At 39.5% G+C, this 288,358-nt stretch overlaps 2 protein-coding genes across 7 annotated transcripts; one reads left to right on the top strand and one right to left on the bottom strand.

Annotated features, from left to right (window-relative positions):
• Positions 1-75,377: 75,377 nt before the first annotated feature.
• Positions 75,378-203,502, top strand: LOC117232821 (basement membrane-specific heparan sulfate proteoglycan core protein-like). Its single transcript, XM_033492506.1, has 6 exons — positions 75,378-75,692; positions 155,369-155,538; positions 162,180-162,390; positions 162,759-162,870; positions 164,028-164,206; positions 202,152-203,502. Exons 1-6 carry the CDS (start codon positions 75,623-75,625, stop codon positions 202,259-202,261), a joined length of 852 nt encoding a protein of 283 aa, XP_033348397.1. The 5' UTR covers positions 75,378-75,622; the 3' UTR covers positions 202,262-203,502.
• Positions 203,503-238,102: 34,600 nt separating this feature from the next.
• On the bottom strand, positions 238,103-287,517 carry LOC117232814 (ras-specific guanine nucleotide-releasing factor 1-like). 6 transcript variants are annotated; one of them, XM_033492484.1, is made up of 27 exons: positions 287,095-287,517; positions 283,605-283,832; positions 281,631-281,761; positions 280,849-280,965; positions 257,900-258,006; positions 255,790-255,937; positions 254,494-254,801; positions 251,649-251,878; positions 251,269-251,465; positions 249,689-249,814; positions 249,451-249,553; positions 247,547-247,798; positions 247,058-247,118; positions 246,836-246,971; positions 246,236-246,618; positions 245,957-246,066; positions 245,715-245,834; positions 244,776-244,997; positions 243,878-244,057; positions 243,458-243,771; positions 243,034-243,161; positions 241,887-241,907; positions 239,543-239,921; positions 239,312-239,409; positions 238,865-239,147; positions 238,587-238,784; positions 238,103-238,416 (listed from the first exon to the last, which is right to left on the bottom strand). In XM_033492484.1, the coding sequence occupies exons 2-27, from the start codon at positions 283,630-283,632 to the stop codon at positions 238,198-238,200; spliced, it is 4,599 nt and encodes a 1,532-aa protein (XP_033348375.1). In that variant the 5' UTR covers positions 283,633-283,832; positions 287,095-287,517; the 3' UTR covers positions 238,103-238,197. The 6 variants fall into 6 exon arrangements, with proteins under 6 accessions (XP_033348375.1, XP_033348382.1, XP_033348378.1 ...); XM_033492487.1 differs by lacking the exon at positions 241,887-241,907 and having other exon boundaries at positions 238,198-238,416; XM_033492490.1 differs by lacking the exon at positions 244,776-244,997 and having other exon boundaries at positions 238,198-238,416.
• Between the last annotated feature and the right edge of the window lie 841 nt (positions 287,518-288,358).

The following is a 288,358-nucleotide window of genomic DNA, read 5'->3' as shown; positions in this document are numbered from 1 at the left end:
CCGCGATGTGTTTACTATAACGCGTTTCAATTAAACACACACAGATGAGAAAGAAACGCAGCGTAGCTTGGCTGTTGGAGAGCATTGTCTTAGCTGTTCGAGGAAACCGAGAGATGGCTTTTAGTTAGATTAATTGGTTTCAGTGCTATAATTAAACGTTGGTCGGACGCCTCGCGGCGGACGGATTAACGTATCTGACCCGAGCCTACCCCAATGCGGTTCATCAAGCTGGCTAACGATTAAATAAGTTTTCATCCGATCTCGGTCGATTCGTGCCGAGTTTCGCTTTAATTTCTAGTCAAATCGTATCTGATAGACAACCTGTATCTGATTAGACTTGGACGTCACGAGGCAGCCGATCAAAACGATATATTGTACGTCGCTAAAAATCTCTTGGCTCTCTCCGTCTGTGTTTGCAAATTGAAACGCGAGATTATAAATTCATGGCGACCCGAGCGTGCGGTATAGTCGTGGCGTAGACGCGTTCGATCCAAAGCTAATCGCATCGAAGCAAAAATGTCAAAAATATTTTTACAAATGTCTCCGAAAGCAGAGCCGAGCGGAGGTTGTAAGCGCAAGGAAAAATGGTTTGAAGCGTTGGGCTCTACAACTTGTTGGAAAGTCATGGAAGTCGGTGGCATAGATGATTATCACAACATTTTCCCATGGAAAAACTGGGATCGTTTTTATTCAGGAATTTCGAAGGAACGGATGAAAGACGGGTGGATGTCCGATAAGGATCGTATTGATACGCAGGGAAGAACGAGTATAAAAGTTTGAAAGGCCTCTCGCTGCGTCTTGCAACAAGGCAAAGTTTGTTGCGATCCGTTGGAACGAAGTCGGGGCGAAGGATTTATCGCTCGCGAATGTTTATTGGCTCGGCGTGGCGTCGCGAAATGATACAAGGTGTACTCACTTTGCACGGCAAACATTGAAGATACACGCGGAGTTGGAAAAGAGTCGCGCCGAAGGCGAAGAAACGAACATGGATATTGGGAGTGTCAGCACGAGAAAATATCGCTAAGCTAGAAAATTCGCTGCTACGGATTTTCCGTGGAATTGCACTTATTCGGGAAAATATTTTCCCAGTTCTCCATCATTCCCTCTTCCGTATTTAAGACCATGTGAATTTGAAGAAATACCAATTGCCACCTAACGATTCAGAGAGCAGGACAAATAACGGTACGCTGTGATCCCAAACGAGAATAACTGGAAATTATTTAGTCGTGCGACACGTTGACATGTTGGAAGGTAATAGGACGGAGTAATATATATATATATAGGGTGGTTGGTAACTGGTGGTACAAGCGGAAAGGGGTGATTCTACGCGAAAGAAGTCGAAAATATAGAATAAACATTTTTCGTTTGAGGCCCTGTTTTCGAGAAAATCGACTTTGAATTTTCGCTCGGTACGCGTGCGGTACGTTATAACGGATTTCACTGTAGATCGTTGTCTCGATGGAAAAATTAAAAAAAAAAAAAATTTTTTTTTATTTTATATTTTCGACTTCTTTTTTCGCGTAGAATCACCTCCTTTCCGCCTGTGCCAACAGTTACCAACCACCCTGTATATATAAGATAAAGTAACTTCATAATTGAAGCATCAAACAGGTTGAACGAGTATCGAAATTTGTCGCGGAATTTTCACGCAAATCGAGCAACCGCTAAGACTAATGCCAATAACAAGATCGCCACGCAAACAGTTTGCCGCGGTACGCAAATTACGTTGCGTCGTTGGAGCACGGTTTGGGAAGAAAAGCCCGACCGAGCAACGACAAAGCCAAGAAATTTCCGGATGGCCGCGTTAATGAATAAATTTCCAGCACACGGAGTTCAGAAATTACGTGCCTATTACTCCGCAATTCGGTTCTATTATAGCTGCCGATCCGACGAGGACTCCACCAATTAATCGGCTCATCTGTAATTGTCGTGTCCAAGGATGTACGTGTGAAGTCGCTATTATTACATGTGCGCGGTACGTGTGTGTACATGCCGCGAACGTCGTCGTCGAAACAAAAGCCCTTCGCAACTAGATCCAGGCTACGACTACACGCTCTCCCTCCTTCAGGACCAAGTGGAATCAGGAATCTCTGGTTTGGAACGCGCGTGTGTAGGTGCGTGAGCGCGCGCACGATCGTCGTATCAACGTATTCACGGCTCGAGTAGTAGACGACTGGTAGACCGACGCGAGTGGTTCGCTGGCGCTTGTACGTGTACACGAACACGAAAACGCGATCAAGTGCGTAAGAGTGACAGCATTGAATGCTGGAAGACGAGCGTGGCAAGCGGCGCAACAGTCGAGAAGGTAGGAGAGTGCGACGAGACTCGATGGAGGAGCTGGTTGGTCGTAAGGTTGGTCGTCGCAGGAGGGAGACAGGTGGCATCAAATTATTGCAAACAATTACGTTTAATGAGAAGGTTAACGCTGCTAGTCGGAGGCTGGCGCGAACGTGAATGCAAATGTGCCGACGCCGAGTAATTAGCAAACAGAGTAGTACTCGGTTGGCATCCTCCTTCGCGCCATCCTCTTTACCCTCTCCTTGTTCCTCTTTCATTCAGTCACGCCGTCTCCGACGTTTCAAAGTGTGCGAGTGGAATCGACCGACTCAGCTGCCTTACGCGTACGTGTGTTACATATTTACGTAGATGTACAGACGAACGGAAATGGTGGCGTTATTTGTGCAGCTTCTTTTCTTAGACACGGAGCATTACGAATTACGATCGCTCGTTGCTCCGAGATTCTTCGGGAAATTTTTCCTCCTTCAGCCGCCTAACGAAGTTTGCCTTGCGATACTTTGAAAGAAAGCTCGTTTCCGCAAAAACACGGAAAATTTCAGGTATAACGAATGCATTGTTCCGTTCAATTACGTCAGGAGAAATGTTCGAAATTCCTTAGAAAATTCGTAGCGTGTCGTACGTTAACTAGATATGAATCGCGTCTTCCTAGACGTACGATCGATTGGGCAAAGTAATAAAGCGCGATTAACCAGTTAGCTGCTGCGACCTCTTTGAAAAGCGCGTACCTAAAGTGTGTCTCAAAAGGTAAGCGACATTAAGTTGCAACGAAATGACTGTTTCGTTGTTTTTTTTACACGACGAGTATCGTCAAAAGTAGCTAACCGATCAAAGGCCGAGAGCGATTAGATTTTGGTGGTATGGCGCAGCCAAACGTGGATTAAAATTTAATAGAGAATTGCTATACTCAAATTCCTTACGATTACGAGGGATCATGCGACGTTGCTTCGCGCCAGAGAAAGTCAAAGTATCCTCCTTTTCAATCTGAACCCAGGCGTGCGGCAACTTTATTCGTGTCTTAAGCAAACGTAACAGATTATCGGTATAATTTCCCCTACTCGATAGAACGTCACCGATGTATGAAAATGTTCGTTGTATCGAAGATGATGGGTATTCTGTGGTTGGAATTGGTGGAATGTTTCGTCGAATCTTGCGTGTATAGATTGGAAGTACATATGTCGGTAAGGGTTAACACGGCGTCATCGTGACAAATTGTTGAGCATTTTCGAGAGAAATGTTTTGACGTGACAGTTGTCACGGCCAATCGGTGTCCGCCGACGAACAGAATTCCGTATACGTGTGCATAACGCAGTTACAGAGGTGGTCCGTCAACAGGATGTCTGCGTGAGAATAGTTGCTGTTACAGTGACAGTTCGTGACGTGACTGTATGGTGGGATCAGAAATCACGTGCAAATCTGCTGTTCGAAGCATATCCCTTTAGCCTATGTTATCAAGGCATTTAAACAGCGTGCAACTGCAAGTATCGGAGTATATACTTGGAGGACTAGACACGCCATACGTGATTCTTGTTATTCAGATTGCCATACTATTCCTGGTTTCCCTGCTCCATTTATAAACGTCGTCATTAAGCTGTTCTTCGCTCGAGTGTAATGTCTTGGAACATGCCATACGCGGCTCTTTCTACAGCTAGTTTGGCATTGCAACCGATGATTCATCTCGCTGAATCGATATACAAGTCTCAGTTGATTCGAAAATTGTCTACAAATTGGGATTTATAAATACGCACTTGGCTGAACGTTGACTTTAGGCAAGGCAGCTTCGATGATCCTGATCTTCGCATGCGTTGGTAACGACAGTCTTCTGAGGAATCTCTCAGACGTTTCTACCATAGCCGCTATTCGTTAAAATGAGAAACCGTCGTCTTTTGTAGCGGCAACGACAGTCTTTCGTTAACAATTTTTTAGGAAGAAACGAGCGACAGCTAGAATCTTGTACGTTACCGAGGAGAATGTTCTTTGAAGCGCAAGATCATCGGAGTTGCCTTCGTTGGAATTAGCAGCTACCGTTGACTTAGACTACTTAAATTAAATTTACGTGGTATAAGTAACATGATCGTAAATTTCATACGCTGTTAGTTCGTAACAGTTACGTATCTATGTAGTGTATATACGCTTGGAACCGAATTTTTTGTTTCTAGTTTCTCATTTTCCTCGTTTTCCATTTGAAAGCGTATTCCGTTTCGGCTTTAGCAGAGGAAGTTTAAATGTGTTTTTAACTCGAATTTTTATGCGCAATTAGATATATTTACAATGGAACTCGCAGAAGTTGTTAAAAATTTGGCTAACGATTGGACCGTTACAGCCGAGTTCCGCGCCTAATAGCAACGTACTACGAGCCAAAAGAATATTTTCACGCTTAATCACATGCAGCCGTAATCGTGAAAGGCGGAACTCTTGCTATTTACCAGATCCTCGAAGTTTTACCTACGGAATAATTGGATTCTCCAAACGACGTATCTTTGAATCAAGATAAATTTAACAGCACATATCTTTAGTATACCGAAGTAGTATACCAAACGACTCCATAAAGTCTTCTAGAGGGATACAAAGTTAGTAGACAGAGTTAGTTAGGACTAAGTTTGAAATGTATCGAACGAGTATTTTTACGTCCATTGATTTGTCGTGTATGGCATTGTTTTTTTTCAGCTATAAACTAGAATAAGTTACGCTAATTAATTTTTTACGTAATTTATCGCATACTTTGCATAGCCATACGCGTTAAACTGTTTCGCGCATCCTACAGTTCAAAGGACGTGAAAATTACGTTTCTAATTATCGCGTTAACTTTGTTTCTCTCTTTTAAATATTTGCTCGAACAAAAACAGTTACCGTAGAACAGTTGAACGTACCTACTATGTACATTGTACCTAGTATTTATATCGAATATGAGATTTATTATTTAATATTGCTTTTAATTTGCTTTCAAATTGAGATGAATCGATATAGAATTGGCCCGATATTATCCACGTGATATTATAACAGATGGCCATTAAAGCTAAAATATTTTTATTTAAAAAATAACTGAGACCTCGACGAAAGCTATTGAAAATTTCAAGCTAATTGCTTTGATTTTATAATATGCCTCCAATTTATGACGCGTGCGATATGAATAAGAGTGGAACGACGCGACGCTTAATCAAGCAAAATTTTGTTAGAATGATAAAATTTGTTAGAATAATTTTTACATGTGCCATCTGTTCCATCTATAGATATGCGTGTTCTGTATTTTTTATATCTTATTAGCCGACGTACTTCGATCAGTTAAATCCAACTCGGGTGTTTGCAGGTCGCGTTTCGCAGCTACTTGGCTCACGAATCTCTCGACAAAATCGGTACTACGGTCGAGCACTTAAAATTAAATTAAAATTAAAATAAAATATTACGATAGGAAACTGAATTCTCTTACGCGACTCTTCTCTTTGCTATTATAAACAAGTTTCGTAAGAACGACGTTTCATGTCGTTCGTATAGATATTACGAGCGAATAGAAATATTATTCGATCCTGTTTATTTATAAAGTTGAAGACACCATTAGATAAAATGAAACTTTTATTCGAATTCTTGGATTGCATAGAACAAATTTGCGCGCGGGACTTTGCAAAACTTGTTCGATAAGAAAGTTTAACCGGTTCGAGGAAATCCAATATTCTTCGATTTCTCAGGGACTTGAAACTAAAAGGCAGTTTCCGTAACATATTTTTCTACATTTAAGAACGGATGTTACTGCGCACGAATCTCTGTTTTAACATTCCCCATATCGTATATCGTAACTTAAATACGTAAATTAAATAAATGCCTTAACATCGAATCTATAGTTCTCTTTCAACGTGCTTTTTTCCCTTTTTTCTTTCGTTCGACGTATTAATACGAGAATGTCAATATCGGTAAAAGAAGTTAAGGGCTTATTATAGTACCCTTGTCTTTCTCTTTCCTTCAATTATATCATATAACCTACATTCGACGTAAGTACGTGTAACATGCGCTTGTATTTCTATTGCAGGAATCGCAGTGAGTTCGCTTCGACAAGGAGTAACGATGAAAGGTAAATAGACGTGAAACTTGAATCGCGATAGTCGTTACAAAGCGTTGCAGATTATGCGAGCGTCGCGTACAAAGATTGAGAAAAAAGAAAAAAAAAAAGAAAAAGAAAAAGAAAAAAGAAAACGAAAGCTGACTGCACATATTATATACGAGTCCAGTAGCGTAGCAAATTGATCGTCTGTTTGATAATCGTCAGCCTGTAAGAATTGTTTCACGTGGAGCTGACGCGATCCGAGACCGAGGACGAAGTGAACGCTGCTAGTTGTCGCCGTAGCATTTTAATAGCGGTTTAAAACTAGCTAAAAACAATGCACGCGGCTTGTTCTGATAAAAACTAAAAATTCATAATACGCTGGCAACAACTGGTAATGTATCATTTCGTACGTATCCAGGTCAGCTGCTCGGCCTCTTCGTGAATATGTACATAAGCAGAGATAGGACCACTCGCGGGGGATGCAGTTTCTTGCATGCGTTTCCTGACGGATGCGTGTATGTGCCTTCTGCCAGCAGCGATTGTGTGCATGCGTGAAAAGCGTGCAATATCCGTGACTGATGTACCTCGGTATTAGTCGATGTGCCTCGATGTGCCTCGGTGTGCCTCGATGACACGCGAATATTTTTTACATCGGGGTACTATATTTTTCGATATTAGTTACTACGGTGATCATTGTTCGAGCAAGCTCTCAAGCGTAACTTGTTAAATCCCTTGAATCTCTACATAGCCTATCGCGTGCAATTATATCGTATACAATAAAGGTATTAGGTCTTCCGAAAAGTTTCTGTCGTTTTAGAAGAAAATAACGGATGCAGAACATTTTCCGTTTTACATTATTTTATCGAATTACATATGATCCATTTTGTTTTATCAAGATAAAGATCACAACGTTTGATAGATTAGGTGTCATGTTTGCGTAAAGATACGTCGTTGTAGGAGACGCGTCTGTAAAAGAGAGACACTTTTCGGACAACCTGATATATTGTAAGAAAATTTCATTTATTAAAATATTCGTGGACTATTCGATTTGTCTTTTGGTACGAGAGACGCGTACCCGTGCGCGGAATAAGTGGACATTTTACCAAGTTAACTGCGCTAAAGTGCAAGTTTTGGTTGTTAGATGAGAGAGGGTAATGCATCTTTTTGATGACTCGCAATCGGTTCGTAATCGGTCCTCGATAGGACGTACCACGAGTCACGAGCTGCTCGACCGATAAGTCACGAACGATAGCCGGGCGTGATTCAACGAGAGATTTACCGTTTCGATTAATTCTGATATGCTAACGTTCGTTGCAACACCTGTACGTGTATTTAAAACATTATTCTGCCCCTTTTACGTCGCGTTGCTACGTGCATTCGAGTCGAGGACGTTGAATAACATCTTTTCATACATCTAATTATGACACTTTCAACGTGGAATGCGGGAAGTTTGAATAGGTTCCAAATTCACATTAAAAAAAAAAAAAAAAAGGAAAGAAAAAAGAAGAAAAAGACGATTCTTTCATATAAAGTAAGACGCTTGAGAAGCTACCTATCTGAGATAAAGCTCTCTACTGTGACTTCATGAAGATTAATGTTTCAAAAACTGAAGTAAAAATCGCCCATAAAATCCTCCTCGAGTACGATGCAAAAATTCCAAGAAACGAAGCTAAGTTTGAAATTTAAAAATGAAATTTTCTTAAGAGTCGATCTCGATTCTACTGCGTGTATTTCGGTGCTCGTGAAACGAAACACGTAATAATGGCATTGCCCATCTTGTAAACCGAACATCAACGAAGATACGACGTGTAAATTTTCCTTCTTCCTTCGTAAATACGTTATCAACGTTTTTCATGAGAATCTTTTGACGTTTGAGAATTTCGATTTACGTATAGCCTACTTCGACGCTTCGATAAGAGTTTCGTCGAGTGTGGACAGAGAACTGAGAAAATTACGTGGTTTCTGCGTGACGATGGCCTGACGATAGAGAAATTCCATTGCACGAATGAAACGATTATTTAAAAAAAAAAAAAAAAAAAAAAAGAAAAGAAAACACACATAATTTTAAACACGATATTCATTTGCGATTTCTACAAGTTTTATGCCTTCGGTCTATCTACGATCTACAAAATGGTCGATATCGAACCGGTAACTTTTGCACGTAAAATAATTGTTATTAAAAGTACGAGCTCGTAAATTTCAAACTCTCAATGCGCCTGTGGGAAAATGACTATACCGATAATATAAAATAACCAATCAACCTAGATAACTGTGCTTAACAGCGACGTTTTAAAAATCGTTACCCTTCATTAATTAAAGTTTCAAGTTTTCCGTTGAAAAGTCCGAGGTGCGATAACAGAATTATTGATTTCAGAAGTATTCCCAACCAAACCACTACGGCCGCGCGGCCGTCCGGTATCACTCTAAAAAATCACAACTCGATTAAACGCTCTAATTTAGTTTCGAACTCCATAGAATTACTCTGCGAATAAAACTCTCAAAGTATACGTTTAAAAATGTTATGGTTAGAGCGTTTTATTCCACTTCCAAAAAAAAAAAAAAAAAAAAAAAAAAAAAAAAAATAAAAAAAGAAAAAGACGCAAGATGAATAGTTCCATTTATGATTTTCCGTTAATGTGGTTCGCGAAATCCTTGCAGGATCGTTTCCTTGTCTTTTCTTTTTTTTTTTTGACAGAGCATCGAATGTGCTCGAACGAATACGTACCTCGAAATATTAGGTTGTGGCAACTAACTGATCGCGGATTTTGTCGTTAGCTGGTATTGACAAAATCCGTAATCACTTGGTTGCCAAGCCAATACAATAGAACGCTACAACAATGGAACGTACATTAAAATTAACGAATTTAATCGTTGACAAATCGGACGTAACGTTTCCGTTAACAATTTGCGCTCTAACTTCATAGAAACGCGCGTTTCTAACTATTCTATACGTATTAGGTCGGCCGGAAAGTTTCTTTCGTTTTATAAGCAGATAATGAACGCACAACATTTTCCGTACGTATGATCCATTTCTATCAAGATAAAGATCACAACGTTCGACAGATTAGGTTTCATGTTTGTATAAAGATGCATCGTTGTAAAAGACGGGTCTGTAAAAAAAAAACACACTTTTCGGATAACCTAATGCGTGCTACGTATACAGTGACTCGCGAAACGCCCTTTGAAACGGAATAACTTTTTTTACAAGCATCAGTCGATAAAAAATTAAAGATTATCTTAAAAATCTGAAAAAATTAAAGATTACTTTTTACAAGCTTCTTGTTCGACTGCCTGTAACGAAACTTGGAACAACGTATTTTCACGCAAACGAAACGATTCGACCGAACAACGATGTCTCGTCGTTACTCTGTCCGATGCATTGAAATACGCGAAAATATGCTGAAAAACTACTATCGAAATATCTAAAAAATACTGGCCACACCTTATACTTTATACGAACGAGAAATTTCAACGAAGCCGCACGCGAAGAAACAGAGTGACATACAGAGACGCGTGCCTGTGTGGTAGTTGAATGTTTATCTTGGAAAAAGACAATGCGTAATACAGAATATATGCATATAGGCGACACACGTACATATCGTGTCCGTATACATGTGGCTGTTCACTATTCAGAGAGGGAATAAATGAAACGGGGTCGCGATATAATACCGTCTTCTACAAGCGTACACCCTCGTCCCACGGTTTTTCATATTGCCTTCCAGTTACTTCAGCATGGAAATCTATCTTCCAACATCGCCACGAGTTCCGTATCGATCTTGGTTTTTATGTTAATGAACGTCTTGGATTATTGTTTGCGTAATCGGTCCGGCTCGATTACCCTTCGCTCGATCGTCTCGTGGCGCGAATAAAAGTCGTTTGCCCCTTATCGAACCTACTTATATTCCAATTTCGTCGATTAAACTGGCCATTTTATCGATTTCGCTGGAAAGTTCGACAACTTTGACGGTTTCGCTTATTTTTATATGTTCCCTGTCGGATGCTCGTTCCGTACTTTCGACATCTCACGTCTCGCAATTTCCACGTCTTACAACGTGAATTCTATTGTTCCACATTTAGCGAGAGGTTGGAACATTCGATGACGTTGAGAGCACTGTGTACAATTTCCTAGGGAATATTCAGTAGGAAAATGAAACTGAGTAAATTAAAAGGATTCTTTATCGTAAACCGTAAGTGTAAAAACCGCTGGGAATTATTACAACTATTATAACGAAACGCGAAACTTCTCTCTCGAAAATATTGTTGGCAGGTTGCCAATGTAGATGGGCGTGTGAAGAGGCCGACGAGTGGTTTCTGAGTGGTTTCCTGAATTTCTCACGTATGTATCTTATACGAGTACTTCGAAGCGTATACCAAATACGAGTACAATTCGCTGTTTTAAATGTTTCGAGAACTCTTAATTCCCATCATTTGATTAAACCGACATACGTGTAACGCAGACGACACGACAAACAAAATACATAGTACGCACATATATCGCACACGGGTATATCGTACGATACATCGTACGCTCGTGGAATATCTATAGATTTGGTTGAAAAATAAATAGATAAAAACGTTTTGGCTGTTTCATCTAGACTAAACTAGACTCGACTGAAACGCAGTTGAAAGGTATATTACGAAGGCTAGAGAGGCGAATTCCAAACCGTTTGTTGTATCAATTTCGAAGTATATTCTCCACGTGGTAATCGATATTGCGTAAAATTATCACGGTATAAAAAAGGCTCGGGGTTATGTTACCTGAAAGGGGAAGCTCGTTTGCGCGATTCCGTTCATCCAGTGTTTAATTATTAATTAGCAAATACAAACGAGTGCAAAATCGTCGGGCGGAATTATCACGCGTCGACGGGAATTCGCTAACGATCGTATCCGCGACCGCGTTTCCCTCGTTTCAGCAAATATTTTTTAGATTTCGCGTACGTGGTCGTGCGCGCACGCGGTGTTCTTACCACGATGATCGCATAAAACATCAGCTACATTGAAATATTATCTGTATTACTCTTTCGAAAAATACGGCCGCGATAACTCTCGTCGGAATAAATTGCGACCTTTTTACTCGACAGAATGTAAATTTCCTATCTTCGATATGTTTCGTGCATGCTGAAATTAACGATTCGTCTGATCGACGGAGCAATCGTTTTGCTCCGGCAGCTCTGCTCGCGTCCTCTGACTTGTCCATCGTGCGTGTATTTTATGTTACGCGATTCGCCCATCGAGTGAATATAAATCCGTTGCACGAAAATACGTACTTGCCAAGTATCCGCTGGGCACGTGCATACGAAACGATCGGCGTAGGAAAACCCAACTAGCGATTTTCTATACGAACATCGTAAACAAAATTGTGTACCTAACGTGGTGCGTAGTTTCCATTAAACGAGTACGTGGGAAACTAGCCACTAGCCGCTAGCCGTGGATAAACGTTGCAAATCGCGTACGACCAGCGACCCACGACCAATACAATTTCTTTGTTTTATCGATGTCGAATGTGAAATGCGTTTGTCTATCGGATAACTGCAGCATATTTATCCGAATATTACAATCGTATTGCGATGTACGTATTGCCGATATATATACATACATGGATGATACAGGTGATATAGACGAAATGAACCAGCGATGGGGATAAAGCGTTTCGTATTTCAGCGAAAAGAACTGTGGGATCCTTTTACCTTTACCTATCCCGTATGACGTCATGTAGCACGCCGCGATAGAGATACGCCTTCCGGATTACGCAAATCCTAGTTTATTGTAACCGGTAAGGAAGTTCGGGTGGTGGAGCACGATCTGCTGTATCATTTCGTATCAAGAGATTCCATTTCCTACCGAGGTATTTTCCTAACTTGTATTAAATAAAACGGCGCAGCGAGATGGAGAACGGATAGGCAGTGAACGAGGAGGGAAAAATTGCTTTCATAGGAATCGTATCCGAATTGGTTGTCCGACAAAGGGAGAAACTGCGTAGCATCGAAAGCGACGGAGAATTCGTATTATTCGATTACATCGTACGACGAGTCGAATATAAAATAACGTATTTACGGCGGAATTGTCGTGCCATCGTGTCTTTAGCAAAGTCTGTATGCGGAGTATAGGAACGAAGGTTTTCTTCTTGCGTGACTTTTGCTTTCGGAGAAATTATCTTTGAAAAATCTACAGTCGGTTCTTTCCGCTTTAAGACGATGCCAGGGAAACGTAAAATACGATAGCTGTTCTGTGATGCAAATGATGAACCGACGGTTCAAAAGATATAAGACGCATGTATCAAATTCCGTTCAATTTTCCGACTAGTTTCGGAGCTTCGGAATTCCACGTACTTCGGACGCGATACGTTACACGGTATTTCGCTAGGTAAAATTAATAACGAAAAGACGATATTCTTTGAGGAAAAACCCCCGTCGATATAAATGTTGCGGTAATTTGAATATGTTGGAAAGTTGCGCCGGCGAAACTTGTCGCAAGTATCGATGAAGAGAACTATGTATCGCTGGAAATTCAACGTTTTGCGCTTTCTCAAAGATACGTCAACCGACGTGAAAAATATGTAAAAAATAATTGCGAGAAACGCGTTGAAAGCTTAAACCGAGGAAGAAGAGATGGAAACCATTTTAGCAAATAGAAACGCACAACGAAAGCTTTTATCTTCTCTTGATTTCTTATTTTCTGTCTTGTTCGTTGTACTAGCGACACGAACGAGACACTTGGAAAGAACGTTTTAAAGAACCGCGTGAGAAAACGATTTTGACAACTCTTTTTTTAACAAGTTCTCTCCTCCAAGTTCGCCCGCAGTGTCTCCACGCACGTAATACGTACGTAGAAAATAGTGGAAAGAGACGCGTTAGTAGAAAAAGAAGTTTCGAACTGAAGCAACTAAAAAATCCCTCTACCGGCTATATAGTTTATTTCTCGTGCGAACCTATGTATACATTAGGTTGTCCGGAAAGTGTCTTTCTTTTGCAAACGTGTTTTTTACAACAGTGCACACCTTCGTAGAAACGCGAAACCGAGTCTGTGAAACGTCACGATGTTTATCCCAACGGAACAAAATGGATCGTGCGTAATTCGACGGAATAATACGAAAGAAACAACAACGTTGTGCGTCTATTATTTCCTCATAAAAGACAAGAAACTTTTCGGACAACCTGATAATTTATTTTCCTGCAGCTTCGTTTCCGTTTCGAAATTTTTCCCCTGGTCGCAACTCCTTCGATCGTAGATTTCTTTACGCGAGAATAAACGTTGATAGAGTTCGAGGAAATAAAGTAACTTCCGTGTACGATTAGAACGAGAATATTTTGAAACAAAGCAATTTCATCGAACGATGTTGTGTTACATTTGCAAGTAATGCAACGCTGTCTACGCGTTTTGATTTATTCGTTTGCACCGCACGAACTCCAAAATTTATACACTGATACATCGATTTTCCACGCGAATTCAATTAAATTTATGACAGAATTTGATATACAAATTAATGGCATAAATTTAATAATATTCGATACAAATTTATGTAAATATTAGTGCACGTTTCTCGATGTTTTCACAGCATAGCATCTGGCTACTGACAACTGACAGTCACTCGTAACTTATTTAAATAGCGTTGTTACGCGGTATATCGTTACCGATATACTAAACATTCGAAAAACGATCAAAAATCTTGCTTTTGTCTATTCTGCGAACTTCGTTGAAAGTGACAAGGTTCAATCCCGTTATAATCGAATCTACGAACTAGGCGATTTATGAAGAAAAAGAATCGCGTTTTACATAATATAATTATAAATTTCATAATTCTAAAGAGAAGGGAAACAGGAGCCGTTGCGATCGAAGAAGAAAAATGTTTACGTAATTTTAGTTGTCGACAAAGGCGATGAGATCGTGGCTAAAACGTAGCTGTAAATTGAAAACCTCGTTGTACGTATCGTTCGTAACATTTACCTGTTCGAAATTGATTTTACTTAGCAAATTTTTAATTCGATATTTATTTATTTATTTGTATTTTTCCTATTCGACGCAAAACTCTGATTTTATGAAGTAGAGAATAATGAATTGTTACTGTACGCGGTGGAACACGTACTACGTTTGATAAATAATTGCGACGTTCGTGTTGCGTAGCAGCGATCGATACGTTTGTTTACACCGAAACTAATATTCGAAGTAAAGTTGTGCAGTCTATGGAAATCGATATTGGTTATCGTAGACGGAACACGCGTGAAAACTGTGTCGAAGTTGAACGACTACCCTACGAGGTACTTAGCTTTTCTACGTGACGGGACATGGATGCGACGATTTGCTTCACTTTCGCCCAATTAATCTCCGAGTTGCGAAATTATTTCTAATAAACGACGGAGTAAAAGCAGCTTCGGCATAAAAGTTTGCCCGAACGTCTGTAATAATCAAACCGATAAAACAGCAGATTAAAGTCGAACCGATCGTATCGAATCCAATTTAAGTAACAAAAGTTTTGAATTTCCTTTCTTTTGTATGAAAACTCGCTGCCAGTTCGATCATTCCGTTTTACAGCGATGTTTTTCGCCACTAAACTTTCGTCCGAGTCATTACCACCGACGATATATTTATTTTGCTGCCAGCTACTTGTTTTTGCTGTCGAACACATTCGTAACTCGACGTAAAATCGTACGTATAGCGTGGTACATACAACGCGTTAGAAATAAGAGACGAGTCGATACTCAAGTTCGCTGCTTGTTATAGCTCATTTCGGACTCGCATAAAGCTGAGGTGGCAATGTGCCAGTATGAAGTGCAGTATGAAGTAAAACGTCGCTTTCTATGCTCGAATTCGGTATTTCGAGAATACGTACATACTTTGCTACGCTGAAAACTATGTTTTGCCATACATTCTGGGGGTAGCCATCCACGTGTTATATTATTATACCACTAAGCTATAATATTTTACCAAATGTCCTACTGGGCAAATTGTAAAATGTAAATAAATAAATAAAAAAATACATTTGTCACGGTAAAGAGCAAAAGAATAACTCGCACATTCCAAATCTAATAACTTTATGATAATACGATGCTCCCTGGCTGCACCACGGTTTCGATACGACTATGAAAATAATATATTACCTTGCTGATACTCTTCTGGATATCGAAAAATGCGAAGGAAATAAAACCTTGGAAATAGCAAAGAAAGTATACGATTCAAGTAGCAGACTGTTAGTCGTCTAACGAAGGAGCAGCTGAAACTCGTGTGACACGTAATCCCCTTGGCTGGTTTTTTCATCGTTGGAATTTTATTCGCACGATAAAACGAATTAGTATTCGGAACGATCGGTTGAGCATCGCGGAAAAACGCAAAGCCGTTGATCGCGATGCTTAATGGAAAGCGAACTTCTTACAGCGGGTCTCTAATTATGTAAAAACGAGGAATAAGAATAACGAGCATTAAAGAAAAGAAACGTAAGGGAAGGAAAGGGAAGGAAAAAAGAAGGGGCAAAGGGGTGAAGAGGAACGAAGGAGGCGAGGGTAAGAAAATTAGCGAGAAGGAAAGTTGCCGTTGTTACGACGCGACGTTTCCCTTATTTCCATCCGGTTATTTCATGAAATGTAAACCAGAAGAGACTGTCGTTTCGCCAATGGAAATTTTCTTGGCATAATCGAGCCGGATTTTTCGAGGATACGGATACGCTTACGAGAGCGAGGAACGCGCTGCGTTTCCATCTCTTGCAAATTCTCGCTTAAACGTTCTTTCCCTTGTAGATTCGCGTAAGAAAGCCGATGTCGGATACCAGGCAAAGAGAAAGAAGCAACTATAACGCGCGAAGAAACAGACGATTTACGAGCCAAACGTCACTGCAAGTATTATTAAATCATTCCGATTTAACGATTACGACACGCCGGCAGCTATCGTCTATCGAACGTTTACAAACAAAATATCGCGTAATAATAAATATTAAATGAACGGAATGATTATATATCGATGGAAAGAAGCGAATCGTTTTGTTCTTTAGGAAGATCGGCGTGTTTCGAATAATATGTCTAGTGGAAATTGTTCGTTCATTTACCGGGCAACACTGGCTCGTTCTCGTTTCATAGCCAGATGGATTCCATTGAGAAACGATCGTGTCGGTTAGTTAATTAAATTGTCGAAGAGCGAAACAATTAACGGAAATGGGGTTGGTTTTCTGGCGCTGAACGAAGTCGCCCCTTCTGTGATTGGAAGCGCCGTTTGCTTTCGATTTTCGACCAACTGGCCACATTATTTCCTGCTACAGCTATGTTTCAGAGGAACCGCGTAAGAGTAGCTTTTTGTGCTTCTATCGTGGAATTCAATACCGCTTTTTACGGTTTTGTCGCGCTTTCGATCAAAGCAACCAGATTTTCCATTCTTCCCGCTTAGATAAACGTTTTCCTTTGGCACGTTCCAATACAAAATTTAGATGCAACTTGTTCATCGAGAAATTTTCGATAGAAATTTTCATTGCGTTAAATTATTCCTCCGTGCAACTTCGACGACCTTTCTACGATAATTTGCCGGCTAGTATCTTAGAAAAAAAAAAGCACCAGAATATCAACGAAAGAAACGAAAGCGTTTTAACGATTAAACAGATTTACTATGTAATATAATTTATATCGCTAAAGTTATTTTCTATTTTGTGCCTTGCGTTTTCTCTCCTTTTTTCTACAGTCGAAAATCAGCCCAAAGACACTGAAATACGTCGATATCACCGTCGACGTATTTTATTCGATCGCTGAAAGATTTTGATCGAGAAAGCCTATCGCTAAAATTTCTCCAATTCATGGAAACAGCACGATGTTGAAAGCTACGTTTTTCGGTAACATCCTCCCAACCAGCGGAGACGAGGGAAATTTTTAAATTGCTGTACTTCCGGTTTGCGATATCCGTAATTTTGAGTCGCATACAGCGTATTGCTTTGCTAATATTGTTTCAGTTTTACTACTCCCAAGTTACCTAATTAGTTTCTATTTAGTTGGTATAATTAGCACAGCGCGTTTCCATCTCGGGGACATTAGAATGCTATGCAGTTCTACTCTTGTTGGATTTAAACTGAATCGTGTAAGTACGTACACTCGCTGTTTGGATAATGAAACGTTCAGACGAATGCCTTGGGTTAGTCAAATATTTAGATAACGCGAAAAGCGTCAAATGAGAAAGAAAGCGATGCCTTCCGACGATATTCAGTCGAAACGCATAGAGAAACCAGTGAATTTAATTAGGTTTTTTTATCGAAGGTATATCGGTCAGCGAACGTTGCAGTTGGTAACATCGCGACGCTGATTTCGTCGATTATTCTAGCGGTATTCGTAGGAATTTTCGAAACACCATAGGCAAACGCCAAAGGCTTAAACCTACATGGTTTGAAATCTTCATGGTGGCGTTTGCGTCACTAGGAATGGCCGCGTTCGATCGAACCTTGTCGGTAACGCTAATATCCAGGTCAGATTCCGTAATACTGCATTTGCATCAAAGTTGTATAAAATACAACATAGTAGGAGGGTAAAAACGAATGTGGTCGTAAATCGCTCGAACGTGGAAGCCACTTTGCCCGAATGGTTATAAAAGAGACTGTAACGTAAATATGTATTTTTACGCAGCGATGGTAAATACGTACGTGCGGAAATCCTTTAAGGGAAGTGATTTCTCGGTCGAGAACGTCAGTCTTTTCCAAGCGGCGTGATGCAATTTGCTTCGTGCAATTCTCGTTGCATCTTCCCGCCAACCGAAATCCTGCACACCGTTGTACGATCATCTACCGGGCGACTCAAATCCACAAACCATCGGGCCACTCGATGAGCTTCACTTTGAACGAGTGCGTTAACTATCCGTAAAAACGGTAAAAACTGGTATCGGACGTGATACGATATGGTTAGGTAATTAATATCGGTCGATCTCTTGGAAGAAAGAGACCGGGGAGAAAGAAAGTTTGTCGACCGCTACACGAAGGAGACACGGGAAAGCAAAGGATAATTTTATCTTGCTCCGGGCGAGCGAGCAAGTGGACAAGAGGGAACTCGTCTCTAAACACTGAAGGAATTTTTTACTGAAGCCTCGCGAGCCGCCACGGCTACGATAGTCCAAGCGTACCAGCTCGGACGTATCGAATGTCTGGCTTTAAATATCGTTTCGATAACGTCCACTGTCTAACGAAAGCCGAATTTAATTTACTCTCTCGCGATATAACGTGTTCATTTTCCATTCTTTTCTCTGCGATCGTTCGGGTCCTTCCATCGACGTATCGTTCTGTTGACCGATTGATTGTTTCGATACGCTGTTGTTCGTATACGCGGTACGTGCGTCGCATCGCTTTCGTCGAAGAAAGACTGTTTGATCTTTTCATCTCATCCGCTTGCGCAAACCGTAAGAAACGCTCGCTTGATAGAGATGCTTGTACGGTCGAAAATTAATCATGCCGGCGGGGTAGCTCGACGTGAAACGAGCGCGAGGCGCAACTCTTTGTTAAAGACGCGCGGCGAAGTTGTTTCAAGAAAATCCGATATTTCCTTATATTTCGTTCCTATAAAAATTGATCGATTGACGCGAACACGAACGCCACGCGTTACGATACAATGGTCGATTAATTTATCGACTCAGTCGGCTGTTTTGATCGAATCGCGGCGTACGTTTTTCCATTCTGCCACCAAGGAATATTCGCAGGTTATCGAAAAGTTAGTTGCATCCTATGCCAGGCATTTTCGGCTTAACGAGAGAGCCTGTGTGTCTCGCGCTTTGTAGGCAACGTCGTAAACCACTATGTTACTCTTGGTCGGCACGCTAGCAACAGCCGTGGTCAGTAGGAATTTACCACGTACAATTCCAGGAATCCGCAACTCGTTCAACTTAAGAGATACTTGTAACGATCAATGAGGCGGTTTGTTGAGAATCTTTGTGGATTAACCGTATCGGCTAAGATTTACCTACGTCCAAGCCCCGCCGATGAAGCTGCAAAAGATCAAATCCTTCCGTCGTTTATCTGATAATTCATTTTTTGCGATCGCGTCGCGTCGCTTTACTTTCAAATTCGTTAATTTGCCCTGTGGTTATTTGGCGCAGCCACTACGACCATTCGCCTGTATGTTGTTATTTTGCCTGCGAGTATCAACGTCGTTAGAACATACGTAACGTAATAATAAATAAAGTCCGCGAAAAGCAATGTGCAACTACGTGCAACCGTCGAACAAAGTCGAATTTCAATTTTCCGGCACTGCCCGACCGGTACAAATAAACGAACGCGATCGTAAGGTGGCCAGTTTCTCAGTTTCAGTCTCGAACGATTTTCACAGCGATCGATACGCAATCTTTAGCGAATCGGTTAGTACCGAGCGTCTTAGCGGACATTCTCTGTATTTATTAATTACTTTTAAATATATTTGACGGCTTCAACGTCGAGTTGTCTCGTCGCTTAAACCACACGACCAACCATCCTCTACACGCGTACAGTGTACATTGTACATATTGTACGTACATTGTAAGTACGTAGACGTGTAATCAGGAGCCGACTCCTGCTACGTGATCCTTCCGACCTTAAAGCAGAGACGATCGTACGCGTGCATGTACGTAGCTAAAATGAAAATGATGGCGCAGTTATTTACGCCGGCATACGATCGTCGACATTCACTCTGACTCGACTGAAACTCGGTTAACTGGCTTTCAGATCTATAGTCACTGTACCAAAGATTGAAAGCTCTAGCCGGTTAGGGATACATACTTCTCTATCGGAGCTTTTAACGGATTACACGACCTGTACCTAGCGAGATTTCGGTAACTAGTGGTTTGACAGATCAACGCGATAGGCTTACGGCCGGTGCTTTTGAACTTGCAAAGTGTACGCAGCTATACCGTGTCGTCGTCTATGCTCTGTGCATTCTCTACTCTATGCAACGTGCAGTCTCTCAGTTTCTTAGAAGAAAAGCTTTCGAGAAACGTCTCTTAATCGCAATGAATTTGTCTCGTTTCGTTTCGCCATGTGGAAATATGGAAAATTGAACGGCGAAAGTTAACGATATTTGTCAAATTTTATCGAATTAATACGTGACTCTAATTCAACCACCAAGATCCTACTGCTCTGGTCGTAGTTCGCAAATGTGAAAAAAATTACTCGGTAAATACCCATTTGAAGCAATTTTGGGGTCGAGACACGTGGCAAATGCGTTTGGAAAATTATATAATAAGTTTGTGGAGAAGAGTCGGGAAGTAACGTACAATATCCTTTTATACAGATTAGATCTCCACACGGTGTATCTCGGTTGTATTTACGCGGTACGTAGATCGGAAGAAAAGCAGACATGGCTAATATTCGAGCAGCGATAAGCACCGAAAGTTATCGCTGTACTCCGACGACGAATATGGTAGAGAGGAACATTCGCCCTCCAACTCTCTTGGACGAAACGTCTCGGCCCTTGTAATCAGAAATGTTTTATTTCATCGTAAACACCAATATCCGGACGAAAACTCGGCCAGACGGTAAATTAGAAACGCGTATTTGCGATACAGTTTCGGCGTATCCGGAAATCACAGAGCGAGCAGAGTGGTCGATGGTGTCTGGTAGGTACAGGCGAAAGAATACAGCGTTGGAGGAAGAGAGCGAAACACGCGTGTCATTGGTCAAAATCTAGCGGCTATCGCTATAGCGGAATGCAGGTGCGCGAAATTGCTATAAACACGCTGATAAAGGACAACGAGAAAGACGGAAGGAGTAGAAAATACGATGACGGTCAAGTTAGGAAAATGGAACAAGGACAGACGCTTGGAACGTTCGAACGAGAAGAAGAGAAAAACGTATTACCAAGATAAAGAAGCGTTTCAAAGAGACAAGAGAATTTACGATACGATGATTCGTACAAAGCGCGCCGTAAATTAATTCGCTTTGACGATCGCCAGGTGTCGCGTTCCGTGTCGCCTACGATAAAGAAACGCGCCATGGTGTTTGTATATACCGTTTGATAGGTGTTAGGCTGGTAAAACATCGAAATATTTGTTAAGTGGAAAGTATTCGTCGGTAGACTGGAGTCGCGTTCCGAACGCGAAGAACTGGCAAGCTCGCGCGTTCGTCTCGCCAAGCGAGCAACGTTTAAACCTGCGACGAGAAGAGTGGCAGCTGCGAAGAAGGGAGAAAGGGCGAAGCAGACAGGTACGGAGCAGCGACGGCGCAGCAAAATTTTGCATCGCGGAATACTCAGGAGCATTGAAACGGTGGTCTCATTCCACGCGCAGCATCTCCTCAAAGGCTGGTCACATTATGAGTACCATGATCTTTTCACGGGCACAGTAGGAGATATCTCATAGAAATGCTTGCGTCTATTTACAGCGGACAGAGGGGCCGCGAGGAGAGGCCGAGAAAAACGGAATGAGGTGGAGCAGCCTGAAAGAGACGAGGGGAACTGGCCTCTGCAAACGTCGAGTGGATAACCCGGGGGAAACTCGAGAGGTTCGGTCGCCTTTTCCGTTGCGCGTGCCTTCTTGAGACCCGTTAATAGTACTCTCGCTAAGATCTTCCATCTTGCTACTCGATCTCCGCTAGGTGAAAGATGTCCACACTCCGGAAACACTTCTCGTACTTCCTTCTGAAGTAGGTCGTACACCGACACGGCGGTCTCGTGCAGTGGACTTTTCTTTTTTCCTTTTTCTCTCTCCGAGGAACAGATTTCGCTGGATACGTCTAGCGGGCCGAGTTTCTTTCCTCTGAACGCTCGTTAATTCTTAATTAGAGACGTAGTCAGCGACGGGATTAAGTGCCCCGCAAACAATCAAAGCGCACAATCCTCCTCCTTCCTCCTCCTTTTGGACGTTCGTTTTGTACCCGATATTGCCAGAAAGCTACGTCGGTCGCGTTTCAGCGAACAGACGATCGGCTTCACGGAGAGAATCGCGGGTGTAGTTGGAGCTGAGATTCAAATGGAATACCTCCGTGTACCGTTTTCTTTTTCAAAGTTTTAGCGCCTAAAGTATACATATGTATGTTATTTAAGAAATTCGGAAGATAGAAATTGTCGTATCCAAGTTGAAATCCCTTTCCACGTCTACGCGAAGATAGACGTTCTCGTCAACTCGCAGTACCTACGTTGCTTAATCGCCAGAGACAATACGAAGCTTGTGTTCGTTTTAATTAAAATCTTGGTCTTTTCCCTGGTCGTAAAAACTGAAATCAAACTCCAGCGAAGCGAAAGATACACAAAAAGTTTAAATTATTAGAGTTTATCGGGTTTGAAAGCAGCGCGTGCCACGCGGATAATTTTAATCGCCGCTCCTTTAAGAATATCTACTTGTTTGTTTGCCCGATCGTTGGCCCAGATAGCGACGTGGAAGAGTCGCGATAAATCTTCTCGATTCACGGATTCCGTCTGAAACGCGAATTTCTCGAGAGTCCGCGCGCGATAAGAACGCTCGGCGAAGGGAAGCCGCGCGAGAACGTTCGAAGCGCAACGGTCGAACAGAGGCTTTGCCAATTCTTTCGTCAATTACCGGCAAGTTAACAAATCCCTCGCACAGAGCAAGGTGCATAGCCATAAAAGAAGGACAACGACGCGAATTCCGATCGTATTTCATTCGCCTACGCTTTGGCTCGGAGAAATCGATATCGCGCGACAAGCAATATCCAAGCACCCTTTATCCTCTCGTTTCTATCGGCACCGTCGTCCGCAGGCACCTATCGCCACGCGACGTATATCTTGCTTCGGTGGTATATCGATCCGCGCGCGCGTTCGTTACTTTTTATTGGCTTTTTGAGAGGGACAGTTCGCGGTTTTCGGTGGCATGGATTTCCTTGCTTTTGTGTCGGTATGCTTCCCCTCCCCGCCTCGTCTCTTTCTCTTTCATAGAAGAAAGGCTAACCGGATCGCGCGCTTTCTCAAAGCAAGTAACCGATTCACGACGAAAAACGGATTCCATAGCGCCAATTCCGGTATACAAGCAGAGGTAGCCAACCCTCGATAAGATACCACCGATTTTATCGAGTTCTTTGAAAAATTACCGCGCACAGAGCATATCGACCGTAAGAGATTATTTCACGACGATCGTAGAACTCGTAAGGGTGTTAATTTCGCGTTGACCGTGTCGCACACTCGAGATGATCACACGCTCAGAAGGAGTAATAGGGTAAGCTGAACATCCTGCGTGCCACAGTTATCTAAACAACAACCAAATAGTAACGGAATAGCCCCGCCTCTGATATACATGAGACGACAATCCCTTCAGAGGGACTAAAACCTCAGTATAAAAACTCTCCTAAATTAGCGCTCGAGACGATTCTGTTGTAACACTTTGAACCGTCACTCTGTTGGATTCGCATAACAAATTCTATTACTGAAAATTCTCAATGCGAGAATTGATTGTAAATTAAAAAAAAAAAAAATAAAATAAAAACTATACAATTGAAAGACCGACGACACACATCGATGGACCCGACGGCGCCTCGGCTCTCGCGACATTGTTCATAGTTAACTTGATGTTTCTTAGGCCCTTTTCCACGATACTACATACAAAGTTCAATTCCTTCACCTTATTTGTGAAACGTTCGAACTGCGAAGCGAGGAGATTCACCGGTGATCTATCATTCTCGTGATTTCTTGTGTCTCCTACGTGACAACCGCGTTACGCACGTGCCACCGATTAGTGCGAAAGAAGACTCGAGTCGTTTGGCAAACTGAACGTCTTGGACGAAGAGGCATCGCGCAATAGCAAAGAGGTTTTATTGGAAGTAGACGGAACGTACATTAAAGAAACGTAAATATTACATTATATCGTCGAACAATTTCACCGCCCAGCATATTTTTCTATCTCGTTTGTAATCGAAGAGTTACTCTGAAACAGTATAGAAAATATGTAGCGTACCATACGGGTACCGGAAGCTGCGGGTGAAAGCTACCCCGGTCGTACATGATATATACGAAAATATTAACGATATCAACCCTTGTGCTTGGCAGTCGAACTTTCTTTCCCCCTTTTTGCCACCAAACCACCATCGCGTTCGTATGCATCGATTCGTCGTTGAGAGGTAGCGATGCGAAAATTCCTACCACCGGCTTCGCTTTTCCGTTCAACTTGTTCGCTGAAAGATAATTTAGTTTAGGTTAGAGGCCGGTCTTGTAAGCGTATCTTGTGTACGAATGTACGTGCGGTGCTCGAGAGTCGAGAGATTTGCGTCCATTGTACGACGTCTTTCTCGAAACTCGGTAAATTTCGTAGAAATAAATACCGCGTGGAAAGCGAGCAGGAGCTTGAAACAAGCAATTCGCAAGGAACATCGTATAAAATAGGCGTACGAACGAAAGAAGAAGAAAACGTTGCAAGGAAAACCTACTCGCGTACGTTCTCAAAGTGTCTCAGAGATATCGACGTACGCGTGTACGAATAAATAGGAACGTTAAAACATTCACGCGTCGAATCATCGAACGATTCGATGTTTTTAGGTGGCTCGAGAGTCCAAGAAATTTCATTTCCGCGTCGATAACAAATTCCTCGTTTATTCTATTCGTTCGGTATTTCCTCTGGTCGAGTCTGGCGAAATTAGAAAGCGCAACGAAAAGAATTATTAAATCACTTGACCGAGATAATGGAAAATTGGTAACAAAGGCGGGGTTCAAAGGAAACGACATTTCACATCGGCAGGTTAGCGGCGATAGCATCTATTCGGAACATCTCTTTAACCGAATCGAGCGTTTGGCGAGACTGGTTAGCCCGCTCTTGTGACACATATTCGTTTTATTCCGTGCAGTAGCTTTCCTCTCCTTGAAAATTCATAGCCCCATTCGTTTCCGAAATTTCAGATAACGAGAGACGTCTCTTTTTCGCCTTCGCCTTCGTTTCTTTCGTTCCTTTTGTCCCTCCTTTTTCCTTCCTTCCAATTAAACCTCGTTTTTACCAAAAAGAAAAAAAAAAAAAAAGAAACGTTGCCTGATAAATGGAAAAAGTCGCGATTTATTGAATTTCAACCCCTCGTCCTGATTCGCCTACGATTTAGCGCGTCAAATAGAAACGCCAGCGTATCGACGCGATGAGCGTTTTATAGCGGTTCTTCTTCTGAATAATTGCGAGGACGTTTTACTCTGGTAACGAGAGACAGCCTCCTCTTCCTTTGTCAGTATCGGAACTCGGAAGCGATGTATCACAAACAACGATTGCTTCCAGCTGTATTATGTATGGCGATGTATTGTTCCTTACGTTCGCTCCACCTTCTCGCTCTCTTAGTCGTTCTTAGTCACCGGTCGCCGCTTTATGATGAACGACCGCCGATCGTCGTTCGGCCCTCGCTTTATATCATTCAACATCGGCCAACGAGCTAACCGGCAGCGAGAGAGGAAAAGAGACGCGTATAATCGCGACACGACATGCGACGTAAATTCCGTGATCCGGTCACGACGATTCGATCCCTCGATCCAACAATTTTCTCGTTTCTACCGGGAGATGGAACGTTCGAGATTTAAGATGCTAAAGACGCGAGAGGACTCGAAATCCACCGCTCGGCTTATTAAAAAACAGACCGAAGGCATTTCGATCTCGCTACATCCCTTCGCGGCATCCAATCTTGCGCAAGTATAATCTCGGCAATGGCTTAAAACTCGAATAGGTTTTCGAATTAAACGTTGAAACAGTTTCACGGATGGAATACGTTTCAATTTTAAAGTAATCGAAACTTACGTCTATGATAAATCCATTCTCGTTGCTGCGATACTTTCGCTCGCCGATCGTCAGATATTTCAAAAGCGTTTCCGCACGATGACCGATAAAAACGGTTTTATGAAGATATTTTCGAGTAATTCCACGAGTCTCGTGGGATCATGGCGCGTATATAGACTTTCAGTGGAAAAAAGCTGTACGATCACATTGATAAAGCACCGGTTACTTACCCATGTTACCGCGTTACCCTCATCCACGAGGGGTTAGTACAGGCAATAAAAGCACGAAACGACGAGTTGCCATTCTTCGAGAATGTTGAACAAAACAGATAAGTAGGATATTTACGATTTATCGTCCATTCAAATACTTATTACGCGAAAATGTTTCTAAATGCGATACCATTGGGCATTCGTATCGGCTACAGATTTAACGTATCTGTTTATGGACTAGGTATAGGAGATCTCTGACCGTAACTGATATTTAGTCCCATTTCCATTTAAATTTTCCAATGACTGCGCTGCATCCATTTTAACACGGTTACGTAGTCGACGCGCTACGACGATTTTCCAGTCGATCCAGCAGCGATTCCGCGATAATATAGCGGACCGCGGAATAAATTATGATAAGGCTGTCTAGGCGGTAACCAAAAAATACTGTGTTTTGTGTGAAAACAGGCGGCATTAACAACGCGAGCGCGGATATGTGCAACCGCTGCAGCGTAACGCCACAAAATGAGAACAAAGCAACGTCCGGGCTATTCATTCAGGTAGAAAATGTAATTAAAGCGAGATTATAACAATGGATTTGTTAGGTTTTATTTCGATCCGTTCCGTGCCTCGACGAATTTCTGTGGGACAAACGAGAAGATCACTTTGATACGATAACCCGTTACCGTTTGTAACGCACAAATGCATTATTTTCAGGAACACCAAGCTTACTACCAGCGTCTGTTCGACGAAGCGACAATTAGGCGAATCACCGGTTATTTATTCGATAGAAGCGTGTGGCCACGCTTGTACATTTATTTCTTAGTCGTACGTGTATTTCCAGTTTGACTTGTTTTCGCTTTCTTCCCATCTCTTTATTCTCTTTTCCTCTCGATTCTCGATCTGTCTGTCGCTCGGCTACTTTTAGTATCCTTCGTTCTTCCTTTTTTCCTCTGTTCGTCGCCTGATTCTCGTTGAACGAGATTCTTCTACATCTTGTAAACGTTTATCCTTCGTTTACACGTTTGCAACTGAACCCACTGGATTTCGTTCTTTTCGACTTATGATTAGCGTTTCTCCCGCAGCGATACGATACAAAGCGATGGAGCGTGGGATCGAGGATCGTAAGCGCGGTAACACGTGTTTCTGGGATTCAGCGATTCGATAAAATCGGTAAACGAGTTCCGCTACTGTGCGAATACCATAGCCTTTCCTTTTTTTTCTTCTTTTTTTTTTTTTTTTTGCCAGAGGGGAAATCGATTTGCGCGTTAAGGGACATATGAAACAATAACCTAGTTGGGGAAAGAGAATGTAACTTTGGACAGTCCACGCAGTATCTCGGCTGGAATGTGTCACGATTCGCGCTTGAAAAAATAGGACACGAACGTCGGGGCGTGGGCGCGGCGCGGAGAAAAATGTTTCGGATTCGAAACATAAATCCGTCTGAAATCCTTCCACATCTGTGGAGAGTATCACGCGCCCTTTCCTTATTTTCTTCCAACGACCGGCAGCAGGATGGTTCAAAGAATTATAGGAATAATAAAAACGTATCCTTGAGTGACCAACGGGATGAGATCGCTTGAAATATGGTCAGGAAAATCGCTAGTTTTAATACGATCCTCGAGATGTATAGACAATGGGAAGAATACTTTATCGCTCGTACTTGTTTCGAATAAATACACGAGCAGAGCCGAAGCAAATTTACCCCGTATACATTATACAGATTTATTCGGCTAGTAATCGGCTGCGAGCCGTAAAATCACGCTCTCTTTAAAACACCAGTTTGCACGCGTTCGGGTATATTTTACTTGCCGCAATTATCGCAATAATTTTAAATTCCACCTATTCGCCAAAGAGTTGAAAATCGATGGAAAGCGACGCGAGGAGCTTGGAGAGCGATCGCGCGACGAACCTGCAGCAAGAATGGAATAGCGTCAAGATTATAGTACGCGCGTATGATTTAATAGTCGAATGGAATGTATGTATATGTCGGATATGTCATATATTCTCGACTTCTTTTTTCGCGTAGAATCACCCCTTTTCCGCTTGTACCACCAGTTACCAACCATCCTGTATATAATAGCCGAATGCTTGGATAAGAGCGGTATTTAAGCGATGGAAAATGTAAGCGAAGAAGACGCGTTCGTTGGCTGGATTCGCGAAGATGATAAATATTTCATCGGCTATCTTACGGTTTTCATCGTTGTTCGAATCGCTATAAAATTCACCGGTGATATTCAACGATGGTCTCATTCGCCATCCAGCTATGTGGCTAGTTGGCTGCTACTCGATGCTATCGTAGAATCACGTTGCAACGCTTTATATTTTATGCATTCTTCGAGTAGTTGGAATCGAAACGGGCCAACAAGTACCGGGACGAAGAACGAGATATCCGAGAAATCGAACGAACACGCGGGGATTACGTTTACCTTTCGAATGGGCTACCGGCAGCTATTAAGACAGAGATAACAGCAAATTCCAATAAGAACAAGCACGCTTGCTTTTCAGGCCGTTGCGCGGTATGCAAAACACCCGATAATTTATGTATGTGTCTCGCATTAAGAAAACTTTATCTCGACAAACGCTTCAAAAGTAATTCCGCAACGATACGTTGTTATAAATACTTGAATATCTATTTTATACTTCCAATATACAGAGCCGGACATCTTCAGTCATTCGGTTGTACCTAACTTTCCTTTTATTAAATATCAAGAGACGTATAATGCATTATATAAAGAGGTGGATCGTACGGTGTGTACGTAAGCGGATGAAATTCATTGCGCGTTCGCCTTTCTCCTAGAAAAAGTTCAATCTCTTTCTAATCTAAGTAAGACGGAGTTCTAGCGTCGCTTCGGTTCGCCGGAAAAATTTTCGAGATCGAGGAGATGTGTCGGATCGATTTTCTTCTGGTGGTTTTCGTGAAAAATTTTCAGCCGGCCTTTGAACAAAAACTCGATACGTAGGTAACGGGAAAGAAAAAAGAAAAAGAAATTGTTACTACCACGCATATCATCCATGAAATTATGTAAATTTGATTTCACAGGTCTTTTCGTGCAGCTAATAGTTTACGAATAATTCAAAGCCGCGAATGGCACGTTAGGTAAATCAACCTACGTACGAGCACAACATACGAAAAATTCGATGACAAGATATCGGGAAAATATGCAGTTCGTAAAATATTATGCCACGTTTTAACGATTCCAGCGCTTTGTAATTCGCTTGTAAAAGCAGCCAACGCTATATATTTACGCAAATAAATTAATTTATATCGTTGGGCTACTTTATCCTACGTTTTTTCGTCACGAACGCGATAAGAATCGCAATTCGTTACAACTACACGATTCATCTACACGTGTAGTTAGCTATATGCTGATATTGTAACAACTTTTTGTCCGCTGGCAACCGAAACGCTATCCGATGCGTTGTACTCTTTTCTATTTCGATACGTCGTTTAACGAGCAACGTGTTGCGACAAAAAAGGCGAAGGACAGAGGTAATTTCGCACCATGCGATTACTTTACCCTACACAATTTGTCGAATCCGCAGAACGAAAAGCGCACGAACGTGCGCGTACATATAACACTTTTCGCGTTTAAGCTCGTTCAGACCGTCGAGTATTTGTATTACCCTGTAGCTTTACCGACTTAATTTGCATAAACGCGAAGACTCGCAAAGAAAGCCAGAACACTGCGCATCCACTACGCTCCAGATAGCCGAGGTGAGGCGAATCGTGTAGTTGGAATGTAAATGAAAATATGACGTTTCGTAAATTAAGCGTTTAAAGTTTTGATGAATTTTCCTCGCAGATGGCACGATTTAGTGAAAAAGTTGCGCGCCCTTATCTCGTTTAGCATCTAGACGAGAACGTTTCGACTCGCTTTACCTCGAAATAACGCCGAGCTTTTATTTCGACCTGCGTCTACCAACCTTCGGCCTGTCTCTTTTACGTACCTACATCTCGATAAGAGATTCACCAAGTTTTTCACGAGCATGCGTCCGAGGGATGCGAGTCCCAATTGTTTTTCCCCGAAGGAAGTACAATTACTCGGATACGATGTTATTCGTCGAACGTAGAAACGAGAGAACGTCGCACGCTCTTAGCATCCCACGCGACAAGGAACGACGAAACGTGGTTGAACACGGTGACCACGTACGTTATATTTCTTTGACAACAGCAATTGGCAAATTGAATCAAGTAGATCGATATTAATAATTGTTATATCTTGTTGGCAAAACCAACGTGTTAATATCAAATATAATTAAATTAAATATACGGTGGAACGTTTGATCAAAGAAACGTTTTATATCCGTTAATGTATCGTAATATGATATTATTAGAGCAGATCAAACACACAGGACGCTGTTTTCGTTTCTCCTTTAATTATTACCAATTTTCACGCGTAGATGATTGCAAATTGAAAACGTCGATATATCGAGAAGCTTATGTTTCAAATACAAACAAAAGTACAGCAATCGAACGGGATAGATTACGTTACACGTGATTACGAGATCTCTATTCAAAGTCTATTCAAAAAACGAATCGAACGAATCTCGCCGGCAGCTAATTTTTGACACCGCGACACCGAGCGAGATTTGCCTTTTTCGCACCATCCCTTGATAATTCGTGACCCGAATTACCAGCCAAGTCTACCGGCTATCTGCTGACACGCTATATTCCTGTTAATCATTGCCAGTTTGTCCGTCAAAGACGAAACTGTGTTCTTATCTGCGCAGCTTTACGAAGCTTTCCAGTAGAACGTAAAAGTAAATTGGTATATAAGCCGACTCCCAAGAGTTCCGGCCAACGAGAAACGATACGAGAACACATTTGGAAGCAACAGGCCTCGGTTACAGCGTATCTCTTAAGAGTCGACCGGCACGTTACTTATCGAAATTGATTTTGCCGGTAACGTTCGTTTTGCGTGAGTCGGACAGAGGTATAAGAAGATATCCGTGTCGGGCAAAGAAAGAAAAATACGAGGCGAAGGAAAAGTCGGTAAGATAGAAAGGGGGAGACATACTGGCTGGCTAACTTGACAGGGATCGGGGTTATCAAATTTCATATTGGTCGAACTTTCCGTGGGACTGCTGGGAAAGTGAGAGAAAGATGAAGAAGCGGAGGAAGTGGATTTGGATGGTCATACTCGCAGCAAACCGACCTCCTCGCTTCGATCGCCGCAGACGATTCCTAGCAGCTGTTGCTGCTGTCCCACGTCGATTTCACTCGCGCGTACATAACACGTCCTGCGTCTTCCATTACCGGATCGAAACGTCTTACTCGCGCGTCAATTTCTCCTGCTTTTATCGAGATCGCCACGATCATCGAACGATCCGACGATCTACAATGCCATTAACATCGCGTCCTTTGCAAAGAATAATTTCGAGCGGATGTATCGTAGATGGGACGGATGGGGGATCTTGGTAAAGCGCGAAGAAAAATGATTTGAAGAATGGGAAGAGAGGAACGGTGACCGCGTTTCACCGGTTCGCTGTTGCGATATGCTTGAAGAACGTGTACCTAAAACGCGTGGCAAGAAGAAAACGATGACGAGTATACTCGTGAAACACAGAATACGCGTGCTTGTTATAATATAGAATTAAGTTTACGTTTTTAGTTTTTAATTGTATCGCTGCGATCGCTAGATTGCAAGTTAAACAGTAAATTGTAAGTAACGTAAGTCGTAACGTAAAATATCGTCGTTTCTTAGCGACGAGTATACTCGTGGAAAACAGCTAACTGGTTAACGAACGATCGAGCGAAAGCGACGAGCTATTTCCCGGTTCCGTCATCGTAAACCGGTCTCTGTTCGCGTTATTAGGCGAAACGCGAGTCACAGCGTTTGACGAGGGCTGGAGGTTGGCGTAGCGAGACGAAGGGCTGCAAGTTGAAGCATGGAATGTGATTTACGGCGCGAGAAAGACACAGCCGCGGCCAAATATCAGTGTAAACGGTACTAATGCGACGGAAAACTAGATTTACGCTCTCTCCGCAACCTGTAAATAAATATGCCGTTCAACGCGCTTCTATAATCCGAATTAATCGCACGTAGGCACCGCGGCGCCTTGCAAATCGCGAATAGCGAAGCTACCGTACGACACGATTACGCGATGCGACGCTAAACCTTCGTTTCTCTCGTCGTCGAATATATATTTAAACAAATTATACGTATAGTTGGAAACTAAGCGATGGCGGATTTTGTCATTACGCGGTATTATATACTTAGTTGCCAGCCCGATATTTCTGGCGTTAAAGTAGGCAGCGGTAAGACGATCGCGATAGAAAGATGAAACGAAAATTACGGCGATCGGTGCTCGGGGCAGATCGGATGTTGGGAATTAGCATAATCCGAAACGCAAGCGAACGTTTCTCGAAATTCGTCGTGAGCGGACAACCTTGATAGGAGAGGAAAATTAGATCGCCGTCTGGAAGTAACATCGCCGCGGCTCACTGAATATCGAATTCCGTTTCGTTCTTGGATACGACGAGGAATTATTCTTGGCCTCGGGTTCTCCGGCTGCCCGACTCTCCGGTTCCTTCTCATCGACGACAAGAAAATAAGATTTTTCACGTGTCGAGTCGGCGAAGCGACTGATCCGGCAAATAATTCATCGGAATTAGCGGATGAAAAGCTAGCCGATGACGCGGAATTGCACGTACTTACGGATCAGAGGTTTCGATCCGTCGCGGAAATGCGCGAAATTGGATTCATGATGCATAGAAGGGACGGCACGTGCACCACGCGAATATTGGATTTTCCTGCGTCGTTATACGGCTGACGAGTCGCTTCTGTTCGCCGATCACTGTCGGCAGAGCAAACGATGATACCCAATCGGGGATACTCGTAAGTGGCAATCGCGTCGACGTCACGTACGATTGCAACGTGTCTCCCCTGCGAACGGCCGAGAGAGAACCGTGTGCGCAATGGAAACAGCAAAGTCAGGCTGCAATGAAAAAAGAAAAAAGGAAAGGGGGCTGGAGAGGGAAGGGGAGGGGGAAAAAAAAGGAAGGGTACACTGACCGAAGCTGTCGTTTTGTTGATTGGAGCGTTTCGCCGCCACTCCTCGTGGCAGATTGCAGGCTGCCTCGATATTATGACAAAAAAGACTGACATATGTTTCGTTCGTTGTGTTACGGATACTCTCGTTAAGTCGCGTTTCATCGTCAAATGGGTGAGAATTGTGGCAGAACGACTGGTACCTTTGAATATATATTTCGCGCTTTCCTCTTCTCCATGGTTATCGAATGCTTTCATAAATTAACGATACGTCTGTTGAATATATCTTTTACAGAGAACGACAGGTGTTCCATTTTGGCAAAAATATCCTATATCTCGTGCCGTCCTTATACGTACTTGTAATTATACCACATTTGTTATTATATTCCATTCTATCTCGTAAATCGCGGTTGCAGATTTTCCAGCTGTGTAAAGTATCACTGTATTTACATCGTTCGAATAAACGTTGCCGGTTCCCTCTGCGCTTCCGCTGCAAAATGTTCAGTCACTTTTACACGGTTTTAGGTGCTTAGAATGTTTAGTCTTCTTCGTGTTTCTGTTGGTCTTTTCACCAAGGGCGCGATTCTCGTTAAGACGAAATAGAGAAAATTCGAAGCGACGAGATAATAGATTCTACGCGATTTAAGATCCTCGGTGTCCTTTCCTCTCTCTCGTCGAGCTGTGCGCCGAGTTTCAAGCAATTCTAACACAAGAATCGCGCTACACGTTGCAACGTATGTATCGCCAATACCGAAATTTCCATGTAGATCAATCGGGCGCAGCACGCCTTACCGTGAAAAGGTTCGCTTTTTCGCAAAAAGGAAGGGTTGCGATATCTACCGGTGGATCGTGGTCCGCATCGCGGCATCTTTATCCACTTACCTGGTAAAGCACCTGACGGTAACGTGGCAAAAAGTCTCGTGTCTTTTTTACCTGGCTGCTGGAAATTACTCTTTAATGGTGATAGCGTCGGTTCGCTTGCCATGGAACGCTTAAAATCGTCTTTATATCGGCGGTGTGCTTGACAGACTCGGCTCGTGCAGGAGTCGTCGTTTTATCGTCGACGCCCATATGTACCTATGATCCAGCTTTTCCTTCGTCTTCGCGGCCATTTCTTTCTCGAGATAAGCAAAAAGACGGCAGCAAATGAACGCGTTGCAGAAGGGAGCGGAGAACTTTGAAAATCGATATACGTACAAAACGAGTCTCTTAAATATGAAATCTCCGGGAACATCGCATTCTACTTACGGCTCTTAACGTTTCGTTTTCCTTTCCCTCGCTAGTATTTCTCGCTTCTATTCTTTAGAAGTAAGAAAATCTTCGAAAGTTGTATCATGGATGTTTTACGAACCTGGAATTCCTTTAGCTTTCTTCGTTGGCTGCGATATTAATTCCGATATTTCTGGCTACGCTCGAGTCGCCACTCAAAGTGGAAAACATTTTGACGATGTCATGGAAGAGGTTTGGCTGTTATTTTAGCGCAGCTTCGATCGCGTTGGCAATAGTAGAAAATCCATTTTTCATTTTCACTTGGTAAATGCTTCGTAGGAACGAGTGTGTAGTTTGTTTTTATCCCGTGCCGATACCACGATACAGATGAATAATACCTTCTACATTTATTCAGAGACTTCTTTATCGAAATTTATACGTAATATGTTATTTATAGGAAATACGTGGCGAAGAAAATGACAAACGACGTGTACCAGTCGCCTATTGCCTTGTCTTTTCGTCGCGGAACCTTCTATAGATACACATCCAGCTGTCTTTTCCGAAATTAAATTCAAACGATTAAATGTTTTTACGCTTCTCCTAATTTTACTTCCCTTTAACAGGACGATTATCGCATTTCTAACACTAACATTTACTTCGTCGCCACCATCCACTTTCTACCGGGGTCGCGCCAGAAACTTCTCACTCTGCTCCACTACGGGAAATTGTGAACTGTTTGCCTTTCTACGAAGTCTTTCATGGCGAAAGGAAACTGAATACATACTTTCAGGATGAAGCAAATATGTTGAAAAACTGGCGTGGCGGCGATAGTAAACTTAAAGAGTTATAGGGAATAATTCCGACAATGGAAAAGCAGCCTTTACTCATTGCCACGATTACTAATAACATTTAATAATAATCTGCAGTTTGGTACCTTTCGATTGGATAGGAATTAACGAACCGTCTTTTGAAGAAGAGTCGAACGTCCGCGTCTCGAGTTGCCCCGCTGCTTCCACGTTTCATCGTTGTACGAGAAAGAATTGTAAATACGGCAAACTATAAGTCGCTAGAAACGTCTTTTTCTCTCGTCCATCTTTTTGCATTTCGAAAATTATCGACTAGCATGTTGTCACGTAAAATTCGTGATGAAAAAGAAAGAGCTGAGCGATAGCTTAACTCGACTGTCCTTTTATATTTTTATATGCTTTTATTCGCAAAAGTGGTTAAGTACAATAGTAATACGATGAAGTAGCGAAGTTAGTAGCAAAGTATTAAAATAGCTGTTCAAATCGCGGCCAAGGCGACTGTACCCAAGACGAGTCTCGTGGTCGAATGCCCGCAGTTTTATATCTTGAGTTTGTAGGAGTTGAGGGACAAGCTGAGGATCCTGAGTGCCTTACGCGATAATGGGGAAAATTTAGTGTTGGGCCATGTGCAAAGGTAAGGTCAAAATCTAAAGGTTCATTGCCAGGTAGTGTGGAATGACGTTGATTTGGGCATGGTCGCTGTCACAATGTAATTCGTTGTTCCATTCTATCGAGATACGTGTAATTTTGTGTGCTACGCTAGATTAGCCGCGTAGTAGTAACGCACATATACGTGTACGAGTTTGTGGGAGTACGTGCGTGCACAGCGTAAAACAGATGAATGCAATTGTTCCGTGACTAGTGTGGTATAGAAGATGATGAGACAAAGAGAGTGCAAATGTATATCCACGAATATCTTGTAAATCGCGTATTAAACAAATCTGAAACTGTTTTAATATCAATTCTAAGTGTAATATAAATGTTGCTACATATTTATTTCGGCGATTAAGATCCACAATTTTCAACGACGAACCTGCAATGTATTTGAAGTTATAGTTCACTGTATCGAAGTATCGTGCTGCAGATCGACCCTCGTTGCTAAAAACTTTTAGAAACGAGGTTTTCAATCTTCCAGTTGTATTCTTTATTCTTCGATGTATTTGTTTGATACCATTCTAGTGGCATTTTTTCCCAAATACGACTTCAAGCACTTGGTTTTCTTCTCGTCATTTCGGATTTTTAATTTTTCGCACTCCGTCTCCGTTGTTTTAAGGTGAAGTTTCTTTCTTCTTTTTCATAATTACCGTGTTTCCGGAGAGTTTCTAACAGTCTTTCTACGTCTAGACTGGACTTACTTCCCGTTTTTATTTTTCTTTTGGAAATAATTTCTGCTTCCTCTAAGTACATGTTCTGGAATACGAAATTCAGGTCCGTATCGATGTATGATGTCGCCCTCACGTTCGTAGCATTCGTATCGTTTCGATATTATCGCGGCCGAATGCTTCGACCGGGTGAGCGCGTCTCATCAGACTCCGTTTCCGTAATTGCCTGTTTCGCGGTGCTTTTCTATTCAGTGGCGCTGTTTTTTCGCTGCGATTTAATGTTTCAGTGGCTGCGTTTCCTGGAGCACGATGTTCCACGGGTTCACGGCGCAACGCCAGGGTATCGCCCTGTTTCTCGTTGTTAACGGGGGGCCGCGGTAACCGTTGTCCGCCGTGTACGTTTATTACCGTGCAAGAAACTTGCGAATTGGCAAAAATAAAGCACGGCCAACGAGCGGACCTTTCCGTACAGCCAGCGAAATAAGGGGGTAAACAGATAGGGCGAGAGAGCCAAGCGAGAGAGGGTAGCATTAGTTAATTAGGTTGGGCAGGAGGCGTGACGTCGTAATTATTGCAACGTAGCTCCAACTACTACCATGCCTGCCTGCCTGCCTGCTTGCCTGCCTGCTTGCTTGCCTGCCTGCCTGCCTGCCTGTCTGCCTACAGGTCTGCTTGCCTGCCACAACAAAGTTATTAATTGCTTCCTACCATTCCAGCTTAGGCAAACCCTCGCGCGCGTTCACCGCTCCCCGGGCTCGCCACCTATGCAACATCCACCTGCATGACTCTCTAATAGCTTCGCTATTCATCATTGTATTCTATCATTGTATTCTGCGAGTGCTTCGCCAGCGGACAGGTTATCATTCCGTGCTTTTTTCCTCGTATGTACGAGAAAAAGTTGGAAGCTTGATCGATGAACCGTTCTAGCTTCCTCGAACTGATGGAACTAATGTTCCATTTCGTGTAATCGGCGATGGCTACGACTGTAATGCAACGTAGTAGCAGTAGGAGGAGGCACATCAAAAAATAGACGTTTAGAAACAATGGAAATCGTTTATGACGAAGAACGTGTTACTATCGTTTGCGGACAAACGATTCGGGTAACTAGCGTAGTCGAAACGATCGTGTAACACGCGTGTTAATCCTGCAGCTTGTAACTGTTGGTTGTGTAACGATAACGGAAGAAAGTATCCGAGAAAGCGGGATTTAGTTGTAGTAGCAGAGTTCAACTTTATTGCCGCATAAATTGCGATAATCTGCCACGTTATGGATATTGCACGTTGAAACGTACACCGAGTACTATGTGTAGGAACGACATGTGTAGCGAAATACGACAGGTGGGAGATACTAATTGCAAATAATAGAATTTTACGTTTCTCCGATGGAAATTTAAAAATTCCATCGAGCAACGAAGCTGAAGAAATCGCGGCCATAGAGCGTTGTTACTGGAACTCGCGGTTCGTTTGAAAATTTCTATGTTAGGAGATCGATTTGGATAATTACGAAGATCCGTAAAGCTCCGGGAAAATATCACTTGCGCGGAAAGCTTCAAATCATACCCATCGCTTGCAGGAATTTTCCGGATATAACTCTTCTACTTCTGTCCTTACAGCATTGGACCATTTCCAAACAGCACGATTTCATGAAATTCCGATATTTTATCGCCATTTGTCTCTTATTTAGCGATAAAAGTCGTTCGATCGAGATAGTCCGCGATTTGAATGCATTGCCGATCAGACGTAAAACTCCGTACAATCTATTTAGGTACGTTCTATTTTTGCGCGTTTAAAAGCGTTCCGAATCGCGACAAGATGTCGTGTCCTACCAAAATTACTGGCAAAGTTATTAAAATCCTCGACAAATTGCCATCCGAAATAACGTGATTTACGATATTTACGGATACATTCGATAAACGAATATTCTTCGTTGTTTATTTTTAGAAACGGTGCAACAGTTAGACAACTTTTTCCTATTTTTATATTTATATCATTAAATAAACAAATAAATAAATAGTGTAGAAAAATAATTGAGAAACAAGTAGGTAGCTGCGGTTGGTTAAAAAACCATGCAACGAATCGAACGATTCGTCGAGCCGAGAAAGCATCACGCTTAAACTTAACGACAAGTATAACAAGCTGTTCTTACGTTCCTTGGCTACTTATTACGCGTACGAATCGCCGGTTTTATCCTTCGTTCGTTTACCTCTCGAAAGATACAGCTAAAGCTGGATACCAAAGTTAGGAAGAAGATTTTCCATGAAAAACGTTGCACGAAAGTTGCCGTACTCTTTGGATCGGCGAACGTTTATGCGAAAAAATACAATATCGATACGCATCTTCGTTGTAATAGAACAGTTTGTATCGTATATGTTGCAGTGTGACGAAAATCTGATTTATACGACGCGCAGGAATGACGTTACATCCGATGTAGGTTCAGTACGGAGATGCAATGTATCGCAGTTAGCTTATAATCCAGATACCATAAAGCGCATATTGGAGTTGGCTTTATTGCGTGAAATTTAATATGTTCCGAGAAGGAGATTTATAGAAAATGAATGGAAGTCGATTCTGAAACGCGAGCGTTGAGAGGTACGAAAGAATATAATTGAACGACGACGGGTGTGCAAGGATAAATCTGAAGCAGCCAAGCCAGTAGACTTTTTGACTGACAATGAATATTACTTTGGAAAGATGGTTCGATGGTGGTATTAAAATAGTCGTCGTATAAAATTTCTAATATACGTATGTATATAATCTGGAACGACAGATTTCACGGATTCTCCATTTCACTGGCCAGCTGTCACTTTTGCAATTTTAAACTCGCCACTATGTCTTATATCGCGTTTGAAATTTCGGTATAGCACGCGTTACGTATACAAGTCGATTTACCTGCTAATATACATTTATATCTTATCACGGTAGCCTATGTAACGAAGGTATCCGAGAGTGTAATCTGTCAGCCTTGAATAAGCAGATACTCGATCATTCAACGTTGGGACGCGTTAACGTTCAACATGCATCGACAGATCGCTTACGTGCGTATGTATGGTATGTCTGTATGCATATGCATGTAGAGAAGGTTCTGGAGACACGTGACCAGTATACCGTGTACAGTAAATCTTGCCGAGTGTAGCAGCGATCGCGAAGATCCTGTTAATTCCATGGCAGAGACAGCGGTGTACGTTGAATCACAGCGGAACGAGTAAATTTACTTTTATTAAAACGTTTCGCGCTTTTGATACGAGCCGGACGATGCAATTAAAATAATTTAACCGTGGAACCGGATGCCTAGCGATCGCATTAATACACACCGATGCAAACGTATAACGGAATTCATCTCGCGCGAAATTACCTTTTATTGTTCTTTAAAGCGGATTTTGTCGTTATGCGTGCTGCGTGTCGCGTTTCGCATTTCGTATTTATACCTGGCAATCAAATTTCCCCTGATTTTCATTCTAAAAGGATTCGGGATATTCTTTATATAGACATTCGCGGCTAGCTCCGAGCGCACGCTACGGCCAGGCGATTCGCGACTGGCTTCGAACGCGCGCTATTGGTCAGACGATTCGCGTAAAGCGGCGGAATCGACGGATATACGTCGGAAACAAATTTGGAAAAGGATGCATTTCTTCGAATCGATACCGCGTCTCTTTATGGTCGTTGCCAGAAACGCGTACGATATTCCTATCCTGAAGTTGAAATTCCGAGTTGAGGATCTGTAGGTGGCGCGACGCGATATGGCGCATAGAATTGGAAAATTGATGGGACAGAGGCAGCCTTGGAAGGAACGGCTTCGAAGAAAGAACGAAGCGTATTCAACGAGGGAGTAATAATTTAGAAACAACAAGCGGAAGTTTTAATTAACTTATCGAATGCTGCGAGAGAGGAAGCTGTTGCAGTTTGGTTGGACGTTCGAACGTTCGCCCGAAACTTCTTTGCTGTTAAGGCCATCGACGGTAACGATCGTTTCGGTTAAAAAGCTGCGACACGAGATCCTGAACTGGATAAAACGTCGATTTTAAACGCACGCGGTCTTTCTAGTTGGTTTGTTCGAGTTTGCGATTGCTCCGACTCCGACTAAATCTCGATTGAATTTTGCGAATAGCCCGAAAAAAGCGCGATGGGATGAAAGATTTCTTAGCCGACAGATTTACCTAGTCTCGGGGCTGCTGGATCGACGAGGAAGCCTGGGGGCGGCAAGTGCTTCGAATACTTGAAAAGTTCTACCATTCGTTCCCCTCTCCTGTTCTCTATGGTTCTCTCACCACGCGACTCCTTCGCCAATCTTTCCGCCATCTATATCCATCGCACTTGGCCGCGAAAAAAGGAACTCGATGAAACGATGAAAACGCTTTTAACGCGCCTGCCGCGCCGGAGGAAAATGATATGCACGACGTTCGTAAAACCGAGCAAGAGAATTGAAATTGTTGGCGAAAACGAGACTGTCGTGGATCAGCGGAACGAAAGGTCGATACGCGTATCGTGCCGTATCCTTCGGATTTTGTTTGTTAATTTATCGAGACGATGCTCTCGCGGGACGCGGCTTTCGTCGTTTCTGAAACGTTTCTGTTTGGTCGAAGGAAAGAAACTTTGGTCTCTCCCGAGTCGATCGTAGAAGATCGGCCAGGAATTTCAGCGTACGTTTATTCGCACGCGGATCGAGAGGATCACCAGGTTTCGATGCTTCGTTTTTCCCATAGCGTTTTCCATTTCTATCGGTTGTCCATTGGTCGGTCTATCGGTCGAATCGATCCAATCTATCGATCGATTATAGGATTAACGCTATCGATCGGAACTTCTTGTTTAAATTTGGCCAGGATTGATAAAAGTCAGATTCCACGACTGTTGGACGAATATCGCTTTAGACTTTACAGAGACTCGATCGAACGTAAAATACAGCTCGGGGCAAAGCGATTCCCACGAAAGCGGTGTAACGGTAGCGAAGGGTAGTTTTTCTCGTGAGAACAGAGGCCCGCAGCACGGGGCACGGGGTTGAGTGATTACATTGCAAAACCGGAAGCGGAGTTTTTCCTGGCCGATCAGGAAGTTCCTGCTGCCAGTGCTGCTCTATCTCGCCGCATAAATTTCTATTTCCAGTTGGAAGTTCCAGCTTATTCCGTGTGATGGAAAAGGCGTCAATGGCACTTGGGCGTTGCGATAGTCGAGAAGAGCAATAAGACCGTCAGCTCTCGGCGATTGCTTCATTTCCGTAAAGAGGCAGCCTATCTATGCTTCCGTTTCCATCGAAGCCTGTCGGCTCTGTGTATGTACATCGATCCTGTCGTCGTCTCTACTGCACTTTTCCATACCGTGCTCAAATCGTTTTTCCAGAATCTGACAGTTTCCCTCTAACGAGCAACGGTCAACTCCTGCAATCGCTTTCAGCTCTTTCTTGTCGGCGGCGTTTTGCATAGCCAATGAGTCGCTGGATTTTTCTCCACACGGCTGTACGTCCCAGCTCCCATTTCATACCAAAATCAATTAACGTCCAAGGGATTGCTGTTTCCTGTCTTTTACTTACAGCTAAGTTGCACATATCACTTGTATGCAACGTTGGAAATTGTCGAGGTTATTCGATGTGTAAACAGAGAAAACTCGTGGGTAGATTGTAAGGCAGAAAATATATTTAAATAGAAGTGTAATTATAAGTAAGAGTACAATTTGAGCTGATCCAGATCCGCACGCTAACTGTGTTACCCGATAACTGAAAACCCCAACGTCGCCTGTCTACTGTCTATGGTCTGTCTTCGTCGCAGTCTTTTGTCTACGCGCTGTCGATGGCTTCGGTGCTCGAGAAAACTACAAAGACCAGATGTAGAGTTTTCTTAGAAGTGGTAACCACTTCGACGGAAATTATATCTGCGATTAGACAGGAAATTCGTACGACTTTCTTTCTTTTACCGCAAAATCAAAATCGACGAAACCAAACCCGCTAGACCGAAGAAAATTTGCCTGCTCCGCCAAGCAAATGTTATTGTATTTTTGAAAATACCTATGTAATACGCCAGAAATAGCGATAAACTTTCCTCGACCGTAATTACGTCAAATTTATGAACAAGGAGAATAACGTTCGTGCAACAGGTTCAATCGTAAAGCTACTTTTTAATCTCGTAGAATCAGTCGTCGGATCAGGACAAAACTCACGATAAGACGTATTTGTAGAATACAGCGTAGTGTCACACGAATCAGGAAGCGCTTTGCCGGTCGATTTATGAAGATAAATTGAGTGAGATTCTCATAATCGATCGAGCAGTCTCTGCAACATTTTCGTAGCGATGATTTGAAAATCGCGTCTATCTGAGTTGTGTTAATATCGTCGTAATAACGTCGCTACGATCAATCGACGTTTGATATCGTTACAAATCATAAAAACTCGAAAATCAAATTTAATCGTATATTTTTCAGATTTCGAATTCGTTAGCTTTTCAGCTTACACCGTTTTGTCACGCCAGCGATATCATGGTATTTCACGAAACCGACGTTTCCTCTTGTTTCGTCGACATTCGTTCCAGCTAGGGGAACAGATTTCGTAATCGTAAATTTATTCGCAAGACGAATAAGAGGCTGACGCATAAAGATAGTTGCAGGGAATGGTACAATGTATATTACAATTACGATGAGTGTGTCTCTTTGTAATTTTACAAATTACGAAGGCTTTCGAGTCGCGAGGAGTACCGCTTACGAGTTCCTTTGAATTTCAACGTTAAAAATCCTTTGCGCTTAACGATCAAACTTTTAAAACGTTCGCCATCGTTGAAAATGATACACGTTAACGAGTTATGTTATAATTATCGCACTTAATGTCTAATTAATGGACAGAAAATAACGAAATTGTAAACTATTCGTCGGGAAACTACGTTAGAAACGTGCCAGTGTCACGAACATTTTTAATTCAAAAGTGAAATGTCTGTCGAAATGAAACTGTACGTACGTTTACATAAAAAAAAAAAAAAAAAAAAAAAAAAAACGTATATTAATTTTGATTCGTTGTCGAATTGGTTATCAGTTGCTTGTATACGTTTCATGTTAATGTCATAACCAAATTTTCTATATCGCGCGGTTGCTTCTTTCTATTTTTCGACGATATCGACGCGAATCGTAAATACGAAGCGCGAGCTTAAACTCGAAACGCGAAAACTTGTAAAGTATATCTATTTCATTAAATCTGTTGACGTTACCATACTATCTTGCCCCGTATCTTCATTGTCGCTGCTTTAGCGTTGATGTGGGTCAGGAAATGAAGGCGTCATAAAATGGTTTGCGGTCTTCAAGAATGTATTCCATTGCTCGTTTTTTGATATCATCGATCGCGCTTTATGTGAAACGAGTTTTTAACGCCAAATGTATCTCGGCAATTACATTCTTTCTCGCTGCAACATCTTGAAAATTTGATAAAAGACGTCGATTGTTTAGTACGTTTGTCGCGTAACGATCCAACCATCTCCTTCTTTTTTTCTTTTTCTTTTTTAAATAACGACAGTTAGATACGCGATAATAACAGCTGAGCGCTGTTAATGTTGTAAAATGATAGACGAACCGAATCGAGTTGCGTCTTTAACGATTCTGGATAAAAGTATCATCGTCTGCAGATGGAAATACCTTTCGCGAGTTAATATCCATGTGGCAACGTATATCTTTAATTACAACGTGTTGATTAGCGTAATGGAGTGTAGCGAAACAATTTCGCGATTTCGGCTTTCTGTATCTGTATGTATCAGGTTTATGCGTGCATGTGTTTGTACGTACATACGTACGGAATGAACCCATTCTTTCGGAAGCGAAAATAAAAGTAAAGTTGAGTGGAAACGCGCAGTTACAAAATCGGATTTCCGCGGATTTATTCGGATTTAATCGATTTATACGTAGAAAAATGAAACACGAACATTAACGAGAAGTGGATGTATATCCGTTTGAGAAAGGGAAAGACAGATTTTCAATACGTGATATATTATTTACCAAGAAACGAGTCCGAAAGCGTTGAAAATAAGTTTCAACGTTTATCTCGTATATTATCTGTATCGCATGTTGGTTAAACAGCAAGTGAAACGAATATGAAGTTTCTCATTTTTCTTTGCGCGAAAGTTGTCGTCTTAAAGCGACTCTTTAGACTTTAGACCTCTCGCGACTCTTCGCCTAACGGTTTATCTAATCCAATGCCTTACAAAGTTTTCTTCGCGTTGCACTTGAACGATAGAGACGTTCAAGATCTTTCTCTTTATTCGTGAAACGATATACGTTTACGTACGATATCGACAGTGTTCAAAAACTTTCCGCAATACTCTTTTTTAATAATTAAACCGCGTACTCTTCTTCAGCAATGTGTAGTATAGGTAAAGTTTCGTTATCACTAAATATTTTATTTATCACTTTAATTTTAATATTATTAAAAATTACTTCGAAGATTCACTTTTTACAAAATTACCAACAAACACACGTAGGTAGAAAAATCTCTTTCCACGAGTTAATATTAATATTTCGTTATTGCCTTAGCAAAGGTGAGACTGTTTTCTCTCACCTTCAGTTGGAAATCTCTGCGTAAATTTCGTGCATCGCGCGAGTAAAATTGTACCACGATATCGAAGAAAAAAAGTACGCGTTGTTACGCAATTCAGATCGTTTTCCCAAACACGAGAAACGAAAGCGCGGAGATCTATTACAGTTGTTATTGTTATTGTTCCAAGCATTATCAGGTAAAATAAATTTTCATTCGTTATTGTCAAAAGCGTGGTTCCGCGCGGTTGCTTATTATCTCAGAACGTTCTCTCTCGATTGTTAATTAGCGTTATAAAATAATCAGCAGTTTCTTTTGAAACGAAACGTAATTAACCACAGGAGATTGCCGGCACAACGTTGTAAACAGCGAAAAGATTAGAGATTCCTATGAAACGCATCGATGGGACAAAGGGGAAGGGAAACGCCTTTCGAGTAGCAGGTAATTATGCAAACGAAGTGACAGCGATAGTTGGAAACTTCAAGATCCCTTCCAGCGATAATAAACAGACCTGTGTTCCTCATTAAATTTAAGACATCATTTGTCTCTCCGCTGCTCGTAGTTTCCGCACAATGCAACGGCCCTTAAACGAGATAATTGTTATATACAAAACACCTTTGTAAGCGGCATATACGGGGATGGATGAGCGGAGAAATCGGCGAAACTTGTCAACGACTTTGGGGACTGGGTTACAGGGATAGAGGAGCGAGTATTCTTGCAGGGTGCTGGCTAACGACTTAATGGACAAAGCTGCCGCCAACTTTTTCTTCTAACCTTCTCTACTCTTGTTACTTTTATTCCCGGGACGTGCTACGACTATTAATCTATCCTCTCAACTTTTCCGACGACGAGAATTACAACGGATGAGAATACCGACAGAAGCGAGAATACTAAAATCATCTCGTTCTGATTTCTCGCTTCTTTCTTTCTAGCGAATATTTCCTGTTATTTAAACGTTATCGGCGAGAAATTGAAACGTTTTAAACGCTGCTTACGTTTTTCTTTCTCGATCGAACAATGCTAGTAACGACGTTAACGCTCATTTACACGATTTTATCGCTTTTTCTCCAGAATTTCCGCCATTCGACTATTTGCGCCAGTTTAGAATCCTTAGAATCTTTTTGTATCGTGTCATACGTCTGTTCAATATATGTATATAGGTATAAAAAGCGATGAAAAGAAAATTGATAAAACTGTTGCAGCAACTGTAGTAACAGGAATTGTTAGGAAACTGAAACGATACTGCAACTAAGTTTATCCACCGCTTAACGACAGAAGCACTGCACTGGTCGGAAGTCAACAGGGTACACACGTACGACTGTAGTTACTGCTGCAGTTAACTCATTTCACCCATACACCGTGTAAATATTTCAACTATCGTGCACCGATCGTTTTATAATTCGAGTAACATTGCGTTATGCTGGTATTTGAAGTAAATAATCATCAAGTAAAAAATCAAGATTATCGTACTGCGTAAGAAGATTTCGGAGAAACGATGGAAAAATGATACGAAGGTATCGAAGATTAATAAAATAACGTTTAGCTCGTAGAGACATATTCGGCAATTTTCTCGATACAAATTTTTCTCGATTCGATCAACCGATCGATCGTTCAGTCAGCACGATGTTTCCAACTTTTGAGTAAAATGATTACTTTAACTCTAGAGCTACCACACCTGGTGTTACAATTTCATTTTAAAATTCCTACTTCATGTTATATTTTTTCTCCGCATTGATGTAATGACTAACGCAACGACAACTAAAAGAATAATATAATGAATTTTATTTTGTCTTTTATGTAATCAAACTCAAAATAATTTCGCATCGAGGCTACTTATACCAATACCAGTGAGAATGACTGGTACTTGAAAGGATCCTGCTATCTGTTTATCGAAGCCCAATTAACCAGTTTCCTTGTTTTGTACAACCTCCTTTTACTGCGTATCATTCGATATGATGATATCGGTTATCAGGAAAATTCCGGATCAACCTGCCGGATGGCTAGAAACGCCACAGCAATCGAAATAACTGGTTCTACTATTTTATAAATGTGCAATCCTCCTTTAGGTCGATCATGGTCTCAGATGGATTAATAATTCCAAAAATGTACTACGTAACTGTAAAAAAGTAATAAATCAATAAATATAAAAATATTCTGTCATCAGATCTTTTTAAAGATCAGTCATTTTCACTGGTTTTGGTACAAGTAGCTTGATGTTAACTACCGGCAGTTCTAGTGTTAAGGAATCGATGCCAGCCGTGCAGCGAATACGGTGACACGAAGTAGCTGCGGCTGTTGTACGCGATCGGTCGCAACAGGGATAAATAATTAGAGGCAGTTGTTTTATGTCAGTGACCATGAGTTTCGTTCGTTACGACGTTTAATTATCATGTCAGAAATTATCAATTTTCATTTCACGCGATAAAATTGCATCGGACACGGAGTTCGTGCTCGGAAGTATAACGAGCGACGTGACTTCCTCCTCGCGGCCTGGACACGATTGAATCTCGACAGGGATCCGAAAACGTTAGTGGATTTGTTGTTGCGGAAGAAAGCGGCCGTGAATTATCACGCTAGATATTTGTAACGTTGCTGCGCTCTCTCCAAATACGACGGATCGACAGAGAAAAAGAAAGAGAGATAAAGAGAGACAGACAGTGAAGAAAGAGAGATATCTTCACGTAGAAAGTGATTTTCCAGCGACAGTTTGTCGAACGTCTATCGATGGTATTCAAAATTGATACAACGTTTAACAAATAAGAATGATCAACTGACATCATCTTGTTGACGCGAAACGTAAAACGTAATAAACGTCGATAAACACCTGTTTCGGTTGAAATTTGTTGCTTGATTCTCTTACATTCGAGTACATTCCCGGTATTTCTTCATTAGGTGTGCACGGAACTTTAAAACAAACTTAACGAACTTCTGTCTCGCATTAATGAAGCCACGGTAAAATCGTTTCAAGCAGTCTAACTTTTCTGCTTCTCGGTAGTAAATTACTTCCCCCATCGTGCAAGAACAAATCTATCAACTAAATATCACGATGAAAACAAGCGGAACTCGGATTATTTAAATTTATGATTTACCAGAGCTTCGTTTATACCGATAAAAGTCCTTATCGAGAAGCATTCGTATTTCCATGCCACCGGATTTCTACCGCTTACTGATCGTATGTTCGATGATAAGCTGTTTCCTGCCAGGATCAAATATTCTCGAGAATCGACGATTCACTCTGTTCGTGTCGGTCCACGTGTTTATGTCTAACCAAATACATCTGGAAATCATACCACGCTATATACAGTGTATGTAGAATAGGTACATTTATATGTATCTGTGTACAAAGAATGACGGAGGAGTTTGTCTCGTGGATAACGCGACGTGGCAATGAGAAGCGTGCATTTCCGTAGCAGGGACGTTCCTTTTCGGCAGCGACGGCAAACCGTATCGCGTCGGAGATCAGTCGAACATCTCAGAAACAGCGACAGCAAGGAGACGTTTCGTTGTATAATTACGAAATACTATAATTACGAACTAGACTCATTCGTGAATTTTCAAATGTTATTTATGCCGTTTAGAAATTACGCGGAGTTAACAACTTGATATGGAAACGGGCAAAGAGGAGAATCGTGACAAAAATCTCAGCGATATTGTGACGTGAGTGATGCAAAATATCCAGCAGCTGGTGTCCTCTTAACGCCGTTAACGACAACGTTAACGGGGTAATGGAAGCTTCGCTCGTTTTATAATTATCAATCCTTTTCGCCCAGTATATCGAGATAATCCAATTTCTTTGTTTTTTTTTTCAATGGGGCTATTATTTACGACTCGGTGTTCCGCGCGGCAGCTGTTGAATAAAAGTACTTATGTATCCGACGATAAACCGAACCTCTTATCGATTGAGAGCAGCGGAAAAGAGGAAAAGAAGGAGCAGGCGAAAGAGAAAGAAAAGAAGGAGGGGCCGGAGGAAATCCGGTAGAGCGGAAAAGTGTTCGGTTATACTGGCACGAAATGTATGAATCTTCCATGCGAACTGCGGCTCTGCAGCTGATTTCTTTTGTTTTCTTTTGGCGGCGCGGACGTTCGTTTCTTCGTCCACAGGTGCATTAACGGGGTGTAAAATAAGTGCAAAGTAAGAGACATTGCTTCCGCGCCACTCTGCCTACCGCCACCAGATTAATAACTTCCCGCTAGTTTATCGCCCAACCAACTTTCCAAATATTACAGCGTCCAGCTTTGGTCACTCGTTCCTTGTTTGCGTCGTAAAATTCAAACATCAGCTAAATGTTTGTTCTTCGCTTAGACCCGTTTCACGCGGGAATACGCGCATGATACACGTATGAAAGTGAATATACGTGTATAATATGCGCCGACGTAACAACACAATTGAATATACCGTGTGCACCAGTGGAAACGTTCGCACGACCATTCTCGTGAAACGCGGTATCTCGAGACACGCGTGTCTCCGTGTGAAACCGGCCTAAACGGCTCGCGGATCGAACGTTGTACGAGTCCTGTTTACGAACTAGTATCGGATTTGTTATATTTTAGTCCTAAGATATTAGTAGCTAAATGACGTAACTTTCTACAACGAGGCAGTTAGCAGAGCGGCTATACCGAATAGATTCGTAGGATAAAGTTGATTCGCCGAAATCCTTCTCGAGACACGTAGAAAAGTCTGTTGCTCGCAACCTATGCAACTGCAAATCCTTCTTGAAACATATGGCGGAATTCTTTAACTCGCTGTAGTTTGGTGACACGCTCGATATTCACCAATCCCTGAACCTGAAATAAGACGTCTTCTCTATATTTTCTTGCCAGCGCGTATTTCGAATTTGTTGTTTTATACGCGCATATATTGGAAATTTACGTTTTATCTATATACACAAGAATCTATAAAAGATATTATGCGCATTCGCGATTTATTAGAAAAATATGCTTGAAGGTATTACGATTTAAAAAATACGGTTATCGGTCGTTAAACGAGCAAGTACACACACGTAGTGTTGTATATACTTTTTCCAATATTCGCTGGAAATTTATAATCAAGCAACGTCGATCAATTTTCGCTTTACCTTTGTTGCCTGTTTTATCTTATAACACCCGATAACCTTTTATTTCCGTTTCATGACGTTTCGTTTCTTCGTAGTCGTATCATCGTACGAACGAATGTTACGAAACGTCGGGACTGAAAATCCACAAGGAAATATTTCAGTGGTAAATAAACGCATACTTGGTAGTTGGCTAGACCACGAATTCAATGAAATTTTTCCCCACAATTTTTGAATCGTTGACCTCGATTCTCTGTCGTGGAAAGTTGTACACGTACGATCGTGTTGTGTAAGTCTTTCGCTTTTTTTCTGCAACATTGTTAACATCGCTTTGTGAGCACACGAGTGCAAACAAACGAGAGAAATGCCACAGAAAGAAGAAATCGACGCATGATAAAGGTAACGTGTTTCAATTTACGACACAGCGGTTTCGTTGCTTTCCAGACGTATGACCATTCAATTTCTATAGACATTCGTTCATATTCGTTAACTGTATTTACAAGCTGTATCTATAATTTCGATTATAGCAAGGAAATTAGCTTAGCGGAAAACGTGGCCAATACAAATACGTGTAGCTACGTAGATATATTTTTTCGCCTAATCGGAGAACAGAGGTAGAATCAACGATCAAACATTTTCTCTTCGTCGTAAATATACGATAATGAGTATGCTAATAAATCGTTATCGTTTATTTAACGGCGAAAGATCACTGCAGCTACGATCTATTGCTCTGAATTGGTCGAACGTTAAACGAGTCGAGTTAAATGCAAAACAGATTCGAAAACGATTTCTTCAGTTTTTGAATTCAACGTTGTTCCCTTGGTGAATTTACGGAACAGCACGATCTATTTTCCGAGCGTTTCATCTTTCATCGAGTACGTTTCGTGTGAATCGATTTAAGATATTCCATAGATTTTAGACAATTGGAGAACAGAGAATAGAAAATACGCTGTATCCGTGACATAAATCAGTTGGTTAGTTGAACCTATCGTAAAGAATTTAACGCGCGCGCAGATGCGTTTTGGAAATTCAAATAGCAAAGGGACGCATTGAGAAATTGGAAATTGGAAATTGGAAATTGGAAATTGGAAATTCGAAGACGGATTAACCATCGAATAGATATGCGAGAATGGTTTAGCTTTCTCGTTAAATGGAGCCAAAGCGTGGAAAAGCGGGATTCGCACATGCCAATTGTTTGCTGCGATTCACACGTAAGTTTGCTAGGAAGCAACGTGTGACCGCGCGCTCGCGCGCCCGCGCTACCTCTCTGAATAATGAAAGCGGTTCGAATTCAAACGCGCCCATCGATTTCCCGTGTCTCCGACCGTTCGTCGCGATTGTTCCATGGTTTAAGTTGAAACATGGTGACACTCTTCTCTCCTGCTGTTTTCTCGGTATTTTCAAAATTTACGGCGCGCGTCTTTTCCTTAACAAATGAAAATTGATGAAAACATCGCGGAAACGATCGTTCAAATGTCCGGCTAATTAGGAACACGGAGACGGAAAAGAAGAAAGCATCGATCGACGCGAACCGTCAACTACGTAGGAAAAATCGAGTGAAACTTGAACGACCGACGATGCAGCGAACTTCCAACTTTCTGATCCGAGCAGCGGACGATTTAAAAATGATTTTTGTCTAAGCTATGCGACATTTAATGTAAGTTACGATAGTGGGTTGATCGTCATCGATAAACGAAAGGAACGTTTTTTTAAAATTATTAAAATAAGAGAATATAAATTTAAGCAGAATTAGCAGATACGTAAAGGACGATCGTGTTGGATCGTCCCATAAATTCGTACCGATTATTTCACTGTTATTTAGCTCGATATTTGAAACGCGCCTTCGAGTCTGGCGACAAAACATAGCCAGCCTCTGTTCACAGCGCGGATCGAGTATTGTCTTGTTAAATACTTGATGCTCAGCGTCTTGCGTACGTGTATCATCGTTTATTACACCGAGTTCGAAGGACCACCTAAATTATATATGTTTGGGGAAACTTGCAGCTATATTTACACAGTCGATTACAAGGTACCGCGGAAACCCGTTGCTTCTGCTTTACGAGCAGTCAATTACAAAATAATTGCAGTTTGTCGAGTATCCGTGGCAATTTGTGTGTTCCCGACCGCGTCATCGTAAACCGTATTCGCGGCTTGCTCTCTCTTCCCTCCTCGTTTCTTACAATTTTGAGAGGAAATTTATCGTTTCGTCGTCGCTACAACACACTTTCGACTTTTTCCTCAAATATCCTTCTTTAACGTACTGTATCTTACGGAGCCGATAGCGGGAAACATTGCCGCGCGGAAAGCTTTGCAACACACAGAAAAGACGAGAGAATCGGATGGTGTAATATCCGGAGCGTACGATGAATGGGATAAATTTTCCGAATGGAAAGCGCGTAATTTGTTGTTTTCAGCGGCTCGTGCTGTACGCGGTCTCGCGATATCACGACGAAGAATCGCTTTATTCCGATTCGCGAAACCTACTTCGGAACTAGCGATTTTATTTCTGCATTGAATAACTCGAAATGCAGCGAATGATTCTATCGAACGTGGAGAAGAATCTTACGGCGACGTTAATCTGCTTTTGCTGCGTAATGTTGCGTGCGCGAGTAAGAACATTACGCACGCCGTCCGAGCCATTCGCCATCGTATCGTGTGCTGGTTCTTCCTATTTTCTTGCAGTAATTCGCGTCGATGCGAGCCTAAAGCTTGAAACTTTATTTCCCGATTTTCCACTGTGTGGGAGCGCGTAACTCGTCGTTCGCTCGCCTTACTCTCCGAAACATCTTCTCTTTAGGACGATGTCGAACGCTGCTTGTACTCGGTGGTGGCTCGTCGGTCCGAGTTTATAAAATATATCGCGAAGGGTATATAAACGCGAGCATCCAGACCTTCTTCCGATCGAACAGACAAGCTTAACCGTGATTAAAGTTAACCCGAAGCAGCCGAGTATAAAGCTGGAATTTTCATCCTGTTTAGATTAAATTTCGAGACGTAATAAAAAGCAAACAAACAAATAACGCGGCTACCGAATCGCGTGTTCAAGTGCGTTCGATGGAGAACGTGTCCTTTATTCGCGTGGCTTATGGAACCGGCACTTTCTTCCTCCAGAGTCTAGAAAATAAAACGGAAACTGATGGCCATTGACGTTTTCCTTGCTAACCCCGACCCGATATCGTTCTAACACTCGAGGGAAAGCATTCCCATTACCTTTCTATTACCTCGTGCAAAAATTCGCGAGCCAGCTTTCCTAGTTACTTCTTCCTGCTTTCACGAGAGCATTCGACTCTCGTTGGACGAAATCTCTCCGAGCGAACCTATCGACATAGTAGCTGCTAAAAGCAAACAACCATTGTCGTGATCGTTGGCCAGCTCCATTGTGCCTTGATAGATCAATGAGCGAGCACTTGCTTCCAGAATTATGCGGCTAATCTCAATTATTTAACAACGATACGTCTAAACTGTCGATTACACCGTACGGACCATCAGTCCGTTTCAACGGATCGTGGTTGGACTTTATTTCCAGCGTTTCGTCGATGCCACCCGCTGCAGACCCTGTGTCTCAATTTCCTTAACGATTTTCCGAGTTTCGTGTTTCGAATCGGGTCGATCGTTCCGTTTTTAACTCTCCGTTGCCACGCTCGATCACCCACGCATTGTTCAGTTTTCAAGTAGCTGTTGTTGAAGAAATTGCAATGATACCGAATCGACAAAATTTTGGCATATAGTTTCGACATCCTGGAATTTTCGAAAAAGAAGGATTAACAAACGAAGCGACGTTATTTTTAAAAAGACATTCACTTAGCTGCGAGTTTTGGAAACGGACACTTTTACGAAGTAATGATATAATTTTGTTATATCTTGCGTTTTGAAAATGCGATACGTTTTTACCGCAAGAATAGCGTTCATTATCGTATCGAAGGAGAGCAGTTGTCCCATAGTCAATGCACAAGAATATGTATGTAAATAATAAATAAAACAAGAAAATACACTCTTGTCACGCTTGAGTCAATGCGTTACTAACTTCAGAGAATTGTCAGACGCAAACTGACGGGACTCTTGGCAGTGTAATCATCGCGTATTATACGAAACCGCTTCGAATTAACGATAGATCGAACACGTGGTTCCACGACAAGCGACGTCTCGAAGATATTTCTCTTCAAAGTCAAACAATGGTCCGCTAGAACTCACAACGACAACCGAGGATTAAAGGCGCACATTTAATTCTCGATACTCTGCTACTTACAAAATATCCGTACCATTCCGTCTAGCAAGTTACCATAGAAACGCATCGATTTAGTAGTTGCTCGACCAGCAACAGTATCGAACACTTCGTACGATACAGCGATACGTACACGTGTTTGCCAGAGGCAATGATTTCCATCGTTCCAGCAACGCGGAATTCGCTAAATGAAATACGATAGTTGGAAATAAAGAGATGGAATGCGAGAAACGTTCGTTGCTGGAGAACAGGGAATTGGCGATTTCGTAGCGCAAAAGGTGTTGTACGCGATAATCAACTCGCGGAGTTAACACCTTAAACGTGCGAAAAGTAAACACGCCTGTTGTTCGATTGTCATTAGTCATTACAACGGACGGTTGTATCCTGGCGGGATTACGACACGCCACGGTAACGAGAAAGCAGAACGTTAAATCCGTAATTCCGCGGAAGATTCTGTACACAGTGGAACACGTGACAACGTTAACCCATATATCAACCCCAAACACACGCGATTTACGTTTATTTGCTTTCACTTTATATAGAGCAGCAGATTTCCTACCGGCTTGTCGTTGCTCCACACTCGTGCAACGGGTTACTGTTCATAATGTTACTCTCTGCTGTTCTGATAAATTTGATTCGGAGTAATAACTCGTGCATTAAGGTGATTAAAGGGATGCGAGAGATTACGCGATCGCGTGCCACCGACAATCCCCAAAACGTCTTTTTCCCCTGATCATCAATTTTATCCGAGATAATCGTTGTCGAGGAAGCGTGCAACGGCTTACCGATAAGTTCATCGACGCTTTTTTCATCAACGAATGGCGAATCGCTTTAAATTCTACTCGGTCTATTTCTATTCGCGCGTTTTCGTATCCGTGTTTTTCCACGAGACGCTATTTCACCAACGGCGCTAATCTTCCTTTCATCTTCGTTGTTAAAACTACTTTTATATAGACAGTTTCATTCGTACTGGGGTTTCGACAGTTTTCTTAGCTCGTATTTTTTAGGGGTTTTTCTTTTTAAACTGAATTTTATGCCGAAACGCCTATCGGTGTCGTTTATCTACCGTCGAAATGAAACATCTCGTAGTAACGGCGATTCGCTCAGCGCTCGACTTCATTAACCTCGCGCCGATTGACCGACTAGACTTTACATTTATCGTCGTGCGGTTTAATATCGCCGTCGGTTAAAATGCTAATGAAACTGCAATGGTTTAAAGAGCTTTATCACTCGTAATTAAAAGTCACCTGCGTGTCTTGCAATCGCTGTACATGCAACGTTCTCCATTCTTCGGACCGAGATACGCGAGTTGTCCAAGGCGTTGTTAGATCGGTCGATCCCTTAAATGGCAAATTTCGTAAAACCGCGATTTCGTGGTTTGTTGCTTTTACCCGTCGTAAATTTTCTGTACTCGTCCGATAATGCGTGTTATAATCGCAGCGATATTAAACGATTTGGGAGTTTTCAGCTGAAAAGAGAAACAACGCGGGACGAAGATGATCTGTAGCTTGTAGCGATAAGCAGAAGCTTGGCTCATCAAGCGGGCGCAAGTTTTCGCCTTCAAACGTTCACAGACTTTTCATAAAATCCTACGCGGAAGTAAGTTTCGTTCAAATTTTCATCAACACAGACCGGGGGAAAGAAACTGTCGTCGGAAGTTTCTCGAAAGTTGGGCCGTGCAAGTTCTGCCGTGCCTGGCCACGACCGGCAGTGGCTTCTGCACGCAACGCAACGTCTGCGTCCGGAGACAGCAGCTATCGCGTTTCCTCTTCACAACACTCGCTGCTGGGCATTTGTCTTCATTTCTTGCGCCACTCTAACCTACGTAGTACACGTAGTTATGATTTAAGGCCATAGTACCGTACCGCAAAGGAGGCAAAGAGGAAGAAGTAAAAGAAGCTGACAACGACGACGAGTACGAGCCGCCTCTCTCTCTCTCTCTCTTCTCTCTAACGCTCGAGACTTCAAGCGTTATCGTTCTCGACACCTTATTGTCAGCGTCACGTTTCACCGAGGAATGTCGCGCGTCGATAATTAGCGTATCGCGTGACGAGAAATTAGCCGATAACTTTGTCGCGGCGAATTTCTCCCCGCGAGAAATCTCGGTGAATCTCATTTCGCTGGAAATTGTTTAAAAAATCTACTCGATACGCAGTATGTTCTCTGTAACCGGTCGAAATATCTCGAAAAACACGATAAAATGCTTCGGACGAAAGTCGTATAGCACCGAGAGCAACGCACTGTGCCTTCTCTGTTTGACCCTGCGATGATCTCGAGACGGATAATCTTCTTAAACGGGTACCTTCATCTTTTACTACATATTCTCGTAGTTGACGCGCGGACGTTTTCAAAGCAATGGAAACTCGTGTCTTTCGCGACGTCCGCTATCGAGATATGAACTTTGAAATGTACATTGTACCACGTGTACACCATGTACACCACAGGGGACGCACAAAGGTGTTTTTCATAACGCTACCACCGGTACGGCATCGTCGAAACACAAAGCTGACAGTTTTTTAGTGTTTCCAAATGCGCTGCTCCGTCGAATTTGCAAGTTTGTATCACCGTAACGCATGGCGCGAAACACAGAAGTTTGTGCACGGTGTTTCGAAAACGTGCGAACGTCAGCCGCAAGAATGCGTAATAGAAGACGGAGGTATCCGCTTAGAAATTGTAATTTCTCGCTGCAAAGTCAGATAAGAGTATACTACGTCACCCTACACGTCATGGAATTTTCATCCGAAACATTTTTTCGTATATACTTGAGCGGTTCGACGTAAACCGGACACACCGAACGTGTACGTATTATCGCGTCGCGTTTTCTCGCTTTGATAGGGTTACACGAACGACAGGAAGTTAGGTTTCTAGAAGGCAATCGAGTTTGAGACGTTTAACCGGCGAACGAACGCCGAACTAAAAGCTGCTAGCAGATGTAAGAGAAAATATCGCAGATGCGCGTAATATATGTTACACGATTCTTCAACGGGGAATTCGCGACACGATTCGTCCGGGAATCAAATTAACACGAAGTTCCTCGCGAAATCTATTAACAAATTACAGGAAGCGGCACTCGCGAATGTTTCCTGAATAAATTTCCAAGTTGGAAAGTTGTTAGTTACGCATTAATGTTCGTGCGAGCGACATGGACTAAGTTGTACTTCTGCGTAGATCATGTACGTGTATGTCGGAATAAAAAATAACTCGGCCGTGTCAAGTTGATGGCTGTACACGTAATTCGTTACGAGAATAGAAATTTCGATGAATTTATAGAAATATAAACAGCAAATATTTCCGATTAAGTTTCTCACGTTAAACTCGAGAGAAATATAGAGGATATTAATGCAACGACACTTTTATTCCACCATTGCTGAATTACGATGAATTACGAGCAGCTATATCGAACGATGCTGTCTACTTAATCTTATCGAGTTACCGCGTAATTAACTTTTAGAAAAGATTATAATTTCTGCCCTTTATCAGAGATACTCTTCGAACACGTTCGTAATTTCATTTCTTATTACGTTTATTCGACAGTGTACGATGAGAGAACGAGAAGATAAAGGACGAAAATTAAAATATTTCGCGAAAACTGCTTGGTAATTTTGTCTATTCGTTTAATAACGATCGTCGTAGATATTGCTGCAGAACCTACATACGGTTCTCATTGTGACTAGTGAATTCCAAATTATTCGTACACGGTCTCAGTGGTATAACCATGAAACATGTCAGACACCGGAGTAATTACGTATATCTACTTGTTGATTGTTCGTTTTATTCGAATTAATTCCATACAGTAGTTACAGTGAAATATTTTCCACGCGTCAGGCGATTCTTAGATACCTAAATGAATTATTCATTTTGAAAATTATTCAAGCAAGCGTGAAGTTAACGTACGTTCCTATCGATTCTTTAATCCGTCCATCAACCGAGACGAGAAGTTTGTTACCCAACTGAAATTTCCAATGGAACGCGCGATACGAATCACGTTAGAAAATTCGTCTCAAAACATGGTACATCGTAGTACCGTTTGATAAAAACTGCGTAAAGTTAATTGGACGATGTCGCGATCGCGATTGATAGACTAAATCGATCAGCTGTAAGCGTTGTCATATATAGATACTCCGTTCGATCTGTGAAAGGTAGAACATTTGCAGAAGCGAAAATACAAAAATAAATCTGGGGCAAAATTTTATATCGTAGCGTAAAATCTCTCTGCTTTCGGTACTTTGACCAATTAATCGACTTTAAACGGAAAATATTTCAACGATCTGGAACTCTGAATGAGGCTCGCTGTATTTTCTAATTTCACAGAACTTTTCGAGTAGCTACTATTCTGCCGCTTACAATAGTAATTGACCTATCGTAAATCCAGGTTAAACGATCGATCGATCAAGCAACGTAATACCGACTCTATTACCGGTCTCTATTAATCAAGGTGTGTTTTGTGTGAATTGTCCTTTGTTCCTGCACCCTATCATTACGCTTGATGATTAGCGCTATACGTTACGTATTACGTACGATACTACTAATTACCAATCATATATTTTAGGATTTATATTTACCTTTGCGACGAGCTTAATAAATTTAGTTGCGCCGAGCCGATTAAAAAATTAACTAATATACATACATGCGTGTATATATGTCGGAGATGAAAGGACATCGAGGCTTCCCTTTTCGAATGTTGGGGAAACAGCCCAACCTAACCGCTAGCCCAGACTTTTACTATAGCTACACTTAAGTAATAAGACTAAGAGATAGTTTTCATGTTCTAATCCGATTTTACGACGATGGGCTTGGGCTCGAAGTGACATAACGGGTCACTGAACGTAGCCACGGTCACGGGAGGGGCGTGTACCTAACAGAGGTATGGAATAATTATATAGCTCTCCTTAAAAACAAAGATTGACCCGAGAGGTGGGGAGAAGACTATATAAAGGCAGTTCCACTTGGACCGCAAGTTAGTTCATTCAGATAAGTTTTACTTGTACGTTGAGTCGTACGTGTATCACATCGCATTCGTCATCCCGTTGACCGTGGATTCGTTATCGAACCTGAATTCATTGACATCGACATCTCGACCATTCGATCGCCGCTATTACTTGCAGCCTCTTGTAATAACCACATTTGTACCAATAAATATCAGTCATAACCGCGATGGCAAATTCGAGCGAAGGTTCGTCAAACGCCCAAAATTCCAGCATTAACCCGACATGTAACTGGTGGTACAAGCGGAAAGGGGATGATTCTACGTGAAAAAAGAAGTCGAAAATGTAGAATAAAAATTTTAATTTTTTTTTTTTAATGTTTCCATCGAGACAACGATCTACAGTGAGATCCGTCATAACGTACCGCGCGTACCGAGCGAAAATTCAAAGTCGATTTTCTCGAAAACAAAGCCTCAAACGACAAATTTTTATTCTATATTTTCGACTGCTTTTTTCGCGTAGAATCACCCCCTTCCCGCTTGTACCACCAGTTACCAACCACCCTGTATACATCGTATGGTGGTTTTTTAAATTAATTCAATTGGAAGTTTGCTTCCTGAAAGTTGTACGCTAAATACATGAACAAATAGTTCGTTTTCACTGGAAACCTGTTGGAAAAAGTTTCATCGGAATATATCGGTTTTAATCGGTTCGATCGAGAACTACCACGCTGAGGCCGCTTGCTGCAAAATTTAGGTAACCGCGTGAATCTTGTCACGTGCCAAGTACAGAACAATTATTAGCACTCGTCTGAAGTGTATTCGTGTTGCACTTCCAATTACGCGTCAGTCGTTATTTTCTCTGCGAAGGAGTTTCGTGATGGCTGGCACATGGGGTCAGCGTTCTTGGCAGTATGCCGCGTGTCGTGATTGCAACGCTGTAAACATCGATTAGCGCGACAAACGCAACCGCGGCAAGATTTTCTATCGGACGTTCTACTAATTACGAGATAACAATCGACGCGATTATAACGTATTTCTGCAGACGTAACAAACGCATTACCTGTATCGCCTGCGTGCAATTTAATAACGCAATTATCGATATATTTGCACGTCGTACACGTAAATACACGGGGCGTGTAAATACGCGTATAATCGTACGTTGCGATCATCTTGGCTAAATATTCGTTTGAAATTTACTACGGGAACGACAAGCGTACGCGAGATATTTAGCGAGTTGGTGCCTTGCTAACGGAATACCAAAGGCGATCGTTTAGAAAGAAAATTATGCGTTTGCTATGAGGCAAGAAGAAAGAGCGTTTGCCAGTGAAAGGAAGAAAATCGATTACAGAAAGAATTAAAAATTCAGTTCACGTTGATAGAAGTTTGTATTCTCGTTTCCTTCGACGATTGCAGCTTTTTTACATGCGCCAGCGAAATCGATGTTTTCAATAGTCCATGAGCGAAATAAAATAAACACATCGGAGATTACATTTTTTTTTGCCAACTACGCGAATTTAATTCCTATCGATCGATATACTCGCACACGATGGAAAATAAAAATAACTAATGTAACGCTGAATTCCGATTCTCTTTGCTTTGTCAATCGGCAAATTTATACGAAGACACGCGATTCGAGGAGGATACAGCGACTTGCAATTTGATGGAACTCGAGCAGCGAACAGAAGAATGAAACGTTCGAGTCCCTTGGGTGACTTACTCTTATTCGTGATATTCGCTACGATTTATGCTCTATACTTTAAATCAATGACTTGCAATTATTTGGAAATACACGTAACGCACATGTATGCATAATGTATGTAAATGTTATAATTGTATTTCACGATTATATCGATGCTTTGATAACATATAGTTTAGAAGATTTACGCCGCGTTAGTAATTAATATAAAATAATTTAAAAATAACGAATTACATCCTCATTATGCGGCATTATTATTGAGGATTAAATGTAAAACATGACAAAATTAATTAATAATCGTTCTACTACGAACTTCACTTTATTAATGCAGCATGAGATGTCGAAATGCATACATTTATTATCGAATCACGATGAACGCTCGTGAATTTTAATATCATTGCACGAATAGTACAAATTTTCTGAAAGCAGCAATATTATCGTAGTAACGTAGAAGTCGGCGTAAATACGTAACCGTTGTGCTTGTTGGGAAAAAACCGATTGGAAAGTTCGTCGAAGACCGAAGATCATTCGAACATTATCGGTTTTTGTTCCTTTTAGCTGTCGAATTTTTACCATTAACAGGTATAAAATCGATTGGTGCTCGACAACTTTTGTCATTAACGTTTCATATGAGAAATGAATCGTCGATAAAATCCATAACCGACGTTGTTGGCAAAGTTAGTCAAAAATAGATCGAACGATGGAGCTTTACATCGAAAACGGTATGTCAAACTATTATATATCGTGTAACGGTATATTTATTAATTATTGAATAGTTTGTTGATAAAAATGGAAAAGCAATACGTCGAAAGACACGGGAACGTGGATAAATCTATTTGCGTGCTTGTTGTTCGTGCAGTCGCTGTCGTCTTCATTTTTTCTTCGGATTTTTTCTTCATTTTTTCAACTTCGGATTAGACTCGCCACCGAAACGATTCTTCTCCCGTGGTTTCGTTTTGACTGTCAGCAATTTGAAACACGTTTCATTAAAAAGTTCGATTGCGAGTAGCGCGATGCGGCACAGCAGGAAAATTTCTAGCGGAGCGAGACTTTCTAAAACGTCTTTGACGCGATTAATTACACTCCTACCGGTTAACGACAGCCAGGGAGCGTAGCTCGGATAATCCTGGCACGAAATCGGTGCAATTACCTCTTAAATGGCATTTTCTCGTTATCGTATCCGTCGAAAGGAAATTGGCGTCCGCTGTGCGAGCAAACGCGCCACCTAATATACGCATCGATAGTCGCGACCTCGTGACTGCAACTGCACACATTTACGTTAATTCATTGTTTTCTCGCTGAAAATTAATTGCTTCGCGAGCACAAGCGCAACCATTCCCAGAATATCGATATAATTTTCTTAGAAATTCTAGCGAAAAAGAAAAACAGGGAGGTCGATAACGCGAGCAAATGGAGACACGTTACGTTACTAGTTAACGTTGAATTTCTAGAGCAAGAACTATGCAAGACAAAGTTGAGGAATGAGTGCTGCTACGTAGGATCGGTTTAGAGTAAAATAGACGCTTGTCAACTATGTGACACCGGCTTAAAGCTACCGGATGACTGAACGCAACTTGCTTTACAAAAATATTCACGCTCGAGTCGAGTCGGGTTAGTATGAAAAGAGAAGAGAAAAGAAAAAATAACTCTGTGTATTAACCTACGAAAGGTAGTCGTCGCGTGTACGTAATGCGTCGACCTATGATAGCGACGCAGCCGAGAGTATTTTAGAGCGTACTTATTGCGTCTTCGCTGAGAAATTGATGGCGGTATAACGGCGGTGAAAAAATTCGTGCGAGTTTATAAACTTGTTATTTCTCATCGGTACCTGCCTTTCCTTTCTCCTTAGACGAAATAAATCTTTCACATCGGGAAGGAAAGTTTGCCATATAAAACACCTGTTCAGCAAAATCTAATATATTCACTTGCACATTATCTGCAAGGGAAGCGTCGAGATTTTATAGCTCTGATGGTCGAAAGGCACTCGAGTTACGGCCAATTTACGCAAGATGGTAATTTCGTTATTTTATTTTTTACGGAATTCCCTTTAAATCTTAACTACGATACAGGTTATTCGAGTGAATGTTTTGGCGATTTTGTACAGCTGCCGCGGTGCTTTAGAAATCAAATCCGAGAGACAACGCGGAGCAATGGACAGGTCACGTAAAATCCTATTTCTCGACATTCCCAGTCTTTGAAATCTAAACACCGAAGATAGAATTCCTATTCTCGCATTGACATTTCCAAATTTGCCTCGGCGAGCTTTTAAAGGTTAAACGATCGAATTACGCGAGCAGACGATACGTAGGACGTTGGATGGATGGAAAAGCGACCGGTACAACGCGTTGTATATTAATAAATCGAGACGAAAAACAGTTTAATTTGCCAATCAAAGTTCGCGTTTCTAAATATGTATGATTTTGTTTCGGCACATAAAGTATTCCACGCGAACTACAATCTTAATCAGCTGTTATAACATCGCAATTTATCGTCCTTAAGCACGAAATTGTCGAATTTCGACAATTAGATAACTAGATAAAACCATGTGAAACGCACGTCTATCGACGCTAGCTTGAAATTCTCAACTTTAATTCGACGCATTTGATTTCCTACTTGCACACGATGCTTTGATACGCTGGCGTTTATTAATCGTTGCTGTTAGCAAGGTTCAGCTTGTCTTAATTTCTACGCCGAATAATTTAAAGGTTGAACTTTCAAACTCTCGAACTTGCTGTCGCTTGTATGTTTATACGCCTGAACTATACCCAGAAAAATGGATACAGATTAAGACGATAAAGTTAAAAAAGCAACGAGGAGAGATTAACGCGCGAGAAATAGCCAGCGTAAGTTTCGCATAAGAATGACCAGTTAATTTCCGTCAAATTTCAATGTACAGTTTACGACATAATTAGGCTAAGTAATAATAGTCAAAGTAATGGCTAGAAATCGTTCTAAATGATATCGTACGTTTTCTATCGAGATTTTGCCACAACTATTGGCGCGCAATTCAAATACGAATTCGATCGTTTCATTAAAAAATGTTCGCTTGATTACGCTAGAGTTGCTAATTGCTCGCGCGTGAAACACGAAGGGAGTGGAGGTTAGTTGATGGAGGAGCGAAACAGGGGAGCAAAGGAAAATAATCGGAAGTAAAGGGAAAGAGAAAGGCGAACGCGAAAGGTACAAAGAGGCAAACGGGCAGAGGAGCGGAGAAGAAGGAGGTTCGAGAGAAAGGAAGCTGCGAAAGGATAAGTTGAGTAAAAAAGAGCAACGCGAGGAGAAACAAAAGGGTGTTGGAAAAAGAATGACAAAGAGTTCTCGTAGGGTGAGAGGAAGTGGCAGAGACTCGGATCATGAAAAGAAACGAACATGAATAAAGATAAAGGAAAGAAAATGATCTAAGGCGAATGAAACGAAAAGGAAGAAACTAGGAGATAGAGATAGAGAGAGAGAGAGAGAGAGAGAGAGAGAGAGGAAAGAAGAGAACGGGTAACGAGAACGAAATAAAAAAAAATGACAAGAGGTTGGTTACGAGAGAGGGTAGGAGAGAAAGAGAGAGAAGTTTGGCGTCTAGTGTGTAGTTGACGTTTTATCGGAAGGCTGGTTTTGTTAGAAAGTCAATATCCGTGAAAAGTCCGGCGACTCGTTTCCTAATACGAACGAATCAAAAATCTAATAGACGTTGGATTAAAAAAATTTAATTGCGTAGCTCGTAAGTTAACGCAACGAGACATTCCATTTTTTTCAGGACGAACGTCTCTGCTTAAGGATTTTGAAGTAGCGCTGGAAATAACGTCGGAATCTCGTATTCTCATAATTTGTGGAACGTAGTTCGACTCTAATCTATCATTTATTTAATTAGAATCGATACGATAGATGCAACGAATAACGTGAAAATTGATCTTGCTCTTTTCCTATTTTTTATTCAAAGGACGAGCGATCGTTTAGGTAACAGTAAGACGTATCGGCGGTACAGAGGCCATGAAATATTTTCAACCGATGCATTATGCATTCGATTCCCGTTCCAATATCGAAAAAAATATTCTGCGAAGGAGTTCTTCGTCTTCGGAAGATTGTTCTCGTTCGATGCTAGTGTCGATATCACGCATAGTAAATTCAACATTGCTATTCTATATTCAAATTTTCTTACCTCGCGGAATATTATCTTAACGTACGATGTTGCTATCAGATATCAGCGCGATAACTAATGGCCGCTATATTTTCGATCCGGATATACCACATCGATTTATTTCTTTACTTTCCTTTTCCTTTTTTTATCTTTTTGCTTTTTTTTTTTTTTTTTTTGCTTTTGAGGCGCGAAACACCATGTTAAACGCGATTTTAAATGTACTTCGTTTGCTTGGAACTCTCATTTTTCAAGTATGCGAATAAACGAAAAATTGGAAAAGTAACGGGGATGAAATGGCAAAAAACATTACGTACGTTAATACGAAACCGATTAAACGATTTAAAGCTTGTTGGCTTGTATGTTTAAACGTCCGATATCCGTTTATATTACAAATTCGCCGTGACTCGGTGTTTTTCATTCGCTCTTAACTGCGATTTTTTCATTCCTTTTCTTTTCGTTTTTCATCGTTTATCCTTTACTTTGATACAGCTTTCGTTTCTGGGGCTACTTGCTTCTCTACTTATCTTCAAATCCATCTGACTCAAGGGCGTATTTGAGAGAAGAGAGGTTGATAGATCCGAAACTCTCTCAGCTTCCTATCTAGACCGGAAATAGGTTAGATTTCCTAGTTCTCTCGATAAACTTGTACACGTAATACACGTAACCGATGCTTTGCAGGTTGTTTATAAACTTTCTTTCAGCTTAGCGAAGCGATGACTGTCGCTGATATCGGTCACGAAAAACTTTACAAACGCCACTCTGTGAAGGCATGCAACACCGATCCAGTCACCTTTATAAATCTCACGAATTTTACGACCGGACGAATAATCCCACTTACTCGAGCTCACGCGAATTTTTTCTTCTTAAAACGTTGCATATTTCCCAGAAATCGCTTGTACTCGTCCTGTCATAGTAAATACAGCGATTTTTCGACCATTGCCCGGAGCGCCTGCCGACGTAGCGTTCGCTATTCCACGTTTCAAAGAAATTCGAATGTTTCAATAATCGCGAATAAAAATGGTATTACGTGTTTTAGAGAGAACTGTAATCAACAGGCAACGAACGACGTCGACACTGTTGGCTGATTCGTCGAGAGATCCTGAACAAACGACGTAACGATCTAATTAACGTCAAATTCGCCGTTCTCATAAAAATGAGCAGAGGCAGATGCCATGGCGTGGAGCGGCACGACACTTTCAACGTCCAAAGTATCTGACCTAATGCAACAATGCCATTAATGTCGAGCTCGTCTCGTCTATATTTCACTAAAAACAAGTATAACTAAATGCTACGCGCTCAAAGTTACCAACTATTGCTCTGGGAATACACTTTTATCGTACCACAGAGCCCTGCTTCGTCGCCCTTAGCGCTTGGCGCTGCGTTTTTCAAATTGCACCTGTATTCTATGTTCGTTTATCCCCGTCCACTTGTATGTATATCGTACACCTGAAAATGAAATCCAAAATTGTTAACCGTTTCTCGTTTTCCCGACACCCCTCGGACCAAGGAAACATTTGTCATCGATCTGGATGTTCTCACGTTCTCACGATACGTTTCTACGAATAATTCGATCGTTGGCGTAATTCAACATGGGATATGTTATATTATTCTTTCTATATCGTCATCAGCTTCTGTCTATTCAACGATGCAGATTGTTGGAAGAAACAACGGCGTATAATAGTAAAACAAGCACTGGCAAGTAACGAGTAATTTCTAAATAGACGCGTATCTACCGTGTTGGCTAAAACGAAAAGAACGTTTCGCTGTTTTAACGAGATCATTCAGCAATTTCACAGTTAAATGCATTTCAGGAATATCGATGAGCAGCGCATATTCTATACCAATGTACGCCGACACTTCAATCGATAACATTTTTCCACGACGTACTTGTGTATATTCGACACGCTCTTTTTTCTCGTCCTAAATTGAAACTAAATTGAACGAGAAATCAATTGCGAAAGCGAGCAAAAATTTGCTTACTTGCGATTTCAAGGCGATCGTCTAATCACGAGGAGAATTTTGAAAAATACACGTTAGCTTGTCCGAAATGTTTCTTTCGTTTTGTAAGGAAGTAATAGACGCACAATGTTTCTTGCTTTGTATTAGTTCATTGAATTATGCGCGAACATAATAATAGAAATAGAACGAAATGGATCGTAGCTAATTCGATAAAATAACATAAAACGGAAATTGTCGTTCATCTATTATCATCTTTTGAAACGAAAGAAACTTTTCGAACAATCTAACATATATTACACGCTGTGATTATAAGGAACAGTATCGAAAACTGCAACGTGGCAAGCGATTAGACGGTAGAAACGAAGATAGTTTCCGTCGACAAAGTTTGAAGAATAGCGTTCCAGCGGAATACGTTGCTTTCGTTAAGAGATTCGCCGATGCTATAGTTAACCATAGTAGGATTCCAGTCCGAGCAAAACGCTACATACTTCACTTACATGATCGTTACGTCTAAATCCCGGACTGAAAAACTTATTCAATTCCTAAAGAGTGGAGGATTCCCTATTCATCTGGACGCGTATTTTAGGTCGTACAATCTTGCCATTCAGCATTCAGAGGATGGGTCTTCCATCTTTAAAAGAGGGTGGAATTATTCTTTTGGTAAACTCGTAATTACTTTTATCGTATCGTACGCCGTACGTAATGGCGTAAAATAGGGACATAATCGAAAGAGGAGAATTAGGCGTTTTCCGATAATACACCGTGCCGATAGTAAGCAGCAATCTTGCCGACGAAATGTTCGCAAGTGCAGCGTTAAACTTGATTCGATAAGTCATCGAATTACGTGAATTTTCGAGTGGTCGAAAATGCTCGATGTACGAAATATCCAACACGGAGTACGGAAAGGCGAGAAAGTGTAGTAGCCTTTGGGCAAGAGTTAGGACTCGTAAGAATCCAGCATCGAAGAAAGGACACACAGAGGGTTAGGTTTTTGCGATGGAGCAATGGACTGACGGATCGGATGGGAGGTGTGGAAGATAGAGAGGGGTGGTGATGGAAAAGCGGTTGGAGAGGGAAAAGCTAGAGCAAGAACGAGGGGGGAGTGGTGAATTGGAGTAAGGGTTGCAGCAGCGCTGTGACGGCCAAGCTCGGAAACACGGATGGGGTTGGCTTGCAAGCTCTTTCAGTCGCGGACAAGCCGCCACGCGAGGATAACATCGGACGTAGTATCGCGGCAGGACAAGTTGCTTCGACAGCGACATCACCACACGTCCATCGTTAGTATACGATTATTCGTTAACGCTTAGGTGATATTAACACAGAATGATCCGTTCGTGAAGCAATCGCGTATTCCGCGTAATTCCAACGGATTGTTGTTCGGCACCACGTGGTGAATTGAACGTGGTAAGAAGAGCGCGGGCAGTGGATTCGTCAAACGGACCGAGGACGTGCTGCAGTCGATCTTGTACGTGCGAACGGCCGATTAACCGACCTCGAACGATCGCACATCTAGAGAATCGCAGTGGGTTTTGTTGCCAGGCGATTCGACCACAAGTTTCGCGTTACACGTACGCGGTACGTACCGGATTGCGAATTAATTGACGGACCGGGGCCGCGAATTCGGTCAATTTGCAAGATAGGGTTCGTCTCTGGGATCCTGCGACTTGGTGCGAGACGGATGGACAGATAGGATCGCCGGAACTCCGTTCCACGAACGCGCTTCGAAGAAACGGCAGGGTGGGGGTAGCATTGGTCAATTTACGAGGCAGAATTCCCGGACGATATGCAAGGCGATATTACACCGTAGCTCGCTTCGAGCCTCGTTTATCGAGGGGAGTTTGTTTCTTTTCCCCCAGCGACCACCCGATAACGTTTATTTGCGGTTAGATCGGCCGCAGTCCGGACTGGATCAGGGATCCGGGATCAGGGGATTGCCAGTGTAACAGATTTGTCGCTAGTGAAAGTTTCCGTGCTCCGTGATACTGTATTTCTTAAGTCCGACGTTGCTACGATTCATTCTTCGTTGCTTCGCCCCCTTTCTTTTATTCCGTTTCTTTGATCCGAGTTTCGATCACCGAGGAAACTTCCTCGCGGTAGTCAAACGTTTGAAATTTATGCGAACGAAGTAGTATACGTTGTACGTTCAACGAGGATCAAGCGAACTTTCGTTACATCGCGACGGCGAAACAAGATAAATCTGTTTCGCCCGGCTTGTTCTTGGGAATCTAACGATATTTTGTTTCTATCGTGCAAAGATAAGAAAGAAGAAGACAAGAAAGGAAAAATTGATTAAAATGTTTCGCGTCATTTATTTCATTTACTTCACCTTCGAATGTATTTTCTTTGCAAATATTTGTTAATTACCGCTAACATCGTTAACGTCGAAAAGCTCGTTGATTTCATTTGTTTATCGACAACCTATTTTTATCTGTCTCCTATCAAGTTCGAAGTGAAGAAGACGTATATCGGGTCCGACTAAAGTCGAGTCTACGTAGTTCAAACAAATAAATTCAATTAAACTAATCGATAAAAATAGAAATAACAAATTGCTGGTACAAAGATTCCTTGCCACGGTAGGAATTCGTCGGAACGCAATTAACTCGACAATTACGATGAGAATTGCATAACTTCTCTGGACTCGTCGTTAGACAAAAAATTATGCTCTTCCATAACGTTTTTCTCGTTGCGTAATTAAAGCATTTTGCGTAAACGTCTGCGCTTGTTCGTCGAGACGATAGTTAAGAAGCCTTCGATCGTACTTTTTTTCGGTTGCTTCCAACAAAATTCGACTTTGGTCCAGCGAAATTATGAATTTAAATTAATCACAAAGGGACATACGAAACCACGAGGGAAGAGAATTACAGGAAAAGAGAAAATGTGTCGGAAGGCAGGAGAAATGGGGATAGCAGAAAGATGGGGACGAGCATCGAAAGATAAGGCGTACCTAATATATTTGGCCAGCTTAAATAATTATTTATTACGCGCTGTCCAAACGGGAATGAAAATGGAAAGATGCGAAAGGACGAGGGAACATAGAGAAATTTTCATGGCCGTTGGGTGGAATTAGGGTAAGAAATGGCTGAAAAATTGGTCGGGAAACGAAACATTTACGCGACATGACGGACCAATCTCTTGTAACAGCGTTCCCTCCTTGAACTTGTCAGATTAGATGGGATCGTGTGATGCACAGTGACACAACGGTAACGTACTTTTCACGGTGACAGTGAATGGACTATTCTGCGTCCTTCGTCGCGATCGGTTAATAAATGTACCTACTTGTCACGCGAGTCTGTGCGACGCTATCGTATCGTTTGTTCGATTAAGTGTAAAGTGAAAGATACCGCTCTTTGGATTTAACGCAGTGCGACGATCAAGTGATCAGAGGAGTTACAGTGTCATGCCGAATTTTTCATCCATATCGTTTTATCGTTCTCGCAGCACTATTCTACCTTCGCATCTTCGCGCGTCTATTATTCGTAATTGGACGTTCCTTTGACAGTGCTCCGATATTCCTGTCGATCGAAAATTCGAATATTTTGTGCTGTTCGAGCTATTTGTTAATCCATGGCACGGAATTGTCTTTAACGTCTCATATGAAATGTAAATTGACGATAGAACGAAAAGCCGAAGCTTCTAGCGTGGTACACGGATGATCGATATGTTTCCTTCGAAGCTGTTCTAGCGAGAGGCTGGCGTTCGTCGAATTCGATTTCGGAAAATTGATACCCGGCGAGAGCGACTTACTTTTAATATCGCGCGAGAAGTAATTTGCTCGTTCAGTTTGCGAGATGGAAGCGTTTCGTTCGCATGGTATCCCCTGATATCGCCAAATGGTTATCAATGAACGAAATAACGCGTAATTTTCTATAGGGACTCGTTTTAAAAAATTCTGAACGATTAGCTAAATTACGTCGCTCTTTTTAGATTTTTTTTTTAGAGGATTAACTTCAAAAGGCCGCAACTTCACCTTAAAAGCTAAATTAATATCGTGTTTTTGAAATTCTGCCCGGGTTGTGATTAATGGAAAACTTTTAGTTTCGAAATGCGTTTACGCAAAGCTTTCGAAAGTTTCTCTCGTGCCCCCTTTTTCGTTTTCTTTTATTGGCTGCTGCAATTTATAATACGAGATTCCACGAAGTATGGTACGGGGAAAGGTTGTTTCGAAACACGGAGGAATCGCCAATGCGAACATTTTACATTTTTTCTGAAATTTCTCACCCATAAAACGAAATACGTGCGAATCGTTATATTTTTTAAAAACACAGTGGCAATTATTTCACGTTGTTAGAATTCAAAATCTATCGATTCACGCGACGAACAAACTATGTTCCGTTCGTTCTTAATTAATATCCGTTACAAACAAAATCCTTTCTCAGTCGTTAGGGTACAGTTTTCATTTTATTAATCTGTCCGAATATCTTGCGCGTCATCGGCTTCTCGTTTCCTGCATTCTGCGAGATCATTATCCTTATAATTTCGCCGTATATATAATACGTATACTTCGTATCGCGCATGAAACGTTCATCCGATAGATAGGTTTTCGATCGAAATTTTTGACAAATTTCATGGACGTACGTACGATAGAAGAAGGTAGATAGATAGAACGTACGATAGAAATTTGCATTTTCAATTTGTGTATATATATCGTACGTATTGGAAGTTCAAGTTGAACTTGCAGTATTCTGTTCTCTGAAACATCAAGCGTATAATGAAATCGCAAAGAAAAAGATCTATATTCAAGATCGATTACAATTTTTTCTTACTCTTCTCCGACAGATTATATCACGCGTGTGGTAAATTCCGCGTACCAAATGCGATATCTCTAGTACGTCTCTTTATTTTTCGTGCAAAGCTACTTGTAACTCTACCTTGTTTTCAAGAGCGTAGCAACTTGTCGGCCGTGCTGCGTTTTTGTCGCACAATCTGCTTCAGAGCAACGAGAGTGTACTTGTGACGTGCATCGAAACTGTTGCTTGCAGTTGCTGTTGCTAACGATGCAACTTCCGTGTCCATCCTTGTGACGCGTTACCTAAACGTCGTTCGAAACGAAGGAAACCAATTTACTATGCGTCGTGCTTAACGATATACCGAGACCAGCGTTACGATTATTTGACTAAGAGGAAGCTGCAGTCGTCAAATTAGTACGTCGATGAATTTCGCGATGGAACCACCGATTTTACTCACAATGGTTTTCCTTCGAACAAGGTTTCGTATCGGCTCAGACCCTTCGCTTTCACGGATAATCTCGCAACGATTAAGAGATTTGTAGCTTCTTTCTTAAGTAACCCGAGCATCGCGATTCCTCTCAAGTATACGGCTCGCGGGAATTTTTCAACGTAATATCTCGTAACATAGCCGGGACGATAGAAAGGGTCGCGGTATATCCGAGCGAAACTGCTCTCAACGCTTAATAATTTGAACCGGTCTACGTAAGAAGTTGAGCAGCAGACTGCTGAAAGTTGTTCGAGACGTTGATGACAGGAAAAACCGCGATGGCTGATGATATACATACTTTGTATCCACTTTGCCTTTTTCAAAGCTCCTTCCACGCTCGCTTTAATAGCTGTTTCTTGTATCGACAAATCTTACGCTATTCGCGATAATTGTATACTGCTGCGTTCTTCCGTTCTTATGCAAAATACCAACTTGGTACTTGTAGAAAGCGCCACAGATTTTCTCAATTACCAGAAGCGTATACATTTTTCGACGAAACCTCGTGTCTCTCGTTTCCACGGGATAGTATTCCATTTAACAGCGATAAATCAAGCGGCAAAGATTTTTCTCGCGGAACGGAAACGAGGGTTCTGAGCGACACGTTGTCGCCGGAAATCTAAAAAATCGGTTGTTTCCGTGGTAGAACAGTGCCGAGCGACCGAATTCCTAGAGTAAACCGACAACAGTACAGTTCCTCGGAGCGTGGAGGATCGTCAGCCGCCAGCAACGATTCGGTTGTCCAAATCCCGGTCGTATCCGTACTCTGGACTAGACTGTAATCGGGTCGTAGGTCAATCTTAAACTGCAGAGCTATACGCGTGATTCCCGGACTATTTTAATCCCGAGGACTTGCCGGTGCACCTGCTAGACGACAAGGATACTATAGCTGCGCAACTTGGAATCTGGCATCGTCTAGCCAACGGGAATAGAAAGACCCAATTACACCTCGTTCGTCCAGAATTGGACGAATACATACAAGACGCTTAAGACGCCTTAACTACCATGGGATTTGTAACAGCCTTCTCTAACTGTCGAGATTGGTTTAAGCACTCTGGCCGAGCTGTACCAATCACTGGCCGTTCCTATATTGTACATTTCCCGATTATGGATTCGTTTCGTCGCGTCGGACAGGCGAACAAGTGCGATCGATTTAGACCCTACTGCGCTCGTCTGATTGCGAAAATAATAGTCTGAACAGCGTTGTCGCGAATCCTATGTTTTTCGGGCGTAACGAGTGGCCATCAGTGGCGATATAGTAGAAAATATGTTGGGAAGTTTCAAGTAATCTCGACCATGTCGATGGAACCTTAGCGTAGAGACGCGAAACGATACGTTACGCTCGATTGCAATTGCAAATTGTTAGTTAAAGTTGTGATTTGAAACGACGTAGCTTGTACTTGTAAATCAAGGATTAAGCGAACGTGTACGTACACGCGTTTGATTAAAATTTCGATTAAATTTGGATTAAAATTTGGAAACAGGCAGGCAGACGAAACGCGGGTAAATCCGGAGCAGAGCTGGTCAGTTGTGTGGACAAACGTTGCTTCGCGGTAGAGAAACTGACGGATGTTCGACCGTCTTTTAGAAAGTAACGATCGATACCGATCGCGAACCGGTCGAAGAACATCGCCTACTTGAGATTGTAGTTACGCTGTGTTTATTCTACTCTTCCTGTTACTTGTATTTTTCCACGTGTCGAGTAGTTCGCGCCGCGCACAGTCTGCGCTTCGCGTTTTTATTATTTCCCCCTGCTAACGTATACCGTGAATTTGCTTTCGCTGGTCGCGATTCATGTACATATTTCTGAAAGCAAGAACATAGGAAGAGGCTTTAAATTGGAAACTTTCTACGATGGAATATATCGCGCGGTGATTTAGCGAGTAAGTTTTAGGCCAAACTGGCCTGCTAGCCGATACCATGGAAGCTGATAGGCGTAAAGTTGAACGGTGTAGCAGTTATCGGAAATCTGATACGTTGTTAAAAATATCCGATAAAACTGTCACGTGATTGACACAAAGGGTGAGAGTATCTATTTTTAATTTGCAAAACTGCAGAAAAGAAGGATAAACGAATAAAAATCGATTTTAAGTGATATCTCGTACTCTTCGAGCTGTTTCTCGTCGGCGCGCGAGAGAGAAGCGTGATATTACGCGTTTCATCATCATTTAATCGTTGCGATGCCGAAGATGTTCGATCGAAGGACAAACTTTGTCAAATAATTCGTCGTTTCGTTATTTTTCAGGGTTCAGGGAGGCTGCAGCGGAACGAGAGAAGTTGCAGCGATCAACCGCTTAAACATTACAGCGAGGCGATGAAACACGAAGGCTAGACAGGCGGATTACCGTGCGATTAATGCGCCCTATGACGCTCGTTTAATGGCCCATGCTCGGACCGTGTGATGAACGCGAACGAGTGCACGATTTCCCTCAGAGGTTGAATTAAATGGACAGGCAGGAAGAACCCATTTGTACGCCCATTTGTACCGATTGTTCGCGACAACGTGCAAGGACACAAGCCGAGAACATAAACTGTAAAAAACACATATCGAACGGTACACGGCAGGTACTCGGTGCCATCGCGCCGTTTCTTTCTTCGTCGTTCCACGCTTTTCACAACGTTGTTGGAGATTCGTTCGCACAGCGAGAAGCGATCACGGACGATTTCTCGCGCAAACTTTGAACCAATGGTCCGGTTTCTCGCGATTGCAAGATCGAGGAAAACGCGAGTCGGCCTGTAAACCGGCTAAAGCGGCAGAGAATTGTCTCGAATTACGATCGATGCGAATCCCGATCGAAGGATATAGCGGGCAGATGTAATAGCGGTTTCCACGCGCAAAAGAGCTTAATCCCCGGGAGGCCGATCGTCGCGCGATATTAAAACTTCGGGGGATCGAAATTACAGCCACTGTCGATAAAAGCTTACAAATAGATTCGAAAGAATCGATAATGCACGCGTGGAAATCCTGGCTCGAAGCAAGCCACGTGCACGACGAATAATACGATCCCTCCTCGAATCCACGTTTTCTCGATCACCAAGGGGAAAGCACCAGATAGATTCGTAAAATCCTTATCTACCGATGCTGTGTTCGCGTCCTCGCGTCGCATTCTTTCTTCGCCATTAACGTTGCTTTTTCCAACGACGCCACGTCTAACAGGGAATCGGTGGTCGTCGCGTATTTCGCAAATATTCGTTCGCGCGACCAGCGAATCCAAAGAGCGGAAGACGAACTGATTGGAAATCAGTTATGATTCTGGATGCTAGCTTGCACACGGAACGCAGATAAGCTGGGGCAAAAGGATGAAAGTGAGATGGGTGTATCCGAGTCCTGATTACATCGAATGATACCACGATCTCTGCGAGTAACTGTTAAAGAGATCGAAGTGTGTTCACGTTCGTCGTAGCTGTTGTTCGAGGGGCGAGGAAGGATCAGCGCAGAGACAGGAAAGAAAGAAAGATCGACAGTATGAAGGATCGTCGTGGAAGATGGCTGTACGCCGTGCTGCCTCTCGTCACGTTCCTCTCGCACCAAATAGGTGAGTCTGCATTCATCTCTTATCGAAGATGCTAGGATTCGACGGCTGTTAGAGCTGTTTCGGAACTCGTACACGCCTGACTTTCTCGTAAAATGTTTCTCAATTGTTTCAAAATGTCAGGGCTGTTCGAGTTCACGAGATTCGAAATTGCGAGTGATTTATCTTATCCAACGACGAGGAAGCCAAAAGAGATCGGTCTACCGATCGGTCTCGTAACGTTGCGTGGTGAGATCGTAACGGTTCGGTGTTTGGCAGTCAACGAGCTGATGGCAATTTCTGAGGCGTATTAACGCTCCCTCGAAGGCGGGTTTCGAGGGGAAGTTAAGGCGAGGAAAAGCGGCGAAACGTCTTATTCGAGGTGTTTCGCGTTCACGAAGAAGCTTTCGATCGAGTGGCTCGCACGCGAGGCTTTTTGCACCTGTGGAAACGAGGATCGCAGTTATCCGAGGAATTCGCAGCATCGCACGCGGTAAAAAGTCATGGAACACCGGCGGATAAGAAGCTTCGAGTGCTTTCGCAATTATGGAAAGACAGAGTTATTCCAGCCGGGCATTCTTAAGTGTCTTTAACCGCTATCGCGGTCTAGTTGATTTCCATAGGATGAATGGATTCATGAATAAAAGAGTTACGATCACCGAGGATTCTCGAGAGTCTGGTGAAGGCAACTTGCCAATAATTTCGACGCGACAGAACCGTTACCGATGTTTCGAACAATTTTTCATTACGACGCGACCATTTAGCTCGAGTTACGCCGAACCATCGTTCTTCATTTCCATGAACTGGAAACGGCGAAACTCGAGTTGCAAAGTATTTTAGTCGACGAAGTTTCCTCTTAACGAGAATATAACCGAGAGTCGAAAAATGGTATTTAAAGGGCTCGCGACCCATCTTTGTTAAAAATAGCTAAATTCTTAGTAATCAGAGCATAACGAGACACCATTGACGATATTCGTAGCCCGAAGAATCGTTAAGATCGTGCGCGTAAAAGGTAACACGAACGTGTTTAAACTTGGCCGCTTAAATATTAATATCCAGCAGCAATTCGCGTGTAACTTTGTTACGCGGTAACAACTTTGACGATAAAAATGCTTGGCGGTGTTGGCGAGAGATTATCGCGTAAGAAATAGCGAGGACACGTTTGCCGCGATAACAAGGCGTCAAAATTATTCAAAAATGCAGATACACGGCTTATTTATGCGACCGTTCGCTATCTGGCGGCTGATTTCGAAACGGTATTTTCACGGATATTTGCCATATACAACTATACCGTGTTTTGCATAAATTGTATCGCTGAAGGAGGAATCGATGACTTAAAAATCGATGCTTATGCAACATGCGATCCTAGCAAGAATCTGTTCCACGAAACGTACTTTTTCAAACGCGTACGCTGCAACTTTTGGAAACTACAGTTTCTTTGGAAATGTTTAACGAAAGAATCGTTAAATCGTTGCAGAGTAAAATCTTTCTTTTCAAAATAGGAATATTCGTGCCTTTCGATCGTGTAAACATTCGTATCGCGTTGTTAATCGTTATACCGGCAATTAGTAATTAAACATTTTACCAAAGAACGCGTACAACGTAGAAAAGCGTTACCTCATCGCTGTGGTTTATTAAAATAATTAACCTCTACACGTTGGTATTAATAACCTTGTTTATCGCTGAAACAACGCGCAACGATCAAACGAACAAGTTTAGAAGCAGCAAAAACGAAATAATATGACAGAAAAGTGGAATGGAACTTCAGCTAATGGAGAAGCTATGGAAACGAAATGAAAACTTGTCCGTGTTATTTATTAGCAACAGAATTTACGTTACGTTGCGATCGTATTTTGAACGCAGCTAATCTATTTTTAACGGTTTGCAAGAACATTCGTTGAATATCGAATCCGTACCTGTATATCGCGTAACCGAGAACGCGTGCCTTTAATTAAAAGTTTATAGAATATAATTATGAAACTTCCCTCGGGTCTGATGAAATTAAATTCCGCCATTACAATTTCCGATAACAAAGCATTTCACAACGTTATTAATTGTAACTGTTATTATACATAAGGATAGATAGAATATTTTCTTCAACGCGCGATTCTAATCTATGCTCGATGCAGCATGAAAACTCAAAATAATTCGGACTCAAGCTCCAGCTCCGAATACAAGTTTTGTAGTCTTTGTTGCTTACATATCGGATGAGATTCGATCAGCGATGAATTTTCCCGTATTTTTCACAATTTGTTACCCTTCCCTATTCGGTTTTTTTATCCCAATGTTTTAAAACTCCGATAGAAACAACTCCCATTGTTCTCAGCTAAAGTCTTAGCAAAACTAAAACAGTAAAAAAAAAAAAAAAAAAAAAAAAAAGAACAAAAAGATCTTAGCGTTACTTACGGGACGATCGAATATAGATTCAAATATATCGGAAATATCGCGATAGCGGGAAATCGTGGCGCGCTTAAAAACTTGAAACTCGATTATCCGCGTTCTTTAATGAACACGTTATTCTGCTTTCCCGTCGGGCTATTAGTTTAGGGAAAATAAACATGGGCCGAATTAACAGAACAAATTTGCCGCCATCTCCTCGGCATCGTTGACATCATCGCGTCTTGCGGTAGTTTCCATCCAGGCTATCCGTGGCCAGATCGACGGGGACGAGGTGTCTGGAAATTCCATCGAGGCGAACTTTCTTAGGAGCGTCGTGGAAAATTGCATTTTTAAGCGACAGCTCATTTACCGATAACTAACTTGCCGGGGCTCGTCTTTGACTCGTGAAATCAATCTTTCCGTTTCCTGTTGACCACGCGCCTTTCTATCGTCTCTGCAACCGACTCGGCTCGCCTCGATCGAAATTGGAATTTTATTTTCGTACGAATCCACGGTTTATTCTTCCTGTGTACACTACTGTCTTCTAACGAACTTGCAGAGTTTACGTTAGGAAAGTTCTTGTAAAAGCATGCCGTGCCAAAGTTGCCGTATTATCATGAATTTCGTAAGCTGTGTTCCCATACTTTCGTCCCTCGCGCGGAGAACTTCTTTGCCTTCGATTCCGTCGATACCTCGACCATCGGATCCTAATTAATACTATTTTTCTTCAGCAACGCCAAATTTCTGTTCGCATGTACCTTCTCTCTATACGATCTATTCTTCGATTCGCTTGTTTCAACGTTACTCGTCCGAGCAACTCTAAACTCGAGCATACGATTAGTCGCGTTCCAGTCGCGACGAATAGACGAAAGATATGGGAGTAGCGAGGTGGAAACGTTGAGGAAGCGTCGATGTCGATGAGCAAGGTAACAGCGATATCTCGATATTTCGAAGGATAGTGTCTCGGAATTGTGCGCTCAGGCGGACGTGTTACACGTTTGCGGAATGCGGTTGATTGTAAGTCGAGAACCCAATTTGCCAAACTCAAGTTCCGTCGTTTGGGGATGGAAGGGGTTGCACACCGCAAGGACGTTGCGGCGTTCTATTGAAGTTGTAGCAGCTGATGTTATTATGCCATGTTCGGGGAGCTACTCGGACGGATATTGTGGATTTAGAGCACACCTCGTTTCAACTCCATCGGAGAATGTCAAAATTAAAGCCGGCCAAGCATCGCATTGGTAGGTAGGTTATTACATCGCGTGTACCGCTACAACCCGCCAGCTTTATTTTCATCCGATTATTGCAACAAGTGCTTATTAAGCAATCCCGCCTCACCTTGCGACGCACATTTGCGCCGTCACGAACTGCCTTTCTGCATTTATCGTTTCTGAATGCAAATGCAGCCTATTGTCCGATGTCGACGCCTCTCCACGTGTCCCACCGTTTCCATACTTTTATCGAGGATTGCCGGCTCTGTTTAATTTAATGGAATTACATCTTGCTCCAACCTTTGCCTGTGACTCTAATTCTTTCCCATTGAAACGTGTCACGGACAGCGATAAAATGTTCGTTTTGGGCGAAAAATCCATGTCCATCGAACGTCTCCACGCGACGTCTCAAGTTAACCAGTTAGCTGTCCCTGAGTATACTCGTCGTCGTTTACTTCCTGCCACTCGTTTTACGTACAAACTTTTCAAAGTTTTAGAAGCAACCGACCGGTTAATACAACAGGCGAAGCAGAAAAGTAGAATAGAGAATTGACGAATCTCCAATCTTTGAAAAATATCGTGGCATTCGCCGAATTGGTTATTAACGACGCTGAAAGTAGAAACGTTCGAAGCGAATTTCATCAAACGTTTATAACATTAGCACGGCCTAGAGCACCGAAAAGTGGAGACATACGAGCAGCAGTGCTTAGCGGGATCGAGTGGCAAATGGAAGCCATTGGTGGAGAAGATCGCGTACAGAGTACAGGGAAACAGACGAACGGATAGAGCGTAAACCGTTGATATTGGGCTTATCAAAGTGATTCACGTGACTGGCCGACGGTATTATGCAAATGACCCGTAAAATTATCGTACCCTTCGGGCATCAGCAGACAAGGGAGAAACTGAACTTTCCATTAAACGTGACAGAACGCTTTTGCGTCGGCTAGCTAGGGATATCGCCACGAAAGGCTATTGATAACGCATCTCTGATGGCGTTAAACGGTTTCTTAATTGTCAGGTATTTATCATAATCCCGGTGAATTTTTCAGACGCCACTCGACCTTCTAATTCCTTATTACCATTTTACTTGAAAGATACAAGAAATTTGATTTGCCACTTACGTATAAAGTTCGCTTTAATTTCACCGAGCAAATTATTTTGTCGCCAACAAGTACACGAATATCGATAGAAAATTGGAAATGTTAAAGGGATCGTTCGTTTGCACCTTTAAACGAACGTGTGGTTTTTTAACGCGGTCTTGAAACGCGCGAGAATTGCCTCTGTCAGATAGCGTTTGATGCAAAAAACGAGAAAGGATTCTAAATTTCCTGCATTGATTTTCTCCTGAAAACAAACAGACGCATAGACGATAAGAACGAAACAGCTATATAGAAAAGAGAGACAATGAGATTTCATTTGTCCGTTTGCTAGCGCTAACGCGCATTCCCAATATTTTTCCTCGAAACGAAATGAAAACAGCTTATCCGTTGTAACGAAAAACGGGTCAATTCCGTGTGGCGGTATTCGTCGTGAAAATGAATCGGTCGTCTTTCACGGCGAGATTTTTCGGCCAAGCGATCACGAACCAGTAACTCGCGTGAATGTTTCGCGAACGAAAACGGCTATGCAGATACGCGCAACGTGTATCGTTTAAACTACATAAAAAGCAACGAACGTACACGATCGACCATCGATGGCTTTCTATCGATATACGTATATACGTAATTACAGACGTATTTAATAGGTGACGATGTAAAAATGAAATAGATTCAACGTTGGCTACTCCTTCCTTTCATCGATATCTTCGTTCCACTTAGCCGAAAGAGCAGAGGAAACAGGAAGCAATCCCTCGGATGCGATGGTTGTCGGGAGTGTGTCCGGCAAATTTATATCCATAGACAACTCGTGTAACGGTCGTGCGGCTAAATCACTTTCCACTGCAGGAAAGGAATTACACGGTCATCGAAAAGAGCAATGGTCCTGAAATCGGTTTAACGGTTTCTAAGGCACGTTCCAGATTATTATTAACTCGATCTTTCTTATCACGATAGGGACACGCGATCGCGATCGATTCTATAGTTGCCTGCAAGCTTCGAACCCTATTAATAACATGCCTCTTACCACGCCACTTGCGTGCATCGAAAGTGCATCTAATATTCTCTACGGTGTATTATAATAATAATAAAAAAAAAAAAAGAATGTACGGTACCGTTTAGAAAATCCAAGATAATGCTGCTTTCCAATTATGAAAATGAATAAAGCATCTTCGACGTTTTAGCGAAGATCGTTATATAAACTGGAACGTATTCTATTCTACGTTGTATCGCAGACGCTCGCCGCATCAAAAGTGAACTCTACTCGTCGTGCTGCGCCGCTACGCTACGTAACCCGTCGCGTGGAGACCAACGCAAGCATTGAATTTTCTAATCAGATTCTTCACGCTGCTTTAATTACTCAGAGTGTCGGGACGACGGGCCCTCGACACGTGCTAAATTCTGTCTTTGCGAGGCTGTTCCGCGTAATCACCTGCTAACTATATTTAGACGTACGCGGTCTCGTTAAATCGTTCAAATAAAATTTCATCTCGTTAATGAAATCACGTTACTGTTTCGTAATATCGTTTCCTTCTGTGCTCGATGCGACAGCGTGTAATTTCAAACAGAAGCAAACTAAAAGGCTCCATTCGTCGTAGAATCAATCAACGGATAATATTTACCAGCAGCAGTTCTCCGACACTTTATCCAACACTCGACTCGCCAGAGTTCGATATTTATTCGATAAAAGTGGAAAGTGCCCCGATCGTAAGATTTGCAACCTACCGTCGATCCGAATTTCGAAATTTAACTCGGTTTCTACGTTTCACGAACATCCTGTGTAATTGCTTTCGAAGTCTCCACCGAAACTCGGTCAAGTGGTTCCACTTGTTAAGGCTTTCGGTGCGACTAGATTTACGTTTCGATGGAAAAGATCGAAATTACGTCATCTTGTTGTTTGAGAAACGCCAATAATTATACCGAGGTGTTGCTCAACACGAATCAGGGGTTAGAAATTTAATAGCTACGTTTTGCACCCTGTGTTTTGTTAAAAGCCGAGTCTGATGTACAAGCTTAACGTTACCTTTTTACGTCGCAAAGATAAAAATGGACTGCAATTACCAACTTTGTCGTTTTTTCTATTACGTTTGTGCACGAGTCGCTTTACGACGTACGCGTCCGACCATTTTAAATTTGACAAACCTCGGGATTATGTACGAAATTCTACCTTCGAGCTTACTAACGTTTCGTCCAGATTCTATCGAATTCGATTCTCTAAGGAATCCGCGATATTCGACGTTTGTCAAAGAAATCCGCGACCGTCGTCGTACAAGATAAATTGACAAAACTCCAACGACGATTAAATTGCTTGCCATTTACACGCGCCTGTCGATAGTACGGTCGTATACGTAATAAAAGGTAAAAGATTGTCTCTTTATTCGTATATAGAGAAGCGAACCTGGAAGAAAATACCTTGGACGTGTTTTATGGATGCACGCATTGTCCATCCGAGTATCTTTCTGGAAAGAAATGGCTGCGATATTCTTGGTCAAAACGATCGTGCCGGTCAGTGGACACTCGACGAAGAAGTACGTCGCGATGAATAGCGATGGTCGACGGTATTTTATATCGCAATTGAAAAATAGCTATGATTCGTAAAACATTCTCGCGTATTCTTTGACCTAGTTGCTGGTGCCGATACAACGTCCGGGGAAAATGGGTTTCTCAGGATTTTAGGAGTGCTGGAGGAATATTTGATGGAGGCTGTTGAAGAAGGTAATTGCAAGAAAGCGCGTTTTTCCGCAGCCAAGTTTCACCAAGTTATGGTAAAAAGCCAATCCGATATCTCTGCGTTAAAAAGTCGGTTCTGTGATTAATGGAAAGTACGGTGCGCGGTTCATCGGTTGGTTATGACAAAAGTCAACCTGACGAGATGAAGGATCAAGTCCTCGGCGATAATGCACTCGGATAAAGACTGAATCGCGCATAAGTAGCCTGTATCGATGTGACGTGCATTGAACACGTATATCCGCGCATAGTGCAGGAAGGAATATACCATGCGCAGCATGAGTCGGGAAAAATGATCACCCGAAATAATTCCTTATTTGCTGGCTTTATCAAAAAATGTTTGAAAGCGAAATTTATGGTATTCGAGGAGCCTGGTTAATATCTGGTTTATCGCCCTATATTTCTTTCAAATATTAAGGTGACTTGGAGCGTTTTGATAATCAGCGTATAGTTTTTATAACATCCAGCTGGGAATTCTCCGCAGAAAAGTATTATATTAACGTATTTGTATCGAAAAACCATTAGTTTAGCAGAGATATTTGAACTTTAATACGTGAAATTTAATTCACGAAAGACAAAGATAACGCGAACACAAGAATATCGCTTCGCGTCTTTCCTCGTCTTTCTGTACGTCAAATTTCACAGATTAAAGTTAAAATATCTCCCGAACTAATGCTTTTTCGATACAAATTGGTTAATACTTTTTGGCGAGAATGTCTAGCTGGATCGATCGATGTTACAAAAACTATATGGCGATTGTTGAAAAGCTCAAAGTCACCTTAATATCTAAAGAATAATATAGGGTGTTAAGCCAGATATTAATCAGGCTTCTGGAATACGATAAACTTCGCTTGAAACGTTCTTTTTTTTCGATAAAATCGATGAGAAACGAATCGCTTCGGATGATAGTTTTTATCGACTCACCCTGTATAATAGTTGCACCTAAGAAACAGACTTTTCGTTCGCAAATGCAAGGGAAAATATACGCCCCTAAAATACTATAGGAAACAAGGTCCACGGGCGAATCGTAAATTTGAAAATCTCAGTTCGTAAATTCCATATCATACGCGCGTTTCTTCTAAAAGAGATAGGAAGGCTAGAGCCAGGCAGAAATAGAAATATGTATTTTACGTAGCTCTTGGTGGATCGCTGCACCGTCTCCGGAGAGTCTAAATTTTTGCGAAAGTTGTAGCTTCGCGAGCACGATGAAGAATCACAGTGCATAAATCCATAAGGAACAATGTATCTGGGTATCGCATAAATTTCGTTTCTTCTTTCATTTGACCTGAATGTACCGCGAAATGCGTACCACGGCTATCATTCGTAGATGGAACTACGTTTTCGCCACTTTCGGGGTCGATAATGCAACACGCTAGATGCATATGCCGTTTATAGAACACACTTTCTCGATGCCACGTCTAACCGATAGACAAGTGAAATGAGTTTCATGATCGTGCACGAAGACTTGCCTTTTCTTCTTTTTATTTCTTTCCCCTTTTCTCCTCCGTATTCCGGCAGCAGTAAAATCAACAGCTGCCGATTAACAGGGCTATTAATTGGAAAATATAGGTTGGCATAGCCGAGAGAAATCCTAGGGAATCGAGAACGAAGAAGAAACGGATACCATAGGAAGGAAAAACGTGTTTGTTCGGTTGCACATAAATCTATTCGGAACAATACATCTGGCTGGCACGTAAATTCTTCCCGTTCCTTTTTTCACGGCGCTAGTGCTCCGCCAGCCGAGCACCACCGTATCACGGATACCATTCGTAGATGAAACTACATTTTCACCACTTTCAGGATCAATAGTGCACCGTGGATGCATCCGTGTCGCGAGCCCCTAGTGTCTCTTATTGTGGCTGAAGAATAGCTGCAATCCCGAAACATCCGTGGATTCTCTGACCTCTTTCGCGGAAGTGGGCTGTCTGTCTCCGTCTCTTCTTCAACTCCCGAGCCCCTTCCCATTGCCCCTTTCTCGCCCTACTACGTACCAGTGTTTCTCTTCTTTCGGCGGAGTACCTTTTACTCAGCGCGCACCAAGTGTGTATTTCCGTGTGCACATCGTTCGAGTACCATCCAGCGTGGAACTTTCTGTTTCCGCGCGTCTTAGCGTTTCCTGGTAATTCGATGAAGCGGTAAATTGCTTCTCGTCTGTTATTCCCATCCCTGTCGATACTCGCGAAACTTTTATCGTCGCGTTATCGTCCATGCGCGGCGATTCCTCGCGATCTGTGTAACGGGTCTTCTTATCTTGTTTTCCAATTGCCGCAATGAAATTACGATGCCGCGGCGAACGTCCGAAAGCGTGGCGTTGTTCGGCAACGAACGAGGAACCGAAGAATTTTTATGGCGGGCCGCGCCGATCCAACCAAGAGGTGGAAGGAAGAAGGTTGGACTCGTTGGTTGGTCGTTAGTCGTTCGAAAAAGTTTTTCATTTCGCGCAAAAACAATTCGGCAAAGCGTTACGTGGAGAGTAACAGGTTGGTTTTATGTTTGGCAAAATTATACGCGCAACTTTGCCGAACAGATCGAAGAACGTTCATTCCCTGGATAAACGTCGAAACTTTTCAAATCGCGAGCGCGCCTATAAATCGATCTCTGTTTGCACCGGAAATTTGTCCAAGGCTTTATCGTTAGTTCTTACGATTGTACGTATCTTATATTTTAAGTAGCACTGGTAGAAATGCTTCGTCGTATCCAGAACGACGTCCAAGATAGTATGCTGGAGAACTAAAACCTCGGTGGTAGTTTCGTCTCCGAAACTCTAGTCGTCGTTGATAGAAAAGCTTAGGTGTCTCTTCATTTTGTTTCCTCGTATCGAGTTTCTCCCTCGAGGAAACTCTAACTGGTACATATTACGAGAAATTAAATATCTTATAGATCGCTGTAACTTTAACATTTGTTCTTTATTTACGACACTTTTCGCAACGAAAACTACAAATTGAGAAGCTTGGCGAGAGCGAGTTTTTGCGATAAGCACCTGCAGACGGAATTTCGCGTTAAACGTTTAAACGCGAGTACGTGAGAGTAAAAAAGTAACGATTTACTCTTTGGAATTCACGAGATATTTTGTTTACACTTGTCACAACTTTCCACCCGCTCGCAATAAAAAGTTTGCCAAGCAATCCCTCTCTGTTGATTATCCCGTGAACTGGTTGTGAAAAGGAAATGAAATAATAAGAAAATAGGCTGTTTTTGATGCGTGGCGGGGTATCGCGATGCGTCGCAACGTTCAAACACAAGAATCGTTGTAATTAAATGTAACGTTTCATAATAACCGGGAGAATCCCGTGCGCGAATATTCGAGGGCTAACATCCCTCGAATCCGGTGATTCTGTTTCCTATATCTGTAATGCAGCAACGTTTTCGCTAGAAATACAGAGATAGCGAACGCGCGCTCGCAGATGCGACCAAATGCTTGCGTTCTGTCGTAAATGCGTATAAAGTTTCTCGGTTTGCCAACTTTTCTTTTTCGCTGCTATCTTTCTTATTCCCCCGCTATTCGATACGCCGGTTCGGTTCGCACCGTGTCAGGAAAATTGCTGCCGCAGTTGCGGTAATGCTCTCGAACCACCGTACCGCCGACGCCACATAAATATTTCCATTATACCGCGTCGATTTCTTGCTCGATTATTCGAACAGATCAACGCCTGGTAAATCGATTTTTATGCGGCGTGGGCGTGACTCGTTGTGACCCGCGTACCTTGAAAGGAAAGGATTATACCGGATCGAGCGTAAATAACGACGCACATTTACTGGAAAAAAGGAGTATACCCGAGCGTTTTCGTTCCACGGACTGTTCGCCAGCCAACCTACGAATGGCTTTATAAAAATAAAAGCCGGTCGAATTAGTTTTCTCTTATCTTCGGGAATTGCCGTTGAAAGCTATCTGCTGTGTGGCGGGATGTCCGTGTGAAACTCTGTTTTATTGTAGCGGAACGTTGTGCCGCTTATTATACCATTCGTAATCGATAATACTTGAACATTTTTCGGTAAAGTGGAAAGTTTCGCGACGAAAGCTCGTTTCGTAGGAAAGGAAGAGAAACATCGTTGCAAATGGTAAATTCGTTCGAAACGTACTTTTAGTTTTTGTCGTAAGGAGAAAAGGAGGAGAATTTCTATGGCGGAGCCTGTAGCTGCGAGTTCTCGATGACCCGCTCTGTGTCTCTGTGTGTTGGATCAGCCGTAGTTGGAATTTTTTCCAACAACTTGTTGACACTTACGCAATGCGACGTTACACACAAGTTTTGCGCTCTATCGTCGCACCCGCGAAAGTTGCAGAGATAGTAGAATGGCCGATTCAGGTGCAGACAATGCAGGTGCTAACAGCTGCTCCTAGGAATTTCATTCAATTGTACGCCGTTGAAATAAGTTTTCATATTATTTTGGAGCTCGTGGTTAAGTCGATTCGACGCCTAGCACGTTCCGAGCAGATATTTATGGAAGTAGTTGGGCAAATTTCTGCCAGAAATGCTACGACTTTTCCAAACGTTCCCGAGGGCTCGAAATGCTAATAATTGCCGGAGAAACAGGTAACTTGGACTTGAGAGTTGATCGTTTATCGCCGTTTAATTTATGTAATTTGTTATTAATGCGAATGGGATTAATATTCGCAGCGATCGAGTAAAATAGAACAGATAAAGTCGAAACGCTGTTAAAATGGCAACAGGGAAAGCAACTATGATAGTTGTTAACGTTTAAGATTTTACATTCGGCGCGCTATCTTTGAGGATACCAAATGTATTTCTTCTTGGTGGAGAAACATAATCTCAAAGAGAATAAATCGGTATCTTGGTTTTATCATTAAAACAACTCTCCTTCGAGACTACCCGAAGAAAGACAAATTCTTTCTTACTTTCATTCCATTCGATCGTTTTTGTCTGTAAATTCCCACGTTTGTTCACAGTTGCGTTTTCAAACGAATTGGGTCGATAGTATCTTCGTTTATACGAGGTGATTCGACCGAACGGACAAGCGTAGCGAATTAATGGGATTAACGACGAAAGCTGAAAGCGATAGATATCTCAAAGAATAGAAATATTTCTAATGATAAACGTCTTTAAGAAATCGGAGAGATCCGAATGCTCGCGCGAAAAGGAAAAAAGCTGTATCTCGTGGCTGGATTCAGGATCCAGATTCGAGATTACCGCTGGTTGCTTGAAATCGAATCTCTTTGTTTCCCACGTCAAATCGACGATTACTTTCTCACGGTCGAACGTGCAGTGGAAATGACGAGGAGCAGACGAAGAGAAGAGAAGAGAAAAGCGTGGTCCGTTGGGTGGCACCCCGGCAAAAAGCCTAGCGCCGTGGCGAGGTTGTGTTTTATCATGTGTTGTTGGCAATGGGCCACCGGCACGCACGACCTCACATCGCTATTTGTTGGTTTCCGTCTCGTTAGGTGGAAAATCTATTTCTTTTCGACGGTATTGTGCGGACCTGTTTGTACAGGCTCCGAAACGCTCACCGCATCCATATCCCACGGTTCCAGCTGAACAGAAAACGGAAAAAGAACGCGGAGATTGCTGCAAAAGAATGGAAAAACGAGATCGTCGCCGTGCTAGTAGGAAGAGAGAAAGGCAGAGTCATAGAGCGATTGTTTAGAACTGTCTTTTTTCTTTTTTTCGCAGATGCAACGCAAGTAATTTGGATTTTAATGGAGAAGCCAGGGTTTACGTTATTGCTCTCCAGCCAACGGTTTCTCCAAATTCTCCTGTTCCTTTTCGTCGATGGTTGTTCGTGCGTCTTGTACCGTGTAATATGAACTTTGAATTCAGTCCCTGTTCGACGTCGACTTTTATGATCTCTGAGCTCGTGTCGTGGAAATGTTACGGTATAACGGTAAGTTATGCGTAATAAATATAGCTTGTGGCCGTGTTACGTAATAATACAATTTTACATTGCGTTCGTAACTTGCCACCATACGATTCGTCCTATTACGTAATAATTTATTTCGTTTGTTTAACCGTCCGATATTCCATGTCCGATATTTATCAGATTTTAGTTTTCCTACTGGATGATGAACACTCGTCAGTTGCCTCTAAGTTTAAGCGTCGTTTTATCTTACACCGCTGAAACTGATTCGAAATATTCACGACCGTGCGTATTTTGTAATCTAAGAATGTCCCAGTTAACGATCGTCACGCGTAGAAAAATCCTGCGTTAATTTACGACGCGTAAAACAAAGGACGAGGCCATTCCCTCGACTTTCTTCGAGACCGATCGACTTTCGCAGTGCGCTGTAAATAAGGGTTCTTCGAAAAGTACTTCGCTCTTGCCAATCGAGCCAGCCTCTTCGGTTATATACGAATTCGTCGAAAGAAATTTAGTCTCGTTAAGTAAAGTGACTCTCCTGTTGGTAGCAAGGAGAATTTTTTCAGTCATGCGATAGATACAAATTCCTATCCACATAGATCGCTTGGTGCGAGTCGTAACTTGTAAGTTCTGATTCAGTTCAGCATGTTTCTGCCTTTACAATTTCATATTCGTATATCGAAACAGTTTGCGCTTGCTTCGCCGAGCTACGAAAGGTTAACGCTCTAAATTATCGATTCACACCACATAGTTATACATAGATAATGTTCTGCCATAGGTGCATGTACAGCAGGCCACGCGTACGAACAAACATTATTAGGTACTAATTGTAAGGAAGTTATGGTTTGTAATTTCGTTCTAACGTAACCTTATAGAATTTAGATTAGTTTTTGTTTCCACGCTGCAGCGTTATCCCTTTATGTCCTGGAAAATGTACAAGTAACAACTTTCTTCGCGCGTTTTTTCTAAAAGCGAATCGACTTTGACACGCTCAGCTCGCGGCATCTGTCGCGTTCCAACGCGTATCTGTGAATCAGTTTGATCGGTTTGTGAAAAACGTCGAGGATTAGAACCGAATAACGGGACTTTGCCGAAAAAATTCAAGAGAAGTAACAGGCGCGGCGGTGTTATTAGGGAAACGATTATCGGCCATCGGTTCACGGTATTTCCACAGCTAGAAAACCATTGTTCACGACGGAAGAGCGGAGTAGTGCTAACCGTCCGAGCAGAGCTGGTAATCTTTTTATCGTGTTATTTTTGGCAATTTAATTCGTTCGTCATACGCGGCGTTCGCGGCCTGCTCTCTCGCAATCAGCAGTCGTCGGCTTTAACGACGTTATCGAGGAACCGTGATTGAAGCAATATTTGCTTTGCACTTATTAGCAATTAGCCGATATCGTGTGCGCCGTCGAACGGACATCAAACTGGTTTTTCGATTGAATTTTCATTCGATTAAAAGATCGTCGGCACGAGCCTTTTGTCCCTTTTGCTAATCGTCGCCAAGATTGTTCGTTGCTTGGTCCCGAATCTCCGAGCATCGACACCCGTCAGTTACCTTCGTTCCCGGTTCTACGTAAATATATTTAATTAAGAATCACCTATGCGACAAACAAATAGGCGCATAACGGATATACGATTGTTTGCTGACGATGCTATCGCATCGTAGACGTACACGAAGCATCGATAACAATTTGAGGTGCAGTAGTCAGGCGTATGTTGCGAAGCAAATCCACGTCACTGTCTTCGGCACGTGTCTTTCTATGAATCAAAAAGTCAGGTGCAACAGTGGCCGCTCTCGTTTCAGGAATACAAATTTCACCTCGTTTTCTTGCTTCGTATACCACACGGTACATTACGCTGCTCCAGTTGTGTTGGAAGTATGTCAGAAGAGACAAAACTAGTAACAAGAGTGCAGCCGTACCATTGAATGATATAAAGCCAGTAAATCAAGATTTATTCGATTTACACAGCGATACAGTTGTTCCGGTAACAAACCAGCAAAATATCGCGTACGATTTATCGCACGTTCAAATCCGAACCAGCCTACAAATCGAAGCTACATTAAAGCTCGTTTCGAAACCTATCTGCGTCTACGTATGTAAAATCTGAAAACGAAATTGTCATGCTTGCTACGATGGAAAGGGAATGATCGAACGAGTACTATCTTCCGGTGCGTCTTAAAGCTTTAAACTTTCGCCCAACCGGAGGAACGTTCGCTTCTCTGCCACTCTGGTAAAATTATAAAATAAAAACGCAAGACGAGTCGACTTGCAACTGCAAAACGCCCTGATTGCTTTTGTCGCGGGAACAGCGAGCAAATAGTTTCGTAATTACAGTCCGTACAATGTACGGGGGAAACGGTAACTTCGCTAAAAGTGACACTGTGCGGCGGACGAGCGGATGTGACGCGTTGCGCCGTACCAAAAAGTACCTGTCAATCTGTCAAACTGCCGAACGCCGAACGAATGCTCATTTACACTTTCATTTTTCGTTTTCGTTAGAGCGTGCGAGAAGAGCGAACGTCCTTTCGCGGAATGAAATTGCATTTTGAAATGTTTAATAACCCGAAGAAGGATTAAAGACTCGAAGCTTTCCCTTGTGTTTTATCTCTCGATGTTCGTCGCATCCACGTATATGCGTGTCCATCGGCAGCTTTGACGTTAGGTTCGATTAGGTTCGATTAGGTTGGGGTTAGGCAGCTTTGAAAAGTCGATCGAACGATCGTGCCAAATAATTATATCATATTTTTCTTGATAATTCGTCAGTCACGCAGCATTCACGCAAGATTAGATTGTCGTACGACGTTGGAAATAATGGAATTTGCGCGATACCTATTAACTGGTCGCTTTATTACTTCAGAACTAGTTGGATCACTGGTAACAGTTGCTTTCAACGATCCATGAACGTAGATTATTATGTTAGTAACGTCAGATTAAGTGTAATCTTTTGGAAACGTTAATTCGTCGTCACGTAACACGTGGCGTTTAATTCCGAAACAACGATAAACAGACTTAACACATTTTCGGGAATGGTCTATGCCGGAAAATACTGCGGCCATTCGAGCAAAGTTCCCATAATTGCTTTTATCAGGCTAGAATTCCTTTATCTCGGGCTTTCGCCCTAAATATTACGGTACGTGCAAAATTGCCACGAACCTGCTTCGTTCCCCTTTCCTTTCCTCGTTTATTAATTATCTTCTATCGTACACTCGCAAAGTCTTTTCCCTACCTTTGATTCTTACCCCGAGCGATTGGCTAACCAGAGTGGCGCCGGATTTCCATGAATCGTCATCCGTTATTCATACTAGAACAGTCGTAGTTGAAAAGTATGTCACACAGCCGGCACAAACACGCGTATTCCTTCTACTCGTTAGTTTACACCGTACGCTCGATCACGTCATCGTATTAAGTTATCAACGACATCTACGTCCACCTGCTATAGGAACAACCACTTTGACGATATTCACGCGCCAAATTTATCCAGTTATATCTTACAACGAATAAGGTTGCATTGCCAACAGGAATGGTAACAATGTGGCCATGCTGTTGCGCTATCGGTTTAGTTATATCAGTCCATCGTCAAGAGTAGTTAAATTAATTAAATTACGAAAAGCGTGCAGGCAACGATCAGATAATACGATAAGTAAAGCACGATAAAATTAATAACATTTCGATTATATTTTCTAACGAACAGTTTGCCTTTCTGTGTCGATTTTAATCGAAATATCGGCCAACCACTACTAGAGAATCTGATAATGTTCGTATTACCTAAAGAATTTGTGGATTAACTTTGTCCATTATCGTTAACGTGTATACGCGTGTACTTCACGTGGCCTCGGCACGACACGAATATCAAATAATTTATAAGCAGTCGAAGCGAAGTCACAGTGGAGAAAACTTTTTACACAGGATCACGACACGTACATCTTTTATGATGATCAGTATCGCACGCGATGCCACAATGTCCAAAATTAATCAGATAAATCGTATTATCTCATTGTCTGGCTAAAACGATTATTCGTGTCATCGTTATCAGCGATTTTGTATATTAATTAGGCAATATTCGAGTGATTCGGTTAGACGTGTAATCTTCGAATGATTACGCGGTTTCCACGTAAATTCATTAATGAAAGTCACTTGTAACGAGTATAGTTGGTGTAATCAGATTGCGCATTATCGAAGCAGTCAGCACAGAATCGAATCGCCGCCACTATGATCTACGTATCTACGCTTCCGTAACATTAATTTTAGCATAGCTCATCAAATCAACGATTACGTATAAGTATAGAAGCGTTGAACGATTGGAAACGCAACGCTGCTATTTTAGATGATACGAGCGATTTTTCGTACACGATCGATCTCTTACTCCAGCGTCGATGTCACTCAAGTACGAAAATATCTTTACTTGACAACGAATTTTATATTTTTCTAAGTTAATAATACGTTTCGATTAAACTCGACGGAAGACTGGACGTTTTAGCAACGTTATTGGAAAAATACGGTTCCTATGTATATTCGTAGTTTGTCAATTCGCTAATTCACAGCTTAATGCACGTAAACGTAAAAAAATCGATAGAAGGAACGTACGAAGTATGGACAAAAAAATAATTGACGATTCCAGAAGCGTAATAATTCCGTTTCATTATGCGTTTAGGATATTTAACGAGGTTCTCTTCACGGAGCAAATTTTATCCGTTTTTTACCGTTAATTCACTCGCGAAATTTGCTTAGCTAGAAGAAAAGTTCGTTTCGCTTGAAATACCTCGATTGTATAGATATCAGTGAAATTTTAGAAGGCTTCTTAGTTAAAACCTTGAAAAGGGCAATATAAAATCATGCAATCGTGGTTTCGAAGGTAGCGTATGATCAAAGAAGCATGGCCATGCAAATTTTCGATCGTCTAGCCAGCTCGATTGAAAGCAAGAGAATATTTCTTTTCCATCATTCAAGGACCCGCACGATTAGGTATAATGTAAGTTGGTGCGCGAACGAATCGATTTCCAATAGCCAAGTTTTAATACGCGATCGTCCCCTCTTCATTTTTTACATTTACTCTGCTCGCTCTGTGAGATTTCTTTCGCTAACTATAATGGAAGCATTAAAATTGATACATATTATCACATAAGCTATTCATAGTTCTCTCAATTGTTAATATTGTTACGCTAATGACGCTGACTGCTGATAAAAGCGATGGTCGTATATGTGTTGGTAGTTGTATTCGACGCATACGTACGATATAACTGGATTCGTCGTTTTTACGGCCAAGCGTAAGAAAATAATGAAAGACACATTTATATCTGGTGAATTTGGTATCGGTAATTTTGAAAATGACGGTCAGTAATGACGATCGTTCGATCTGTTCGATAGTACCAGTTACGTACGTGTATTCTTAACGATGTGTTATTTCTCTTGAAATTTAATTCACCGATATTGCTTTAATTTTCTTAAATTGATATTCGATTGATCGTGTTGCGCGAGAGGCGCTACGATCACGTTGGAGAGGCAATTTATTTTTTACAACGACAAGGAACATAAAGAGATATTAAACAAAATTTCATTAACTCGTGCATCAATTTCCTATAATTTAAATTTGCAACTTGTTCTGTGTGCGAGTACTTCGCGAAGTTTTCATTTTCAAAACGTCGCTCTAAATACACCGAAAGCTTTATTTATTAATCTTCGATACGATTCCCTGTGAAGTTCCGACAGAACGAAACTATAGACGATCCACTTTATTAGGAAACATTTAAAGTTGCTCGTTTCTGACAAGCGTGTAACGATCGATCGATAATGAGATTCATTAACACTGATAGCGACACGTGTTTCGCTATTCCTAATGACAGCAGCCTCGATAGCACGCAAGGTCTTTTAAGTAAATCAAACTACTTATATATATATATATATATATACGTACCTGGACGTAATTGTGTCCGCGCAGCGAGCCGTGACTCGTTGCAGAAGTGAATTAGCGTTAACGGGATAGCGACTGTTGTAGAATCGAATGGACTGTTGCAGGGATCGGAGGAAGAAAATTTTCAGTGCTATGTTTAACGTTCGTGACGCGTTAGTAATGAGAACGAAAGTGCTTGTTAAGACCCGAATACCGCCCTTCTTCTCGCTTTTACGTACCTTCGTTTCTCCTTCAAACGGCTCCTCTTTATTACGCCCGCCAGCTTTAGCCAATGATAATTCGACAACTACTTCGAAGCGATTCAGTTTCGACGGTAATTTTGAAATTATTCCACTTTTTTAATCGAACGAACAACGCTTCCTCTCATCCCCGAGAATGGATGCAACAGAATGAATTTCTATTCAGACCTCTTGAAGCAGAAATTTTTGAAAGAAAGAAAGAAATTATGCATGCCTGGGATCGCGTAATCCATCCTGGAAAGGATCATGGATCATTGAAGGCGATGTTTCAAGCGGATGAAGGTATTATATATTTATCACGTTATCCGTCTTGAAGGATTCGTTCAGGTTTTCGTAGATGTTGGAGAACACGTTGCCACAATTTTATCGGTACGCGTTCCATTTCGTTTAGGGATCTTCTTTGTTCTCTGACGATTTGTCGTTTTGAACACGCGACACCGTTCCAGAACGTCCTCCATCATTCTCTGGAGATTAATAGTTTCTCGATAACGTTCAACGGAATAACCTTAAAGACGCGAGCTGCTGAGTACAGCATCCAGCAAGTCGGATCAGTACTTTGATGAACAGGAACTGCTGTACCCGTGGGGAACGTCCGCCGTTCGCGGACTCCGATACGTCGATCTGTTCCCAACTAATTTCCAGAGAACATGATTCTATGCAAACCTTGACAAGATACCGGGTCCTTGTAATTTTTTCCCTCGAATCTTTTATTTGATTCCACGTCACGCGGTTTATCATCGAATCGTATCATCGAACGATACGTTATTGAAACGAACGTGACACGGGCTCGTAAATCTCCTAAGAACCCTGTGCTTTAACGATTTCAACGACTCGTTTTTCTTCAGGACGAATGGCCACATTTGCGAAATATTTTGTCTCGTTCGTGCGAATATCGATATCTTTCACCGAGCCGATGAATTTCGGCAGCATCGAAACGAATCACACGCACGTGGCTTTGCAAGAAAAGTCAGGTTTGTGGATTAACGATCGAAGGAACCTAGTAAAACGCGGTTAACAGACATAAAAATCGCAAGCGGAAATACATGAAAATATCCGGTAAAATAACGAAACGTCATTTTTTCTCATTAATGTTAAATGCTTTGCCGAATTAACGCAGAGTTCGGAGAGTGCAACTTTAATTAAAATTAACGTCTCGTGCGATGATTGGCCATTACGAATAAATGCAAATATTTCTTCTACTGTGTCAATGTGTTAATCAGTTGGGATTATTAATTTTAGTTTGGTTTTCAGCATTTGATAAAAAGAAACGATTTATCGCTCGCTTCGTTACCTTATTCGTGCAATTATCAATAATATATCAACGAACTAGTATATCGGCGCCAGCTGAAAGACAAATTGTACCTTGTTAATCATTTACGGTTACTTCTTTTCCGGAAAGCGGTGTATCAATTGCAATTATCTTAAGCGATCTACCGATATAACGCCAGGATCGTATGGTACATCGGGACTCGTTCTAACGTAGAACGTATCATCGCGTATGATCGTTGATAAAACAGATAAGCAACTGGTGTAATAAAAATGCTTAGGTAAACGCGTTGTATGAAAAAATGAGGAGTAATTTGTATCCTTTTGGCTATCGCAGGTGAACAGCATCAGATACCGCTTATGACCTGTGCGAAAAATAACTCCATTCGCTTCTACGTAAATCACGATAAATCAAGCGCTACTATTCTCCGCCCGCGATGTTTTACATCGTTGCGGTTGATTTTGTATCTATCGCGAGCGATACTTACTTGCTTTGACTAAATATCGTTTTACGCGTTATTGTAACTTGTCGAAAACAGGAGAGCGAATCTGTAAAGCTTTATACGACGCGGCGTTGCGGGCAAATTGTTAGGCTAAAATTGTTATAACTATGTACATACGGTAAACACACTGTGAACAAAGTTGGCAACGGCGAACTTTTAAACAGGAGAGCAGGAAAATCCTGCTAGGAACAAAGCTTTCGTTAACTGATCGGAGTGACAGCGGAGTTCGTTTAATAAGAGCCACAGCTTTGCTCCAAACAACTCACGTTTGCAATATTCGAACAGAATCGATACCCGTAACGTAAACTTTCTTTGAGCGTGCAGGGTTAATAGTTTTCCAATAAAAGTTGCTGAAGTCGCGAAACCCTAGCGCGTCCGCAAGGCTATGCCGGGTCTATAGATGGTAACAGTGTCCTGGCAAAAAGAGAGGTCAGTCCGATTACTTTGGTCAGACCGAAATGTCCTTTAACAGAAAAACGAGCTCTCTCTATCTTTCTCTTTCTACGATAACGGGATTGATAAAGGCTTTTCGAAGGTGCGAATCCTTTACATTGAAATTTATCCGAACCTCGCTTCAGGGTCTCGTTTAAAACCGTCTACGACCACACGATACGAATATATTTCGTAAAAACTGTCGATTCCGCTAAGAAATGTGGAAAAGATCTTTCGCGAAAACGCTTTGGTACTGCGACTTTGGTACTTGGCTGCTTCGTAACGAATAAAAGTTAACGTCGCGATATAAAGGTCGCATGCAGAACCACGACACGATGTCGTGTATTTCATAAAAATTAGTCTTTACGTCATCTCGACCGAGTCGAGTAAAGTGTCGGTGACTGGGAACGTGTTGCTGGTGATTTTAAATAGACGAGAGAGGGTGATTCGGAATGGTCGGATGACGCTGACTCGGTGAATGGCTGGCAGTTCGGTGCCGTATCGTTTCGAGAGATCGTTTGTCCATTAAAAGACATAACCTTTTTCTAGTACGGTTCTCGCCGCAAACGTGTCCCTGCGCAATGGTAACAACGCGCGTTTCAGATACAACTCGCAGCGGAATTCTCGCTGGCACCGCACTTTTCATCCGAAAGCAATTTGTCGCATAAGTCAGTTGGCGCGCGGAGCCGCAGAAATTGCGGACACAATCGGTGGAAAATGAATTGCAAACCCAAGTAACGACGCTGTAACCAAAAATTGTTGAGTTATTGGACGATCGTACGTTGAACTTTGCCGATATTCGACAGTTCTGAATTTTCTAGACTCTACTGAATCACGTTCAAGTGCCGAACGATACGTCGTACGACCTCGATGGTTATGGTCAACCATTCGCTACCAATTGCAATTACGAAAGAAACGTTGCTATCCGATAGCTGGTCTTCGTACGTCGATCTGAATCTCATAATTAAATTTCACCTACGGCAGAAGCATATGCTTGGCGTAATTGCTAATCAAAGTTCATCTTTTCGTTCGTATTAGTCGCGCTGTTAGGGTTGTAGCACGTTGCGTGTAGAATAAATCCTTTATACAAGGTGGATAGTTACGATCGATTACGTTCCCTCGTTGAGTGATAACCGAGATTCCGGTTTATGTCGGATAAAATAATACAGCAGGAGAATGTTCTTCTCCCTCATTAAACGGACGAAGGTTTTTTAAATTTGCTGGGAAGGTCTCTATCGCGCAACCTGATTTCCGCAGCTAATACCATGTGATTCCTTCGTTATCTTTTAGTTGAGAAAAAAAGGACTGGTTTTCAAAAAAACGCACGTGCTCTTTGATGTATTCGAAAATTTCAGAGAATGGTATTCCGCGTATTTGGCAAACTAAATTGGCCCGGAAACGAGATAATTTTTAAATATTTGCGCTTTTCGTTACGACGAATTACATATCGTGCTGTACGAATATTTTCAAGGAAAGGAACGCGTTTCATTGGAATGTTTGCAACCGTTGTTTTCCCGAAATTCGTGTTTTGCGTAAATCAAATTGAATTATATTCGGTAATTAATAACGAAATATACAAATCAATTATTTGCTAATGATACAATAATCTACCGCCACCAGAGCCAACCATCGTCGGCGGCCATTGTTACCGTATGGAAATCTCGTTGGCTGGAACATGTTTTTAAAATGTTATTTCGATACTTGCGAAATACATTCGTTTAATCCTTTTGTCCAGGAGAACTCTATGAAAAGCATCTCGAAACGATTTAATCCTTTATCCAATTAATGTACGTTCAGATTAATTTGTTACAAAAGCAGCATCAAGGTAGAAGCTTTTCGTTAAAAATAATTTAATAATGGAATAAAAATCGGTGAATAAAAAGAATCGATGCGTATATTTTACTAATTAAAAAGTAAGCGTCCGAACTGGCCGTTACATATCGACCAAAAATTTGCTACTTTCTCTCTTTTTGTCACATCTCGGCTAGCGTATGGATCGGTAATGGAAACCATCCTACAAATGTGTCTAAATAGAGTACGGACTTGGTCTTGGAATCGGTTTCTCCGCGCATTATCGCCGATCGATTTTAAAGTTACTTCTGGCAATTATGCATCTGCTATAACTTAGGATTTAATATTGAAACAGCAGAGAATATTACTCCATAATATTAATATTGATACTAACAACAACAACAACAACAACAATAACAACAACAACAACAACTACAACTGCAACTACAACTACAACTACAACTACAACTACAACAACTACAACAATAATAATAATAATAATAGTATTGATAATAATAATAATAGTATTGATAATAATAATAATAATATTAATAACAATAATAGTAATTTGCAAGTACCTCAAAAATAAGTTTCCTTTAAACCTGGTTTAATTAAAATTCATCGCTTCCTTTAACTTATCAAGATAGCTTGATTTAATTAAAGTTTCTAATTAATATCAGTGAAGATTCGTATTAAAGTACTTTGGAATTGATTTGAAGAAGGTTCCGCGCGGAATTTAAGGTCGAAATAGGGAAGCAGAATTTATTTTTCACGTTCAATATGTCCGTGGCATCGTGATGCTCGTAGCGTAACTTTGCCTTGGATATGTAAATAACGATAATTCAGCGGAAGGAAATCACTACGCTAGAAAATAAAATTCATTTGCTAAACGTTGCGTTGGTAGTCTCGTAACGAGTAAACTTTCACTATGATGTTACTAAATAACGCGCACTTCTAGACACCGATTAAATTACTCTTTGGAGAAATGAGTTAAGAGGCAGACACGGCTATTAATAAGAGTGTAACTTCAACAACTCGTGCTTGGAAACTATTAACTTTATACGATGATAACGGTACAACAGAACAACGTGAAGATCATAGCGAAAGCTGCTTATTGTGCAATAATCTGGCTTATATCGTTGCCGCTCCGAACACGTTCAAATAAAATTTCTCACGCAATTGCGTAAAATCGTGCAGCAGTTTGTTCGTATGAAAGAATAACTTGCAACCACCGTCCTGTTATCTCCGAATATCGTTTTAAATGGATATCGTAAAAAATGGATGAAATAAACGATAACAGAGGCGAGATGAAATTTTATCAGGCCAGTCGATAATCTCATAACAGAATCTACATAATTATTCGCGATAATCTTTGAGTCGACGCTTTCTTTCTTTTTAGACGCTTCAAAGATATTTCTCGTCTCTTGCTCCTCGAATTTCGTTCCGGTGCGAGGTACAGCGAAATCACTGTGCCGGGCTCAGACTGCCGGATCCATCTATTCGCTGGATTAAAGAGATCTCGGGTTCTTTTCGATGGCCGCGCCGTATTTAACGATATCACGAATACGATCTATTTTATTTGAGAAAAAGTTTGATGAAAAAGGGTATACGCTCTTTTTCAAACCTATCGCAAGGATATTAAATGAACTTATTAAAAAGATTTTAGTATCGTTTTATGTTGGATACCGTGTGGCATCTGGGAATAGCGATACGAAGTGAGGTGGATACGAACAGCGCGACGCAACACCCACAACAGTCCAAATATGGACGTTCTTAGACAGCATTTTCGTGATCCGTGATATACTTTAACACTTTGACTGCCACGGTGGTCACTGGTGATCGGAGCGATTCAACTTCTTGCGATTGTAAAAATTGAATGAAAATTGACAGTTAGGGCATTTTGAATATAACCGATAAACGGAAGATACTTTGAAATAAAAAGTGCCACATTGAACGATTAAACATTCTTATTAAAACATCAATAAAAAAAAAAAAAGAGAACAAATCTTGCATCTAACGGTGCACTGTGTTAAAACGCTGTGGCGTCCTGAGCGAAACGTGTGATTTTGTCGTGGCAGTCAAAGTGTTTTAATGATATTCTCCAGTAGCCTAGAGTTTTGTGTAAGCGAAGCTGACCACGTTATTTCATATCGTCGTACTCGGTACAAGATACAGCACAAAAGCAGAGAGAGAGAGAGAGAGAGAGAGAGAGAGACGGAGAGATAGATCGAGAGAATGAAAGACAAAATAAATACATAATACTAAAGTTAATAGTTTCATGCTACATTTGACGTAATTGTCTAATAGAAAAGTTGTTTGAATTAAGGACGGTATTTTACATGGAAAGTACTATTCCAGGGAGATTAATTAATAGTAATGGAATCACGGTATTATACGAAAAGCTGGATATTGCTTTCGGGATCTCTTCGGTGAAGTACCTACGCTTCACCGAATAAGATGGTGCGAGAGCACAAGGACAATGCTTCGTCTTACCTTAGTTGCAGCGTAGCTTTGTTTTCAGAGTGTATAGGTCCCTGACGTAACAGGAATATGGCTTCTTCCCTGGATAATAAAAAGGAGATGCGGAAATGATAATTCGTTCGATATTTCTTGTATACAGTTGCCGTTTATGACATTATATTCGCTTTATCGTTCGACAAAATACCTACAAAACGTATTTCGCTGTTTTGCTCTTTCTCTTGACCTAATTTTTACGTTAAAAACTATTTCACCTCCCGCGCTCGCCTAAATAATTTCAGCTACATATATACATGTACATTTTCGTGGCTTTAGTAACTTCTATTTATTCGCAAAAGCCACTACTATAGAAATTTATTCGCCTCAACGAAACGTTGCTACGGTTCAAGTCGTGAAATTCATAAAATATTAGCAGGTTAACGCTGTTAGGGATAATTTTCCATTCTTGAATTTCGAAAAATCGTATCGCGTACCTACGGTTTTCCCTTTGACGAGTAATATCATCACGAGTACATAAAAACGTACCTGGTTTTTGCCATATTCACGAGCAAATTAGTCGAATGCGTTTTTTAATCTCGAAATAGGATATGGCGAGTAATCTAAACGTCCGAACTCGATTTCCCCTTTGAAAAGTTCGCTTTGCGATTCTCTAAAAGTAAAATACGCTCGGCTTTAGAAAGAAATTTACGTAGAATCGGTGAAAGATTCGTCGAATCTATCGTTGAGTAGGAGAGCGCAGCAGCTTCATTTCCGTGTTCAGGCTTTTTTCCAACGATCGAAACAGGTTAATGGCGTGTTCGGGCTGCAGTGGGAAGAAAATTTCGTAACTTCGGCAGCGTATAACAGCGGTGCTTCTTAAAGAACAAACGGGTCTTTGAAGCGACTGGAAAGCCAATCCCATCCGCTCAGACTCTCGGTGCGAGCAGCACGCTGTGAAATTCAAGTCGATTACACTTCCGGCCGAAGTGTAATCCGAAGTTCGTGCAAGGAGAACTTAAGATCCTAGGACATCCAAGTTTCGAATTGCTGCGGCGGATAGATTATTCCACGACGCGATTTCATTCGGGCTGACTTCAAACCGTCGGGAACTTCGAATTCGTTAACGTTTCATGCCGAACATCTGGCGGATATTCACCGACGCGTCAAATTCATCTACCCTACTAGCCGAATATACCTAAGCACACGTCTCCTACCTTCTCTATTCCATATCACAACTAACCGGCATCGATATTAACCAACTTATTGCGTTGTTACGGTTATCGAATTCGATTATCTGGTTCCGCCGTCGATACACCGATACTCGGCTATTCATCGCGTCGCGTCCGTTTCATCGCCGATCGCCAAATACGTTGCTACTTTTACGCTGAATATAGTCCATCCGAAACCAACCAGTATGCCAATGTCCGTTAAAACTCACCGCTCTGACAATGTATTTTGCAATTTCGTATCAACGGATACGGACACCGATCTCGATGGGTTCTCATTCGCTCGACGCGAACCTTATCGAACGTTGCTTTGGTATCGCGTTCGAAGAAATCCTCGAAAAATGACAGGAATTCACGAGCGTGCTAGTTGCGCTTTGTTCGAACGAATGTTGCTTTAACTTCAACGAAATCGTTGTCAAAGCTGCGTCTTTTGAACGACTACGCGATCTACTCGTTGCGTGTATCGCGTTTGTAGCTACTTGTTATTTAATGTGAAAAGGAATATTCGAACTGAAATACCAACGATATACATGGACGAGTTACGTATGTTGCAGTAGGATGCAGAAGTTGTTGGATTATACTCGAACACGACAAAGCCTCGTTGAAATTGATCGATGTACGCAATTGATGCGGCAAACAGTTTCAAAGGAGGTGGTTTGTGTAGTAATCCGAAATTATCTGACGAAAAAGTCGATGGCTTAATCGAGGTAAATTGCAAGTTAAAGTTGTTAGAAAATCTGGCTAATTCATTGGAATTAGCGGAACGTTTACGTGCAATTGTAAAGTCGCGAGTGATGTTCAAGTTCTTCTCGGAAGTCGCGAAACGATAGATAGAGATGGAAACACGGAAATATGAATAATAAACGATTGGAGACTAGCACAATGGGCAAACCACAAATTCCTAGAGAGACGAAGAGAGTTGTATCGTTATTGTAAAGGGATTGATTTACGAGATAACTCGTGGTGTTGCGGTTTCACAAACTTACGAATTCTGCGCCCCAGGGCCACTTAGTCTTCGAACATGATTCGCGTAAAGTAACGAAAAATTGACGAACATTTACCAAACGATATTACGCGTTAGTTTCAGACTTTAAGTCGATACGATCTGCATATGTATATTTGTAGATACGTACGAGCATACACGCGCATATGTGCGATGAAATTGCAATAATTTAGGAAAGATACGTTTTTCCATTGGCAGAGGCAAAATTATCAAAGGAATGGATTGAAAACGAACGTGTTTTGTTTAACTCGCTCTCCAAATACGAATATCTCGTCGTTATTCGTCGTTCGTAGAACTATTTTGAATGAAAATATTTGTACGATACCGAAACTTAAAAGTTCTTTGACGCTATGGTAATCAATTTCCGGAAACCAGATATTACGAGCAAGAATATTACACACGTGTCGTATACATTGTGTAACTGCCGAATATTGCGTTCCCATTGATAGGTCTCTTTGTGATATTCGTGTTATTAACGAGAAACGAGGAACATTTCGGAAAACAATGGTTTTTAATATCGGCAGACAGCATTGGTTTAGAAAATTACCTTCCCTCGATTACTTTCAATTCTCTTTTGGTTCTCCCTCGCAAATACGAATAAATAATAAAAAAAAAACGAGCGAGCTGACGTCATTAGTAGAAAGTAATCAGTGCAAAGGTGAAAGGAGCATAAAGGGGGAAATACGAGTGTCTAGCGTAGGGTAGGTTCTAGATAGTCAAAGTCCTACTCGGTTCTCATTCATTCGAGAATGTTTCATGGAAATTACTTCCACCTCTGACGCGTCTGCCCTTTATATTCGAGACACCCGACAGACGCGTCGGCTGAATTTGCATGGTGACTTTGTTTCGCGCGAATCCGCGTCTGGTATCGTTTGGTTAACAAGCTCGTCCCGTGTTCTTCATCGAACAGTCGATTTCATTTTGCCAGAGCCTCGGCCTTTTGCTTTTCACCGATTGATTTACATATGGATCTTATTCGCCGGTTTCCCGATCCCTTTGATTCGTCTGGCACACGACGACAATCGTCGCGTTGTTCAAGACGATCAATTATTCCCAAGAGACCGTCTATCGGCAAGAGTTTCTCCAGAGATCTTTTATCCACTGAATTTCCTATCTCTGTCTTCGTCGAACTATGCATATCATCGTCGAGGCTTTCCGATCGCAGCGAATGCATCCTACGGCCTTTTTCGTTTAATTTCTCGGTCGCTTATCGCTCCGTTTCGTCGCCGTAATTGTGTTTTGAATGGTTTGCTATCGGTTCTACGTGATATCAAAGACGAACGTTCGCTTCGGTGCTTGCGCGATGAAAAAGAATCATCGTATGGAAGCTACCAATTGCTTTACAAGTCATAATCTCGCTTTTTCTCCTTTTATATTTCACTTGAAACGTAGTATCTTTCCGAATATCACGTAAATGGCTATCTCTTGTTCTTTCCAGTATCCTCATCCGTCCGACGTTTTTTTGCGAAGAAATATAGCAGTCTGTGGTCGATACACGTGTTCCTACTTTAACTTAAACGCGATCTTCATAATGCGTAACGGAAACAATGTTTAAAGATTGGTAACGTGTCGGTACGAGTATTTCGAAAATTGAATTCCGCCGCACCATGGCCAGGGACAGCTATCGCCAACGATACGCGCGTGGAAAAAAAATTTTCTAAAAATATTTGACTCTTATGACAGATTTCTCGGTCACACAGTCACGTTTTCGATACACGCCCGTATGTACTATGCAAGAAAAAAGATATTTGATATGTGTTGAAAAATTCTACTCTTTTCGTTTACCGCGATCCCACCGGCGGGTATTTTACTGGAAAATGTCGCACTTCATATGCAGATTTCCCATGAATTTAACGCGTTTAGTTTACTGTCAGGGACAAACATTTTTAGAGCAAACCTTAAAATAGAGCACCGAACGAATAAGCAAAAGTAAATGGTGTTGAAGAATCTTCCATTGGGTTGTACTTGTTGAAGATATGATGTTACATTTTCGAAGGCTGTATTCGTTTATCATTGCTTCTTGCCTATCATTCCTTTGTTCCCGTATACGAGAAACTACTCTGTTAGTTACGATATTTGTACGTATAAGACGGTATATTTAGTTTAATTTATAAATAAAATTAAAATTAAAAAGTTTTGATACATTTCGTTAAATTCGTATCTAGTTAACGTATCATATTTTAATTCACGCAAGTTTTTATTGATAATTTTTACTTTATTTGTAATTTCCGGTCACGAAGATATTAATTTAAAATGTTTACCAAAGTTTTATCGATTTAGTCTGTTTTTCAATTAATAAGATTTTATTAGAACGAGCGAATTCAATCCAATGAAACAAGTTCAACAACCATCGGCAAAGAAATATAAACGCAGAGTTTTCCCACTTAAATAAACCTTTTTATTTCTACAATAGAGTTCACCTTGATATCTTCGAATTGGAATTGCGCGAACAAAAATTCATTAATTTACGAAATTTCGACGACTTTTATCTCTATTTCAAGAAATTTGAAACACGATCAATAACAATAATACGTTGTCGCGACACGGAATTCTGCAAGTTATATTTATTTTGGAAACGTGCTTTTGCCAAAGTATTCACAGTGAAAGAAAGTTGGAAGACGCAACAAGGAAGTTTCGCGGTAGTTCTTTTGATACGGTACATGGTATGTCCATTTATTGAATTGCCATAGTCATTGTGAAACTCTGTGCGCAGGAAAATGCGCCAGCAACCGTCACGATCGATTCTACGATTCCCTGAAATTCGTGCTGAACCTTACCGACCGGCCAAGTATCTTTTTTTTTTTTTTGTAAATAGTAAAGATGCGAAGCTTCGTTGCGTATTCGTGTGATAAAAATACTCGCGAACATTCCAAGATATTACACGGCCATGGATACTATGTATGTATTTTTATATTTATGCATCGAAGGCTAAAGGATTGTAATACGCTGATATATCGTTAGGAAAGTCGAATACTCGGATACTGGGTACGTTAAAATATCCAAACAGATCGAGAAAACTGTCTCGTGAACGCGTTATTTTGCCGCTTTCCAAATTTCATCAACGGTGAAGAATTTCTTGCTTACAAGGCTAAACACGAAACATTGAAATTACTTTGATATCCCGAGAAAGGGAAAAATAATTGTAAATACGCGATTCGAGAGAGTTAAGTAAGTTGAATGGAAAAGAATCTATTAATAAAGGCAGAGATGTTGGAAAACAAACAGTTTTCATACCAGCGAAATGAATTGCAAAGACAACATTAGGGAATTAAATGGGAAAATTATTCTTCGTCTACCTTACTTTCTAGATGTTATTCCAAGCGATTACGCCCTTTTCAAGTTCTAAAGTTATTCAAATAGCGAACGCGGGGAGGATAACGTTCGGATGTCCAATTTCAACAGGGAATATTCGTTTTACGTTTAGTAAATACGTGCCTATGTATACGAGCTAAAAATCCCTTATTTCGTAGAATTGCAAAGCCGGGAAAAATCTGCCTGTAACAAATTCCAATTGGTAAAGTTACTTCTTCGTAGCTGAAATTACAGTCTTCGAAAGAAACAATGGTAAAAAGCGATGATGTGGAGCACGGTAAAGCGCAGCTTTCAAAGGCATATGATGTTGTTCTAGACTGGTTCTTTTCTTTTTTTTTTCCTGTGAATATAAGAAGAACAGGTAAAAGATTCATCGGGCAGTCATGGATTTGCAAGTATTGCAATGTATGATGTAACGAGAGGTGCAGCGACGCGTTTATCTACGAGCACCTTCGACATTCGTGGTTCGTTAGTCAAAGCGTTTCTACGCTGCCTAGCAGGCGTTACAGGGAATACGCGTACCTGCATGCAAGCTTTTCATTCTTATTCTCTTTCCCCTTGTCTCCTCTTTTCTCGGTGACTGGCTTGCTCCCTATGTTCTAGCTCTCTCGTACCGACCTCTGCCTCCCAACGTCCTCCAACTTCTCCATTTTGCTTCTCTAATTGCGTCCCAGTATAGTATAGTTTCCTCCTACGACAACTTCAACGAGAAATTCTTTATCTTTCGGATATAGCTACAGTTTTACGTATACTTACGCGAAGCCTGTTTTTCGGATCTCTGAACGCTCGAAACGTAAAAAACAAATAGACGCGGGAACATCTTTGCTATTCAAAAAGCGATAGACTCTTGTTCGTTGGCTACCGAAAACTTTCTACACTTTGACTTGCACTACTTACCATACTTTACTTAGCGCCTACTGAGAGAATTTTTAATGAGAAAATTATTTCCCCACGTCTTCCGTATCCGCAGCATCGTACAAAGCTTTGTACTCGATGAATCGCGACTTCTCATGAAAATGTATTCCGAGTAACCGATTCGCCTTTTACGAAATAAAACTTTGACGCAAAGAGAATCGTCCGATCCTTCTGTTAAGATCATTCGCAGTTGAGATAATTTAATTATGAAATTCGAGCTACTATGCGAATAACAGCTAGAAGAGAGATAACTGTGCTGAACGCAAGGTCCCTGGATACGACCAAGCAGAGAATAACCGAGCAAATAGTCGTTTTGAAAGTCCAAAGGAAACAAAACAGGCTTCCTAATCTAGTCGTGATTTCTCGAAGGATCGTACTTGGTTGACATACCGAATCTCCGACAAATTCGTTCAAATTGACAAAGTCGCCAGCTAAATATATTTACGATTATCTCCTATATTAATTTGCTGTAAATACGAAATTCTTCTTTCTACGGATTTATCATAACGAACGTTTAACGAACTAAATCGTTTTCTCTTCCTTTATCGCCTTGCTTCTTCTTTCTCTTCTTCGTCCAAGAGTATCGTTAAAACAATAAAAACGTTTCGTTGGATACCCATGAATATTCATTGTATCGTATGCACTTGCGTAACGTCCGACTTCAAAGTAACTGACGCGTTTATCTCGGGTATATTCCGACCTCGGAAATATATAAAATTAATTATTAACGATTAAACGGCCGGGCACGAAATGGACACGACACGGTCGTGTATAAATAGGCCTTGTAGCGAAGGTTTTAGTGTATCGTCGATTGAGAAATATGTAACGCAGGTCAGTGGTAATTCGATCTTCAAAGAATTTGTCACAGCGAAGGATATCCCACCGTCTATCAGTCTCTGTAAGGTTTGTTTCTGAGAAACGTCTTTTATATAGTTGAGTCAATATCGAATTTTCTGGAAGAAATATGATCACAGAGAATGAATATATGCAAAATGATACAAAGAGAAGCCGAATCAAGCAAATGTCGATAAATTCGAAAACCTTCTCCGTTTGATGGTTCCTCTCTCTCTCTCTCTCTCTCTCTCTCCTCTCTCTCTCGATTTCAAGACTTACGGTCATAGACCGATAATTGTAATTACATGCGGATGTTCGCAGCGTGGCATATTCGAGCGACACGAAGCTGAACAGATTTTCCGGTCGAAAATCCCTTGCGTAGTTCCAAAGGGACAGCACCAGGTAAATAGATTTTACAACGGTTCAGAGGGAACGCAGTAATATGTACTGGCGACTCTTTGACCTCGTACGTTTCATACTTTACGTAAATTTACATGTTTAAAAATTTCAATAATAAGCAGGCGTGCGCGGTACATGTCGCGATGTCGAAAATTCCTACATCGAATAGCAACGATACGCGCATGGTTTATTCGACCAAAATTAAAAAAAAAAAAAAACTATAACGATTGAAATACGGTTGGATGACCCAAGTGGGTCTAAAGGATGTAGCACTTTAATAACTTTGGCGAAGAAGAAGTACATTTTTCTTTTTATTATTTTATAAGGAAATACAGTTCATGCAGATTCTTTATCGCTATTTACGAAATTCAATATCCCGCAAATATCCATCGTTTTCTTGATGGCAAATACTGGCCCTTTTCATAGTATTCCATTACCGAAAGGTTTCGGATTACAAGTTTCAGTTTCGAATTTCACTTCGAATATTATTCTTGAGTCCGTGTATTACGCGTGGGTTTTATTCACGTAATTCCCGCTGCTTTAAGTGGCTGGCAGAAAAAGTCAGGATCACGGTGACGAGTTCAATCATTTTAACACGTCGTTGAACGTCAAAAGAAGTCGCCGGAAATCTCGCAAGGAACGTTCCATAATACACAGAAAAGAAGAAGGGGAGAAACTTAAATGGCGAGAAAGTTATTTAACTTTTACATCCTACAGATTCATTTCGGTCACCCTGTAGTCGCGCCCCTCTATCTTATCCCAGCGTTCATAAAATTCCTGCAACATTTCACAAAGTTGTTCACGCTGTTCGTCATCGAATCGCGCGTTGGGTATAGAAATAATTGAAAAATATATTCGGTTTCGGCTGTTAAAACCACTTCAAGTATAAACGTAAATGTATAAAATAAAATCTATAGCGATATTTCTCGTGTATGGCGGATATTTCGCCGTGTGAAATATTCATTTAAACGTTTCTTCGATTTGTCGTGTACTCGCGTCTATTTGAATATTGATTTTTATTACGTATACGTAGGTTGAAAAAATTGGGTTAGGTTGTCGCGTAATTGTCGGAAAAGTTAATTAACGGTATTTTCAATTTTTGGTATAATCGAATAACGTGTATTTCCAAGTGATTAATAACTGAAATATTTTCAAAGATTATTCGAGGAAAAAATTAGCGGAAAGGCGAGTTCGTTTAACGAACGTCTGATCGCGGAGCTTAATCGTTGAAGTCAGAGCTACGCGAGAACAGATAATCGGTTAATTACTCTTTGCTGGAAAGGAAATGTTGCTGGGGCGTGCTCGAAGAAAAGGAAGCTTTTGGGCCGGAGAAAATGAAATAACTGGTGTAAAAATGAAAATACCACCAAAGGCTGGCGTGCTTTAATTATCGTGCAAATCTAATTGTCCGCGGAGGTCTGGTAACGAAAATTTTCAGAATTTCTTGCGGTCGAAAACCGAGGATATTTCCAGCTTCGAAAGTACGTGGAGATAAGTTACGCCGTCGGAATTAGTATTTGCAAATTACATTCGCAGCTGCACGTTACCGTAACGAGGTAATTTCAGTTGTTGTGTACATGCTTCCCGAAAGACGGTTTTGAATTGCACGCGGAATACGCGTAAAGCAGATCCGAACAGGTACAAAATTATTATAATTCGCGTTGAAATATTTTCTTATTATTCTGCGATATCTTCGGGATATTAGAACGATTCGCGCTAAGTAATTTGTTTAATTATCAGCGATCAGCGAATAATTAAACAGAAAATGAAAAGGAAAATTAAATTTTGTAAATGGTGTGCACGGACGATCGATAGTATACTGAACGGATTATCGATCGTCTGCCGTGGCTAGCTGTTCGATATTCGTAGGACACGAACACTGCTAATACGTAACATTTTTACGTGAAAACTATTCTCGAATCTTGGTAATTCCGTTTGTTCGCGCTGCGACGTATATACATACATCATTCTTTATTTGCGTCTGGTTTAGAGTGCAAGAATACTTGACGTGCTGACTTTCAGATATATTTGCAGCGTTTAATTATAACGGTGAAACGATACAACCGAGTATAAAAGAAGCAGCCACTGTACGAAGAAATCAAAAGCGTTTGACCGGCAGTAAATGATTCGAGCGAATTCTCGACGCTTGTGGGTGGAATTATGTAAATGAACTTGCTACTACTAATTGTAAGAAGTTGTTCTTGGTGACTCGTGTCATCTCTCTGGAAATGTATTCAAGTGACACGGTTCTACGCTAGAGAAGCGCAGGGCTGTGGACTTGGCAAAGCTCGAGTCTGCGTTCGTAATGTCAGACTATAAATTTTATGGAAAATCTGATCGACGTGTGGCGAAGAAAGTTCGTTCGAAAGCACGTCACGATTCGTAAAACGTTTATATTTCGCAGCTACGTTTCTTTCGACTCGTCCACGCATGCATTTCATACGTATCATGCACGCTCGACTATTAGCAAATTATTAACCAAGCTTTACCTGTAAATGATTACGTTCAACGGTATCACGAAGGACGTAAATTTTTCATGCTTTTTGTCAGATTTAGTGGCGTGTCTTTCAAAGCGAACGCAATTCTCTGCAGAGTAAACAATTATTTTCTAATTTTTTTCACAGCCTGTCGATAGCGTTTTTTCACCTCGTTCAGTCGCGTAAAAACGGAATATCGACTCGAAGTTCTACTCCGACTCGTTTCTACGTATCGACAATTAGTCAGTCGATCCTTCATTTTTCACATCGTGTAATCGATCATTGTTCAATTTACTCGGCGATCCCGCGGCAGCGGGATAGGGAAAAAACGGAAATGTGCATCTATCATGGATCCATTGGAAAACTGTCGACAAGAGGCGCACGCGTCAACCATAAATAGTTTTGACGCATGAGAAATGGACCAGATGCAGCACGTGTATCGTACTATGTCATTGGAAAAGCAACACGAACCTGTGATTTAAATAAAAAATGGAGTTTGTTCGGCGATAGTCCGAAGACGATGGGGGTGCAACGTAGTTTATAGGCAGTTTCGAATGCCGGAATCAGATACGTAGCTGCTTATTCCACGTAGAATTTCACAATTCGTCGTTTCTGGCGTACGAGTTGTACACGTACAAGGGGATTAGGTTTAGAAACTCGCAGCGAGAAATTAGGACTGCATGTATTACAAAGTTTCTGCATTTCTGTTGGTCATTTGTAGTTATCACAAACCTACATCAAGATACACTGGGCGTAACCCTAACAAACGTGCCGCTCCTCTATCCAACTTAGCAGAAACGTTTTCGCTTGTAATTAATATACGACAGGACGAAGCTGTAGGTATAATACTTACGGATTACCCGTTATATTTTGTCTGTGATTTATCGACGTTGCCCTTGTCTCGCGTAATTCTTCCACGCTACTCAACGCAGATATAAAACAAGTTAGGAAATTTTGGATGAAATTTCACATCGTTGAATAACAAACAACAGGGATATACTTTTTGATCTCTTTGACGCGTATATTTTACCTAGTACGCGATACTTGGATACGTTCCGAATAAAACTTTGAAACTCATGCTAGAATTGCCGTGTGCACTGACTGTCCCATCGTATCGCGTTGTTACGCAAACTTGAATCAGCTACAAAACTTTTTACCTCCGGCAAACGAGTCCTCGCAAACTCGATTTGCGTCATAAAACCTTGACTACGTATTCGCCGACACATGGCGGTCAACAGCCGTGGTCATTTTTGTAAAATTTTAAAAATCCGCAGCACAATTCTGCCCTTCTGCAGTGTTTTGCATTATCCATCTCCGGGAATAAACCCCCCCCCCCCCCCAATCCCCTCCCCTCCCCCCTCCCGCCCCCATCCAACATTCACTATTCGCAACTTCGTACCACCGACCTATCAATTAAGCAACAGATTTCAAAATTTCGCCGGAACACACATATTCGCCAATTACAGCGTACGCGGTGCGTGAAAAACCTGGCTATCGAAAAATTGCGAATGTAACATACAACTACATTTCGACCACGCTACTTTCAACCACTGCCACAGTATGCACATGTATTTACATTTCGGCGTAAAGTCTATGGTGAAAATGCACGCTGATTTTTGTTAGTTTCCACCTTTTCCATTTCTTCGATAAATATTACTTTACCATCGAAAAGTGGTCCACCGGTCCTCCGTTACGTACGTAAACGCGATTTCGCGTTGCGAAAATATTGACCCCCCCTGTTCTCTTATTCTCTTATTGTAAAATGTGAAATTTATTTGAAAGAAAACAATAAGCTGATCATTACTGTTCATTTTCATCGTACCGTAAATACCGTACATATAGAAAACGAATCAACAACGTGTCAGTAACCGTTGTTTACCCGGCCTGCGTGTTAGCTTTGTTGCTTCGATGCAAACGTACAGATAGGGACTGCAGTTGCGGCTGTACGCTTTCAAAGTACTCTAAAAAGAAAATGCCCGGCTTTCCACGGTATCGAACTTCGTTCAGCTTCGTATGAATCGCATCCATGATTCCTATAAATAGAGCAACTTGGTTGGTCGTATTTGCAGAAGTCAATCTTCGCTGTATGCTTTGCAAACTGGCATGCCATTCTGCCGACTTCCACCCATCTTCGACTTGTAAATCTCTAGAACTCACATGACGGAGGTGCTACTCTTAACTTGTTTCGCGATTAAATTTCCTTTGCATACGTCTACGTTTCTCTAGGAAAGTTTTAGATTACTCAGTATCACGAAATGCAAAGTTGCCTAGGTTCTATCTTTACGCGGAAATTTAAATTAAACTAAATTCACAGTTTGTATACTTTGTTCCAAAAATAGCAACACCGAGAAACGTCCACGTTTCCAGAACACTTCTGTTGGATGCTTGCGAGGGCCACGAAATTTCCGACTTCTCGTCATCAGAAATAAACCTACGTTGTAACAAATCCTTCTTCCTTTTAAATCCGACGCGACGTTTTAAATTCTGCGCGCAGCTGTCCACTTTATTTCTTTCGAAAGGCAAAAACAGAAATACCGAACGAACGTGGAACAAATTAACTTTGATATACGTTACGTATGTACTTTATATTTGCTGTAATCTGCAAGCTCAATATCGCTTTGTATTAAAAGGGCAGACAAGTTGAAAGAGGAAAAGGACGCTTTACAGGGCAAGGAGCAGTTCGATTTAACAGATATTTGGATCAAACGTCGCGTAACATAAATTTTCCAAAGATAACGTCGTTGACTTATGAAGGCCCCCAACGAAGAGGAAGAGACAGTCAGGATCCAATTTGTAATATATCTTAGATAAAAGTACCTCCAGTTTTCGTATTAACCACCTACGTGGTCGTAAACACAAACTGTTGGCAGCTCAATTCCACCTTACAAAATCAATTACATGCTTCAAATACAGCCTCGACCGAAGTTGCCACGAGTCCACGGAGTTTTTAATCTACGCTTATTACTCATCTTGGCTATAATTGCTCTTCTTATAGAAAACCAACTACTCTCCTACTTTTCACGTTATTTCAAATAATGTGACATTCGAGGATATTGACCGTATATCTCTCATAAAATATTTCGCTAAAGAATTATCGTTCGAATCGTTAATTCAGTTACTATGTTCGTGAGAAATTTCCATAGCATGTACTGAACTAGCGCTTCATCTTAATGCTTTGATACGGCTATAAGGTTGAGATTATATTAGATTTATCGATATATCGTTTACAGATGAAACCTATGTAGCATTAAAAATGCTTCTTTATATATGTACATAGTATTCAGGCTTATTAGGTTATATATGTGGTGTTTGATGAACCGGAAATTTTGTAGCCATTATAGGGTCTGAAACTGGAACAGTTCCATTAGATGAAATATTGCGGTCACCGCCTACCGTGAGTTCAAACATGCAGACAGTTCGAATTCCAATCGTCTCGACTTGGTGACGCGATAAAGAGGTCGTCACTTGCATTCGTATCTCCACACGAGCCATCGAAAGTTCGACCTGCCGATTTTCCTGATAAAATGGCCGAGTGTTTTTCCACGTTCCGGTTTGAATGGCGCACTGTCCAAACAAAAAATGTCGACACATCCGACTGCGCGTTCTAAACCTTACGGGATCAATTGGCTCGAACGAGTCGGATTCCAGAAAACTCCTTAATCCGGCAATCGGTGTCGATTCGAGACACCAACAAGTTGTCCAACACGCGCATTGTAGAACGCGTGCCAAACCAGCCGATTCGCCGGCTCCTATCGATATCGGTCAGTTAGCTTTCCCATTCGATCGGTTGGCATGTGTTTCTACTTCGTAGCGTTGCGTTGCTGCATTATCCGCCAATAATACCGTGACTAAATCTAAACGTAATACGATTTTATGGTTGCCGATCGTTCGATAGAAAGGAGTATAACCGGATAATTCTTGGCTTAATTCTCTCTGGGAAATATTCGAGAGTATCGGACACGAAATATAGCCAATCCTATATAATGTTTCTTCCAGCGTTTCGGATGGATTTCACGATACCATTTTGTAGATACGCCATTAATGCCTATCTGTTCTAACGAAATGAAAGTATACACGTTAGCTCCTCTGACAGGTTATTGTAATATTCCTTAATAACGTATCCTGCGCTATCTAATAATGAATCTATGTAACGCGCGCGTTGCGCCATAATTTTAAAGCTTATTTTTTTTATTTATTTTAAAAAGAGAATAATAATTTGGGTTAGTAGACTTAGAGGAAAAATCGGCGATATACATTTTTGACGTTTACGTATATCGTTTCGATTCTTATCGATGTATTAGTAGCAATAACGTTAAATACTTCCGCGTAAAATATTCGTCCGCGATGCGAAACAATTTCAGCTATGCAGGAGACACGATGGCTTATGGCTTATCCAATTCATACCATCCGCATTCTTGCTCAGATATATAAATTATGCGGAATATATTAAACATACGGTATAAAGTAGCGATAAATTAGGTACACTATCAGAAGAACGTAATACAGTGCGTAATTTTGACATTGCGCGTCGTACATTTATATGTGAAATTATCGGAAAGGGACAAGTGGTTATACTTGGAAGCAACTATAATAATCGTTTCTAGGAAATCCATAGACTAGAAATTTCCTTGAATCGCGTACGAGGTTTCGAATTTAGGTAGAAACGAATTCAACTGCGAAAGTAATTAAAAAGCGTGGTAGATCAAGTTCCATTTCAACGATAGCAAAAGAAAAGAGCATCTTTATTTCCATCCCTGTTCTAACTTTACCAGTCAAGAATTTATTTCATCTATTTTAATTATGTCTGGCCTAATTACTTCACAGCCGCATTATCATGTTCTTACTACATCACTGTCTCGTAATTAAGGATGAGATTAAGGACGTGTTAAGTAGTACGAAAGTTTGATAATTAATGTTCATAGTGGAACAAACATCACGGAGAATAGAAATTAAAGCAGAAATGAAACTGTTATTATAGGAATTACTATTACTATTGTTCTACGGTGTTCCGATCGTTTATTTCAAATATCACGTAAAATCGACATACACCGCTATCATTCTCTATCGATGCTTTCATTCACATACCAATGAAAAACCACATTTATTTCTTGCCTTGCGGTGCTCTTACTTCTGCAAGAGTCGTCAGAACGACACGGAGCGTAGAGTTATCGCGCAGTTCACGCTCTGTATATTGACTACCGATTCATCATTGTCAGTTATCACGCCATGATCGGCACGACGATCGACGGCGGATGGCTTTTCAATCTTAATAAAGAGGTAAGAAGTCCAAGAGGTCGAAAGTTAGGATCATTCGCCTTAATCGCCGTAATAGTGGTCCTGATCGTTAATCTTCGTCGATGTACTCGAATCTTGCCCCCAGCGAACCGCGTATTCGGTAAAGGGGTTGAACAACCCTCTCCCTTTGACCTATAAAGCACCTCTTGATCATAAACCCGGTCTTGCACGAAGCGCCAGAGCTCGTTCACGTTCCTGGAAAGGTAATTGCCTTTTTTTTCCAGCCACCTCGAATCGCCTTATGGTTCCCGCTCACGCACCACTAGGAATTACACCCTCCTAAATTCGTACACCATCTGATTCCGGCTTAATTGCTCGGCTAATTAATTGCGTAATTTATCGAATGTTGAGATAAAACGGTGATTTAATTTCGTCGGTTCGCACCTAAGGTTTGCGAGGCAACTACTCCGAAGACGTTTCCGATGAAACGGACGCTCGACGTTGCTTTATGGCCAGCGCGATTCCCTTTATCGTCCCAGACATCCCATCTTTTGATCTTTTCTGTCTTAAATAATTCATGCTCTGTGTTCTCCGCAAGATCATCCACGTTCTTTCTACCTCTAACACACGTGTATAGGAATCCGAGTGGTTGATAGTTAAGTCCTGCAAAGGTGAGATCAACGATTTTATTTCTTTTCGCTTTATCATCGGTGGTTACCTCGATTTGAAAATTCCACGTTTTTTCCCTTTGTTATCCAACCGTACGAATATCGTTCGTAACTGTATGTACAGGTCGCGGCAGAAAACACGCGCAAGCGGGCAGCGTGGTGATTCCTGATGGAAAAACGCGAAGAAAATACAGAGTACAATTTTTTTCCTACGACGTATCTTTTTGTTTTTTTTTTTTTTTTTTTTTTGAAAAATCCAGTTTGTCCATCGACCGAGTATGCTTGAACGTGGCCAATTCTGGAGTTCCTGACTGGGCACGACTCAATAATCGACAGGACGTTGTTCCACGCGTGAAAATAAGCGAAGAATGTGGAATAAAATTTTGTCGCAAGACGCTTTGTCTCCGAGGGGAACACGTTTGAAAATGTATCACACGCCTGTACTGGACCAATTCTTCGCTAAACGCGTTCAAACTCTATTTTCTTGAAAGCGAAACCTTAAAAGCAAGAACTTTATTTCACGTTTTCTCACGTAGAATTTTCAGTCGAACGCTTATCCATATTTGATCGATAATTGACCAAGTTCAAGTATACTTGACAAATTTTCAAACTCGATTTTCTCGATGATAAAATCTGATCCTATATTTTCTTCGTATCTTTTCAGAGGGAGTCGCCTCGTGTTCGCTTGTACATGTTATTCTCGATATTTTATATTTCTCTAATGTTTATTTTTCTACCGAGAACAAAACCGCTCTACGATCCTATCCTGCGATTAACGATTAAAACAATTCGAGTCAAATTTAATCGAATGTATCAAAGCTTATTTGTTCGTTTAATATAAATTTAATGTAACCTTAATATAATATTAATAATTTCAAAATAATATTTACTCGTACGTCTTGCAATATTCACCCGGACGACGAAAATGCAATGTACGGTTAAAGGAACTTTAAAGCAACGAATTAAAGATCGTCAAGAGGAAACCGGCATTCTCTAACGTTTGCTTATTTGAAAAATGTCTATTACTTTCGGAGCGAATACGATCGACGTTTGCTATAAGTGGTGAAAAAAACCGTTTATCGATGATAGAAATGTGGCCGCATTAATAAAATTCCACGAAATAAGATGCCTTTCCATACATGCAGGCGTTTAATGGTTAATCCTATGAAAACATATCCGCATAGCTTTACCAGTGTGCTCGTTAAATTTTCCCGGGTTCGTGGAAAATCTTCTGGCAGTATTCCAGACCTATATTTCGACTGGGCCAACGATGAAGTAAAACGAAATAGCGTCGAGAACTCTTTGTTCTATAATCTTTTTCGTAGGAACATCTAGGCCGTTTGAAGATTACGAATGCAAAAGTGATGTAACTGAACGACGTTCTTCCGTACAAAATTAGGAAAAAATTTTTCTTCCCGAGGATTTTACGCTCAGCTAGACGGTAATATATTCATGGAACGATTCCGCGAATGCAGCTATTTAAAATTCACTTTGTTCAATTAGCGAGCAGGCTTCCTTTTCAGGATACGCCCTCATCGAAACATAGAACCGAATGACATTTTACGTGTGACACCTAAACGCGATTAAACCCTAGCAACGATATATCAAAGTGACGATATTCGTTAACGAGCGAAAAGGGAGAGGAATCGAGGATAGTGTGATATTTATTCGACACGGGAAACTCGAGTTTCGCTGCATATTCCATCAAACGGATACTCGAACGTTTCAGTATTAGTAAATTATAATCGAGTGATATTCGTAGATGATAGCGCTGCTTTTCCATTGAAAACTGTTCCGAGAGTAGAAAATAGTCCTATTTGGACAGGTTTACGAGCGATACGTAGATAATACGTGTTTCCCAAAATGATTTGTTTTTCGTTGAAAACTTTGCTATCCGTTGCGAACTCTGGCGAAATTATTCCGTGGGAGTAGATCGGAGGAAAAAGAAGTCAGCGATCGCGTAAAGCAGATCAACGACAATGGCACGGATTTAGGTCCGGTAGGTGTCAGTGAGAATCTAATTAAGGTCAATGAAGAGCGAAACTTGGTTAATCGGACCAAGTTTTCTTGGGATCCTTCGTTACCGCCACCGACTTCTCTCGAAAGTCGTGTTAATCTGTCAGATATTATTTTATCCTTCTTTTATCGCGCCCTGAATGCCTCAAAAACAGGAGGAAATTGACGCTTCTTCCACCTCGATCTCCAGCGAATTTTTCTCATTTCCCTTGAAGGGAAACTCGCCGATTCAGAACTGCGATATAATACAACACAAATTATCGAACATTATCATCTACGAGTTACACAATTTTTCGCAGATACTAAAAGTATATAGGTACTTGGAACGCGAATAGAAAATATCCTGTCGCTTAGCGTGTCGATAAAGGAAGACAACGATGAGAAAACAACGATCTATAGTTGCATAGTTATTTTCGAGTATCTTTTATTATATTTCTATTGCTGTCCAATTACGATATCTCTCTATATTATATATCGTACTATGAAGTATCGTTTGATCTTCAATGGTCCGCCACGGAATCTACACAGTTGTTTCCAAAGAGAATTTGTTTCGAAGAAAAATCTAACGACTGTCTGTTATAGCGCGAAGCTACGCAACATCAAAACGCAATCGCGTTACAATGTCCCTGGCATCTTCCTACAAGGAATATCTCGTAGAATACTAATGCGCGGAAAGAGTGGAATAACATAGAGACTGTAATGCTTTCTAGATTAAATTTATGCTACGTCTACACCGAATGACGAAGGTTTTATGCTCCCCTTACCGTTGCTATTATTTCCTAATATATTCCATGTAAAACATTTTACACGGAATTGTGCCCGTGAACGTCTGTTGTACGTTTAACAAACACGTATGTTAACGAAGATGCACCCTGGGAAACGACGTAACATTTAGCTATAACGTAATGCGTACCTACTCGCTGTCTGCTAAAAACGCGAAACCACCTGTCTCGCTACCCTTGTTTATATCAGAATAATATCGGGAAATTATGGTCAACGTATTCAGGTTGTATTTGCGTTGCAAATAACCATCGGTTAATTAAATAAAACCCACTGTCGATCGATAATCGCTGAATCACAATTTACGAGCGTTCGATTCGTAAGAAGGAAACCGATTCTCTAAACGGTCCATTGTTAGCGAGAAAAACAAACTGACGAAGAGGTGATTTATCGTTGAGCGAACGCTCGAAATCAAAAAGAATCTTTATTTCGCTTCGCTGTAAGCATAATCGAGGTTGCTATAGTAGAACGCGTGTGTATTCGGACAGGACAGTCCTTGGTTCCTGTAACGGCGATATCTTTCTTTCTTGGGAGTCGCGGAGAAGCAAAGTAAAAGCGGAAGCACTATCATCCGATCGCACGCCGATTGAAATGAAAAACCCCTCGGCGGAAATTCAGTTTGAGATCGAATCTCAGGGGCAACGAGTTCGGAAGCTAAAGATATTGACCAATTGCCGTACCGGTCGTACGACCAAGTTACTAGGTCAATAGAGTGTACGGGTTCCGGAATCGCGAGCTCTCATTGTCGGGCTTACTTAATCCACGCGTATTGATCCGAAACTTTCACGGTCGTAGAATTGCGCGGATTACTTGGTTCGCACATACTTCGCCTCCGTCTCGTCTCGTAACCCTGTAATTCTCCGGAGATCTGACTTTACGATTTAGCAGAGGAACGTCGTTTCAACAGTTTTACGCTTTACTCTAGCGTATTATCGTACGTGTACTATTTCCTTGCTACTATACGTATATACAAACGCTCGTGTTTTGAGGTATACAGCGCGTAACAAAACACGTGGCATTCCTTTCGGTAGCCGAACCTAAAAACAATGGAAAATATTCAGATAAACGTATGCTCTGTCTGTCTTCGTTCATGAGATGTAACGAATTTATCGCGTACCTGATCCTAGCTTGACCTTAACCTAGCCCTAACCTAATGGATACTCTAATCTATGGGAAATGTTAGAATACCAGTGTTCGGAATAGAACAAACTTTTCAACGAACTCGGTAAACACCAGAAACCATTCAGAGTGCCATCGAATCCGCAACGAAACGTCTACAGATTTGCCTGGAGACGCAAGCTGGTCAATTTCCTGCAAAGGTAACTAGATAACGCAAAGTCAAAACGGAAAATTCGTTACATCTCATGAACAAAGACTGACAAAATATAGTTTATGTGAATATTTTTCATTGTTTTTGTGTGTACAGTCAGCTGTAGAAGTAAGTCGCGTATGTAGATACTCGAATCAGTTGGGAACGTATTCAGACTCGGTAACTTTTCACGGAGATTACAAGAAGTTGCAGCTATGTAAGAACAACGACTATAAGTTATCAACTATCGTCGATGATCGATCCATTTGCTTTAATGGAACGGAACGCACGCTGCCAGAAGCTATCTGCCAAGCATCGTCATACAGACGTCGTAGTACAGTGCGTTTAGTTAAATATTTACATTTTCCGACCTATGTATAGCGTTTGGATTCGTTAAAGTTAGCAAACATGACCATTTATCGGTAAATGTACATACGTATATATCGAGTACGACACAGGATGCAACGTCAGAGCAGATGAATGCTTGAATGCCATGCTAAACACTTTTGTGCATCTTGGATCGATGAAAAATTCCAAAGATACGAAAGGAGGCCTTGAAAATATATTCGCGTTACGTGCAATCAAACAACGATACAGCGATTCGTTGCTTATTCGAATATTTATCTATAAAATCGAGTGGTCGAGCTGAAAGTTCGATCTAGAAAACAAATTCTTGAACGCGTATACGATATAAACGAGTGTATGTTTCTATATTGTTAACGAGTGTTTTTAATACACCGTTGACAGCATAAATTATGAAGATTAAAGCACATAGGAATATGTTACAGGTCAGTTTTCGATAAATCGATCACTTTTTGACGTAGACGTCAGGAGATTTTTTTCAAAATGAAATATGACGTAGAGCATATGAAATTAAGAGGTACGGGCTCGTCAATTTCCACGAGCTCGTTTAAAAAAATCCCATCGGAATTTTGCGTTTTTCATTCAAACGAATCGTATTTATGAATTTTTATCTCGAAAACTATCCACCAACTGAGTCCTTTTTTTTTTATTACTATTCCTTTACTTTTGAAGGACTAATGCGCTCTCGTAATAGTAACGTGAAAAATCTAGATACTCTCGCGTCTTCGAATTCACGCGTTTGACAAATTAATTTAAAAGTAAATTTAGTTTAAGAGTTAGATGCAAATATATAAGTTGCTATCGATTGTTTCCAAGCAGTAAGTAATAATGAACGAAAGAAAAGCGAGAAGAAAAGCTAGAGAGAGGAAGAGGAAGACGAGGACGAGTAACGGAAAAGTACTTACGTTTTGTCTAGGAACCAGCTAATGAGACACATCGGTTAAGCTTCCTAATATACCTATTTATAGCTGGAGCACGGGAACGGTAGAGAGATTTGCCGACTGTATGAAGAGATTAATTAGGTGACGACTTGTGAGAATTTCTAATTAGCGTGAATCTGCTAGCGAGTGTAAAAACTCACATATATAGAATTTAAACGTGAGAAAAAATGACGTTGACGAAGAAGGCTATGGCAACCGTTGGTGTACAATTTCCTTTTCTTCTCGATTACCTGTAAAGTTTATAATTTATAAAAAGAAAGTGGTGGTTCGAAGTTTTACGGAAATCTTACTACCAACCGTATATCCAATTTCTTACAAATCGGTTAGCTATTCTTTGACGGAAATAACAATATTTTTGATTAATTTGCGGAACGTTTTCTGCCAATTATCGGGCAAGTATGTATTTCGGTAAACGTGAAATTACAAAAGATATCGCGATAGCTGCCAGGAAAAAAAGTGTAAATTGAGGAAATCGAAGTAAAATGAGATAAAAATATTGCAAAATCAGATCTGAGTTAGCTGGTATCCGTAGCTAAATGTATCGACCAATTTAGCTCGTACGCTACGTAGCAGTGTTACTTGCCTCACGGAACATGTAGGTCCGGAATTTCAATTCCTGATTGGTCTCCTAACTATTTGCGTACATGTTGGTCACTGTTATGTTCGCGTTCGCAAAATTAGCCTGCTTCTATTATCACGAGATTGTAGTTAACACGTAAGGAATTTCCGTCGATGAATTCATAGTGATTTCGATATTCTAGCACGGTTTAACGAATCGGATCGCCAGTGGTATAGGTCAATTTTAAATAGCGTACACTACGTGTTATTCTAGGCGGAGTATATTTTCCTGTGTTCGAAACGTCGCTACGATTGACCCAATGTTTCTTTCCTCTTGCGAAACAATAACACAAAGGCTATTTTATGTGAAAGGAATTAAACGTGGAAACGCGAGAACGGATTTTTGTCACGTTCATAATGAACGTGTTTCGGTCTAATTTCGCCGGGAATTGCGTACTTTCATGAGAATTTGCATTTTAATCGTTAATATCCCGTTATTGCGAATTTGTGCACCGACAAGCAGTTCTGCCGAAATTTGTTCAGGCGAAATTTTAGGCGAATCGCGTTAGATAGTTGATTGAGTTTCTGTAATGGGTTTTCGTACGGCGCAAACGTCATTTGCCGCAGTTCATCGTGGAACGCACGGGTGCGCATCAAAATAATAAAAATAATTCGCAAAGGCTACAATTCGATTTGTAACGGCGACGTGCACGTCGTTTCCCGTTTATTAAACGAAATACCGGTTTATACGAGGATAGTTTGTCAAAGTCGTCGCATTTCATTTCTATTAATAATCGCGTGCCACGTCGAAAGTTGCCAAATGAACAACCGGGATTCTGTTACTTGCGATGACGCGTGATTCGAACACCCAGTGCTTCTCGGCTATTCGTTTCAATTTGCAACACGATCGACGAGATTCACGAACTTCACGCGAGATACCTCGCTTCTACTTTGTTCGCTTCGATCCGATCTCCCAAAGTCTTTACTTTCGACTAATCCGTAATATTTTGTACGAGTTCGATTTTATGGTAGCCTTAAATTAATTACGACCGAGTATAGCTATAACCGAGGAAAACTATCGAACCCTTCTACGCTAGTTGTTCCGAGAACATCGAAGAAAATTGAAAAGGTCCGGAACAATAGAAATCCTTGGAGGTTAAGGAACAAAGCAAGCAGAACCAGTACACTCGATTGCTACGTCTATTGCACGTAACGTTCGGCAAACACGGTTAATCTACGTTAAAGGTATTGATCAGTTGACCTAGCAGTCGTAAGCAGAAGCTGACTAAACGCAGATTATGTCGATCGGACATCGAAATCTCTGGTTGATCACCTAACGTGTTCGATTGCGTACAAGATTGGTCGGCACGCGACTTTCCCTAGTTTCCGTAGAATCGCACAGTTATCCGGATTATGCGATGCGCGTCCATTCGACGTGTCTCACTCGAATAATCCAATACATTTGGCAAATGCGAATGAAAATTTATGGAAGTAACGCGTCGCATCTACCACCGACTGAATCTTACAAGCTATTTTACGGTGAGCAATTCTTCGTACGAAATTCGCAGAAACTTACAGAATCCCGTGGAATTTAATACGGTTGATATAGTTGACAAGGAGACGTTTTAACGGAGTTTCGGTTCGATTGAAATTTCAGTTCCTTCGCGTTTCAGAGATCAAGGCGAACTTGTTTACTTTGATCCGAAGTTTCTATAGCGAAATAAAATTTCGCCTTTCACGAATTGGTTACGCGTTTAGTCATAAATATTCGTCTATTTCGTTTCTTCGAAGTGCCGTCCACATTTTCGAGTTTCAAATCTCACGAAATTATATTTCATTCTCTACGAAGCGGCGAAATTCTTTGCCCCCTTTTCCATTGTGCATTCTCCCTACCATCGACCAGTGATAGCGTTTCTACCAATTAAATTAATCAATAATGCATCAAGTTGCATCGTTACATTATCAAAGTCATTAAATGTCCCATCAATGCCATTAGTACGGTTATTAATTATGGTTATTAACATCTGTTCTCTAACATCGATGTACTCAAGCGTAAAACGATGCTTATTGAATCATCTATTTTGCTTCAATAGTAAATTCCATGGTCGATGTATAACGACTTTGATGCAATCCGTGAAAACTGTTTATCGCGACGTAATAAGCTCGTTATAATATTAGCCGTATAAATCGCTGAAACTGTAAACGAATCGAAAGGAATCGATATTCGACTCGTAGTTGTCAATAGCACAAAAGTACGTCGCTTGAACGTTTTTGATCGCTGAATACATCGGACAACGAAAATGTCAGCGTGGAAATAAATTGATTCGATACCGTCTTAATACGTACCATTTCTTTCCGTTTGTTTGATGGAATTGTATTAAAAAATTGGAACGATGGATACGATCGATCACGCAGCTACGAGTACTCGAATTACCAGACGTCTGCTTAACGATCGATCGGTTAATTGAAATTTCACCATGCACCATTTCACCGCACAGTCTGGCGCTATTTACCTGCACGCCACAAAGAGACAGCGATAATGAGGAAACACGTTCGTTGCTCGTAAAAGTACAATTGTATTAAATCGTTTCGTCCATGGACACCCATGGTCACGAGCCAGTGTGGTTTAATTATGTATACACGAACGAAAGTAGCAAACTCCTCGGTGTAAAATGAGAATAAATATTAAGTCTCTTGTAAAATGAAATTACTCTGTGTATCGAACATTTTTCCAACCAAATACACGTTCTTTCATATTTTACGTTTTCGTTGAAACAATATCGCGATCATATGCAAATACGGACGAATGAATATTAGTAACGCGCGAATGTAACGTTTCATCGATGGGAGATCTTTTATTACACTTCGTTTACGCGCGATTTATCATTAGCAAGAATTTTAGGATCGCGTCAATTTGCATCTGCGATCTGTTAACGGTGTACAGCTACGTTGCGTCGTTTCTTCAACACGAATCCGAAGGCGTTATAAAAATCGTAAATACGCTTATGTTTCGTTCTCACGCGCTCATGTAAGTTGACTCGCAATCCCTTTTCTTTTCCCGAGGCAAATATACAAGACTGGCGTGACTCGTATCGTTCCTCCGTGACATTTTATTTGCTTAATGTCTCGCCAACCGAAGATGCATTACTTTCCGCCTCTTTCCGTTACTCTTATCCAACTCGAAACACCTTCTGCGAAAAAGTTTCGTCGTAATCGACGAGACGAGATCCGAATGATATTAAGTTGGGTTAAGGTTACTTGGAATCGTATTCCGGAAAAATACCACGTAAATCGATATCGCGAAGTTTCTCAGTTTCTGATAATCGCAAATCCTTCCTAATCGCATCGTTTGATTTATATTACTCTTGGCTGTACGACGAGTAACTATATCTTATTTGTATCTTCTATATTATAATCGCGTCTTTTCCGACCTCGTTGCTCGGAACAGCAGAAATTTCCGCGACGAATGATCGGTTCATTTCGATCATTTCGATCGTATCGTATTGTATTTATTTGTTTCAGCCTGGCGGCCTAGAAATTGCACTCGGTTTTTCACAGTGATTTCGATCGTAAGATCGAGCGAAACGGAGAAAATAATTTGCCGCGGGATCGCTTTAAAACGATGACAGCCACGCGCTTAATTTAAAATGTTTGAAGCCGTTGGAACGTCTCACGTAAAAGTGAAATCACATTTGATAATGGTAATATGAGCATGAAAAGCGTGAAAATAAAATGAGAAAATTGTAAGAAGATGTTGGTCTATTGGAAAGTCGCTGCTTTAAATCTAAATAAAAGGTACGATATTTGAAAGCGGCGCGAGTCGTTAAGAACGTTGCTGTTTTACAACGGAATATCTACGTAGCTGCTACTCGACTTACATTGAAAACTTTTAAGGAAGCTCAGACATAGGCACAAAGTTGGTCAATTAGCGATGAAATATGATATTTCGCTTCTAATTTGATTTCATTGGAGTTGCTCGTTAACGCGTGGCTGATTTGCTAAATTACCGCATGACTGAAGTACAGGTCCGCGCCTACGTGTCCCTTCTCTTTAAACTGAAATAACGTAATTAAGCTGTTCTCTCGCCAAGATGAAACGGTATTTCATTAAGAGCGACTGCCATTCATTCGAGAAGTTGATTGAGAGACAAAAGAGAATATTTTTTCAACGGATAACAAATTTTTCCTGAGCAAGCTATTTTTGCGAAAGAGGCGACGCAATTGAGAGACCAGATGCTGTCGAAATTTATGATTTTTCATCGTTCCTCGAACGAAAATAATTGCATAATTTGTGACTCTATCTTCTAACTATTTGATTATTTAACAAACGTGAAATACTTTTTAATTAATCGAACGTTTCGCATACGACACTCGTTCGATCCTGTTTCGATCTTACGGCGAATCTGTTGAATACGATGTAGGACGTAAAAGCCTTTTATGTTACAACGATACTAAGCATATTTATTCCGACTATTAATGAAACGATTAACAACGTACTACGCGATATTGGTAATTGATGAAAACGTAACAGTTCGTACTCTATTTTATACAAATTTTTATAAATTTTGCTAAAACTGGTGTTAACGCGGTGTTAATACGTACTTATTACAAATTTCACTATTCGATTCGTCTCACGAGAATTTTTATACGCCTTCGTTTTATTCAACGACAGATTACCAGACTCACCGACGCTCAAATGCGAATATCCTTGTCTCTTGCTTTTAACCAATATTTTACACTTGCCGATTGATTTTCTTAGTTACTTACCGAGATGTGCCAGTGTTCCATAATTAGGTACAGTTGCCCTACATACTTGCAGTACATACGTTTTATCGACCTAATTGTTCAGCTTCCATCAGCGTCCTTTAGCATCACATCTCGAAGCTAATATAGGGTTTATTAAATTCTATAAGTTAGTTACTGTTGGCGTTCTCTTTCGGAAGCATTACGGTATACCGAATCTTCGGAATGCAGTTTGTCCCAACTGTTCGTCTATAAAACGCGAAATTGCTGAGGTAGCACGGCATGTAGAATTTCCATGATCGTTCACTGCGTTTCGTGTAGTTACTAGTTCTGCGCAAAGTTTGTCGAGAATCGTTAAATTCATTTCGAACAACGTGGTTTTAAAATCATTGATTCTGTTTCCCCCTGCTCGACCAGCATGGAAATTTTTGCAAATGAGATTGAACGCGCGCAGTCGAATTTAAAATACCGGACGGCCGTAGTTTGTCGTAGGGTTTTAACTAACCAATGTTCGTCGATCGTTCCAGCAATCCGACCAATTCTATTTCACTAAAGCACCGCTGATTTGTATTTGGCATGTTTTAATCTCCTGCTTCCATTCGAATTATTCCGTACCGTTAATTTGGCACTGATCCCATTCTCTCGAACGATTAGTATCCCTGACTAAATCTGACTTTACGAAACGATACATTACCGTTGATATCGTCTAAGAAAATCCACGCCTCTGTTAGACAACGTAACGATCATTTTGCAATATTCCCGCTTTTCTTTACGAAATTTAGATTTACATGCACGTACATGGGCATACTTTATTTAGAAAAATACTAGCAGCAATAAAATGAAAAAATATACGTACCATAACACGTGGCAAATACATACGAGCAAGCTAAACTATTTTACGAGCCACGTTCGCTCCGAACGCTCTTTATATCTGTCGAGTGTAAGGAAAGCCTACGTTACGTCGCCTTTTATACTCTGTAACCCGTTTGTGCTTATAAGCGAACTAATCTACACACATACCATACTGCCACGGCCACAAACGCGAGTACACATATTCTAACTGTACACGCGATACACGTTACAGCTGTAAGGCGATATAAGTTTCGAACGAGCCAGCCTCTTCTCCATTACGTTTTGGAACATAACAAAAACCTGTAATTAATAGCTAGCTTTATAGTAGCTCGCGTTAAAATATTCGTTATAAAGCGTAACGAGACATTTTAGCGTACGTTTTATCCGCGCGTTCGCCAAGGGAAGAATATAAAAATGGAGTATCGATCGAGAAAACTTCAACTAGAATGAGATAATTTTATGTAAAAGAAAATAAATAAGTAGGTATTAATTGGAATATCAAATTTCTCTCTTCTATTACGAATATCGTGCCTTAAAAGCGACAATACACCGTACTCCATTGCAAGTTTCACGTTTTTGATTTATTTTTCTTCAGATAGTCACCTTCCGCCAACCTGAACCACCTGTTACTGTGGTTTTGTCTGGTTACGTTATATTGGAAAATCAATAAAGCGCGTTGAAGCGCGACAGCAGAGAAGAAAAATAAATACGCTTGGTTTGGGAAAAATTGATTTGTAAAAATGTCGTATAGCTAGAATAGAGCGCGCTGGATTGAAAGTCGTTCTGCTTTCCAACGAACCCTATAAAGGACGATTTCTACGAGACGGGGAGGGGGAAACGAACGACACCGATAGTATCGATACAATCGGATTCCTTAGAGCATGCCATATATTCCGTTCATGACTACGTGCACCCTGATATCCGTCCAGAATGGCACGTGAACTTACCTTCGTGGAGGCCATTTGCTTGGTGGACGACATTGGCTGGCCATTTGCCAGCAACGAATATCGCATAGCGGAGGAACGTCGAGCTGGAATCGTTGAATTACCGACGAATGCCGGTTGCGACGATATTAGTACCTGTTTCACGATTTAATCGTGGACCTGGCGTTGCGTGTCCGTTTATTATCTGATCCTTGTGGCAACAAATAACGAAACAGTCATGCGGTGGGCGTATCCTCGAGCTTAGATTAGGGACGCGAACTCATTCTCACGTGTCTATTTTCAGCAACCACGGAGTGTCGTCACTTGTCACGTTTCGCTCCCCTGTACCCTACAAATATACATTCTATGCATAGTAAATCTTAATTGTAATCGTCTGGTGGCAAGTGTAAATATTCAATTACGAATGTTTCCTCGGCAGTGGATAATACAAAGGGATCCACACGCCAGCTGACTCGGTGAGTTGACATACGTACGATATAATTTGAAACGGCGCGATCGTCCACATCGCCTTGCAGTTAATTAGCGAGAGGATCGCTTGTCACAATTGAAATCTCATTTTGTAAAATTTGCCAAGCAATCGTACGAAATTATTCGACATTCATTCAGAAGTTTCTTTCGTTTTATAAGGAAATAGTTGACGCATTTTCTCTTTTATGTTATTTTATTGAAATATGCGCGATTCATTTTGATCTCTGTTGAGATAAAGACCACAACATTCGACGGATTAGCCTTCACGTTTGTATAAAGATGCGGTGTCGTTAAAGACACGTTTGTAAACGAAAGAAAGGGAGAAAACCTAATACGTCCAACGATTGTAATAAACAAGTGGAACGAGTAAGATCGTCCCGATCGTTGTGTCACGCTGAACTTTTATTGTAATTCGCGTTTATATATTTCTCAATACGTCAAAGCTGCGCAAGCGGTATCATTATTTGTCAAGCAAACACTCTCGGATGCATCGGCAGAAGTTTTAACGGCCCCGTCTAAAGACTGCATGTCGAGAAACGTATTTGTTTCGTGCTTGAAACAATACGAGTTGAACCACTCGAAAGACACGAGAAGGAACAGTTCGAAGGGAGAAGAATAAACCTTGGGAAACGGTATGGAAGCGGGCCGTTTGCGTACCTTTCTTTCCGCTCTGCGCTGATGGAACATCGATTCACGTGTCGCATTAGAATGTCGGGAACACACGACGGCAGTCGCCTCTCTTTCGCTCTGCAAACCAACGAAAATCTCCACGAGAAAATATACCTCTCTTTGACTCGACGCCTTCGCTGCATAGACAAATGGTTTCTTGCACACACTCTCTATCCGGAGACGTTTCTTTTTCCATTCGTGCGCTCGCTTGTATCTTTTCCTTTATCACTGTATACCCGAGCATGGCGAATCTTCCTCGTTTGATGATACCTGCAATCTCTACCTGGTAATAGATCTCTTCTTCGATAGCAGTTGATATTCAATTTAACACACACTGCCCGAGGCTACTGCTTCGATCAATTATACGATAGTTTAATCCGTTACGCTTGGGAACCGAACGATCAAACGTAATCTGCATCATTTTGCAGATGCAGCTTGTCGCGTGTTATATTAGAAAATCTGAAGAGTATGATACAAAGAGTACGATCGATGCGGATCGAAAGATACTGTACTCGATTCTATCTGACAATTTAGTTATTCTTAGGTCGGCGCGTGAAATGACGTTAAAATTGAACTTGAACGACGAAGGAGTGAGCTTGGCAAACGGGCGATAGCCGCGAAAAACGAAACAAAATTCGATTGAAATTTCATAGATCCGTTGCACAGCGCGACGGTGTATCTAAGGAATTAATCGTCACCGAAGAACCAATCTACTTTGCTAATCGAATGAAAATTGGACAGAAGCGATTCATCAGATCGAAGTAACGAGGACGGTACTTTGGAACTATCGCTCGATGATACTCGAGGCGAGCAAAGATAGGAAGAGAGAGAGAGAGAGAAATAATGTGTGTATGAGGAAGGGGGTGAATAAGTGAAAACGAGAGAAAAGGAGAGAAAGAGTGTTGGACCGTTGGAACCACTGATACGAATCTATAGGCTTCTGTCTCTTTCTGTATTTCTCAAACTATCTCAGTCGATTGTTCAGCACAGAGCAGGTAAAGAAAAAGTCGGATTAAGAGGAAAAAAGGTCGAGCTTCGATCGATTGCGCCCCCAAGACACCGACGCGACGCGACCGTCCGACCTACTGAATGGGTTCTGCCTCTAGGATAGGTTCATTCCTTTCAGTATCATTTCGACTAACCGTAGATAAAATCGCATTTACGTTCAACCGCCTCTGTCCAAAAGGAATGTACAGGCAAACCGATTCTCAGCCAATGTGTGCAACCTATCTCTACTTGCTGGCGTTTTGATTCAGATTTTCTCTGAGACCAAACACGTCTAATACAACGTATATGTACTATGTTTGCATACGTGCGTTTCGTTCGACTTTTTCTTACGAGGATGCAAATTGTCTTGCGCGTGTCACTCGCCAATTACGATAATTAGTACGATGAATTTTTAGTTAATAAGGCGCTACATCGTCGTGAACGATCGAACAATCGGCTCAATGGCCCCTCCTGGTAATTCAAATATTTCTCCTCTTTTTTTTTTTATAGTTACAAAATAGATAGGAAGCGTCACAAGTGTAGAAAAGAATTAGTAGCATAGGATGAAATATCATAGTAAATGGAGGAGTAGAGAGAGAAATTGTTTACATAGAGGAAATCTCGTCATACCGAAGGTAGATATCGTTGGAGAAAATAGAATTCAAGGGGACAACGTTCCTCCTCGAATCGAATCGTTCTCTATTCCTGTACGAGAATTAATTTAGAAATAATCGGTGCGTAAAGATATTCGATAAAGGTATTCGAAAAATAAAATTTGCCAGATGTCTGTAATTCTCACAGGGCAGATATATTTTGCTCAGGTACATTTTCAAACATTCCATCTGCCATCGTACCGTAGGAATTTTATAAATTTATATCAATCGTTCGAATGTCGAAATGATCAGGTTTTTTTTTAGAGTATTTCCAAAGTATGAAAGCAAACCGTATTTCGAAAATATGCTTCTTCGTACAATTCGCAAGCAAACATCTATAACGTTTCGTCGTGTATGATGTTTTCTATACGTTCGCCTAAAATTCTATTTCGTTTCGACCGTGAAATCCGGTTATTATGCGAGTATAAATAACGAAGCGTGCATTGAACCTGTGCATCGAAATGGTAAGTACGCACGATTGAATAAAAGCGATAAAAAGTCGAGTAGATTATGCGAGTCTAAATTGCTAATCGATTTGCAAGCAACGTTATACGCGGTTCGATATTTATTATTACATCTATATCGGCAAGCAAATAGGCGTCGTTGATAGCTTGCTATAAATTCATTCGACGCTTGAATCGTATAATACGATAGAAATTGCTACTCTATCTTCCTAGCGTATTAACGCAGCCACCTTAAAACGCATGTGAGCGCGATAGTGATTATTAATGTTATTCGAATGTAATTTGCTAGTAATGAGATTTTAATTATACTTGTTATAAACGAGATACTTATAATTTTAGTTCAGTAACAAAACGTTTGATTAATTGGTCTCTATTTTGTCCGTAGTGGTTTTTGATTATGTACTTATACCAAGTTGGTGGAGTTAAGGGTACTTGATTAATTGTCCCGAGGATACTTGTATCAACTGGTTTATCGTTTGAACGAAATAGTAAGAAAGGACGTACAATCGGTAATTCGATATAGCTATGGAAACTATAGGGTGGCAAAATACACCCATGGCCCGAGATAAATCGCTGAAAATGTATATCGTATTGGGAAACTTAAATGGAGGCGTAGCTTAGATTTCAATTCTTCGATGATAAGATGGTTAAGTAACGAAAGTAGATTCTTCGTTCGTCTATTTAAATCAGCTGATTTATTTACTTTTTTTTAATTGAAAAAATGTTCTTTGAGAGCTGTTCTATCTAGCAGTCCTTTCATCTCGTTCAGAGATGACAAAGACCGATGAAATCGCTGTGCTCTTTAAAAAATGTAGGTAAATTTTCTGAAGATCATAAATTTTCCCTCCAACTCTATTTATGATTGCAATAATACGTACTTGGTGGGATAAAATTTTCCTTTGTAAAGTGTAATGAGCATACCCTCACAGACGATGATATATACTCTCTTGTCCATTTTTAGAACTTTCTTCCGTGCACTGAAGCGGTCAATAATTTCCTCTTGATTTAATTTATCTTTTAATTTTATTAAGTTTTCATCTTCTCTGGGAAAATGATAAAAGCGGCCAGTGTCATTTTTATATGCACGACTGTAACAGCCTTACGTACAGTGATATACAGTGGCCGGCATTAATATTCGGATATTCTTTGAAACAGGATAACTTTTGAAAAATTACACCAAACGACTTAAGCTCTTTTCCTTTTTTCTTTCTGAGAAATTAAACGAATTAATTTACTAGATGACACGTAAAAATAGTTTTTGAAAAAGTTGCAATTGGTCGGAGTCGCGGAGAAGATAGCGAAGGTTGCTTTTTGCAGCCTTCTTGTCCAAGCCTCTAACGAAAATTTAAGCAATGCCTTTTGTAGAGATTTATGTCAGTTATACACGAGCTGGAAAATCATCGAGACTTCGACGAGATTCTCAGCATGGTATATAACTGTCATAAGTCTTTAAAATATTAATTGTTTAAAATATTATTACCTGTCCCAGATAAAAAATCATAAAAAATGATTTTTTTTCGTAATTCCGGCCAATTGGAATTTTTTCTCAAATAAATGTTACGCGTCGATAATTAAATTTGCAATTTCGTTTAATCAATCAGCCTGTCTGCCAGCTATACTCGCGTTACCTGGATTCTATACCAAGAGTTCATGTATATTCCTAATAAACGAGGCACGTCCTAAAGTAACTTTCTACCGAAGAGTTGCTCTTGACAGATCTCATGTCCTGTCTATGCTTGAAACTTCTTTGCGAACTTTACTCAAGTTTCTACTTTTGTATCTCTTTGTTCCAAGCTTTTCCCATGCTTATCTTGTTATATCTGTTTCTCCTTTTACGCTTTCAATCCTTGTCCCTTTTCTTTTTTTTATTATTATTATTTACCTCTTTTACGATATAATACGTTATTTCTAATCGCGCATTTCTTGTTTCGTGTTAGTTTATTAGTATTCGAACAAAGGATATTATGTCGGTCGGAGGTGCCGTGGCTTTCAGGAACGCGTTCTATCGTGGCGGATGTTCCTGTACGCGCGTTCGCTTTGAACAAAGAAATGATGTCATCGTGGCCAGAGACAAAGCCACGCGTACGTATATCTGCCAACGCCATAAATACACCCCAAATCAGGGTAAAAGTTAGCCGACAATCGCCACGAGCTTTGATCCGAGAGCTATGAACGTTCGAGCTCGGTATTCGTGACGCGTCCGAATGAGTTTGCCACGAGTCTAGTCATTTCGTGAAAAATAGATCTGGTACTTGATTTAATTCTAGAGACGATAAATTATTTAATTAATTGTATCGGGCATCGATAATGTGCATCATAGAAGATGGAAGGTATCCAGTATCGCGCTAATAGGAGGCAAAGTCTTTCAACGAGAAGAAAGGGAAGAAACGAAAAGGAGAAGGTAACAACTTCGATCCATCTGCATTGTATAATATTAAAATGTATCGCTATTGTTTCGGTATCTTTCGACCACCCATTTCTCTCGCGAAGAAGCAATCTCTAAAGAAATAATCCATCATGTCGAAGAACGTGCTTGTCAAAGTATAGTTTTCTGTTTCAATTCCATTCTCTCGACATCTCGATATATTGCACGTAAATGTCTGAATCTCAAAGTTTCGAATTCAATCTTCGGCAAGCGTAGGTAAATCGATCAACTAACTGTGGAAACCGTAAAACAGGGTAAGCGTGGAACCGTGATTTTAGAACTCGATGGAAACGACAGTACACAAAGAAGCGTTCCATTAAGGTTTTTACTCCAAACCAAGCAGATTCTTTAACTACTTTTAAACATAAAATCGATGTTTTGTCGTTCGTCTACTTTTTTTTTTCTATTTCTTTCTTTCCTTTTTCCCTTTTTTTTCTCTTCTCCAAAAGGCATTAATCTCTATAGCGTTATTGTGCGTAGAATCGAGACAGATTGCGATTATTAAGCTGCTTTAATTACGAGTATAAAGCGAGAAACATGATATTTAATAAAAGATCTTGTTCGTAATTATCTACGCGGAATTATTTAAAAATTTACGATGGTCGAGGGAAAACGGATTCAAACAATAGAGAGAAATAAATGTCATCGAATCGCGTATTAAATTGCGCATTCCAATTTTATGATTCGTTATTGACGTAACCCTTCAAACTAATAGCGAAGATTGGAATGAAAAGCGCGCTGCAGAATTCTTGTTTTTATCGTTTCTATTCAAAGACTCTCGCAATTTCTTGAGAATAATTGTTCGCGTCTGATCGCTTGTTTATTAAGCGAAGGTCGATACATTTTTCAATAAACCAGCCATAAATAACTCGAATAGCTGCGCTATTAAAATGCAACATATTTATTTTAACCTTTATGATGCTAATCATCAAATGATTTAATAGCTTGTTGAATTATAATTTATTTTCATCTAACAGTTGATTCTTGTCGATCTTTCGTATTCGCGTATTAATTATCATGGAAATGAAAATTTTGACTGATATTAATTTCGTGAAAGAACCAGTCACAGCCGTATTCCTTTGCTTAATCGTTAATTCATCTCCCCACTTTTCTATTATAGTTTCTTTGTCCCTTTGTCGTTCCGCTGATCATTCTCCAGCTCTGAAAATACCAATCATTCGATTCTCTCTGTAGTCTCTAACGTTTTAGTTCAAATAATTTTGCATTGTTTTCCCTTGGTTTTCGCATAATACATTGCTATTACTATTATTGTTATTATTATTATTAAATATCCCGTAGTCAAACTATCACTGTTATTATCATTATTCCCTAATATGTAATTCTATATTCAACAACCATTTCGTCGAAAATTATATTTTAATTCATCACAAAAAGTCGTGATTTATTATGCGCAATTTGACAAGTTCTCGTAAAGAGAGTCTCATAAAACGAACGAAATTTAATCAACGATACAAAAATGAATCATCCGCCTGTTAAATTATTCGTCGAATTTGCCGAATCCGTCAAACAAATTGAATATACTAGTACTACAAAAATAACAGAAATTGCGTTCGATTTAAGCTAGCGAAGATACATAACGGAATAGCAAACGATATTTTATGGCAGTGGGTTTCACGTCTACCGGTATATATGCATTGGTACGCGACAGATATACTCATCCGCTTTTACCGTGCCATGATCTTCGGAATAATCTATCGCGTTAAGAAGTGTCTCTAAATTTTGAAAAACGTCAACCGTTGTACTCGCACCTTTATTCCAAATCGTATCTGCCGGCGAGTCGGTGCTTCCTTTAGTAGAAACTTGGAAATAAATGGAAATATGTAAGAAGATGCGTTAAAATTTCATAGGATGTAATGGGATGAGAAGCTACTGGCGGAAACGTTGTCTTTTAAAGCTCGTGTTACAGCTATTGCAGGGAGTATCGGTGTCATTATTAACATTTCTTTGAATGGAATCCGCGGATATTTCACTTTTGTACACCTTACAAGCAATGTTTTTGACATTAGTTCCGCATTGCCACGCTCGTATGCACATCGTTCATTCGTACACGCTCGTACCGTAATATGGGATGGGCAAAAAGCTGGGGGCACAGAGCATGGAACGTTATATTCGCCGGAGGCATTGTTGGCCGACTAAAAAATCCAATAAATTCCCTGGCTATTACTATCATTAATGGCATGTACCGATCTCCGAGAGCTTTTAATGAAATTTTATTATAGAGAGGCCGGCTGAATCAACGTGGTTTCATAATTTGGCTATTGAAAAAGCTTAATTGAGAATTTGCACGGTAAATAGGGCTGATAGCTGATAATTTTCTACGGTACTGCCATTTAAATCGTACGAATTCCGTTAACAGCGAAAGTACCTCGTTTATTTCTCCGATCAAATTCCAGACGCGAATATTTTTTTCAGGGTCAGGTCGATGTATCGTAAGCGTATAAATATCTATTGCACGTTATACGAGTGTAATTTAACGATCGAAAGTAAAGCAAAACAAGGAGCGTTAATGCTCGCGAACATCGGGCAAAGTCCGTACGAAATGAGTTTAATAAAATCATATACATCGTAATGATCATATAATTTTTAGCTCGAACGTTGATAGACGGGTTACATGAAAATTTCGTTACGTCGGAAGCTGCGATATTTCATGAGCTTTTTTTTTGTGACAGCGTTTAAATGGTCGCGACACCTTCCAAATACACGAAAGAAAATGAAAAAGAGATTACGCCATGAAACACCACTGGTCGTCGTTCGGTTCCACGATATTGCGTTCGTATCGTATATAACGAAGAAGCCTGGTGAATTCAATCTTTCTAGCTGTTGCATACGTGCAACAGTTCTTTAATCGTTTGTCGTTTAATCCACACACGATCACAGAGGTCAATTTATCGGAATATTGGAATTTCTCGCTAACAACTGGCATGAAATTTCATTACGTACAGTAATCGGAGTCATTGTGCGATGATGCTTCGTAAAATCGGGAAAACAATTACATCAGAGAACATTTCAATTTCTGTATTCCATATCAAATCGCGACGCCAAAGGTGGCACCGGTAACCAGCTAATAATTGCAAATTGCTAAGCGTTCTAGAATGCGAGATCAACGCTCCTTCGTGCATTCAATATCAATTCTATTTCACGACGAACTACGTGAGATTACGCTATGTTCTAATAGTTCCAGATTGGCAAAAGGCTTTGATATCCTCTAATGGATTTTTGTAATCAAGCAGATTTAATCTACGACTTTTCTCAGCAACGTCGTATTCTTCTTCTCTTACGAACTGTACGAAATAACCTGGCAGACACGTGTCAGCCTCGAAGATCATCGAGTCCCCTGTCGATTAGCTTGGCCTACATTCATCCGCAGACTTTTTTCAGGCCACAGACATACCTTAATCGATTTTTAAACGTCGATAAGTAACGAAGAAAACTTGAAACGCAATTTCTTTATCCTTCGTCTCTGTTTTATCGTAGATTATATCAGGAACCGTTAAATTTCCTACCAATATCTCTTGCTTGACACTCTGTATCTTTAAGATCTACAGAAATGTCGTTCGGAGTAAATGACATTATCGAATTCTTTATATATGTTGGAGATGAAAGAACACCGGAGCCTTTGGAATTTTGGATAATCCCGCAACATTGTAATCTAGAGTCTACTATAGCCGTAATTAAACAATTGTAGTTATTCAATCCGATTGTAATTGTTCGAGAGTTGTGATAATGAGCTTGGGCTCGAGGCGACAGCCAGTCGCCGAACGTAGCCACGGTCACGGGATGAACGCTTTGTCTGACAAAGGCACGGAGTAATTCTATAGCTCTCCTTAAAAAGGAAATAGTTGTAACACTCGACAGTAAACATTCCAACGGTCTCTGTCCCGTAGCTCGCCACACGCAGATCCTATTCTTCGAGTAAGATGATTGCCAGACGTCGATGCGTCTCCGCAGTACATGTTCAGCTAGCCCGAGAGCCCGTTATAAATCTTAAGATTTAGTTAAATAAAGTCCTTCAAACAAACAGTCTTTGCCCAACTACGACAAGATAGAGGAGACCTATTTTTCAACGAACGACGTCTCCCACTAGCAACTTTCCCTCGAGGGCATATTTTTCTAACCACCGATATGGAGATTGACCAATTAGCAGCAACGCCAATTTCCCTTACTTTCGGAACGAAGGCTATCCTCGACGAATCCGATGATCTCGTGTCCTTAGACACACCCATTATAGTTTTCCTCTGTGGCGTCATCGAGACGGAAATTCATTCCTTCTTGCGACCCCATCGACGAATAGAGTAACACCTTACGATCAGTGAATATTACGCGTCCGACTTAGATTTTGTGAGCACGTTCACCTATCATCCCGTCGACCGCGGATTCGTTATTGAACCTAGGATCATTGTCATTAGTTTCTCGAGTATCTAATTACCACGGCTACTTGTCCGGTTCTATGATAATCGTATTTGCACTAGTCAATGTCTTCCCTATTGCATAAAGACAACGAGCGATCCAAACGAAGATTCGTTTCACGCCCCTAACCCTAATTCTAATGTAAACCCGACATATAAATAAAAGATCCAACTATAGGATCTTCTAAAGTTTCATATCCTTATAAAATATTTCCAACAACGAAACAACGAATAATTAAACGAACAGCGAATAATTAATAAGAATTAGCTGAACATTGAGAAAATTCGTTACGATGCATCACCGTAGCCAGGTTTAGCACAGAATTTTCGATGTGTGTCGCGAAAGTTTAGGAGCCGAGCTCCGGAAATAAATCTTACTCGCTGAAGTTGAAAGCACGGTAAATAAAGTTTCCCTCGGATAACAGATTATAGAAAATTTCATTATTAATCGTATTAGATGCATCCGATGAAATACAGTATATTTCCATCTGTACGGAGTACACAGATTTCAAACACCTTATACATAAAGACGCGAGCTCGCACGTTTCTTTCGTTGCTGTAATTAAATCCTCGAAGATCCTTAGTCGCTTACGGCGTTCTTTTCAAGCTTCTCACTTTTCTCCAACTATCCTTTGCTTAGCTCTAATTACAATGAAATGCTTGTATTTATCAGGCGTTTCCTTTGCCATGGCAAATTGAAAAAGTTGCAGGAAGGCTTTTCATTCGAGTAGGATTAGGAGATTCGCGTCGACGCAACGTCCACTATTTAAAAATCGTCATTCTTATTTGCAACCGATACTCAATTATATCCGACGTTCGTTTCAATGGACAAAGTTTCTCGTAAATCGAGTCTCCTGATCGTTTCGTTTTCGTGGAAACAGAAATGTAATTAGGTTTTGGAGCGCGAGACCACTCTTATCGTAGCTGCTAGCTGCTGACGCTAAAACCCTTTTTCTCTTGCGTTTATCGTCGATTCGTTGTTCGTCAAAATTGTTCGTTCGTTCGTTCGTTCGTTCGTTCCACGTAATTGAGATCCTTTACTTCCAATTGCTTCGTCTCTCCGTTCTCGTACCGATATCCGTATTTAAAGGATGTAATCGGTTCGAGTCGCTTTCATCCTTGATCGATCGCGTAGCAGAACGTTCTGCCCATCGATTCCTTTCAAACCACGATACTCTAACGTTTATCGCACGAGCTCCCGTTTATTTGAATTTGGTTCGTAATCTTTTACTACTTTGCTCCTTTCAAACGGTATATTTTAATCTCTCAATCGCATTTTTTCTTCGTTAATTTTAACGTTCTTTCGTATTAGTAACTCGCCGAATTAATAGATGACACGTCGATAGAAGTTTCAGAACATCGGGCAACGTTCACAAATGTCAAAAAAACAATCTTCTTTTTTTTTGTAGAGATAAAGGGGAGAAAGTCGGCTACCGTCGAATAGAACGCTTTAACAGACGCGACGATATTTCGTACGTTGAACGCAAATTGAACAGAGAATTGGAAACGAAAGATACTTAGTCGGACTATGTGGAAACTGCACCTTCGTGAACTCGTCGTCCCGAAACAAATTCGAAACCCTTAAAAACAATTGTTCTGCTCGCGTGACATTTCACTGTCCTACATTTGGAAACTCCTGGGAATTCGTCTTGTTCCTTTAGAGATTGAATCTGGGACAGCTGGTTCATTTTCCGCGAAGGAAAAGCGTTCTCTGTCTTTTTCTCTTTTTCCTCTCTGCTCTCTGGTTTATCGCTTTATAGCGACGCTGTTGGATAGTACATCTTTGAGAAGTCCCTCGAGTTGCGAACTTCGCGCGCTAACTCTACGACCATAAACAGTGTATGAATATGCGCGTACAAACACAAACGGATAAGGTAAAAATTCGAGTAAAAGTTGTACACAAACGATAATTCAATGAAGTAAGAGATTTACAATTTTAGAAGTAATTGCGTTTTCTTTGCGAGATTGAAAGTTCCCGATAGCACGGTCAAAGAAAAAATCATCGATGACGTATTTGTTCACGCGTCCGTGTGTAATCGACAGAGAATAATACAAGAACAAATGTTTTGATGTATGTACACGACAGGATAAATTTATCGTGGAATAGAAATAATGGAAAAAGCTTCATTCACGCGCAATTATGACGCAGCCAGCTCGATTTAAAAAGAAAATTCGATTTACCGATACTCGATCAGAATACCACGTTTCCAGCAGCATAATTTTTCTATGAAACGCAAACTGTGTAACCGTGTTATTTAGGGTTTCGTTGAAAGTCGCACGACGGTGTCTCGTTACCACGCGCCAATACAATCGCACAATAATTTTTAATTATGAAATAAAGTTGCTGGCTACATCGTAATTGCAAATACAAATGCGGATAGCGGAAATAACGTGGAACGCGGTAGTATAACGGTAAAGTAGAATGTAATCTAAAAAATACGTTCTAACCTTACCTTTATCGTTATTTCGAAAGCTCATTTACAAGTGCAAATACAAACGTTATATACTATAGAATATATCGTAGAATAATATACAGAGAAACAGTTTACCACGTAATGAGTGGGGATACACACGTAGGAAGCTAATCCGTTTCGCATTATCTTTTGTACATGCGAACATTATACGTACGTACGCGTGTGTTTGTGTGTGTACACGTTCGAATAGCAGTGATATTTACTCGAATATTTCTTCAATGGAATATCTCATTCAAACTGATTGAGAAACTAATTACAAATTCTATAAACCTACATAATTGTCAAAAAAAATATGAATATTCTCGAGACGGGCTTCTTGCACTCGTACTGTCAATATGAGAATGACTGACAATTTCCCAAAATTTCTATCCTTCTTTTTCCTTCTCTCTCTCTCTCTCTCTCTCTCTGTTGTTCCTCCTCTCGTATTAGTGGTCAGTCCGCAGATATCAAACTGAAACATATACAAAACGTATGTGTATATTTATTGCTTTCAATATTTATTTCACCTGAAATATGTATGCAGCTTAATTGATTCTGTTAAAATATGTCAAAGTATGGCAGAAAATATTGCACGTTTCAAGAGTTTTATTTATAGAGACGAAGCGTTCAGTTGAAACGCATATAATTCAAATATATATTTCAACGTTCTACGAAATAATTATTATTTTTAAATGAAAATCATCGTATCTGTAAATTAAACGAATATCTTGAATGTTTGCGAACAAGTTTATCGAAGCAACATCGAAACCGATATTTCCTTTTCGGATATTAGCGATCGTAAAATAGATAAAAATGATCGATAAACGTATCAACGAAATACTTGGGAGATGTAACGCGCTTCGACGAAGCAAATCCAAAAACGATACCTGCCACTGTTAAATTCGGTTAGATTTGTCGAAATAGAACGCGACTAGCAATGACTTCAGGAACGCCTCTTAAGTCGCTGATAAATGCGCAGACATGCAACGGGTGTGGAGGAGCAGGTGGAAACAAGTAACGTCGTGGAATTTATGATGACATCGATCACCAACGTATAGAAGTAACTATAAATGTTCATACTAGTGTATCACACGTGCGAGTGCACCGTGCGATTGCTTATCAGTCATTTGAAATTCGAATTAATAGCGTGGTCCCTGTGTTTGCTGTGTCTACAAATACGTTGCGCTATCGAGCTATACAGGGTTCAAGCGAATCACACGCGAAAGCGAGTACGTCGCGATTTGCAGCGTGAAAGTAAAGAAAAGACGTAGAGTAAGATTTTTTCATTCTCGGCATAGTTTTCGAGAAAATCGAATTTGAACATTTATCGTACGTACGTATTATATTGTTCGTTAAACGCGTTCAAACGCTATTCCCTTTACTATCGAGTTTTATTACGATTTTCTACGATTTACTACGATAAGATTTTTAAAACGGAGATGCTACGAATGATAAAACGCAACGTAAATGAAACGTTTGAAACCATTAGGAGCGAGATGAAATTAGGTTTCGATATCAAGTAACAAGTTTTACTCTTTCGCTTGGGAAAGCTATCGCTCTTTTCCCTCGATATTCGATATCACAAATCTAAAGTTTAATTTACGAGACGAGAAGTTGCGAATGTAAAATACAGATAGGAAGTTTAACGCGGAAAGCATAGCTATGCGAATGACCTAAATAACGTCGCACTTTACCGGATCATTACTAAAACCGTACAAATTACTACGAAGTAGAAATAGAGGAAAGAGTAAATTAAAAATGTTCTCCGTTCAAAAGTGGTAGCAGCAAAGTCCATAAAATATCGTGGTAACAGTTTATACTTCGTTAAGGAAAATGTATATATCATCCTGTTGGATTGCTTCCATTAACGAGGCGAAAGTACACAAGAAGAGACCCGTAAAACGCGAAAACTCCTCGTTGGTTTTCCATGGCAGATAACGGTAGAAACCGATCGAACGCTCTTGCGAACACTTCTGGTTAAAAGAAGCATTTATTATCCAGTGGTACTCATTGACGTTTCCGGCTGATTTAAGAAATATCAATATGGAAAACGTACCTCCGGAAACTGAATTCACACGATCCAGTCCAGTTCAAACGATCAAATATTACCTCATACGCGTTTTTCCTTTGTAATAAAAGATAAAAATTGTTCTCGTACGCACGCGATACATTTGAAAAATTCAACTCGACTTTGTTATTCTAAACGGAACGTTTCATTCTGTTTCCGCCTAGAGTGTTGCCTCATTGCGACCAACCATATCGGTGATATCGAATTTTTATCGAAATTATAACCGTTCTAATCAGGAAACGGAAAATTTTCATAAAAAGATCGCGAATGTTCCATTTCATCGTTACGTTTAATCGTGCGGGCGAGTTCGTGAATCGGCGTACGCGTTAATCCTTTCTACTTGGAAATTTCATAGCGCAGACTTTGATATTTCCTTATGGATTTCCATGAGTAGGAAAGTTTCACGTTTAATCTTACTTAGATTCTTAGAATCTTCGTAGAAAGTGTCAGACGGCATGGTCTACGCTCTGCGGCACCGAATATCATAGTCTTCATCCCCGTGATTTGTAGCTTGTACGAGATACGCTCCATATGTCGCGTTGAGTTTAAGGATCATGTTCGTCCCTCGAGCTGCACTAGATTCGTAGTTCGAGTTCGGTTTACCGGATCACCGTGATATTTTTGCGATTTTTAAACGTTACGAACCGATACACGATATCTGAAGCGCTATTTCGATGCTGCAGAACTATACATAGTAAGCGTGGCATAATACACATAGTCGTAGGATATTCCGCGATTTGATTGATTGTACTGGGAAACCATGTATTTTTGGAAGTATACGTATATTTGAAATTCAATACTGTACGTTACTGTATATTAACAAGTATCATCCTTTATAGGCGAATGCATAATCAGGATATTGATATTATTAGGAAAATTAATATTATCGCGATGTTGGTATTATCACGAATTAGTAATACGAGACAGACGCCTACGTAGTGTCGAACTTAACATAAAATTCAAACAAAAGTAGTAGATAGAAATTGGAGAGTTTTATTCGTATGAAACAATTTACGCGAGCGAAACATATTTGGCGGTAATATTTCGGAACGATATTCGTTTCGGCATAGACGCTTCCCGTTGCAAAAGACGAGGAAATAGTTTCATTGAAAACGTAACCAGAATACTTTGTGGTTGAATAACTATGTACGAGCGTATCACGAGAAGCGCCCTGTGGAGCTTTAAAACATAAAGCGCTGCCTAAAGAACAAAGTTCTTAGTTTCGCCGCGAAATGTGTCGTTTCGAAACGATCTGAATAAATCTTATTTAATTTCAGAATCAAATAAAACTTCCTGTTTATGCGCCATATATTATTCTCTCGCTATATGTAATCCGTTACAACTGGCGCAAAGTATTTTCTCGTGTTTCTCTACCTTTCGGTTAGTCCGGCTGGAATACCCACGCAAGATGAAGAAAATCTACTCTCACTGTTTATCGACTACGCTTCCTACATTTTCATGGTTATATGTATTTGCCCGATATTCCCGCAAACAAGAAAATTCTTTTGAACCAGCACGGTGGCGGTATCGCGAAGAAGCTCCGCCTTTGAAAGCGTTCGATAGATCTGCTGATTTCTTAAAAAATGCCTCGGAATTCAATTCACCGACGACAGCAAGGAATTACGGAACACTGAGAGAAAGACAAGCGGAGAGTAGACAGAAGAGGGTGGAAGAGTATATCTACTCGTAATACGTTATACTCGTGGCTTCTTGAGCCGTAGTCCTTTAGTCGTTGTGCGGGTGTTTCGCGAAAGAACAGGAGCCAAGTTAAGACGTGGAGTTCGACTCGAAAAAAGTTTTCGCATTACGGCAAGCACTTGCGCCAAGCACTGCGACAGATTCCAATTTAAACGTGTTCCACAAACGTGAATCTTCATATTTTCGTTAGAGACCTGTTTTTCGCCTGATAAATGCGCTCTGCTCTTACGTTTTCTGATTTATCACGAGCTCCACCTCGCTCGAAACGTTATCGATCTGACTGTCGTAATACACGGCGGTTAACGTTTCGCCTAGTTATATATTTATATTGCTATTATATATCTGTGGTTTTGAATTCAGGGAATATCCTGATTGACCACGACGTAAGTGAAATATCATTGAAGTGGAAATGGCATTTACGAACCTCGAGAATAGTAGTTTGGTTCTGTTGAATTTACTTCCTAAGTCTTCTATCACGACGCTTTTCCGATATTTTGAATATCTCTTTCTTTCAAGATGTATTCTCATGCAAAACCGACATAGGTATACATGCGTACATGAACGCATGTACATAAGTAAGTCACCGATGTTCTAGATTCGAGAGGATGATCCAGTGAGGAATAAAATTGCATAATTCGGAAAGATAGACCTTGTGATGCAGATGCTTCCTCTCGGACTATTTTGTTCTCGAAGGAAAATCTTTTATTTATTTATATATGTTTCTATCTTTTACGTGTATATGATATAGGCATTGATATTAAACCTAACTATCTGCTACTTTAACTTACGATAGAATAACGGTAGAAATAAAAAAAACGGATACGTATCTATGATATATGTTAAGCGATCGAATTTTTTTACGGCGATATAAAATTGCATAAGGTTAGTGTTTCGCCACTGTGAAAAATCGATATGACGCGAATGGAACCTAATTCGTTGTTGCTTAAACGTTTTCCCTGAAACGCGCTTGAAAGGGTGCGCCGCTGATCTTGAAAGCCTCGGGGTGAGTTTCCTAATTTGAGACTACACCGGTGGTTGTCAGATGATAAATTTCGTCGATAGGTTGAAAGATGTCTCGTAGGAAAATCTGTGATGGCGGAACTGATCGTACGACTCGATTGCCTAACTCCCCGTGCGGATAAGTCTTATTGTATAACGATATAGCGTCACAGCAGTTTACGAACAACTTTTCTACTACGTTATATGCAAGTTTAAACTTGTATAACGAAAACAAGATTTGAGTTTGATCCATGATTCACTCTGATACTCTATTTCCCATTCTATGTTAACGCGATTCGGCTACTTTCGAATATCAAACTCTTCCACCGAACGTAATAACAAAGTTAAAACGTCGCTTCGATTTGACTCGATGCAACGTGTACGATCGCCAAGAGATCTCTTCTTTCGTTTCAACTTTCCGCGATAAAGGTACAAACAACGACGATCGAGAATCCTGTTGCTCGCGTTTAATTTTGAAAAACCGAACGACTCGAGTAAATTTCGCCGCATCTCTCGTAATACCGAAAGTTGAAACCGGATTTAAATAGAAGCTCGGAACGATAGAGAATTTGCGTCTTTACGTATTACACTTGCGACACGGAGAAAATTAACGACCAGAGTGTTTCTTCTTTAGCGTTATATCTTCACGAGGGAAAAAATAAAAGAAAAAAGAGGAGAGGAACGAGAAATAAAAGAATTCTACCATTCTCGTTCTTACTTTTATGAAGTGACAATAGTAAAATAATAAAAGAACTATCTCTCCTGGTGTTTTATTCCAGCGCAGTAAAAGAAACGAAACGACGAAAAGTCTTCTTCACTCGGCGTTTCACTTTTACAGGAAACGAGGGAGCATCGTTTCTAAGGTTATATAGATCGTCTCTCGTATAGCGCGGACCGTTCTGCGCGATTTACGTAACCCGGTTCTTATTTACTATCGAAGAAAGGCACGTTCGTTTGAATAAACACACTCGTTAATCGCGGCAACTTACATTCATCAGCTCGAAAAAGATTGGACGAAGCGCGCACGGTTGCTCTTTCAGGAGTTGCAACTTTTTCATACGGCGGAGGCCAGCGAACTCTTCCACGGTAACAAGGCGTGTTTAGCAAGTCAACGCGTTAAGTTTTAACGTAAGATTAATGGGAACTTAGGTAGACGTGGCTTCCAAAATACGTATAGAGACTTGTACCTAAAACGTTCGCGTTTCACAATACGAGCATCGTGAAAGAATAACATCGTAAGAGAAGACGAGTTAGATCGTTAGACGAATCTCTGGTTATCTACTATTTCCTATAGCCAATAGGTCGGTCTTTAGAGCCGAGAGTTCAATTTATCCGTGCTTCGAGGCTAACGTGTGCCAGACGTGGTTATCAAGATACGAAGAACCTAACTCATATCGATTTATCAAAGAATCGTTTAGCAGTGTTTTCTGGCCGAATTCTCGTCTACCGTCCGATACAGTTTGAAATTTAATTTAAGACCGGACACTGACGATCTTATCGCATCGAACACCGAGGAATATTCTTTAACGTAGAAGTAACCTTCGCGGAGGAAAATTAGAGGACAGAATGGAAATGAGTCGTTCGTTTATCATCGTTAAATCGAGTCGAAGAAGTTTTATTTCCCTGGTTTAATACATTTTTGATAATTACCCGAAGGGGATAAAATCTCTAATTACACGTTAATTAACAGAGAAATCGATGATGTACGTCGGATGTACTCGTAGCTCGAGGCTTGAGAAATTTACTTGGTCGAGTTAGCGTCGAAATGAGCGAACGAGTTACTGGCGAGATTTTCAACCACGTAATAACAGACGTCGACGATACGTTATCGGAGTAACATCCGAGAAAGTGGAACAGCAGATTTGTGACATATTTGTAAAAATGACATTAGCGTGGAAGATATCGTATCGTGAAGAGGTTTGTGTAGAAAAAAGTAAGCTAGAGAATGCGTGGAGTGCACTACTTCCGGTATGTGCTAACTTTCAGAACGAGCAAGGCGTGATGTCGAGGACACGAGCCACTCGGATTTCAGCAAGAGGTTTCGCATTTCATTCTCACTTACCGTTAGCAACGAGTGCAACGAGACATTTCGAGGATATTTTCCTATCTTCTTTCTTACATTCTCTTTAAACTTTGTTAAATACACCCGCGTGGTCTGTTATGTCTTCGGTTTGAGAACATACATCGCCTTCAAACGTACAAGCCACTGTCTATAAATACAACGAGCGTTGACAACAAAACGGAAGTAAACTGCGAGAGTGTTGTACCGAAGAAGAAGGTGGAACAATAGTGTGAGATTAAAGAAAAGAAAAGTGTATATTTCAGCCTGGCTCTGCTAGACTCGTCGGTAAAGATAACCTAGAAACGTAAAACATTAGAGAACCTTCTGTAACAGGCAAGTGGTTTATTATTGGACATACGTGTATAGTATCGTTGCGTGTTTTTGCATATTTATCGTTCGTTATTTTTAGTTATATCGGGTTATTTCATCGCGTGAACAATAGCAATTAATTAAACGGTAGAGAATCGAATTGATCGACAATTGCAACAAATTCATTCTGTTGGAGACTCCAGACGCGATTATTCGTTGCTGCTATTAAATTAATTGCTTTCGTTTCGTTGTGCACAATATGATAAACAAAGATAGATGCAACAAGTCTACAGCGAGATCCGTCCACGCTTACCACAGGCAAACGTTTCAAATATATTTCACAAAGACTCGTATTGCCTTCTCCGCTAAAACAAGAAAGTTTCTCTTTTCTGGCGAGTACTGTGAGACTAACGTAGATTATCTCTCGGTGGAATTATATCACGATGTTTACGTGTAGGTTCGATGGAAATAATAACGTAACGTTGTGTTACAATTAATGAAATAACGAAACACGCGAAAGAACCTGATTCTTCTCTATCATATTATTTATTCGTTGCAAGTATTTCGTAACTGATATTGTAGGAACAATCAGGTGGCGCAAAACGCGAGGGTCTCGTTTTTAATTTCTCAACTAGAAAGAGGAAAAGGCTTGGTTCGTTATCTGTAAAAGCCTTTGTTGCGAAACAGAACGCTCCGATATGTAAAAATTCTTCTACCCGATAATTGTATTATGCTCGTTGCTGTTCTGACGACGCGGCATATCCATAGAATATCCATCGCGTTCTCGGTAATTCCGATCGCAACCATCGACGGACAATACCGTGCCTCCAAGATAATTGTAACTTGGCGAAGCAAAGATGAAAACCGATGCGATGGCTCCTTTAAATCCCGACTTTCCTCGTTAAATATTCTACAGATGTTAAAACATTTCTGGCATAGTTCGGCACACAAAAGCATCCCGTGAACCTTCACTGCCGATGCCGATGCTTTTCTTCCGAACTATCTGTCGGCGAGGAAACGGAAGCTAGGTGTTGGTAGAAGTTGGTACAAAAAGAAGCGCGATTCAACGAACGGCGCCTATCGACGAGTGGTTCGTTTCAAGCCATTAGCAAGCACCTCGAGTTTTTTTCAAAGCATTCCAAAACCAAAGTTCAGATAGAACAAAGAAGGTTAACGAACTCCTCCTTTGCAGCTACCATCTCGAGACGACTTCCGTTTTAATGAATCTGTATAAATATTCTCGTGCTGCGTTCTCAACAGACGACCATTATTATCCCCTCCACGCCTCTCGGCTTTCGGCTCGCTGGCCACTGAGCCTTCTTTTGCCAATTGGTCGCGAATTCTCAGGAATAAGATGCGTAGCGTTCAACTTACAACATAATATATGAAATATAAACAAACATTTATGTTTCCTTCGACTGACGACCACTATCATCCCCTCCACGCCTCCTCGGTCATTGGTCACTAATCCTTCTAAGAATTGTCTTGCTAGCTGACCGCGAACGCTCGGGAGTAAGACGCGTAGGGTACAACTTATAATATGTGAAAATAAGAAATACGAATGTTTTCTTATTTTAAACTATTAATGAAATAACATAGTTTCACAGATTTTTTCACAGATTCCCCAGCGATTTCTCGTTAATATACCGAGAAATTCGCGTTCACGCCGATAATAATTTATTTGTTCGTACACAGTTGGATAGAAAGGATGCATGGCCATTACGATGCAGTTAAAACAGTTTCTCTTTTAACAGATTTACAAGCGAAATAAATTCATCGCCAGCAGATCTACGTATTGTGCGATGTAACTAACAAATATCGCATGAAGTATTGGTTGCCAACTATTTATTTATTGCCGCGCTGTATTACTTTACCGTAAGCTACGTGTACGCGTTTTTGTAACACGTTCGGTTTACTTTGTTTTACCTTATTCCGCGAATATACATATAATGCCCCGTTTGTTATAAAAATACTGTTCTTCGTTTTATCCCAGCCATAAATTAAGTTACAAACGTCTGTATCATTTCTGCGACGTTATTATTCATCGATACGTTACAGTTTGTTGGGTAAAAAGTCTATTATCAGGTTATACTATCGAAATTAAGCTGCAATTTCTTATTGTTGTTTTATCAAACACGCTTTATTGGATCTTGTATTAATCGTTAATCATTTAAGGCGGTTCGTCAAACGTGCAACTTTGTCGAATAATTCGAGATCTTAATAACATCGTCGCGTTTATGAAAAATCGACCTGCAAGTTACGAGGTTCTGACGCGAGAAACTTCATAAAATTTCCAACTTCACTGAGGCGTGTAAAGAAACCCTTGGAGATATAACGACACGGTATTTCAGTGAAAACATCATTAGCCGGAAATAAAGTCGTTACGGCGCGGCGGTCATAGTAGTCTGAGAAATAGAATATAAAGTTACGTTTGCTTTGAATTTTAACCCGTGAATGTTTCGTTTAATAAATTTACGTCGCTGAAGAGAGATATTTAACGATGCTGCTTGTTGTTAGTTATTTCGATCACGATTAATTTTTATTTTTATCAACTAAATAAATTGACAAATTGACAAATGATCGAATCGATAAAATTCAGTTTACTGAGAAGAGAAATATTGCTCCGTACGGAATATGATTACCGTTACAAAGACAATAAATAAATCGGGAATAGAAAAACATATCTGTTATTTTGAAGCAGAAAAATATTTGAAGGTTGGTTTAGGAACTGCGTAAATACGCGGAAACTAATAAAAATTGAGAAACGATGTCGAAGCCACGGTGGAAAACGTTAAAATAGTGATCGATTATTTGAAAATCACAGGTTGTAGAAACGCAGTGGCATATTTTGTTGTAGTTATCGTTTCGATCGGAGCAACACGACGATCGAACCGATTCGAAGCAGTAACGGGTGGCTTTCGATGCGTTCTACGCGTTTCTCACGTTCGCTCGAATATAAAAACTCGATGACGATATTGATCAAAAGCGAAGTATTTTTTCGCATGTGGCGTGTTCCGGTAGAGCGCGACACCAATTACGATCCTTTTTACACGAGTTTATCGACCGGCTAGTGCTCGAATATCTTATGACTGGACGTTTCGTGTAACGTGGCTCTCTAGCAAAAAGCTAACAGCGAGAGCAGTACGACGAACAAACTGAGTGACAGGTGAAAAAGCCAACCATTAGAGGACCCTTGAACGCGAACACGCGATTCTGTCGCAATGCTGGCTATACGACCGATTAATTATCGATTCAAATTTTAGTTGCGTCCGATAAATCATGCCGCAGCTGCGCGTGCACTTAAATTCGTTTCTATAATTTCGTTCAAACGAATTTCGCACGCTCAAAAGCAAGGAAACGCCGCTTCTGGCTAGTCTGCAAACCATTTTCACGAACGATCGAACGAATGTTTCGCTAATAACGAATTTTATCGTTCTCCGCGATTTATATGTATTCCTGTGCGAAGGGGAGTTTTCAATTCGTTCGAGTATCGTACAAAAAATTGTCCAGTTTTAGTTCGGTTTGACAATGGAACTGAAGTATCGATGTTATTTGAATGTTTTCGAAGAAAATTCCTATCACGTGAAATTTGTTAGATACGTTTCCTTCTGGTAGCACGTACTATCTTTCGATTTTAACTGAAACGTGGAATAAAATATGCATAAAGAGTAACGAAAATGAAAAAAAAATTGAGGACTAGTGAACGTCCCGTCGAGGGAAAATACAGAGAAATAGAATCGAAGTAAAATCGATCAACTTGGGTATTGAATTAAGTCAACGTTACAAACAGTCGTTAAAAAAAAATATTCGACCTTTATCAGAATGGCGAAAAATTAATTTTCCAAGATTCGACCTAGATAAAAAATGAAAATATGAAATTCTCTCGAAACAAATAAATTCTGTCCGTTTTCGTTAATTGATTTCAATAATCAGTGAATAATTTGCGAGAGAACATTTTGCGCTACAAAAATTTGTCTATTTAAAGAAGTGCAACGTGTTTCTTACAATTAGGATAAAACGTATTCGTCAAGACGATGGAAAATTATTTTGTCGGAATTTTAAGCCGAAGCTAAACCGATTCGAAAGTACATTCATACGTGTATCGATCGTTATAATTTGAATATATGAACATATGAATTTAGAAACACGGAACCGAAGAGCACAGAACGTAAAGGGGAAAAGATACATGCTAAATGTATCCACGATAAGGATGAAAAATGATCAACTTCCGCTCTACAAATTTGTTAATTCATTTACAAACCTTTGATTCGGTTACCAAAATTATTCCACTAAAAAGATCCTGCTGCCACATTTGCGTTACTAATGAGTTATCGATTATTGATCGCGTGAATTTTTTCAGACACGTTTTCATTAAAATTCAAATTTCGTTTTGCGGCTCTGGTGAATAATAATACGAACAAAGGAAATTCATATAATCGTACTACACCTTCGTGACGAATATGACAACTAGTATTTAAATTCAGTGGAATAAGAATTGCCTGAATATTTATATGTATATCCTTACTTTATCAAATGATATATCATGACAGTATGAAAATTCGTTGCATGACTAATTCGAAAAAACGACTAGTACTTGTACAATACTAGGAATTACCATGCCGAGATAGAGAAACTTTCTCGTTTGTAGAAACTCTAGAGACATTTCATTGTTTTGGAAATGTTGAGAATCAAATCATTCGAGGGATGCGATAAATTTTGATGGATATAACAACAAACTGTTTTTTTTTTTTTTTTTTTAATAATTTCGTCGAATGAAATCGGATGGATTCAGAGATCAGATACGGATATCAGCAACCGTGATGTCGTCAACGTGCTTCGTTTAATAAATTTCACGGAGTAGAATTCGAGTAGAATCGTAGTAGCAAGTTGAATTCGTGTTACGGAAGAACAAGAACTACGTCGATTTGTGAAAATCAGTTTGTTGATGGTGAGGTCACGAGTTCAGAACTAGACTGAGCTATTAGAATTGCTAGAATGACTAGAACTATTACAACTTTATGCAGTTCTGTAACAACCAGTTAGACGTAGGTGCTATTTAATACCTGCATAAGTGTACAAAATGAAAATAACACTACGAGGATATCGTCGGCAAACCGAAAGAGCTAGAATTTTTCTGTGTCAAGCTTAAAAATATAGCATCGGTTTGGTTGAAACAAATTTGAAAAATTGACAGTTCGTCGGTCGCAAAAGCTACGAAAGAAAGCACGGTAACAATACACCTTAGGGCGCGGTCTCTAAGCCATTACCGAGCTGTGATTTTACCGTGACATCGCTATTTTACTTCGTTTCTTTCTCGTTGCCCAGCTTATAAAGAGGATGGAACGTAAAACGTACTTGCCTTTCTGTTAGCAACGTGCATCCTTTGTTACTCTTGGCGTATTTTTTATATTTTATCGGAATAACCGTTCGAACGAAGATGTTGCTCCCATGAATGTGCGTACATACATCGCGAATATACGTCATTTTTGTTCTCCGTATCACGCGACAGCTTCAACTGTCCTTCGATCTATCCACGCAACGAAAATTTGTGCAACGCGAATAAACGCGTGGATGGACTAGCTCGACGAGAACGAAATACGATTAACGGTGTTTATTGCTTTTGGCAGAGTGCACGGCGAAGAGCGGAGGATCGGTGGTGGAGCACCATCCGTCTTCTTACTGGGAGCAACCCTTTAGCCAGCCTTACTTCGACAACACAACGAAGAGAGATACCACGACGACCGTCGGACAAACCGCTTTCCTGCACTGCAGGGTGCGCAATCTTGGTGATCGTGCTGTAAGTTTCCAGTTACCTTATTGGCTGACTCTCGTTGATGTAATAAAAACGCGCGAGACCCCGACCAGGTCGTGTTACACGAATGACTAGTCGCGGCTGATGAAAGTCCGGTTGTCGCGTTCCGTTCGTCTACTACGCTCTTTTCCTCTCGTTTCATCGATCCTACATTTTCTGACAAATTCTGCCGTGATTCCTCGATCCGATTTTAACTCTGCTTCCACGGCGTGACGTATTCCCTCTTTTTCTTTTGCCAAGTTTTATTTAACGTTTGCGATGAACCAAGCGTATCTTTACACGATAGACCGGCTGCAAAATTCATGATAATTGTTTACGAAGCGGACGACCTCGCCAATTTCGATGGTCTTGAGATATTTCGTCAAGATGAACTTTCGAACAACTTTTCCCTCTGCAAGTTATCATCGCTCGGCCGTAGTTCCCGAGATACTCGCAAACAACTTCGCTTCGATTTACTTTACGATTACGCTTCGCTCTGGCAAAGACGGAAAGTCCTTTATCCGGCGTTTTTAACAAAACGTAACTCGTTCTCGATAATCAATTTCGAGTCACGTAAGAAAGAAGAATGAATGGATTATTATCCATAATAATTATTGGGATTATTCTGGATAATCATTAGAAACATAAGGTATTAAATAAGACAGATATGATTCGTGTTAAGCTTTATATTATGTTATTGTAGTTATTCGAAATTGGAAATACTTTAGCCGTGATACTGAAAGAGACGACTATTCGATTATTAAAATCATACTTTCGTCGAGATGGAAACTTCTGCGAATATATCGGAGAGTAAAGCCGAACGATGGCAACACGTACGAGAAAAAGTTGTTCAGAGTGTCGTGACTTTGACAACACATTTCACGATATATTTCAAGATCATTGAAATCGACGAAGTCGTGTGGATAATTAATAATGAAATAATAATCGATAATTTGTAAATAATTACCAAATTCGTTTCTTCTTGCAAAATCTTTGAATCGAATGCACGCCAAATGTAAGTAATCGAAAATTCGCAGGTGCAAAGACTCGCGATACGAGCATTCGCATTAGGCTATTCTTTGAACTAGACTTTTAATCGAAGATTTTGTTACATCCACCAGCGTCAATGCCTACAACCGATTAGAAATGTCGATTGAAATTCGTATGACCTACGATTTGCACGATAATCCTTTCGCGTAATATGCTACAATTATACGGCTAATACAACGATGATCGAGCGATTAAGCAGTTTAGTTCGACGAAAGATATTTTAACGCGTAGGTTACGTTAGAAAGTAAGAAGAGCGTCTGTAGAAAGGTTTAATGATCCGAAATGTATATCAGAAAAAGCCGGTTTACGTTTCGTCTCGGTACGATCATGGTACAAGCAGAACGTAGCAAACTAAGAAACTAGCTTTTTCGAATACGATATGGAATATGATATAATTGTAAATACTTGGCTCGTGTTTACGCGAGACAAAGGATCACGCACCCTATCCACGGTCATCTTAATGGAAAGTACTTTGATGGTTAAAGTGCATGGGTCAGCGTCGAGTAGTGACATTACTCGTTATCGACGTTATTCATGCATCACCGCATGACGCACAGGAACCCGTCAGAATCCAATCACCGATCGTAATCGACGATAAATCAGATTTCCCTTCGCTTCGACCCCACTTCAACCAGCGAGCCGCGTGCACGGTGGTGTACGGTTCTCTATCTGCGCGAAACCAGGCGTTTATATTCGCAGGCGTAAAATCAACCTAGCGACGTAACGGTAACACTCCGTGTATTGTTGTTTGGCGCGACAGCTTCGCGCCATTAGTTGTTTCAAACAGTGCTCAGAACTCGCTAAAAACCGATGAACAGGGCCAATATACATGGATCATTTTTCCTCCAGGGATTATTATTGACGGACTATTTGTTATTTTCGTAAACGGGTCGCGATAGGAACGTAATGGAAAAACAGCCACGTTGCGTGAGAATATAAATCGAAAGTTCCAAATTAAACGAAGCTTATCGAAGCCTTCGTTTCGCGACAAATTGATTTCGAAAATTCGCATACTAACTTGATTGCGAATCAAAACATATTGCGATCTTGCGAGTTTACCTATACGATCTGTATAGTAACTGTAAATTGGATTAACACGTTCGTCGCCAACTGGAAAATTTTGCGTGTTGCGCGTCAGCGGCGCTTGCACGCGTGACAGCGGTCGTGTTAAATGGAATGTAGAAGCTGGAATGAGAACGCGAAACTGCCACTGTTCGAAACTGTCGTTCGGTTTTTCGTGTCGTGGAACTTGGCAAGAGAGAGAGAGAGAGCGACCGCCGCATGTGCGTGCCATAAATTAGGTCCTTTCTAGCTAACTATGTACGTACTTAAGTACATACTATGTATCACGAGCCAGGCGGATCGACTGCTTTGCGAACGGGACGCAGAGGATGGGTATTTCTCATACAGTCGTCAACGAGCGCAAACGTCCAAACAACATATATATATATATATATATATATACAGGGTGGTTGGTAACTGGTGGTACAAGCGGAAAGGGGGTGATTCTACGCGAAAAAAGAAGTCGAAAATATGGAATAAAAATTTTTCGTTCGAGGCTTTGTTTTCGAGAAAATCGACTTTGAATTTTCGCTCGGTACGCGTATCTTTGGAGCGATTGAAAAGATACAAAATGGTCGCTCAGCAAGTTCATTCTGATTTACATTTCGATCCGATATACATCTATTGAATTATACAGCGTGATTGGTAACTGGCGGTACAAGCGGGAAGGGGGTGATTCTACGCGAAAAAAGAAGTCGAAAATATAGAATAAAAATTTTTCGTTCGAGGCTTTGTTTTCGAGAAAATCGACTTTGAATCGTCGCTCGGTACGCGTGCACTTTATCACGTCTCGTTATAACGGATCTCACTGTAGATCGTTGTCTCAATGGAAGAATTAAAAAAAAATTAAAAAAAAAATAAAAGCTTATACCACCAGTTACCACCCTGTATATATGTACAGTGTGTCCGATTTATATCGAATCACTTAAAAATCTAGAAGAACGCGAACGATACGAAAAAACGTTTCAGAGAAAAATTGAGCAACACGAAGGCGGAAATATCATACTCTTGCGTAGTTGATGTTGCGGTGATCCTGAAACCTTCTATAAAAGTAATTTTTAAATGGATACCTCCATTTTTTATTACATACTTTGGCAGCTGACGTTCTGGCGTTTTCAAAACGCGATCTACAAACTTGTGTTTTTTGCACCATTCGCTGGCAAACTTTTAAATTCCACGGAACAGTACGAGGTACGTATTACGCCAAAGGGAGCGTTCGGAGAGGACCATTTTTTGGAAACATTAGAAAACTGCGATCTTGTGTTTCGACAATGTCGTATCAGTAGCAGCGTTATGAAAAACATCTTTATGTGTCTCCGTGGTGTACATCGGATAACGTTAATGCCGGTAACGCGTTGAATTTTAATGTTCATATCTCGATAATGGGTGTTGCGAAAGACACGAGCTCGCAGACTTTTGAAAACGTTGAATATTAGTTAGAAGAATATGCAACGAACAAACGGAGGCATCCGTTCAAAAATTTTAGCGTGTCTTTTACAGCAGGTTTCAGGATCACCGCGAGATCAAATACACAAGAGCATAGTATATCCTTCTCGATATCGTGCAATTTTTGTCCCCAACGTTTATTTGTATCTGCCATGTTTTCCGAAATATTCGGATTGATTTTATTGGAATCTTAACCTTACAAATTCACCTTATATACACAGTGCTGATATAATCATACCGCTTCGTTCCGATGACAGACCATTGATCATGTACGTATCTCGACATTTTGAATTATACGGACATATAATTTACCGCGCAGTTATAAAGACGTCGGATACGCGATACACGTTTTTCCTATGGTAGTTTTCCGTAACAACCCCGATCCTAAGGATCCTAAACCAATCCTTATTGTAAGATAAGTACATCTCCAAAATTGTTCTTCGTTCGCAATCGATACTCTAGAGTAGACTATAGTATCGTAGTATACGGCACATGTATAATATACATATTGCGCGTTTGCAATGGAATTAGAATTCCAATATTTTCGTATTATTATCCAAGCGATGAATATAAAGTTATCAAGAGATATTTGTTACTTCTCGGAAATTGTATAACGTTTCCCTATTCTGATCTATTCAAGCTTGCCTATGTAAAGTTGTTACGTTTCGGATTATAAAGTTTGTACAGTAAACAAAGTATATTTACCTGCTTGCCTGCAGGCAAAAGTGTTTCATTTTAGATTATAAAGTTACACAGTAGTGCCTGTCAGTAAGTAAAGGTGTTTCATCTGAGATTATAAAGTTATACAATGAACAAAGTATAATGACAGTAGTGTTCGTGTTGGTTAATGAGTTAAAAGCTCGCATAACGTCGATTCTTAATAGATACGCGCGTTAATTTCACGAGGAATTTATTTCGCCAGCCTGAAAGATAAAGAATAAAAGGATCGTGCGTGTAACGAAATAAAGGAGAAACAAAGCGTAACGTTATATAAAATAACGCCGCAGTTTTTGTCACTTCGTCGTTATGTATGTACCATATACATATGTAGTTAGTTTGAAACTCGATAATGTACGAAAGATTTTTCTACGTTGATCATAGTACGTGATACCTATACCATTTCAATTATCGATATTCTCGTTGAGAGTAATCATAAATGGAAATGTCGAGATGCGCCATGTTCTCTGGAAAATCAGAATAGCATGAACGGTCAAGGGCGATTTCAATGAAACATGATTTTCCAATTATCTACAAATGAAATTAATTCGCAATGTATTTTAAATGAGAATGGAATTGGACAAATGAATAATTATTCGATCTAAATTATCGTATAATTCCCTTTGTTACCAGCCTGATTTCTAATATTTTCATATGGACTCTAATTTTCTGGTTTGTCGAATAATTAAAGGATATTTAAATTCCTACACATTTTCAATTCTAAATCCGCTATTCTCGAAAGTTTGGTTAAGAATTCGCGTGGTAGTAGGTAACAGGTACTCGGGTTTCATTTAACTGAAAACAAAGGAAAAGGATTTTTCCTTGGCCTCAAACTGCGAGTTTCCAACATATCTCTGGCTTTTGTTGGCGAGCTGGATACGTTCGTTTAAAAATATGCTTGGTTTTACCGCTCTCACAAGGATACCGTTGCTTGTCATGCAGCATTAAAAATAGGATAGAAGTCTTACCTCGACATGATAAAAAATACTAAACTTACGTTATAATAAAGCTCGAAGTTATGCTTTCTTTTGTACCGTAACTTGATAATTGCATTGTAATTACTAACTAACTTATTCAACTTCTGGTTATCCTTATTATATCTCGGTTATCCTTATTACAAAGATACATACCCGATATCTTTTTATATTTTTTATTATCCTATGTATGCACGACGATATACGACGCGATAAAAATGTCCGAGATATAACGAAATTGACGAGAAGGGACGATAAAGCAATTTTCTTTGAAAATCTTCCAATGCTTCTATAATTGCTTTTAATATACATATTATATGTTATATTAAAATAAGAAAGAGGAGTAACTAAAAAGTTTATTTTGTTCGGTTGGAAGGAAGCTTAAAAATGAAGCGAAGGGAAAGAAAAGGATTTTCAAATTGCGTTTCGGGAGAAAATATCGCGAAGGAAAGGCTGTTTACGCTTTCTTATCATTAATTTCGACGGTGACAAAACAAACACACCGTAGGACGGTAACGCAGTGTATTTCTGCATTGTTCTCAGGCAGCACGTAACAACCGCTGTCTTGCTACAATTAATTTTCCCCAACGACATTCGAGGTATCAATTCTCCGTTTTCAACACGAAGAATAAACGTTTCGCCGATAAGCCATCTATTTTCCAGGGTTGCCGCGTGTTCCGTGTTCTAATTATATCTGACCGAAAGTTAAATTGAACCGTGAACAATTTTTTTGTCGTGAAAAATTACCGGCTCAGCGTCCGTTCTTGGATAATTGAGTTCGATAGAAGCTGATAGCGTGGACAAAGATTATCGCGGATCGGTTAAATGTTTTCGCGTCGGAAGCTTTGTCCAAAGTTGATCCCTGTCCTATCTTTGTCTCGTTATCCGGCTCTTTCTCTCTTTTTTTTTCTCTCTCTCTCTCTCTCTGGTTGATTTTTTTCGTCCTCGGCGACAAAATGCGATTTCGCACGATTGAATGTAATACGAAATTTGGCGGACAAAGCGCATCGAATCTGCGAAAGATTTTCTCGATAATTCCGCGCTGAATTTACCAATGCGTACAATCATAAATTCTATTTCTGTTACGTTTCGCTTCATCGGATAAATATTAAGTTCGTTTTTGTAGAATTATTCGAGCGTAACAGTAAAAGATTATGAGAATTTATCGTCACTGGTACATCCCAATCACGATTAATTTATCGTTTCACGAAATTTACTCGTCCCTTGCTTTTCAGTTCTGTAATTGCTCCACTAACGCCTTTTTCCTCCCACAAATCGATATCCATATGGGTTCGAAATTCCAAAAATGTTACGAAATGCAACGATTTTCGTGGCTGTCGTAACATCTGCCAGAATTGCAAACGAGTCACGTAAAGATCGTTCTCGGTTCGTTTGCAGGTTTCGTGGATCAGGAAACGAGATCTGCACATTCTCACCGTAGGAATCTTAACCTACACGAACGACCAGCGTTTCCAGTCGTTACACAGAGACGGATCTGACGAATGGACCTTGAGGATTAGTTCACCGCAAGTTCGCGATAGCGGAACATACGAGTGTCAGGTTTCAACCGAATCGAAAATCAGCCAAGCTTTTAACTTGAGCGTCGTAGGTTAGTACACGCTTGACGCATATTCCGCATTTATAGAGAATAAATTCTCTTATTGATTAAGGGAACGCGACAAAGTTACTTCGATAAACGTTTCTCCGTACACGTTATTCTTGCAATTGGCACAATAACTGGTTATTACGTTGTCGTTACGTTAAAAGGAAGTTTCAGTTTGAACGCGGCAAGTGTATGTCAATGCCGGTAGAATCGCATATTAATATTTCATACGAATGCTTTGTCGTTTATTTCCCGAAGGATCGGCGAACGAATGAAATGGGAGTTTAACGTGTCGCCGACAATATCACGACGTAATACGCTTACAAGCTGTTTGAAGATGCAACGATCTAACGTCGATTTGATTATGTTGTTAGTGTCGAAGGCAAAGATCAACGGTAACTCGGAGCTGTACATCAAGAGCGGAAGCGACATCAATCTGACCTGCATAGTATTGCAGACACCTGAGCCGCCGTCATTCATTTATTGGTAAGTTTAATTGGACTTTCGCGAATTCGATTTACTCGGGAACATAAATGCCGTGAATTCGCAGGATGGCGTCGCGTCGCCGCGTAACACGAACGAACATTCGTGAATGAGGGCCCATCATGATTCATCGAGACGGTTCTCGATTACATGCTAAAATGAACGTAGAACACCGCTGATGCTGATTGGCAGATGGAAAATCGTCGTTGAATCGGAATTGCTTCCTTTCTTCTCGTTGCTTTCTCTGTTGATTGAACGGTTGAATGATCGAACTGTGAAAAGTTCATTGTTTGATAAAGAATGGTGAAGCAAAAGAGGCCGAAAGTGGATCAAGGATTACAAACTTCAGTGTAAATTTAGAGCGCTTTAATTACCGATTTCATTTCGAACGAGGGCGTTTTGTAATATTCCTAGTTTTTTCTTTTTTTTTTTTTTATTTTATTTCGTTACATTTGCCTACTCTTCTATTTTTTCCTCGCCGCATTGACATTTCAAGTTCACTGTATTCGTTGTCGCGTTTTATCAGCATTTATTAATATCAGTAACGCGCAGAGACGAGAGAACTACGCGTACGATGGGAATAAAATGAGAAAATTCGGTTTTATTTTGATCCAAGTTCCAATTTATACGTTGCTTCGTATCTGTTTTATTTCAGAACCAAACGTATATGTACGTGTATGTATGTATTATCGTGTTGCTAGAATGTAATGCGTTCCACTTAAATGGTCGCGCATCTTTTAAAAGAGAAATTTTCAGGAAACGTACTGCCAGTAACGTCGTATAATTACAAAATTAATATGCAGTTTACTCACTGTGAAATTTATTATAGTATAATATTACCATGAATTTCCAACGATTATTTTCGATATACATATATTACGCTAAAACAAATTGCCTTTCCATATAATAATATTTATAATGGAATTCACGACTCCTAACAAAGTATTACCTTTCCTCATAAATCGTCGAATTACAAGATTACGTAATCGAAAGCTAAATAAATTTCATACGTTCTTACGATGTAATTATTGGAATCTTTGTATAAACCCTGGAAAATCTCTGTACGTTTACGCAATAAGAGGAAAGTTGTCTGACGTAGCTAAAGCATCGATTGACATTTTCAAACAATTTTAATTAACAGAAAGTTATTACATTTGCAGGTACAAGGGTGATCACGTGGTAAATTACAGTCAAAGGGGAGGTATCAACGTAGTCACTGAGAAGCAAACGCGAACGTCGCGTCTCTTAATATCAAAGGCGTTACCTGCTGATTCTGGAAATTACACATGTGCCCCGTCTGCGGCCGAGTCAGCCAGTGTTCTAGTCCACGTACTCAATGGTGGGTGAGTCGGAATAATAAAAATTTCCCGGAGAAATCGTTTTCATCGAACGTAAATTCTTCGGCTAACGAAATCGCTGCAGCGGTCAAATTTATAGCGAGTTTCACAAAAATCTTGAAAGATATTTTTATTCCACCTTAAATGATCATACGAAGCAATTTTTTCGAACGAATCGAATCAAGGAATGGAACGAAAGAATAGATGATTTACTCCGTTGTGTCGAATATACATATAGCATACGATAATCATCCTTTGGTCGAAATGAACACACGACAACGAATTACCATTAACATATCTGTAACACAGTATGTTCGAAATCGATATTGTCAAAGCTTTAAAATCCGAAAGAACGGTGAAACGTTTTACGAATTATCGCGCAATACCAGTTCCCTGTATTTCGAATTATTTTTAAGCCCGGCGTTGAAACGAGCCGAATGATACATTTTTCATTTGTTTATGTTCGTTTCGTTCGAACAAATCAAATTTTTCAAACGCGTAGTATCTCCTTCGACATTGTACGTAATACGGAGAAATATTAATTCTAACGTGATAAATTTACTTTCGGATAGGTTACGTTCTATATTTCGCGTACCGTGAATCATATTTTGTATATTGCGAAACCACATTATATTCTTGTGACACCTTTAAATGTGCCCATATCGTGATTTTCGATGAAAACGTCGAATATTACCGTGATGCTATTCGAATAGGAATTGCGAAACGAATCCTTGAATAGCGTGGAAGCAGGACTTGGAGAACGTCATAAATTCTCGAGATGAAATCGGGCCACAGATAAACTAAACGGTGAAGGTTGTAAAAAGGGGCGGCAGAATGCAGGCGTCGGTATCATCAGCTTCTGGCATCACGCGTGCTCTATAGGAGGCAATAAACTCAATACCACTGCCGTATGTCCAAAGTGGAAATCTAGCGGACCATTGTCCTTTTAGGCATTCGAAAGAATCGCGTAAATGTATAAATATACTCGCGTAGTATAGCAACAGAAAGGTTTCAACAGCTTTCTGTAATACGAGAAAAAATAAAATTGCAAGTGCCTGTTCTGTTTCCCGATATGACAATGGTACCTTTCTTTCTACGCGAGATACACACGAAGAATAAAAAGAAGTTACGAAGATATGAAAGTGGAAACTTCGTTGTGTAATTATTATTTAGGACGATTTTCGAACGAAAATGATTCGAATAATCCTCGTCTTCTCGCAAATACATTTTAACAAATAGCGGAACCATCGTCGCGTGAAATAGTCGATTTTTATCGAAGGGTTTGTCCGTTTTGTATCAGTTTTCACATTAGTAGGCTGAATGTTAGAAATGTGAAAAGTCGTAAACGAGTCAGTTGGTCAGAAGAGGGTTGGGATTCTAACGAGCGAGTTTCGCGAGGAGGATAAGAGTCTCGAGAAAGCAACGACAGAGCACCAGAATTTAACGAGAGTTCATAATTTAGAGAAGTTCTGTTATAAAGCAACACACACACAAACCGAAGTGCATTTCTTCAATTTTGCGTAGATAATACAAGCAACTACTTTGCGATATGACATTCGAAAAATGTATTTGATACTTTGACCTAGCCGGAATAATAATAATAATTATTATCATCATCATAATGTACCTATTGTATCCGTATCCATTTTCTGCGTAAATACCGAATAAGAATTGTTGGCTTAAAAGATTCTTTTTATGGTTAGTATAATATTGTGTGTATTAGATTGTGTACACGGTAGTTATAATATCATTTATAATATTATTTCTCATGTTTCGTTATTTGGTAAAATTTAACTAGTAAATCTCTCTCTACTCACATTGTCGTCGCTAAAAATCACATAGGTGCAGTTGACGCGACGTTAAAATCTATCTAAAAAAAACAGATAATATTTTACGTTTGGCAATTTAGTTTTCCAATGAATGGAAATGTAGCGAAGTGCGTATTACTCGAACAACATTGTATTATAATATAAATAATCGCATTCTATCAATCGTTGAAAAGCTTTTGAGAAGCTTTCTCACAGATTTGGCAAAGCCGTGATCATCCTCCTTTCCTCCTTTCTACTTTCCTCCTCATTTTCCACCGTCGTTTGAATATTCATAGGTTAAGAGGTTAACCAATGAACCAATTAAAAATCCGACGAATAATTTTCTTCTGCTTAAAGTCGTAGCCTGCATTTCATCTTTGTTAAAGAATCGGATGTGAAGAACGAAATCCAGTGGAGAGACGAGTCCATTAGGAACTTTTAAGAAGAGCGCTGAATTTTTTCTAAATCCTGAAACGTTCCAACTTTAATTCGGTAAAACCGTCCATGAAAGAAGATCAATCCCACTTCGCGTTGTGCAAGTATATTGCACATGTGATATTATAGCGAATAGCCTTTTTAAAATACTAGACACGCGAATCTACTTCAGCGTATGATAACGCAGATTTATTATGCTGAAACTGTAGGCCATCTGCCAAACGTAGATGTTTCATTCGTTTAGGAGCGAATTTTATGATATCGAATATTATTTAATTCTATCGTGAAAAATATTTCATCGAAATATTATTTTCTCTAGTAATCTCATAACAACGATAAATTCTATTTTTTCATGTTTCACCGAGAACACGTAGTTTCATCAGATCAACGGTATCTATCATCTAACAATATGTATATCTGTCAAGATATCATTACGTGAAAATCTCTTCTAATTGATCGTAGAAGGTTAGGCAGAGTTGGATGTATATTTACGTTGTTTCTGGTAGCTGTACACAAATTTAAATACCAAGCGACGAAGCACGCAAACGTACAAAACATGTACACCAACGATCGCCACGTTAAAATGATCGTGTGGAGCGGTGCTAATATCTTTCCACACTTTTTCAGCTTCACTTTCGACCTGCTTTTGCCGCTGTGGAATACATTAATGCCGTTAAACAATGCGCTAGTCACGTACGTTCCCTTTAGAAACGTTTTCATCTAGGTAAAGACTGATTCACGCTGCATATCGAATAGTTGCTCTTTTTTCTCTAGAGGACGCTTATAGAAAGTACAATTCAATGGAGATTAGTGTTCTCATGCGTTATGTTACATTCTTCAATACAGAAGGCACGGTGGAGTATAAAGGAAATACTATAGCCACTATAGGATTCAATATGTGTTTATCGTTGTTAATTTTCAAAATACAGTTGACAAAAAAAAAATAATCGAAACGTCAATACAATATGGAAACTTCAACAGTGAAAAATCCAACTCTCTCAATTGAAAAATAACGCATGGGTCTATATGGTCGACCACGAATTGTTGGAAAGGCTGTTTAGTAGAATAGTCTCATGTCACACGGCACTATAGACTAACTCATTGGCAGATTTTATCTGTGAGAAACATCGATGTTCCGTTTTACCCGCTCGTTTCATTTTACCCCACTCTCCTCTATATTTAGCGTTGGAGTGCATTTTATAACAAGAGGAATATCGATGTTTCCATCGTCGCAATGTTAATCGATGAAAATAAGAAAAGTGAAATGGAATTCGAAAAGGAAATATCAGTTTTTCTTAGATTTGTTTCTTCTCCATATAATATTATATATATGTGTATTACATATACGTAAGTACGTATACCGTGAAACAATCAACTATGGTTTTATAGCAGTAGCAGCCGCGTGAGGATAATAGTCCTAGATAATATCTCTTGTTGCGTTTTAACGCGGACTCTCTTCGGGAAGACGCATTTCCTATCGAAACAATGCCGGGCAATGGATTAAAACACGCGCGGCCAGTTAATGCGCGTAGTCGTTGCAACTTGCGAGTTGGAATTACGTCAGTTCTCTGACGTTTCATATCGTACCGCTATGTGTAACTAGTTTACAGGGTGTGTGTACAGTTTCATCCGTTCTCTGTCAAAACCTATTAACTGGCAATCTGGATCGAAATTAGGCGTTGCACACGCGTGGAAGGTTTATTTGATCCAATCAAGCGTCTCGTAGGATTTCCATTCACATCGAGTTGTTCGTACGAGTTTAATAGCGCGATAATCCACGGAATTGCGCAGAAACTATCGTGAGTTCCTAGCACTTAGCATTGTCAGCTGTATATGCATTTTTGATATCTTTTAATGCCTCTATCCGCTTAGGTCTCATCCTCCATACGATGAAATAGTGGGATTTGTACTAGGGCTTTCTCGATATATTTCGATGAAACCGGAACAGCGAATCGATTCATGGCGCGATAATTGTCGATGTTACGACACGTAACACGACGTAACTCAGTTTTTTTTTTTTTTTTTTACGTTGAAACACGAATCGTCTGGTTTCTTAACCCTTTCCCTTTGATTTTACTTTGCAACTTCTTTTATTCGCATTTTCTTCTCCCACCCTCACCCTTCTTTACAAACTCTGCTTCTTCAGGTGCACCTTACCAACATTCCTAGGAAACACGCAGTCACGTCCATCCAAGACTTTCAGGTGCCTGCATATTTTTCTTTTACGCTTTTCGAAACTTTATCGCTCTCGCATGAACATTCGTACGAAATTCCCGGGTTCGTTCATATATCCACAGCGTAATATTTCACTATCGAGATGGTATTGGTGTACGTGTTTCAATGTCGCTGCTATTCGTCAAATCGTTTGCTCAAGTTCCATCTTAATTTGTACAGTTACCCGGTGCAATCCGATACTGCTGCAAGATAGATACTCAAATTTTCGACACCTATTTTCGCTTGATATAACTGGGCTTGCCTGTAGAAGACACGTTCGAAGCATCGGAGCTCAGGTTGCATCTCCTATTCTATCGTTTGCTAGTATTGTGCAAGCGAAGGCAAACGACGTTTACGCGTAGTTGATTAAATGTAAAACACAATAATTTGTTTTCCGTGGTTCACTCCGCGTACAAAGTAAAAGTTTAACAACGAGACGCGATCGAGAGTTGAACGTCGGGTAAAATGTGTAAATGAGATTTTCAACTATTTCGATATTCCCACTAATCACTGCAACATTCCCCACCGATACGTTTTACTCGACAGAAACGTTGCGTTCAATTCTATCAGAAATGATTTAATCAGAATTAATTCTCCGCTTATGAATCGTTACAATGAAGTTAATTTATGGTGTATAGTATTCCGAGAGAGATTCTACGTGTAGCAGAAGAATTATTCAAATTGCTTTAGACGAAAGTTTCATAGCAGATGCGATCAGGCCGTGCGTGACTCGAAGCTTTCTGCGCTGACATTTTTTGCACTGTATGTGCAAGAATTATTACATTACTGGTATCCGAGCTTTTTTATATGGCCAGTAACAAGTCAGAGGCATCATACGGCCGTACTTCGTGCCCATTCAAACAGTTTTCATGCGGAAAAATCATTTACTGTTTCATGCCCTAGTAAAGAGTATTGTTACAGCTGGGATTTATTTAGCGCGGGAAACATTGAATTTCAACGCGAAACAGCACGCACCCAGCGTAACTAAAACAGTCAAATTGCGTACGTCAGTAGCATCGATAGAGTGAAAGAGTAATCCGTGTTCATTCATTCAATTTGCCAAATTTTTGAAACCAAATTTCCGCCGCTTCGTTACAGCATGGAATTTATTATTAGATGGGCGGTCTATTTTCCGCCGTTGAAAGGTAATCGTTTAACCGTTGATAATCATTCGCTCGATAGAGGTGTTAAAATCAGCTGTTTTTTTTAGAAATCGAAGGTTAAACACAGGATAGTTGGAGCAGCAACGTGATATTCCGAATTATGTGATATACAGCGAAGTCGCCATCGAAAGTGATAAAAGCGAACAGTTCTGAAATGAGGTCACCGCGAGGGATCAAACTGATGATAGCACAGCGCAATTTAGCGTAAACTGTATTTTATCGAAGTCGATAAAATCGAATATAACCTCCAATGGAATAATACAAGCGATCAGCAGCTATTAAATAATAATTCCCCGTGAATAATTGACACGGCAATAATGCACGTCGAGGCAATGTGTAATAGATTATACAACAAACGATTGTGTACATACAATTGAATGAATCCTGATAACGGTGCGGTTAAACATTAAAAATTTCATAATCGTTCTAATCTAACTCGATTGTCGTATATACCGGACGATTCGTCGTTTAATGGGTACGCTCGTAGCGTTCTTTGCTCTTTCGTTGAAACGTTTCTAAAGCAATAATTTGTCCAGAACGCCGATAAAAAGCGCGACGGTGTCTAGATAAATCAACGAATATATACTACTACAGATAGAATGAAGTAACAATTTTGAATTAATCAATTTAATCCTTGACAAATGGAATAGGTTTGTTAAACGTGAACTGATTGGTTCACGTTCGATGTTTGTCGAGCTTACCTTGAAATCTCCGCGAACAATACGAAATACGTTTCAACAACGAGAAATGAGACAAACAATTAAGCAGATACATTCATCATGCTGGCTGTCTGTTGGATCCTTCAAATCCGCATTTTTCAAGTTGGAATTTAATACAACGGTAGAATATGAACGTGCATTTATTATCGTATAAACATATACGCTGACATGGAAATAATAACGTGCAATTTATCAACGGAATCGCGCGCGCAACCACCCAGTAAATGTCGATACATCTGCGCGAGCTCGGTTAACTTTACAACGATTTGAAACGATGCCAAATTTTTTCAGGAATCGGCAGGCGTACCACTATAAATTACTCTGGTCTGCCGTTTCACGTGGACATCAATTATCAGTTATAGCCTCTGAATCGTGTTAAAAATATTAACTTTGCGGATGTATCGATAGCATCGCCCCAGGACGATCAAGATCATCCTGATATTGTTCAAAAAGTTGTAGCAATTTTTGCCGATCGAAGTGTATCGAAAGTAAATTAGTTTAGTACAAAGGATACAGACAGTGGTATCGAAGAATGGACAGCTTGAAGTTACTTGGAAAAATTCAAGTCTGGTGGAAAATGGCGGAAATAGCGTTTCAAATAAAAGTAAGTTATTTTACTATTACACGTCTCTCGGTACAAACAGAAAAAAGAAGTAAAAAAAGATAGACAAATTGATTTTGTAGGAGTTTAACTTGGACGAACGAGACTACCTTGCTAAATCAGTTACATGCTATGCCAAAGTTACATCGAAGAAACGTATAAAATCCATTTTCAGACACACACATGACACAAGCTAAATTAAAAGTACGATAATTGAAAAAGTTGGGAATTACTTCTTGGTATGCATGTGCAAATCACGAGTTAAGTTCGTTCAAGGAACACAACGGCGACTGATAAAAAACCATTTGCAAGAATTATTTATTATCGCTATCTACAACTTGAATTATATGGTAATATAAAAACAGAAATGCTATCGGATCGTCAGTGCCCTACAAACTCGGTAACCGTAAGCTCGAGTTATTTGCCTTCGCCAATGAGAAACTCGTTTTCGAATATATTTATTCGCGTTTGCAAAAATGAGGAAAACCTTTGATCGACAGCGTTTTACGTACGAGGTCGGTGAAAGCGTCAACATAGCAGAGAAAAGCCAACTTCCTATCGTATAGGTGAACTTGATTTTTTAATACAGCAGCGTAAAAGAAGTTTCGCGGAACCGTACGAAAGGCATCGTCAAAAGTTAACGGTCTTCCATGGCGTAACGACGAGCCGAGATTTATTGTGCTCCATCCCGCAGAAAACGAAGAGCTATGAAATAGAAGAAGAGTTCTTGTTCAAATCCTGTCGTACTCCCGCTCTGGTTTCGTCGATACACCGAGAAGATTACGCTCGAGACTCAGATTCCGTTAAAAGAATAATGTTTCCTCGTTTCTCGTATTATTATTTCGAATTTACAGGGGCCAATGGCATCCAATTGGAATGTTTTATCGATATCTCACGAGCACCATGGCTGTAATTTTATCGGAAATTGTACCGAAACAAATGTTAGAAAGACGTGGGTAATTGTTTCGAATTATCTGTACGAGTGTCATCGTGTGATACGAAAAAAATATAGCGATACGAGATAAACAAATAATTAGGATTCCTAGTAATAACTAGAGTGTCCGTATCGATTGGTACTTCTCCTCCATCTATCTTCACTGAAACTGTACATCCGCAAGCTTTTCACTTTAGTTTCTCGTGTATCGGTTCTATCCTTCTACCTGCGAAGAGTGGCTACGCGTAACAAGCACAATTTTCACGGTGATTTGTGCTTAATTACCGAGCGTTTTATAGGGTCGTAGTTTAACCTCTTTTATCTTTAATCCGTTTTACATGAACTTCCAACCTCCAATTAACCGCGCAAGCGCGTTTATTGACAGTTAATAAGCCTACGACAGGCCAGGCTTAAACTGCTGTTCATAACCATGTTATTTAGAACATATTATATGTATACATGGCGTTGTGTGCGTACCTTTGCCGATGGAAATTAACAATCCGTATGATATTTCCAAAATATTCATGTACTGTGTTGGCAACTAAGTGATTGGGGATTTTGTCATTACCACCTAATGTGGTAATATGTGTAACGAATGTCAGTCATAGACTACGTAAAATCACATACCTGCTACTTTGGATTGTTAATTAAACGTCAGGTGTAGTAGTCGAATTTGGTTCCATCGCTAATAAATCTGCTAAACGGGTCGCGATATTACCATGGGACTGTTTAAATATTCCATTTTGTCAGGATGCAATAAAGAAATCTCTGATCAAAGTTTCAAGGAAAAATGGAACATTTCGTTGAGAAGTTCGCAGCCAATTAAAATTCATAGCGTCGAAAATGCTATCTTCGAAGTAACAACAGCTTCGTCTCTCAACGGAGAAGACCAAGCTGCCCGGTAACAGGAATAAAAATCGATCATGCAAACTACACACATTTATGTACTTGTGTTTATATAAACGAAAAACATATTTCCGCGTTTGAATCGTGAAATTATGGATTCTCGAACGATCTACGCTCTTGAAATTAGTCGAAGAGACATTAGTTTGCGGTAGATTTCTATTAAGTTGACGCGATCTTCGCCACATTCTCGAGGCAGTATCTGCTGGATCCTTGGCAATTACTCGACTCTCCATTTTGGGACACGAACCGTACGCGGTCGATGAATTACGGCTAAGGTGGGTCTATGCTCGATTTGCGTGAGAGATAATCGTGTCGAAAACAGGCTGGATGATAGGTCAACGTGCAGCACCGGAACGAACCATGAAAAGATTGCGAACGTATTTATGATACCAGCTCGAGCAGAGTGTAATTTAATAAAGGCGAAAGACTGCCCCCGAAGCTCGTACGTTTGGCACGTCTAATCCCCCGGGCTCGGTCCGATTACGTGTCTGATGGCCTGATTAGGATGAACGCTTTATTGTTTCTTTCGTTTCATACGTGGAACGGTTATTTCTATGCAAATCATTGGATCAGTGAGAAAGCAGTTTCGATTCTCACCGCATTCGCTTTAATTAAGGTTTTCAGCCTCTGCGACTTTATTCTTATAATGGGATAGTTATTTCATTCTGATTGTTTGCTTTAGAACGATCAGGTAACTAAAGAAAGAACAAAAAAAAAAAAAAAAATCAGAAAAATGAAAGTCGAAGAAACGTTGGATTCGAGTTTTCCATTTTTCGTTCGTATCGTATACGAATGGGATTAAAATTTTATTTAATTCGCTTTCAACGTGCTTACACCGAATTAGATTCTCCTGCTTTCTCTCGATTAACGATATTTACGAAGCAGAAGCAAATTAAATCGTAGTGGCCATTGCTATAGAAGGAAGATATTTAATTTTAATTTAAAAAAGGACATTTTAATTCGAGGAATTCTACGGGTATGAGCGATATATTTGAGCCAAATAAGAGGAAGTAAAGTGACTCGCAGTGACCACCGACAACGTGTCAAAATCGTTATTACACGACAAGATTAAGATCAACTGAACAAAGAAATCGAAACAGTCGCGAGCAGTAATTGGAAAACTTTAACTGCTTTAACTTGCTTATCGAGCCATTTTCCAGATATCTTCGGAAGCTCGCTGGTAATTTCTTGGAGGAAAGTGTTACAGCCTTAGCATCGTAGCATAGCAAATTGCATCGTGGACGATGCAATTGCCGCTTGCTAAGTGTAATCAGAAAGGCGTTGATCGCGTCATCGCTACATTTACGTCTGACTTGAAGCTCATTTTCAAACGAAACGCTGAATGATGTTCGTTATAGGAAGTTGAATCTCACAACGAGTCGATTCAACATTGACAATTAATCGATCAATCAAACTAATAGTGTTTGCTTAACGATCTTAGGATGCTTGTATACGAACGATTAAAACGTCAACGAAGGAAAGACATTTTCTAACAACTGTTTCTCGTATAAATTTTCTCCATATTCTTCCCTCGTCAGTAGCAGTTTTATCATCGCTCACTATTCGATCCAGTTTTCTTGCAAAATATCGGATTACGAGCAACGTACGAGTATATTTAATAAAATCGGATATTATCCCGATAGGTAGATTTCGTAAGGACTGTTATATACAACAGCTTCATTTACAATTCACCCCTCGCTTTAATCGGTTAATAATTTCATCGAAATTGCAGTACGAGATGTACTGTGTACATGAACATGCAACATTGGCGTAATATACAATTATAATTACACGAAACCAAAAAAGCGTCTAATAATACGATACAGCTTTTCAGTGTCTTCTATACTGTATATCCTACTATACACATTCTTATGAAAGATTTACAAAGTTTAAATACAATCGAAACGAATTCACGATAATTCGTTCATTGAGGATTCCTGGGTTAAATATTTAATGAAGCAAAACTATCGTTCGATTCATGTATATATGTGTCTATCATGTTTATTAACAGAGATGATGACGATAAACGGGAGTACGTCCCCAATAATGGACATAAACGTAAATACAAAATGTTTACATAGGACGAAAGCACATATATGTGATACAGGGTGAGTCACGTAAGGTGTTACGATCTATTCTCCTCGAAACTCATCATAGATATCGATTTGAAATTTGAACACGCCGAATGGACCAAAGGAGCTAACGTTTTACAGTGTAAGAAGTCGTGCAATCGTATACGATTAATTTTTCATCGTATTTTAGCCGAACCGCCTACGACGAAAGAAGATACGAAAAGAAGAAGAACTCGTAGCTTGTCAACAAGACAACCGTCTACATTTTATGGATCTAGAGGTCTGAAAGAGTCTTGGCAGGTGACGTAGTTCGTTCTGAAGGGGTATACATACTTAGCTAAAGCCTCGGGGCACAGCAACCGAAGGAATCGCTAATTAATGCAAAATACTAGCCAAAGGTCATAATTATATTGCCTACGAAGGTTCATAAAGCTCCTACAAAACGATAAAAATTAAAACTCTTGGAAACAGTCACCCTTTTACGTCCGACCAATTAATTATCTACTTTGCTTTATTAGTTCGCCGTTCTTAGCAGATTCGACGATACAGATTTCTCATTATATAAAAATGAAACGAGTCGGAGAAAAAATAGGACATGCAAACAAAATATCTTTTTTCGCTTCTCGATTGTATATGCATGTACACTGTACACGTATATACGATATGTCTGTTTCAAGCGCATACATGCGACCATTTTTGTAAGCATCAAAAATATGGAAAAAATGTTTCAGACAAAAGTTGGTATCAAAGGGGATATGATCTGGTAGAATTAGTTTTTCCGTAGATGGTAAAGTAGAAGTCATACGAAGGTAACATATGCGTCTTTTTTAAATGAAATCGTATAGTTTTTCATAAAATAGTCTTGGCATCTTTGCAGAAAATTTATGTGAAAATTTAATTTGTCAAATTGAAAGTATGAAAGACAGAGACAACGTAGACACGACAATATCGTCTCGCAGCTTTTCTGTCTTTTATATACGTTCAATTTGACAAATTAAAGTCCAAATATCTTCTAAACTAATGATTTTTCGACACCGCTAGGTTAATACTTTCTCGTAGAGAACGCCGAGGCGGATCGATGAGTGTCACCTTCCTACGACCTCTGCTTGGCCATCTACGAAAAAGGAACCAAGTACGCTAGATTCTGTCCTCTTTAATACCATGCAACTTTGAATGTTTGAAACATTCTTTTCATATTTCTTTTTATTTACAAAAACAATCGCGCGTATACAATAAAACGGACGTACTTCGTATAATTAAACCTTTCACGAAGGTAAGTACTTTATGAAATAGTGATCGATCGGAAGGTAAGCTAAGAAGCGAGCGATCTTAGAGGTGCTCAATGAAATAGCAAAAATAGGGATCACTGTGATCGACGATATCTCTCGGAATTCCACTTGTTCTGTTCGAGAAGGCGGAAAAAGCCAACTGTTATCCGCATTTAAGATGTACGCTGAGGGGCAGCGTGTACAGGTACAGGGCACAAGAGACACGGCTAACGCGGTGAAAGCAATAAATGGCAAACTTCCGTTGCTGCCGCAAGATACGCCAGTCGCATAATTAAAGCCGCGGAATGACGTCGACAAGCCGTGATAATACGAAATCGGCCCTCGTATTTCGTCGACGAGAAATGGTTGCTGTCAACGAATGCCCGCAAGGAGGAAAGAAAACGGCTGTTTCCTCCGACTGATATCAGATACGAGTCACAGCCTCGACCAACGTCGATTCTATTAACTGGAATCTCCTCCTATAAAAGCTTCGTTTAACAAATCTCCGTCGATACAACATCATGGCGATTTAATTGGATCGTGACGAGCCGACGTTGGTACTTGATAACACGCGCAAGCTGTTTGATCGGATCTCGGACGCACGAACGTGTAGGCTCTATGTTGGCCGGCCATTACCTTTCGAAGCTCGTAATATTCGTGAATTTCATTTACCGTTATCATTACTAATAGATATATAATGCGATACATGAATAATCTGTCATCGAATCTGTCCAGTTTCAGAAGCTTCAGTCGATCGATTAATCCGTGCGATTAAGAGATTGATCGATCGGAAAAAATCGCCATCGATAAAATTTCAATGCTCTGGTTGGAACTTTTTTGGAACTTCGTCCTTTATTTCTTGTTAATTGATAATGAAACTTTGTTGCAAAACGGCGAACGGCTACCGTGTAACTAAAAGCCCGGAAGTTCTATTAAAATAATTAGGTGGCTCATTTAATACCGGATAACCGAAAATGCGGCACACGATTCTGCTGCAGCGTATCCTATGAAACGATATTGTACCGATCCACGTAACGTCGCTAATCTTTTAATGCCGCGGAAGCCAGGCTCGCGCGAACTGTTCGACATGCAGCCATTGAAATTAAAAGGGATCAGGGAAAAATGAAACGGGGCGTTTTGGATGCAGTAGCCGCGCAGACACTGTGCCACGATAACCATTAGAAATTGCAGTTTAACGTTACATTCTGCGGTGATGCCAATAACGCCGCCAGCTCGTCGATATTTCGAATTTGCGGTTCCCTCTCCCTACCGACGTTCCGCTTGGCTTCACGTTATTATTCCCCGAGCATTAGATTAATGCGTTGGCTTCATCTCCGTTGCAGTTTTATATAACCCAAAGTGCCTCCACCGCTAGCAAAACGACTCGCGTGCGTTCTACTTCCTCAAAGATTCGTCCGCGTTTTTTAACGCGATAAATCTTTATCTCTCTCTTACGATAAAATATATCTACGGATATCTACGAAGCGTGTCGTTGTTACGAGTTACGAGATGCGACGCGGTGAATTGAACGCAACTGAAACATGTTTATCGCGTTCCTTTCGTACGAGCGTAAACGATGACGAACCTTTCCGTTTGTTCCAACGATACGACAAAATTTCGCGTACTCGTATTCTCTTCGATTCTCGTGTTGTTAAGATATTAGTAAAATGTTTTGCTAGCTTATAAATAATGTTTACTAGTAGTACGTTCGACACGTTCGTTTCCGTATAATTAATAATATAATGATAATAATAATAGTAATAATAATTCGTTTCCGTACGAAAGAACAACGCGTATGAGAAACAAAATAAATACGAACGCTTTTATGGAAAAAATAGGTCGGTGCTGTTTTTACTTTGAAACAGAGTCCCTATTATCTTTATGATATTTTACAAGCACGTAAATACATTTACCACTTTCCCTTGCATAACGCGTTCCTTCCGCATACGCGAATAAATTTTCGTTCATTCGCACTGTACGTTTCAATGAATTTACAATTTCTAACAAACAAAAGAGGTTTTAATTAATCGCGAACCGTGAACTTCTAAATTAATTAAGCTAGGATAAAAATCTGAACATGGTCGGTGTCCTATTTATTTTTACATGTTTGCATGTAAGGTGATACGCTTCACTTTCACACGATTGCACAGTAACTGCACACTATAATGCATATAGATAAAGCTTGATAAAGGGGGCGAGGGATGGAAGACGTACAATACTGGCTCACGAGTTTCCACCCCAGTGATTAATGCGTCCAGAGCAAACACTGTCCCTCGGCTCCTCGAACAGAAGGTCGATGTCACGTTTAAAGTATGCACAAAGTCATCCTTCTTTAATTTCGGTGCTTGCAAACTGGGTTGATCGTTGATCAATGCCTCTCTCGGTAAAACCGATGTTTCATTGTGGCCCCTTTTATCTTACTTATGGACAACAGCCTCTTTATCCCGAAATTTATTCTAATCCTTTCAAAAAAGCTTTTCTTCGTTACGAAATCAAAATAGAAAGTAAAATATGTCCTTTTTTATTCGGTGAAAGTTGCCTTCTCATACCTCGATGCAAACGCAACAAAAACGAAGCTCGCATACAAGAAATAAAATTAATTTGGCGAACGCCGGTTTCGAATAACCCCGTATCACCTACCAGCCAACATTCTATATATCCTATTCGCATTATGTCGCTCATTTTTCTTCCATCCGTATTACTTAGTTATACGAAAACTATATTTAAAATCGATCCGACCCATCCCACGAGTCTTTCCTATAACCGCGGTATGGAAAAGCAGGGAAAAGTTGCCGCGACAAAGCCACCTTTAATAGACTCATGGAATTCGAAGGTAGTGGAATAGTCGCGTGTATATAACGTAGAAGTGTGGCGCGAGAAGGAGAAAGAGAAAATGTATAGGGGATTAAGAAGAGCGGGAGGATAGAAATTGGAAAGTTGGCGGCGAAAAGCGAGGAAAGCAAAGCGATACCGCGTCCGCGAGTTCGTGATTCAGCCCCAGGATCCAATAACTAAACCAATTATCCAGGCTGCCGATGAGAAACTTTTAATCCATAAGTCCAGGCGGACTTCTCGCGTGGAAATTATTCTTTCATAGCGATGTATTTCGTGCTTTTGTGCAAGGAGCACCCGTCTCACCCTTGATCGTCTACGGTCTACAATCTCCTCCTATCTGCACCGTTCCATTCTCGTTGCCGCGCTTTTTACGACCATGTATCGCCTATTTCAGCTGAATCGTCGTGCTTGTTCCCAGTGAAAATATGGTTTTCCGGTGCCGACATGCCCGCGCGGGTGTAATTAATTTCGGCCACGATGAAAATTAGATAAGGGACGACAGGGTTCGGCGGCTGTTGTCTTTGTTGGGCAAGGATGAAAAGCGAGGTAGAGGTAATAGGATCGCATTCAATGTATTCTCACTAACTTGAATCGATACCACGTTTATAGGTACATGCTGAATCGCTGATAGATACGCGTAACGAAAACCAACCGAACGAACCGTTTTCATTTCTTGTTAAATGTTCCGCGACGCGAAACGAGCAAGGATCGGCGAACGCGAGATTACAAGCAATTACGTTGGTAATTTTAAACGATTAAATTTTAGTTCAGCGAAGAAAGAGATCCGTCCGAAGTGACGGTTAACCAGCTGATCGATCTTTGCTGTTCTAGTAACGCAGAGAAATTTCTAATATTCGATATCCTGCATTTTGGCGTTTGGCAGGCAGCCAGAGTGAACATTTTCTGACTTTTAGATATTTATTTGAAGAGCGAATTTAAGGAAACGTTTTCAAATGGCTAATTACCTTGAATAATATTAGGAACAAAGGTTTACCGCAAGTAATTTGAGGAAAATGTCGCTGGTGGTTTAAGAGGCTGGACGTTAAATGGAGATAATAAAAAACTGTTTCGTTCAATTTATCCGAAATTCGTTGAGATCGATCCTTAACATCCTAAAATCGAGTTCTTTAATTTGATAGCTCGTTGATAGCGAGAACGATTTTCTTGCTTTATTCCTCGCCGCTGGTTTTCAAACGGGGATCGTGTCGATTAAATTCCTACCAGCTATATTTAATTTACGGCGAGACTATTTGCGTTGTGTACGAAATACCAATCGAGTTTGTTGATAGCACGAGACAAAAACGAATCGGAACAATTGTGTTCACGATAGAGTTACAATGGACGGAAATTTCGTAGTTCGACCATATTATTGATAGAAAGTTTAGAACACTGTATTTCCCTTGCCTCGTCCGGGTCAACAATCGTTAAACTCCATTGAATTCCATGATCTGATTGGAGTCAATTGAATCCGATACAATTGAAGTAACAAAGATCTATCGCGCACTGTGTTTATATAAACAAATTAAGTGCATACATAACGGTTATGATTCGTGGCGTAGAAACGAATATTTCGCTCGGAGGGAAAATATGATTTTTCGTCATTTCTTTCTCCTTAACTCGATGTATCTATATACGATTATACAGGGTGTCCAGTAATTAATCGACTATACAAATTGACGATAAGTAGCGATTCTGCAAGTCGAAAATTTATAGTGACGTTTTTTCATACGACGCTTCGTTTCCGAGAAAATCAAGTTTGAAAATTTGTCGAGTATAGTTGGACTTGGCCAAGTGCCAACTAGGTACGAGTAAACAAGCAGCAGGATATTCTACATGCGAAAATAAGACGAAAATGTAAAATGAAATTTTTCTAAGCCTTTAAGGCCTCATCTGCGAGAAAATAAAGTTTGAACGTGCCTAGTCAAGGGCTGGTCTAGCGCACGCGCATAACACCCTTTCAAATTTATTTCCTTCGAAGGCTAACCGTCTTATGAACAAATTTTATTCCACGTTTTTCATTCATTCCTAGACGCAGTTTAACCTCCTATCGATTATTTACTGTTCAGTTTTAAATTAGACAATTTTAGGTATAGTTTCGACCAATCGCGGAGAGACGTAATCGCGAGGAGAGACATCAACGGGAGTCGTAAATTCCCGTTACGATTATAAAAATCGACACCACGAATTGATCGATCCCCTGATTTCCGTTGAGATAATAGGGGTAATTCAGTTCGTATAACACTGTGATTCACAGAATTATAAGTTATATATTTCCAACACTTAGATTACACTGTTGAGTAGAGATAAATAGATAACAACTTATCGCACGAAGATAAGATGGATATGTACGTTAAAGCAGGGCTCTTATAATTGGATTTAGTGTATCAGTGGACGTAGCACTATAATATATTTAGTAGAGATGTATGTTCGACAATACCGAGAACCGACTAAAATAGTTGACTTGACTCTCCCGATGTCGGAGGAGCAGCAAGTTGACTTTTCCAACGGCGTAGAAGAAGTGAGGTTGAGTGACGATGCTGTGTCGGAGGAAAGCTAGCGATGGGTGTGTCTAGCGCACGGGACCATCGGATTTGTTGGTGACGATTTTGGCTAAGAGAGTGAGGGAAATAGGCTTCGTTGTTAATTGGTTAAACGAAGGTTGGTGGACTAGGAAGGGTCTTAGCTGCCCTCGATAGAGAGTTGTTATTAGGAAGCATCGTACGTGGAAAACCCAACTTTCCCTTGGCAAGCCGTGGTAGACAGTAGTCTTTGGAAACTGATTTAGAAAAAGACATTTGTTGGGTCTGAAGGACCTTAGCAAGTAGGTCCTTAAGGCTATTGAGGGTACGCCGTAAGGATGAGCGGACATCTGGTGTCCGTCTGGCCCGCGGTGTATGACCTGGGCCAGGTAAAGAGTCGCCCGACGCAACACTAGGTATATTTGTCATATTTTCAACGTATCCTTTCACGTAGAATCGTCTCTCACCACCGATCGTTCCACCCGTTATCGAACACCCTGTATATTTAAGCTTACACAACGTACATGTACGATAATTAAATTTCTTGGTTTAATGTAAAACAACAGCGTTTAATCTTATATGCATAATCTAGAATTCGAAAACATTTGTCGTAGCGATTAAGGGTTAAATAGCTAACGTACGTGCAAGTAAGTACATTTACGCGGAGAACCTTTTCCGTCAAGCAGGCTTTGGTCCGCCCTGAGTGAGACTTCCGGTTGTTAATTTATAATGCGAAATTTCCAGCAATTAGCCGTACCTGAGTAGCGTACATTCACGTCGCAGGAGCTTTGACCCATGTGCAGAGATCGTTGGTTTTACGAGTAAGATTATAACGCGGTAACTGCTATCGAACAAGCGACAACGAGACCATAATTAGTTATTAAGGTTCGTTCGTTGCCCCGTCCTCGGATTCTGAACCTAATAGCATAACTACTTTCGATATGCGATAAAGATAGGAAATGTCTGTGTCTGCTTTATGAACTTTGACAGTTATAAAGCTAACTCGACCGCTTTGAACGTTAGGTTTCTTTAGCGGTTTTCCACGCGATTCCTTCGTACCACGTAAAATAAAGGGAACGAAAGTGCTAACTAAGTCCACGGAATAACCAAATGAACGAGTTAAGAACGACTGAAATTGCAGAAAACGGTGCAGCAGGGAAACACGATATTTCACGTGCCACGGTCTTCGAGGAGTTTAACGTTCGCGCTAATTAATCTCCGGCTTCCAGGAATATGTGTGTTGTTTCGATTATTTGATAATCGAAAAGATATCGCCCTTTCCAGGAAAAACTCGAATCGATGCGCACAAATGCACCGCTGTATTTCAATTTCTTTAGAAAATCATCGATCGTATCTTCGTTCGTTCGTATCATCGAAATTATCTATTCGATCTTCAAGTACAATGACATAGGTGTACATACGTACGTGGAAACGATATTCATAGATATCGTTGAGAAATCCATTGAGTAAGTACGTAAAAATCTTGTTAGACCGCGCTGAGTAACTTTAATAGACGTAATAACGTAAACGGTATTTTCGAAGGAACAGCCTGCCCTCGCCTTCGTAAAGATGTTTCTTTAACCCCAATATATACGACGTTATACACGTTGATTCGAGAAAATAATACAACTATAAGACAAGCATCATCTTTTACATCCACCTCGCGATATTTTCCTTGAAATAAAACGGGTCGTCTCCGATGGGAATAGTTTCGAGACATACTTGCCGTGCTTCTATTCCTTATGTTTACGAGTACTAACGGATCCCAAAGTTCGCTAGTATATTTCACAAGTTGCACGCATGCGAGGAAATATATCGAAAATCGAAAACCATATAGAATCGGATACGATGGAACGAACGCTTTATGTTTAGTTCACTTTGAAAAGAGTCGCGGATCATATTTACCTGGAAACGAAAAAGTTACTCGATGCTTACACAGTGCCTATGTGCTTACGCATCTTTCAGCGTACGTCAGAAACCTGTGTTTTGGAAATAGTGGTTAGGCAAATTCCTCTGTTCGTGAATAAATTTGTGGCGACTCACGATCGATCGATTTTACCACTACATTACGTATAATTTACGACTAATAGATCGAAGGATTGTGAACAGAATTTTCTCAAATATCTGCCTAATTATTAGATTCGGGACAAATGTTTTTTGTGAAAAATCGTAATTTCAGATTTTAACGCGGCTAGACAGATACCTGTGTCGGTTGAATATTTACGATCTTCTCGATGTTTTCGCCTAAAAGTAGGCTACATAAAAGGACTGTTTTGATATTATCTTTTGTTCTTTTTCTTGTTAGCGGGTATTGATATGTACAATGTGTAATATATATGTAATTTATAGTGGAAGATCGATATATATATAAAAGATGGAATAATGAGGAAATAAGCAAAGGTAATGGATAATGCCGTAAAGGAATGTTAGTAAAAGGAAGTTAGTCAAAAAGAAGGAAATTTAAAAAAAATTAGCTGACCCAGTTCGGGTGGAATTTTGCTTCTGTTGTAGCTCATAAATCTAAAAGCTTTCCACTTAAGAAAAGAATGCGCAGTTGCTAGAAGTAGACGTTGCTTTAAAACGTGCGTGCTAAGCGCTACAAAACATAAATAATGTTGCATAATAATTTTATACTCCATAAATTCATCTATTACGTTACACTTTTTATCCGATACTTTTTAATACTAAATATACAGATATTAACGATCTCGCAAAAGAGTTTGAGTACCAATTGTCTTTAGTTTAATGATTTCTTTTGTATATTATTCGATATCTGTCCATTCGCGTAGGAAACGTGTAATAACACGAAGAAACGTTTTATCGCTACTGAATTAATTAATAACGAGTACGTTAGATGAAATTACGCGAATTATTTGGAGAAATGAAATTTTCAGCCTGGCAATTCGCCCGTTTCCCTGGACGTGTCTATTTCCTTAGTAACGAGGAGAACGCGATAAAAAATTAGTGTGGGCTACGAACTTTGCCGGCTATTCCCCCGAGTTTCGCTACGTGAACTTCTATAAACTTAGTCATAGGCATCTGCAAATATACAGCACGGGTTATGTATTTTAAATTCGATTTCTTCTATCGTCGTTAGAAATCTTTCAACGTCTCTTTTATTTCATGGAACCTCGCGCGAATTACGTACATACGCACCAGCCAGGATACGCGTATAATAATATTTAGCGTGTTTATAGTAACTTCTACGCGATATTGGATTTTGCGTTCAGCGATCCAATCGCTCGAGCGAAAGATTCCAAAGTTACTTGAAGCGGGACAAAATATTTCAACTGGTACATAGATGCGTAGCGACATACAGACGCGTCAGAGGCAAGTCGTTCGTGGAAAATAGCAAGCTTGCAGTCATATAGAATTACCAGGGAGCTTGGTTCTTCTCGCGAGAGAAACCAGGGATCGTTATTCTCACGGATTCAAGCACAAACATGGGCATTGCTTATGCACGTGCACGTGACGTATATACAGGTCGTGTCATCTCAATTTCGTCAGGGAATTATCTTTGAAATTGCTGATCCTGCAAACGCGTGTTTGCAATTTCCCTCAATTTGTCACGTGTTAGACGTTATTGAATTCTTATCGACAATTTACCAACTGTAATTCTGGATTAAAGACGCAACGTCGTTTAGACCAAACAATTATAAAAATGATGAAAACCTTATATCGAATAAAAATAAGAGGAAGATAATCGTTCGGGAGAATTATAGGAAGCATTTTTCTTTGGCCACCGGAGAGATTAAAATGGGACAGCCAGTACGTACTCGAAGCCCAGTAGCAGTCTAGTAGAAAGGATACAGGTACCTGTACAGTAGACAGCATACGTAGTCTACCTTTGGGTTAACGTTTCCCACTCCACGCAATGAACTTGGCTACGTATCTCGTCCGGGTTTTCCTCTTTCCTGAACCTTCATCCTTCCTCTTTTCGAGATGAATACTCGCCGCCGAGCTGGCTTTGCCTCATTCACGACGTGCCACGGTTACATTGTATTAGCAGCCGCCTATTCGCCGACCCGGATACCCACCTACTAATGTCTCGTAAAAAACCAGCAATAATTCTCACTGGTTGCCGGTGCACGCCCTCTTCTCATCCGTTTCGCTACGACTTGCTGCAAATCAGATTCCGTTTTAATGGGATTATGCGACGTCTCCCGCGTACTGCTCCGCAAGTACTCGCTGTATGATCAGAATTTTCATGAAAACCGACCGTTGGCGAACGAATCAGGCCGTCCATTAAATCGCTTTCCCCGCTGTTTTTACGTAATTTAAACCGGTCTCAGAGAATTTGTTCAAACGGCTCTAGCTACTTTCTCGGATATTGGAACAGAGCTTGCTACTGGTATGGTGTAAAGAAAGCTCTTATCTTCGAATAATTTGTCGCGGAAGCGCATTGAAATGTCTATAGTATGAAACATATGACGTAGTCGAAGCGTAGATAGCGTATATAAACAGTAATTAACAGATTCATCGGTCCGTGTTGTAGCTTGAATTTGAATCGATGTTTTTGATTTCTATCCTTTGTATTTTGCATTGATGTATAATATATTTTCATGTTTTCGTTAAATAATTTACTTGTACACAGATAATGGGAAAATAGACGTCTAATATCTAAGGAGAATGAAGAGAACGTATGGTACAAAATTATGTGCCTCAGAATACCTGGAAACGCATTACAGATAGAAAAGTAGGACACTCGCGGAAGCATAAAAATATTTTAAGGAAGGGTACCCGTTCTGCGGATAAAATGCTGAAAATTCATATTTTTATATGAGCTTTCGCGTTAAAACAAAAGGCATGAGAATGAATTTTGTAGTCAATTTTTTTTTTTTTTTTACAATTTTAAAAACAATTTTTTCCTCGAAAATAAGGATTCCCAGATTCTATATCTGCACGTTCTTGTCAGAAAATATCGTAAATTTTACTTAAAAAATTTTAATCGAACGCAATCGAGAAGGAAAAATATTGATACGAGCGAGACTTTTAATTCTCACTACATTTACTACATTGTAGTAACCTGACAATTTTGTAGTAGTAATTTCTGTAGTTGTTCCTTATACGGTGAATTTGTGTCTTTCGTAGGTTAAGGATTCGGCCAAGGATTTCCTTTTCTTTTAGTTAAAAAGTTCTCATAGTTTTCGATCACTCGTGCGCTTCTACTTCTTAATTGTTACGTATTTTTTGTATATTTTTGATGTGCATAAACGTGTGAGGTATAACTAATACGTAAGCCTTTTTTAATAAAATAAAATAAAGAACTTTTTTCCATGGTATTTTGAATAAACGATCCATTCTTTTGTAAAAATATTTTTCCGAATTGCAGAAACAATTTTGCTACGAAATAAAGCCCCGAGTCGTTTATTTCAGCGAAAAAAAAAATTATGTAAAAATGCGAATTTTCAACATTTTATCTGGAAAATAACTGGTAGCTGATTTTTGCACGAGTGTCGTCATAAAATATTGAATGAATATTTAAAAAAGCTTAAAGCCTTTGGACATTCGATGAAATGAAAAAGGCCAAAGGAAAGTAGGATTAGAATAGCAAATGAGAGAGTGCTTTTGCGACGTTAACTTAATTTGAAGGGGAAAAATCCGTGTGCTGTAACATCAACACACGCAGAATGCTCCAAAAATAATTGTGAAAGATACAGGCACAGATACAAAAGTCCCGTTCATAATGATTTTTCATAAAAAGCAGAACCGTAAAATTGTAAAATGCGTCGTGTATACGTATACAGGGTGCAGTCGAATAACATGTCAAGGAGCTGCAAGATGATCCCTTGTGAAAAAAAAAAAAGAATAAAAAATATAGAATAACATTTTTTCATAAGGCGCTTTGCTTCCGTGAAAGGCAAATTTGAAAATTGTTCACTTTGTAGTATTGTATTATTACGTAAAGCTTTAAACGAAAAATTTTTACTCTACATCTGTTTCTTATTTTCTCACAAGGAATCATCTCTCTGCCGCTTGACATGTTATTCGGCCGCATGCCGTATGCACGTACGTGGAACAAGAATTTCGAGAAGGAGTAGGAGAGATGAGCAATAAATACCATCTTCTAAGCTTAATTAAAATAGCGTCTAATGAAAAGAACGTTAGAATAAAGGAGCAGATGAAGCGAGTAGGTAGTCCAGGCCAGGAGTTGAAGGTGACCATGGTGCAAAGTAGAAATTGCTGGTTTCAGTGGTGAAAGATACCGCGATCGAATGCATATATCACACAGATTACATATGAACGTAACTAGAAATTAATATGAGTAGATAGGACATCCCGATAAATTATTCTCGTGTCTGCATTATTCAAATGCATCCTCATCCCGATTGGAAATTTATTCATTAGTGACACAGGAAACCTTACGCATCATTCCTCTCTCATACCCGCTTGCCGAATTAAATTCTAATCAAGCAAGTTGCAACGCTAACATGAAATTCATTCACAGCCATTGTCGAATTAAATACCGAAGAATATCCATGTAACGATGAGAGGGAATGGAAAATGGAAGGCAAGGAAAAGCGTGGTTGCAAATCTTTCTACTTTCCTCAGAATGATTCGTCCATGATTTTGTATAAAAGCTACGTATCAACGAAAGCGGTTTGGAAATTTGGCGAGACTGTAGCCAATTATGAACGAGATATGCACATGATCGCCAAAACATTGGTGCCTTCATCAGTCACGAACAAACATTGGCGGCAGCTGATTTGCTAATTGCTTCCATACATCTGAGGCTAGCTTTCGGAATCTGGGCACAGTCATACAGAACCGCTAATGTGGCCACAAATAGCCTAGATAAATTGACAATTCCATGATTAATCAAATATGATTGGATCTTATGGGAAACTCGATTAGAACCGCAGATCGGCTTCTCGTCTCGGCCGATTATTGCAAATATCTATCGTGTTAAATAAACCACGTCTTCGTGCAAAGTGACGTTCGTTTCTTTACGATAGGGCGATGCTCGTTTAACGTGTAGGACACCTACTTCTTCGTTCGTATATACAGTCTTGATTACGTAGCGAATAAAATAATTTATTCACCGGCAGAGAGTTATAGTTTTTGTAATAACGAACATTGATCGTAATTTTCACGAAAATTGCAATTACGCGTGAGAGGGTAATAGAAATGAAAGCGATTAATCGAGACAAAACGAGTAAGATATCAAGACATGGAGTATCAAAAGAGATACAAGGAGGAGGTAGCTATACGCTCAAACGTTACTTGCAAGACCTGTAATATCGCGTGTTTTATACGTACACTAACGTTTTCGCCAGAGAGTATAATATTTTTCTGCCTTTTCGAAATACAAAACTCGCTGTACATACACGCTTGCTCCTATTTCTTAAGTTCGCACTCTGGTACATCTTCTACTTTGCCAAGGAAAACTCTCGGCTTGGCTCAAACAGCGCGATCGTTGAAATACAGCAACGATCACTTCCGCTCGAGTACCTTGGCTAATACACCGCAAATTGAAATCACAGTCGATTTCTTCTTCAACGCGTCTCCCCGTTGCGGCCAATCTACGTCTGGTTAATTTTTCATTGTCAAGGATGTTTTTCCAGCTGCGTGTCTTGCAACGAAGATTTAAAAGGGCCGCTAATGTTACGGGAAAGAAGGTTACGACTGCAGGATAATTAGCCAACGAAAATAAGGAATAAAAAGATCGCCAGATAGGCCAGCTTTTCTCCGATACTTAAGCAAATGTGCCGTGTAACAGGTTCAAGCCGCAACATACCGGTAAGATAAATACTGTATGCTAAAGCGGCAACCCATTATGTCGTGCATAACGACGTTATACTTACACCGCCCTTTATTCGTTTTAAATCTCGTAGCGAAAATTTCGTGGAATAGTTCCTCGCTCTATTCCTCTTTTATTTCGCGTCATTGTTGCATGCACGCTTCACGCGAGACGGTCTTTTAAAACGGTTTCCGAGTTTTAACGCAGTAATTGAATGCTAATTGCTGAACCACGGGTATTTAGAGGCAATTTTCGAACGAAGTTCATCGAACGTATTGATTTTGACTAGAAAAGTGGGCGAGCTAACGTGTAAAAGACCATGTTACGCACGTAAATTGCGATTATTTAATTTCTGTCGACGAATATGCCGAAGATGAAATATTTTCGTATTGACGACACGTAGCTCTTTGTACGCGTAACAAGGTCTCTACTGAAATATCTAATTTTAGTTGCAGGACGTGTAACAAATCGAGGTTCTATCAATCGCAGGATTATCGTTAAACGTTAAAAATGCTGCTGGGCAAATAGGAAAGCTCCGAGAGGTTTTACTTTAATGGTTCATTACGATTATAAAAGGAAAGATATTAAAGTAACGAAGGCATTAAGCTAATGCAAATTGATTAAGAAAACTTCTTCGCTATCTCTAGATAGTATGTAGGAGATAGTAGGAGGAACGATAGATCTCGTAAAGAATATCTTAAGAAGCAACATGATACAGAGTAAACTTTAAAATTTCTAATAAAAGTAGAGCTTAAGAATTTTAAATCGAATTGTCAGAGGAGAACAGTTTTAAAGTTCTCGAATGGTAGAGCAAACTTTCACAATTTTCAAAATAACGAGACTGCTGAAGTTAAAAAGAAACAAATACAACTTTTGTTATATCAAGATGGGATTTTCTATGAACGTTTGCTGCTCTTATGGCTATAACATATTTATTTGCTGCATTATCGTTGATCAAACACACAGATGTTTCCTGTTCACAAAGCACAATAAATCCTCTAGATCAGCCGGAATATAATTTTAAAGTTGAAAAGCAGTAACAACAGGTGTCTGGAAAATGTTTCCTCCATCTAATCTCAGGATTTATCGCGAATATTTTCTTCAACGATGACGGTGTAGCGACGCTTTCTACTATGCCACTACGACGCGTAGACGTTTTCTCACAAGCGATAACTCCTACTAGCTATCTGTTCTCCAACATAAATACAACTTCCGATATGACCTCTCCTATTCCGGTGTCTGAGGCACGGGTTTACCAGATAGCCTTACCGACGAGGCTCCTCCCTTTTTCCATTTTTCTCTAACCCTTCATGTTCCCAATCTCCATAACAGTACTACCGGCAGCTACAGGTTTGAGGCATCGCTATGTTCTTACGTGCTATATGAATATACTCGTATTAACGATATATAATATGTCGCAACGTTACAATTGTATAATAGAATGAACACGCGTGTCACTCTTGGCTAGATTAGCAGTCAGCTTCGGCAATATAGAGTTTCGAGATACGAGATAAATGATACTACGTGCATGTGTATGTTCATATACAGCCATAGCTTGATTGTGATATTGGTACTGCATCGAACGTTCGTTATAAAGGTGGTGCAATCTACCGATGGGCGCAATTGTTTCACCGCTTATGACTATACGACAGAGAAAGTTGTTAACAACGATTTATCCGCGTCGAATGACCGATACGAAATGAAGAAAGGCACTGCCAAGGGCTACTGTTCACGCAATAAAATTTCTCAACAAGACCCATTTTCTTAAATGAAACCGTTTTCGTAGCGCGACACAAATATCAATATTGTTCGAATCAATAAAGAAATACGCGTATAATACCAAATTTATAGCAGCGATGGTAATAATAATCGAAACATGTTCGAATTAAGGGGTCCTCATAATGCGACGCCTGAGGAAAACCTATTTTTTTTTTTTTTTTTTTTGGAAATTTAACAAAAAATATTTGTTTATTCTATCGTTATTTTATAACACAATATTTTTTCAGTAAGTAAAAATGTAAGTAAACATTCGTTGCGAAACTGCACCATCGTATAGGGAGAACGCCTTGAAAAATATCCTTCCGGGTGGCACACTCGATATCAGAAACAAAAAACGATTATCGCGCGAGCTACATATTTAGAATAAGAAACAAATATTGAGATTTCGATATGTATATTTATCTATACATATAAAATCGAATGTCCTGGCTCATCGATGCACAGTCTAAACTCCTAAGCCTAGAAACGTGAAATTCGGGAAATATATTCCTTCCATGATGCAAGCACCCACTAAGAAGGGATTTTTTGAAATTCATCCCCTAAAGAGATGAAAAAGGGTAAAATGTGTTTTTACGGATTCTTCGATATCTCTTTGACCGGATGAGATTCCGATTTGGGTTTAGCTTAGAAACGTTAGCCGTACAAATGCATAGAAACATAATTCAGGATTTTGCCCTGCTCAATCCCTGAAGGGTTGAATTTAGATTCGGACGTGAATTATAGAACCGTCCCTTTGGAGTTACAACGTTCCTTTTTGACGCATAGGTGTCTTTTAAAAATCTGTACGAGTTTTTCAGCGGTTTTGAAAAATTTCATCCCTAAAGGGGTAAAAGGGAAGTAACAGAGAAACGGGGTATCTTTTGCTCGGTAGAGTACATTTCTCCCCTAATATTTTTTTGAAAGCTAATCCATATCGTTATAAAAGTGAAGCCAAGAAACTAAAAAACATTAAATGGATAGGTAAAATAGAAGAAAGAAGAAAAAAGTATGCGTTAATGAAAATACGGAAGATCCAGTGAAATCATTCAGGCAGAATAATTGGACAGAAAGTGATGAAACAGGGATAGAGAGCGTATTAGATCCTAGAGAAGTAACAGCAGGAATTGAAGGAGGAACGTAATCAAATAGAGACACGGTGTTTTAAACGAGGCGTGGAAACAACGCAAGTGTTCAAGCCGCGGCTGTTGAGAAATTTAATTAAATATTTACTTGGCTGGTCAGATCTCGACGGAACGCTTGCATACTTTATTCACTCTGCAGATTCAATTTCGTCTTTCGCCGGAAAATTAAAAACGAACGCTACGAAACTCTCGACAGTTTTATTTGCGAGAAAGGCTCGAAACGTTATTTGCTTGATGGTACGTGAGATCCGACCGAGTGTCAAGAATGGTTTCCTTCTCTCTCCCTTCCATCTCTCCTCGTTTTTTTTTCTTCTTTTTTCCGTTTTTCCTTCGTTCACATTTTCGAATTTCGAACGATACGGTTTACGTTGAAACACGAGGCAAGTCGACGGGCTTTTAAACTTCATCTTAAACTTGTTAATTACCGTGTCCCAGGTATCGATTTTCGCTCGAAATTCGATAGAACCGTACGCTAAGACTTTTTACAACTGCCTCGAGCCACGAAAGAACTCTTTAATTAAAAATACTTTTACCGTCGAACCAGAAACGAAAAGAAAATATTCCAAACTTGTCTTTTTGTTTTCTTTACCTTCTCTCTCGTGATCGTTCCTACGATCGCGTTTGCTCGAAAATTAGCCTCGATCTCGTGAACTCGCAATTTCCTTTCGTTGGAACACTTTCCGTCCACGAAACATGCAATAATCCACAATCGAAGTGTTTAATACGATGAAACAAGGAACAAGTCTATAAATCACATCGGAAAAATTATAAAATAATTCGATGATACGGTAACTGCGCTTACTATGAAACGCTGCAACATCGCGGCAAGTAACTAACGAAATCAATAATGTAAAATATTAGAAAGCGAAAAATTCAAATAAATTCTTAATAATATTAAGAGCAAAAGACAAGCATATTGGTATTTGAGGTTTGCTTATTTCTGATCGTTGAAAGGAAATGTACCGTAAAATTTTTTTTTTTTTTTTTTTTTTTTTTAGTATAATTATTATTTTTTCGATGAAATACGCGTGTATCCGATATGGAACACGTTGAGTGTACTTAACACGCAACATATCAATGGCGCTGCTACTGACTATAATGATACAGAATTGCATTTATTTTTATATTACAATAGCGAAAACTGGGTCCAATGCGTTCGCTGTTTTCATTGGAATCACAAAGGATATGCTTTAGATACGTGATTCACGTATTCATGATACAAGAATATGTATAACGTATACATGATACAAGATAAAACAAGATACAACACGGTACAAGATAAAAAGAAAGGATGATATTTGTTTGCATGTCCCTTTTATTCAAATATAATTTTTATAATAAAAATACAATTTTTTTGAGGCTCCTTGCAAATTTCCTAAGCACCATTACTAGGCACCATTTTTTTAAGTCGCTGCATTTGATCTTTTTTTACGTCTTTTACTATGATCTTAAGACGCTTAAACTTTTGCATAATTAACTACTAACGTACGAGTATCTATTAATGTCGTCGTGTTTTAACGCTAATTTCATTGAAGGAAAAGCATGTTTCCTCTTTTGGGGAGCGTTCAAGGTGATTATTCAGATGTTAGATATTAAATGCAGTTACTATAAGCATACATGTATAGAGTTTACAGTACATTTACTATAAACGCGATCGTATCTGTGACTAGAAAAATTACTCGAACGTACAACATTGCATTTGAGAAAGTTATTGGCCCGGAATATTGTCGAAGAATCTGTTCGCAAGAAGTAAAATAATAATTATGTATAATGTATTATGCATGCCGTTGCAATTTATAAATCTAAAGCGGAATTAATATTTATAGAATCACGCGAATGATTCCGCGCCGTAATATCATTGATTGCCTTGTTACAAGAATTAAGCGCGTATAAATTAACGTGTCCGTAGTACATGTGTTCGTTTTACGAACATAGGATTAATCATCCATTGAGGATGACATAAATTATTCAACGGCGTGTATTACTTATATGACAAAATTCGACGCTTCTGAAACTAATTGCAAGTGCGACCTATACGTTAAGTACAATTTTACTGATAATACTTGTCCATATATTGAGTATCACTCGCGGTGACATAAATGCGACCATACTATGAATGATAAACATTAGCATTAATATGCGTAGTAATAATTTCGCCGTAAAGCTAATATTGATTCATACCACGCCGCAACTATTCACTATAAAATGCAACTGTCGGTTAGTTCCAGCAAACTTGACGCAAGTCGGGCCATGATTTATATAACGTGTAATTCAAATGCTTACACGGCGAAATTCCCTACCTGTAATTATAACGGAACTCGAATAATTAATTCTTGAGACAATAAAAAAAGAAATATGAGAGTTAAATGTACATTTGCTCAAAATTTGATTCGTTTATTTCGTCGATATGTAGCTTTATATCGAAATTACATAGACCATCTGAATTCATTCTTCGCGTATAATTACAATTCGTGATTCTAATCGGAACAACTTGTTTCGCGGTTGAACGTTAATGTCGCAACTGTGAGGTAGGTATTATAGCATTACAAGTATTTACCAAGCTTCAATTCAAGAAACTTCTTGGTTAAACGGTTTACCTGTAATCCAGCATCTCTTGGCTACAAAATTACATTTTGATTGAAACGCTTTACGCTGAAAAGAAATTTCACCTCCGCCTTTCTTGCTCCCTTGCTCCGTTTCAGCGTATAATTATCTTCGCTTTCAAGCCAACACCAACTTCTTCCATTCGCTAAAATAATTCACGCTTCGCAACCGAACGTTATTTTCATTCGTTACGTCGAACAAATATAAATGCCAACGACACGAATGTAGCGTTTCTGAGATTTATAAAGTGGTAAAAGTTAAACGTTGAATCGTTAAATCATAACGCTATACGCACCAATTGTATAATCACAAGTTTTGAACATAATCTACCTAAAATGGAACACCATCGGCCGCGTCGATCATTCTTCTTTATGAAGTTTTTCTGTTTCTAGTTGGAGAAAGTTGTGTGCCCGTTCTCGACAGTTCTGGTTAGATTGCTCTTTCGCTGAAAGTATCCTCGACTCGACTTTCGTGACGATTTTTCCAAGAGTCTCGCTGGCGCCCAAGTTTTTCCGATTTCGAATGTTTTTATCATCTGTAAACTCGGGCCAGTGCAAACGCGGCAAGACTCTCTTTACGTCTCCAGATTTGATTGGATTACTGGAACTCAAACCGGGCTACGTGGTAAAGGCACAGGAAAATTGCACTCTTTGAACTTTTCACGTACGATACGTGTCCAAAAGTCCAACCTTTGCCACCACTGATGTAATTCGATACACCTTCATCCGAAAAGTATTTTTTGGCCAAACTAATTTTATCAGAGTACGTTATTTATGTGTCTCGACTTGAATCCACGAAAAAACACAATTTTTTACGACATATCCACCGTTTATTTTTCTCGCAAATATCCTTGTGCGTATAAACGTAACGTATAACGCAAGTTTATGCCAATTTCAATCACGCTGAATCGCCAAACCCGTGCGAAACGTATTCCACTATTTTCGATAATCGATAATCAATTATTCAATGAAAGGAATATCGTAACGAAAGAATATCGTAAACACGTGTGACATCCGCGTTCATTTTCCATTTGGTACGGACGATTTCAGTCTGCACTGGCTATGATGCGCGCAAAATTATGAGAATAGCTGCGTTTGTCCTTAAGTTTGCCAAGTTAAATTAACTCCTTGTAGCCTAATATCGATTGTCGCTGGTTCTAACAGCGAACTGCTGTGGTACGCAACATGGGAGCGAACTCACGTGCGATTTCACTGAAAATTGATGATGCTGTTGAGACTGTGCCACCTGGATGTTAGCATCCATCGAATAAATACTCTTTTCTACGAGAGATCTTTGTCAATCTCTGCTGCGCGATCGACGAACGAAATACGTATCTACTTATCAAAATAAAATATACTTCCAACTGTATGTTACAAATAATTCGTCAAATATCGTCAGACTTATATTCTACGTAAATAGCGAACGTCGCAAGTTGCTAGGTAAAAGTCTCCGTTGTAAATTGGAAAGCGTTTCAGATGTCGCGAGTCTGTCGCAGATCGGCGCCTTTGTTACCAGTATCGCATAATTAATTTCGACCGTGTTCGCGTAGATGCGTGTAATAAGCCAAATCCTCGATGTTAACGACAGTCGTACGTATGGTAAGGATCGTGAGGAGACGGCGTAAATACACTAGAACGAGCATGACACGTAGTATAAGGAAACCGCAACATACGCAGGAATGTGAACTTGGCACCAAAAGGAAACCAAGATTATGCACATCGGTGTAGAAGCATTAAAACGAAGCATAAACCGTGAGCCGACAGTCTGCATACGCCGATACACAGCCAACGTTACGTAAGCTTCGGTTACTTCGCTCAAACCCTCGAAATCCTAAGCACTTTCTCGCGATTTCCAGCCTTGATTAATGCCCGTGGAAGCGCAGTTTGTTCTCTGCCGTTTAGTCCTGCCGCCACCGTGTTCCAGCCTTTACTTTACAGAGTTTCCCTTCTCAGCTACGTGCTCTTCTTACGGAGGAACGTTAGCGCTGCCCCATGCTACGCCTCCCTTTTCCAGCAAGGAATTTTCTTCTACGCAATTGGCGCGAGGTGAGCTCGCATCTGTTATTCAACAGCATGCGTGCACAGTGTGCAGTGTACATTCAGGATGTACATTAAGAAGTTTATGCCGAGACTGCTTGGGAATACGCTAGATGGATTACGTAACGTATGCACGTTATTCTAACCAGCACTCCAGCTACTATGTAATACTTCGATCGACCAACTAACGATATCATCGACATAAATTATCGCGTAGTTGCATTTCGATTTATACACCCTATACGCTCTATTATTTCATTTAAATCGATTTTGCATCCATCGAAGTTGCATCCAACTTCTTACTTTACGTGTTTATTATTTACTTAGTTATATCTTACGTGTACGTACGTATACCGTTGAAAGTGCGCCAAACACTTTATGTATAGTAGGTAATTTAATATTATCCGAGTGTCGCTAGGTAACGTAATAGCCACGTAGATCTCTTTCGTATGGCGGATTACTTTACCTGTTAAAATCTTGAACGAGCTTGCTCAAGAACTTGATATTTTCCAGGATAATAGTCCCGTGAGCCGCGAGGCCGTCATAAATCGCAAACGTTTTCAAGAAACTTTCTCGTAGATTTGACAAAGCATTAAGTAACTTTTCCCCTGCTCTTCCGATTTCTATATATAGTTCTCTATATAATAAAATTCGACGACGTTTCTGATCGGTTTTCGAACGAGAACGTACGTACGTTCTTTAATATTGTTTCTTCGCGCGTCCGTGCAAAATGCATACGTTCATTCGATAACAGAAAGACATTTCGAAAACATGTATCGCAATTGTCAAAATTGTCTCGTAAATTTCCAGAGGAAAGTCGCAGCCTCGACGCGTGTTGAAAATGTCGTGCTCCTTCGTAAAATACTTGGGACGAGTTGGCAGGATGCAGTGTACTTCTCTGAAATTAAAGCGAGACAAGTGTATTTTGCCGAGTTGTTGTGTTCCTGACGGATTCCATAAACTTTTTCATCCTTTTAAAAAGAGACTTCAAGAGACATCCTACCCGAGAATTTCGAAATTTCCGTAGCCTTTCTAATTTAACGAGATCCTTTGTGCTGAACTGGTGCGCGAAAATGCTTAAAGCCTATGATCTTCCAGTAGCCGCAAATGCGAACAATACCTAAAGCGATTTAAATGAAAGAAAAATACGTATCATCGTATAAAAAATACGTACAATTTGTGATTATTCCTTTACAACAAGAAAGAAAATATTCTCAGACGCAATATATATCGTGCTTTTTATTCTAAACCAATGATCGTTCATCTATCACGATAAATCATGAATATTTAGCTGACCTGTTAAATATTTATGTATATTGAATATTTATAGGTAATATGAATCAAAATAATCAATAATAATACTTCGAAATCCTTCTTTATTATATGTATTTGCTTTGATCGTTCAAGATTCTTGATATCAATCGTTAGATATCGACGTACTTATTTAAAAGCCGTTCTATTAAATTTTTATCAAGACTTGGCAATTGCTATTCGTCGAGTACCACAGGGTATCGTACGATATGTTTCGCGTACAGTTACGACAAATGTGAACAGTATACAGATTATTATTGGTGTACTTAATAAGAATAGCGAACAGTTGATAATTTAGGATGATAGTTCGAATCTAATTGCTCTTTGAAAACTTTACAACCGAAGCCTGATTGCGGCAATAACTTTTGCCGAATCGAACTGCGCTGCTCTCTGATTCTGTTTATTCTGTCAGGGCAAGTTGCAGAAACTAACGCGGTGTCCCTAGACGGAATCGTGCAGTCTCTGCTCTGTCCTCTTTCATCCTTCCAATGCGTTTCTCAGAAAAAGAGGGTAAGTGGACTATTCTTGTCCTCGGAGATTGGTGCTCGACGGAATTCTGTAAGAGGTTGTTTTGCGACAAGACCCATGGCCCTGGCAAATGTCGATCGACGCTTTGGACAAGCCATAGGAACTCTACCTGCCTTGGTCCGTGTCCCGTTATTCCGACAATGCAACGTCTACAATCAGACGCGCGTCTAAACGTTGCACTCTCGACACTCGACACGAACGTACGACGAATACGGTCTTGTTACGGTTGAAAACTTTTGCGAATTATTCGTGAGATTTCGCCTATTTACTTAGAATCGAACGAAGAAAACTGTGGGTCGTTCGACGCGGTAATAAATTATTCGACGTTTAACCGTTGTCCCAAAAGTTTTTCTATCTTTTCCGTCCTCCATTGGCTTCGATATTAAATATTAGTAGCGAAGTTACTACCGCGGTGATTCATTAGACGTTCGACTATGTAATCGATATAGAGAAAAATAGGAAAGACAGGATAAGCAACGAAAGACGAGGAATGGTGAACTCTCGAGACAAGCGAGCTTTCGTCAACAAATGAGATTAAATTCGATTCAGTCAACGTCGGGAGTAAAAGCTGACCGTTCTTGTTGCCAATACATTTGCAACGACAGAGACTCGTCGCCGCTCCGCAGCTGTGGCTTGCTACTTTTTTCCGTGGAATGCTGATGGTCGTTTTCACTGAAAAATGAGTGCTTCTTGCAACGCGCGGCCGTTCGTCGAATCGCCCACCGTAAATTAGGCCGAGTCGCCGCGGAACGTTCCGAGAAAAAATATATTCGAGGAAAGGAAAGGCGAAATCGCAGAGGTGTTCGTCGAAGGAACGCCCTCCGGCTCCGGTTACATGCTGCAACGGATATTCGAATTTTCTGCCCGATACTTTGTATAAGCCTTTCCAATTTTCTGATAGTCGCGCCGAAACTGGGTAAATTCGGTATGTGAACTCGATTCTCTTCCGCCATGGATAAATTTCTTTGAAAAGTAGCGTTAAATTCTAGTTCAAATTGATAGAACTTTATAAACATTGACGAACGCGTTCCATCATCAAAGAAAATATAAATGTAAAAATTTATATTGCGATATGTTTCTTTTATTTGAATATGTTTAATCGTCGATATCGTGTATTCGTATATTCGCGTATTGACGTTTCGCACGATCGTACATCGAAATTTCATCTATTTACATACTTTTTATAGATGTCGAAATATTTATCAGTAAAAAAATATGCTCGTTGACGGATACGTTGACTAACTTCGATGCGCGCGATCATCAGAAGTTTAAATTAAATTGTCCCGTTGATACGTAATAATTAATGTATTATATCGAATACGCCCTTAATAATATGCAATAATGTTAATAACTCGATTAAAATTATTTGTATTCCATGATTTTCCAGGGTATATCGTGATAATTTTCAGTATCGGCAAACCACCTCTAGAGAGAACATAAATTAGCAAATTAAATTAAGGGGGTGTATAATCGTAGCAATTACACGAATAACGTCAGAAATGTTATTAAATCGCTTTGTACGCTAATGACAATTACGATGTTTACATCGTTTGTATATTTTATACGCCACCTGTGAAGTTTCTAAATATCGTATAGTCCAGGCTACCTTCTTCAAGACGATCTTCGAATGCCATTGAGAAATTTGAAACGACCGTGGCGTAAACTTCAGTTCTTTGTTGGTTAGATGACTAACGAATGTATAACCACTGATAGTATATCTTCTTCGTTTATTCAAATTAGCTCATTTATTTACGTTCCAAATACTCGGTAACTTTTAACGATCCAAACTTGATCGGTCAACTATGCAGGTAGCTTTAAAACAAGTCGGTTCTAAGGATGAAATTAAAACACATCGATCGTCGCTAAAAGCCATTTTATTACCTTAAAAGCAAACATCGTAGAAACGCGAGAAACTTTTAAAATAGTTCCAATATACCTCGATCTTAAGGTTTGAACCCATCGAAGACAAAAACTTACTCGTGGGTAAATAAATTGGTCGGATAATTTTAAAAAATGTGTTTCGTCGTTCTTTGACAGACCGCGAGGTTCGCCTGGCGTAATCCCAACGCGAAGCTGCCACCGTCCAATAACGATACGACTAACCGTGCGTTTACGTTGCTGGTGATGGGGGAAATTTCCTCGACAATACGCAGCCACGTAACTTTCAATCGGAACTCGGAAAATTCGATTCGAAGCAACGCACACGTTCCCATATACATTCGGCAGCGTATTCGATTCCCCCTGGTCGGAGCGCACGATAACAACGCGTTCCTCCAACTATTTGGCCAAAAAGTTGGTCGAAGCATCGTAAAGTGGAACGCAGCCGTTCTCAAATTGATAACGTGCACGTGCACGTTGGTACGCGCCTCTCCAGTGTACAGTGTACACTGTATACACCAGGCGGTACTCCTACGAGCCTCTATATTTGTCATCCCCGAACAATTCAGTCGGCTTATCCCCTGGTAGCCGATTTTCTCGGCATTCTGCGCCATCCTGCCGCATTTAGCAGGCAAGAATATACGCGTGACAGAAATGCCATGGCGTTGCCCCGGGCCGTTACTCGTTGCAAGTATAAACCCAAAGACACACATAAATGCGAGGAACACGAGACGGTAGGAGAGAGCCAGACCCGATGAACAGCCAACGGAGTAGATCGAAAACAGAGTCGAGCGCTGTTTAATGAAACTCTTATATAAACTATCGTACGGGTAGAATGCCACGTTGTACCGCGCGCGAGCTTTTCTTCCAGTTATTTATTAGTATTTCTCTTTGTCGTTTAATGCAGCGTCGTCGACGACGCGGTGTACTCGCGCGCGTGTTGAAGAATGAAAATGTGGGAAAAAATGTGTACAGCATCCTTTGTACTCTACCGATTCGTAGCCATTGTTGGAAATTTCGTAGGAAATCGATAACGATATTTGTTTCGATAAACGCGCGCAATTTCATTAAACAACGTTGTACGAAAGCCAACTCGTTACGCTCGAACTAGTTGCTAGTAAAACTAGTAAAATTCCTAGATCGAATCGACAATTTTCATTTCGTTCTTTGTAAACACTTTCGACGCGAGTAACGGTTGATAGATAGTGGTATATCTTGCTTCTATATTTGATCTCTTTGTTGTCGATGCTTCCAATTTTCTGATTGAACGTCGACCTCGGGAACAACGTGATTTCACAGTCTCGTTACAATCGATTATTCGTAAATTCGGGCAACGTCACCGACAGACCTTGCAGAAGTAGCTGATAAGCGAAAGAAATAATCGGTGAACACGCGTAGCTTCCCCATAGGTTAATCAAAATGTGTCGTGACTGATTTAGTTCGCAAGGTAATTCCAGGCTTTTTGCTTGTTACAGGAGAACATCCAGCGGCCATGCAACACGGCAACTCGAGCAACAGCGGCGCGGCAACGAGGACACTCGCGTTGCTCCTGTTGCTTCTGCACGCCGGTTCGTTCGCGAGGTGACTGGTCGATCACGAAGCCTTCCTCCAATAAGGACACGAGCAAACATCGCTTTTCCTTTACGTAATCGAACAGAGGCAAAAGACGAAGAAGAGAAAAAGGGAAGCGAGCGAGACCGAGGAAAGAAGCGTCGTCTTTACCAGCAGCAACCACCTTCAACCCTTTATATATCACCCTCGATCTTGCTTTTAACCGAACAGCGACGAGAAAGCAGCCAGGCCAGCGACCATCAAAGAGACTCCTAACGAACGAAAGCTCCAGTGTATCGGGCATCTAGTGACCCAGTGGAACTGACTCCTCGCTGCTTCTGCTCTCCGTGGATGTATCGATCATTTTAGCTGGTGCAAATCGTTTCCATCTGGGGAATAGTAAATCTACGGTGTCTCCGAGACCGATCGCTCGGAAGTGGCCACTTTCCGTTTCTCTTTTGATATCCGTAGATGTTTCGAGTCGATCACGACGACGCGACGCGAGTGAAACAGTTTTTCAGTGGTGGTACTTTGTCCGAGAAGACGTTGAGTCAGTTCGCTTGTAACGCGGCGCGTACGAACTCGCGGACGTGATTCTCCTTTCATTTCGTGCAGCAGGAAGAGGGGAAACGAGTCGAGCGAAATCTCGAGAAGAGCAGGACTCGACACATGTAAATGGCTATTTAGTATGATGCAGTTGGACTCGGTGCGATCCAAGGAACTCTTAGCGTCAGCGATAATCAAGGATCTGCACGGCTCGTTCTCGTAATTAACGAGTACAACGAGTAACTGCCAAGTTGGATCACTGCCACGTTCTTTCGGTAACGTTCCTTGCTATTGCCGTGTTGCGAAACGAAACGAAACGGAACAAAACGAAATGAAACGCGCACGCCCTTTAAATCGTTCCGCATTAGCGAACGATGGCGAAGTTGTGCTTTAAAGAGTGCGACGAACAGCGTCGAGTTTGTCATTAGAACAAACGCAGAGAGCTCTGTACTCGAACGATACCCAGAGGAGACGAACTTTTGTTCCAGAACATCTTCGCGTACCGATCGATCCCAGTCTCGTTAGATTCGTAATACAAAAGACCTTGTCCGATGGAGAATATTCCCGACTTGTGGAACTTGGATTATTAAACCTTCGGAACGCACATAGAGATCTTGCTTTGTATTTTTCTTCGAGACGCGTTGTTACTGTTACGCGATAGGGTTCTTTCAGTCAAACGCCTTATCTTTGATCGGAACCATTCAGAAAAATGAACCACGGAACACTGTGTTTTTCTGTTCGTAACAGGTTTAAAGTTTACGACTAAATATTTTTTCAATTAAACCACACGTTTCATTTCATGGCGAGGGCGAAATGAAATTAGGGGGTGAACGCTCTAACTGTCTCCCTCTCTCTCTCTTTCTCTCTCTCACACACACACACACACACATGATTAATTGCAACTGGCAATATTTCTCGATGGAGCGCTTTTTGCAAGAAACACGGTCAGATTCACGATACTCGAATTTTTCTATCGATAAATTTCAATCGAACGTTACTTGCTCGTGAACGACGTAGCGTTAATTTACATATATAAATCCTAAGAGGAAATTTCCGAGTAGAAGCTAATAAAATCGTGCATCTAGGCGTCGGAGTTAACAAAATGATCGTTTCCACGAACGCTTGTAACCCAATATCCTCGATTGCCTCTTTATTGCTGGTAATGCCGCATGATTGCCGGCCTACCTCGTCAAAAATGACTTATTTTTGATCGAGAACGTACACGTACACGGGCATCTAGAATTTGCGAGTACACGTTAATGTTGTCACGACAAAAGACGGTTCCTCATGAGCGCTACTTGTACCGTGACAATTCCACATGCAGCCGCAATAATTTTCGCGATCAAACGGCACGTAGCAGCACCTGGTTTAATAGTATCGCCTGACAGTGACAAACGACCAACCTGCGAAAGGAACAGAGAAATTAATAGGTGTTGGTGTATCGGTGTGCCCTGCGTCGCCACGCGTCCCTTCGTTTCGGCTATCCTTGTGCCACGAACCGGCAACTTTTTCGAACAATCGATTCGAGGTATAAGAAAATTTGCAACGCTGCATAAAAGTTGCTCGATTTTTGCTCGTCCGTCGGGCAAAAATGGAACGGATCGCAGTTACAGTCTCGTTTGAAACGTGTCGGAGGAAGAAAGGAAATTCTTCGGATTCGTGTCAGTTGACAAATTGCTGGATTATAGCGGTTCGTGCTATCTAATGTGCGTGGGATAAGAATATATCTTCTTTTTATTAACCCAGAGGTTTTACGGATTCCCACGATTTTCTGTTTGTTCCTATCGGCGATGGGGGATCGGATGAACTGGTGCGACGGCAATATTTATGATACTTACTTTTGGGGGAAAGCTTGTTAAGTGCATTAGACTGCAAATATTTGTCGATAGTAACTTGATTAGCCAGCGCTCGGTAGAAGAGCTGCTACGTTTAGATTTATGAGCTAGATATGATTAAAACAGATAAAAAGAAACCTGTATTTGACAAACATTTCGTCGTTAACTATAAATTGTCCAAAATTCAATTTTAGTAAGAGGATCAGCAAGAAGCAGTTAAACAGGATTTTTTGTTTTTTCCAGATTGATAAACACCGCACGGTAATTTTTATGTATCGCGAGCGTATAATAAGAGCAAAAAGTAATTTTTTTTAATTCGATGAAACAGTGTTTGAATTACGAACGTATAAATAGGATAATCTATGTATGTAACTAAAATAACAGATACTTCAAGTGTTTTTTATATTTCTCAACACAAAAGGTTTACAAATTAAAAAAAAAAATGCCCAAAATTATATTATGGAATTAAAGTAAATTAAATTGCACATTCGTAGAACCCTTCGGATTTTCTACATCGCGTTCCTAAAATTGTTTATTTTCGATTAAAACGCTTTGTTTGTAGCTAAAAAAATGTCGAATAACGTTATTCGAACCGTGTTTCGCTTCCAATTATTCTCTTTTCTGTTTTCTCATTTGTAATTGTTCATTTCTGGAAGATTTTTCATAACAAAGTGAATTTAATCGAAAATTGTTCTACGACTCGCGAAATTTTTGCTTACGAACATTTTACATAAAATTTCATAGAAATGCGGTGGTCGTTTTGCGGGGCGAACATTTTCGTAGCCGCTTTTGTCCCGTTTACGATATACTGGCATGAATTTCTGCATTTTTCGTGTAATTTTCGTTTCGCGTAATCTTTCATTTATATTTCCTACATGGAAATATTTGGTTTCGTTGTTTCCAAAACGATCTAATGATCTTTTCTATGTCGTTTGAATTACAACGATACAATAAGTTTGCATGCTGCCATCGATAATAAATTATTTGCAGTTAATATTCGCAAACAAACGAAATAACTTTGTCTTTTTCGTTGTGCGACGTATATTTAATTGCGAAAAGGTTTATTACAACGTTGATGAACTTTTTAATCACTTGCGCGTTATTTGTACATAGTGCAAGACAACTGCCGTATTCAAAGTGCGCTTTGTAACTTTATTTCGAAGTTAATTACGCGCTTTTCTTTGTGAAATAAGTCTGTTGCGTTGATGTTAATTAAAATTGTGTTTTATTAAAGAGACTCTTTCGGTAAATTTCTGTCGTAAATAAGCTTGAAATTCATAGCGAAATCATGAAAGAAAGATATTCCTGTCTATGTTATCATGTGAACGTTTGAAGAATGATTAAAATTATAGATCAAAACCTTATTCCACTTACATTACGTGACAAGATAAACGTCGAATACGACAATGATGACAAGAAAAAGCAGGAGTCTATCTAATGAGACAAGCAAAATAACAATGTGGATATGGAAACAAATGAGAGGGGAGACTATCGTGCGAGTAAAGGAGATAGTATAAAAGGCAGCCTGTTGTAACAAGTAGAATAGGAAACTATCTGACGGACAAGTAGAACGCGAGTACGCTCGAGGTTAAAGTTAAAATGAAATATTTCCTTATTATCTCTAAATTGTAAATAAAATTTATTATATATATATATATATCAATCGTATGGCGTATTAATTTTGTATATATCATATAATTTATTATTTGTATACATATGTCGATAAATTTGTTACATGTACATAACTCTTATTTTGAATCGTCGAACGTTCTGACGAAGATCGTGCAAACATTTATTTCATATGCGATACGCGTGTGCACGGAAACTTTTACATTCGTTGATTGACATTACATATCGTGGTGAAACGTAAATGACGTTCGATCGACAAATTCATGAAACCGATCCGAAAAGAAGCACGAGTTCCCTAGCATCGAGAATAACGTTGTCAGAACATCAGTTTAGTGTCCATCGCGCTTGCAACGATATGCCAGTATCGTTGATAGGAAAGTCGAGAAATTCGAAAGTACAGCAGCTCGAGCAAAATTTTACACGGTAATACGCGCGTATATCAGTGGTACGAGAGTATGGGAACGCGTTATTTCGCTTATCCTCAACATGCATTTTATCAAGCGTAAACACGAGTCGCGAATAATTGGAAACGCTTATGCTGCTGGAAGTTGTGAACAACGCAACGTGGTCTTCGCGGATTCTTGGATAAGAAGCAACATATTTCCCATGCTCCGGGATCCACCGTGACCCGAATATTACGACAAAACCTCACGGCACGGTATTCCCTTCGAATACCGGAAGCTAGAGTTGCTGCTTTTCTTTTGGCTTGCGTTCGCTTGAATTTCCAGCAGACAAATATTTAGAACTCCATCGAAGCGATGGTTCCCTCAAAGTCCGCCGATCGACTAGTAGCAAAATCGACGAAGCGCATCGCGCACGATCAGTTCGTGAGTAGTTTTTCCTAATTTTACGAAATCCTCGAGCTTGCACGCGGCTAACGATACGCACGTCGAGATGATCGGTCGAAATACGTCGATATTTTTACAAATTTTACAAATTTTATCAATATTCTATCTGCTTTCGTCGTTCGATTGCCCGCAACCGTTTCTATATATACGTTCCCTTCAATAAAAATATTTCCAGCGTCCATTGCAAGCAATAATTTGCATTTTCGAGTAATTATAATTTTGTAACGTAAACCATCGGTCGTCTTCCAGATATCTCCACCGATTATTCAAAAGTTTCTCGTAATTCGTCCACTTTCGTAATTCCTTGTCGATAACTAAAAACGTTACGTATGTATTTCGAATCGTAAAACCTGTATACACTTCCACACGCGGTATGTTAAAGTAGCGAAACAAAAATTCCAATTTTTTTGCAAAATCTCCGGGCCGAAAAAACATTTTTCAAATCACAATATATCAGGATAGAGACACAAGAGAGAGAGAGAGAGAGAGGAGTTTTGGAGGGTGGGGGCGAGTGTTCCTCCGATAAATATTTACTGAGCTGTAAAATCGCAGTGAAAAGATAGAAAACAGTTCGAACGTGGACGTCGTGCATCGTTCGAACAATCAGAGCTCTGTTACGTTCCGCTTCACCGACGTAAAATTTATCCACAGATCCCTGAAAAAGTATCCGCGCGAGAAAGAAACGAATTCCATTTGTCTGGCACTCGTTCATTCCAATATTCCACAGTTCGAATCGAGTCGACCGGTTCTCCATCGAATCCGAGCCGAATTCGAGAGATATACGAGAGACCAGAGTTACCCAACACACAGTTTACCGTGGCAGACCGTTGATCTCGGATCGACACACGAGACCATCACATATCCGTGTACGTATAATAGACTAGATAAGTTCTAGTGCTAGGCACACTGCCGCTCGCCTGCAACGAGTGATCCGCGCGAGTTTTCGAATCGTCGCGTTTCCCGACTTCAAGTTTCCCGACGGACCGACTAGTTGGACTGAAACGAAGTCGTATTTTACGGGGGGGAGGGAAGACATCGAAAACGATAACGACCGCTCGCTACGCCGCGCCACCATGTCCGCTATTAATTTTACAATGTTCTTGATGTTACACTCGATGCGATTTCGCCAGCGCTAACGCAGCGGACACGAGCAACGGCGGACTTGATACGCTTTGAATTGATCGAATTCGAAGTAGAGAGCGCTTTGAAATATTGCTCGGAATTAAGAAGACTAGAAATATCGAAAGATTTTCGATACATCGTTTATACAAATAAGCGTTGGATCGTACGCCATTTATTTTAGACAGTTTGCGTTTTACTTCACTCATCGAGGAAAAGTAAAATCACAAGATGGATAGCGGAGTACGTTCTTGTATATAGTCTACCCTCGGTGCGAAAATTCGTGCAAACTTTTCAAGTAAAAGCGCTTTTTCGTCCAGACGAATTTTAAAGAAAATCTTGCGAGTATTTCAACTTGCATAAATCTGTACTTGGAAATATCGAACAATTCCAAGTAGATATCGATTAAAATTTCTAATTTCGAGCAAGATTCGAAGCTTTTCGATGTTTTGTAGCACCGCACCGGTTGAAATTTATTTCACGAGCAGACCTGAATCCGATGCCCATCGCTAAAGCCGACCGCACAGTAAACTGGTTCATTGTGTTCATCTGAGGTCGGGGAAACTCTACTTCAACGTGTTGGCGTACGGCGTACACCGGCACCGGCTCCGCGTCTCTCAGTGAGTTTATACTGGGACTTCCGCCGCTCGAGCATCCGGATTAACGAGTCGAAGGTCCAACTGATTGATTCCGAATACAGGAATACCGTATAAATGCGAAGTCAGTGTGTGAATGAGTAATTATCTGTAAAATTTGTACACGAGGGTAATTAATCGTCAACATTTTACGGCTCTATCATGAAAACTTGAAAAACTGAATGACGTTGCGCTTTCGAAACTGCATTATTTCTTTCTTTCTTATACGAATAGAAACAAAATGGACAATTTTGATTGCTCTTCGATATAGCGATTCGATCAAGCATCGATAATAACGATACGATTTATTATTTTTTTTTTTAGTAAACTTTGATATTCGAGGTGTGGAAATATTATTCGGATATTATTTGTTCGTCTGAATCGCCTTCCCGTTTGTGAAAATAATCGATGACCTACAATACGGATCGTTGTATTAGAATGTCTCATAAAATATCGTGCGATCGCTTTACTTTTCGTCGCTTTGAAACCTCCTGCGTAAATAACGCGTATCGAAGCATCGTTTGAAAAAAACTTTTGTACGCTGATTACGATATTTTTCGCCTGTTTATTCATCACGGCTTAATGAACTAAAGTTTTGAAATGCACGATATTCTCTGCGACATGGTAATATCTGTGCGTTTGAAAATTATCTGATTCACCAAGTTATATTTACTATATGTACTATACTGGCAGACGGTATAATTTTGTATTTTTCTAATAAGATACATTTAGCGATATTAATTTACCGATGGCATAAATATTTTCACGAATTTTTGTGCCAAGAAATACTATGCAATAGTCTCGTCTTTGCGCTCTCATTCTCTCTCTCTCTCTCTCTCTCTCTCCCTCTGTATCTATCTCTTTCTCTCCGTACAACTCGGATTGTTTGCGTATGGATAGGTGATTTTTCTACGATATCAGCTGTTTCTACAATTCATGGAAACCGCTGTAATTTTCAATCCATTTTGTTTCTTGTATATTCAGTTTCACTAACATTTTACGTAAACAATCGAAGCTGTTTAACGTAGTCCGTAATTGGTATGGCGAACGCGTAAAGTTACGTGATCAGCTTGAATATTGACGAACGTAAATACACAAGATTGATTGCACGTTGTTGTATGAAAAAACGATGATAAAATTCACAGCAGAGAGTTTCAAGGAAAGCAGATAAAATCTTTCGTTTCTGATAACTTTGATTTGTCTATTTAATATGTACATATGTATCGGTAGTGAATTTGTTACGTGTTAAATCGTTTAATCACTGCCATTAGCTGCCACGTATATATGTACATGTATAAAGCACGTTCAGTGTACGATACTTGATAGAAGTTCTAAAAGAAGATATATCTCCACATGCCGACTAATTACGTTACTTTCGATTAACATTTTGTACTAACGTTCATCCTTTTAGAACAATAATAACGCGTCATCTAATGTACGAACCTAATAAATAAGAAATGTACGATAATTATCATCGCATCATCGTGAAAATATGTTAACTGTTACTAAACACGAAGTTTGTTGCAGATGTAAAGAATGTCCATTCGTAAGACCGTATGTGTTGTAGCGGGAATGTAATAAAAAGTATGTATTACGAAAAAGTTTCATTTCACTGATTCACCACCATAAATCGTTTTATTTCGTATACTCATTCTCCCCTTACGACCTTACCACGCAACCTAGCATAATCACCATAAGTTTTTTTTTAACGTAGATGTATACGTAGTTGTTGGTTGAGCATCGACGTGACATTCACATTCACATAACGCTGTAAAAATGTCGAAAACGCATGCACGAGCACCCCAAATTTGTACTCTTTCGCTTAAAAGTTCGCTTCATCGTTCAAAAAACATTCGTTCGCTTCTCTACTAACAAAAGACGATTACAAGGAGAGACGTTCGAAGAATGTACTGTCCATTGACCAAACTAATCGTGAGCGATCAAATATTCGTACTGTACTGGGTTATCACGTTAGATAACTCTTTATAAACAAATGGCAATTGATCTCTTATGTCGATTAATGCAACGTGTTTCGAACGTATCGCAGGGAAAGGCTAAAGAATGTCCACTTGACGTTTCGTAGTTTACCTTTTCCTGTTGGGAAAGCGAAAAATTGACTCGTTAACCCGTTTCATCGTAACAAGCGACGGAACATATGGAAACGAGCAGCAGGAGAAAAGATAAACGCCCCAATTTTCTAGCTCTTTTTTTTTCCTTTCTCTTTTTTTTTTTTCATTGTTGTTGTTGTTACAGAAACACGAAGCATCGACGAGATACAGATCGTATCGTGATGGTTCTGTGCGACCGGCTGCTGCACAAGTGTATTGTAAATATTTAATCGAAGCGAGGAAACGTTAAGAGGGAGAAGGATGGTGGAACGTGTGGCGGTTATGTTACTTGGTTAGTCGAGCGAATCTGGCTGAGTTTCGGCGATTCTCGGTATTCGTTCGGATTCACCAAACGAACACGGTGGCCGGCGACACGATAACGCCGCGCTTTTCCAGCCAAATGGATTTACGGCCGAAACATTTTTACTATCGTCGATAAAAATTTACCGCGATAAAAATTTATAACGACCATCGGCGGTTGCGACGTCGACGTCAAAGAGGAAAATCGGGCTGCGCTGCGCCGAGCCGAGCCGAGCCGATGCGATGGAGCTGATACCTAACTTAACGATCACGATTCGATCCTTTGCTATTATGTAGTTCAAAGCCATTGAAATAACGCGAGAGGAGCACACGTTTGATAACGACGTTTCGTACAAATCACGGCTCGATATTTCAAAACCGAATGAAACGCTGGAATTATCGTAGAGACGAAAAATATTCTCGGTACTTTCCATTTTTGTTGATGAACCTGCAAAGAAAACATAGCATGGATAAAGCTATCGAAAAATACAGTTAGAGATCGAGCAGCCGGATGTAAATGTCGAAAGAAGGGTATAGAAATTTGTATACAAATAAAACGAACCTACAATATGTAAAAATAGCGTAAATATTATTGTCGGAAGAGTAACGTTCTATCGTTAACATTCCCATCAGTTGTATATTTCCTGAAAAAAGGATTTTGCATTAAGTAGAACTGTAACACCGATACTAAACTCTTTTGGTAGGAAACTGATACATTCCGATGCTTTTATGGTAGTATCAAACACGTAGCTGGTTGGTTTTATGTACCCGTACGTAAGCCATGCGATACAAAATAATTCTTTGCACAGCATTCGATTCCAGCATTTTGACAGAAATAATACTTATTGGAAAAGCGACGGAAAATTAAACGAATCCGATCAGAAATTACAATCTTTGTAACAAGAATAAGCAATTCGTCACTCTATTCGTTACCTATTTCCGAAGAAGTATGGTAAATTTTTAACAAGAATATTCCATTAGTAATATCTATTTAGTATCGACAGGTTTGCTCGGTGACGACGTTGTATCGTTCGGAATAATATCAAAAGTCGAAGGTCAATTATATCAAACTTGAAACAAGTATTATGTAAAACGAAAGAGCGATCGCTTATCTATCGCACTATTTCTAATTTTATGTCTCTGAGTTGAAACTAATTTAAAGCTATATATGTACGATATATTAGTTCACTCGTTGTTCTACCCTCCTGTCGATTACAATTACAGGGAAACCTCCGTATTCGTTCGTCCCTATATTGGTCACATCTTTTCGACAACAAAATGCTTCGACTTTTACTATCTTCTTTTGTAAAACTAAAATCGAGAATCCATCAAAGAAAAATGTATTGTTCTATTTAAGAAACTAGTGGTGGACTCTTCATCGAAGTAAAACTCTTCTTGAAATTCTGAATATTGCAATTTGTAGTCGATCGAAAACTGATTAACTTTTATTCGAAACATTCCTCTGTCCGAAGTACCTTAAAATCCCTGAAGACTGATTTTTGTCGTCTGTTTCTCATTCCACTGTTGCTAGCATCTTCTCGAGTTCCAACATTCGAAAGAAAGAAGATTGTTCGGAATGTATCGTTGGTAATTCCAGGATACGCCAAAGAAAGAGTAAGAACGAGAAATGGACAAAAGACGAAACGGAGGACAAGCAAAAGCCCTCGAGTTTACAGTCGCAAAACGCGATTAGATTAAGATAACTAAAATGACAAAAGGATTTAAGCTGACGCTAAACGCCGAGCATGGAAGCGGAGAGAGCGTGGGAGCACGTACGATGATTAAGTTTGACCATTAGGGTCATTTACCGACCCAATTCCAGGCTGAGTACCAATTATTTTCGTTTTCCTTCATTCTTATAGAAATAATTGATCGAATACTCGTCCAATTCGATGTTCGTCGATTCTTCAAGAGCGGATTAATGACAAATATCGAGGTATAAATATCATTGCAATTACGTACGACTTACAGATTTAGTTTTTGCAGAATAAGCAGTGCCATCGTAACACGAATACCACAGTATGCATAGGTATAGCATACCTTTAATTTTACGTTTACACGGAGAACGCATGATCGTTCGCGATACCAAGTACCATTTCCAAGCAAATGGACGTTTTGGATTTGGAGGAAAAAGTTGGAAATTAAAACGCATCGAAGGGCAAAGGGTTGAAAATGAAAGACGAACGCTGTTCCAATATTTCATCGGAGATACAAACCGCATCGCATCTTGGCGTCCGCCAGATCGATATCTCTGGCAAGTTCCGTAACCGTACACTCGCCATTTCTTTCGCGTCACTGAATTCTGTGGTTTTCTTGAAACGGGATCGATTCTCCGTGGAAATTTGTCGCGTATACATATACAAGAGACTAACCCAGGTTGTCCAGTTCAGGCCATTTCCTCAAGATCTTGAAGCGTAAAGTTTGCTCGCTAACGGAAAGGCACGCGTTGCTTGGCGCCATTTGGCGTTTTCCATGGGTTCGCCTCTCTGTCTAATCGTAGCAAAGTCTAGCAGTTGGCTGGACGATAGACTCGATCTCGGTCAGGTTTCGAATGATCGATCGCGTCGAACACCGACAGAAATTATCCTCTCGCGAAATGATCCGTACCTTTATCCCACTTTATATCGTACGGATTCGATTATTCTCGATTCTCGGTACCTTTTTGGAACGCGGACATCGTACTTTTTCGACACGGACTCAAGTTAAACTGGTAGCGAGTAAGTTAAAACGAACTTATAACGTGATCGATAATTGATTGTCAGAGAAGGAAAAACGTTTGACGTCGCTAATCGAGAATGTTACGTCAGCGAGTTCTATCAGTGTATATGTACGTACATATCCGAATTAAAGATACCAATTGGTCGTTCACGTAGAATCCGATCGTCGTACCAAAATTCGTAGGCCAATTAGAAACGACGTAACGTGGGAATCGTTTCTCGCGACTTTTTCCCCTGTCGAATAAAATTCCTCGAGCCTTCGATTCGTTGTTTCTCGTAAAAACTGCAAACCAATGTGACGCGACGGTCCAAGTCTAAACTCTAACTCACTGTGGCGTAATCTCTCTGAGGACAACGATGCCCCAACACCTGTCTTTTGTCTATGAATGTGTATCGTCAATGTGATATAGCGCAGTCATTTGCATCTCTGTTGGTCCCTGGAGTCAGAATTTAGCCTCACGTCGATGTCGATAAACAGTACCATGGGTACCTGTATAAGCACGTTTCGGTACACAACGTTACCGTTGTATCGCCCATTCACCTGTATCGCCGATGAATACACGCTCGTTCCTCATACCTGGCGCGTCTACTTAGTGGCACTTAAGCAAATTCCCTGGTTCTTGCTCGGTGTCGCTAACCAGCCATGCACCATCGATGAGAACAGTTTTGACGTAAGCTCCGGCTTAGCGCAATAACATTAGGATCGATTTAATCCTTCCAAGCTGATGGGATCCAGTGGAGGCAGTTGCAGCATGGTAAATGTTTGCTCGAGCATGTACTTTTTAAAATATTTTATCGATTTCGGAATAGGTGAATTCGATGTGCGTTCAGTTTTCTATGAGAGAAAATTTAATGGGGTAGCGTTACGGACCGGCAAGTTAACCAACGAACGGTTATTCGCCAGAGTAACGACATAGTTCGAAGATAGGAGATTCAACGTGGATCCTGAGTAATGTATTTGCAAGTAAAACACGTATTACCGCGTGCTGTTGCCTATTACGTTTAAAATCGTGCACAGATATAATTATAACAGATGGCTGAACGTTTGTTTCTCCGTGAAGGAAACGTTACGTTTGTAACAGAGGCCGATAGTTTCGGGCAAAACGTTTTTCCTAAATAAGAAAAATCACCGGTACTTTAATTGAAGTCTTATTGCGAAACATTGAATGGAGTCGCGGTTACAGACTACGTTGGCCATTATCAACTTGGGAATCTTGTCTGCGCAAACGTAACGCTTAATTCAAATCTGATTGCAATTTAATCGTGACCCCGAATCTAATGTTCTTTTAATTGAATCCGCAGTTAACCTCTACTTTATCACCACACTAATTTCAACGGTGGTCCTGCCACAATTCAAACCTCGGTTAAGCTTAGCGTTACGCACCGATTAGCATACACGTTGAATATTATATTCGAGCAGAAACGCGAGCCAGTTTCATTACCTTCCTACGCTAAATGCAAAAAGATCCTCCTGGACGATGCTAATTAGTCGCGGCAAGAAGCCTCTAGTACTCTAGTCTGTGCATTATTTCACAAGCGCAAAGCGTTTAAATACTTCAGAGTGCGCAGTGTGATTGCATTTCTTGCTCCAGTGTTTGTTTTGATTAACGAGTACATAAACCCTGACCTAGGTCTGACCTAACTCGAAATACGGACCAAGATATTTTCAGCAAAAGTTCAGACTTAACAAGCTAACATTACGGATAGTATATATAATTCTACGACGCCTTCTGCCTAATCCGATGTTAGTTGGAAATGTTTCAATCTCTTTCTTTATCATTCCGATGCTTCTTACGTTTCTACGATGAAAGAACTTTCATCGAATGCGAATTAAACGCAACGAAGTGTAAATTAGTTGACAAATATCGATAAGATATTTTGCTAACATTTCCTACACGTTAGTTGACATTTTATTGTATTTTTGTTATAATTTAGACGTCAATTACAAAGGATATTTGACAAATAGTAGTTAAAATATTGCCGCTTTAAATCGCAATTATCATATTAATTTAAGCATAATTTCGCTGGTAACTGTGACGCATAGTATCTCGTTTAAATGGACGCTGAAAATTAACAGAGTTTTCACGTATATTATTTATCTTTAACTTAACGTTCGTCGTAATTAGTACGTAAAAGCTAGATTTTTTTAAAAATTAAATCTTTCCGTCGTTTTAAATAATTTGATTAACGATCGATTCACCCATTTTTATTTTGTTTCATGGTGCGGTAAAATCACGAGAGTTCCTGCAACATACACATATTAATTACTAATTATGCATGCTAATTGTGTGGGATATTTTCTCTTCTTTCTAATTAATTATTTACTTACCTACATTAATGCTATATGTATTATTTTTCATAAATAATCAATACCGAACCATATCTTTCATTTATAGCGGATATTAATTATAATTCGAAATACAGGTACATCGATCGTTACTCATAACTATGTACGCGATATGCTCTGATCCATTCTTATTCGACATGTTTCTATGTTTCGGAATAAACAAACGTAATTAACATGAAAAGCTTCGTGAAAATTTCTATTTAGGAATATTTCCAGGAAAGATATTCGGGAAATGAATCATAGTTTAAGAAAACACGTACGAAAGCGATATTAATGATACGTATTTAGTTTAGTAATTAAGACCAGGTACTCCGCATCGTTTCTAAAAATATAAAATTTATACGCTGATTTCGATGGATGGAAACTGCGGATATGGATCGTGCATCGCGTCGTTGTAAAGCGTACACTATACATGGAGTATTGCATAGTGTAGCGTATAGACGTAGCGTATAGAGAAACACTGGCATGCGGTAAATCCACGACCAATATCGACACTTTCTACGTTCTTTGAAATCTACGTTTTGTCGAATCACTGAAAACATTTTTCCGTGATTCATTCGGTCGACAGAATAATAGATACGCGACAAAATATCGATTTAAGCCGTAGAATGACAGAGATTTTTAAACACGCCACGTATTTACACTCACGTGCGTTGAATTAACCTGTGGTCACCGTGGGTAACCGAAATTCTACCAGGCGAATAAATGTCATGATACAGCGTTTCGCGTACTATGAACGCCACCACAACAGTTGCATATGTAGTTACGCGCTCGGCTGTTTTGCAAATATATGGATATTGGAAAAATCATGTTAAACAGCTTTTAACTTGTTCAAAAGCAGTTCGTTTCGAACGAAAAGGGAAAATAAATTTATACTACGATGCTATCGCGATTATTACGCTGGAAGGAACAAGAATTTAGATTCGATCTAGTTTCCAGGTAAAATAGAAATTAATCAAAGCGAAATAAGAAAACTAGAACGACGATTCTCACTTTCATTCTGTACTTACAATTGCTTTATTATCTGTAACGGAAGCAAGAGTGCCGTTGAAATTGACGTTTCTGCACTTTAAATGAGCAATTTGTAGAATAATTCCAACCGTTGCGTTGGAGGAAACTCAAGCTTCGGTCATCGTACAGGCGGAGCGTAATTTTACCGGAGAATTGAAAATTTAGTTTGATGAGTCTTTTCATTGTTCTCTTGGTACAGCGAGATGCTTTCAGTCCCTCTATGCAGAGTTATATCGGTTAATGGAAACGAATTCCTTGACCTTTCAAATTCATGACCAACTTTACCTTGATTAGAACGCAAATAAAAGTTAAGAAATATTATTTCTTATGTAATTTACTTCGCATATTTCACTTTACGATACTTTAAAGGCAGTCAATCGTGGATGTGTAAGATAAACGCAAATAGACGGAAAATATTTCCGTGCATTGCATAACGTTGTGCGTGGACATTTTTATCAGTGCCAATTAGTTTTCAAGCGATGCGCTTTAAGAGCAAAAACATGTAATGCGGTTTCATCGAACACGCGGGCAAATTAAACTTTAAATACAGACCAATGGTTAAGGTTAAGGTATTTGCATCTTTTCCGCTTTGTGCACCGCGGAACTTGGAAGGAATGCGTCGTTTAATCTGTTTTTATCCTTCCGTTCGGAAGGCAGAATTTATCGAGAGAAGTTATTTCGACTTTTGAATTTATTTATTATTTAACGAAATACGCTACTTCGTGGATACTTAATTTTCTTGTTAAAAATACGTATTCGCAGAGAATAGCGACATAAAATTTGTTGCAATCGTTATAAGCAGTATTTAGTTAACATTAGTATAAGAAATATTTAATGAGAGTCCGACAAATTAACGGTATGATCGCGTTGATCTGCTAACTAGGTTAGCACCGCATTTGTCGGATTGCTACATATTTAAAGATTCCATTACGCGTTATAGAGTACGTGCGCAATGTTTCACGCTGTAGTTTACTACTGTGCCGTTTCTTATGTATTATATCGCACATTTGTAGCTCCATTTATTATTAACAAGTCGCATTTTCGCTACAATTTTCAGCTTTCAGTGACCTCAACGATTATCGTAGCAACGATAAAACTTAGCGCTTTTACTTTGTACAAATATCTCAGGCAACTCCGCTGGTCACGCTATCTTATAAAAATAATTAATTCAACAGAATCCAAATGATCGTACTTATCTAATAAATCAACCGTACGCGCGTGATTTAGAATTAACGTGCACGAAAATTTCCCAGGCATCTTACAAATGAGCTCGCGAACCGAGGTATACACTGCTGAAGTATATGGATTTGAAAGCTTTGTAAGGAAAGTTGGAAACTACGGCTAAATGAAGTGCTTTCGTGGCTCAAGACCATAACCGGCCGCTTGTAATTGCCAAGATATGAGACGTTGTATCCGCTGAAATTACGAATGCGTTGTTGTTCTTTAACGCTCTTACATCTCTTCGATCTACGTTTCTCATAAATTTTCTTTTCGGTTGCACATCGGCCGACATATCATAGGTAAATGGCGAACGGCGAATCGTTAATTTTATACGGCTAGGTGTATTTCCAATTTTTCGTCAAGCAGACGTTCTTTTCTTCACGCCGAGCCGATACGATAGAACGAGACCATTCTACGGGGCAAGAATCGTTTTCGTTGTCGGTGAGAACTCGATCGCGAATGTCGTATAAAGGCATTTTCTTTTCTTTCCTCGAGTGTTCTACGTTCTACGTACGTACGAGTGTATCGGGCGTTCTCAAGAAGCAAACAGTCCCACTCGTGCACCGAATTTCCGCCAGTTGGGATAAAACGACTGTTCACGGTCGCCGTTAACTGTTCGAAAACGTTGTTGGACAGGATGGAAAATGGTAGCGATCAAAGTCGCCGAAAGGGGGCTCATCCTGCAAGTCCGCGCCGTATCGCTGATGAAAGCGGTACTTACGCAGCCATCGAGAAGTCGGTTTACGAGAGAACGTAAAAGTGGACCAGTCGTAAAAGTGGTGGCGGATGAAATCACAATTGCTTAATGAATTTGCGGGGGTGCACGGTGAATTGGGGTCGGCGCCGCCTAACTGCGCTCGCATTAACCCATTGCTCCCCGGAGAGAAAGAGAGGAGACAAGAGAGGCGGTTGAAAGGGGCAAAGGGAGAACAGGGTGAAGGAGAGAAGAGAGGCTATTACATCGAATTCGCCCAGGAATTTGCATATATAACACGAGCAGAGACCCGACTGAGGCAGAGGAGACAGGAGAGGCCGGATAAGTGGCTGTCTTTGAGTAGCTGAAACCTTAGGATTATTCAATTAATATATTCATTGAACTACGTTGGCCTCTGCTGAATTCACCGGCTGCTCCACGGACAGGAAAAATGGGTCGAACATCGGTTTAGCGCCAACATCGGCCGTAATCCAGCGTATTACCTGCACCTGATTGAAAACGACGCGCTTCCTGGCGAATTGTTATTAGATGCAGTAGCGCCACGATCCCCATTCCCGTAATGCGAAATGTATTATTAGTATTAGCCGAGCGAGGCGTGCACCTACCATTAATTGACTAATTGAATCGCATATTCCAACTTGTCCGTCGGCACCTGTACCATCCAAATCGATAGAAAGAAAAGGATTTCGTCCGTTTCGGTTAGCTATACCTGTACCTGCATAATCCTGCTTATGGGCCGGATTATACGCCAACCGAGAGGTATTACGTATCTGGGAATACCGGAATTTATACCATTTATTTTTAATTAGAAACAAAGTTGTATAGATGTGCTATATAGGAGTAAGCAAATTTGCGAAAGCGAATATTCCGCGAGTCTTTATTTACCGACACGCTGAATTCCGCTTTTCGAGTAATAAGGTTAAACGTAATTATTTTTTAAAGGCATTCTTGGAAAGTTATAAAGTACGAACAGAGTATGTATAAGAGGGCGGAGGAAAATTTGGGACGATTTTCTAATTATGTAACGCCTGCGAACCTGCTGCTTGTGATCTCCAAGTATAGTGTGCAAGGAATTTGCGGAAAGGATTTCTCTTCTCTGACAATGAGAAAAGCGATCCTCAAAATTTTATCTTCCCTTCCATCGCAATTTCTCGGAAATTATTATACGTCAATTACCATTCACGTTTAGTCTACTTTCCAGAATCGATACTTTGAATTTTTCCTATTTTGTTTCCAATTTGTTCGTGCAATTATTTTTTTCTGCGATTAGGCGGCAACGCGACGTCGATTTACAAATACTTAATTTTCTGAATAATATTTGCGATTCGTAGTTTCGATCAGATATAACGTGATATTTTGCAGGAGTACAAATTTATTGAGAAATTTAGATCTTACGAAACAAGAGAAGCTGCGTGTCTCACATTGTTACACGAAGAGAATTTGTATAATTTAAATTTTCCTTGCTTCTCGTACGCTTGCTAATGACGTTAGGGAATAAAATTTCGTTTCGTCGTAGATGATATATCGCGCTGCAACATTTGATCTGTCTATTATATATTCGATATATTCGACCAATCCTAGAAGCGAGGAAGGTCTAGGATAATGGCAGTTGCGATTACAGCTAATTAATAGTGCCATAATTGACTATTCTCGCATTAATATATTTGATCGATTACAATTCAGACACAAATCATGACAGTTATAGTCGAATTACCAATGAAATCTTTGATCGAACACATCTGAACTAGTGCAGCTGGTGACAACGTTGAAACGTATCTTCGTTAAATTATCAAATCATTCCAAAATAAGTAGTATTGATTTCAATTACTAATAAAAAACGAGAGAAAGTGTAACAAAGATATAACGATGTTAAAGACTCCTCGAAACAGGGTAATCGGACGATGATAAATTTAATGTGCATTATTATGAGAAAAATTGCATATTTCATCGAAACGAATCCATTCGTTACATTAACTTATTAAATAATGCAAGTTGAAATATTTGCGTTTTCTCAATTAATATGTTAACATTCGAACTGCGAACTCGGCAACAGAAATTGCAGAAGTTGCACGGTATAAACAGTTATAATGCACGTCAAACCTCACACTCGTCTCTCTCCTTTACCCACTGAAATGAAATTTAATGCTCTCCGAGGAATATCGTAATCAGACAGTATGTATGCGGTTGAATCGTGAATGTTGTACAGCCTGCTAGCATACGAATTTACGTATGATGGATTTATTAATCGACATTTTTCATGGAGATGCCAAGATGGTTTAAACACATTTCGCTTTACGCCGAAATGAAATATTAAAGTTCAGCGTGAAAAAAACATTTGATAAATCTCAGTGAAATTTTGGTTGAAATTATATAAAACCTGCAACATTCTGTTACGACGAAATTATTATATTGAAATTGTTGATGTAACTATTTGCTGCGCAGCTTGAAACAAAATTAATTCGTTAACACGCGTTTTGAGAAGGATGATACTTTATTAAATAGCCGAGTAATTCAATTTAAATTTAATCCCGTTAAAAGTGTTTAAAGTAACTCAAACTCCGCGACAAAGATTTAAGAAATATAATATCCGTTAGACGAACACTTGAAACGATATGCAAATTTATTTAAGTCTATAAAGGATGGTAAATGTGGATGGTTAAACGCAAATACGTTTCCATCGTTTAGTATGGTAAATAAAATTATATCTTATAAATTCTCCATATTATACATATTTTTAGATCATATTCAAGTATATCGTGATATTCTAATTAAGGGCAGATCACTTTTTTACTCGTTTGGGGAAACTCCTCGCAATTACTTTTTCCTCGTTTGTCAAGTGTTTCGTTCAAGAACGACAAACGATAGAGGCAGTTAACGTAACAAACCAATTAAAAAAAAAAATAGTAAAAGACGCGTATTGGGCCATCGTTGCGCAAAATTAAAATATAGGAATAAAGAGAGGTGTCTCGTGCAGGCCTATGCGAACCATAAAAATACTGGGAAAAACAACGAACCTTAGGCAGCGTTTTATTTCAGACCTGAATTTCTCGTTTCTTAAATTTTCCGCTTAGTGTTTTGTGCTATCTGTGTCCACTAATTGTATACATACGCGTTTCGAAATTGTAATCACGTTTTCGCATTCTCCATTTCGTAATTCGTACGATAATTTCTAAATAGCTCGGTTCTTGGATATGGCTTTTGCAATGGTGCGATCAACTTGCGATGGAAATAAATTCGTTCGTTAAGTTACGTACTCATTTATGCGTTTAATGTCTATTTGAATTAATATGGATATCGACAGGTGAGATGTTTAAATCGATTAATCGATAATATTCATTCCACCCAGTTAATTCGAATTTCCATCGTGGCACTGATTGCTTTTTGGAACGATTTGGCTGAATTTTAATTATAATTGAGAAATAATTATTATACTATCCTATAGTTCTGGAATTATTTTGCATTCGCATTTGCAGGCGATCGCGTTTCCATCGCAAAAGATTAAGATCGATCGTGCCAAATATCGTGCATTTTATATTGTGACGTGAGTTAATTTGGAAACTTCGCAACCGATTTCTAAACAAAGCAATAACTTACGTACCTTAACTTTGGCAATAAAGTCAGCTTAACCCGCCGAGATGCAGCATTAACTGTAAGCACTGCATTACGTATCAAAAGATGCGTCATCAGTACTCATCAGGGCTAAGCACAGATTCGCGCATCAAGGACACAAGTGTGTTTTAAGCGTTAAAACGACACGTCGTTATAGCGAGCTTGCCGCAACGCGCTAACGACTAATTCCTGCTCATTGTGAAATAGCATAGCGATTCGTAGCAAATAATTACAGCATCGTGATTTAGAGAAAGCGAGGACGAAGGAATTCGTGCGACGTGATAATAAAGTAGATGAAGTAGTTTATACTAGTCGATAGCGAGTGGCGATTGTTTCGAAGAATGTACGCGTATGTTACTATAAATGAAATTGTAAAAGTAACGCAAGTAACGAGATAGTTAATTATAAAACGTATTAAATAACGATGATAAAAATATCAATATCGTTAATTAATTAAAATTTAATTAAAAACACCGTATACGCATCTACGTATGAATTGCGCATATGTACGTATATCGGAACGAACGAAGATGAACGAGGAAGTCGCATATTATAATTAACCCTCGTGTCTGCGTCAATTATTCCGTTCCTCTAGAAAACACGATTTACGTTGATCTCTTTGGCATAAAATTTTCTAGTTCAACGTATCGAATATCCACGAGATAATAACATTTATTCATCCAGAGTCAAAATTTAAAGCGGTGAACGCACGATGTTTGCAACATCGATAAAAACCATTCGATTTATCGGCGTTGTTTCGCGAACAATATCTTTTTTATGATACATTCGCAAATACACCAGAGGAAAATTAATATACGAATATTAGTCCGCTTCGTCGTTCAATCAGAATTCGTGTCACATGTAGTAATTAAGAAAGTTTTAATCGTTATATACATATTTTACACGATACCTTGATAAATCATTCATTTCGTTAAATCTCATGCGTATTCGGGACCATATTTGACTTTAATCCACGATGATAGACGTTAAAATGTCCATCGTTTATCCAATATCGTTTTATCTAGATTAAAATCAAGGCAATTCGTTTAAAGTAGTTCGGTAGTCGATTTTCATTTAATTCTTTTATTTCTCTCTCTCTCTCTTTTTTTTTTTTTTTTGTAACTAGCAATCCTCGCAAAAAATAGATTCCAATTTTTGTACGCGCAATCCTGTACAGAGCGTATCAAATTTGCGAATACAAATACTCACAACTATAAATTACAAGGGAATAATTTCTGCATAATCCCGCGATAACAGAAGTATCTGGGGAGAACAAGCAATACGAGTGTTGCCAGAGTGCGGATGCACGAAATGGTCTAAATTGCACACGTATCACGCAGCGCACAATTGCATAAAACTAACTTACTAATTTGTTAGTTTGCGATTTGCTGCTCTAGAAACTAAAAACAACGAAACACTTGAGCACCACGTGCGTTTCATATGCCGGCAACGCATTCCGAACGAAAATTCTCCACTATAATAACGTTTATTCTTCGAATAATGTTTATTATTTCGTGAAAATCGAAATATACAAAATAATCGAAGCTTATGGGAGCAACATAACGATACACGTTGCGCGTGTAACAAAAATCCGCATCACCTACTATGTTTTGCTGAATTTTTCGGGATTCGTAAAGTTAATTTCATTTATTAACCGCTACTCGTACCTGCAATTGTACAGTATGCGTTACAATTAAACAACGCCGTTGAAATAAAATTGAAATGAAAACACGTTGAGCGGATATTTTGCTGTATCCATGTGCTATTGGCGTATTAGAAATTTCTTTCTGTTTTATTTATCTATCTCTTCTCTGTTATTAGATAAATTTTCGTTGTCAAAGTTCCGGCGTAGATGTTGCTCTGCCCCTCGTACAGTCCGCTTGCCAAACTGCTCGCTACCTTCCTCACTCTGTACAACGCAGTGACTCTAGATATTGAATCACGATCTTAGACAGGGTACTTGCATACGTACTTGGCCTGACGCAGAGTATAATACCATTTTCTCTGCTCTTTGTTTCCTGTTTATAGGAGAATCGAGAAGTAGAGTTATATGAATAACGCGTGCTTACGCAAGTGGCCTCTTTTGCCTTGAAATCTCTTGAAAACTGTTCCGTGAAACTGTTTTCCTTTGTACGCGATACGAGATTACCCAAGAAACGTGAACGAATTTGACGATAAAGTTATACACGTATTTTCAACGAAACAGCCATTCGTCCGTTAAATTATTTCGTTAAAGAATTACGCATTCGTATTTCGCTTATTCTAAAAGAAATATTTTACTCGCGAAAGAACAGGTAATGTTGATAGTTCTGCGCGGATAGCGCGGTGAGTTATTGTTTGAAGAGCTAATTAAATTAGATTAATGGAACTACCATCGTCTATGGGAACAGTCGATGTTACGTTTGGCGTGTGCTTAATATACACGTGTCTATATATTTCACAGCGCAGGAATAGAAATATTAAATATTTGAATTGTAATTGTAGTTGTTTCAACAACTATCGCTTAAACAGCCCAATTTTCTTCGTAATATTGCTGCAAGTTAAAATATTTGCGTCAGAGATATCGTCACGTTTATAACAAAATCATCCTCCACGTATGTGACTATTGAGATATGTATAATTTTGTGTGCTGGACTGGATTAGACGCGTAGTAGAGATACTTGTATGTGAGTATCAGTGTGTGGATGAACGTAAACTGTTCAGTCGGTTAACAGTCGGGTATGGAAGTAAGTGTTGAGACGCGTACAAATTTGTATCGATGAATATCTTAGAAATCGCTCATCAAATAAATATATAATTATTCTAATATTAATTCCAAGTGTAAATTTAGTGTTTCTATACCATTATTTTGGCTATTAAGATCCACAATTCTCAACAGTGGCCATCCTTACAAACAATAACGATACGCTCTGTAATTCGACGCGTTTCGTTCGCGAATCGAATTGCAGATAGTTACAGTTAGATGCATCCTCGAGTTCTCACGTGTAGTTTCTAAAACGAGAGGCACATACTTCCTTGGTAGTTAATATACCTCAAGGCGATTTGAAAGCGCTAAAAAAGGAACACAGAAAGGGGAAGAGCATCGTAGAGATTCTTATACGACTGAACACAGGACAGCATCTGTGGTAGGCGACTCATAATTATGATCTTAATTAAAAGAACATTAATTAAAAGCGTGCACAGCCGCGATTACAATTAATAACGGTCCAACTTGTTCTCATTACTTTGGTGTACGCGTTGTACAGAGACATTTGCCAACTGAACATTTACAACGAAGCGCCAAATGTATGCAAAAGAATGTTCGTTAGATTTCTGCATTGCAGTGCGATGTTCGTAAGGTTTGTGCGAACTAAAAGCTATGAATAACGGCGGCTGTTCAAAGTTGCTTCTCCGATTGCGGTTCACGTCAGCCGTGATATCCGTTCCTTTGATCGCATATAATATTATGGCTGTTACCTAATTACACAAAAGTGCCGTAGGTATTGGGGCGCGCTATATCTCACCATTCTTACGGTATACAACATTGTGTGAAACGGATCACGACTATAAGCACGATGCTTTGACTCTAAATTTTTCGTAATTACAAATGTAAGGAGAGTTAGGACATAGAAAGAAGTCAGGTTCGTAACGGAAACAATTTTGTTCGGTGTTGGTCGATGACCTGTATCGTAATTTGCTTACACATACGATGTTTTAGAGGTACGATACAGCACGTTTGAAAATACGTCCAATCGATCGAGTAACGATCGATCGTGCGAACTAGAAGTCAAAGTGCCGGGATTATTCATGAACATAGAGCGAGCTAGGTAAAGGCCATTGCTTTGAATTTTGAATCCGCGTTCCGAATAGCGATTAATTAGTTAAACGACAGATAAGTGGCCTAATAAACAAAATACAAAAGGGTAGAACTTCGATACATTTAGCTCTAGTTCATCCATCGGTGATAACGAAACGCGATCTGATAAAGACTGAATTGTAACTTTACCTAAAGTATCTATATGATGTAATATTGAAGCATCTATGTAATATAAATACAGTCGACACACATTCATCAGGTCCCTGAGTACTTCTCTCAATGCTCTATCATACTTTATTATTACTTATTATTATTTCACAGAGGACCGAGACCAGAGAACTGAGGATTTTATAAAATACTAAAAATTCTCGAGCCAATTACGATTGAATCACGATATTAAAATGAATGCCAGTGTTATATTTGCGTTACATTAAGTAAAATTTGTCAAAACTAATAAAACACGAAGCAGAGGACTGAAAAGCTAATTGACTGCAACAGGTGATTGTCGCAGAATTTTCAACGTCAGCTAATCAAAAAATGACCAGAAAACGTAAAAAGCGCATTAGCTTCGCTCGATTAATTTTCACTTACTTCGCCTGCTTTCTTTCCTAATATCGTAGATATCGTTTTTCTCTTTAGAAATAATTTCACACGGATTTGAGACGTTAAAGTGACGACAAAGACTGTAGATAATTTTTGTCAATTAATTAGAATCGATCAAAGTAGAAAGAAACGCGAATGATAAATATGTCTATCGTAAAATATATGTAAAAAAGAAGAATCAGCGAATAGTTCGAAATTCATTCACCGAGCGTGGATCGTAGAATAAATTTTGTAGCTGTGACATGGCAGAGGACTGAGAATTTCACGTATAAAAGATAATTCTTGGATATACATGAATTAAATCGACGGTCATCGTAGTGTGTCTGCGAAGTTACGGTTATTATTTTCCTCTGCTGTGCAAATATAATACAATTTAACGTTTTTAAGAGTGTTAAAAAGCGAGAATCGCAAAAAAAATTCCCACTTCTATAGTATCACCCGTACGTATATCTCATCGCACGACGAACTGCACGAAGAACGATGTCGTCGGATATAAATTCGGAATTTCAATGAAAAACTGCCCCTTGCCTTTTTGCTTCGTCGTACAACGTATCACGTTCTGATAAGATAAACATAGAAAATTTGAGTTCGGAAAACTTCGTTTCATTTACGATAATCTTCCGCGTAGTATCGAAAGAGTGAAACTTTGAAAAGATACACACATGTCGGAGAGTTAAATTACCGTAGATAAAGGATATTTGTCTTTTGACTTTGGTTATTCTGCTCGTCTAAAAGTCATCGTCGAAATTAACGCAGCATGTACTTCTACATGTAAATATTCCTCACTGGCCAAGTTTTTATTATTAACCATGGAAATTAATTTACTTCGTTAACGAATACCGATAAGGAAAGGAGGAAGATACGCAAAGAGGAAGATAATTAGCGTAATTAAACATCTCCTAGAAAGTAACGAAGGTACGTAGTACATAAAATAACAAAAAAGAAAGAAAAATATTAGCTGGTGGAAGAATTATACATATCCAAAGAGACTGGCTAACTACAACAACATCTTACTTTAAATGAATCGTATTGGAAGGAAATTATTCTTAATTAATTAACGGTTGTTGCAATAATAAACGATATTGCCAGCAAGTAATAGTAGATACATTAACACAATCGGAAATAATAATGAAATCTTATACCGTTATAGTTATGGTAGAGATTTCGAGGCTCAATACGCCAAGCAACCCCCTTTGATGTATATAATACGAAAACCATTGTAATCCAGGGATTTGGTTCGCAAACTGATCAATATGGGCATTCAAAGGATCGGTAACAGTTGTGTTATAATTATCTTCCATTTCAATGCGATGTAATGATTTCTGCCAGAACGTGCAAAGGCAGCAATGCGTATTGACAATGTTAACGAACCAAGGGGCAAAAAGCTGTCAGTAAATGCGGCGATTCTAACCGTGGGCATCATTTCAAACGCAAACACGCAACACCACGATACACCAAACTGTTGGCCATGTTATGAATGAATCACGTTACGCCGTTGTTCTACATGTATCGTATAAATACACAACGAAATCATAAGCTTTTACACACTTACACCATTGCTACGTTACATTCGTCTGCTTTTCGATATTCCATGCATTGGCCAGCATTCTTACGTGATATTCAGATTTTCAAATTCGCCCCGACATCGTGTTAGGTAGATGCATAGATCGAGCATTGTACGTACCTCTCTATCCCCGTAACAGAGTCCATATTTGCTGGCACACGAACCGATACAATAACGAAGCTGTAAAGTAGCGAGACAGCAGCGAGGCAACCAGGTTATCGGCCGAGGAAAATTACGCGTAAATTGTGCTAGTGCGGTAAGCAGCACGCATTAAATTATTATACTAATTGGTTTTGTCATTACCTGAACCTACAATTGCGCGCACATAGGAGCCGTGCGTTCGGAATCACGCGTCACTATTTAGGAACTAGAGAAAAATAGATAGGAAACGCAATCGAAACAGTTAAGTAAATAAACGTAGTTTGCTACTTATCAAAAATATGTTTGAATAAAAATATTAGGACGCACCTAATCGCGAAACGCAAGAATAAAACACTGCCTAGGCGAATTCGAACAGATCGTTTAATAGAAATTCTTTGATCGAAAAGTTCATGGAGCAAATAGTTAAACAATCACGACGCAAATTCGAGCAATTGACGATATTCGCGCGGAATTCGCCAAAGTAAAATTAGGCTCGTCGTTATTATTTCCTTCGATAACTCGATTAAAGTTGGAAAATTATGTTCCGTAATCCATACGCTTTGCATGAAAATAAACTGTAAGCATAATCTCTCTATACTTTTGTTGCCACCATACGTTTTCCAGCAGGCGTAAAATAATGCAGAAAATATAATTGCAATGGCCGTTACTCGTTCGTATTAAGCCCTCGAGCTAATACCGCAGTAAGTATAATTCATGTCTATTACATTCACGACTGTTCTCATTAACGTACAAGTTATAAAAATGTTTGTTTCGCGTGGTTACCACTGGCCGAGTACCAGCGACAAAACTGTTGCTTTATGTTGAGGTTATTCGACGTGTAAACAGAGAAAACTCGTGGGTAGATTTTAAGACAGAAAATATATATAAATAGAAGTGTAATTATAAGTAATAATACAATTTGAGCTGGTCCAGATCCGCACGCTAGCTGTGTTACCCGATAACTGAAAAGCCCGAAGCCAACGTCGCCTGTCTACTGTTTATGCTTTGTCTTCGTCGCAGTCTTTTGTCTACGCGCTGTCGATGGCTTCGGTGTTTGAAAAAATTAAAAAGACCAGATGTAGGGTTTTCTTAGAAGTGGTAACCACTAAAACGCTTTAACATTTATACATGGCGTTATTAGGGTGAAGAAGAAATTGAAATTTTTATTGATGCAGGCGAGAGCGAGAAAAGAAGTCGCGCAACAGTCGCGTCGTCGAACGCGCGTACAACAGACGAACGCCTTTTTCCTAAAAAGGAGAAAACTGCCGCTAGCGCGCGACATTTCAACGTCCGCCAAACAACAGATTACAAATCGAGGTATCAAATTTTCATAATCGCGTTGCCGACAGCAAGTTTTATGCCGCAATTTATAGCATAATCGATTATAATTAATTATAGCTATTTTAAGATACTCGTATTCTGGGAAACGTGGAAAACAGCGTAGCAATCGGGATCGCGGACAATAGGTGGCTCCATAAGAATAAAAATACACGGACGAAGAGTCGCACTGTGTGTAAAACAATGCTATGTAGGTAAATGTGAAAATCGTGAAAAGAAAACATCGTAAGACAGTGTGTTCGGCCGAATGAATTATTGAAATCGCTTTGAAAACAGAGATACTGCCATTAGTTTTAAAAGCAGCTAAAGTTAAAAGGCGGTTTTTTTTTATGGAAAGAGGGGAAAAAGAACCGAGGCGCAATAATCTATGGAAGTTTTCTTTAAAGAGCATCCGCTGCTATTCTCGTCGGATTCGTTTAAACGCGACAACGGAGAATAAAATATTTTTTCTTATTTCTGGACGATGTTTAGCTTGGTATTTTTAATTGTGCCGCGGCATTCAATTTTACTGGCAGTGCTACGTGAAAGTTTTCAGTCAGCAGCAATACAATGTTACCACGTTCGTTATCATCTTCGCGTATTTGTAATTTGTCCGAGTATGTACTTAGTTGCGTACACGACACCGACGAGTTCTCGTTTTTTGACTGGTCTCGGTAAAAGAGAAAAGAAAGAACGAGGTTGACGGAAACGTTCGAAAATAATTCAGGAAGTGGGCAATTGTAATAAAAATCTAAACGAGTTACAGAAGAATATTTTCTATTTAATGTATACAGATCGAGAGAGAAAAGATATAAAATGTTTGATAGATAATAGACAGCATTAACGATTAATGTATAGCATTCAAATTGATATTTGAATAGACGTTGGCCTTCTTTCTTAATTATTCTTCAACAAGGAAACTCTTTTCTTCGTCGTATTTGCTTCTCACCAGTTTATAAAAACATATGTGACATCCAAGTACTCGATTGAATCAAAGATGACATACAGTGTTATAACGAGTGAGATCGCAATTACACGCTACAGAACATACGTATCGTCTCTCTTGCATGTTCTTTGACTCAATCCTGCAAGCCACTTTTCACAATCTCAATAGTAATTCTACGATATTTACATTGAACGTTGCGATAAAGTTAATGCAGAAGTTAGTTATTACATTGCATCATTTGGCGCACGATGCCTAACGTTTGTCCGTTAGGAAAATTATTGATCCGTGATAATTATCAAAATGATATGCAATCCAGTTTTATGCGATATCATTGGAAGAAATTCCGATTATAATTTATATTTACGATAATCGTTTATTAATCGAAGCAACGTTAAGATATATCAAGCGGGCATTTTGATCTTAAAGTTACGGTAAACGTATATCTCGATGGCAACAAATTCAAAAATTTGGAACAATTACGTTTCTTTAAGTATAACGATTAATAAGAGGTTGTTATTTCTCCTCGTAAAATGTCATAATTTAAATGAAATACCGCGTATAACTTTGAGCGTGTAATTTAAAGAAGAGGATAAAGTTAGAACCCAGTTATTCACGGTAAAGTAAAAAAGCTCTTACGGCTATAACTTTAAGTTAGGATAACAAAAGGTGCCCTCGATCATACTCATTGCGATTGTATCGATTTCGTGCTTTGTTATAATTTAAGGATTTCCTCTGACAATCGGTTAACGCATCGTAATTCTTGCATCGGTGTAAACTACTCGGTCTAATTGCTGACATCGTACATCTAAATGTCCACGTCAACGGTGGATATATAATTAACATTTACTCACAACCAGCTGATGATTTGTGATCGATAATATTCCGCTTAAGTTTAACTATGTTAAAGGAACGTGGTCGCACGCTACGAATGTACAATTATCACGCAAATTCATTCGTTCGTATCTCATGTGCACACGCATCCACGCGCAATTATAATTTATAGATATTTTCGAACGTCTTAAACGTAATCTTAAATAGATAACGTATCGATTTTCTAATCGAGATAGCTGCTCGAAATTTCCAATCTCATCACCGTCCACAAGTAAATTCTAATTTTTAACAGTTGTTCATCTTCACCGTTGCGTTGCTGAAAATTTTGGGAACGACACTAACCGTTATACATCGTTTTGAAAATCTAAGCTTCTTTTTAACGAACGAAACTCGTCCTTTAAAGATTCTTAGGTTTTACAACGAATATGTATAACGCGCTTCAAAGACTTTGTATACTCGTTTCGTGAATTTAACTGGCATCTTTAACTGGAACACGGCTGTTTCCATTTTCATAAAAAAGTACAGCGCGGATCGCTAAAAATTCAACGATCTAAGTTGGAGTATCATACCGATGAAATATTCTCGAGTTATGGTGATTCAAAACATTAAAAGAAAATCGTGTGTTGCACGGATTTCAGGCTTTCCATGTTCCGTAAAGTATACGATGCTTATTCCGTTGATGTACGTTTCCCATGTACCTTCCCATAGATCGAGCACCTGCCTGCGTTCGTTTTCAACGTTTCTACGTAAATAGTAACTACGTGAAATATTTGATAATTTAGCTCGATTAGTTTTAGGCTTCTTATTAGATCGATATTGTTAGGTGAATCGAATAAATTCGAACTTCTTACGATTAGCGCGCGGATTTTCATAAATAAATTCACAAATAAAACGAAAATAAAAGAAGCTTACTTTCCATCGCTAATTTATTGATTTGTCGACATACATAACTGAAAAATTATAATTACGATAATACAAACCTTGCATCAAGTACGAATATACAAATTTATCGATTGCTCTTCCGAAGTTATATTTTACTTTGCGAAAGAATTGATTAAATTTTGCTTTCGATCGTTTCCTTTTACTATCCATAGACGAAAATTTCAGACGTATTAAATTTATCTTTACGAATAACTAAAACAACGTCTGTGATATACAGAATAAACAATTAAACATTTATAACGCAAAATACATTGAAAATATTTGATTGCTTTATTTCGATATAATACAATTAAAGATTAAGATGAAGTACGTAATTGCGATAAATAAATTCAAATGAAACATAACGTTAACTAAGTACATGTAATTACAACGTACGTGATATAAATATAAATCATGTGAAATCATTTTGTTGTCAGACACGCTTATTGTTACAAGATCTAGCGTTTTTAAAGAAACGTTAAATAGAATCGGACACTTTACACGTATACATCTACACGCATGTACGTACACGTACATACGTGTTTAAGAGTTCTTTCATTACGCTACAGAGTACGTATTCGGATTTGTTTTGATTATCTCTCTGATTGTGAAAGTTTTGTACGGCAGCGAGCCATCGGAAATTCGTTCGGTCGAATAATGTAATCCTTACGAGTGTCCTGTGTTACATAGTAACAAAACTATTCCACGATACTTTCGTTCTAGGTCATCTACTTTCCCATTATGAACATTATCCTTAAGTCGAAACGTTCAACGTTCCATTCCATTGGTGAGACTTTTACAATTCTTTTTTTAAGCGAACTTTTAACGTTTTCGAACGAGTCTCAAAGTAAAAAAAAAAAAGAAAACCTGTATTTATCGAGTGATTAAATGTCGACCGTTTAAGGTATCGAGTGATTGACGTTAAATAAATTAATATAATCAAGAATTTTATAAAGATTGGATTCGTCAAAGCTCACCCCGTTTTCTCATCAAATATTTTTAAATCCCCGTCACCTCTTATTCCTTTTACATCTATGTTCTGATTATAGGTACGAGATTGACATTTCCTGTCACGTTCTTTTTATCTGATTAAAGAATCGTACTAATCTAAGGTTTACTAATAATCTTAGAAGTGCCCGTTATCGAGAAGATCTTATGCGACATTATTCACACGACACAGTGGCATAACAATTTATAGAATCTATAGACATCGTTTGCTTTGATGTTTAGAGGGAAACGTCGTTTAATTTTACATTTCTATAACGTTTGTCATATAGATAATAATCCATTTACATCTGCATTTATCAATAACAGTAATAGTTACCTAGTTCTGTCTAAATTGTCATTTAATATTATGTATTCGCGTGTGTGTGTGTGTGTGCGCGTGTGTGTGTGCACGCGCGCGCGCGCCTGTGTATACAGAAAAACACCAGTGAACTCGACATTAGTCTTTCAAATAATTTATGCAAAGCTGCAAATGAAACGCGCTCCGTGACTGAGCGTGCAAATTTGTGCGCAACATTACTCGAAAATTGAATATATATTCGTTTCAAAATACCTGGAATTACTCGACAAGTCCGTGGAAAGAAAATATAGCTCTACGTTTAGAAAAAGCGTATGTAGGATAATGTACAAGCGAAGGAATTTAATTATAAATACGATAAATGATAAATCATTGGCAGACTATGAATAAGTAACTTTAGTAGAGAATATCTTTCTACAACGTTACACGAGCTTCGCTATGAATCGATCGTAGGATCAGCTTTCTAACGGTTTATCGTGTCTGGAAAAGAAATTGGCACATATTTTTTACTGGTCTCGATCGATCAACAACGATACATTTTTGGAAATTCCGTGGATTGTCTTCCGTGGATTGATATCGATAAAGATGGGCGAAAGTAAAAGATCTTTTTTTCGTTTCTCGTGATCTTTCGGTGATTCGAGATATGTATGAATCGTGTTAAAATTATGTTAAAACAAAGCTGATACTTTTAACGAGATGTATCTTGGAACGTAAGATACGAAATCTCCTGCAACGCAAAAGAGAATCGATAACATTTTGATTACGAGAATGACATGCTCCGCAAAATTATCCAAGTATGTATCAATTTGTACAAGTATGTTTGTTTCGACGTTTTTTTTATATTCCATCCGGAATCTGTTTAAATATAATTCTGTTTTTACAGAAGCCTTTGCTAAAGAAAGTTACACGTGAACACAGATTTTTAAGGTAATTCGTATGTTTCTTTTTAAGAGCGACGATACATTGTTATTAATAAAATTAATAACGAGATCGGGGCTTTGTATTCAGGTACTCTATTCCTGACCCGTAAGAGTATTTGACGTTTAAAATATAGAAACTCCAGGAAGAAATGACTTTCGATGAAAGTACACAAATTCGATCGTTTTTAACCCGATCGGTGTTAACAGATACGACAAAAAGTAATCGATTTGAGAAGCAGCAACACGTGAGATTTTCATGAAACGACCTATATAAACCTATCGAATTAAATGGCATACGGTTATTGTATAGCGAGTAATCGAATAGAAAATTAATCGAATTCCTTTGCACGAAACATCCGAAGAAGAAAAGAATGGAGAATTGCATTTGTGTACTTCACCATGATATTTCATTTTGAATTTTGTCACAGACGAATACATTTGTCCTCGTATAATCCCTTGGAATCGATAGTTTTGTTTTACGAGTGTATTCGACGTTGACGAAAACATCGGTGTTAAAATTTTACGCATGGTTTACGTTAATCACGCAGGTTATAGTCCATTTGACTTTCAACAACATTTATGAGCGATACGCTTCGTATTTACAATAACTATTATTTTTTTCCATCACAGATATTTATACAATGTAAATTTACAATCAAACAAGCTACGATCAACAGAAAAAAAAACACGACTAGTTCAGGATTTACAATTGTTATGGAAAAGTGGCTCGCTATAATATCCCGTTGATCGTTTTACTCGCGTGAAACTTGTGCGGGGAACGTGCTAGCTGGAGAATATGTTTCACGTAGCCCATACGTCATGTTCCTTTTTTCTCATTCTCGGTGTACAGACTGACTAGAATTAGTATAATATCGTATCTAGATAAAAGAGAGGTAAATAGAAATTCGCGAAACGATATGCGATACACCTAAAAACAACCGAAACGTTTCGAATACAAAGCATAGCCAATACCGAGATCCACGTGACTATAAACTATAAAGTGGAATCTTACATCGAGGAAAGTATAACGAAGATTATCCGTGGAATGTCCTTTTGACAATTGGATAAAAAAAGGATTACGAAGGATGCAGCTGATTACCGAAGCTTATCACTAACATAGTTTCTTTTTAAAAGGCGAAAAAGAGTATAAGAAGAAGAGACAGAGAATATTATTCTATGTATATTTTTGGCTAATGATTCTTGCATAAAGAACATCTTCCTTTATTCTATTATCTTGCACGTATTATATATCTCAATCTGATAAGCACTTTGTCATTGAATTCGTTACCGCGTTCGGACATTTAAATCGATGGTTATAAATCTTTTTCATTCTTCTTCGATTCTTTAATAACGTAGTAATTTTCGTAACACGAGCACCTCTGTTCTTGATTAATTATAATAAATAAAGCAAGACCAAGTATACAATATAACGTAACAAAGCGTAAACTATCCAGTTTAATGAATAACCCGTTTGTTTCAGCGAGATGACACGGATATTAATTTTCCTCGTATTCGTTACGACGACTTTAACGATACGATCATCGAATAGTCACGCTAAAAGTGCCGTCAAGTATGGCGGAATAAATATTTTTGGATTACATTTAGATACATCTTTAATGATATGCGCGTTCTCAATATGCGAGTAGACTTTACACGACAAATGTGTTAAAAATACACGAAATAGAAATCACACTTTGCACTGTTATCGATCGATCTTTCGATGGAGAAAAATATCGATACGATGGAAATTATGATAGGTCCCGCTCTCCTAACGAAACTCTTCGGCAAATTTTCTTATAAAACATGGTACTATCGGAGAAAGAAATAAAAAGATGTAAAATTAAGCACATACTATATATCTCTACGACATTGTTGTAACGACATTAAGAAACGATAAGAATAGGGAAGTTTGGAAAAAGGGAGTAAAAGTTAGATTAGGATTAGGAGCCGATCGAAGGCATTATATCATTACTCTACTGATTGTCAAATACAATCTTCGATCTTTGCTGCTAATCTCCGTCGCTAGCATTTTTAATATTAATATTCGTTTGCACTGGCGCGTCTCAGGGATTAATACTACTCGATTCAGCGACTTTAACTAAAAATCAACGATCGAAATCTCTCCGGTTTCGTCAGCTAGTCTACATTCCGTCGAAATAAACGATGTCACCGGTATCGTTCATCACTTTAACGTCGTCTCTCGACCGAATCGTACGTCTCGTACATGTCGACGACAGTGATCGACACGGTTTGCTAAATAAAATAGAAATATGCTGGTAACGTTCGTACAAACTATAAACTTTTCCTCCGCGTGTACCTGTGACCGGAACGATCCAGCGTTCTAACAAAAATGTTGAAAATTTCGATCGCGCATCGTACGCGAAGATGGCACAACGCGATCGATATATTCAGAAATTTTCCTCCCTCGTTCAAATTACTCGTTCAAGTAGCAACGAACATCGCTTTTCTCGGATTCCACGTAAACACACATTGAAATTCACGAGTGGAAATATAGGGAAAACGGACGTTACTGCGACTGTGACGACGAGCGAGACTGGACAGAAATGGACGGGGTTGAAAACACATTGGCTCGTGTCCGACATAAACCGACGCCGTTCGTACTATTTGCAAGAAATATTGGACATCTACTTTCGAAGAAACTTGGGGAATATCAGGATACGCTCGCCGGTTAGGCTTTGGATTATAACTTCGCCTAGACATTTATTTCGTCCTTTTCTCGTGATGAAAAACGAGAATGCTACTCGTACGATTCGTACAGAATCAACGAGTTGAGTGCACATTTAAACCCGTAAACGCTTCTCATAATCACAATTGAGCAATTGAGATTCAACGCTCGGTGTGAGTATTTCTTTCCTTTTTTTCTCTCTCTCTCTCTCTTTTAATGTTTTCCGTATTATCTAGAAAATAGCCCGAGGATAAGACAAGGATAATTACGTATCGATAATTGAAGTGGCTTGATACTTAAGATTACTTTGTGGATGTATGGCTCACAGAAGGTGGCAGATTAATTAAGGTTGAACTACTTAGCCTGGATGTTCTTGGCTCGATCTCCAAGGACATGCGATATAGATCCTTCTCGTTTAGCATCAACGACGGGTCCAGCAGATAATTCGTAACTTTCGTTATCAGTTCGATCTTGTAGGGTGTCTGCTGGAAATGTCGTATCTCTCGAATCACGTGGGCAATCTGGAAATAAATCGAAAAATTTCCTCCAAATTTCAAACTCGATTTAAAGAATTGGCTCGAGCTAAGCAAGTTTATACGTTTTCAATTCGCGATATCTCTCTCTTCTCTCTCTTTCATTTTTTACAGTAACAATTTTACGACATGACCGAGTAACGAGTAAACCGATTTACCATTCTCATTTTGGAAAAGTTTAAAAGGCCATCTTCGGTCATAGTTGGTGTACCCTCTTCTATGAAAGAAAGATCGGTCAGATATAATCCTAAATAAGGAATGCAAGGTGGATCGCATCGATGCAAAGCGTCCCGTAGGTTTCTAAAGCGACCGTCCGAAGACACGATATTCTGTAGTCTCTCGATCGTTTGCTTCGTCTATAAAACAAACGAAACAGCTCGTATACGTTCGTCATTCGGCATTTTAATATCGCCGAACTCGCGTGATCGTCCCTTACCGTTTTCGAAACTTTTTCCCAAGTCTTTTTCAATCTGAAGACGCTGCTGTTTGTAAAAGCTGCGCAAATCTGCAGCACACCGTTGTAATTGTGCAAAACCCTGCTGATATCCGCGACCGCGGCCCATTTCTCGATCGCTGCAACTCTCGCTGACATGTTCGAACGTCGGATAATCTCGGAGACGACCAACTGCGACACTTCGTTGAATCTCTTCGTCATCAAGAGAATGTGCGGTGCGCGTGTAGCCTTGTCAGTTTTCATCCACGCTTGTCCAAGAAATTCCCTACGCAGAAATAGAAGCGGATTACAAATACTTTGGATGTCAGCGTTCCTGTATCGATGGATACGAGTCGAACGAATCTTCTTTATCCAAAAACATTTATTTTCACGGTGAAACTTCAACGATTCATAAACGGAGCAACGAGTTAATACGTTTGGATAACTTACTCGCTTGAAATAGACACGAAGATCTTGTGATCCAAGTACGTCATTTGCTCTGCGATTTCAAGCGCCGATAGCGTCTCGATGCTTTCTTTCGTTTGCACCTGAAATCGCGTGACGATATTTTTCAATATATTACGGTTTGTGGCACAATGTCTTTGACTAGGAAAAATACAAAAGAAGAATTAACTATGTCTATTTAGTATCGTGGGTTATCGATGTTTCACGTATACGTACAGTGGGAGATGCCAACAGTTTCTTCAGATCCACTTTGTTGCTCTCTGGCTCTTCTTTCGTGATCAATCGAAGAAGTTGGCTCGCGGCTTTGTGTTCAGCCGGAAGAAGATTCGAGCAGTACATGATATCCTCGAGAAACTCGATCGTCAGATTTTTCAACGTCTGATCAGACTCGAAGTCTTGAGCGTGTTTCGAGACCCAATGCCTCAAAACGTTTAACACTCGCATCGTGGCTGCAGTTGACATGACCGACTCCTTGCGCCTGTTTTTGTCTCGACAAGAACCACTGCGATTATTTCCATCAATGCCTTTGTCCGGGGGGTTGCTCGACGCAGATGTTGCAATTGCGAATGCAGTTGCAGCCGTCGAGGTACTACTCCTAGATATATAGATTAGCAACGTTAATCCTTTCTGCTTTGAATTTGTTTTTGTGCTGTTTGTACATATTAAATGGACACATAGTGTTTATCTTTTTACCGTTATGATTATTCTTTTGAATAGTATGAAACGTTTCGCCTATGACATTACACATAATTCGTTACATAACATGCATATCTTTAGCATTTGTAAATTGTTATACCATTTAATTCCTCGTATTATTCAAATAAATAATCATAAAGTATATTATTTAATTAGTAGTTTGTTATTGGTTAACATACTGTTGCCTATTCGAGTATATTCGTTAATAAACATAATATTGTTTATTCTACCATATTTTTTAGGAAATTCCATTTCGAGAATTATCGTGATTCGAATCAAAGCTTTTCCTTTTCCAGAGATAGGCTTTTAATTTGAGCGAATATCTTTTACGTTGAAAATCTTCGGTGAAGCACAGATATTAAATTACTCGACAGTTTCGTAACATCGGATGATTACTGTTTATGAACATGTTTGTTCCCCATCAACTTTAGGCCGTACAACATTTCAATAATCAGTAAATTTACATATTATAATTTGTAATATTAAAATATAAATTTACTAATTAAGACGAAAGAATATCAAACTTTATATCGTTCATCATTTTATAGACAATAGTGAACATCTAAGTGTGACGATTAAAAGACACATATTTCTTTCTTTGTTATCTACAAACTACTCAGCACATTACGAAGAAAAAAAAGAAAAGAAAAATCTAAATCTTTTTCTACTGATCATTCGAAATACGCTGAATCTTACAACTTCTTTATCACTTGAATTTGTATTTTGCAGTGTCAACCGTATTTATCTTCCGCCACGGTATTCTCAATGAACTATCGAGAAACGTATCGACAGACGTTTGAACATCGAATTATACGTAGGAAAATATTAGTTCAAGTTTATTCCTTAAATTTTTATGTCACATACATATTGCGAATGACGAATTGTATAAATAAAAATAATAAAACTTTAATTAGATTTGAATTTTAATATTGTTAATATCGACGCTATATACACATGTATATGTATAATATATGCATCGTACAATTTTTTGCGACAAAAAAATACTGATTATTAAATAAATCAGCCTATTGCGAATGATTTCTCTAATCTAGAATCTAATGTGCACTAGTGTGCGCCTTGCTGTCTAGTTGATTAACAAATACCGACAATGCAATAGCTGTATCCAGCTGCTGTACTAAACTATAACCGCGGTAGAGACACTATTACCGCGAATATCAATTAATACAAGACGTCTAAACAGTTCAAACTATTTCTATTTCGTTTAGCTCGCCCATGATGCAGGATAATTAGTAATAAAATGAAAGTAGGTAGTACGAAACATAACAAATGTTTAAGAAATATATTACAAGATATCGATACAGCTTTGATTATTTCCTTTGAAAAATAAATATTGAGATAACAAAAACATTTGAAAAAATATTATGCCATTATAATATAAAATCTTGGTTTTAAGATAGTCGATATTTAGAATAAATCAGGTTCGGGTATTCATGCATTCAAAATCTTGTCCATTATTCGAGAAAAGTAGGTTTGTAAAAAGATTTTGTACAAGTTATAGTTCTTCTGAAATAGGACTTCGTACCGTCTTGCGATTCGTATTATGCGTTACTATAGTTTAAACTATTTGCGACTTAAATTATAAAAAATAACTACGTCGAATTACATGACGACCGATGTTATATTCTTTGTAGGCGGTGAATTTTATTTTTAATAAATTTAAGAAGAGCTAGATACCTTTCGGGATGTATGGAAATTTAGAAATTTTGCAATGTGCTTCAAGTGAACGTGAGCAATAAAACGACGAGATAGCATACACGTGAGTTTGTGAAAGAGATAGAGATCATCATGCGCCACATAGAGTGAAAAATAGCAGTGTTTCAGAAGCAGAAACGATGACACTTACCAGATAGGTACAGGTCCAACGCTATAAGTGACACAAAACGTCATATGAAATACAGTTGCATTAAAATAACTAAAGTATTATCCTGGATTGAAAAATTCATTTGGTGAAAATAAGCATGTCGAGTTACGAATAGAAACGATTCACGTCGATATTGGAATCGACAGTACGTTCTTTCGAAAGAATATTATTCACGTATTATCGTGTTGAATAATAAATATCGTATAAAACGTACGAAATCGCGAAAGCGAGCTTGGACAATCGATTTTACAACTAAATTACAATACGTATACTTTCGAATCCGTTCGTTCGTGTCACTGAAAAAATATAATTGTCCAATTACCAACTCAAACCTGAAATCTTGGAATTTCGATGTATCGCTCGATCTCCTAAGGATAAACGATATACGTAGAGATAAAAGAAAGTGATATTAAAGTAGAAGAATATCAGATATACGATGGTCGTTAATTATAATAAGGAAAAGCTATATACTTTGTAGTAAAAATAATATAATAAGATACACATAAATTTTCCAATCGTTACGTATGCAGTACTTCATAAATAATAGAGATAATAGATGATAGTGTTGTTTAAACGAGGATAGAAAAATACGAATATCTCTGTCTACAAGAAAAACAAGGAAGATTTATTTGTAGGCGGAAGAAAACACGTAAGAATACCGAGACAAAGCACTCATGCGTAAGAAAGTGAAAAATACCTTTATTACAGTCAACATTCATTAGCGATACCGTGAAACGAAATAGAGATAATTTTTCTTCTTTTTTTTTTTCTCTTCTCTTCTGTTTCAAGATACAAACGTCTGTACAAATTAGTTCCTTAATTATATTCGCGGTACACGTTCGATAGAATGATTAATCGTTATTTTAACGTAATATTATGGTATCTCAATTAGCTCGATACAATTTATACATGTCCTCGAAGTTGCATGCTAATGTTTTCTTCAAATGGATACGGTAGATGACTATAAACGTTGTTCGATCGTATTTTCTGTATAAAGACGACGATATCGTATAGTTTTCGGGAAATGAAAACCTCGGATCGATCGACATGCGCACTTTTTTTTATGATGCGTACAACAACGTATGGATATACATAGACAGTTAAACACGTCAGGAATACTCGAACGAACCTTCGATGACTCTGCCGAAAGCTGGTAATCACTACTCCAGCTTTGCTGGAAACCTGGTCATGTTGGAAGTTGCCTTGTTGGGAAGACATTTCGATTTCTTGAATCGATCGCCTGCTCATCCAATAATTCTGCAAAACGCAAATAGCCTATTCAATATTTCATTTATATTTCAACCAAAAATACTATTAGCGTTACGTAGTAACGTAGCTCGTTGTACGTTAAATCCTTTGTAATATCGGCAATAATACCTCGATTAAAAATATTATTAATTTAGAGAAAATGAACTATCACCGGCCTTCTGTACCATATACTTCCCTACGTTCTACTTATTTCAATTACTATGACACGTTATGCACGTTATGCATATGTATCTGTGTGTATGAATAGCATTAAGTGTATCAAAGAAACATATTTCTCCACATACTCCAGTTATCGTAGAAATCGAGCTACTTCTCGCGGTAGCCGCAGGAGCAGAGGCGATGGATGCTCTATGTTCGTTATGATGTAGATGTTGCCTCTGTTGATTCAGCTGATTTTGTTGAGGAGACGGCGGCTGAGCCGATGGACTGCTGCTTTCACTTTCTTTCACGGGCTGTTTCTCTTTCTCGTGTTTGCTTGCTTCGTTCTCGGTTGTTTCGATGGCTGTCGCCTTTGGAGTTGTAGGAGTTTTCGTCGGTGTCTCCTCTTTCGCTTGTTTCGATGTTTCAGACTCGGCATCCTCGTAGATAAACTGTTCCTCTGATAATTTGGAAATAATTGTATGAAAAAGTTATAATGGAACAGCCTGTGTGAAGGAGCCATGCGACGAGTGGCGTGTTAAGCTTTAATTTCGTAATCAGCGTACCCCCTTTTGGCGGATCCGTTGCTACAGGTGTATCGGTTTCTTCGGAGACGCCACGCGAATAAGTAACCCCATCCTGTGGACTTCGATCCGATCCTGATCCTGACCCTGAACCAGTTGACCCAACCAACGTAACAGAACTCAGATTGCTAGGAGAGGACGGTGCGCTTATTACCGTATTATCTGAAATTAATTACGCTATTATTTAATATCAGCTATCGCGAAACGCGTTTGTCACGGTAAGATATTATATGATAAAAAGAATTTTTTTAATAATTTACAGTCAATTTTCCTTCAAGTGGCGTAATTTCTTACTGTATCCGGATAGTTATTAACGGAGGTATAATAGATTGGAAAATATTACCTTTTTTAAGAGTAACGCCGCTTAATAATACTGCATGCGTAACATAGGTGAGACGAAATTATTTAAATAATATTAATATATATATATCAATGCAAAGGCCTCGGAAAAGAAAAAGAGGAGAAGAGGAAGAAGAGAACGAACCACTATATTAACATCGACCTATATGTTGGTTTTAAACGAGTGTTCCGTTTTATCCCACCACTTGAGCCAAGCGGATATTTCAATACATCCGGAAAATCATATTTTCCGTCATGATCAACTACTTCTCTTCGCAAAGTGCTTCATCCTTTCATAGCTTAAGGCCTAGTGAAGACTTCTAATGGAATCCTATGCCTATCGCCTTCTGATGGTTTGTTCTTGCAATCTAAAGTTAACCGTTCTATCCTAGTTTTTAAAATAAATTTTATAAAAGAAGAAAATAGATCTTAATAATTGTCTTCGAACAGAAATTCGACTTGCAGTTATTCTATGATTTCTATTACCTATTCCTTGGATACGATTAAAAAACCGTGCACTTTTTCCGAAATTTGATCTTACCCGTGAGTGTCTCAGAGCTGGACGAAACACCAATGACCTTTGGTATCGTTAAATGACAGCCATCGTCTTCTTCTTTCTTTTCTTTGTCCACGCGAATGCTGATTTTTCGTGGTGTTGCAGGAGATTGAGAACCAATGGACGCAGTGGACGATTGTATAGTAGGACTTCGTTTTATAATTGAAGGAGCTTCCGAAATCAAACCTAGTTGCTGCTCCTCGTCCACTAAAATAATTATTAATCGACAGTTACAAATATTTTTAGTGATACGAATTGATAGAACTCATAGAATAACTTTCGCGCATATTTTGTGGTATTAACAATGGCAAGTTTGTTACGTTAGTTTGTTGTTATATCGCGCGCTTATTAATCACGAACACTGACGCATATTTGAATAGACATTAGCAATACGTAATCGTTTATTAGCAGACAGAGTCGTTGAATCGTTAACGTTGATAATACAATAACGTTAACGCGTTAAAAAACATATCGCTCGAGTAAAATAATAGAAAATGCGATAATTCTTCTAATAAAACTAGATATATGCTATTGCGTCATGCAACAATCTTCAAAATAATTACGATCTACTTAACTGCATACCGTAATGTGAAACAGAGCTACTTAAAAGAGAAATCTTAAATAATTTGCAAATATATTATTTTAATACATAATTTGCCGCTTGAACTACTTAAATGCTTCGCTATAAATACTTCGTGCGATTTGCAACGATCGAAAAGTATTTGTACGTGACTCGTAATTATTTGACAATACATTACAAACAGAGGAGCGTTATTCTATGCGTATAATCTATAAAACTATTTTATCTAATTCTGCTACCAGATTTTACTTTTTCAAGACAGTGGCCATCTAAGTACGATTTATCGCTTCTGCAAACGCAAAGGAAGCTAATGCTACGCTCGTTTACTTTAATAAACGATTTACCCTTTTTATATCCGCCACTGCGCCAATATCCCTTTGAATTGAGCGTGTATCCGCCGCTGCTAGAGTCACAGGAACCGTGACTCTTCGCTTCACGGCTGTCGCTTATTTCCGATCCGTATCCTATATACGAAAAAAAAAAAAAAAAATGAAAGGTGAATTTTTCAGAGACAATTTATCGATATTTTCTTCCGTGAAACCACTTTTTAATAACGTAAGATTAATGTACAAGTCGATAAATATACCAGAAACTGAACTAGCCCCGCTGGTTCTTCGTGGTGAAACGCTGCTTCGTCTTCTATCGTCCACGTGCAATTGCGAGTCCGCTGTGTTTCCGCCCAATACGTCTAAGGATCTGGTGGACATACACATTTACATCCAATTAGAAAAGTCGAAGTTTCTCATATTTCACGCGTACGTTACAACTTGTTTCACGGAGAGACAGGATTATCACAATCCAGTACGCTCGGTCAGAAGGATGCTTTCGTATGAAACAAGAATGGGCAACAGATTCAGAAACTTACACCAGGGAACCAGTAGGCATCTCGGCATCGGGTGGCTCAGCCTCGTAAAACACTTTCTTCAGAGCTTCCAGTACAGTAACGCCACTGGTGAATACTCGATACGTTAACAAAAACGTATTGAGAAAATCTATACTGAGAAATCTGAGATCCGTCAGACGTTGAAGTAGTCGTTCAGGAGTGGCTGATCGGATTTGCGGCACCTTGCAGGAATTTAAGGTCCTACTGAATCTGATATCTACGTCATCCTTGAACAGTTTCGGGTCGTTCCTGATAGATTGAGGCATCGTGACGGAACTAGTGTCCGACAACGAGCCTCGAACTAAATCGTTGAACTGAACGTTGTCCATACACTGGCTGATATCGCTTATCCAAGCAGCTTTCTCCTTCATTCGTTAATTAAAAGTTTCGTTAATTTGCCTTTCCTCGCAAATGGAAAATATAAAATGTAATTAAAGAGAGATAATTCAAGAGATTCTGAAGAGAGAATTTTCTGAGAGAAAATTAACAAGAACGTAGGTATCTATGGCAGATGATTCTTAATAAATAATAATTATATATTATATGGATAATAATCGTTGTTATAATCGTTTTACGCTGTACCTGAATAGTAGGAGCTACGAGGTGTACGGTAACTTGAGATCCGCCAGATTTTAAGTCGAGTATGATTTTGAAGTCACGGTTCTGCAGTTGGCTACTGGCACTTCCGCTACCACTTCCGCTGCTCTCGCTGATGCCGCTGGACATCGAACATACTGACAGTTCTAAAATCAGTTTGCAATCACGGCAATACAATATTAATTATGTGTAAAGTATTTAACACACTTTTGCAAAAGACAGATCATCCACTGCTTGGAATGTCGCCGCAGGCCCAAAGTCGAAGAAGCTTGAAGTGTTGCAAATAAATGCATAAAAAATTAAAAATAGAAGGAAGGAGCATTCTAAGTATAGGGAAGCAGCTGGTCTACTTAAAGATCTAAAAATAAGACATTTTAAAGGAAGACAGACGATAGTTGACTATTTTCTTTACTACTAGGAGCTAGGAGCGTTAAAAAGTCCTCGTGTCGAATCCGCTGATCGATTAGTCGTTTAAATACTTAACAAATTTGTGGAAATCAATTTTTACAACAAATTTTCAAACTAAGAATGATACTTGTTGCCGTTCGAAGCTGCTAGAATTTCGCAAGAATTTACGTTTAGTTACAATTAAGAAACCACCTACTAAGTGCAAAAGATTAAGTCGATTGCAGTAGCATGAGATTACAAGGTAAAGCACTAAGAAGCCTTAGTCGAAGAATAATAATGTTGTAATACCATCGTCATCTGCGGTACTCTGTTCGTTAGGGTCCTCCACTAACACCGCATCGGAAAGAGGTATTTTTCCTATTTGTGGGACAAGATTCAAACGACCATCGTCGTCCGATTGACGCGTCGTTAGTAACAAATGATTGGAAAAGAGAAAGCACTGTCTGACTGCTTCCTTATCGCCACCACCTTTGCCTCCAAACGTCGCGCTCAATCTACTTCGAGCTCCTTTTGGTTTATCTAAGATTTGGATGAGCGTACCTGAAAAACATAAAGTAGCAAGTTAATAAGAAAGAATCTTTTGTCAAAGAATGGACAAAATATCACGAATCGGTGAATTAATTTGTTCAAAAACTTTGCGCGCAATAATATTTTCAAATATATATACATAAAAAGTATATAATTAATTTTAGCAAAATACCATTGCCTGGAACAAAATTACGAAAGTTTGTTATTAACTCGTACCTTGCTCGATTCGATACGTATATGAGTTATTTTGTTGACAAGTCGGCATAGAACAACAACAACAAAAGGCAGAAAATTATCCACCAGTATTTTCGATGTATCTGAATATCCTTGATCCCTAATACTATCATTTGTACACCTCCTTGGTCCCCGTTATTTCGATAATACCTCCAACAAATACGAGTCACCTCTCGATAAAATTTACGTGATCACATTTTCAACACACGCTGAATTGTTCACCAATCGAACTGCAAAATGGAGCTCGTATGTGCTCGTATATATATATATACATATATTTGTCTCTCGTCCCGCTAACCCCATGATACAACTTTCAAATTATCAGTCGGTAGTTCTAGAAGCTACAATTTCCTTCTCTGATTCCTTTAAGCGTTATTACAAACGTAGAAAATTTACAATTCTGGCGATACCAATGTCAGGAGAAAACCATCCGCGGGCGGGGCTTTTCCTGCACGCTATAAAGACGGAAGGACGTTTGCGTGGTAGCCATGTGATGCGATATCAAACACGAGGGATCAGGGCTGTGTTAACAAACGATCCATCCTTCTCGCAGAGAATTCCAATTTACGCAAACGCGTGTTCGTGCAGAACGAAAATATCATGCACTAGAGCGTGAAAATTTGTCAACGAATATCGTTTTACAGATACAGCAGGTAATTTGCGTAATCTTTTATTGAGACGCGAAAGTGATCTAGCAAGATGACGAGAGTCGCGTTCTACCTCAAAACGTGTCTGCACTTGTGCCCTATCGAGCACGTTGTTTGAGAAACATCTCTGAAGAAGACTGCTTCTAAATATCTCGAAAATGTTTTTAAGCAATTTTTGCCATTCCTACGACGGCCCTGACGATACTTGTTGCGCATGATCCAGCAGTTTCGGCGTAGATCACGTGCATACGAATATACAACCCCATCGATTCTGGGGCACGTAGGGACGCGCTTGCGCCACGTACTCCGAATTTTCATTTCTCATGGACATTCCGGTAAAACCTTGGACGAGACGTTCACGTGTAGCCAGCTCGACCGAGTTGACTTTACCGACTGCGTCTAAGAATTTTCCATCGATTTTCTCGGTTCAAGGTAAAGGGAAAGCGAAGCTTCGATAGAATCTCGTTACCGACGTCATTGGCAAAGGAAAATGTAAATTTCTACTCGGTGAAGCAATTCGTGATACCAGTAACCGAAATAAAGGAAAAATGTACGTACGATGTGCTTGTAATGAATTACAGTAGCTGTGAAATATTCAAATTTAGATACGCTTTTAGTTATTATCCGGTCGACCATATCAATCGTATACTAATTCGAACATGGAGATTATCGATCGACCAAATTGAAAGTAACTAATTCGCAACTTTAAACTTCTTCCATCCTTCCCACTATTCGCACTACCATAAAAATAGATGTATAGAGAAAATGAGTAATGTCGCTCACCCTGTCTGACGAACACTTGATTCACGTCGAGTAAAATATCGCAGCCCTCTACGATCATTCGTTCTACGGCCAAGTTTTTTCGTAAATTTTCTGTTTCACTGACCTGAAATAACGTGAATATATTAAATCCTGAATATATCAATAATCAATAGTTAATACTATATTACGGAATTAAGCAATCAAAACACGTTGCTCTGGAATGATTAACCAACAGATTAATTAAATATACGATTAGTACCTCGTCGTGCATTTGTCTCGATAAATATTCCAATTGTTGCCTCGCATTTTGTAAACTTTTTCGTTCAACGTGATCGTAAGGAGTGTGGGCCAATAATTCGTGCAGCGTAATAATGTATCTTGGAATCTGAAAAATATGTGCAGAAAATTATCTCTGGTCACCTTATTATCCTCGAAATTATTTTAATTAATATTCAATTTAACGTTAGTCGCTTGCAGTAGAATTCATCGATCAATTCTAGTGGATGTCAGATATAAATTACAATATTAATCCACGTATCAGGCAATTTCTAGGATAGTATTACCTAAAACGTCGTTAATCGTTAACCCCAATCGTATTTAAACCCAAAACACGTAGGAAACAAGGTCTTGAAAATGTAACTACGGTATTAATATTCAACGATAGCAGTCGCTTATCGCTTTGCAAAATTTAACTACATCGTGTATCATGCACGACACTGCAGATAATTCTCTTTAATCCGATTAATCGCATTTGAGGTAAGGTCATGTTCGTACAAATATTAGAATTTCTTGGTACTCCTCCTTGCCCCCCTTCTTTACGGTTCTCTCTTACTCCTAACTTCTCTTGCCCTTTTTTCATTCGTCGCGTATAAAAAAAATACTTAATGAGATTTGTCTCGTTATCCTATGAAGAGTTGTTGCGATAATACACGGTATAAAGCGCGTATAATCCCTGAAAACGACGAAACAAAAAAAAAAGGACGTATTATACTATATTTATAATTCAAGCGCGATAATGGAAATTATTTGTGGAATATTTATTAGAAAATGGTAAGACAGCATGCTGCAAAAAGGACTAGTGTAGAAAAAATAAGGAAAAATTGGAATATTCTAATACGTAAAATCCCTCTAAATAAATTTACCTTCAAAATATTAAAAAATTTGTTTTTCATGTGCGCTGCGTGGGAAAGTGGCCAACGCAGTTCCTATGTATATATCGATTTATAAAGTAACGAAACAATTCAGCCATTAATAATAAATGTTAACCCCTAGCATTTTTTTACGTTGTTAGTAAAAATAAACTTCTCCACGCGTAATTACAATTTACAGATACCGTAACGAGCACAGCGTGACAAAAATTTACATGCATTATAAGAGAAAAATAAGACGACGCGCGACGCCGCTCCGTTTAATCACCAACGCTTAAACGAAAAGTGGAAAAAGAAATGAAATCTATTTTGTTCCGAAATGAAATTTCCACATCGAGTGGTCCTTTACCTACGGGCCACAATTTTGCTGATCGGGGCACGCAGGATTTTCTAGAATTATGACCGGTGATCACAACTAGTCGGAAACTGTTCGTAACATTATTACTCTCTTTTATCGTTAATTGGTCAATAGCTGTGCAATACGTGACAGAAATATCGGCCGATGAAATAGAAACCCGGAAATATTTCTCCAGGCATGTTGTATACGTAAAGCAAAATAAAAGCCGTTAATTAAAAGCTCGATTAATTCCTATCGATAAGTGACGGATAGATTTTCAAGGTTTACCGCTGTTAATCGACGTTTAATCAATTTGTTTATCGAAGCAAATTGAATAATAATAATGTGACGTACCTGATGCATAGGATACGTTAAAAAGGTCTCCAGTGAACGTCCTCCGCAAGCAGTCTTGTTCTCCAATCTAGTGAGCAATGCAGCGAACGAAGGTGATGATTGCTTGCATTCAGTCAACACTTGAAGACTGTAATGGTGGTTCCTGACGTATTCTTGATAAATTGACAACATTGGTAGTAACATGTCGAACAAATCGCCTGAAATCACCGAACATGATTCTTTCTATCGCTAGCACAGCAACATTCTAACGAAGAATTCCTCCATATTGTTACATAATCTTATATGGTACATTGCCAATTAATAACAAATAAGAATTAACCAGAATGTTACCTAAACGTTATCTCTGGATCGAATGGCTTAATAGAAATGAAACTACGTACCTAAAACTAAAGTGGGCCAGCTCTCCATACGAGAAGTGAGACCCTTCAGGAAGATCTGATGAAGGAACAACACTGTTTCGCTATTCAAAAATATGCTATTCACATCCTCGTGACTACAAGGGGGTTTCTTTGAACTGGCAGCCATCTTAAAAGGCCTCAAGAAACAGCTTACTAATATCTCCATCTGTTCCGTATATTCTTCTTCGGCTTCCACCATTTGAAACACTAAGCTGAAATATTAAGAAAATCCGTTTTGTCTTCTGTTTTTCTCCCTGCTAGGCAAAGCAAAAGATAAATACACGGGGAAACGGAACACATATATTTTGAATTAATCGAATATATGAACGAATATTTCCACTTATGATAATTTAGCCTGCTAGATTGAAGAACAGTCAAGGATATTAATTTCATTTTGCCTCTAATTAGTTGTTGGGATAATTATCGCAGCTGCACGTGGAAGGCATAGTACGATTAGCGAATCGGCCTCCCACTCAAAGCTAATGAGTTTCCGCCTCGAGAGATCATTACTTCCAATATGCCTGGAAGGAAATGACGCAGCGTTCGCCAATGAATCTTCGTGTTTCACGTGAAACTAAAATTACAGTCGCTTCGTACTCTGGTGATTGTAGTTTCACGTAGCAACTAACTAACAATGTTTTCTATGTTTATATCACACCGAGTTGTCATTCTGAATGGAGAAATTACAACTAACTTATATTACGTACGTTAGTGGCTTTTAACGAGTTGTAGGTAAAATCGTAACGTTAGGAGATATAAAAGCGAAAAGCCAGATCGCAATTACTCCTCCTTCGATCGATATATGTTATGACCTAATCGTCAAATCCTAGCACCGAATGCAACAGACATTTGAAATTAAACGCGAATATATAGTTTAGCCTGTTTCTGTTTCTTCGCGTCTTTAGTTGGTACAAACGTGTAGTAGCCAGTAGCAAAGTTTCGATGTCTACAATTGGCAAGAATGATACTTAGACTAATGTGAATACAGAGCCGAATGTAGAGAAAGAATGCACTTAACGATCCTGGACGAGTCTCAACATTTTCTGGAAATAGGTGCAAAGTTTACCTGGTTTAAATGAGCGAAGCAGAGGAACGCAGAGAGAATGTGGCAGCAGACAAGCGCAAAGGTACATGTACATGTACTTATACGATGTTGCGGTAGAAGATGAATACCAACAAGATCAATTTCAAAGTGCCTTTGAGAGAGTAAGTCTAACAGGAATTTAGGATATGTTTAATGGCTTTTATATAATTTATACAAAGCTTTGTTCATCTTTCCGTGCTCCCATACCAAATCCAAACTAAACACAAACAGGTATAATTTAGTATAAAATTATTCCTACGATAAGTAAAAGTTTTAGATTAAATTCAGCTGTTTGATCATCGTTTAAATATGGTAGCCGAAAATGATTATTTAATAACGTATCGTCTCGTTTCGCTACTTTTACATAATGTTTCAAATATGTCTGAGTATAGGAGGTTAAAATTACAGCAAAAACCGCGCCAATTGTCTGAATGACTAATTAATAATGAAACTGGTCGTTAATCAGCGCACATAGCGTACTAAGTACAAAATTCTACCAGGCAAATAATGCTCTATATTATTTATCGAAGCAAAGTTCGCTATCTGCAATTGTTTTGCTGTGAGACAGCGAGCGTGAGACTCGAGGGACAGAGTGCTGCCTCTGTTTGTTCAGTTCTTTTCCTCAATCAAACATTTATTAAGCGAATACACGTCTCGGGAGAGTATTTAATCGAATGAGAACACGAGCAACACGAAACAAACGTAACAAGCTCGATGGTGACAAACATGTACCGTAATAAACAATTCGTCTAAGTACTTTTCGAAACGAACAATGTTGCATAATCAACGTCGCGTTAAACCACTATTTAGTAATTGAATATCATTTAATATTACACAAATATTATCGCTGACATTTCACAGATACATACGAATCGTATTACCCCTATTAAAGCGTAATTGTTATCGATACAGTACACGGTTGTTTCGATTATTCGACAGGCTATTTATTTGCAAGTAAATCAATTTCAATGTACACCTGTTTCAAGATCAATGTATACAGGGTGGTTGGTAACTGGTGGTACAAGCGGAAAGGGGGTGATTCTACGCGAAAAAAGAAGTCAAAAATATAGAATAAAAATTTAAAAATTTAAAAATTTAAAAATTTAAAAATTTAAAAATTTAAAAATTTGAAAATTTAAAATTTAAAAATTTAAAAATTTAAACATTTAAAATTTAAAAATTTAAAAATTTAAAAATTTTAAAAATTTTGAAAATAACGTGAATCGAGACAACGATCTAGATCCGTTATAACGAGACGCGATAAAGTAGACGCGTACCGAGCGACAATTCAAAGTCGATTTTCTCGAAAACAAAGCCTCGAACGAAAAATTTTTATTCCATATTTTCGACTTCTTTTTTCGCGTAGAATCACCCCCTTTCCGCTTGTACCGCCAGTTACCAACCACCCTGTAATGTACATCACGTATAGTAATCGTATAACCAACATATACAGTTAAATCAATTAATTGATCAAAACTAATTCACATCTGTACCCTGTAAGATAGCGTTAATGTTTGAGATACTACAGGATAGGACGCTATATTAATCCCATTTGAATTTATCCCTTGTTCCATCTTCCATCGCCGTCTTTACAAAAATATTTAACGTTGAAGTTTTCATATTCTAAGAATTTGATCTAATAATCGTAATTAGATTCGAGAAAGCTTTCAGCACCGTTGCTATCTTAGGTGATTGTTACGCGTTTATGTTAAAGATTGAACGAATAAGGACAGTAATTCCTACCTGTTCCGCTTACGCATGCTCTCAGCATGAGGGCTTTTAATGTACTGCTCGACGATCTGCTTCCAACGCCTGCGGCACAGCCAACCCCTGAAGAAGCTTTGAACCTTTTTAATTTTCTGCATCTCGATCGAGCCTTCGCTGATATCTCGTAATCCAAACGCTGAAATTCCCGAACCATGTGCCTCGTATCCAAAAGTGGATCCCGACATGTATAAACTGCCAGTGCCTTGGGACATGGTCCTTTGAACTCCCGGTCTTCCTGTATACGACGAAGCTACAGGCCTTAACTCTTTCTTCAGGGCGCACAGCTGCAAGAACGCGAATCACACAAAATAACGTGAGAATAAAGCGAGAAAAACTCGAAAAATTCGTTCTTCGAAATTATCGAAAGTGTCGAGATAGATTATGTCACGATATCATGTATAATGCGTGATATGGCCTTAAATCGCTTTAATAGACAAATACTGAAATGTACTATGCCGATTTAATTAAAGGGGAACTAACAAAGTAGAATTTTCATTATGATACGAATACGCGAATTCCTTCTTTTTTTATTTTAAGATATAAATTAGAATGGACATTCTCGTATTTAATATACGGGACTTTTCAGGTCAAGGAATTTTTGTAACATCGAGCTACCTATTCTTCTAATGATCTTTATATGCGTATACTCGGAGAGGAACGAATATCTGTTAATTATATTAATGGAAAGTAAGAGATTATACCGTACACGATGTATATATATATTTTTCATTCCAATTGCCATCGCTGTTAATACTTTCTTCGTAGTATTTTGTTTCTTGGAAAAAGGCAATTCATTTTATACGCGAAATTAGATTCGTTGTTATAACATCGGAGAAAGTTTTAACGAAACCTTATCGTATAGCAGACTGTAACCATAACGGGCCATCCTTATCTCACGAAATACTGTTGCGGCAAGGGACGATCGGAGTTTAGGAAACGTTTACGACGTTTCCCATAGCCGTCATTGTTAAACCGTAACGAAACCCAGGAACCTGTTCACGAATGTGACGATAACGTTTCGAGAGTAACTATGTTTCCGTCATAGTTGCAACAATGTGAATAATTTTGTCTCTCTTGTTGTATCGTTTGTATTATGTGGAAAATAAGTACGTGTACAATCGTTTGAGTTGTTATGCAAATTGATGTTTGACGTCGTGTCACATTACGAAGAATCGTGACAACACCCTTCGGGGTGAATTTCCTAGCTAATTGAAATAATCTTAGCTCCAATTCCACTATTTGAAGATTAGGCGAAGCTAGTGTTTAACATACTTCTCCTCGGAGCTTCTTTATTTCTGATGCGAGCTCCTCGCATTGCTGTGTGTACTGCCACTTGGCCGTCTTCTCGGACTCGACAATCTGCAACAGGTGCAAATGCTTCTGCTCGAGCTCCTCCTTTTGCAACAGCAATCTGTTGAAACTGCAATGAATAATCAAGTTGCTAGTGGAACAGATACATATCTGCCTCCGTGCTTACGTTTTAATTAGGTCAAAATTCATCGTAATTCCAGCTAAGTAAAAGATTTTAATACAATTCTGACTATCTTAAGCCGTGGTAGATTTAGTCAGAGATTGATAAACAACATACAGCTACAGCAGATGTTAAACTATGAAATTACAAATAGAAAGCTAGTGTTGTTCGTCCTTTTCTATCGCTAGTTACGTATTTTTGCAATATTTTTTACAATATTTATACGTAATAGTTTTAGAATGGCATTCCATCTGACTTGTTATCGTACATATTGTTAAAGCCGATTTTAGATACTACAGTGACTCGTAAAACTGTTGCAACCCTTTTTATTTAAAAGTTAGGAGGATTAGAGCTTACCACATGACGCATAAAAAATTTTTGAAAAAATTGCAATTGTTAGCAATCGCGAAGGAAAAAAGTAAACGTCGCATTCTTTAACTTTCTTATCGTATGCTTAAAATTGTATTCATTCCAATTGAAATTTTTTTCAAATTTCCTTTATACCTCATTTAGTAAGCTAACCCTCCTAAAATCTGCAAAAGCTTCAAAACGTTTGGTACAATTTTAAAAAACTTATCCGATCTCAAATTTGCAACGAGTTCGCGAATCACTGTAGACGGTACAACTGTAAACGAGCTTGACATATTAACGAGTTAAGAATCACTTTGGAAAAGCGTGCAGTAGTTTCAAGTAGTATCGAACCGAAATTGATCAGAAAACAGAGTCTAAGCGTTCCATGTACGCTATTAGATGGTTTGTTTCTTTTATATCTCCATTGGGTAATTTCATTTTATTCCCGTCTTCCTCGTGCATTCTTTTCGTATGCACCGATAGCTTAGAATATATTGAAATTTCCGATGAAAATGAAAGTTGTCAACAGCGTACCATTTTCTATTTAAATATCTTTCCGTATCATATATCTCGATTCGAACAAACGATTTTTATTAGTACAAGTGCAAATAACTCCAATTCCCCTACCAACTGAAATTTAATCGATAGCCACTAGTCCTTTCACGCGATGACAAACAGCAAACTCGGTAGCATCCCAAAAACATGCTATTGGCGAACGTAATACGAGTAACATTACATCGTGTCGAGTCGCAAAATGTGAAATGATAGTAATCAGAGAAACCAGTAACTCAGAAGAGCAAACGTACGTATGTATATAATATATATGTTGGTAATATAAATCCACGTTGATCTAAGGAAGAAGATATCCTTTTCGTACGTATCCTCTCCAAGGATTATAAAAGTCGGCTTCGATAAGAGAGAACAATATTAAAATATAAGTCTGCACGTTTTCTCCGGCTCTTTATCCATTTCAGATCTTACTTGATCCTATTCGGACACGGATAAAATTACTTTTATGTTAAAATACAGGAAACCCCGATTCTGATCATTGAAATTTCGTTCAAATTTCGTTCAAATTTTGTTAATAATGGTCGTGAATCGATAAAAGAAGGATCAGGGGCAACGGTAGGTTGCCCGCTTGCTTTGGCAAAAGAAAAAAGAACGGACGATGAACAACATGCGATGTTAGTGACGCACGTAGAGAACGTTATGGTCGTTTGACACACCTGTAGGCATTGCCAGCGCGATCACGTTTGTCACATAGGCAAAACCATTAAGGCACTAACGTGAAAAAGAACAGACAAGCCAACCACGATCTAAAAATCTATGGCAGCCGTGCGAGCTACGGAAATAAAAAAATGAAAATAATCTTATTGCTATCTTAGAAAATACGAGAAAGGACGAGAAGTTATTTTATGATTTATTTCTCCACTCTTTTCATATCGTTAAGCTCTGCTTCTTTTGATATTTTAAACACCTTGGACCCGAACTATGCGAAGATATCATCGTTTTAATCACGCTCATTTCGACCTATAAATTACACACATAATATATAGTTACCTAGCTTCTCGTATAGCTTCGATCCACGTTTTGCAGTCTGACTCTGTAGCCGCTTTTAGCTCGTATGATCGTTGATTCTCCCTTCTATAGGATATCGCGAAACAGTGCTGAAACACATCGTGTAGCAAAAGCATAATTAATCAAATTCCATTTCGTATCTGTGGAATGATGCGTTTACGGCGAAGTTCGTGTAAACTTAACTTGTTCGCTATGCTCGTTGTCGATGATACGGCTAATTACGAGAACAAGCGTAAGAATTTGAAAGAATCTCGTTCGTTTATCATTCCCCGATAGATCGACTAAAATCTTGAAGAAACCGTGTTTCAATATAAATCGTTGCAATAGCAACCGTAGCGATGGATAGGGTCGTTGCGTGGCAGCTTCGGACTTTGAAAATTCATCGAAAAGTTTCAATGAACCAGAAACAAATATACAAAAGGCAGAGATGTGGGCGTGATAAAATATGCGCCATGTCGAGTCAGGCGTTAAATACATTCCGACCGATCAGGTACTCGTAATTGTACATTTCGCCGTATTGACTCAAGCGTTTTATTATAACCCGCGACATCGTACTGCGGGTATGTTGTCAAGCGTACGATCTACACGAGAGAGCGAACGCACGAGAGAGCATGTGGCCTATTGTAAACGAAACCTCGGTCCGAGGTCGGCAACTAGTGTACCGTACGAGCGTACAGTATGTTTGTCAACGATCGAAGATGTGTACGGCCAGTTGCAACGAAATTATGCTGACAGAGTGTCCAAAACTCGAATCCGCTGCAACTTCCAGCGACACGAGCAATAATCTAGATTCAACTGATGCAACTATTTAGGTCGACGAAATCGATGTCAACGAAATTCTTGATTAATTTGAGAAACTGTCGTGAGAAGACGCAAAGATGGGAAATTGTTTGCGAGAGAGATTTCGAATTCGTTGCTTGGTCGTTCGTATCGAATATTGAAACAAATAAGCTTTCAATTCCAAACCGTATTTACGTGTACAAATAAAACGATATTCCTTGTACGAAGTGGAAAGCTTTTACGAAACATACTGAATTATTCTAACAGTAATAGTAATTTCATGAAGACACACGAAGATGAGAACGCAGTAGTGGAAAGGAAATATTTTACGACATGTTACGAACAGATTATGCGTTTTATACACGAGAAGCGTATTATTAATACAAAAGTGAATGTTATCAATAAACGAAAGTGTAGATTTGTCGATGCGATGAGTAGCGTTGGCGTTGCACGAAGAATTTAGTTTTTTTTACTACAAACAAATTTTACTGCGTTTTGATTCTCGCGCCACACGGATAGAAGTTTTCTTGCTACTGCCTCGATTTTCAGTATCGCTCGACACTCTCTGCTTCGAACTTCTAATTTCTCAGATTGCGAAATCGTGTTTCCATATGTTACATGTTGCGATACGTCATTGATCGTGTTTCGTTTCTTCCGTAGACGTACGACTTAACCGAACATCCGTAAACTTCACGACAAATACGTTCGCTGCTTAAAAAAAGGTACGTTTCAATGGAAAGAACGAATACAAAGGTAGCGCGATAAGTTCGCGTAAAACATTCCGGAACTGATCGAAAGCGTTGAAACAAAGTGATGAAAAAGACAGACGTTTAATAAATCTCTGAGAGATCTGTCGTCGACATCGGTATATCTCGACAGAGAAAAACATCGGAACCAGAAGTTCTTATTATCGAGTCGATTACGGTCCTGTGTACAAGGCGAGCCAACGGGACGCCAGTAATCCATCAAGCGGTTGTCAAGCACGTACTTTCTCCACCACGAGGACGCATATTAGACGTTACTTACAGACAATTTGCCGCCGACTCGGCTACGAAAGTTTCTCTCAGGGGAGAAAACGGTTCTTGGCTCTCGCCTTTCCGCCCTGTGCTCGAGTTTCAATTTTTTTCTTTTTTTTTTTTGCGATGCCAATTAAGGTAGGGAAGTTTTATGATAGGATCCCTAGAGAAGAGCGGAAATAATCCCTTTTCTGTCTCACTTGACCTATTACGTCAGTGTTTTCGCCGCGCTCCTGCTTCTCCACGAAATTCTCAGACTGCCGCAGTTTATTCATGCGTTATCCGCCTCAAAGATCTGTCCTGCTTTACATAACCTTTAGCGGAAAGCCTGACACGACTTCGCCATGATTTCGTATAGCATCAAATTCATAATTTCTCACGTTCTGCCTTCGCGAGAATAATTACGCGTTTATCTTCGAAACGCGATCGTACGATATGATACAAGTTAACGGTACGAAAGAAAATAAATATCGAATGTTTCCTAATCTTTTATTCGCACGCGATGCTTTACAAACGTAGCATTAGTTGAATAATGTTTCTCATTAACGTCAAAATCGTTCAAACGCCAACTTTTCTTGCCCCATTTATATTTAGGTCGTGCTAATTGCTCTCCGTTTTAAAGTCAGCTAGGTTTATGACAGAGATCCTCAGGCAAATGGAAATAATTTCTTCCATGTCTTGGCAATCTATCGCGTCACGATTTGCTTCAGAATTCCGTTTCAGCGTGGGATTGCAAGTTCGAACGATCGTCGATCGCGCCTAGCTGTACGATAAAGTAAAGGAATCGAACGATTTTTCGTCGTAGAATTCGTCGAAATCGTAGAATTGTGGAAAGGCATTCGACGCGTGATATACACTAATTTACTAATCAAATATACGAGGAATTGTAAATGTACATGTAGAGCATCTTTCGAAACTTGGCTAAACTGTGAGGTCGCGATTCGATCGAAATTCAGGACAAACAACGCGCGAATATGCGAATAGGTATACTGTCGTTTCGACGAAAGAGGGACTATTAATAGTAATCATCGCTAGGGAATTAATGTTCCTTTGGCCAACGTGGATTAAAGTCAGCCTCCAACCACTCCCTTTAACTTTGATACTCTGCAGGGGATATGCGGACAAGGCCATTCTGTGTTTCTATCCTACCTTTCTCATTTGTTAGCCTAATTCGCGTGGTTCTGCTTGTTTCGTTATCTTTTCATTCGCCTAATTACGTTCTGCGCACATGTCGTATGTTGGTACGAGAAAATAGTTCTCGAATTATCGCTCTTTTCACAACGTTGAATTCGTCCAACTTTTATAATATCGTTCAACTTCTAATTGCATTAAAAATATTAGTAAGAACGCAAAGTGTGGCAAAATTCTTTCGCGAATATCGTCTGTTCTCGGTGAAGGATTATTATTAAGGGTATTAACGTTAAACGCTTTATTTTCTCTGAAAAATGTTCCCCGGCTATGACTTTTCTAATAAAATTATCCTACAAAGCGCATCAGCAACAAGTTTTATCGTGGATACAAAAACCTTTGTTCCCTTGAGCGGATAATTTTTAATTATTCGATATCCGATCGTATGGCATTCGTTGCTCAATGCCATTAAACAAGACTATACCTTTCATCGATTATTACATGACCTGACCATGTTGTTTGAAATGTTTAATTTCTCCATCCGACGAAGTCAGAAATTGTCACAAAACGAATCAGATCTGAAGAAACTCGATAGCGGAAGGTACCTACCTGCTGGATCGTCTGTATCCACTTTACAAGAAAAAGTGATTACTTTGATTGCTAGCTGTGCGAGTATCTCGTTACCTATGACAGGCAGCCAGAATTAACTCGCGAACAAAACGAGCTAAATCCCTGGCCAATTATAAAGGGACACCTTCCCTGTCTCTTAATGATGAAAAAGACGAAATAATTAATCTCACGATATGACAATGCTTTTATTATTATTTCTTTCGAGCATTAGAAACAATGATAACGGATTATTCCTTCTACGCATAGGTTCTGAGAACACTTTCTTGAATCGTGAAATATTTTTCTAACCAGCGGTGTTTCGTTCATAAAATTTTCGCGAGCATTTCCAGATTAATATTTCAGCGTGTTTCTGTGCCTAATTTAAATTCATGCGCGAAGGGTACTCCAGATTCCAACGAAAATACTGTATTCTTTTTTCACCGCCGCTTGGACAACCACGAAACGCAACTCGACAAATAAAAAGAACGAGTAAAGTACAGCGACGAAAACAGATTTTACGTGGACGATACGTGGAAATAAAAATACAAACTATCAGCTTCGTTCGATGTGTTTTAATCTGGCGCGTACTAAATCCAGCACAGATTTCACAGCATACGTTTTCCTGTTTTTAAACTACGAAATATCGGCCAGGCGTTATCTTCTCCTACGTATATTGGAATCGAAGAAAATCGGAAGCGGACGAGGCAGCGATACGTAGGGGCAGCAGTTTTCCGTCTCGATGAACTAATCGTACCTTTTCAGCCGTCGAATCCGACTGAACAAATACAGAAGTATAGTGAACGAAGTACAAATCCAGATACGGGCCAGCCACTCTTACAGCCGGATGAAATTGGAACGGACGTCGACTGTAAATATTTAACGGAAGCGAGAAGGAAAACAGCTCCCTGTCCACCACCTAGCTGGTGGAAAGAACAACTTCCTAGGGACGTTGTTTATGCCGACGATATAAAGAATGGATGCTGCGGAGACGAGTTCTGCCACGAATGAACCAAGGTACCCGCTGAAAGGAATATCGTGCGAGTTTTTTTCAAGATGAATCGTTTACTTATATCGCCACGGCTTGCTTAATCTCAACGTCTATTAATCGAAAGAAAATCAGCGAAACGACAAGGAAGCATCGGGTCGTTTCAAGTAGAAGAGATTAGCTTTGGTCAGACGTAGGACGAGTGTCGGTATCGATGAATCGTCCGACGAATCTTTTCCTCCATTTCCTGCACGCTTAATTTTTCTCGCTCTAACGTAACGATCGAAATCGCAAATATTACAGCGAGTATCGTTAATCCTGCGCGCACATACTTGGTGACATACTGTGTGTACACGTGAAACGTGGAACAGTACGCATTTATCATTATAGCAGGGAAAATGAAACACGTAGGACACGTCAATTTATTTTCAGATCTAAAGTCGAGGGAAAAGTACTGCGAATAATTTCACTGGCTTGGAGCAATTTGTTTTGTGCTCTTGTATAGGCAAACGAATCAATGCGAGTTATTTCGGTGTAGAAATATTTCACATTCCGCGAAACATAGTCTTTAGGAACGTATGAAAGTTTCGAAACACCGTGTTTCTATATCCTGTTTCGTTCGGATGATATTCACTTGGAACATTTCGCGCAAAATTACTCTGCGTATTGTGTGAATTACGTAAATTAGCGCGCGTTAATTTCTGCACGTTATTACGCTTCGATGACATAGAAATCGTGTTCAAACGTCGATTTCAATGACAAACTTTCGAGATGCAAATGAAAATCGTTTATAACGCATGATACTAATTAATATGAAAATGTATTTCTAATCGATAAACTGATACGTTACGACGTCCAATATAGGAAACGTTAAACACATCGACCGAATCTTTCATTCTTCGTATAAATGGAAACATTATTCGTGCTAATTGAATATATGTCCATTTCAAACAAATACACTCAAGTATGTATGAAAAATAATGGTAACGTACATGTATCTAATGTAAAATAATAATAATAATAATGTATAAACATTAAGTCGTCCGAAAAGTTTCTTTCGTTTTCGTTTTATATTATTTTATCGAATTACGTATGATCCATTTTGTTCCGTCAAGATAAAGATCACAACGTTTGATAGATTAGGTTTCGTGTTTGTATAAAGATGCGTCGTTGTAAAAGACGTGTCTGTAAAAGAAAGACACTTTCCGGGCAACCTAATAGAAAATATATGAATTCGTAGTCGCGAATACAAATCGATAGCATACAGGTTCGAAATATTGAAACAAATGAAATATCTTTATGAAAGATTTAGACGGTTTACGCAAAATCAACGTTTTATAGAAACGCTTGCAAACGTTTAATCCCAACGATCGTTTCTTTTTCTATTTTCTTTTTCCTTTTTTACGAAGATACTGGGCAAACTGAAATTACAGATAGCGCAAAAAGACAAGAAAGACAATTCATGGATAATCGCTTCGTTGAAAGCCATTAAACGAGCGAAAAACGTTGGAAATGATCAAAGAAATTAACGAAGTACGCATTTCGCTTCGAATACATTGGCGAATAACGTTGAATTTTACGAAGCAACTGTCAAACAAACTTTTCGTTTTTCGCTTAATTATTCCTACTTCGACAAATTATAAATTATAAATAAGTTAAATTAGCTATATTTAAAAATTCCGTGTGTGTGTGTGTGTGTTTTCCTGGAAAAATAGATTTGCGCTATATGTCCGAAATTCTGGTAACGTAAATATTTCGTGAAAACGAAAATTTCAATAGGATTCGTACGTGTCGGTGATTTATCGATATAACGTATGGTAATTTTCTAAGAATTATATCTGCTTGTACACGAGAAACGAATTAATCGATATAATTAATTTAGTACGTTGTAGTGCGTTGCGTTTATCGAAACATTTCGATGCGCATCGAATCGATGATCACGTCGTCGAGCATAACAGCACCACGTCACGAAACAATGAATACTAACAAGATGGTTCGGTAGAAACTAGAAACGCTAATACTATCCGGGACTCGATTCACATGCCGATGCATCGTCCGTTGTTAAGCAGAAAGTCACAGGGGAATAAGTTAATCGACGTTATGAAGCCACATCGGCTCTGAGACGTTCGCGTTTCACGGGGATTGCCGATGCCACTTATCATTATCGATCCGAATACGGAATTACCAATACGTACACCTCTAATCTACCTGGCATAATATACGAAGGAAATTGAAACAAAGCGGATTAACAGTAAACGTTTCGATGGAAGAGCTCTTGATACCGCTGAAAGTGCCTTGCCTTTGCTTTTGATGTCTTGAGACGAGCTTGAAGATGCCTGAAGAAGATGTCTCGCTGTACCACAGGCGTCGGTTGATTCGGCTTCGGTACCGAGTTAGAGTTTTATCAATTCGTTCGTAACGATCTATCAACTTGCATCGTTCACGTTAAAACGGATAAACGATTTGACGAGAATTCGCTTGAAATTTTTCAATGAAAAACGAACAATGGAGAAGTTAATCTGCGGCAAAAGGAACGAATTAACTATGTGAACTTTATTTACGAAGAACATCGCGCTAGTGGTTCTTTTTTTATTCAATAATAATTATTAATCGATAATAATATTCAAGGGTATTACAGCACTTTTATTTTCTTTGGAATAACTTCACCGAGCACTAAAAATATCCCGTGACCTGTTGTAAGCCTTTGTCACTTGAAAATTCTCTTGTGAAAAACAACGCCATTGCCGGTTTCATACACACCGTTACTATTTATAACCTTTTCATAATCTGTCACAAAGGAGCACGTGAAATGTTATTTTCGTGCTTAAAATATTTTTTAAGATGTACGATTATACCTATATTTTCTACGCATATTGCGTCAGTCATAAATTTAGCGGGGGCGTCGCGTCGTGCCTGATTCCATCCTCGATTTCTTATCGGAAGAGAAAAAGCTTTCTCGATTTCGATGATTCAACAAAGAAAATATGCGAAGAGAGATAAGTAGATAAGTAGAAGAGAAGATTACATAATTATTAGCTACCAATTAGCAGATGCATTTCGGCAATGGTGGTAAATTAACGACGATAATGTATACTTAATTAGAAACTAAACTACAGAACTTCTCTTATTCGTGGAACTGTACCGTAGCCACAATTGCAACGACTTACGGAACGCCGCTCAATGTTACGCCGTTTAAAGCTTCTGTAATAAACGTCTACTAAACCGCTTCGATATAAAATTAATTTATGCAGATTATTTCCTTCGCTACATGATACGTATTAGTGGAATTCCGCGAGTGAAGCAATTTTCTCTTTGTTACCGCCGCAAGAGTTAACCGAATGCAAACTTACGAAATAAACGACTGTATCCACGTTGCCAAGCAGATACGATAAAATTTCCAAGCTTTTATTTTACACGAGGAGTGTAATTTATAATAGCAATCGCTGCGTATACGCAATCCGTGAAATATCAAAAAGATTGTTCGTATTTTATAAACCGCCACTCACCTTTTGCAAACAGTTTAAGTTAACACCTTTGTGTGTCGTCATCTATTTCTGTATTTCATTTCTATTCTTATTGAAGATGACACGGTAGAAACGAAGAATCCGTGGAAGATAATGGAAATCGTTAGTTCGCGCGGTGATATTAAAAGCGCGTGTTATTTTTATCTGGCAAAGAAAGTTTGACAATCTAAAAGTTTTCTCAAGTCGCGTCGATTATCAGTTTTCAAAGGGTAAACTTCGGTTGTTTAATCGAAGAAGACCAACATCTACATACGTGACAAACCGTTAGGTAAATACTAGCGTTGAAGCACGAGATAGCGCGATAAAATTGTGCGGTTTACATAATCGGCGTATTAACAAGCAACTGATTATTGAAGACGGTGCACGGTACAAGTGATCGGTTAATCCGCGGTTATTAAACGAGATTCCCGAGAGAAATTGAGAACCGGTTTGTATCGTAATCCTTGGGTGTGCGAGTCCGCGGACAGGAGGAAACTATTGACCGGTTGCGGCTGATACGAACACCTTGATGATCCCTGACGTCCTGTAGGTGTGATAAGAGATAAGCGTAAGTGAAGAAACTGCGCGCCAGTTTCGCGAGATGAGCTCCCATGAGAAGCTTATTTTTAGCTCGAAACAAAATCGATTTATCCCTTCTGATGCTACGCCGACTGGCACTACGCTTCCGTGGCCTCTCGGGCCGGCATTGCACACGAAGAAACGAGCGAACAAGGGAAAACCAGAGGGAAACGCAGGCAGCGCGCATGAAATATAAAGCAAGCAAAAAGCAGAGGGAAACGAGTAACAGACCGAGAAAAAGAAATGAAAGGAACGTGAACAAGAGGGAATGGAACGAGCTGCTTTAGCGGCATAATATGCCGGCCTTGGTTCATAAAAACAGAACTTTATTGAGAATCTAGAATTTCGTAGTGATTTAAGGATATATCTGACTAGAGAACCGCTACAAATTTTACAGCGATGCGATTGAACTCGAGGCACGTTGATTTTCTACGTTTTTTCGTATTTTTTTTTTTTTTTGCGGCACCGAATAAAAGGTGAGAATACGTGCGTTTCTAAAGGATCGTCCATTAGATAAATCAGAAATTTAAACCGTGTAATTGGAAAATATCGTAGCGTAAGATTCCTTTCCAAATATCGTAAGTCGTTTCTTGATGAAAATTTCAAACGCTTTATATCCCGATAATCCGCGAATAAATTATGAAGTCGACGACAAAGATCGCTTTGTCGAACGCAAAGGCACTTGGGGTATTCGATATCGAACTTGGGATGTTTACTTTCAACTTTCTCGTATAATCCTATCGAATTGTAAACCACAAAAAAAGCTTTAGCGACAGATTGCGCTCGAACGTTAAATTCCTCTCGTGAACTTCAGCAATTCTGATATCGTATTACAAGCCGCTAAATCTTTTTCAAATAGATCGAGCTTCGCGATGGATCGTAAAATTATACGTCAACAGAGTCATCCGAGTAGCTAATAACCTATTTCAGTAGCACGACGTTTCCTCTTCTATCATTTGTTCTATTTCCATAAAAACGAGTGATACGATCTCTTTCAATTTCACGACTCATCCCATATGGATTACATCGGGCAAAACACACGGAAAAATCGGATACGTTCGTTTCTCTGTTACACAATTTTATCAAAGGTTCTATTGAAATAGCAACGGCCAGAGAAAAACTATACCTACGATTAATTCGCATACGCGAATCAAAAACGGATACCGTTCACTCTGTTTCGTAAAATATCCGCCATATAATAGAAGCGAATCGGATTAATGGTTGCGAGATTGAAACGCATAATACAATTCGCGACTCGCATTTATTCGATATCGAGCGTTAAAACGCGATCCGATGCATCTGAGGATACGAACCGCGTGGAAATTGAAATTGTATACGAGTGAGAATTTCGACGTGGACAAGTGGCAGGTATTCAATGCGATTCAAATTCCTTGCCACGATATTCGTGCGTAGGAAGATGCGAATTTTAATTAAGCGACTATGTATACGGTATTCGCGATACAATTGTCGTCGATCGACTGAAACGATACTGGATAAGCGTCGTTTATCCCTGCGTTATTATTCCCAACTTATTCGTTCGTTGTAAACGCATTATAAATTTTAAATGTTTCACGATCGTTCGTTTTTTCCCATGAAAATATGATGTTAATTGATTTATAATAATTTTATTAGAAACGTTTTCCGCGTATGTTCAGCCTCGGAACGAAACGCGAATATTTGTCAAGCGGATCAGAATGTTTGCGCGTAGGAAACGAAATTCTTACCAAGTTATTATATAAATGCACGAACGGTTTCAAGATATTGGACTTATTTTCTATAAAACGTAGAAATAAATTTCTCGACCTGGTCTACGCTACGGCAACCAGATTCCAATACCTCGAAACCCAGCAACATTTCATATTAAACGTAAACGATATAAAAATATTTTCATTACTCGGATCAATAGTTTCACATTTACCACCAAATTTCACGTCCAATTTAGATGTAGCGTTTGAGAGTCGAAAGAACCTATATTAAAATAACATATCCGTGGCTGCAAGCAACAAGAGAAAAACAAAGGAGAGAAGAATGGTAATTATTTAACCAAACGGTTACAACAAAACGTACGAAATTAATTCTGCCAACGAACACGAACCCTCCTTTCAATATTTTTATCCCTTTATCTAACTAATATATTTTTACATCAATACGAATCTAAGTATAATTTTTCCCTCAATCTTAAGGGTTTTATTAAGGGTGATATTTCTGGAGCATAATACTTGAGAACAAGTGTCTATATATAATTAAAAAGATACACGTATATGTATACGAAATATTTCAACGACTTAAAAGTCTGCAAGAAAGAAAGAATAAAATATTCGATCAACGCCGATCGATTCTATTTATGTTGCAAATTGCAACTGTGAAGAAATTAGTTTGTCCGATTTCTTCTACAAATCAAATTACATGTAAAAATAAATTTTAAAGAAATATACGTAAATACCGATAGTACGTTGTTTTCGTGAATATGTTACGTATTATTTATTCGATGCTGAAATATTTATATACTGCTCGCTGCCAGTGGTTAAATAATAGCGTAAAAAAGCGTATTAAACGCCACGAAGAAACAAGTAAGAAGTAAAACATGCGAGAAAAGTCTAAATTGAGCGTACTTTTACGTGTACAGTGTGCTCTTAAAACGTATTACAGGCCATCACCTTTAACCCTTCTTCTATTATTTTCACCGCGTGACATGGTTTTCACATTATACTTTCTATGCAATTTAACGATTATGTCGTAAGAAATTTGTGGATATTTCGATATTTATATAACAGAACAGTATTTACAACATATATTCGGCTGTTTTCATACATAACGAAATGTAACAGCTAGATACGACGAATAACTGGCAAGTTAAAAGTAACTTGATCTATCCCCGTTAATTCGACCTCGCCTCTATCCACCATTTTTCCATACAAATTATTTTCCGTTATCGCATCGAAAAAAAAATTATTTCGTTGCGTCCAGTCACCGAATTTTTGCTTCTTTTTTTAATGATTTTCCTCCGAAGTTGTATTTTTCCATACGTTCGTGGCTGGGAACATAATATTAAATCAAATTAATATCAATCGATATGATAAAATTAATAGTTTGATAGAAGCGGAAACGACGTTACACCACTTTGCACAGCAATTTTCCTTCCTCTTTGATCGTTCGATTAAGTTGCGCGAATTAATGTTTAAAATGAAAAAGATGAAATATATAAATCTACTTGTTTAATAACGTTGTCTTTTCGAACAACCTTTAGTATTACAATCAAGAGTTAATAAAGAAGTACCTTCTATTCGTGCGCGCGCGTACAAACTTTTGATAAGATATAAATTAAGAAAAGCAGTAACCTTAACGTTGAAAGAATATTGCTTTAGAAACTCGAGAGTTTTAATTAAAATATTAAAAGCAAAACACAACAAATAGTATCGCGAAGAATAATGCTGCGTTATTGTAAAAAGTAAAACTGCAGCATTGAAAAACGTCTTATGGTAATTGAACGACTCAAAGTTTTTGTTTTATAATGGAAACTGAAACTTCGTATATTGTGGCAGATGCTAACTAAATCTATTACAAATCATATTCATCATATACCATATAAACTATAATTATTCGCCTGTAATAATTTGACTTCTGCCTGACTGCACAACAATTAATATCATTCGCTGTTTATTCGTAACTTTGTAATGACAGAATTTGCGACAAGTTTAATTAATTAGGAATTTTGGAACGAAATTTCAGCAAAATTTTCATTAGGTTGGCTATAGTTTTCCCAGTGACACCACAGCTGGCTTCGGTTCGATACTACACTGTATACAACGTTGATATACGATACGTTTCCCATAAAGGTATTAGGTAGATTTAATCAAGCAATTTAATTATTTCGGTTTTCCCAAATTGTTAGTTTCTTCGAATTAAAGAAATATCGTACGTCACGATTAATACTATTATTATTATAAACGCTGGATTTATTACTTAAAAGGCAATATTTTTCAAGTGCATTGTAGTACACGACGCCACGTTTTTTATATTTATCTTTCCTATCGATACAGTGATTTTGAGTTCTTTTTATACTGCTTTCTTTTATACTACCATTTATGCGAGTAGACCTTATATTTTTAAAAGAAAGAAGATAGCAGAACAGAGAAATTTTATATCAAAATGGAGGAAGAAGCCGTATTAAATTTTCACGTTTCATATTTTTATTACGATGTTTCTATCCGCGTATAGTAATATCGTATAATGATTCTCATCCATCTAATTTATTTATCTCATGGTATTTTTTATAGACTTCATATGTATATATATATATATAACGTTCGAATCAATTTCAATTTGTAGCAATTTTGCAATGGATTCAATATTTCAAAACGTTATCATATTAACATAATAATATTGCTTTTGAACGTTAACAGTTCATCGAACTTATTAGAACTTATTACGTAAACAGCAGATATTATATTTACATTAGTTGGCGATGGCTATTGAAGTAAATAAATATGCAAATATCACGAAATGCAATAGCGTTTAACTCTACAAAGTCTGCAATGCGACTAAATAATAATAATAACGATAATAATCTCGATAGCAAATTAAATGTTCTTCCAAACGCAAATAAACTATTTACTGTTTTCGTGAATTTTGTAATCTTTACTCTCACCGAGGTCACAAGTGCAGTCCTAATTATACGCTTTATGGTCTGCCAGATAAATTATTATTAGGCAGTCGCTCGATAATAACAAGAACCGTGTGTCATAAATTTGTACCCTGGCGCATTGGTAATCAATGGACATGGAACTCTGCCTCTTGGCTTGCGACCCGCACCTCCATTTAGCTGACTTTCCAGATATCTTGCCAAACTAGCTGGACTGTCCACAGGCTAACAGCGTCGCTGATTTGCCAATTAGGTCAGCTTCCGCGATATAAACCAAGGGATAAGTTAAACACGTTGGAAAGCTTTTTAAGTTAATCGGTCAATTTTACAAACGGGACAAATTTTTCCTTTCGTTCGTTTGCCAACGTTCTAAAACTACAAAATGAAAAAGAAAAGCCTATTTTGACAGAAGGCAATTCGAAAGCAAACGACAAATAACACAAGGTGTAATTATCGCAAACTATGGTGAAACTAAATCCCATTCGTCGATTCTTCGACTACGAGGATCAAGAAGCAAGCTATACGGAACGATACAAGAAGCTCTGTTCGTGACACGGTAACAATGAAATTTCACGCATGATCGAAGAGAGATACCTGCGTATGAAAAGTAGCAACCTGTACGGAATCTTTTTCCATTTCATCTGTTTTTATATAGAAAGTTTACTGAGCGTAAGGTCAAAGGTAAATCGTAAAACCATCGATTGTCCCGTTTCCATCTGTCGTGTGTAACAACCATAACAGATGCGGAACAAATTTCTCGAACAACAGCCAGGCAATCGTTCGAACCCATGCTGGAACTTAGCAGATTGACTACAGTCAGAAGCGTTGTTACTAAACCAAGGAAAGTAACACGACAACTTTCTAGGCATAAATATAGAGCACAGACAGATGGAAAATCTTTGCAAAATAGTTTCGGCAACGAGTATTCTGATTATCCATTCGTCGAGTGCGACCACTACCATAATTTTCTTCGTAGGAACGCAATAGTATCGCTTTAACGAAATCTATCGATTTTCCCCTGATGTAAAATTTCTGAGCATCGTATGAGAACGCTGCGGCGCCTGTGCATACGTGATACATTTTCGCGGTATCCGCATTCGCTATCCAATGGTTATATCTATGTATCTTATAAGGACGGATAGGAAAGGTATCGCTCCAAGATCGATAGAGGAATTTTTTCAGCCAGTGAGGTTGAACGCGCGTCACAGTCCCGACAAATTTATTGTTCTATAAAGTTTGTATGAAACAGGTATCGCTTTTTATCCCAAATACGTATATAATAGGAAATCCGTGTAAATATATATTTACTCTTGTTCTCATCCTGCTATATGTATATATATATATATATATATATATATATATTTATATGGCGATAAATAATTCACAAATATGATTTAAAAGAGTATTTATCGTTCGTATTTCTTAAGGCGTTTCAAAATGTTATTTGTCAGGCGATGAAATAGCAATAAAATTTACTTATTAATATCGGCGACTTTCATGAGAAATCTAATATCTTGATATACTTTCCCTGCACTTTCGATATTTAAAAATAAAAAATTGTTACCGACTTCCTTTTGCACCGCTTCGAAAGGACGATCGATATCCACACGCATTGTTATTAGCAACGGTAAGCTTGCTGACGAGCTGTTGTTTGCATATTTATATTGTTAGCGTGATTATTATATCTAAAATATGAGCTTACATATAGTTTCCATATTTTGCGATTGCTTGAATTAATGTTATAAATGAAATTGATTGAATCGCTCGATTAAGTCAGAGAAGCAATTCAAAGGCAGAATAAAAAAAAACAAACGTGTTCGGAGAGCGACGTAAAAATCAAATGGTACGAAATTGAAATTTTTATATTTTAATTGCCAGCAATTTCACGTATGAACGTATGAACTGTAATGAAATCATTGCCAGTAGAAACTGTTCATTTATTACTCTAGTTATCATTCAATAACGTAAGCCGCTCCACTCTATAAAAAGTAGCTTTGCGAACGGCAAACAAATACATTTTACGGTACGTGACATTGCAAGATGGAAATAATTGCCTTTCCTCTTTGTGAATACTAAATAGGCTAACGATCGTGAATCCGCAAACGGAATATTAAATAAACAACACGAATACCGCCTTTTGTTTATTCATGAATACCGTCCTTTGTTTATTCACGAATAAGTTGTATATCATAATTATCTGTACTTTAAGATTTCTGAAACTATGAAACACATTTATATCTGTCTATAACATGCAGTAACTATAGCTATCGTGACCCTTAGAGAAGATCAATTACGCGCTGAAATATAATAAAAAATACGTATTATATGTTAAAGATAGATACGAGATATCGAGGAGATATATTAAAATTACGTCTACAATAATTAAATTATACCATTGACGAGAAGCCGTTTTCTTCTAGAAAAAGTTGTTCGTTTTAGCAGAAATTGTTCCGCTGTTTGTGAATTTCAGAAAGCAATCTCTTTTGATCGAAAATACGTATCTCCGTATCTTCAGCGCCGCGACACGATCAAATGAAAATATTCATCCCACGTCAATCGTCGAAGAGCATCATTTATTAAAAAGATCGTATATTCACATGGCACGGTACTCGCGAATTCATACAAACGAAGGGAAAATTTATAAAATGTGGAAATCACTCAAAGTCGGTATCAATATGTATGTACCATATGTCTGTTTCTCTACTGCTTTTAAAAGAATAATTTTCCCGATGTTTATGTATATATGTATTATGTACATATATGTACGTAACGTGTGTATATGCTCGGGTCTCGGTATTTTTTTAACTTTTTTTGGTATCCGTGAAATAATCTTTACGAATCACGTATTTCTAACACAGATATACAGGGTGGTTGGTAACTGATGATACAAGCGGAAAGGGGGTGATTCTACGCGAAAAAAGAAGTCGAAAATATAGAATAAAAATTTGTTTTATTTTTTTTTTTTTTTTAATTTTTCCATCGAGACAACGATCTACAGTGAGATCCGTTATAACGAGACGTGATAAAGTGCACGCGTACCGAGCGAAAATTCAAAGTCGATTTTCTCCAAAACAAAGCCTCAAACGACAAATTTTTATTCTATATTTTCGACTTCTTTTTTCGCGTAGAATCATCCCCTTTCCGCTTGTACCACCAGTTACCAACCGCCCTGTATAGTCGCCTTTATAGCGAGTAGTTAGTGACTATATTATACCGAGTACACTCGCCGCCAAAGGGATGTACATTAAAACTATATAATACTTCGTTCATACAAAATATGTCTGTATCAAATATGTATGCGCGATTATTTGATCTAGCTTTTGCCAGCTCAGCTTCTGAAACAAAAGCCTGCCAGTCTTACCGATGGATTCACGAGTAAACCATGAGACGAGAAACTCGTTATTCTCCTCCTTCCTCTCTCCTTTTCTCTCCATTATTTGCTTCTGAATATTAGATTCCTAGCGAATAATTAATAAACGAATGAAATAGATGCAGATACCAAGACGCTGTCGTTGTTATTAAAAATATTTAAAGTTCCACGGTTAAATCAAACACTGACGATTGAAAGGTATTTTTCTAACACGATTCGATTATTGCTCGATCATTCACTTGAAATCTTCGTAAAAATTAAAATACGTAAAAATATATATTTATAAAACAAATAAAAGTACCCAGAACCTGCGATCTCTCGTAAAAACGAGCGCCGGATATCTCCTGTTCTTACAGCATAGGAAGTTACTAAACTTATTGTCATAAAATGAGGAACGAAAGTATCGTTACAAAATACATAGTACATTTTTCAAAATGTCTACAAAGAGAATATTGGTTAATTTTTGTTATTGGTACCTGTTCCATAGTGCCTCATAAATTCCACGTATCGAGGTCATCAGCTTGGTTGATCGAGTTATCTGCCGATATTTACAGCGTCGTCCTCGATAAATACAGCATCGCGAAAGAAAATCCATCCGCGTCTACCGATGTTTTACACACCTTTTTCCACTGCTTTCCGACTATCGACTATTATCAACAACGAAGTTGATACAATATTTATGAAATTTTCATTTATCGTATCAACGAATAATAATGCTATTTATCAGCCACGTAAAATTAATTCCATCGCTATCGATTCAAATATGCTCGCGTATACTTATTCATGAACCAGTTGTAAAAGTGATTTTTACCGATGCTACTGCAAGAAACACCGATGAATATTAAATTTCATTTAACATTTTAGCGCATCCAAACGCACAGCTGCGCATCAGGCGTAACTTGATTTCCATCAGATCGAACGAAACAGCAAATGGACGAGAATAAAGACAAGCTCATAATTCTCTGGTATAATATTCGTGCGTCGAAAGGACAGCCGACGTTAACGAAGTATAATAGAAGACAAGTTTTAGATCCGATGTACAAGACGGAGAGTAAGTCGCTGATAGAACTTGTACAGCAGCGCGAAACAAAGAAGGCCATCCACTGCCAAAGCAGCTGTATTTTTGTTTCGCAATTTTTTCACAAACCTTTTCCTCGGGTTTTGTGGGTCTTGCGGCAGCTGCTTTCGAGCAGACGTTTAATTAATTTGCGCTTCAAGGATAAATACAGAGTGGAGATGCGGACAACTGTGTTTTGCAGCGTCACGTAGAGACGGAATTAAACGTATAGTAAACAGCATCGCAATCCGAATACAATGCAGTTATTAAAAGAGATATTAGACGGATCGTATAGAGAGTAGGTCAGCTGATATTATATCAATCGATTATTGCCATTCTGTTACTCTCGTTTCTCTACTTTAATCTTGAAGCCAGCAACTTCTGAACGCCATTGTAACCGAGGTTCGCAATTCGAAAATTTGATAGATTGTCTCGATAGGAGGTCGTATTAACCACCGATAGAATCTAAACTCGTTATAACAAAGTTGTTATAAACTCTGTATAAATACTCGGACAAATAACGAGCTCATTTACGAACAGAATTTACGCAAAACTATGTATATATGGTAATAGGCTACATAATCGCTGAATTCAAAACAAGGGAGGTTCCACGTACAAATTTTCGTTGGTATTTGCTGCTATTAAAACTGCTATTAACATACAATAAAGATGTATCGATGAAAAGTACGAAACCCTGTTCTGCGAAGAACAAAGATTCCAGTGTTTAAACTATAAATCGTCAGATCTCGCGATTCGAAGGAAACGCGCGATATCCATTCCGATTCCATCGCAAACGTTACAGCCAGGATAGAAAGATGAAGACGAAACCGAGAGAGTAGTTTCAATCACCTTTCGAGACTAAGTAAAACGGAGACAATGCTAGCCGTGAGACAATGGTACGCTAAAACGGGACGAGCACTTCGACGTAAGAACGACGATGTTCGCCGTAGTCATTGTTTCGTGTACGCTCGTCACGTCAAGGCTAACGGCTGCAATTGATTTCTCAGTGGAGGATGCGAGGATCCTCCGTTTGAAAGGAACCTCTCAAAGCTCGTCGTGCAAACGGAATTTGCGCACACCAACGCTAAACTAAGTGGTAATTCCAGTTCGATCAAAGAGCTTCGAAGAGATTTATCGAAATAAAACGATCTATTAAATAGATGCTGCTTATGGTTGGACAAAGACCGTTGCCGTATCTTCTTTCTGAATTATTTCTCTTTTTTCTCACACACACACACACACACCACGAGCACGTACACCTACATTTTTGAAATTTTCACATTTCTACATGTCGAAGCAAAAATCATTGCCTGGTACTTTGCTCGACAATCGCAAAATAATTTACCAATTTCCACTGTTACTCTGCGTCTGTTCGTTCGTCGTATTTCATTTCATGAATTTTACAACCTTCGTCATCTCCTTTTATTCCATGACACCGCGTTAATGTTCGTTACGGTTCTCGTATCCCATCCCAATATTTTACATCCTCAATTTACATCGGTTTCTGCTGCTATTAATTATCGTTAAAATATATCCCGTTAGCCATTAGTTGAGTGACGTTTGTTTCCTTTATCGTAGGTACATATAACGGCTCTCTACTTTTATATAAAATTGTCCCCAAGTCGACGTTAATTTCTTCGTGTCACACGTTAAAAATTGATCATTTGTTTTATTCGCAAATACGTGTTCACTTTGCAGTTTAAAATGCAGATGAGTTGATCGATGCTTGGAATGGAACTTGTTTGTTCAAAGTTGTTCAATTTGTTTATTAATCAAACGAAGTGCAACTTGTTTGCCATAGCTTCTCCACTGATATGAAATACATGGATCGGCGAAAGTTTTTAGCTTAGATCATCTAACAACGGCGATATTTCATAAGAATTAGCTTTAAAATATTCTCTACAAAAAAAAAAAAAAAATTACTACAAGAGACTTTGCCTCTGTGCAACACACGACGACTACAACAACCAAAAAAGGACTACTAAATAGCGTTAAAAAATCCAATGTCAATTCGAAGCAGTTCACGGAATCAAACTCTGAAACCTTAAAACGTTTCAAACTTTGTTCGGAATAGAATTTCGTCAGAAATTGAATCTGTGTTTTCAATTATCGCCCAGCAGTAGTACCCTTCAAACTTTTTCCACCTCGAAACGGACTTGTTTGAGGTGAGAGATTAATTTACACTTCGATCTCTAGTGGTTGAAGGCAACGATCATGGTATATGCATACATATGTATGTACATTGTACATCGAGGCAAGTTATTCCCTTAATATTTTATTCTTTGAAAAGGGAGTTTTCTTTCAGACTTGCGTCAGGAAGCAACGAGAAGTCCCGTCCCTGTTGTGATTATCATCACAGATGCATTGAAGTTAAATTACTATTGGACTGGAAGAACGCTGTTCCAGGAATTCGATAGCTCAGTCATGAGAATGGTTAACAGTCAAACAGGTGTTGCGTTACAGTTAGGGAAGGAACCGTTTGTTCGCCGACTCAAACTCGGAGATACGTTGATTATTTGAGCAAGTTAAGCGACATTTGTCGTGACGATAAAAGATCGTAAATATGTCGACTGTTTCGTTTCGCTTTCTGCACGGCGGTACGACTTTTTTCCAAATATTCTACTCACGTACAGTTATCGTAGAGCGAATGACATCGAACAAATATAATTCCAGCACAGTTGCTTAATTAATTAATTCTCATAAAGTATCGTTAGATTTTCGTTCCTACGACGATCTCGCGATAAAGTAATTGATACGACGAGTGGTCGATTTAATAAAGAACATTTATTATATAGCAGTCTGGTTATTTAGCTGGTAAATTTTACGCGAAATATTGCCAATTATAATTAAATTGTATCATGTCAGTAGCTGTAAAAATATAGGATATGAACTTTAAACCGTACGATATGCAAATAGGTACGTGCACACGAAACGGTATAAAAAGTGTAACAACGGTGTGATGATAAGCGTCGCGAGAGATTCGCTAAGTTCGTAATCGTTCTTTGAAGATGAAAATATTGTACAACGCATGTCGAAAAAGGAAAATAAAAAAAGGATTGACCTGGTGAGGTCGAGCGACCTTTGAATAAATCGATAGATCGGCTTACGCATTAATACGTCATGTGCAATTAGTTTACAATCATAAGCGCGTAGCCAGAGAGTGCTTTATCCGGTATAAATGAAAATAAATATGTAACTTTGACGGTAACAAGCTTTTTTCGTACTGTTTACTCTTTCGTATCGTCCTTGATAAATATGGGAACATAAACGTGAATAATCAAAGAATTATTTTATAACGAGAGAATTATTTAATAACGAAGAAATTATTTAATAATGAAAGAATTATCGAATAAACGTCCCTATCGTAATACCGTGAACTAGCTGCCTTATAAATTATTAACACAATTTAAAGACGAAGATTGCGTTTTAATAATCGGCAACAACTTGTTCAAGATTAATCGAGTCTTTGCAAAATTTATTACGTTCCTCGAACAGAGACAATGCTTTCCAACTTTCTGTCAACAATGACCTCTCGTTTATTTCTTACGATGGCACGAGAGAAGAAACTAGTCGTTACATTGTTCTATACTACCCAACGAAATCGCATTCGAAATTCCAATGTTGTCCCGAACAAATACAATGGACAGAAGAAACGCAGTATGCAAAACAGTCACGTAAAACGAACCGTATCAATCAGTTTCCAACATACTCTGCAGCGACTCTCCCTTTTTCGTAAATCGCAACCTAACTTTCAAATAACAAGGTACTGTAAAACAACCGTCGGAAAGTACTTTCACGATGGTAGTACCGTGACAAAGGGAGATCTGCCAAACAAAATATTCATGGTTGCTCGTACTCCCTACCTGATATTCTCACCGATTCATTCTCACGCTACAGAAATACAACATATACATTTTATCGTATTTAATTTATGCATTACATGTATATTTATGTAAAGATAAAAGATATCGTGCAACGTTTTCGCAAATTCCATCGCGATATGTGAAAAGTGAGCGGAAAGATTAATCTTTAAACAAATTCAACCATAAAACGGCATTTTCATCGATAACGTTGGGGAATAGCGAAAAGCAAAGTATCATTCTGGTACACGATGCTTAATGGCAAACGTTCGTTTCTATAGAAATATATTTATTTTATATCGTTACGATGAATTTTCGTAATTTCTTTTAAACGCCTATCCCAAAATTATCAGACAGTATAATTAACGAATATCCAACATTATCAGAGATATGTCATCAGATATCAGGTTATCGAGAACACGGCTCTTTATCTCAGTGACTGCTATAGATCGCGCTATGTACGCTACTTATTCACGTCTGGCCATTGTTCGACTTGTCGTTGCATCCAGACACCGATTCCACGATCCTAGCTGTCTATAAGTTCTCTCTTTTCTAAATACCAATGTTATCGTTCTCGCGATTATTTTATCATCGTTGGGCAATTATTCGACGAGTCTAGAGGAGTGCCGTTTAAAGCAACCGATCACGTAAAACGAGTTAAATCGTGCATCGGAAGTTATACGCGTAATTTTGATACGCTAAAGCCCGCGTAAATTGTACAACGACGCATCGTCTCTGCTCAATCGACTCTACGCGAATGCACAAGTCGACAAGTGAGGTCGTGTTAATGCGATGACAAAGGGCCGCGAACCCGAATCTCGTGCACCAGGGTTTGCGTCCACGAGTTTTTCTAAAAGCGTACTCCACTTACACGTGGCTCGTTTTGCACGATACTTGACCCCAATTCCGTGCGTCCACGCGAAATGCATGGGTTTAAGCTTCAAGCATAATGACAGCCGGTCTCGGTAATCTTCAAAGGAACAGCGATATTATCTGTACTTTGAGGAAAAGGACAAGTGGAATTAGCTACGTGTACCTAGGCGCACAGTTTCTCGCTACGATAGTTGGGCGTCGATCCGAGACTATATCGTTACGGCTCTGCCTATCGTGTCAGTTTAAAAACGAGGGAAAATTTTACGTACTATATTACGAATATGAGATTTTTATGAGAAACGCGAGACGAGGAGAAAATGAAATAAAAACGACACGCGTTGCTAAAATGTTCGAAAGACTCTTCTACATATTTGCTCGTGCAGAACCGAGATTAATTACCCAGCGCGTTGTAAATCATTGTTCGAAGAAAATGTGGAGAGGTAGGTTCGCACTGCGAATAATACGTGTGTAACTGAGCCACGTAGACAGAACTGACACTGCACAGGTACTAAAAGCGGTATACACTTACCTGTTTATCTGGCTCTTTGCCTTTGGCGGTGATGAGGCGATCGCAGTAGCAACCCTCCAACAAAACAACACCGCTGGGTCTCGAACAGCTTTCATTTTCATAGTAGAACAGCAAATTCTGTAACATATATAGCCATCGTTATACGTCTAGAACGAAATATAACGACATTAAATTTAAAAGCAAACTTTCGACTATTTCTCGAAGCGAGGGAAAAAGAGCTCGCCTGATGACGTGAAAATTTCATTTGCATGTTGCACGCGCAACAGTTTCTACAAGGTAAATGTAAAAGTACTTATACGATAACACGAGTTGAAGCTTCGAAAAACTATGTTTGTTGTTACATTTTAACGAAGCGGAATATACGACCACGGAAAAGAATGAAAAAAAAAAAAAAAAGGAAAAGATAGGAAACATTGGTGGAACTGCATTTGAACGAAAAATTTTGTTTTTACGAAATTTGTAACTGTATTTACCTAAAAGCGATGCTACGTAAAAGGAAAATTAATATATGTATTAATTATATACAAGAAAAGCAGTTTCAAATAGCGATGAGTAAAATTTCTCGGCCAGGCAGATTTTCCTAATTAGTTTCGGATACGCTGGTATAGCTACTTATCACGTTAAATCACCAGTTATCGTGGAAAACTGTATCGTTACGTGCACGCGCATACAACTTCCACACGAACAGTTTCTTCGATTCGTTCAAAGAACCAGATTTTCCCCCTTAAATACGAAGTTTCGACAGGATGATCAACACGAAAATCGACGTATGTATCACTCACCTGATATAAAACGAACCATCGTAATTGCCACTTGGCCGAGTCGGCGGTTCGTTTGTGCAAATATCCAGTGAACGAGTGATCGTAATGAGCTTTTTCCGAGAGCATGATGAGCTGCGAGTCGTTCACCCTCACTGAAACATACAACGAATATCAGACGTGAAATGGTAGGAATTGTAGCCGAATCCATAATTTAGCCGTTCGAACGTAACGTTCCCAGTTGCGTTATACGCGTTCTGATGCTGCCTACTTATCGTGTCATTTTTCTTCTCTGATGAATTTATTCGCCACGTTACCGGACGACTTAACGAGACAGTTTACTCGGAAAAAACGCTTCGTCCTCGTCGATCTTCTCTGCCACCAACTTTTTGCCTTTTACGATCAAACTCGTTGTAATTTTAAACTTTTCATCGCGTTTTTGCAAGAAGATACGTGGAAAATTACACGATTATTAGAAAATTCAAAACGACCAGTCGTTAATTCTTGTACGTTCTTTTAAATAATGCATCCGTTGCGCGTATTCTAGCGTAAATAATGCTTCCGTGAGAAAGTTCGACGTCACTGATTTCCTGTAAAAACAGATGCAAATGGCTGCGTAGAATTTATACGATATAGCGACTAGAAGTTGGTAATATGAATGTGAATAGCGTTATTCGATAACGCAAATGTTCGTATGGGTTAAATTGGCATAGAGTTTGAAATAGGTCTATCACTCATGCGCGTAATCTGAATATTCTTGCATTGAATTAACACGCGGCATACGAACTTGTGACAAGTTTTCACGCACTAACGTTCCTACATCCGCGGTAGTAACACTATATTATGCTTTGAAGAAATCAGGATCCTTGGTCAAATATTCTAGATACAATTTTTTTCGTCTATAGAAGCATCGAAAGAAAAGATTTGAAATTTGAAATTTGAAATTTGCAGCCGAGACGAAATTAGACGATTGCCTAATGTTTCCTAGTATCCTAAATCAAATATCTCTGTTGAAACAAGCTTTACAAACGTAGAACCAATCAACGAGAAAGATCTCACGGCGATCCCTTTTGGCCGATCTTTCAGCGAGCAATCCATCGTAAAGTTAAGGATATTCCGAGACGCGTGTTTTGCACGTTCTCGATCCACTCAAATCTGAAAAACACCGAGATTTGTTGCAGCACAACTTCAACTTAAACTTAATTACGGTACAAGCGAAGGAAAAGTTTTCTCGTGTATGGAAGCGAGTCGACAGACAGATGTGATTTTTACAGAAGTCATCCATCATGGCAAGTTACTTTTGGTAGATCTGCAAGTATATTTCTTCGTTCGACGAGAAGTTATTTTCGCTTCTCTGGGAATTGCTTTATTTAAATCGACGAATGATATTTTACCGAATCGATTACGAAACATCTGAGAATTATTTTCTAACGCGTCTTCGCCCTTTACGTGAAAAATTGCTAAGTATTCGTTAACCAAAGGCCGTGGAAACGTGAAACAGGAGTTACCCTTTGAAGTTGAAAAAGTAGAAAACTGACGAAAATAAAAGGACTTGATCGTATTTCTTTTTGTAATCCGATGTACGTAAAATAGTATTTTTGACGAATTTGTAAAATTTCCAGGCAACAGGAAACGAAAACGTTTGACCGAATCGTCACATACATGTTTTTCTTTTTTTTTTTTTTTTTGTATGAAAGTGTAACGAATTATTTTTTAGTAAACAAGAGCCACGAAACTATGGACCTTTTGCGCCAATTTTTGTTTCCGAAAAGCTGATTTCGAATATCTGTCAAACGAATCGCGCGTGGTCTATATTAAACATTCAATCGAAACAAATTTTTCAGTTTAATATTCGTGTTTTATCAGACTGCTATATTTTCGCGGTGTACGTTTGATAAAAGGGTCGAGTTGCAACGAATGCTTTTGAAAGACATATCGACCGACGCATAAATTGAGTCGAGAATGTTGAAAATAGCAATGGCTTCGCTCGCAACTTACCAGTTCTTTGCATCTTTGGGCTGAGCATGATCACAGGTCGTTGGCGAAGCTTCTTTTCGACGATCCACGCGATAAATATTGATTGTCCAGAATACCTTGTATAGGGTGCGATGACGTAGAAAATAGCACCGTGCTGTCGTGATGTTGCGCACGGACGTTTATCGTGGTATAAGTATCTTAGGAACTCCAATTTCTTGAGCCTCTTCAACAACGCGTCCCACCACGGTTCTAAACGAGGCAAGTAGGAGAAAAGAAACTGTTCAACTTCTTGAATTATCAGAAACTTACGTACACTTTATAATAACTTGTTGTTCTACTCCTTTCTGAATATCATGTATACGTATAAAATGGTCCGATAAGTAAAATATATTACAATCGTGTTTTAAAGGAAGTTTCAAAACGAAAGTAATAATAGAACAGGCCATGAATTTTATAACGAGTATGGTAATGCGTCACCTTAACAACTTTTTCTTTCTTACTTTTCTTTCAAACAAATTGAACTAGCAATCGGTGTATTTATCAGTTTCAAAATAACGTGAAGAGCAGCTTCGTTCTAAATAAATACGTCATCTTCTAATTAATGTATCGAGCAATATATTATAACAGGATTAATCATCATACCGTGTTGTCAAACAAAGAAGAAAAGTATACGACTATCGCATAAATTGTACGCCTAATAATCGAAAATTGTATGTATATAATTGTAAAGATAATTTGTAAAATCTTATTTGTCCTATACCAAACTGTGACGTTACCGTGACAACATTCGATATTTGTATTAACGCTTTTATCTTCAACACGTTTCGTACGTTCTATTTCTCTACAGTTCTATCTTCCATTACTTTTTCTCTATGTTCGAGCTTGTGAAACAAAATATGCGAATAATAGCATTCGTATGCTTTCTAAGACAGGTTCCGCGCGGGAGACGGTATTTTGATAACAGTAACTTTATATCCATCGATATCATTGTTTTTCTAGGTCTGTGATACGCGTACGAACGTAATGATAGAAACCACGAAAAAATGAAAAATCGCATAAAATTCGAGGCCGTGTATAGACAGTGTGAGGCAGATCCGCGATTAATTGTACATAGCTTTTCGAGAATATCTAAGGTTGGTTGTGCAAGTACGTACATACAGTTGGGCAAATGGACGTCGCATAAGTACTCTTAGTCGAAACTTTCTTTGAAGTTACAGCAACTTACGTTTAGTTTATTTATAGCTGAATTCGTAATTTCGTTCGCAATTTAAGATACAAGAAATTTATGCGTAAGGCTGAATCTTTCGAAACGTGAAATACTGCAGTGTAACGTGACAAAATAATTACGCGTTCTAAAGATAAATCTAAAAATTATAGCAAAGAAATATAGGTGCTACTTGAGTAGCCTCAAAGTTGTTTACTCTTCTATTTCTTACGTGTGAAAAGTATAAAAAGACACGCGACATGATTGCTCATAGCTTAACCTAATGTGTACTTTCTAATGTAGTGTAACACGTTTCATAAACATTGCTTAATAGATTCAAACGTTATGTAAAGTACATGTAAATACAATTTTCTTTAAAACGTAAATTACTTCATATCGTATATTTATATTGAAATATTATCAGCGGAATAATATTTCTTTATATATTTGTCATTAACGGCAAGTAATTACAATATAAACAAATATACGTATACTTGTGCGTAATTAAATATTTACAATTAATTAAATCTTTATTTTAATAAACTGGATTTGGTATTATTGTGCATACACGGCAGGATTTCCCATTATTCGTCGTATAACAACATCATATAACAATATGATACATTTAAATCATTATATTTTATTTTGTAGATTAAGCTTATATTTATTATTGACGATATTGATGCGTAATATTTCTTCTATAATTCAAAAAGAACTTCTATAATTCAATTTTGGCCGAATTTTGTATTCTTTCCGGCTTCCATTTCCTCTTATTAGCATAATAAATATATTTAGTTTTATTCGATCAAGTAACACTCAGACATGACATAATGTCCAGAAAAATTTTTTTTCGAAAGAGAATATTAGTGGCGTCAGATAAAAATTCGACAGTTTATTAGCGTTTAATCGTTTAAATTAATTATATCGTGGCAGTATATGTTAGACTTTCGATTAAAAACGCAGTCGCCTCTATAGTGAGATACCTAAATAATTAAAACAGAGGAATGTTTATTTTAAAACTCTCATCTGCTGTTTTCCGGAACCAACTAAAAATTCCAGATTACTCGTCGTCGTCGTCGTTTAACGCTATTCGATGTGGGAAACGAATGAAACGTCGCTACCACGTATCGGATTAACGGTTTTTTATTTATCGAAATATTCATTTATTTGTCAGAAAATCCACACGCTCGCATCCTGTGATTCATGGAATTTCATTACACGCGCATCATTATCTTTTGCTGTCGACACGCGGTCCAGAGTTTTACGTTCCGTTTCACAAACGAGATTTGCTACAGGCCGGATATTACACTATCGTTCGCTACGTCCATATGTATTTACATATCTACATACGTGTATATACATACATATATGCCTGTTGCTTGGAAACAGTATTTTAAACTTTCGTTATCCTGTGATTTGTATCATTCGGAATCAAAAATTTCCATCCGAATCTCTGCACGACTAAATTTTTGTCCGACGATTGTAACTTTATAATTTGACGAAACCAAGTGTAAAATCGAGATATGTATCCGTGTTCCTCCATATGTGTCAGTATAAATAAAATGTGGAAGTTTGGCCAAGATAACATCTCTTCGTATGAATAGAAAAAGTAACTGGATAGATTCAAATTTTGCATGAAATTTTACGTAATATTTCTCAAAACTTATTATTTCAACTTTTATCTAACTCCACATTTTGCGATGTAGCAAATCGACGTTGCTAACTGACCGTGGATTAAATCATGTTCGTCTCCCGCATTAAAATCTACACGATCATTTACAAAGAAAAATTCACCGAGACATAAGTCGTTAGACCAAAAACGTAGTCGTTATACGTGACTATTGGTATCTGTAACTCGTAAAGTACGTGCATATACGCTTCGCGAATGCATAAGATCAAACACGTTCCAACTCGAATAGATAACGTTTATGGAACACCGGAGTGTAACGGAACATCCTGCGACATACCGACAGCCCTATCAAAGGATACAGCTTTCTTTTCGGTATACTATTCATTGGGAATAACCATGCGGCAGCATCCACTCGACGACGCGACGCCGTAATACAACCGCATCAAACGAAAGAGGCGCTCGCTGCGGCAAACGATGCTTCAGCGGATTAATCGCGCGCAATTCGCACCGTTCGAACCGCATCGTACGTTCCAAACGAATCAATGGCCAAAAAAGAAAAAAAAATCATAAATCAAGAATAAAACGAGAAGAAGAAATCGAAGAAAGGAGAGAAAGAGAAGAAGAAACGAAGGAAGAGGGAAGTATAGTATAGCGAAGCGATTTTGGTGACACAGTACCTGTTACTTCTTCCCCCGATATATCTATCCTCTCCAGTTCTCGACTGATGTTGCACCACCTGTTCGTGCTCCAGATTCACAGTCCCCCCTCCACAGTAGTCTGCCTCTCTAAATATATATGTATTCCCTCGGCCACGGATGTCCGAGGATGCGGCGGCAGCGTCGAGGCGGATGCGGCGCGAACGAGCGTGTCTCTGGTCGGCTGGAGAGAAGGTACGAGAACCGATTAAACGATTATTAATCGAGTTGGTCCGGCGAGCAGCAGTAACGAGGTCGGGCCAGGTGACCAGGATGAGGACGGCCGTTGTACGAACGAGAACGTGGAAACTGGTGGCCCGTTACCGGCACCCGACATGGTCGAGGATGTTTCGGCATCGGGAGTCGCGACGTGCCTACCCAGAGGCATCGCCACGGGTTCACGGGGCTGCCTCCTCTGCTCTGCCTTTTCTCCAACCCCAGAAGCTGCGCGCTTACCTGTCACTGCGCACACTCCCGCTGAAAGCCACCCCACACGACACGGCATGGGCGGATCTATATGTGGGCTAATTGGGCTGCAAGAAATGGGATCAAGTTCAATACGACCGACGTCGCGCCGGAATTGGTGAATCAATGCTCGTTCCAACGTTGCAATATCATTCGGCCATTGGTCATTCCTTCTTTTTACCCTTTTTCTATCGTTCCATCGATTTCCTTCTGCCTCCTTACCTAAAAATGGAAAAGAATCGACCGATTACCCATCCAAATCGATCTGCGGATTTCATCCCTTTATATCTCTTTCTATGGGTTCGTCTAGAGAACATATTTTATAAGGTTCGACCAATCATTCTCCGAGGCATACATCGCACAATTATTATTGCCAACGGCATGGGTCAGGTATTTTTTTTACAACGTTCGAAACAATTGTTACACGTTTGAAATTATACCATACTTTATACGTTGTCGAGGTCAACTGTTAGGCAGTTTTAATTGAATTATGCATATGAAGATGCGAAGAAGAATTTTTCTGATAAAGTGTTCGTATCAGGAACTGGGTGTACTGATTTATCGCGTATAAGGGGACATAAATTTCGAATATTTATCGTGCAAGGATTTTGAAAGATGATGTCTGATACGTTTTAAAATTAATGGTAATCACCAAACGATATCTTACAAACATGAAACAGCTACGTTACTTGTGACGCGTATATGTTGCGAATTCCAGCATATTTTTCAAGATTTTCGTTCGGCGAAAGAAACGAGTGTTATTACTCGAAAGCAGCAAGAC

The sequence above is a fragment of the Bombus vosnesenskii genome, unplaced genomic scaffold, assembly GCF_011952255.1.
Source record: "Bombus vosnesenskii isolate JDL3184/JDL3185 unplaced genomic scaffold, Bvos_JDL3184-5_v1.1 scf7180000013293, whole genome shotgun sequence".
In the NCBI taxonomy this organism is placed as follows: domain Eukaryota; kingdom Metazoa; phylum Arthropoda; class Insecta; order Hymenoptera; family Apidae; genus Bombus; species Bombus vosnesenskii.
This window is presented reverse-complemented; position numbering and strand designations above follow the sequence as displayed.

Bases quoted from the DNA above. Each gene is read 5' to 3' on its own strand.
- LOC117232814 (XM_033492484.1), bottom strand. From the start codon at position 283,632: ATGCTCAGCCCAAAGATGCAAAGAACTG. The intron at 251,466-251,648 runs GTACGTAGTTTC...CGGTGATTTCAG, and splicing joins CTGGCCCACTTTAGTTTTAG to GCGATTTGTTCGACATGTTA. The intron at 247,799-249,450 runs GTGAGCGACATT...TATGTTTTTCAG, and splicing joins TCAAGTGTTCGTCAGACAGG to GTACGCTCATCCAAATCTTA.
- LOC117232821 (XM_033492506.1), top strand. From the start codon at position 75,623: ATGAAGGATCGTCGTGGAAGATGGCTGTACGCCGTGCTGCCTCTCGTC. The intron at 155,539-162,179 runs GTAAGTTTCCAG...GTTCGTTTGCAG, and splicing joins GCAATCTTGGTGATCGTGCT to GTTTCGTGGATCAGGAAACG. The intron at 162,871-164,027 runs GTAAGTTTAATT...TTACATTTGCAG, and splicing joins CCGCCGTCATTCATTTATTG to GTACAAGGGTGATCACGTGG.